The following is a 255749-nucleotide window of genomic DNA, read 5'->3' as shown; positions in this document are numbered from 1 at the left end:
CCCTGGGATGGAAGGGACAGGGTGGGGCTGCCGCCTCCCAGGGGTCCCATATGCTGCTCTGTTTTCTTGGAGGTGGTGGCCGGGGTAATCGATATTTCTGTTTTCTTGGAAGTGGTGGCTGGGATAACCGATACTTCTGGGAATGGGTCTTTAGAGCCAGGGGGTGGGCTGGAGAAGCAAAATAGGTGCTGCTCGGTCACCTACTCCTGTCCCGGGAGCTCATGGCCATCCTGCCAGATAATGGGGCGCATATGCTGACCGCAGAGAGAAGGATCCACCCTTCCCCTCTTGAAAGCCACCTTGAACGGAGGAGAACACAGGCAGAGCTCACACAGGCTCCGCAAAGCTCTCCTGCGCCTGTGGCCAGCACCTGACGCTCCCCAGACGGGTAGGGCCAGGTCTCCTATGCGCGGCTGGTAGGAGCGCGTCCATCTGGCTCTGGATGGGGTCAGTGAGCCACCCTGGCCTGTCTTGCCCTGTTTGTGGCGCCTAACACTGGATTTTGAGCCTGCCTGGCTTAGGCCTCAACTCAAAGCTATCCCTCAATGCACCAGCAAGTGTTTCTCCACGGGGCTTCTGGGGGCCTTCTGGAAAGACAGATTTGACGCAGGGCTACTTGGAGATAAGCAGGCCTGGGAACAAGCCTGTAACCTGGCTGTGGAGCCCCAGCTTACTCCCAGGAGACAGATGGCAAGCAGACAAGGACCATGCATGGTCTTAAGGCAGGTCTCAAGTGGAAGTTTCCAGCTGAGAAGGAAGAGGCAGCCTGGCTTTAGCAGGACCCCAGCGGGAAGGGAACCCCCATTGTGTCTCAGTGTGGGCTTAAACCTGGACAACCCTGGACCATCCAACAGGCATGGAGTGGGTTAGGAACGGAGGTGGAAGGGGCCCATCAGACCCCGATGAAGTTTGCTTCTGGTGGTGGGGGCGCTGTGGCCTCCCCAGCAGCTGCATCTGCCCTTTCTGAGCTTTGGAAGGAGAGGGAGGCAGGGCTGCAAAACAGAGTACAATGAGTAAAACAATATACATATATATATCGCTCCTCCTGTAAGTCAAGGTCTCTCCAAGCTACCAAGTCTCTCTCTCTCTAACACACACACACACACACACACACACACACACACACTCCTACCAGTATGTCTATGAGATGACAAAATGGTGTTCGAATCCTAACAATAGCTGTGCATGTATGTAATGTTATCCAATGCATTTCTCATTTATCAATTCTAGAAGGCACGCACTGTGATTCCTATTTTACTACATGGGACAACAGAGAAAGAGGTGAGGTAACTTGTCCATAGTCGCATAGCCAAGAAGTGGCAGGAAGTGCCCATAAAGTCTCCCTTGCCTTTTAAAAATACATTTTAAAATTTTTTTATTTTTATTTGAGAGAGAGAGGCAGGTAGAGACAGGGGGAGAGAGAGAAAGAATGGGCAGGCCAGGGCCTCCAGCCACTGCAAAGAATTCCAGACACATGTGCCACCTTGTGCATCTGGCTTATATGGGTCCTGGGCAATTGAACCTGGGTCCTTTGGCTTTGCAGGCAAGCACCTTAACTGCTAAGCCATCTCTCCAGCCCCTCCCTTGCCTTTGCTTTATACACTTACCCACACTGACACATACACACAAATACATGCACACATATATACAAAAATATACACACATCTAAGCACAAGCACACTGATGTGCACACCCAGGTGAAGACACAACACCACTTTGGCAGGCTTATGTGACGTCATCTTTCAAAAGGTGGGGAGACTTCAGGATCAGGGTTATGCAAAAAGTTGAAATCAGCCGGGCATGGTGGCGCACGCCTTTAATCCCAGCACTCGGGAGGCAGAGGTAGGAGGATCGCCGTGAGTTCGAGACCACCCTGAGACTACATAGTGAATTCCAGGTCAGCCTGAGCCAGAGTGAGACCCTACCTCGAAAAACCAAAAAAAAAAAAAAAAGTTGAAATCACTAAAACGTGTGCAATTTGTGACCCACCATGTGCTGTGTCTCCTCTCATTCTGTTTCTGGGAGGTTCTGCCCCTCCTGAGTGCTGAAACATTCACGGAAGGATGGGGCAGGACGAATGGAGGAGCCAGTGCTGGACAGTGAGCAAGGGGCGAGCTGCCAGCGGCACCCAAGCTCTCCTTGCCTAGACCGTGCAGCCTGCGCTGCCCCTCCGTGCCCAGGCTCCTCCTCAGCAGCAGAAAATGGTCTCCAGCTGTGTCACTCTTTCTGCTCTGGGACCCCAGAAGCTTTCTCATCTGGCTTTGGCTCTGAAATTAAACCCAGGCTCCTCCCTCTTCCAGCCCCTTCCTGTGCCTTCTACTCCCACCCCTATGTCTTCTCCTCTGCCTCCCACCTTGTCCTCTCTGGCTTACATTCGTAAACAAGGAGGGTTCTCCCTCCCAGGTGGCAGCTGGGGTGGTTGTGGGAAATATCAGTTCTGGGAGGTTATTGTTAGGACAGTCACCATGGCAACAAGCATCACATCTGCAGAGCCAAAAGTGCTGCACATGGGGCTCATTCGCCCAAAGAAACTCGCAGCTTTCCTTATGCCTTCACCCCCAGGGGTTCCTGTCAAGTAGGGAGATGTCACTGCCCCTCCACCTCTCCAAGACCCAGCCTCTGCCCAGTAAAGCAAGCTGTGGTTTCTGGGGCAGGAAGGCCTGAGCCCATCAATCCCCAGTCATCTGGCCCTTGGCATGGCAGCCCACTCAGGACACTGTGGCAGGCATAGATGGTGGCACTTGTGGTGGCAGTGATGACAATGTGGTGTGGCTTTAGTGATGGTGGTGATGGTGATAGTGATGGCAGTGGTGGTGACAGTGGTGGCACAAAAAGGCTGTCTTTGGATCACAGAGCTAATCCAGCATTGGCACCCCTGCCCACCTCTGTGACGCTGTTCTGTGGAGGGCCCTCTGGCCTTCTTCCTGCAGATACCATTCCAACCGAATACCTGGCCTTGACCGACAGGGAATCATGCCAGGAAGTGAAATGGACGAGTTTGCTCCAACTAGCAAGAACAGTAATGCTTGTCGTGCAATATTCCTCTCTATTCACCACTTGGCCCTTGTGGTTTTGGTGGCAATGGTCAACCATGGCCCAAAGAAAGTAAGTGGGAAAATGCAGGAAGAAACACAAGGTAACTTTTTTTTTTTTTAAATTTTTTATTTATTTATTTGAGAGCGACAGACATAGAGAGAAAGACAGGTAGAGGGAGAGAGAGAGAATGGGCGCGCCAGGGCCTCCAGCCACTGCAAACGAACTCCAGACGCGTGCGCCCCCTTGTGCATCTGGCTAACGTGGGATCTGGGGAACTGAGCCTCGAACCGGGGTCCTTAGGCTTCTCAGGCAAGCGCTTAACCGCTAAGCCATCTCTCCAGCCCACAAGGTAACTTTTAAAGTGCGTGCCGTTCTGAGCAGGGCACTATTGAACTCGGTCCTGCCCCGACTCTGAGCCGCCCCGTGTCCGTGTCTGTGCTGGGTTGCACGTATGTCTAGGTAGAAAGGAGCACTTCTGGGGTTCAGCACTATCTGCACCCACTGGCGGGTCTTCAAATCTATCCCCCCTCATGGATAAGAAGGTACGACTATTCTATACAGACGCAAAGCAAAATGGCCTGCTAGGGAGTGTCAGGGTGGCGCCTTCAGAGTGGGTGTCCATGTAGTGGTAACATACAGAGGTCTGAATGACAGAGAGGGTATGCAAAGGGGATGTTGGCAGAGGAGACGGCGGTGAAAAGGCCTTGTAGCTGGATTGAGTTCCTGTGTTGCAGGAAGAGGGTGAGGGAGAAAGAACCAGGAAAGACCCCACTGTGTTTCATACCCGAGTCCTCCAAGAAATGTTAGCTGCTCTCATGACTAACAAGCAACTTGAAGGAGCTTCCCAGTCAGCCCTGGGCAATGTCTACAACAGGCCTGGTTCAAAGACTCAGCCTGAGGGCTTAGGACAGGAATCCTAGGCTTGCTCCCCATTCACCAGGCACGGAGCTCAAGGTTTGCACCACTGTTTTCAGGAGAGACCACACCCCTGGCTAGGTGAGGGGAGATGAAAGCATCCCAGCTAAGCCCCCTGCAAGGCTGAAGCTTGGCATAACCTCCTGTGCTCTGGCTAGACCTGTGCAGGCTGAAGTTCTCCACAGCACGCCTCATTGGTGAGGTGGGCCCCTCCAGTGTGAGCCCATCATGCTTGTTCTGATTGATGTCACTTCTTTCCTCTTGGAAGAGCATCAATCCTGGACCCTGCAACACAGGACACTATCCTGGCTTAGCCCCAGCTCAGGCATCTATATTGCCAAAAGTGCCCAGGTTGATGGAATAAATCCAATAGATGATGTGGGGTCAGGAGCTATTCCAGGTCCTCCCTCCTTCACAGTGGACACCAGGGGTCTATCATCATGGAAGCTTCTTCTTGGAGGAGGACCTGCTCTTGAGCCCCCTCCCATACTATCCTTCACAGCTTCCACCCAACAGGCAGGAAAGCTGTACTGAGTGGAGAGGCCTGGAGGCCTACCACAGAGGCTAGGTGAACCAACAAAGCTGGATGGGAAAAGCGGGGTGGTCACTCTTGGAGGTGAAAAGGCCTCAGACACTGGGCTGCTTCCACAGTCTGTTCTGATAACTATCTAGATTCATCCCTTTCCTGGTGCTGACATTAAGATTTAGTCGTGCCATCCTTGCACCAAGCAGGGGATAAACAGAGAACAGAGGGGAGTACATGGCAGCTGTTTCTGGGTGCTGTTTTGTAACAGGGGTTAATACCTGATGGCTGTTAGCACCTACTATTGTTACCAGATGCATTAACCCTGTAACACCATGTACATAAACATGAGACAGCCACTCCGGAGAACTGTTTGGTAGTTTTAGAAAAGTAAACAGTTATCTTCCCTATCACCCATCAAGTCCTCTCTTAGGTAGTCACCCCAAAGCAAGAAGAGCATACCAAAGAGAGAAAGAAAGAAAACAAAACAAAGAAAAAGAAAAGGGAAAGGAAGAAAGGAAATTTGTGTAAGAACATTTAGAGTAGAACTATTCATGGAGTCAAAACTTAGAAGCAACGTAAATATCTAAACAGGAATGCAGGTGAAAAAAATTTGGGTAGATAAATAAAAAATAATAGCTACTGGCACCATCACAATGAGGATAAATCTTTCATATCTAAAACTGAATAAAAGAAGCCAGACATGTAAAAAAAAATATGTGGCATAATTCCATTCCTACAGAATTCTCAGTACAGAATCACAACAGTGGCTGTCACCCCAGAGGATCCAGTAGTACTAAGAATGACTTGGAGAGGTCTAATGGAATTGTTTTTTTTTCTAGGGAGGGTATCATTCTAGCCCAGGCTGACCTGGAACTCACTCTGTACTCCCAGACTAGCCTTGAACTCACAGTGATCCTCCTACCTCTATCTCCCCAAGTGCTGAGATTAAAGGGATGCGCCACTATACCCAGTTCTAATGGAAATTTTTAGGGTAGTAGAAATGTTCTTTTTTTTTTCTTATGATTACACAGTGTATACCTTTGCCCAAAATGTGGGAAGTTTAGACTCAGTGCATTTTATGTAATTTACACGAGTTCCATGTAATTATGTATGCAAATTATACCTCAACTTAAAAATTATATGAAGTGTACATTGATGTCATTTTTCCATATGAATACACTGTTTTTGCATTTAAATGGAAGTCTTAGTAACTGAGCAAGCATTAGAAAACAAATGAAGCCTCAACTAAAAAGTCTGTAAGAACAAGAGCCATGGACAATGTAAAAACTAGAAAGAAATCACTAAAAGAAAGCAGAATAAGTCAACTCAGCAGTCACTTTAAATAATGAGATGTAAACTCCAGAAATGAAACATAAATAAGCATTTTATATTGCCAGCCTTGGGCATGGCCAAAACTATGCTCAGAGATATCATAGGCCAGTGGCATTTATCGGATAACAGGCATGGATCAGACATAAATTCAGGTTTACAGCTCAAGGAACTGGAAAAGATGGGCAATATAACCCCAAGAAAAGTGGAAGGGTGAGTTTGTGCAATGCCAAACAGAAATTAATGAGATATAAAAACAACTGGACAGCCAGCCAGTTTTACCAAATGAGCCATGTTTATGTTTCTGCATTGTACTTTATTTGCTGTACTGGGGTTGAGAACCCAAGGCCCTGCACACACTCATCAAACACTCTACTGAACTACCTCCTGATCCAGACCCCCCAAATTTGGTTAATGCCAAAAATAACCCAGAAAAGTAGGCACAACGGAGTAAAAAAAAAAAAAAAGAAACAAAGATATAAAGATATAAAGAAAACAGCTGGCCTCCTATATCTTTAGGTTCCAATTCCAAGGATTCAACTAACCCTGCATCAAATATATTCTCAGAAAAATGCATCTGCATTAAAAATGTATAGATTTGGGCTGGAGAGATGGCTTAGTGGTTAAGGCACTTGCCTGCAAAGCCAAAGGACACAGGTTTGATTCCCCAGGACACACATTAGCCAGATGCACAAGGGAGTGCACATGTCTGGAGTTTGTTTGCAATGGCTGGAGGCCCTGGCATGCCCATTCTCTCTCTCTCTCTCTTTCTTTGTCAAATAAATAAAAATGCACAGATTTTGGAGCTGGAGAGATGGTTCAGCAGATAAGTCTCTTGCCTGCAAAGCCTGATGGCCTGGGTTCAAATCCCCACTACCCATAGGAAGCCAGATGCCCAAAGTAGTGGCACATGTGTATGGAGTTTGCAGTGTGGTGCATGCATCTGGAGTTCATTTGTAGTAGTTAAAGGCCCTATTGTGTACACATACGCACACACACACACACACACACACACACACACACACAGAGAGAGAGAGAGAGAATGTCTCTCTGTCTCTCTCTCTCCCTCTCTCTCTTTGCTTGCAAATAAATAGATAAAAAATATTTTCTAAGTGTACATATTTGTTTTTAATTGGCTAGGAGATGGCTCAGCAGTTAAAGGTGCTTACTTGCAAAGCATGACAACTTGGGTTCTAGTCCCCAGTACCCATGTAAAGCCAGATGTTTAAAGTGGCACATGTGTCTGGAGTTCATTTGCAGTGTCAGAGGCCCTGATGTGTCCATAGCCTCTCTGCTTCCCTCTCTCTCTCTCTCTCTCTCTCTCTCTTTCTCTCTCTGTCTTTTCCCCTTCTTTCTCTCAAATAAATAAATAAATATTTTTAAATGTATTTATTTATTTGAAGGAGAAATAAAAGAGAGCCAGCATGGATGTGCCAGGGTCTCTCATCTGTGTAAATAAACTCTAGACACATGTGCCACTTTGTGTACCTAAGTACTGTGGAAGTGAACCTGGGTTCACTTTGCAAACAAGCTCCTTTATCCACTGAGCAATCTCCCCAGCCTCAGCCTTTTTTTTTTCCTCTTCTTATTTCCCATGCAATGTAGTATAAGAACTATTTACAGAGCATTTACATCATTTCTTGGCCTTTGGCTAAGATCAAGTGTAGCAGTCACATTGTGATAGGTATTATATAGATCATGTAAGATGATTTAAAGATTTGGAAGAATGCATATAGATTTCATGCAAATTCCATTTCATTTTATTGAAGGGACTTGAGCATTTGACGATTTTGATATCTGCAGGAGGTCCTGGAACCTTTGCTCCATTGATACAGAAAGCAACGATATCATGTTCATTTTACAACGAAAGAAAATGTAGTTGAAATGCAATTTGTTCTACAGAAATAGAAATTACTCATATTGACTCCAAGAAAGAAAAAAAAATGAATAAATTTAAAAATTGATGAACTCTGCACAATAAGAATACTTTCATTTTTAAAAATTGCACAATGTTTAAAACAAGGACACTATTTAAAAGGGCGGGGGTAGGAAGACGGTGCCAACAAAACCCTGACAAGGATATGAGGTTGGGCCGCCCTGGCTGCCAGGGCCCTAGCCTCACTAGGCAAAGAGATGCTTTTAAATCTCAGGGTATAGAAAGTTAGGCTGTATAAATGGGAATGGGGGCTTGCCTTAGCTTTCAGCTCTACTTGCTCTCTGTTTGTGAGTGTCAGCTTCTAGTTCACGGGCTTGGAGAAGAGCCATTCTCTAGGACTGGTGAGGGTTTACATGGCAGTGAGCCTGCATGCTGGATGCCTATGGGCTCTGTTACTTAGGGTTCCGGTATAAAGAGGAAATTTATAATAAAGATATGCACAGTAGTGCACTATTTATAACTGAGAAAACTGGAAACAACCCAACTCGTCCCCCACAAGGGGCCGGCCTGGCAGAAACAACCCAGTAATCGGAGGGAACGCTGGCTGGTGACATGACAAGTGGGGAGGGGAGGGCGCAGAGGCTGCAATAGCCTCTCACGCGGAGGAAGCCCAGCGCAATGTGATTTCTATGCAGCCACCTTAATTAGGGAAAGAGGCTTGGAGAGACTTAACAATGTCAGACGATGCCCAGCAGACAATAGCATGGCTGCCTTTCTTAAGTGCTTCCAGTTTGTCAGCCAAGTTACACAGGTGAGTGCTGGCAAGAGGAAGCCCTGAGCAGCTGAGGACATGGCAGTGAGGGAGGCAGTGGGAGACCGTGGGGACCCCAGGCCTGCCTGCCATCATTCTGTACGCGCGCTTGCTCCACTCAGGACCGGCCAGCATGCGACCCTGAGAAAACCACGTGTCGGGAAACGATCTTAACGACACAGGGACAGGAACGGTGTGCCCCGACCCTAGGTCATGCATGCAGCCCCTCAGAGCTCACCACTTCCCCCACCCCTCAAAACAATGGCTGCCTCTAGAGTAGCGACTTGAAAGGACTGTGAATTAATTTTTTTTTTCTCTTTTTGCAAGACTGGAATTGAAACTAGGGCCTCATGATGTCAGGCACTCTACAATTGAACTGCATCTTCCTTTCTCCTTCTCTTTGTTGTGACAGGGTCTCACTAAATTGTCCAAGCTGGCATTGGACTCGTCTGTAGCCCAGGTCAGAAATGAACTTGCAGTCCTCTACTTTAGCCTCACGACTGACTGGAATGGCAGGACCAAGCCGCAAGACGTGGCTGAGAAGATTTTCACCTCATTTCCTCCCTGGAGCGCCTCATGGTGCTCCTGGGGTCCCAAGAGACAAGCCCCGGCTGACCCTGAGGCGGCACGGCCCCACTTCAGAAGGCCTCTTGGTCTTCTGCTCTGACGCGACAGCCCAGGAGTCTTCGTAACCCTGGCAGGTCAGGGGATGAAGCAGGGGGAAATGGATGGGCCCTAAGGTCCTCAGAGTGTAATGGCCTCTGCCCAACCCACCACCTGAGGGCACAGTAGCCTCCCCCTGCCTGTCCCCAGTCCTCACCCCTCACCCCACTTCTCCCTGACCCTGCCCTAACCCAGGCTGCCCATTCAGTTCCTGTCACAGTGACTCTTGCTCAGTGCTTTCTGCCTGGATCACCAGCCTCTGCAGGGGCGGGGTGGGTCTTGTCCCCCTGAGAGTGCCCAGGGATCTCCTGAACCCTTCTTACCTGCTCGCTCACCAATCTCCTTCCATAAACAACGGGAACTGCTGGGGACAGGCTTACCCAAGCCCAGCAGGCACCAGGGCTTAAGGGTACTGATGTAGCCCATACTCTTGAGGGAGGCAAAGATAAAAACCATGATGGGTCTTGGCACACCGATAAACACAGCTTTGATCAGATGTCCATACCAGGCTGGGTTGCAGTCTTGGCGTTTTCTTTCTGTGATCTTTTCTGAATACCCCTTAGTCTCTAGCATGGTTGGACACCAACCATATGCCTGGAACTTTAAGCTTCCTCAGCACACCAGCCAGTAGGCCCAGACTTCACAGTAGATTTTGTGTGTCAGGCAGCCAGCCCAGGTAGACCTTGACATAGCTCCAGCTATGGAGTCTAGATCAGGGATCCAGGGGCAGCTCCTGCCTCCTGCACCCCATTCAGTTCTTACAGTGACTCTTGCTCAGTGCTTTCTGCCTGGATCATCAGCCTCTGAAGGGGAGAAGTGGGTCTTGGTCCCCCTGAGAGTGCCCAGGCGTCTCCTGAACCCTCCTTACTTCTTGCTCACCAACCTCCTTCCATAGCCAAGGTGAGCTGCTTACACTACTCTGTCATGCCCAGCAAACTACATTTACAGTGACCTCACCTTTGAGGCCATTAACTTCAATAATAATAAGCTGGTGAAGGGGCTAGAAGGGCTCCAGTTGGAAGGTCATTTGGAGTCAGGTCATTTGGTGACCCACTGCCAAAGAGATCTAAATAGTTGGGGAGAGCCATTCTCCTTTCCGGCATGGGGGCAGCATGGATGGAAAGCAAAACAGAAAACTGGGTTTAGGGTAGATGTTAACTTATGCTTAGGGAGTGCCTGTCACATATTCCCTGCAGTATTGGGTGAAGATATGGTCCGCCGACCAGTGTATGAGGAACAGCAGCCAGAGGAGGATGGGACAGCATCTGGTAATGTCACAGGAAAGCACCACATGGCTGCAGCATTGAGGAAGTGACGTGAAGAGGGTGTGAGTAAAGACACCACGAGGAGCAAGCAGAACCTACTAGAACCAGGAGGGAAGAGCCTCAAGGAAGGCAGCTGAGGAGCCGCAAGGTAGAGAAATGCTAGCAGGGCAATTAGCCAGGTGGCAGCTGATCAAAGGGGGCACAAGGCCAGGAAGAGGAGATAAATGTTACTGTCTCTGGCAGGAGTCACTTGAGATTTTTCACATTGAGACATTATCAATTAGTTAATGCCACAGTATCCCTGCCACTTATAAATAACCATAAACCTGGACAAAACATACAAAGCCAGCCTGGGCTACAGTGGCCTACCTAGGACAAAAAAAACGAAAAAGAAAGAAAAGAAAAGAAAATATTCAAAGCAACTGTTTTCAGGCAGAAGGCACCAGAAACAATGCAAAGATGTGAGTCCCTGAGAGAAGGGAGGCGCAAGGACAGCCCCACACTAGCTCTGCTCTCTCACGGGCAGCTTTAGTTCCTGCTATTCCGAATATGATAGCATCTCTGATTATCATAGCGCATCTTAACTGTGCTGTGAGTCTCCCTCTGTTTAGGGTATCTGTGGTGTGGATGCTATCCACCCTAGTGCTTAGTCCGTCAGATTGATGATTGTAGTACTGCAGTGTTTATATTCAAGTCATCTCTTCATTTTGCTTAGCAATGGCCCTAAAGTGTAAGAATAGTGGTGTAGGGTTGGAGAGATGTCTTAGCTAAGGTGCTGGCCTGCGAAGCCTAAGGACCCAGGTTTGATTCCCCAGTACGATTCCCAAGTACCCGTGTAAACCAAATGTGCAAGGTGGTGCATACGTCTGAAGTTCATTTGCAATAGCTAGAGGCCCTGGCGTGCCCAATCTCTCCCTCCCTCTCTCTCTCTCTCTCTCTCTCTCTCTCTCTCTCTCTCTCTCTCTCTCTCGTGTCTGTTTCTGCCTCTTTCTATAATAAATAAATAAAATATATATTTTAAGTTTTGAAAAAAAAGAATAGGGATGTGCCTGGTGTGGTGGCGCACACCTTTAATCCCAGCTCTTGGGAGGCAGAGGTAGAAGGATCACAGTGAGTTCGAGGTCACCCTAAGGCTGCATAGTGAATTCTAGGTCAGCCTGGACTAGAGTGAGACCCTACCTGACAAAAAAAAAAAAAGAATAGGGATGCAAAGGTACAATTACGGCAGGACAGATTCGCTCTGGTGCCACATGGCAACACTGCAAGGAATGTAGGGATTCGGCTCTATCCATGGTCCTGCAGATGAAGGTACCATGTACAACAGGAAACTAGTCGTGATTGGAGGTATCCCCACGTCGTTCCAAATCTCAGGAGGAAAGTATTCAATATTTCACCATTAAGGTGGTTTTTTTTTTTTTATAGCTACTCTTTAACAGAACTAGAAAAGTTCCCGTCTATTCCTAGGACATGATCTGAATAATTCTAATCTTTTCAAATGTGTTGAAGCTTATGGCTCAGCCATATGATCGATTCTTGTAATGCTCCATATGCACTGGAAATAATGTGCACTCTGTCACTATTGGGCATGGCACCCTACAAATGTCAGACATGTCAAGTAGGCCAATCATGTTATTTAGACCTCCTCACTGAGGTGGTTTTTTTTTTTTTTTTTTTTTTTTTGGTCCGTTCTTTCATTTATTATAGGAGGTAGGTTAAAAATCTCCTATGGTTGCCAGATTTTCTGTTTCTTATTTTAACATTGTCATTTTTTACGTTATGTTATTCAGCTCATGTGAATTTTTTTAAACTGGCGGGATAGGGAAGGAGGACTAAGAGATGGCTCAGCTGTTAAAGGCTCTTGCTTACAAACCCTGATGGCCTAGGTTCAACTCCCCAGTGCCCATGTAAAGCAAGATGAACAAAGTGGCACACGTGTCTGGAGTTCATTTACAGTAGCAGGAGACCCTGGCATGCCCATAATCACTCTTGTCTATCTCTCTCCCTCCATCTCAAATAATTGAATAAATATTAAATAAATATTTCCTTAAAAAGAAAATTTAAGTTGCATAGTTCTGTTGAGCCTGCCCTTTGATCAGCATGATATGCCCCTCTTTAGCTAGCTAACCTTGTTTTCTCAGTTTTTATCTAAGGACAGTAGGGCTATTTGGTTAGGGCTCATATAGTGTACAGGAAAGGGTAAACTTGTCGGGCTTGGTTGGTCCTAACTCTGCACATTTCAGGAAATAACTGGCTCTGAATAGACTTCTGAGAGGCAACTGCTGAGCCCATGAAATATTCTGCCCCAAAAGAATGTTTTACATGCCTGCTGTAGCAGTTGACTCAGTGTTATTTAATGAATGCTGTTTTCCTTCTAAACTCATAACGTTGAAATTCTAAGTCTTAGTGCCTTAGGCTATGATTGTAATTGAAGATAGGGAGTTTAAAATGATTAAGGTAAAATGAGGCCAACGGGGTGGGCTCTAATAGATATCTGTTCAAGAAGAAGAGAATTTGGACACAGACATGCACAGACGGATGACCATATAATGATAAAGTAAAAAGTCAGTGTCCTCATGCCAAGGAAAATCCTCTGAGAATTCATCCCTGCCCACAACGTCATCTGGGACTTCCAGATACCAGAACTGTGAGAAAAATCTGTCGCTAGCGTTTAAGGTACCAATTATTTGTATTTTGTTATGGAACACCTAGCAAACTAGTGCGACCAGGCAGCCTAGGCAGCAAGTGGACCGCGATGAGAGCAGATGAGCCTGGGCTGGGCTGCATCAGTTTGACCTCTTGGAGGCCGGAAACTGAGTAACCAAGGTCGGTCACATGCACAATGAATGACAATGATACCCTAAAACTCTTAACCCCAAAACTCATGTGAGTTTCCTTGGTGGCAATACTTCATCTGTATTGTCACATATCATTGGTGGGAGGCATGTTTCTTGTGGTAGGGGACACACTTCTATCTAGAGATTGTGCCTGTTTCTCCTGGACTTTGTCCGTGTGCCTTGACTTTAGTAGAGTGTGATCATGAGCTCTTCTGAGTCCTGTCATTCTTCTAGTGAACAGTGGAACCTGCCAGTAGTCTTGGGGACGGTTGACACGTGGGATATATTCTCCCTCCCATTGCTTAACCTCTGCATCCTGGTGTTGAAAACCTGTCTCCTGAAGCAACGTGTAGTTTGTTTTGTTTGCCTTTAGTTTGTCTTAGTTCACTTACATGCTTCCTTGAGGCAGGGTTTCACTCTAGCCCAGGGTAACCTCGAACTCATGGTGATCCTCCTCTCTCAGCCTGCCAAGTACTGGGATTATAGGTGTGTGCCACCACACCCAGCACAGGAATATTTCTAGTCCACTTATATTTAATGTAATTCCTTATATATTTTAGTTTATACTCACTATGTCATTTCTTTCTCTTTATACCAGCTATGTGGCTTGTATCCTGTTTTCTTCTTCTTTTTTTTTTTTTTTTTGAGGTAAGTTCAACAGACTGCCTTTTTTAATAAGAGAGAATTGGAAGGTGTGATAGGGATATTACTCAGTACTCCAGTCACTTCTTTCCAGCACCATGATACCTTCTGAGTCATCCCAAGGTCACTGCCATCTGAAAAGAGAAGGTTCTCTACCAAAAGTGAGAGTAGCATTAATATATGGGTATGAACATTAAGAGTAGTGCTTACTGGGCAGTTTGATGAGTATAGTATAGTCATTTAGCCAGACATCAGCAGATGTTACACCCCTAGGGCTCATAACTGCCCTCAACAGGCACACATTTTGTTTGCTCATGGTTCCTTTTGAGACAGGGTCTCCTTGCCCAGCCAGGCTAGCATGGAACTGCATAGCCCAGGATGGCTTTGGATTCATGCTGGGCCTCCTTTTATCTTCTCGAGGGCTAGGATTACAAGTGTGTGCTACCATGTTGAGCCATATGTATTTTTTTTTCAATTTTTATGCTAAAATATATACATAAATTTTGTGACTTAATCATTGTAATTGTACAATTCAGTAGTATTAACTACATCTATAAGCTTATATAACCATCACCATATTCCCAGAACTTCCATTGCTACATACAGAAACTCAATAGTGATGTCATCACTCTCATAAATCTGTCTATAAACCTGCTGAATATCAAGATACCTTATGCATCTTTTGTGTCTACCTTATTTCTCTGAGCAAAATGCTTTTACTATTTGTCTCATGCAGCCCAAGCTGGCCTCGAACTGGCTATACAGCTGAGGATGGCTTTGAACTTCAAATTCTCCTGCTTCCACCTCTTGAGTGCTGGAGATAGTTATGTGCCACCATGCCCAGTTGTACTGGTGCTGGGAATCAAACCCAGGGCTTCATGCATGGCAGGCAAGCACCGTACCAACTAAGCTATATTCCTGGCCCCAAGCCTCACTTTTATGCTAGAATGAGATTCCATGACATGATCATACTACATATTTCTTATCCATTGAACAGTTGGTGAACATCTGGGTTATTGCCTATTTTGGACTATCATGGATAGTGCTACAATGAATGCATGTAAGTATGTAAGTGTCTGTTTGGGTGCTTTTAATTCTTTAGGGCTTATACCTACGAGTGGAATTACTCATCATGTGACCATTCTATGTTTAACTTGAGGAAGTGCTAAACTGTTTTCCACAACAGCTGTACTATTTTACATTTTTACCAGTAATGCATGAGGGTTGTGATTTCTCTCCATAATTACCAACACCTATTCTTTTTAAAAATTTAGCCATTTGAGTATACGAAATAAATCTTATTGTTTTTGCATCCCTCTTGGCTAAATGTTATTTCCCATACTCTTGTTGGATATTTAAATATCTACTTTAGAGAAATGAGCTACAAATATTTTCTTCCCCCATTTGTAGGTGTGTGTAGGCATATAGGTGCAGGTATTTTCACTTTATTTTATTTTTAATATTTTTTAAATTTATTTGCCAGGGGAGAGAATATAGATGAGAATGTGTGTTCCAGGGCCTCTGGCTGCTGTAAACCAACTCCAGGTGCATGTGCCACTTTGTACATGTGGCTTTATGTGGGTACTGGGGAACTGAACAAAAGCCATCAGGTTTTGTATCAAGTGCCTTTAAGTACTGAGCCATCTTTCCACCCTACTTTAACTTTCTTAATAAAGAATTTTGATGTATTAAACATTTTAATTTTATACTGCTCCCAGAAGCCAAAGGAAAATCCAAGTGCCAGGAGTGATATGCCTCCCAATGAGTTGTTAGTTGTGGTACTGGGGCATGGGTGTGTGGGGGGAGACTGAGGTTCCCAAGACAATGCATGCTATTTTCAATGCTCTACATGGCCCACCAAAAGTGATGATAAGACCCTGCTGATGAGGACACCACATACTTTGGATGCAGGACAGTGAAAAATCAAGCTAGTACTGAGCCGAAAGCCTCTTCCTTGCTGGCTAGCTGTCATGGAGCTGGCAAGTGCTATGCAGCCTGCTGGGGGAGAAATGTCATCAACAGCCTTACCCCATAGTGAACCCTGCAAACTACACAGGTCAGATATCCCATCAGTACAATAGTGGCATGGTTGTTGTTGGGGTAACCAATTGCTCTGCAATTGTATTTGAAACCTGCTCCATGGGAGGGAATTCACACCTGGTAATGAAAGCCTAGTCAAAAGAGCCTATGGCCGGGAAGGTCATGGGCCCTTAGAGGAAAGCTACTACTGTTGTTTGGCTGAATGAATGTGTGGTGACCATCAGATTGCCCTCTAAATGGTTGTTTACTCCCATAGGTGCTGACCTTTGGTTAGAGAAGCTTCATTTTACTGTTGGCAGTGACTGCTGGAAAGACTTAAAACTTATGATAGTACTGAGAATAAGTGGCTGTTGAGTCATTTATGTAACCACTCCAGAGCTCAGGAAATGTTGTGGAAGAGGAGGAAGAAAGAATGTAAGCACCTGAGGACCAGGAGGAGTGCCGTGGAACACTGTCTTCCAGACACAACATGACTGTGGCATTCATGGCCTCACAGTGACTGTCATTGCCTGCACAATATGCATGGTGGAGGAGACCCCCCCCACACACAAACAGACATCAGAGCAGAAGAGGCACTAGTTCGATAAAAGGAGTTCAGTGGGGGCTGGAGGGATGGCTTATAAATTGAGGCACTTGCCTGCAAAGTCAAAAGACCCAGGTTCAATTTCTCAGGAGCCACGTAAGCCAGATGCACAAGGTAGCTCAGGTATCTGGAGTGCATTTGCAGTGGCTGGAGGCCCTGGTGTTCCCATTCTCTCTGTCTCTGCCTCTCTCTCTCTCTCAAATAAAAATAAATAAATAAATAAATAAATAAGGAGTTTAGTGGAAGGGGAAAGGAGGCAATAGAAGGTAATGGGAGAGGATTAGAATCAAAATACACTATGTATGCATTATGCATGAAAATTTTCAATAAAAGGTTTTTTGGTTTTTTTTTTTTAGAAAGATTGAAATTTTAGAGGTTGTGGAAATGTCTCGGTGGGTAAGAGTGCTTATTTCACAAGCACAAGGATCTGAAAGAGCCTGACACTGCCTGAGTTCCATCCCCAGCACCCATATAAAAAGCTGGGCAGGGTCATAAACACCTATGACCCTGGTCCTGTGTGTATGGGGGCGGGGGAAGAGAGACTAGAGCGTCACTGGTCAGCCAGTCTAACTGGCAGCTCCAGGTTCAAGGAGAGACTCCATCTCAGGGAAATAAAAGCAGGAGTGTGATACAGGAGGACACTCAGTCTTCTCCTATGGCTCCTACACAGCCATGCATAGGACATACGCATCCACACACACACACAGCATATACGGCACTCTCCTATACACCCCAAAATATCTTTCATCTTAATAAAGACCATCTGATCTCTTTATTTTCTTGTTATATCTTATTTTTTTGTTATATCCAAAGTTACGAAAATGTATGCCTATGTGTAACCCACGGGGTGAGGTAGAGGTCTATTTTCGGTTCTATGAAATAAGCAAACTCATGGAGATAATTAGTGAATAGATTAAATTAGTGATTAATTAGGCTTTGGGAATGACTGCCAATGGGTAAAGGATTCTTTCTGAAGTGAACTATTCTTTTTTAAATTAATTAATTTATTTATTTGAGAGAGAGAGAGCCAGATAGAGAATGGGTGTACAGGACCTCTAGCCACTACAAACGAACTCCAGATGCATGTGCCCCCTTGTGCACCTGGCTTACATGGGTCCTGGGGAATTGAACCTGGGTCTTTTGACTTTGCAGGCAAGTGCCTTAATGGCTAAGCCATCACTCCAGTCCATGAAGCAAACTATTCTAAACTGAGATAGTGGTAAGGACTGCACAGCTCTATGAATACACTAGAAGCACTGAATTGTGCACTTTTAAAGGATGAATTTTTGCTATGTGAATGATACCTCAATAAAGCTGTTATTAAAGGGAACAAACAAAAGGAACAGCTGGTGGCCCATATGAGGGAGGCCGGAACTGGCAGCCCTGCCTCTTGCTTCCAGGAGAGGAGACATGCTGCTTACAGTCCGCCTGTGGCTGTGGGCCAGCCCTCTGCTGTGCCAGGGTTATGTTCTAGATTAAGCAAGCATCCCAGGCTCTTCTCTTTTCCACAGTATAATATTTTAGCAAATAAAGGGTCTTCTTACATAAAATTTCCCTGCTTCAGCCCCAGGTCTGGAGGCTGCTCCTGGTCTTTAATCGTGGGACTCAATCACAAGAGGGACGCGGCCATGGAGACAGTGATCGGCCAGGGGCTCCTCTCCCTTCTCTTGGGAGTAGACAGGCATTTCGAGGAAAGGGCAGGAGCACTGGCAGCCCAGAGAGTCCTGGCAACATGCCAAGAGGAAGCCCAGGTCTTCCCTGATGTCTTCTTCATGGGAGAGGGTGTGGGTCTCAGCGGGGTCCACGGGCATAGGAGTAGCTGTGGTGAGGAGCGTTGGGTGACTTCCTGTTCTGGTCTGTCACAGGCAGGCAAGCTGAGGCTGGGAATGGAGTCGTTTGCTGACAAGGCCCTCTTTAGGTTCCAGCTGGGATTTGAACAGAAGGACTACTCCCAGGAGCTCAACTTGCGCCCGCTGGTGGCATGAGGCCACTTCATGGGTGGTGGGGGGCTGGAAGCACATGGGGATCAGAGGTTCCCTCTTGTGGAAAAAGGTATGCCTTTCTCACACTAAGAACCATAGGGAACTACCATGTTCCTGACCTTGAAGGGTGGAGGGGGTTGGAGCAGAAAGTTCAGTATCTTCCCAGAAGCACTGTTGGTGGCAGTGGTGAGGTCATCTTGAAGGCCTTCCCAGCAGACGCTGGTGAAGAGCGGGATGATCTTCATTTGGGTCCCTGGGAGTGTGATTAAGGCCCTGGGCTGGGGACAGCTTGGCTGGTAATACTATTGTATAGCCCTATATAGCTATGGCCTGGGAAGTGGCCTATTCCAAGCCCCTAGGCCTTGAGCCCTCTCTAGCTTTGTCTCACACCAGTAAGGCCCAAAGGAGTGAGGGCAGGCCCTAAGGCCTTTGTGGTCATGAACAGCTGTGAAGAGGAAGAGAACCCAAGGAGGGCTGCTCAGGACATGGTCCCTTTTGACCATGAGTCCCCAAGGCTCCAAGGTGCCCAGTTGGCCCTGTGTTCTTCATCTTGGCCATTTACAGCTCTTCACCTGGCTCAGCAACCATCACAGGCTGAAGTACTGCCTGGTGTTTTATTTACAGCCAGTAAGATGCTCCTGGGAGCATCTGACCCCGGTGAAGCCTCCTCTGGGTCCCTTATACATCGCCCTGGAGAATGCAGTCCACTAGTGCTCCCCACTTGTTCTTCTTGTCCCCTTGTCCAGATGCTCACTTGGATGGACAGACCTTGACCAAAATCACCTCAAGGCTTAGGTACTGTACAGAAGAGGGTGGGGTCACTCGACACTTTTCCCTAGAAGGCACCTTCCACAGTGTCCAGAAATTCATAATGCTTTGTCCCTCTGCCAAGTCACATGTAGCCATTGGAGTATTTATCACGTTGTCACTCTGTCCCCACCCCCCTCTGACCATTTCCCCATCAGTGATGTGTCTACACAGAGCCTTTGTGAGGCAGAGCCTCCTCCACAGCTTTCCCAGATAGTTGAAGGCAGCTCCGACTCAGGCCTTCTCCTCAGGCCACATACTCCCTGCCTTAGTTCGGGGAGGAGGGGCTGTGTCTTTCTGTTTCTGTCTGTCTGGAATTGGAGGTGGGAGGGTGGGTAATAACCAAGCCACCCCCCAATAAAGCAACAGCCAAATGCCTGCCTTCTTGTGCTTCCTCCAGAGGCCCAGAGCCAGCAGGCGGAGAGTCTTTGATTCCCAGGAAAAGCTGTTCAGCCAAACTTAGCACAGAATAGCAATTCAGGAGCTGAACTCTACCTAGCAACAAGATTAGCAGTTGATTTTGCAAGCTGGTATTTTTATCCCAGGGATGGGAACGGCTGAGAAGAGTGGCCACCTTCTGCTACCCTGAGTGCTGTTCCTTCCTGAGCTACCTGGGGACCTTGCCTCCCCAAACCCTTCCTGGCCCCAAGCCCAGCTCTGCCTTCCTTCGTTGCCTTAGGGAGCCTTGACTCCACAGGGGTGGGGGCAGGGTCTGAGAGCCTCCAGATGGACGTATCTAGGCCCATGGGCTGTCAGAGTCCAAGGATCACAGACTCAAGTTGGTCATTCCTCCTCTCCTCCTTGCCTCTCCTTCGTTTTTCTCCTCCTTCTCTCCCCTTCCCCCCCCCCCCCCAAGCTTGTACTTTCCACGCTGTCCTTGGAATTCTGTGGTCCACCAGACAGGTGGCTCTGCAGATATGGGGTTCCTTATTTCTCCTGGGCACACACTAGGCTCCTGATAGCTGTGTGGTATTTGGTCCACAGCCTCCCCTTGTCTAGTCTCTGCCTGCCCTCTCACCAGTACTTACAAGAATGAGAACCTTCTGGTAGCCCAAAGCCCTAGTGTCTTTGTGTGGATTCCCGTCCACAACTATCCTCTTCAGAGCTATGATGGCTTGTGGTTTTTCAATGAAAAGACCCTGATGGCGAAATGTTCTAGAACTGAAGTTGCAGTGAAAGAACAGGATGGTGTGGTTTTACCTGTTCCAGGTAAGGGACCCTAAAAGCTAAAAAGAAGGCAGACTGGTTGAGATCTTGGTCCTTGAGGATCCCATGGCGAGTCTCCTGGGTTTTCATTTGAGGTCCACATGCTTAGATTAACACGGAAAACCCTGTAATGCGAATTGCCCATAGGAATAGACAAAACAGAGGCGAATACACAGGAAGATCTTTACCTGGCAGCAGGTCTGAGAATGAGAACTCCCCCAGAGGTGGAGCAGTGACATGTGGGGGGAGGGGGTTGTCACTAGAACCCGTCTCCCTGCCCTTCACAAATGACACAGGAGCCCACACCCAGCAGGAGAACCTCCCAGCCTGACAAGTAATACAGCAGAGGCTCTGAAAGCTTCCTTGTCAATAGAGCTGTAACCCATAAAAGTATCCCAGATCTATAGATTAACCCTAAAATAACCTAAATGGAAGAAAGAATTACCAAGAAGTGATAATCTAAGATCACTCACAGTACCAAAAATCAGGAAAGTCACAATTTAAGAAAAATTAGGGCTGGAGGGATGTCTTAGTGGTTAAGATGCTTGCCTGCAAAGCCAAAGGACCCAGGTTTGATTACCACAGGACCCACATAAGCCAGATGCACAGGTGGCACATGCACCTCCAGAACTCATTTGCAGCAGCTGGAGGCCCTGGAACACCCATTCTTTCTCTTTGTCTGTCTCTCTCTCTCTCTGTCTCAAGTAAATAAATAAAAGTTTTTTTTTATAAAAAGAAAAATTAATTGATGCAATGTCAAGGTAGATTTGGTATTACAACTACCTCACAAGGATTTTAAAGCAGGCCTCATTAAAATGCTCCAATAATTCCAAATTGTCTTAAAATAAATGTAGAAATAGACATTTTCAGCACGTTTTAAATTAATTAATTGGTATGTGTATGCCAAAAATTATTTGCTGCTACAATCAAATGCCCAGCCACGCATGGTGGCACACGCCTTTATTCCCAACACTCGGGAGTCAGAGGTAGGAGGATTGCTGTAAGTTCAAGGCCAGCCTGAGACTACATATTGAATTCCAGATCAGCCTCACCAGAGTGAGACCCTACTTCCAAAAACCAAAGAAAAAAGGGTGGCTGGAGAGATGGCTAAGCAGTTAAGACATTTGCCTGCAAAGTCTGATGAACAGAATTTGTCTTCCCAGTACAGATATAAAGCCAGATGCACAAAGTGGCACATCTAGAGTTCATTTGGAGTGGCTAGAAGCCCTGATGTGCCCATTCACACATAGTCTCTCTCTTTCTCTCCCTCCTTGCAAATAAATAAAAATATCTTTTTAAATGCCCATCTGGCTCTACATGGGCACTAGGGAACTAAACACAGGCTAACAGTCTTTGCAAGAAACCTTCTGTAACTGCTAAGCCATTTTCCCAACCTGTCGGCACATTTTATGGTTTTTTTTTATTTTTTTAAAAAGAATCAAATGCAAATTATAAACCTGAAAAATATAGCCATTGAATTTAAAACCTTGGACTCATGAGTAGAGTGCTGATGACAGAGACAGTGAACACGAAGATAGATCAGTGTGATTTACTTAAGAACAACAGAGAAAACTGGAAAATTAAGTGAACAGCAACTTAGGAATCTGTGGAAAAAACAAGATTCAACACTCAGATTACTAGAATTCTAAAGGAGAAGGAAAAAGTGTGCAGATGAAAACAATATTAAAAAAAATAATGAGCCGGGTGTGGTGGCACACGCCTTTAATCCCAGCACTCGGGAGGCAGAGGTAGGAGGATCACTGTGTTCGAGACCATCCTGAGACTACATAATGAATTCCAGGTCAGCCTGAGCTAGAGTGAGACCTTACCTCGAAAAAAAAAGAAAAAAAAAAAGTCTGAAAACATCCCAATTTTAACAAAAGGCATAAACCCATAGTTTAAAAAATACTTTATTTATTTATTTATTTGCAAGGAGAGAAAGAAAAAGCAAGGGGCACCGGGCACACCAGGGCCTCTGGCCACTGCATACGAACTCTAGGTGCATGTAGCACTTTGTGCATTTGGCTGTATGTGGAATTTGGCTGTATACTGGGGAATCAAACCTGTACTGTCAAGCTTTGCAAGCAAGTGCTTTTAACAGCCCAAATGCCTCTCCAGCCCAACCCATGGGTTTTCTTTTTTTCTTTCTTTCTTTCTTTTTTTGGATGTAGGGTCTCATTCTAGTACAGGCAGACCTGGAATTCACTATGTAGTCTCAGTCTGGTCTTGAACTCACAACGACCCTTCTACTTCTGACTCCCAAGTGCTGGGAATCAAGGCGTGTGCCATCACATGTGGCTGGGCGTTTGATTATGGCAGAAAATAATTTTTGGAACACATGAAAATTGCACACACATCCAAATGCTTGGCTTAAAGGTGTGCACTACAATGCCCAGCTTTTTTTTTTCTCTCTCTCTTTTTTGCCCAACCCATAGCTTTAGAAAACTGAACTCCAAAAATAATACAAACCCAAATAAATTGACTTCATTACATATAATTATACTTCTGAAAAGTAATGACAAAGGAAAACAAACTTAAATCAACCCCAAACAAGCTTATGTATGACCAGTAAAGGGCCAATGACAGCAAGTTTCTCACCTGAAGCCGTGAGAGTCACAAATGAGTAAGCATATTTTCAAGTGCTGGAAGAAAGGAACTCCTTTATTTTATTTTATTTTTTATTTTAGAGACAAAGAATTGGTGCACCAGGGCCTCAGCCACTACAATCAAACTCCAGACACTTGCACCACCTGGTTGGCATGGGCAACCTTGTGCTTTCCTCACCTTTGTGAGTCTGGCTTACATGGAATGTGGAATCAAAAATGGGTCCTTAGGCTTTGCATGCAAGTGCATTAACTGCTAAGACATCTCTCCAGCCTGGAAGAAAGAAGCTCTTAACTAAAAATATATGTCCAGCAAAATGACATGTCAGGAATATGGAGAAAATATATTCCGGATGAGAAACATAAAAGAAAAGTAATCTGTTCCTGGCATATCTAACTTTAAGGAATGGCTAAAGGGAGTTCTCCAAAGAAAGGGCAATGGGAGAAGGCTAGTCACCTCCAATAAGGAAAGAAGAGCAGTGGAAAGGATGGAAATAAAGGTAAACTCAATAAAAGTTTTCTTCACTATATTAATTTCTCTGGTATGACTAAAATAAAAATGCTGGTATCATTTGATGTGCTACCTCAATATAGAGGAAATCCTAAAGACAATTACATTTTTAAAATTTAAGAGGAAAAAAGGAATTAATGGATTGAGGTTCCTATGCTCACTAAAAATTATAAGTGTTGACAACATTATGACATTATGTATATGATAATACCTAGAGCAACCACTAGGAAAACTATAGAAAACAACTCACCCACACTCACAAAAACTAAGTGAAACTGTAAAACTAGTTCAAAAAATCTAAAGGAAAGCAAGACAAGAGGAATGAGAAACAGAGGACAAAGAAAATACAAAACAGTAAAAGGAAGAGAAAGGAAGGGAGGAGGGTACTTAATAGGTTGGTATTGTATATATGTAAGTACAATGATTGAGATGGGGAGGTAATATGATGGAGAATGGAATTTCAAAGGGGAAAGTGCGGGGGGGGAGGTATTACCATGGGATATTTTTTATAATTATGGAAAATGTTAATAAAAATTGTGAAAATCAAAAATAAATAAATTTTTAAAAATTAAGTTAAAAAAAGAAAAAGAAAATACAAAACAGGGCTAGAGGGATGGCTTAGAAGTTAAGGCATTTGCCTGCAAAGCCAAAGGACCCTGGTTTGATTCCCCAGGACCCATGTTAGCCAGATGCACATGCACAAGGGGGCTCACGCATCTGGAGTTTGTTTGCAGTGGCTGGAGGCCCTGGTGTACCCATTCTCTCTCTCTCCCTCTTTCTCTGTCAAATAAATAAATAAAAATATTTTGTAAAGGAAACAGAAAATTGACATGCCTACCACATCAATCATTACTTTAAATATGTGTACTCTAATATACAGAGTATATTTAAAATATGACTCAGGGCTGAAGAGATTATTCAGTCATTAAAGACGCTTGCTTACAAAGCCTGACTGTCTCGTTTCAATTTCCCAGTACCCACATAAAGCCAAATGCAAAAAGTGGCGCATGCATCTGGAGTTTGTTTGCAGAAGCATGGCGTCCTGGCATGTCCATTCTCTCCCTCCTATCTCTCTCTCTCTCTCTCTCTCCACTTGTGAATAAACTAAAATCTTAAAACAATGACCCACCAAAACAAACAAAACAAATGATCTATGATGCTGTGTGTAAAACTTCACTTTAAATGGCACACTGAGAGTAAAAGGTAAGAAAAAGGTGGATTGTATAAATAAATATCAGTCAAAATATTTAAATTTTAATTGATATCAGGAAGAATGGTTATATCAATATGAGATGAAGTTTCAGAGTAAAGAAAATCATTAGGTATAAAAATGTACACAGAGGGCTGGAGAGATGGCTTAGCAGTTAAGTGCTTGCCTGTGAAGCCTAAGGACCCCGGTTCGAGGCTCAATTCCCCAGGACCCACGTTAACCAGATAGATGCACGAGGGGGTGCACGCATCTGGAGTTCGTTTGCAGTGGCTGGAAGCCCTGGCGTGCCCATTCCCTCTCTCTCTCTCTGTCACTCTCAAATAAATAAATAAAAATGAACAAAAAAATTAAGAAAAAATGTACACAAAGGGCTGGAGAGATGGCTTAGCAGTTAGGGTGCTTGCCCGCAAAGCCTAAGGACCCAGGTTTGACTCTCCAGATCCCAAATAAGCCTGATGCACAAGGTGATGCAAGTACGCAAGTGTGCAAGGTCGCACATGCACACAAGGTGGCGTGTGTGTCTGGAGTTTGATTGCAGTGGCTGGAGGCCCTAGCATGCCAATTCACTCTCTGTCTCTCTCACTCTCTCACTAAATAAATAAATAAATAAAAACAAAGAAAAAAATGAACACGAAGATCAATCCACCAGGCGTGGTGGTATAGCTACTTAGGGAACTGAAGCAAGAGGTTTAATCATTTAAGCCCAGAAATTAGAAACCAGCCTGGGTAACATAGAGATTCTATGAAAAAAAAAAAAATAATAACCTACCAAGAAGTGGAGGGAAGGGAAGGGGGAGAGAGAGATTTCCATACTGTGACAAAACAAAATACTTGAGAAAAATCAATTTATAGGAAAAAAGATTTATTTTGGCTCAAGGTTTATAAGAGGCTTCAGTCCATGGTCACTTGGTTTCATTACTTCTCATGGTGAGGCATGAGAACTTCATGGTGGATAGTACGTGGTAGAACAAAGCTGCTTACATCATACAGCTGTGAAGCAAAGAAAGAGAGGGAGAACAACGGGGAGGGAGAGAAGACAGCGAGAAAAGGAGGAAAAGAAAGATGAGAGGGCCTCGGGCAAGCTGTAAACCTCAGTCACATGCCCCTAAAATCCTCTCCTTGCAATTAGGTCTCCATAACTTCACAGTACCTAATCAAATCATAAATCTACCAGTAGATTAATCCGTCAATAAGGTCAGAGCCTTCGTAATAGGATCACTTCTGAAAAGCCCCACTTCTGAACATGGCCACACACCACTTCAGTGCATGAGCCTTTGTGGTCAACAAACAGGAAGGACAACGAGGCTCTTCAACCTTATGAAGAGTAGGTTCCCAAACTGCACCTAATTGTGACAAGCTGGATCATTTACCTCCAAGTTACGGAAGAGTAAGGAAATTTGCTTTCATATTCTCTCCTACATAGTACTAGGAGTTCTAGCCACTGTAACAAAAGAAATTCTAGAACTAATGAGTTTTGTAAGATCACAGGATCCAAAATAAACACACAGAAGTTGATTTCATTCCTATTTACTGAAAATAAACACAAGGAAATTAAAAACTAAAATATGAAGCCAGGCGTGGTGGCGCACGCCTTTAATCCCAGCACTCGGGAGGCAGAGGTAGGAGGATCGCCAAGAGTTCGAGGCCACCCTGAGACTACATAGTGAATTCCAGGTCAGCCTGAGGCAGAGTGAGACCCTACCTCGAAAAACCAAAAAAAAAAAAAAAAAAAAAAAAAAAACTAAAATATGTATCATTTATAATTGCATATAAATTTAATAAAACACATGAAGACATGATTTGATAGAAATTATTAAATGCTAATGAGACATACCATGCTCATGAAAGACTAAACACAATAAAGAGGTAAAATCTTACTAAGTGGATTTATATGTTAAATATAATTTTTTTTTTTTGATGTAGGGTCTCACTCTGGTCCAGGCTGACCTGGAATTCACTAGGTAGTCTCAGGGTGGCCTCGAACTCATGGCGATCCTCCTACCTCTGCGTCCCAAGTGCTGGGATTAAAGGCGTGTGCCACCACGTTTGGCTCCCTAAATACATATTTTTATAAAAAGAATTATATTTAGCCAGGCATGGTGATGCACACCTCACTCTCAACTAGCTTCTTTTGTATTTGCTTGTTTGGTTGTTTCGAGGTAGGGTCTCACTCTAGCCCAGGCTGACCTGGAGTTCACTCTTAGTCCCGGGCTGCCTCAAACTCACAACAATCTTCCTCCCTCTGCCTCTCCAGTGCTGGGAGTAAAGGTGTGTGCCACCACGCCCAGCTTCAATTCACTTTTGAAAAGCAACTCAACAAAGGAAAGGTATTCTAGTCAACATACAGTGCTGAAGCAACTGGACATTATGAGAAAACAAAAACAAAAATAGATCTTCTATTCAAATTAAGTCAAAATGGGCTTACTTGTAAAATACAAACTATAAAACTTCTAAAAAATATTCAGGGGCTGGAGAGATGGCTTAGCGATTAAGCACTTGCCTATGAAGCCTAAGGACCCCGGTTCGAGGCTCGGTTCCCCAGGTCCCACGTTAGCCAGATGCACAGGGGGCGCACGCGTCTGGAGGTCGTTTGCAGAGGCTGGAAGCCCTGGCGCGCCCATTCTCACTCTCTCCCTCTATCTGTCTTTCTCTCTGTGTCTGTCGCTCTCAAATAAATAAATAAATAATTTTAAAAAAATATATTAAAAAAAATATTCAGATCTATAGTAAGACAAAGATCTTTCATTTGAAACTTGATACCAAAAGTCAAATTCACAAATGGAAATTTTTGCTGGGCATGGTGGCTCATATCTTTAATCTTAGCACTTGGGAAACAGAGGTAGAAGGATCACTAGGAGTTTGAGGACAGCCTGAGACTGCATAGTGAATTCCAGGTTGGCCTGAGCTAGAATGAGACCCTACTTAAAAAAAAAAAAAAAAGAAGAAGATTGCTTGCATAAATGGAAATGTTGAAACACTGAATTATATTAGCATTAAAAACTTTTGCTCTGAGACTGTAAAAAAGGATAAAAAATGAATTACTAACTCCAGGCTATGGTATTGTGAAATCTATATTTGGACTTGATGTCCTTCACATGTAGATTCTAAAAATCCTTAGAATCTGGGCTGGAGAGATTGCTTAGTGGTTAAGGTGCTTTCCTGCAAAGCCAAAGGATCCCGGTTCAATTCTCCAAGGCCTACGTAAGCCAGATGCACAAAGGGGCACATACATCTGGAGTTCATTTGCAGTGGCTAGAGGCCCTGGCTCACTCGCTCTCTCTTTCTCTGTCTCAAATAAATAAATAAATAATATTTTTTAAAAGTCCTTAGAATCTTTTGTATAAGATGACCTGTGGCGGGAGTCCCTGGGCAGCTTAGGGACAGGGACTGGTCACTGGAGAGACCAATTCAGGATTGTAAAACTGGAATGTCCTGTGGCGGGAGTCCCTGGGTAGCTTAGAGACAGGGACTGGTCACTGGAGAGACCAATTCAGGATTGTAAAACTGGAATGTCCTGTGGCGGGAGTCCCTGGGTAGCTTAGGGACAGGGACTGGTCATTGGAGAGACCAATTCAGGATTATAAAACTGCAATGTCCTTCCTCTCTAAACTCCCAGAGAAGAAAGGGCTCAAGGTTAGATTGACCACCAAAGAAAAATCAATAATTTACGCAATCACGACATCTAAAATGCAACCTCCATCCAACTTGAAAGGGCAGAGTCCACAGAGCTTCTGGAGCATGTGGAGTCAATGGAGGGCACAGCACCCAGGTAGAGCATGTAGCCTCAGACCCCTTCCCATAGACCTCACCTTCAGCATCTCTCTATCTGTATCTTTTTTTATTTTTATTTTTTTATTTATTTGAGAGCGATAGAGAGAGAGAGAAAGAGAAAGAGAGAGAGAAAATGGGCGGGCCAGGGCCTCCAGTCACTGCAAACAAACTCCAGATGCATGCACCCCCTTATGCATCTGGCTAACGAGGGTCCTGGGAAATCAAGCCTCGAACTGGGGTCCTTAGGCTTCACAGGCAAGAGCTTAACCGCTGAGCCATCTCTCCAGCCCTCCTATTATGTTCTTTATAATCAATAGGTGTTACTAAATTCTATAAGCAGCTCAAGCAAATTAACTGAATCTGAGGAGGGGGCTCTGGGAACCTCAATTTATAGACCATCAGTTGGAATCACAGATAAAACTTGAGCTTGTGACTGATGTCTGAAGGGGCAGTTTTGGGGATTGAGCCCTTACTGTGTGTGACCCAAGACTATGAATGGCAGACAGGTAAGCAGCATGAGAACTGAGTTGAACTGGAGGATACCAGTTGAAAAGAGAAAGAACATGATTTTTATAACATAGACCATGAGAAAACACTTGTTAATCACACAGCCAACAAATAACTTTTATCTAGAATACAGAAAAATGCTCAACATTGTGTACTTTTAAAACAATAGATTCAGCTGGAATGTAGCCAAAGACAGACTTTCACATGTGTGGCAAAAAGTGGGTGAAGATGCCAGGCATGGTGGCACATGCCTTTAAACCCAGCACTGGGGAGGCAGAGGTAGGAGGATTGTGTGAGTTCAAGGTCACCCTGAAACTACATAATGAATTTCAGGTCAGCCTGAACTAGAGTGAGACCCTGCCTCGAAAAACCAGAAATGCATAGGGCTGGGGAGATGGCTCAAGAGTTAAAGGCATTTGTTTGCAAAACCTGCCAACTCAGATTCAATTCCCCAGACACCCATATAAAGCCAGATACAAAGAGTGGTACAAAGTATGGTGTTTGTGATCTTAGTATGCCCACATAAAGCCATATGCACAAGGTGGCACATGCGTCTGGAGTTGGTTTGCAACAGCATGAGGCCCTGGCACGCCCATTCTCTCTCTCTGCTTGCAAATTGTATACATATCTATATATATATAATCACTTAGGTCAGGTATGGTGGCACATGTCTTGAATAGCACTCAAGAGGTTGAGGTAGGAGTATGGTGAATTCAAAGCAGCTTAAGGGTACAGAGTGAAATCCATGTAAGCCTGGGCTAGGGTGAGACCCTGACTCAAAAAACCAAAAGAGGGCTGGAGAAATGGCTTAGCGGTTAAGTGCTTGCCTGTGAAGCCTAAAGACCCTGGTTCAAGGCTCGATTTCCCAGGTCCCACATAAGACAGATGCACAAGGGGGCGCATGCATCTGGAGTTCGTTTGCAGTGGCTGAAGGCCCTGGCGCGCCCATTCTCTGTTTTTCTCTGTCTGTCTATCTGTCACTCTCAAATAATAATTTAAAAAAGAGAGAGAGAAGAAAGCATAAGATGCTCATCGATTGGAGACATGCAAATTAATTCACAATGAGATGCTTCCACAAACTTATTAGATGCAACAAAAGAAAAGATACTTTCTACATTATTTTCCCTTTGTTACTGTAGTAAGTCACCACAAAGCTAGTGGCTTAAATGGCACACATTCATTATTGTACAGTCCTGGAAGACAGAAGTCCAAAGTGGGCACGTGAAGCCCTGAGCCATCACCCATCACTGAAACCGCAGCCATGGGTCATGTGTCTCATGGACTGTCTCTATGACTGACTTTTTAAGAAAGATATCTGAGGGGTTGGAGAGATAGCTTAGCAGTTAAGATGTTTGCTTGCAAAGCCAAAGGTCTCAAGTTTGAGTCCCCAGGACCACATAAGCCAAATGCACAAGGTGATACATGCATCTGAAGTTCATTAACAACAGCTAAAGGCCCTGACATGCCCATTCGCTTTCTCTATCTGCCTCTTTCTCTCTCTCTAAAATAAAATAAAATAAAATAAAATAAAATAAAATAAAATAAAATAAAATAAAATAAAATAAGGATATTTGAGGGGCTGGAGAGATGGCTTAGTGGTTAAGGCACTTGCCTGCAAAGCCTAAGGACCCAGGACCCACGTAAGCCAGATGCACCAGGTGGCACATGTGTCTGGAGTTTGTTTGCCATGACTAGAGGACCTGGTGTACCCATTCTTTATCTCCCTCTCAAATAAAATATTTTTTAAAGATATTTGAGAGGGTGGGGGTAGAAGAGAGAATGAGCATACTAGAACTTCCTGCCACTGCAAATGAGCACGCACCACTTTACGTGGGTACTGGGTGATTGAACCAAGACCATCAGGCTTCACAAGCAAATGTTTTAACCACTAAGCCATCTCTTGAGCCTTGACTCTGACTCTTCTGCCTCCGTCTCCCACATTTTTGATCCAGATAACTTATCAATGTGTTCTTCAGGCCAACTAGTTAGCCATGTTAATACCATCTGTTATCTTAATTCCCCTCCTTTAGCATATTCCACAGGTTCTGGGGGTTAGGATGGGACTTCTCTCCTACACTTGGTATTAGTTGCTTTTTCTTTCTCATATTTTTTGTTTTTTAGAAAAAAATCAAAATAAAAATTACATGATCTCCTCCTACCACCTTTTTCCCCTTCTCCCCCTACAATGAACTTCTCTTCTTTCCTACTATTCCCTCTTTTATTTTAATGTCTTTTTTAATATTCTAAAATTTGTTTATTTATTTATTTATGAGAAAGACAGAGAGAATGGGTGCACCAGGGCCTCCAGCCACTACAAACAAATTCCAGATGCATGTACCACCCTGTATATCTGACTTATGTGGGTACTGGGGACTTGAACTTGGGTCCTTAGGCTTTGCAGGCAAGCACTTTAACTGCTGAGCCATCTCTACAACTCCTTAATGTCTTTTTTCTTTTCTTTTTCTTTTTTTTTTTTGGCCCTCTTCCTCTATCATGCATGACAACCTGTTGATGGGCCCAGTATTATGCAAGTCTTGTGCAGGGACTGACAGCCGCTATGAGATCATGACTGCGACCACCACTTTGTGTCTGGAAGACAACGTTCCAAAGCACTCCTCCCCATCCTTTGACGCTTACATTTTTTTCTGCTATCTCTGCTGCTACAGTCCCTGAGCCACTGAGACTGTGACAGAGACGTCTCATTCAGCCTTGGACATTCACCTGTAGAGCAGCACCTGCAGGGCTGGAGGCGGGCACTGCTCTGCTTAGCACAGCAGCAGTCCAGGTGCAAAGAAGCTGGAGACACCAGCTTTGCTCATGCACTGCTCTGGCAAACAGTGTGACTGCTTCTAATAAAGTTACACAAACATAGGCTCCAACAATGGCAGTCCTAGGTATTTATCCTAAAGAAATGCAAACAGATGTTCATTTAAAAACCTATCTATGAATGTCACTGGCAGCTTTATTTGTGAATAGAAAAAGCTGGAAACTAGCCAAATGACCTTTGATGGACAGATGGTTCCACTGTGATACAGCCGCACGCTCTAGTGTGTTCCTCGGCAAGAGAAAGAATGAGCCACAACGCACTCAGCAACTTGAACAGACCTCAGGGAAATTATGGCAAGTGAAAAAGTCATTCTCTTTTTAAAATTTTTTTTGTTTATTTTTATTTATTTATTTGGGAGTGACAGACACAGAGAGAGAGAGACAGATAGAGAGAATGGGTGCACCAGGGCTTCCAGCTACTGCAAACGAACTCCAGATGGGTGCGCCCCCTTGTGCATCTGGCTAACGTGGGTCCTGGGGAATCAAGCCTCGAACCGGGGTCCTTAGGCTTCACAGGCAAGTGCTTAACCGCTAAGCCATCTCTCCAGCCCGAAAAAGTCATTCTCTAAGGGATACACATTGTATGATTCCACTTATCTAGCATGCATGAAAAAGTGTAACTCTAAGTGAAGGGGAACAGATCAGTGGTCTCCAGGGATTAGAGATGGGTGTGCGTATCAAGAGCCAATACCAGGAAGCCTGTGGCGACCAACCCCTTCCATGTTGTGGCAGCACTTACACCGAATTGCATGTGGTGAAGGTGCATGCAGACACACACACACACACACACGGAGGTGATGGAATCTGAATACACTGTGGCTTTGACCTTGTCTGTGTCTTTACATGTTATCTCCATAGCTTCCTTGGAGAAGCTTTGCTGTGTTTCTACAATAGCCGGTGTTTCTGTAATTGCTCTGAAATAACTTGAAAATGGTCCTAGAAACCCATCTAGCATTATTTTTGGCCATGTATGACAGGCAGGGCCTAGAAGAGCCCTTCAATCTGGGCACCTCTGGCCTTTCTGAGCAAGCCCTCCTCAAGCTAGGCCTCCCCCCCAACCCCTCTGTCACCACATTCTGGATCCTAGACTCTCTTCCCACACAGGGGCTCTCCAGAGACCCGTCCATTCTCCTCCAGGCCTAATCCTACCCCCCCCCCCTCCACCAGTCCTGTCAGTTGTCTTGGCTGTGCCCTCAAAGAGGAATTGACTCTGCAGTCCAGTCAACCCTGTTAGGCTCACATCGGGCCTCCAGCTCCTCTCATCTTTTTTTTTTTTTTTTGAAGTAGCCCAGACTGACCTGGATTCTACTCTGTAGTTCCAGGCTGGCCTCAAACTTGCAGTGATCCTCCTATCTCTGCCTTCCCAGTGTTGGGATTAAAGGTGTGCACCATCACACCTGGTTAATAATTTGTTTTTTGGTTTCTGGCAGGGTCTCGCTCTAGCCCAGGCTGATTTGGAATTCACTATGTGGTCTCAGGCTGGCCTCAAATGCACAGCAATCCTACGTTGGCCATCCAAGTGCTGAGATTAAAAATATGTGCCATAGGCCCAACTCAACTTTTATTATTATTGAATGTTCAAGGTAGGGTTCCACTGTAGCCCAGGCTGGCTTGGAATTCACTATGTAGCCTCAGGATGGCTTTGAACTCACAGCAATCCTACTACCTCTGCCTCCCAAGTGCAGGTGCCACCATGCCAGCTCAACTTTTATTTATTTATTTATTTGGATTTTCAAGGTAGGGTAGGGTCTCACTGTAGCTCAGGCTGACCTGGAATTCACTCTGTAGTCTCAGGGTGGCCTTGAACTCACAGCGATCCTCCTACCTCTGCCTCCCAAGTGCTGGGACTAAAGGCGTGTGCTACCACGTTTGAGTTAAACTTTTATTTTTATAATTTTGAAAAATTTATCATTTGGAGCTGTAGAGATGGCTTAGCAGTTAAGGTGATTGCCTGCAAAGCCTAAGGCCCAGGTTTAATTTCCCAATTCTCATTTAAAGCCAGATGCACAAGGTGGCACATGCATCTGGAGTTCATTTACAGTGGCTAGAACCCTGGTATCTTTCTTTCTATCTGCCTCTTTCTCTCTAGTAAGTAAATAAAATATATTTTAAAAAGTATTATTTGCATGTGTATGTATGTGTAAGGGTGAGCCAGGAACTCTTGTCACTACAAAAGAACATCAGATGCTTGTACCACTTTTTAAAAAATATTTTTTAAGGGCTGGAGAGATGGGTTAGCAGTTAAGTGCTTGCCTATGAAACCTAAGGACCCCAGTTCAAAGCTCGATTCCCTAGGACCCATGTTAGCCAGATGCACAAGGGGATGCACGCATCTAGAGTTCATTTGCAGTGGGTGGAAGCCCTGGTGTGCCCATTCTCTCTCTCTCTCTCTGCCTCTTTCTCTGTCTGTTACTCTCAAAATAAATAAAAATAAACAAAAGAATTAAAAAATATATTTTTAAAATTTTATTTATTTGACAGAGAAAGAGAGGGAGAGAAAAAGAGAGAATGGGCACGCCAGGGCCTCCAGCTACTGCTGACAAACTCCAGTCGCATGCACCCCCTTGTGCATCTGGCTAACGTGGGTTCTGGAGAATCGAACCTAGGTCCTTTGGCTTTGCAGGCAAACGTCTTAACCGCTAAGCCATCCCTCCAGCCCTGCACCACATTTTTTTTTCCCCCTAGTTAGGGTCTCGCTCTAGCCCAGGCTGACCTGGAATTCACTATGTAGTCTCAGGCTGGTCTCAAACTCACAGAAAACCTACCTCTGCCTCCCAAATTCTGAGATTAAAGGTATGTGCCACATACCCAGCCAACTTGCACCAGTTCTTGTACTTGGCTGAGGTGCATGACTTGGAGAAGGGGAAGGCTTTGCAAGCAAATGCCTTTAACCGCAGAGTCATCTTCCCGGCCCACAGTTCCTTCCTTCCTTCTGTGCTTAGCAACACTGGCCAGGCTGATGGAAGCTCCGCAGTGTTACTGACCTGCCTTGAGTGCCTCTGGGAGGAAGCTGTGGCAGACAGTGAGAGCCCTGTCACCTGCGATAGCCAGCTGTTCTCTATAGCAGTGGGGACCCACTAGCACTGGCTGGGCTCCTCGCTTTTCAGGAGAGTTAAGAAAGAAGCCTCCTGTGAAATCCAATTTATTCAATGCCAGCAAAAATTTTAATGTTATAAAAAGGTCTGGAGATGGCTGTCACCATGTGAGTGTACTTAATGACAATCAACTGTAAAAAATGCTGTAGCTGAGCATGGTGGCACGTATTTTTAATCCAGCACTGGGGAGGCAGAGGTAGGTGGGTCATTGTGAGTTTGAGGCCACCCTGAGACTACTGATTGAATTCCAGATTAACCTGAGTTATAAGGAGACTCTACTCAAAAAAAAAAAAAAAAAGAAGAAGAAGAAAAATAGACTTTTTAAAAAAGTGACAAGCCAGCCGGGGTATGGTGGTGCACACCTTTAATCCCAGCACTCAGAAGGCTGAGGTAGAAGGACTGCTATGAGTTCAAGGGCACCCTGAGACTACATAGTGAATGCCAGGTCAGCCTAAACTGGAGCAAGACCCTACCTCAAAAAAAAAAAAACAGAAATAAATAATAAACCTGAAAAAAAAGGTGTAAATTTGTAGTGTCTAGAGGCCCTGGTGTGCCCATTTTCTCTATCTGCCTTTCTCCCAAAATAAATACATGAAAACTTTTTTAATGATGTAAGGGCTACAGAGATGGCTTAGCAGTTAAGGCGCTAGCCTGCAAATCCAAAGGACTTCAGTTCAATTCCCCAGGACCTATGTAAACCAGATGCACAAGGTGGCACATGCATTTGGAGTTCGCTTGCAGTGGCTAGAGGCCCTGGTGCGCTCATTCTCTCTCTCTCAATAAACATTTTTAAAAAAAATTTAAATGATGTAAATGTTAAGTTTTCTGTAATATATTTTACCACAATAATCAAAATGTTAACCACGGGCTGGACAGATGGCTTAGCAGTGAAGGCATTTGCCTGCAAAGCCAAAGGATCCTGGTTCGTTTCTCCAGGACCCACATAAGCAAGCTGCACAAGGAGGCGCTGTGTCTGGGGTTTGTTTGCAGTGGCTGGAGGCCCTAGTGTGCCCATTCTCTCTCCCCTCCCCTTTTTGTCTCTCAAATAAGTATAAAATATATATTTTTTAAAAGTGTTCAGCACAAGGGCCTCCTGAGCCCACCTACAGTGTGGAGGAATGTACCAATGGTGAGTGGGGAGGGGGTGGGGTGGGTTTTGTCCAGTATGGGACTGTTCTGGAGTGTATGGAGATTTGTGACCGAGTGAGCAGGGAAAGGGAGTGGGCACAGGGTTGGCAGTTGGGAGAGAATGAAGAATGAGGCAGGATGATTTGGGTGGCTTTGGTCTGGCTCAGTCCAGGTGGGCCTCTGGTGGTGGCGGCCAGGGACTCAGTGGTATTCCTCATAGTCCACTTCTTTAACTCACTGTTGCCTGATGCCAGCTGAGACCCGGGTCCACTCCATCCCCTCTAGGAGAATTTGGCTTTGGGCTAGCCAGCAAGACACCCAAGTCTCACCACTTTGCTGGCATGGAGGTGATAGGGATAAAGGGACATGTGTATCACAGACAGCTCTTCAAAGACAGGCCTGGAGGAGGGACCCAGCCCCTAGGGCCAAGAAGTGTCTATGCAGTGCTAGCCATTTCCACCCTGTGTACAACTGGCTTAGGTTTCCCTGTGTCGTAGGGGAGTACGTCTTGGGGCCAAGTGTCCACCCTGGAAGTCGATGAGAGGATAGGAGAGTGGAGTGGTTTGAATATAAATGGCCCCATAGACTCAGGAATTTTTTTGTTTCTTTTTTGGAATTTTCAAGGTAGGGTCTCGCTGTAGCTCAGGCTGACCTCTGTTCTGGCCTCGATCTCATGGTGATCTTCTTCCTACATCTATCTGCCTCCTGTGCTGGGATTAAAGATGTGCACCACTATGCCCAGTGACTCAGGCATTTATTTTAGAGAAAGTGAGAGAGAGAATGAACACCAGGACCTCAGCCACTACAATGAAACTCTAGATGCTTGTGCCATCTAGTGAGCATGTGCGACCTTGCACTTGCCTCACCTTTGTGTGTCTGGCTTACTTGGGACCTGGAGAGTCAAACATAGGTCCTTAGGCTTCGCAGGCAAGTGCCATCTTTCCAGCCCTACCCAGGCATTTTTGATTAAGCTTCTTAATCTTAATCTTAATCAAATCTTAAGTCTCTGATAGAACCCTGCCAGAGGTGTGTCACTGGGGACAGATCTTTAATTCAACCCTAATAGGTGTGTCAAGAGAAAGCCTGAGAGCTGGATATATGGCTTAGTGGTTAAGGTGCTTGCCAGCAAAGCTAAAGGACCCAGGTTCAATTCCCCAGTGCACACATAAAGCCAGACGCACAGGGTCACATGCATCTGGGGCTTGTTTGCATTGGCTGGTGGCCCTGGCATGAACATTCTCTCCCTCCCTCCATTTGCCAATAAATAAAATATTTTTTAAAATTTCAGAGCCAGCTCAAAGCCTATGTTTGCACAAGGCTTGCAGAAGCCTGGCCCAGCCATGGGGGCTGTTAAAAATCAAAGGCCAGTCTACACACTTGGTTATTTCTGCTGTGGCCATCTTTAAATTCTTGATCAGTTTGAATAAGGACCCACATTTCTGCATTTGTACACAACTTCAAAAAGTCGAGTAGCTGGTCCTCAGAACACTAAAATGTGTAGGACCTGGGACCCTCCCTCAGGGCCTGCTACAGGGCTGAGAGGCCTCAGGAAGGACAGAGTTCCAGGACCCACAGGAGGAGGGAACGCTAAGGGGTACATGGGGCCAGTAGGGAGAGTGAGGGAACTTAAGCTGTCTGAAAATTCCAGGGTGGAGCTGTGGTGGGAGTTCATTAAAACCAGTTTGGGCCGGGTGTGGTGGCACACGCCTTTAATTCCAGTACTTGTGAGGCAGAAGTAGGAGGATCACCATGAGTTCGAGACCACCCTGAGACTACATAGTGAATTCCAGGTCATCCTGAGCTAGAGTGAGACCCTATCTAGAAAAACCCCAAAAATACCCCCCCCCAAAAAGCCACCAGTTTGGGGCTGGAGGCACTTGCCTGTGAAGCCTAAGTACCTAGGTTCGAGTCCCTAATTACACATGAGCCAGATGCACAAGGTGGTGCATGTGTCTGGAGTTTATTTGTAGTGGCTGGAGGCCTTGGCACAACCATTCTCTCTCAAATAAACAACATATTTTTTAAAAGACAAAAAAAAAAAAAAAAAAACCACCAAAAAACCAGTTTGTATGAAGGCCTTTTTTTCATGTGTTGAGCATGCACACTTGTATGTAGATGTATGATCCACGTACATTCCTGCTGATGCCAAAGGAGTATGTTGGGGGTCTTCTGCCACTCTTCCAACCTTGTTTCTTTGAGCGGGTCTCATGAATCCAAAGCTCTTTGATGTTCAGCTAGACTGGCTGCCCAGTGATCCTCCTGTCTGTCTGCCCTGCAGAGGGCTGAGATGGCAGGCACATGCCACCACACCCAGCTCTTATGTCAGGCCCCATCCTTGCACAGTAAGTACTTTAACCCGCTGAACCATCTCCCCAGAATCCAAGGGACATTTTAATTAGGGAATTTTTTTCACAATTTTTATTAACATTTTCCATGATTATTAAAAATCTCCCATGGTAATACCCTCCCTCCTCCCCCCGCACTTTCCCCTTTGAAATTCCATTCTCCATCATATTACCTCCCCATCTGAATCATTGTAGTTATATATATACAATACCAACCTATTAAGTACCCTCCTCCCCTCCTTTCTCTTCCCTTTATATCTCCTTTTTAACTTACTTGCCTCTGCTACTAAGTATTTTCCTTCTCACGCAGGGGAAAAAAATTTAAATTGGCTTACTAGCCTTCTACTGAGAAGTTAGTCAACCATGACACTGATCTTTACAGATGGCTACCAAACTCACCTCTTCTCCAAGGACTTCCAGAAGCTGTGCCTTGTAGTTGGAAGACAATTTTGAACCTGATCTGAGCTGCAGCTATCAAATACTCCATTTAACCCATTTAATTTTTTTGTTTTCATTCCCATTTATTGTATTTTTCTTTGTTAGCAACAATGTTTTCTCTTCAACAAATGCTTTTCTAAATTAGAATGCAAGTCTTCCTCTCATATCAGCACATGAAGATTAGTATATAGTAATCCTTTACTCCTTGCTCTTCCTTTTTTTTTAGGCCTTGACATGTAGACCAGTTTAGCTTTTTGAAGTTTCAAACTATCTTTTTTTTTTTATTGACTTATTTACGAGAGAGAATAAGGCATGCCAGGACCTCTTGCTGTAAATGAATTCTAGACACATGCCACTTTGCACATCTGATTTTACATGGGTACTGGGGGAATCAAACCTGGGCCGGCAGGCTCTGCAAAAGAAAATACCAAAAGTACCTTTATCTCTCTCTCATAAACAAATAAAAAATAATAATAAAGGGCTAGATTCTGGGTGTGGTAGTGCATGCCTTTAATCCCAGCACTCCAGAAGCAGAGGCAGGAGGATCACCATGAGTTCAAGGCCATCCTGAGACTACATAGTGAATTCCAGGTTAGCCTGGACTAGAGTGAGGCCCTACCTTGAAAAACCAAAAAAGAAAAAAGGGTGGGGGGGGGGCTTGGAGATGGCTTAGTGGTTAGGGTGCTTGCCTGTAAAGTCTAAGGACCCAGATTCGACTCCCTAGAACCCACATAAGCCAGATGCACAAGGTGGTGCATGAATCTGGAGTTTGTTGCAGTGGCTGGAGGCCCTGTAGTGACAATTATCTCTCTCTCTCACTTGTTCTCTCATAAATAAAAATTTTAAAAATAAAAGAAAGCTCCTTTAACCGCTGAGCCATCTCCTGAGCCCTCAAAATATATTTTTCTAGGCAGCCTACGGGTCCACTCAGTAGCAGGCACCTGCTGTGGGTGACACATGGGCAGGGCAGTGAGCGTCAGCATGGGTGATGTGAGGTGCTTGTCCAAGTCTCAGAGGTCTGGACCACGGGGCCTGGATGAGGAGACCCAGGGAGGGCAGAGGAGTTGAAAGGATGGGGCTCCAGGAACACCTTTATGGGGGAAGCAGAGGGGCAAACCAACAGGAGGAAAATGTGCCCACTCCAGAGCAGTGACACATTTGGGGGGCAGTGTGGAGACAGGCATTGGCAAGGAGTTAGCCGATGTCAAAGAGGTCTTGGCTCTCCTCTAAGATGAGCAAGAGGGGAGAAAGCTGTTCCATTTTCTGGACCATGTCATTGACTCTTGGTCATGGCTAGCTGGTGCTTCCTTAAGTTTCTGGGGGATGGTGAAAGCTTGTGGTTCTTTCTATTACAGGGCAAACTACCTCTGAGGCTATTAGAGAGCAGTTTCAGAGTATGTGTGTTCCTGCTGGGTCCTGCTTTGGGCCTCCCAAGGGTGTTGAGGAGACCAGAGGCCAGCAAGCATTAGTCTGTACCCGGCCAGGGCCTGAGGCACTTGAGGGGCACATGTGATTTGTGAGTCTCCAGTAGTGGGGCCACGTGTAGGTGGGAGTGGAGAGTAATAGTGCAGACCTAGGGAGTTTTCTCACAAAGGGGTGAGGCTAATTCCTCTCTGTGCCAGAGGTGGTGGCCATGGACAGGCAGCTGTAGCAGCCACCGCAGGCTCCTGTGTCCTGGGTGCTCTGCTCTAAGAACACAACAAACCAGAAACCCTTGATGATGCTCCTGGAGATTTGAATGTCTCCTCACCTGGCTGCACCTGCAGCCTGAAGACTGCACGATGGTCATTGTCCAGGTGAAGAATGTCCCTCCCCCTTGCCGGGCTCCCCTTTCCATGCTGTCTTGCCTCTTGTTCTCCTGACCTCTGCAAACCACACAAAGCGCTTGAGCTCTTCTGCCTGGATAGACTTAGGGGCCGCAGGACCATGGCCCACTCACATGAGCTCAAGTCTGCTTAGCACAAAAGCAGGCTTAGAAATGTTACCTTGGGGCTAACAAAATCCCTTCTCTGCTTTGTCATTGGGAAACAGATGATCATCCAGGGCTGCTAGAACCTTCCCCACTAGATGGTAGATGCCCAACCTCTGGCCTGTAGTCTCTTCCTTAAGGGCCTTCCCTATCATCTGTGACCTATAGGCAGGGACTTCCCACAGGAAACTGTTTAGCTCTTAAGCTTCCATGCTGGCACCAGGGGCACCACTGGACATAAGATGGCTCTGACTCCAGCTCTCTGGCAGTCAACTTCTCCCATGGACACATAACTGAAGCAGCTTCCCTGCCTGCAGGAAGGGCCTCCTCCAAGCCCCAGCCCACATCCCCAAGTCCTATCTTCTGGTGGCCTTATACAATGTCTCTACCAGGAGGCAGACCCTTCTTGTGAGCAGCATCCAGGTTGCAGAGGGTTTCACAGGATGAATAACTGGGGCCAGGGAGGATGTGTCTCATACCAAGACTGTGTTGAGGGATGAGGGTGACTCCAGACAGACCAAAGCAGTTTTGTGATAAAGTAACCACTGTGACAGGTCCTGTGATAGGCCTTACATGATCCAGGCCCAGCCACTCACCTTTGACAGGATGTCACAGGGCATGTCATATGTACATCATAGATAGCTGGTCTTGCTCTTTAAACCTAGCCTGAGCTCAACAGGAGCTGTCAGCTTCCATGAACCGCAGGCATCCCCACAGAGGATACAGTGAGAGGCTCAGCCACACCATCTCCGGAAAGTCACTTGCTCCTGTGACTAGCCTGAGAGTTTATACCAGGATGTCTCTGAGGCCATGTCCAGTTCTGGGCAGAGTCTTAGGATGGGGAGAGGCAGCAGAACGCTGAGCACAGTCACCTTTCAGTCTGGGGACCTATCCTGTTTGTGTCTGCTTCCACAGTCCTGTCTGTTCAAGTATTAAGAAATAAAACCAAAAAAGTAAGATAAAATACAGCGGGCGTGGTGGCACACACCTTTAATCCCAGTACTCAGGAGGCAGAGGCAGGAGGATCATCATGAGACTACATACTGAATTCCAGGTCAGCCTGAGGTAGAGTGAGACCCTACCTTGAAAGAAAAAAAAAGGGGGGGGGGAAGCACATTAATGCTTTGAGATAATAGCTGAATCTGAAAAGAATATAAACCTTTCTTCTCATCCAAGATAGTGACTACCATCCCAAGCAGGAATGGAATGAGATACCTTGAGAGCTTTCAGACCATGCCTATGTGGGGTGACCCAATGCCCAGTAAATGCTCCCAGGCAGTAGGTGGATCAGATACCTGCTCCTCATGGTCAGACAGTGTGTACCAACCCTGGTTGGCCACAGTGAGTCCTCATTCTGAGGGACACCCACTTTTATACACAAGAATCCTATCTGTGCAGGGCTACCAGGCCTCTGACCAAAGGAAGAGCTTATCAAAGGCTGGTCAGGCTCAATGCTAACAACCTCATGCTTTTTATTCACAAAAGAAGGCCATCCCATTCCTGGCTGAGCTCACTGCCAGCTGGCCTACTAGGGGAGCAGATTTGAGGTAGGGTGAGGGTCTGTTCCCCAAACACAGTGTTCTGGCCAGTGAGTTCTCTGCACAGCAGCTGACGCCTCCTGGACACATTTCCACATGAAATACTTACTGTCCTCCCTCTTATAATCTCAGAGCCAATCACTGAAGATGCCTCTCCTTACTGGAAGGTTATTTCTGGACCTAAGAATTTGCCAGGCAAGTCTAGTGTTCTTCATTCAAGAGTAATTCTCATGCCTGCAGGTCCTGTCGCTGAAATGGAGCTAGAATGGAGCACAGTACAGACAGGGACAGCCTGAGAGATCTGACTGGGTTGTAAGATCCAAGGCTATTCCTCTGGAGAAGGCCACGTGCTAAGAGCTCAGTGTAGCCGTGGAGTCACACAGAAGCACCTGGAGACAAGGGCTCAGAAGCCTGGCAAATAGTGAATGGAGGTGGCCTTTCAGCAGAATGGTTTAGGATTCTGAGTTGGCCTCTAGGTAACAACAGAATTCCAGCACCTGTTTGAAATGATATAAGAGCTATATCTACATTTTCCCCCTTCAAACTAATCAATAATTTGTAGGATATCTGAAAGCTGTTTGAAGTCAGGCTTTTGGGCCAAATGAGAAGTAACTCCTAAGAATTCCCCATTTGGTGTTGGCTATGTAGAGGGGTCTGTAAATTCATGGCTAGAAATTGAAGGCAATAACCACTCACAAACAGAACTGTCTTGGCAGCAAATGTCACACACAGACCCAAAATTGCTTAAATACAGATTTATTGCAAACCAACACCGAGGAGCCAGAGTAGCTTTGCAGACTGGACACCCCACTCTCCTGGGTCCCTGGACAAGGGGGACGAGCCACCCTGCTTTCCTCAGACTCAGCTGGTGGGACTTAGTGGCCAAACTGTGGTTGCTGTGTCTAAAAAGAGAAAACAGGCAATGTGCCAGCTCCAGGGGCTAGGCAAGCCCAGGGCAGAGAACACCGTATCTGGCCCTCTGGGATTGAGCCACACTGGGATGGAGACACGTGGGTACAGGATCCACAACTATACCATGCAGTGCAACATCACACAGGAAGCAGCCATGGAGTGCCTGCACCTGCCACATGGCCAAACTCCCCACTTTGGCTGCTCTTCCTAGACACTGGTTTGTTTGCTGAAGCAGGTCAGGGACTGGGGAGAAATACAACACAGAAAACAAAACCATGCCTAAGACAGACAGGTCACCATGAACGTACAGAACTGTTCCAAATGGAAAAGGTCCAGCGTTCTTCCACTTCACTTCTGGAAGACTGCCCATAGAATGAGTGTTAAGAGGGGGCCAAGTAGGGGCCAAAAGAGAAGGCAGGACACACACACATGCCCTTCGTTAGATGGACAGTTCACTTGGGAAAGCGATATGCAAATCCTAGGATCTTGACAGCAACTTCAGGAGCAAACAATAAAGACTTTCTCAGAACTACTTGAAGGTAACAGAATTCTGCTCTCTGAGGCTAAAACTTCTTCAGAGGCCTCATCAGCCTGGGGGCCAATATCTAACCACAGGGTCTCACAATCTGAAGTGGAGGGGAGGAGAAATTTGGGGCCTGCTCTTCTTCTCTGCCAACTACAGTGGTGTATTTAGGTGCTCCAAATAACTCCCAGTAGGTACGTCTTACAAGAGCTGCCAGAAATCCACCCCCAGATGAGTACAGTGAACCAGCTCCCATCTAGAGACTGGAAGCATGAGGAAGGATGTCCCATCAACTTGTTCTCCCAAGACTGTTCCTCTCAAACATTTGCAGACATTGTGTGGTACAGGACTGTTTCTGCAAGAACAGGTGACTTAGCTTTGACATTTGATAGGTCCTGATTCTTGCTGTTTATATGGACATAAGAGTGCAGAAACCTGTGTTGAGCCTTATCCACACAATGACTGACAGACAAGGACACACTGAGTGGCAGTGGTACCCCACTCTTAGCAATGGGCACATAGAAGGCCCCTGTAAAAGGCTAAGTGGTCACCTAGGTCCTGGCCCCTCAATGTATGAGCGAAGGAGTGCTGCAATGGAGCCCAGTTTCCAGAGAACATGCGGGACGGGCTCTGAACTGCAGGGAGCAGTCTGATGCTCGGCACAGGGCAGTCTTCATGCTTTTGAGCTTAGTGGTAGTTGCCTTGAAGCCTGCGGCGAAATTCTTCTTCATCGAAGTACACCCCAAAGGCAAGGTTGCTCAGGGTCTGTGGCCAACACGATCTGCCAATAAACTGTTAGACATGCTGCTCTTCCTGTGGGTACCTAGGTTTTGACGAGCATACACAAAGAGGAGGTCTCATGGGGAGCCATCAGTGTGTGCCATGCAGTGGTGGCCAGGCTCACATAACAAGAACCAAAGAAAGACAGTCACAGTCGGAGGGCAGACAGGGGCCTTGCCTCACTTGTGCCTGAGGCCAGAACTCAAGACCTTCTAATACCTGGAACAGGCCAACAGGAAGGACTCCAGTTTCTGCTGCTCTGCTTAAGGAGGCTTCTTCAGGCCAAATGCACTTGCAAGGAGATGAGTGAGACTGCACACGAATACACACAGAGGTCAATGGGTGAGGGGCTTCCGCAGCAGCTGCACAGCCAGGCCCACCTGCCCTCATGCAGGCGCCCAACCCCACATATTTCAACTGGGCTTTTCCAGGGAGCCCAGGAACTCCCTACCCCAACCAGAGGACAAGCAAGCAGAATAGCATCAAAATAACAGCAAGCAGAGAGAAGGGGAGGAAGAAAATGCTGCCTGCAGGGGCTGGTTGCTGTGGAGACAAAGCATGTGCTCCCAGTTTGCTGGGATGTGTCCCTCCTGCACATCAAACACCTGGCAGCAGCTGGTCCTGCACCTTCTCTGGAACAGTGTGGAGGTGCAAGGTCAGTATGGAAGGCCTAGTTCACCCATGAAAAAGAGAATGGTTAGGGGTGAACGGGAGGAGCAAATCCCTGGCATGCAGGGAGCAAGGGGGACAAGGTCTCCAGCTCCCCGATGATGAGGGTCTCCTTTCCTTCTGGTCATTAAAACTGCACAGCCCCCGGGGAGATGTTGAACATGGACGGGTCGAATCGTTGGCCTCGGAAGGGAGAGCCTTCAGCATCCCACCCCTTCTTCAGCATCTCATGGACTTTCTACAAACAGAAAATAGAGAGGTTAAAGGGGATCACGAGGCACTGTATGCTTTCTCCCAGAGCAGGCCAATGCTGCTTCCTCGGGGTTCAAGAACTTGCGGGCCAGGACCGACTGGCCAGAGGATTGCAAGCCCTGGGGTAGCTCATGGCCAGGGGAGGCAGAGAGAGACTGCCAATTCCTCTGAAGACTGCTCCTCACAGACGGAATTTCTAGCTTTTCAGCACCTGTCTCCAGGACAGCAGTGGGTGCTCTATGGCTCATCTTCTGTCACTTTCCCATCAGGAGGTCTGTCCAAATTCCACACAATTCGGAGTTTATAATCCCCAGGGAGATGATTAAGTTATACATTCGGAGAGTATAGCTGAGCTCTGCAAAGACATGACTAGGGTGTAGATAAAGGGTGCCCTAAGCCCACTGGGAACATGACTAAGGCATACAGAAGTGTTTCTCCCTTCCCAAGGGAGGAAGTTCTTGTTACTGAGAACTATACCACCAGTCAATCTTGCATTGACCCAGGACGTGATACAGAAGGACAGACCTCAACATGTCCAGCTGCAGACCTGCAGTTAGAAAAGCTTCTTGAGAAAATGGTCAGAGATGGTGGACTTAGGCTCCTCCTACCCTGTAGCCACTCTGTAACTATCTAGCCTGCAAAGGTCAGAAGTAGGGTTGGGCTGTGTGGTCAAGGCCAGGGCATAGCATGAGCAAGAAACCTGCACCTAACCTGACAGGTGTTCCTTCCTCTAAGCGCCTGTCCTTCTTATCCACCACCCAAGGATGATATCTCTCCTTCCTTCCAACCATAGGAAACCAAAATGGGCACATGGCTACCACCAATGTAGTCCATGGCCTCTGTTGCAGACAGGCCTGCAGAACAGATATAGAAGATAGTTTTCCTTATCATAAGGCTGACAGACAGGAGTAGGATGGAACACTTCTATTGTCTGAATCTGGTGACTGTCAGAACCACAGCTTGTTAAACAAGATGGAGCCTTCTTGACATGGGTTTTTTTCTTGTTTGTAATCATAAGTCAAGTATCAACAAACATATTGAAGACACTTAGTACATAGCAGAGATGACCAGTAGCCTTCTCAGACTCTTACAGGTGACTCAGACAAGAGACCTGGAAGCCGCCATTTGAGAAGGCACTATAATAGCACCCACCAAGTGGCTGGGGAAGCATGGGGGAGCTGCCCATGGGAAGTGTGAGGTTGTAAAATGCAAGAATGGATTAGCCAGGCATCCTAAGCAGAAGGCTGCTCAGCCTCTTGGTAGAGCCGGAGCAGTCTGGAGGAGAATGCCAGCTGTGTGACTGGGAGGGCAACCACTAGAGCAACAAAGGTCACACTGTTAGACTCGTCCTCATAATCAAGGGAGCCCAGGGTACTAAGGTCAGTGCTCAGACCTTTCTCAGGGCAAGGAGAGAGAGAGCACATAAGTGCTGCCAATTGCCTGTGTGATGCCAAAGTTACTGACTGTTAGGGACCCATCAGGCTGAAAACCCCAGACACCTGATCACAGATAGAGCAACACAACACCTGTGTGCTGCATGTTCCCCTTTTAGATGGGGAAACCTGCTCAAGGAAACTTACAGAAAAGACAGTGGGTATTTAATTTGTTGACTTTGAAAAGAGATGACCACATAGTGACATCAAAGAATTTAAAGTGACAAAAGAGAAATGTTACCACTTCAAAATTAAAATATTTCAAAATACATAGCACCTGCAGCATTAGAAGTACAATTTGAAACTGGCAAATTTAGAAAACTCTGAGTTCACACCATAAATGGGCATCAGTGCCAGAGGCACACTGGTAACTGTGACTATGCTGATGCACACAGCAGATGGGAGGCTGATAGGAGAATCTGGCCCCATTTCCATTTTCTTTCCACTAGTGAGGCAACCTTGACCACCCATGCAACCCTCAGCCTGTGAAGTATTAAAATATGGCTAACAGGCTACATCAGGCCACACAAAGGCATGGACCTACTTTTCGAGGTCTGTTCCTTCATTTAACAAAAGAAGGCACTAAGGATGTTTTACGTGGAACCCCTCTATGCTTAGAACTGTTTTCCTAGGCATACAAAACCTACAAAGAGGCTAAGACTTCAGCTCTGGTATCAGGAAGGCAGTAGGGCATGGCCTCGTTACCACAGTCCTAGCATGTTCTGACTAGCCACAGCCAGAAGCTCTCCAGCCATCCAGGAGTAGGTCAACCCCAATGATGGGTCACACTAAGTTCCACTCATGCACTGCAAGCCCAGAGCTCCTTGAAGGTCTCCCAGGGCCCCTTGCTCTGGGCAGAGACACACATCCCCTGAGGTTGAGTACTTCCAGGTCCATGGCAAGCCCACAGAAGAATTAGTTTAGACTCAAAACACAAATCTTTCCACCAGATCACAGCATCTTCAAGATTCTTCTTTGGGGCCTTCCTAATTGAGTTGCTGTGGAGTCCTTTAGTTTCCCAGTGCTGGGTCAAAACAGCTATGCATCAGCTGTGTACCAGGCGTCAAATGAAAAGAGGGGGAGAGAACGAATGCAAGGTTCAAGGAGAGGGGTGAATATAGGAAATGAAAAAGGAAACAAGAAGTCCAACATACCAGGCAGACCCTGTCCTGTTGGCAAAGAAAAGTGGCATTGCAATTATTCTGACTGATATGCTCTCTAAGAAATACAGTTACAGGAACCTTGAGAGCCAGAGGGGCAGAGAGCTGTAGAACATTCTAGCTTCACTTACGCCTCATGGCCAGACCTCTCCAAGACTCGACAAAGGTACAAAGCAGTTCAAGTCACAATGAATATATAATTTTTTAGTGTTTCTCTCTAATAATGACCCAGTGGTGGCTTCTGGGGAAGGTATGAAGAGTCTTTAGTTCCTCCATGTGGCACAGATGCCTCTAAAGGGTATTTGGTGATCCAGTCCTGTCACCCACCTACGACAATGGCATCTGCATTCATGTTCTCCAGCCAAAACAGCCTTTTCCCCTGGACAGTCACCTCATGACTATGTCTCAGAGGCCCCGTACCCCACATTTTTATTGTTGGGAGGCAGGGTCTCACTCTCACCTACGCTGACTTGGAACTCACTTTGTAGCCCAGACTGACCTCAAGCTCATGGAAATCTTTCTATCTCAGCTTCCAAAGAGCTGGGATTATATGCATGAGCCACCATACCTGACTCATTTTGTCCTTTCCGCAGACCCAATCCTGACCCTGGGCATGGGAGTGGTCAGGTTCCTAAGGTCACATTCAAGTGTCACAGATGAACCTTCTATTCAATGGCCACAGGTAATTCCAATATGATGATTACACTGCAACCACTGGCTGCATGGCTGTCTCTACTATAAGCTTCCTAGTTGCTGCCCAAGAGGCTCCAGAATGTCTACATCATATGGACCTTGCAAAGATGTCCTTCAGCTTCACCATGCCCACGTGAAGAGGGGGGCCATACTGACAGTAAAAGTCTGTCCCAGGGTGGGAGAGATGGCTTACCGTTTAAAGCATTTGCCTACAAAGCCAAAGGACCCAGGTTCAATTCCCCAGGACCCACATAAGCCAGATGCCACAAGGTGGCACATAAGTGTGGAGTTCATTTGTAGCAGTTTAAGGCTCTGGCTCACCCATTCTCTGTCTGTCTGTCTGCCTGTCTGTCTGTCTATCTCTTACTCTCTCTCAAATAAATAAAGTCTGTCCCACAGAGAAAAGGGTCTGGGGCGGACAGGCAGGGCCAGGAGGACAGAGATGCAAACTTTAGCTATGCTACTACTGTTCTGGGACCCTCAACACATTCTGAAACCTGGAAAACTGAATGTTTCCATTGTGAAAGATGTGTCCTTTGCCTGAGTGCCGGCTCACACATGGGTGGAAGACCTTACCCATACATAGCACCTGCCCAGTGCACTCCCGGAATGGCCTGAGGAAGGCCTCCCTCCCAGGAGCCTTGACCTTACTCACAGGGGTGAGGGGCTGTCTGTGAAGACAGTAGCCAAAGCAGCCACAGAGCTCATATCCTGGAGCTACACCAACCACACAGGCTTGTTCAGAGACAAGAAGGAGCACATGCAAACCTGACTGGCTTTCTGGAGGCAGGCTGTGCCCAGAGGCGGTCTTGATGCTTCCCACTGCCCCAGTGTTGCATCACACTGCCATCCAAATCATGGTGCAATGTGGCTGAGTGACCGAAGGTAAAACAAAGAACCCACGGCAGTAGCCTCTTCCTCCCTCAGTAGCTACCACAGGATTACTAGAATAAGATTTTTTGGGTTTTTTTTTGGCCGCCAGCAGTCTCTCCCTGGGTGCTACACAGGTCAGAACTGCTGACTTCACCCTTCCTTGCCACAGTCCTGACACTCACCAATACACTTGCTATCTGCTATCTGTGTGAACTGGCTTCTAAAATCAGAACTTGGGCTGGAGAGATGGCTTAGCGGTTAAGCGCTTGATTGTGAAGCCTAAGGACCCTGGTTCGAGGCTCGGTTCCCCAGGTCCCACGTTAGCCAGATGCACAAGGGGGCGCACGCGTCTGGAGTTCGTTTGCAGAGGCTGGAAGCCCTGGCGCGCCCATTCTCTCTCTCTCCCTCTATCTGTCTTTCTCTGTCTGTCGTTCTAAAATAAATAAATAAATAAATAAATAAATAAATAAATAAATAAAATTAAAGTCAGAACTTAAGCTAGCATTGCACCCTGATCTTCCCCTCCTCCACCAAGGGGCCCTGAGGGCTCCAGGGAAGTTGCCTGTGGATGAGGCACTGAGGCAAGAACAATCAACACCCAACAGGCTCAGGCTTTGGTATGGGCAGGGCCTATCTTGAGATACCCTCAAGGCCATACTACTGGGACTCTCAGTTCAATTATGAGAAAATGGCTGGAATACCATCATACACCTGTCTTTGGGGAGGGAACAGGTGACATGAACAGCTGAGACAAGGCCTCTGCTGGGCTTCCTGAGACAGGACATGGCAGGACACCCATGTGCTATAGCAGAGCCAAGGCAGAGCTAGCTATCCTCATGCCCTCCTTCCTAATCACATTATCCAGCCCACTCGCTGCTGATTGCTTGGCCCCCCGCACAAGGAGGATCATGGTGTTCATACCAGCTCATGGCTCTGGGGCTTGCCCTGCAGCTTCTGGTGGTAGTCAAAGGTAAGCCTGTCCAGGACTGCCTGCTCTTCCTCGTCCACAGTGGCCATGGAACGTTCCTTGTTGATCTTGTCGATGTCAATGGGCTCCTCTCCCTCCAGGATGGCATTCCACCAGTACTCGCCCACCTTGCTCAGGTTCACCTGGGATAAGCAGGACAGAGACCTACATTAGGTAAGGGACATGGCAGCCCAAGCCACAGAAGAACGAGGATCCAGAGCTGTGGAGAAGAGAATGTTGAAGGACAGGCATCCTAGGCTAGGGACAGAGCACAGCCTGCTGAGCAGCAGACAAGCTAAGGCCAGGATCAAAGGGAGGTAGCTGTATGGGCAGGTGTACAAGGTCACTCACAGGAGTCTCTGAGCCTGAGAGCACATTGGGAGATACTTAAGAAGACATACATTCTCAAGTTTTGGTCTTCAGCATTAGAATACTGCCTACCATGTATGCCCATCCTACCCACACTCCCCAGGAGGCCACTCTTTTCTAAGAAAGATGCCTCCTCCCAGCAGGACCTGGTCATGGGCCTTCCTACCTTGCCATACCCCATCGTAAAGAGCCCTGCCAGGTCAGTCTCTGTCTGCCTAGCTTGAATCAAGTACTGCCTTTAGCAATGATTGTTCTTGCTTCCAAGAGCAATACTCAAGTTCCTGCTGCCTATAGGGAACCTAGGACCTGTGAGATGAGAGGCTTGACCTGACATGTGACAGAATCTTCAATGGATGCCTCACCTCCCAGTTGAGGGCTCAAGTGCTTGCCCCTGTTTACTCCATGAAGCTAGGCTTGCTGCTTTTAGTGATCCTCCAGCCCCAGTCCTTAGCTCCCAGTGGCAGAAACCTCATTAGGAGCTGAAACCAAACCTTGGACACTTCTGCAAGATGGGCCAGACCCACTCTGGTCAAGAGAAGAAGAACCCACCCATTAGTATTGAGGTCTGCAGAACTCATGTCATGACCACAAAAACTCAAAAACCAAGTGCAACTTCAGTGAGAAAGTAATGAAAAAACATCAGTGGCATTTTGCGAAGGTGGTGTCAAAGGGCACCTACTACTCAGTTATAAGGAAACACGGGCAGGGTACAGGACACACAATTCCCTATGGTCACTGGTCATGGGAACACACAGGGAGCTGGAGACACTAGCTATATCCCTCATGGTCACTGGTTGGACTCGCAAGGAAAGTCTCACCAGAATGGCGAAGGCAGGTCATTGTCCACCTTGACCAGTGATTCTCTAAAGGAAGGAAACTACCTAGTCCTCACAGAAGGGGTACAGGGTTGCTTTTGAAGTGCCCAAGAATACTTTCATCTAAGCAGGTGGGCTGATGAGGTAGAGAACGGAAGGCTTCCAGGCTTGGGAAAAGCAACACAAAACCTTGCAACTACAACACAGCATAAGCATCTCAGAACTCTTTTACTGCTGACTTGCAGGGCACCGGGGAAAGCAGTGAGTGCTTAGACCACAACACCAGCTCATTAGCAAATGACTTATTTTTATTTATTTTTTTAATTAAATTTTTTAAAACATTTATTTTTACTACCTCAACAACAATTTGTTCTTTTTGTTTGTTTATTTTTATTTATTTGAAAGTGACAGACAGAGAGAAAGAGGCAGAGAGAGAGAGAATGGGTGTGCCAGGGCCACCAGCCACTGCAAACGAATTCCAGACACGTGCGCCCCCTTGTGCATCTGGCAAACGTGAGTCCTGGGGAATCAAGCCTCAAACCAGGGTCCTTAGGCTTCACAGGCAAGTGCTTAACCGCTAAGCCATCTCTCCAGCCCAGCAAATGACTTCTGTTCTGAACTCCCCAACTCAGATTTACCAACAAATCTTCCATTCTAGATACTTCATTCAGTGAGCCTGTTGCTGACACTACAATTTACAAAGCCACAGAAAGTCTAGCATTGAGAACTCCCCATCTTTTCCAGGTTCATGGGATGAAAAACTTTTTAAGTAGTATTTTCCCTATTGTAGGAGAGATTCTGAGGTGCTTTATAGAACTGCTAATCACTGGAATGAGGACCCTTTAAGTCTTTTATTTTCCTCTGTAATCATTATTATTGAGATCTATACTAACATATTACTGTGAGACTTTACAAGCTCTGTAACATACGTACTGCTGTCCCGATTTCACATAAAGACAAAGCATCTATGTCAGGACCATGCAAGGCAGACCCACCCTCAGCGTCCAACCACTATTAGTACTGGGAGGGTCAGGAGGCTGAAACAGCACTGTCTAGGGTTTAGGTTGCTTCCAGGCCTTTGAATGCCACACAGTCCAGACTCAGGTCTACCAACAAGTTCATGGAGGTAGCAGACTCGAAAAATTCTTCGTCAGAGTGGGAAATGGATCTGAAAGCAAGTCATTGGTATGCCCAGCAGGAGTGAGGGGATTCAGTTCCATTTGCTAGGAGTGAGAGAGGGGCTCATGTTTAAGTCTACATACTCTGCTCTGGTTCCTCTCCAGATCATATACGTCTTAAACTTTTACCAAGTGTATACACTACTGGGAGATGGTACTCACCCCTCTGTCCTGTGTCCACATGGTGTACTTACTTAGCATATCCAACAAAATTCATCAGAAATATTTGATCTGCATTAATTTCATAAAATTTATAATTAAAATAGATTCATATGATTAAGTCGTTCCAAAATTTTTGCAGCACTGGGGTTTAAACTCAGGGCCTTCTACATGCCAGACAAGCTGAGCTACATTCCAAGTTCTTTGTTTTTAAATATTTTATTTATTTATTTATTTACTAGAGAGAAAGAGAGGGGGAGAGAGAGACAGGGAGGAAAAAGGGAGAGAATGGGTGTGCCAGGGCCTCCAGCCACTGCAAATGAACTCCAGATACATGCACCCCCTTATGCATCTGGCTTTACATGGGTCCTGGAGAATCGAGCCAGGATCCTTTGGCAAATGCCTTAACAGCTAAGCCATCTCTACAGCCCTTGCTTGTCTATTTTTAAGACAAGGTCTCCCTATATTGCCCAAGCTGACTTTGAACTCATGATCCTCCTGCTTCTGCTTAGTGGGTACTAGAATTCAAAGTACGTGTCACTACACTCAGCTAGTAGATTTAAAAATAACAATTAGGGGCTGGAGAGATAGCATGCAAAGCCTGACAGCCCAGTTCAAATCCCCAGTATCCAAGTAAAGCCAGATGCACAAAGCGGCACATGCGTCTGGGTTTCATTTGCAGTGGCAGGCGATCCTTGCATGTCCATACTCATTGACTTTCTCTTGCTCTCAAATAAATACATTTTTAAAAATAAATGAATTATTGGCTATTACCAGTAGCCCAGGTCTACTGTATAGCAGTCTCAAAGACTGTCGCCTTTGTTATAAATGTCACCCATGTGCATCACTGATATATTTTGGTAGTTATAAGCCACTTTGTTTTAAAACTATTTTTTTATTGAGGTGAGATTCATGTAACAGAGAATTTTAGTCAAAAGCAAACAATGACATTTGGTACATTCCCAATGGTGTGCATCCAACCCTCACATCTTTATCTCCAAAACATTTTCCTTATCCCACAAAGAAGCCCTGTATCTACTGGTAGTCATAGCCCATTTTGCCTTCATTCTTCCCATAATACCACTCTGCCCTTTTATTTCACTTCTTGTAAAGTCCTCAAGGCTCATCTGTGTTGAAGCATGAATCAGAACTTTGTTCCTCTCCAATCTGGGTAATACTCCGTTGAACAGATTAGCCACATTGTTGGACACTTGCAATACCTCCACCTTTTTTGGCTGCTGTCACTAATTGCTGCTACTTGTTCAAGTTCCTGCTTTCAAGCCCTGTGATACTTACCTCGGTGTGAAATAGCTGAGTCACCTGATAACTTCTTAGTGTTCTGAGAACTCACCCGGTTGTTTCCCACAGTGGCTAGTAGCCATGCACAAGGGTTCCAATGTCTTTATAGGTCATTGACACTTGTAATTTTTTTCTCCTCCTCCTCCTCCTCCCCCTCCTCCTCTTTCTCTTCCTCCTCTTCCTCCTCCTTCCTTCTTCTTCTTCCTTCTTCTTCTCCTTCTCCTTCTCCTTCTTCTTCTTTTTTTTCCCCCCCAAGGTAGGGTCTCACTCTAGCCCAGGCTGTCCTGGAATTCACTCTGTACTCTCAGGGTGGCCTTGAACTCTCAGCGATCCTCCTCTGCCTCCTGAGTGCTGTGATTAAAGGCATGCGCCACCATGCCTGGCCAAGGTTCTTATTTTTAAAGCCCAAGGTGTCATTTAAATTTTCTGTGAATATTTATTTAGCACTCTTTTATTGTTCTGCTTATTTAAGGTACAACATATTAGTAAAAGGAAAAAGATAAAGGAGTAACATTCTTAGCATGGTAATTATCCTCATCCTTCACTGGCCTGGCCTCCCATCTACAAAGGTTCCTTAGAAAAGTCTACTTGTTCTAGCCATGGTTTTTTGTTTTGTTTTGTTTGTTTTTAACACAGGGCTCACTCTAGTCCAGTCTGACCTAGAAGTCACTCTGCATCCCAAGCTGGTCTCGAATTCATGAATATTTTCCTACCGCAAGCAATTAAAGACATGAGCCACCACTCCATGCCATTTTGTTACTTTTTAACAAATCCTACCCCTTTCTCCTCAAATGCCCCATCCCAGAAATCTTAGCGGACAAGTTTCTTTATGTTCTGTTGTTGCTAACTGCTGCTGTTCCCACACCTTCCTTCCTCAGATTTTGGGCCTTTCAAACCATTTACAGGTTCTGAACACGCTGGTCTCCCAGGGCTGCCTCTGACATTCAAGGCACAACTTGGGCTGGGAGAGGGACACGTAGGTGAGAGATGATCCAGGAGAGGACCGAAAAGGTCACTGGCTAAAGATCATACCCTTGGAAAAGTAGTCTGATGACTTTCTTATTAATCAGTTTTTTGTTTTAACATTTTGCTACATTTTAACAAGTTATACTTGTGAAAGTGTGGTTTATACAGTGAAAAATCATCTCTTGGGGTGTCACCTCCATAACAACCCATCTACTCAGATGCGCCTCTGTAACAGTTATTTTCTTGTTATTGGGACAAAATACCCACCCAGAAGCTACTTAAGGAAGGACAGGGTTTGTTCTTGACTTAATAGTGTTGAAGGGAATTCTATTATGGTAGGGCAAGCATGCCAGGAGCAGGAAGCCAGGATCATACTGTCACATCATCACACCAGCAGGGATGAAGTTAGAGAGCAGTGGGGTTTGGCTGTAACTACCCAAGCCCACTCCCAGTGGCATACTTCCTGCAGCAAGATACTTCCTTCTAAAGGTTCCATAATCTCCCCAAATAGTGCCAATAGCTAGAGATGAAATATTCAAACACATGAGTCTATGGAGATGTTATACATTAATACCATCACATCCTACCACTGGCCCCTGCACACTTATGATGCAAAATTAATTTAGTCTAACTTTCAAAGTCCCCACAGTTTCTATCAGACCCAACACTATTAAAAAGCCCGGAGTGTAAAGTCTCATCTGAGACTCAAAGCAGTCTTTTAATTTGTAAGCCCCATAAAATCAAGGCACAAGTTACATACTTCTAGCATATAGTGGCAGAGTAAACATTCCCATTTGAAAAGGCAGGAATGGGTACATAGCAAAGGAAGACCATATCAAACCAGCAGAGAGAACACCTAATCCTGTAGCTCCATGTGTCTGGTATGTGGGACTTGTGATGAAACCTTCCAGACTCCAAAAAGCTTTGGTAGCTCTGCCGCTCCAGCTGTACTCTGCCAAGAACCTACAGCTTTTCTTGGCAGGCATCCCAAGGCCCTGCATCTTAAACATCCCGGTTCCCTACTGCAACGTAGGGTTCATCTTCACAGCTTCATGCAGTGGCCTCTCATGGTCTCCATGCAGAGACTCTGACCCTGCCTTACATTGCTTAGCCTTAAGGGCTCATGGGAACTGTGGTGCAAGCCATCCTTCTAATTTGCTTCTTGTTTCTAAAACCAGCACCATATGGACAATGCTGCCAAGCTTTGCTGACAGACTGGGAAGAAGCCTGATCTTGAATTACAGTTGCACCAGCCTCTGTATGCTGACCTTGAAGATCAGCAAACCTCCTTCAGCATTCTTACATCAGGTCTTTCCTTTCAAAATAATTCACAGCTGGGCATGATGATACATGCCTTTAATCTCAGAACTCAGAAGGCAGAGGTAGGAGGATCACCATGAGTTCGTGGCCACCCTGAGACTACATAGTGAATTCCAGGTCAGCCTGAGCTAGAGTGAGACCCTACCTCGGGGAAAAAAAAAAAAAAAAATTCACATTCTTACTAGTTTGAGCCTTCAGTGTGTTGGATCTTGGCTTCCTACTGTCTCAGCAGATAGCAGTTGGATTATCTTTAATGGTGGTAATGTCTTTAAGGATTGCAGCTTAAGTAGCTGTAATCTCTGGGCCTGAGACATCAAATTTGCTTACATTTCTTTCTGTGCTAAACTTTGTATTTTTTATCTTTTTCTCCTCTATATTTGCTCCTGTTGTTGTAGATCTGAATTAGAACAGCAAAAAGATACTATGCCACAGAGGCATTATTTTTCTTCCTTGAAATGTCCTCTGCTTTCAAGTTCATCTTTTTTTTTTCCCAGTTCTCAGGACATGGGCAGAATGCAACTAATTTCTCTGCCAGGTTACCACATGAACTGTCTCTAGTTCAGTACCCCTGAAATCTTATAAGCTGAGCCTCCATAGTCCATTGTTTTCAGCCTTCTTCTGGTCTTCCAAACTCCCACCAGAATGAACCATTAAAATCTGTAAAACTTTTCTAGTCCAAAAGACTAGAAACCCCATGGGCAGGTTTATCACAGCAACTGCTCAGTACTAATTTTTTGTATCAGTTACTTTCTCATTACTTGGACAAAATACTCAACTAGAAGAAGCTTAAGGAAGGAAAGGGCTTATTTTTTGTTTACAGTTTTGGGGTGATGTCTATCATAGCAAGGAAAGTATGGCATGAACAGGAAGCCAGAATCACACCATCACCTCATCTACATTAGCAGGGAAGAAGTAGAAAGAGAAGCAGGGCTGGTCTATAACACCTCAAGGCTCACCCCCAGTGAAGCACTTCTTCCAGCAAGACTGTACCTCTTAAAGGTTCTACAACCTTCCCAAATGGTGCCAACAGCTGGAGATTACATATCTAAAGACATGAGTCTATTGGGGACAGTTTACATTCAAGCAACCATACCCTCCCTTCAGTCTGTGATGCTCATCTTGCTGTCTAGCTTATCCACATCCACAATGTCATTCCCATGGAATCCCACTGCGTGTAGACTTGTACATTTGCTGTCTTTCCTGAGTCTATGGGCTCTCATGCTTGGCCAGGGTATTCTGTGATGCAGGTGACCACACATTTGTCCATGGACATGTGGGCATTCCCTAGGGTTTGGTAGACATGGCTGTTCAGCCTCACAAGCTCCCCAGCAGTGCAGAAGGTCCAAGCACCACAGCTCCTATAAGCCTGATACTTTCGGCCTCTTAGCAGCCACTCTCATGGGTGTAAAGAAGCATCTCACTATAGTTCTGACTTCATTTCCCTAGTGACTAATAACTCCAAACTTCTTTTGTAGTTGCTGGACTGCTTGTTTTACAAACTCCTATTTGCAAATAATTTCAAACACAAATTGCTGCAAGTACAGAAAGCCAAACATGTGTTTAGCAGCTGAGTCTGTACTGTCCCACTCTGTATAAAATGATATATATTTATGTAATACACAACAAATAATGGTTTTTCTGACCCATTTAAGAGCAATGTACACTGTCTTGGCCCTTTATCACATGTTATTTTCTTGTAAGTCTTCAGCATGCTCAGTGCCTTTCTCTCCTGCCCAGCTTCTCCTGAGGAACCTGTGTGTACCTATGGCCCTCCTGCAGATGCTTTACAGAGATGTCCCCTCTCACCCCAGACCTCTCCACATGGTAACTGAGTTCCTCAACACCTGTGAGACTTCCTTTGTGGTCCCATTGCCTTCACACAGTCTGGGACACTTGACTTTCCCTAGTCCCTCCACATTGACAGGCATGGGTTCTGTTGACGTGAGAGCTTTGCCTCAGGAAAACTGCTTGACACTCCTGGCCTCCTCCTTTCTCAGTGGCTTAGTCAGTTATTTGGAACTATCCTTTATTGGATCAGAGTTAAGATGGCCCCACACAAAATCACTGTGACCCTGTGGCCTGGCCTCATCATTTTCTGGACACACTCTCACTTGGGAGGTAACAAGACCTTCCAAGGTTCCTTTTCTCTACCTGGTCTTAGACCACAATAATTTCCCTGAGGGCCCCCAGACCACTGGCTGAAAAATGCTCCCAAAATGTCCTCACAGAAACTTCACCCTCAATGTGAATAAACTTACCTCAGCATCCCCCGATCTGTGCCGATGACTCACCAACATTTATATCCCTTTCCTTCCTTAGTAACGGAACCTCATTTCTATTCAGGGAAGCACTGTGCCCAGTGAGGATGGCTTTACTCCTTGCAGCTGCCCGTGTGATTGAGTTTGGGCCAACAGGATTGTTGTGGGATGTTCCTTCCAGGAAGGCACCTTGGAACAAGGGCAGATAATGGGGTGAGATGACAGCATGGTGGGAGCACCTGCTCAACTCAACACCCACTGCGAGGAAGATGTGGGCCGCTCTGGCTCCTGACATGCCATGAGCTAGTACTGTACAAGCAGTCTCCTGGTTTGTCAATGATGTCACCTACATTTTTGAGTTTAAATTTTTAAAAACAAAACTAAGACACTGCACAGGCCAGACAGGACATAGCCATAGGTACAGCTGGAAGGTTCTGCAGCACCATCCAAAGAGCATAATATTTCCATGTTCTGAGAAGGAGAAATAATGAGGTGATGTTAAACTTGTACACCACACTCTCCTCCCACCACTGGGGAGGAGGGGCTAAGGGCCCTATCTACTACTCAGCAAAGTCCTTCTGTGTCTACTTGGAACAGGCAGCCTCAGGCCACCGCCTTCTGTGTAATCCCCAAGCCTCAGCTTTTCCCTTCTGGTATCCAGAAATAGGAATGATGTGTGAAGGATTGTAATACCCACTGGAAACTCTGAGGGTTCGCCTTGGAGACAGCGTCGCTTTAGATGTGTAAGGGCTCTCATTTTAGTTCAAATAATAATTCCCAGGCTTTGGGCTCTTACCAAAATACTAAGGTAATTTAATCTACAGTTTTCCCTCTGAATTTATGAGGAAGCATATTAAGTGATCTATAAAGACCTCATCAAGGGCCAAGAAAGGTTGGCAGAGACTCAGGCTTGTCACCCAGGAAAGGCCAGCAATTGACCACTCCCACCCTACATGAGGAACAACTGGAGCTGTCCAGACAAACCAGCAAGAGAACAGTAAGCAGTTTATGGCTGCGGGAACATGTGGCTGCTGGGACAGACACATCACTGACATACTTCAGAAACACTAAAGCCACGACAGAGGGCTGGAATTCCACTTTTGAAAATAATAACTTTAAGAAATCATCTCAATACAGGAGGGGAATGCAGCTTGTAAAGATACTCTCAGAGCTCAAAAACTCAAACAAATGCTGCAATGAGTTTTAAAGCTGGAGCCTCAAGGTTCACTTTCTCAGTGAATATTCTACCTATCTCACCAGTGTTAAATGGTCTGTGTGCATGATGTCAGAACATGAAGATGTGTGTGTGCAAAAGCATTCACTTTCCAGGCAGCTACAACCACCTTTCCAATGCAGTCCTGTCTGAGAACCCCCGCAACAGAGCATGGCTGCCTGCCTGCAACCACCCACGCAGTGCAGGGGCAGCCAGCTTGTCAGCTCCTCAAAGGAGGAAGAAACGAGGACAGTGCACAAACTGAGTGCCTGGTTTTCTGGACTGAACGAGAAACCGGGAAAAGGAGCTGGCGGGCTCTGTTGCCACGGCTGATTTTACATCTCTGTAACCAAGCAAGGAGCTTGCCTGAGTCAAGAAGTCTCATTTAGCATTCCAACGTGTGGGTGGGAGGGAGGAAGGGAGGGAGGGAGGGAAGGAGGCAAGAGCTGTCACACGGTTTTAGCTGCCACCCCTGCCTGCCCTGGCTGTCTGGTGTGGGATCTAGCACAAAGGAGAGAAGCAGGGCACGTGGAAGGTGCTGAGAAGCAAGAGGCATGTCTGTACTAGTGTGCCTGGAGGTGAGAAGGTTAGAAGCTCTTACTGTAGAGCCTGGGGTACCAATAACAGCTCTGAATGCCATTCTTTAGTCACTTCAAGGACAGCCCTGTTTGAGTGTCCCAGGGCTATGATAAAAATCACAGACAGGGAGCTTGAAACAGCACCCATCCACTCTCTTAAGAGTTCTGGAGGCCAGAAGTCCAAAATCAAGGTGCTGACAGGAATGTGTTCCTCTAAAGGCTTCAGAGGCGGGGGTATCCTTTCCATCTCCTTCAGCTTCTGGTGGCTACTGACATCTCTTGCTTGTGCCCACAACACTCCATTTTCTATGTAGTTTTCATGTGGCTTCTTCTGTGTCAGTTTCAACTTCTGTCTCTTTAAAGAACATCTGTCACTGGACTTACAGCCCACCCAGATAATCCAGGATGATGTCATGGTGAGATGCTTAATCATAACTGCAAAGATCTTTCTCCAAAAGAGGCTATATTCCATAGATGTCTTCCTGGGCCTGTAGAGCAAGACTCTTGACTTGTTTTCTTTACCATCTCTTGTGCCTATATTGGCTGGGCAGTTAACAAAATCAATAAGCACAGCTGTAAAATCATGGGCTAGATTCTCAGCCATTTCAAGGGCCACAGAAAATGGATGCAGTGGTGGCCCAGAGCCATATCGCTGATAGTTAGGTGACCTCTTTCTACATCTGCGTGCTCAGGGGAAGCAGCATGCTGAATGCCACACAGCAGATGCAGTGCAGTGAGTGGAAGGCAAATAGGACCCTCCTAAAACAAAACAATCTGTTCAGTGATTTACAGTATGATGTCAAACATGTGATCAGAAGAAAAAAAATAGCCTGACAAGTTACCAATAAATAAGTAAGTCAAGAACACACCAAACTCTTAGCTCCTGAAAGTGATAACATTCCATAGCATGTGTCACTGAGTGACGAGGCTGCATGGTGGTGGTGGGGGAACCCTAGCAGGAGGGGATCCCAAGTACAGTAGGAACCCAGGCTGATGGGAGAGCACAGAAGAGGGTTGTGTATGTCTCCTCTCTTTCTCAGATTCCTTACTTTTTACAAGTAAAACTACTAAAGAAATAGCAACAACTTTGAGGTACTGCAGGAATCAATGCATCCATCTCACTTCCACAGGGCTTTCTCTAGGCCTACCAGAACTAGCAGACTACCCACAGATGCTGTGTTTGTAGCAATGCTGGTACCCAGTTTGCAGCTGGTTTTGCTTCTTTCTATAAACTGTACGGACAGCAGGTGCATGGCAAAAACAAAGTATAACCCTGATAACAACGAGGACACAGAGAAGCCCAGAGCAGAGCAAAACATGAGGCCAGGTGTGAGAGAATCTGAGGTGTAGGGTGTTCATGGACACTGGGAATGAAGACACTGCATCTGACCATCCTCTACAGTAATGGCCCCCAGCTGGCTATCTCTATCAGACAAGTTAGGAAAACACCCACCCATCCACCCACCCCACTCCACCCCCCAGACAAAGGGCAGCATCTCCCATATCTATCTGAGGCAAAAACCTATGAAAACCACTGTGGAGCAGTTCCCTTTCCCCATCACTTTCTCCTTCTTCCTTCCTCAGCTGAAGAAAGCCATGTTTGAGTCCCCTTAGGACTCTCAGGCTTCAGCAGAGAAAGCTCTGGCCAAATGGGTGTGGCTCTGAGGCCCAATTTCCCTCTTGAGCAAGCTACTGCTCACCCCTCCTTCCCAACCCTCAAGGTTCTGATTGTAAGATGAGTTTGCAAAAGGATCAAACAGTATTAAAGGCACCTCATAAAGAACCTGGTCCAGTACATGAATTAAGTTAACAGAGGCTATTACTATAAGATGTTAATGGTTTGGTTACCAGTTATATCTTATTCTACTTACTTATTTTATTGACTGGTTACTTGGTTTTTAACAGTTTTTATTGACAACTTCCATAATTATAGAAAATAAACCATGATAATTCCCTCCCCTCTCACTTTCCCCTTCACAATTCCACTTTCCATCATATCTCCTCCCCTTCTCAATTAAGTTCTCTTATGATAAGGATCTTGTATATGTAGGATGAGGCACTGTGAGGTCATGGCTATCCAGCCATTTTGTGTCTGGAAGATACCACTGTAAGGAGCCCTACCCTTCCTTTGGCTCTTACATTCTTTCTGCCACCTTTTCCACAATGAACCCTGAGCCTTGGTGTGGTAGAGACATTTCATTGCCGAGCACTCCTCTGTCACTTCTTCTCAGCACTATGGTGCCTTTTGAGTCACCTGAGAGGTTGGTTGGTTGGTTGGTTTTTTGAGACACTGTCATGCTATGTAGCCCAATCTGGCCTCCAACTAACAGTAATCCTCCTGTCTCAGCCTCCCAAGTGCCGGGATAACAAGTGTGAGTTACCACACTGGGCTTCATCCTATTCTACTTTGTATGGACACATACAACCCATAGAAAGTAACATTGTTCAGGACTATCCATGAAACCAGACATTGTTATCAACAAAAAGCCTTGAGAGATAAGCAATTTAGTAGCAATCACATTTTTGTAGACATAATGTAAAGTAAAAGGAATTATCAGTACACAGATTATAAATCCAATGTGTTCTAAGTGCAGCAGCTATGTGCTCAAAGACTAAGTTACAAAGGTTGGCTGTAATTGTCTGAAATGGGAATGCTACTGGCTTCTAAGTGAAACAGACTATTAGGTAAAGGCTCCCCACTCAGAAAAAGCAGCACAGAGTAGAGCAACTTGTTTCACACTCTGTAGTCAGAGTTCAACCAGCCAAGGTAAAAGGCAGCACTGTCACAGACTTCTTAATCTGTGTCGCAGAATGGGCATGGGCAGTGCCTACCAAGAAGAGTGCCTACCAGTCCACTGCCAGCATGTTGTTTAATGCCACAGAACCTCTACAACCATACAAAGCTAAAGTGAGGTCCAGGCTGTGAGGACACCTGAAATGTCCAGTAAGATAAAAAAGGAAGGAACCAGTGGTGCTCAGAGGAAGCTACAGCCTGGGAAAAGCTCAGTGCAGCATTATTAATAAACAGGCTTTAGGGCCAGAGAGATGGCTCAGTGGTTAAGGCATTTGCCTGTGAAGCCCAAGCACGCTCGCTCGCACGCTCTCTCAAAAATTACAGGCTTTAAGGATCAAAGGTAATAGAGCACGTAACTGATCTGTCAAGGTGATAAGAGCAATACTAGGATTCTCCAAAGAAAAAAAACGAGTATGCATGGGTGGGTGTATATATGTATATGAGATTGGCTTGCATGACCACAGAAGTTAAAATGTTCTACAATGCCATCTAAAAGGAGAGCCAGGGAAGACAGAGCCTTAAAATGAGAGAGAACTATGATGCAGCTCCAGTTGGAGATGGAAGACCTGCAAGGCCTGCTGAGCTGCTGGTACAAATCCTGAAGTTTAAAGGCCAAGAACTTGGAGTGTGGGGCCCGGAGAGATAGCTTAGCTGTTAAGACACTTGACTGAGAAGCCAAAGACTCAGGTTTGATTCCCCAGGACCCATGTAAGCCAGATGCTCAAGGAGGCACATGCATCTGGACTTCATTTGCAGTGGCTAGAGGACCTGGAGTGCCCATCCTCCCTCCCTCCCTCCCTCCCTCCCTCCCTCCCGCACTCCCTCTCTCTCTCTGCATCTTTCTCTCTCTAAAATAAATAAATTTTTAAAAAGAGAGAACATAAGAAAGAGTCTGATATCCAAGGGCAGGTACAGAAGCAAAAAACATTCCTACTTGTTGGTAAAGGGGAAAGAGAGAGAGGGAACCAGAGAATGAGAAAAAGATCAAAAGAGGGGAGGGGGGCCGGGTGTGGTGGCACATGCCTTTAATCCTAGCACTTGGGAGGCAGAGGTAGGTGGATCGCCGTGAGTTCGAGGCCACCCTGAGACTCCATAGTGAATTCCAGGTCAGCCTGGGCTAGAGTGAGACCCTACCTCGCAAAACCAAAAAATGAAGGGGGGGGGGGAGGGAAAAAGAGGCCAAATTTCTCCTTTTTTCTACATCTTGTTCAATCTAGGCTTTAGACTATTGGATAGTGCTATGCTCCCCACATACAGGGTAGCTCTTCCCCACTAAGCCTGCTGACCCACATGCCAATGTTCTCTGAAAACACTTTCACAGGTACATTCACAGGTATATTCCCTCAACCCAGTTGAGCTGACACCAAAGTCAACTTTCACAGAGGCAATAGCTACACTGCAGACAGAAGAGTACTTTTCTTCTAGCCACAGAATGCTGCCCCTGCAAGGGATGCCCAACAGTGAGATACAGAGCAAACATCAGACAGGTGAGGCCTAGGCAGTGCTGGCTGAAGCCCTGGCCAGTCCCCATAGCACAGGTGGGCCTGGGTACTGGGAGAAATCAGAACCCAGGACAGACGAGGTCTAGCTCCACTGCTGGAAATTCCATGTGCCACACATGGATCTTAGGAGAAGATGAGGCAGGTCAGGGCCTAGCAGTCCTGAGGCACATGCAGAGTACATAAGGGTCACAGTAGGTTCTGTTTTCTAGGTTTGACAATAAGATGTGGCTAAGGCTAGTCTCAATTCCCAAGGGCACTAACGGCTTGTTTTGCTTAGTCCCTGGACTGTGTCACCCTCTAGGCATGAGGACAGCTAAGACAGAGCCATGGGGCTTTCTATCCTATCTCCCAATGCTGCCCAGGTAGCTCCAGAGATGTCTACCACCACCAAGTACATCTTGTAGAGACTAATTTGTAGATACTAACAGGAGAGGGGGAATAAGCTGCCCACAGATCTGTCCAGTCATGCAACGCAACATGTGGGAGTCTCAACGGTTAACAGGTGAAGTGTTCATCTGGATTCACACCTTAAAACTCATCATCTTGAACTCTACCCTGGTTTACCAGCTGCTAAGAGAAGTGACCCACTTGGTCAAGTAAAACTGATCTTATTAAACTCCAGACTAGAATCTGGAAAATTTCACCTTGTACATACATCCATTTTGTACTTGGTTTTGCCTTTAATACATAAGGAGAGTGGAGTTCTCAGCAATGACCAAGATTCTTAGGTGTGGAGGCTGCAAATATTTCAGAAAGCCTATGGAGTGGTGTGAAAAATGCTCAGGAAATTTAGTCTGCTCCAACTACTGGAATTAACAACTTGACAGCCAATAGCAAAGACTTGTTCAAAGAAGCATCACAGCACGTTTGAAACATACCTGAAACTCTGCATACAGGTACCTACACTTACCAAAACACACTTGCCCGGCTCAAGGCTCCAGAGGGAGCTCTCAGTGTTGATCTTGTGGGTGAGCTTCCCTTCCATGAGGACTCGCTCTCCACTTTCTTCCAGCATGGCCACACGGATGGAACCACTGCTAAGGGCCACAGAGACCTGAGAACATAGCAGGAGAAAAATCATCTATGTGTGAGGATGGCAGCTGGTGTGCATACTGGTACATACTGAAGGCTCACCAGCCATCCTGGCCAAGAAAGCCACTCTAACCTATCCCACACTCAAAAGCAACCTCCAGGGCTGGAGAGATGGTTTATCAGTTAAGACGCTTGCCTGCGAAGCCTAAGGAACCATGTTTGACTCCTCAGATCCCATGTAAGCCAGATGCACAAAAGGTGAGGCAAGCGCAAGGTTGCACATGCCCACTAGGTGGTATAAGCATCTGGCATTGATTTCAGTGGATGATGCCCTGGCACACCAATTCTCTCTCTAAAATAAAAAAAATTAAAAAGCAACCTCCCTCCCTATCTCAAATAGAAATAAAATAAAATAGGGGCTGAAGAGATGGCGCAGTGGTCAAGATACTTACCTGCAAAGCCTAAGGACCCTGATTTGATTATTTAGTACCCCCATAAAGCCAGATACACACAGTGGCACTTGCGTCTGGAGTTCATTCCTTGTAGTGACTAGAAGAAGACCTGGCATGCCCATTTTTCTCTCTGTTTCTGCCTCTTTCTCTCTCTCAAATAAGTAAATAAAATATTTAAGAATTAAAAATAAAGAAAAATGACTGGAGAGATAGATGGCTTAGTGGCTAAGGCATTTGCCTGCAAAGCCAAAGGACCTCAGTTCGATTCCCCAGGACCCACATAAGCCAGATGCACAAGGTGGTGCATGTATTTGGTGTTCATTTACAGTGGCTGAAGGCCCTGGTGTGCCCATTCTCTCTCTCTCTCTCTCTCTCTCTCTCTCTCTCTCTCTCTCTCTCTCTCTCAAATAAATAAAATTATATTAAAATTTTTTTAAAGGAGTGACTTTTAATTTTTTTGTTTATTTATTTATTTGAGAGCAACAGACAGAGATAGAAAGAGGCAGATAGATAAAGAGAATGGGCGTGCCAGGGCCTTCAGCCACTGCAAACGAACTCCAGACGCATGTGCCCCCTTGTGCATCTGGCTAACGTGGGTCCTGGGTAATAGAGCCTCGAACCAGAGTCCTTAGGCTTCACAGGCAAGCGCTTAACCACTAAGCCACCTCCCCAGCCCATATTAAAAATTTTTTAAAAAGCAATCTACACACTGTCAGTTCCTTCAGGTGATCACACCAGAAATCAATTTCAGCGTGTTAGGTATTGTGGAAGAAGTAGCTGGTTTTGGTTTGCTGCTCAAATCCCTTTTACCCTGTGTGGCTAGGAGGACTGGTTCTCAGGCTTGAAGGCAAGCACAGGACAGGAGGTGGGTGATTCCGAAGAAGCCCAGCTCTAGATGGCGGTGCCCATGAGAGCTGAGCTATCTGCTTATGACTGTCCGATGAGAAACAAGTATGCCTTCTTCCTCCCATGAGCTGTAACCCAGGCTGAGACCACAGCTTAGTCTTCACCTAGGACAGTGAGCCAAGTTGCTTTCGTTTACCTGGTTCTTTATGAAGTAGAACTTCAGTTTGTCCTTCTCCCTCTGAGCCTGCCCTGGGCAGAAACCAGCCACGCACTCACCTTACTCACCTGGGCCTGCCTCTCCCTGTGCTGCCACATTCCAGTCTCCACATCACACAGGGATTGCTGGGAAAAGGTTCTTTACTTCCTATCACATAGGCAGCCAGCAGATTCTAAAGCAGAGTACATTACCCCAAAAAGGTGTAAGATCAACAACTGGAAGAGGACAGAAAATAGAGCATCTTTTTGTGCTCGTTTTATCTGCTTTTTTTTTAAAAAAAAATCTTTTGTCTTTACTTTTATTTATTTATTTGAGAGAAAGGGGCAGGCAGAGAGTGGGCATGCCAGGGTGTCTAGCTACTGCAAACTCCAGACACATATGCCACCTTATGCATCTGGTTTACATGGGCCCTAGGGATTCAAACCTGGGTCCTTAGGTTTTTCAGGCAAGCACCTTAACCGCAAAGCCATCTCTCCAGCCCCTTACTTGCTCTTTTTAAATGATAAAAATCTATGCTTTATAAAATGCATGTGTATATGTGAATGTGCATGTGTGATGTGTGGGGGTGTGTGTGTCATCCTCAGGAACGCCACTCCATCTCCTTTGAGATAGGGGCTTTCGAAATGAGACAGGCTTCCAGGTAAGATGGAGGCACAGTAGCCAAACCAAAGCAGCCTAGGGAGGGAATTAAGTAGAAACACAGCAAAACACATTCTTCTACCAAAAAGTGAAGGTGTATAAATTATCATCCACCACAGCAGAGAAGCAGGAGAGAACAAGATCTTCCATAAAGGAGGAAACTGGCCAGAATCTCACTGAGGTGCCAGCAGCCCTGATCTGTGCACCCACCTGCCCAGCTGGCACAGAGCTGCAGGAGCAGAAACCAGGTGGAGGGATTTTCCGCTCACATCAGCCTCCTTGCAAAGTCAAGAATCCTGAAGGAGAAGACAGCAGGGACCAGCTGAGCAGCTCTGGTACAACTGTAGGCACCCTGCACGGCCTCCCATCCCCCCACCCTCAGGACTGTGAACATCCGGAGAACTCATTCAGCACCAAGAGGGGCTCAGTGCCCAGCCGATGTCTCCTAACTGCCTCAGGCAAATGAAAACCTCTATGTCCCAACATAGTGCTAATTGAGAGAAATCCATATCATATTTGCATCTTAGAGCTTCATGTAGATCTAAAAAGATACCGTATCAATACAGCAGAATAAGATAGGAAAAAAGTATTGGACCAAAAACAAACAAAACAAACAAACAAAAAAACACTAGGACTAAAAATATAGTAATGAAAACAAAATCTTCAATAGAAAGGCCAGAAGATAAAGTCAAACAAATCAAGGCAGGGAGAGATCAGTTTAATTCAGTCAATATGCCATTACAGAAATTATAACAATAAGCACTTTTTTTTTTTTTTCAAGGTAGGGTCTCACTCTGGTCCAGGCTGATCTGGAATTAGCTATGTAGTCTCAGGGTAGCCTCGAACTCACAGCAATCCTCCTACCTCTGCCTCCCAAGTGCTGGGATTAAAGGCATATGACATTACACCTGGCAATAAGCACATTTTTGAGAGAAAAAAAAAATGTCTTGTTTTTAAAAAATCCAATGAGGGCTGGAGAGATGGCTTGGCAGTTAGGGTGTTTTGCTTGCAAAGCCAATTCAGGTTCAATTCTCCAGGACCCATGTAAGCCAGATGCACAAGGTGATGCATGTGTCTGGAGTTTGTTTGCAGAGGTTGAAGGCCCTGCATGGCCATTCTCTATCTGCTGCTCTCTCCCTCCCTCTCTCTTTCAAAAAATAAAATTTTAACAATCCAATAAAAGCTAAAGAGATGGAATGAATGAAAGACAGCTTTCATGTACTTTCCTAACACTGAGTGTGTGTATGTGTGCATGTGTATGTGTGTCTTCAATGTAGGGTTTCACTCCAGCCCAGGCTGACCTGAAACTCATAAATCCTCCCACCTCCATGCTGGGATAAAAAGGCACGTGCCACCATGCTGGGCTCAACACTGAATATTTTAAAACATGGTCTGGTAGATTCCAAAGAGGGGCTTAATGAGATGGTTCAGCAGGTAAAAACACTTGTTGCACAACATAAGGACCTGAGTTAGAACCCTAGATCCCTACTATCCATGTAAAGAGCTGGGCATAGCTGCACACATGCCTGTAACTCCACTGCTAAGGAAGGGTGGAGACAGGGAAATCACTGGGGCTTATGGCCAGCCAAAATTACCAACTAGGTTGGGTAAGAGACTTCATCTTAAGAAATAAGAAAAAGACTGATATAGGAGGACACCTGATATTCTCCTCTGGCCTCCATATGCGTGCATATGCATCTGTGCACATGCACACAAGCAGCCCCCCCCCACACACACACACATAGCAAAAGGAAAAAAAATTCACAAAGAGCCAGAGTAGATGAGAACCCGTAACACTGGATTTATGAAAACAGAAAGAAATTCCTTTGATCTTCCGGGGGGAGAGCTATTTTAAGACAGAATTCTTTCCATATGTACCCTAAACTGTGAATAAGTATACAGTTAAAATAAATACACTTTAAGGGACACATATACTTTAAGGGAAAAAAGAAGAACACTAAAAAGAAATAATACCCGACCCATATCCACAAACACGGAAGTATTTTAATTTAGAAGTACAGAAAGGAAGCTCCAGGGTAGAAGCTACACAACAGAGCTAGAAAACAGACTACGTAGGAGGTGAGAAGGTATTCCGGAAGAAAGCTGACTTCTAAACAAATAGTATTACTGAATCTAGGTAACTCTTGAGGTTATGAGGAAATCATACGCATTTTTTGGCAATATAAAAAGAAAAACAGCAAGAAACACAGGAGAACCAAAATGATGTAAGAAATTCCTAATTCAAAAAGATGTCAACGAAAATAGAGAAAAGGCTCTAAGAAGGCTCTTTTTTCCCCATCAAAGTGACAAGAAAAATGGTAACAACTGTCAGTATCAACTTCTTATAAACTCTGGGAACTAAACAAAGGGTTGTGAAAATCCAGGGATAATTATTCAAGAAAAATGAGCACATTTCAGTAAGAACAAGTACAGAGACGTGTGGCTTGCCCTAATCTCATCCACATTTTCTATTCCCTGGCCAGCTTCCCAGTCCTAGTACATTCTATCTGACAACAAGAGCTAGGGCTCTTTCAAACCCCAAACTGCCGTTACTGACCTACGTGATGGTTCTACGAGGACTCTGCTGGCAACATTGTTACAGAATGGATTTTTTTTCTTGAGACTATGTCTCATGAAACTCAGGCTTGCCTCAAACTTGCCATGCAGTTGAAGCTGACCTTAACTCCTGATCCTCCTGCCTCCGCCTTCCAAGTGCTGAGATGATAACAAGTACGCATTACTATGCTTGGCTGCAAGGCTGTTTCGGAATTAGACTCAGAAAAGCTTTGCCCAGGGAAGTGTTTGTTAAAAACAATTACAAGAAAGTGTTTTAATTGTGTGACTACCTGAGACAGTGGGTAACAACTGGAGCATTCCAAAAAACAACTATGGAAGAAAATGTTCACAAGGCCTTGAAAAGTTCTAACACATTCCAAAATATCTAGAAAGAGCACATAAATAAATATGAAAGGCTCAATTCATGTTCAAGAATCCCAGGAAGGCCTCTTGCTCAAGGTCTGGACGATCTTTCCTTTGTGGCAGGAAGTGAAGGTAAAGCAGCATGGACGGCGTGCTTCAATGTACACATGGAGCGCCTCTGTGAAGACTTAGTGGTCCCGGGTGTTTCTCGGATAAGTCATTGTATATTGTCTATCCTTATGGAAGTTGTCAATAAAAAGAAAAAAAAAACCCACCAAGCACAAAGAGAAACAATACCTAGTTTTAAGTCTCGAAGGCAGTTAAATGAGGTATTCAAAGAGCCGAAAGACAAGGCTGGGTGTGGTGGTGCACACCTTTAATCCCAGCACTCTGGGAGGCAGAGGTAGGAGGATGTAGCTGTATTTTTTTAAAAATTATTTTCTTGGGCTGGAGAGATGCTTTAGTGCTGTATTTAAAAAAAAATTATTTTCTGGGCTGGAGAGATGGCTTAGCAGTTAAACCCTTGCCTGTGAAGCCTAAGGATGCCGGTTTGAGGTTCAATTCCCTAGGACCCATGTTAGCCAGATGCACAGGGGGACACACACATCTGGAGTTTGTCTGCAATGGTTGGAGGTCCTGGCACACCCATTCTCTCTCTCTCTCTATCTGCCTCTTTCTCTCTGTCACTCTCAAATAAATTTTTTAAAAAATTATTTTCTTGGGCTGGAGAAATGCCTTAGCAGTTAAGGTGTTTGCCTGCAAAGCCAAAGGACCCAGGTTCAACTACCCAGGACCCACGTAAGCCAGACGCACAAGAGAGCACACACATCTGGAGTTCATTTGCAGTGGCTGGAGGCCCTGGCGTGCCCATTCTCTCTCTCTCTCTTTCTCTGCCTATCTCTGTATCTCTCTCAAATAAATAAAAATAAAATATCTTAAAAAATAAAAGTACAGCTACAGGGACTATGGAGATTGCTCAATGGATAAAGCACTTGCAGCTCAAGTGCCCAATTTGAGCCTCACAGCCCATGGGGAAAGCTAGAAGCTTTTGTGATCCCGCACATTGGCAGCAAGAAGGGAGGCAGACCAAAGAATTTCCCAGAAGTTCAGGGCAAGTGCAGCAGTTAGCAACCACCACAGGAAGAATGGGGCAAGGGGGGGGATCAACACTCAAAAGTTTTCCCCTGACCTCCAAATGTGCACTATGGTACATGCATGCCTATACACATACACGCACACACACAGAGAGAGAGCGTGCACGCTATAAAACAAGGGGGCTAAAATACTATTCTAGAAAATATCCACTAAGCACAAAGGAACAGAAGAAGGAGAAAAGAGGAATAAAAATTTCAAAACTTGGGCTGGAGAGATGGCTTAGCGGTTAAGCGCTTGCCTGTGAAGCCTAAGGACCCCAGTTCGAGGCTCGGTTCCCCAGGTCCCACGTTAGCCAGATGCACAAGGGGGGGCGCACGCGTCTGGAGTTCGTTTGCAGAGGCTGGAAGCCCTGGCGCGCCCATTCTCTCTCTCTCCCTCTATCTGTCTTTCTCTCTGTGTCTGTCGCTCTCAAATAAATAAATAAATAATATTAAAAAAAAATTCAAAACTTACCTACTAAGCCAAAAAAGACACACATGGATAGCAGTGGAATAGAATTAAATGTCTAGTAAGAAACCTACACACGTGTAGCCTATTAACTTTAGGCATGGGTATCAAAATAACTCAATGGGGAAAGGCTTTTTTTCAATCTCTTGTACTATGACAACTAAAGATACACATACAAAAGAACATAGTTGACCTATTACTCAAAATGAACTTGGGCCTCATGCCATATGAAACAAAAACCGAAAAAATACAAAGACCCAAATGCATGAGCTAAAATAATAAAATGCTCAGAAAAATGTATAAATATTTGTGAACTTGGGTTAGGCAACGGTTTTGTAGACACAACAAAAATACAAGTAGAACTCCATACAAGTAACAATAAGCAAGAGGGGAGCAGGAGGGAGGGGCCTAGGAAAGGAAAAAAGAAAAAAAATTAATTTCACATAAATTAAAAAACTTTTGTGCTTTAAAGACTACTGTCAAAGTACAAAGACAACCTACTAAGTGGGGAAAGTTATTTGCAAATCATGACAAAGAAATACTTTCTAGACTGTAAGGAAATCTCTGCTACTTCAACAGTCAGGTGAAAGCTCAACTGAAGCATGGACAAAGGGCGCCAGCATTTTTACAAAGACGTGCAAGTGGACAACAAGCAGATGTTGAAGACGTTCAACATTATTGTTCACTAGAGAAATGAAAATTCAAACAACTACTCGCACCAGAAGGATAGTTAAAATATAAACAAATAAAACAGACAAATATTGATGACCTTATGAGACATTTGAACCTTCATAATGATTAAATTTTCAAACTGTAAGAGGGAACATCTACTTTGAAAAAGTTTAACAGTTCCTTACAAAGTTCTATGGCCCAGAAATTCCATCTCTAGGCATCTCTACCTAAAGGTAACTAGAATTATACATGTATAAGCAGATGATAGAGGGGAAAATGAGGTTTATTCTAGCTTACAGACTCGAGGGGAAGCTCCATGATGGCAGGGAAAATGATGACATGAGCAGAGGATGGACATCACCCCCTGACCAACATCAGGTGGACAATAGCAACAGGACAGTGTGCCAAATACTGGTATGGGAAAACTGGCTAAAACACCCATAAGCCCACACCCAACAATACACTGCCACCAGGATGCTTTAATCCCCAAATCTCCATCAGCTGGGAATCTAGCATTCAGAATACCTAAGTTTATAGGGGACACCTGAATCAAATCACCACACCTGCAAAAGACCTGCATAATACTGGGCCCATCAACATTTCACCATCAACATTTCATCATGGATGATGAAGGAGGACACATACAAAAAAGACAACAAACCAAAAGAGGGATTAGTTGGTAAGAAGGGATTTCATGGAAAGAGGATGAAGGATGGGGCAGGAGGACACAAGAAAGTAATGGGAGGGATTATGATCAAAATACATTATGTACATGTATGAAAACTGTCAAAGACAAGTTTTGAAAAATAATTGCGGGGGGGGGGCTGGAGAGATGGCTTAGTGGTTAAGGCATTTGCCTGCAAAGCCAAAGGATCCTGGCTTGATTCTTCAGGACCCACATAAGCCAGATGCACAAGGGGACACATGTATCTGGAGTTTGTTTGCAGCGGCTAGAGGCCCTTCTCCTTCTCTTTCTCTCGCAAATAAATAAATAAATATAAAAAATCTTTAAAAATATATGTTAAAAAATAATTTGGGGGATGGAGAGGTGGTTTAGCAGTTAAGGTGTTTGCCTACAAAGCCCAAGGATCCATGTTTGACTCTCCATGTCCCACATAAGCCAGATGCACAAAGTGAAACAAGTGCACAAGGTTGCAACATGCACTCAAGGGGGTGCGTGCATCTGCAGTTCAAATGCAGTGGCTGAGGCCCTAGCATGCCAATTCCCTCTTCCTTCCTCCCTCCCTCCCTCCGTCTCTCTCTCACTCTCTCACACACACATGAAAAAAGGCCAGTCTGTTGGGCTTGCCTCAAAAGAAATAATAATTTGGAAAGCAATAGAGGAAGATACTCAATTTCAACCTCTATCCTCCACACACAAGTGCACTGCCCTCACATACATATAAACATGCATACACATATGCATGCGCATATACACACACAGAGACACAAAAGTATTTTCTGAGTTGCTAATACCTATGGTTATCTACAAAATATTCATATTTCGGCCTATAAAAGTGATGGTCACAGTGTATGACAAATGTTGAGTTAATATTAAAAAGATATTAAGTTTATGGGTATTTATGTTACATTAAGTTTATTAAGCTTATGAGTGACAGCACTGTGTTCTCTGCACTTGTACAAAAACTTCAGCAAGATACAGACCCCTTGAAATAAGTGACAGATATCACACAGATTCAGGAATATGGTTATACTGAAAAATGTAAACATTATTAGAGAAGTTACATCTGCCAGCGAAGCTACTGCTACATTTCTGGCAGAGTTAAAGAAGTTGATTTAAAAGAAAAAAAAAAGAAGGGCTGGAGAGATGGCTTAGCTTTTAAGTGCTTGCCTGTGAAGCCTAAGGACTCTGGTTCGAGGCTCTATTCCCCAGGACCCACGTTAGCCAGATGTACAAGGGGGCGCACGCATCTGGAGTTTGTTTGCAGTGGCTGGAGGCCCTGGCGTACCCATTCTCTCCCTGTCCCTCTCCCTCTCCCTCTCTCTCTCTCTCTGTCTCTTTCTCTCTCTGTTGCTCTGAAATAAATAAATAAAAATAAATTTAAAACAATAAGCCTTTGCCAGGCGTGGTGGCATACACTTTTAATCCCAGCACTTGGGAGGCAGAGGTAGGAGGATCACTATGAGTATGAGGCCACCCTGAGACTACACAGTGAATTCCAGGTCAGCCTGGACTAGAGTGAAACCCTACCTCAAAAAAACAAAAAGATAAAAATAAATAAAACAAATAAGGCTTTAATTGCATTAAAAATGGGTTCTTGGAGCTTGGAAGATGGCTCAGTGGTTAAGACATTTACTTGTGTCTACCAGCCGGGGCTCAATTCCCAAGCCACCCACGTAAGCCAAAGATAGAAAGTGGTAATGGGCCTGGAGAGATGGCTTAGCAGTTAAGGTGCTTATATGTAAAGCCTAAGGATTTAGGTTCAGTTCTCCAATACTCACATAAGCCAGATAGATGCACAAGGTGGCACATGCGTCTGGAGTTTGCAGTAGCTACAGGCCCTGGTGCGTCCATTCTCTCGCCAATAAATAAAATAGTTTTAAAAGTGGCGTGTCCGGTGTCCCTGGAGTACACACACACACACACACACACACTCTCTCTTAATAAACAAGTACACACAGTTGTTTTTTTTTAAAAAAACTAGTTACTAGATAATTTTTAAAACTGTATTCTTAAAAGAAAAAAAAAACTGTGTTTTTGGGGCTGGGAGCTGGCTCAGTGGGTGAAGTGCTAACCTCACAAGCATGAAGACCTGTGTTTGGATTCACACCACCAACACCAAAGCTAGGCATGACAGTGCACATCTGTAATCACAGTACCAGGGAGGTAGAGACTGAAGGATGTCAGCATGACAGGAGGCTAGATGAATCAATGTAATCTAGATTCAGTGAGAGATCCTGTCTCAAAAAATAAGGTGGAAAGTGAATGAGCAACACACCCAATATCAACATCTGGCCTCCACATGTATGTGTACATACACATCTGTATGAGCACCCACATATGAACATGCATACATACACACTCATTTGTAAGGGACGGAGGGAGGGAGGAGCTCTTGAGGAAGAAAATGCCCAATGGGGCATACATTCATACAAAAGCAAAGGAAACACCGAGGCATGGAAGGAAAAAATGACTTGGATACTGTGTAGCAATGCTTCAGGGCACATGATAAAACCAGGCATTGCATACAGATTAAAGAACCATGGGCTCTCAAAAATAAAAATCATCTGCCCATGCTCTGACAACATAATCAGGAAGTGTAGGTGACAGCATCTTGTTTATGGAACAGTTCCACAAATGTTTCATGCCAGACATGAAAAAATAATTGGAAGAGTTGGAATTTAAAATCCTATTAGTAATAGACAAATTGACCTGGTTAGCTGAATCTTCTATGAAAATGACAAAGTGAAGGTCTAAATACCTACCTCACTGCTTTAGTCCTTTGACCACGGCATTATTTAACACCCTTAGTATGTGATCCCATTTAATCGGGAATCAATGCAGCTCCTAACCCGAACACAATTCAGTAACGGGAATCATGCGCTACTGCTGAGGCAACACCACTGCTCACAGCAGCAGTGGAAGCATTAAAGGCAGAAGGTAAACGCCCGCTGGCACAACGTGTGGACGGAGCTGTGAATGTCTTCCCAGGGACTAGTGGAGCTGCTGGGAAAACCATCCATGCCACAAGCCAAGCTGACAGAGAGGGACTTCTTAACATGCTGGATGAAAACATAAAAGAACATGCTGACAGCCACTGAAAGTCACTGACAAATGAGGAACTCTAAGTACATCTGAGTTACCTGCAGAGGCAGAGGAAGGAGAAGTGTCGGGGACTGTACAGATATTAAAAGATATGCACTATGGAATGTATAACATTAAAGTCACCCATGTAATTGCTGTAAGATTACTACCTCTATCTGCTTCAGTTTCAGATCTTACATTGAGGCCCTTGATCCATTTCGAGTTGATTTCTGCCAGAGAAAAGGATCTAGTTTAATTCTTCTGCATGGAGATACCCACTTTTCCCAGCACCACTGGTTAAAGATGCTGTCTTTTCTGCAATGTGTGTTTTTGCAAATCAGGAAGTTGTAGTTACATGAACTTATCTCTGGATATTACTGTCTTTTGTTCCACTGGTCTATGTCTCTGGCTTTGTGCCAGTACCGTGCTTTTTTTCATTACTATGATTCTGTAGTACAACTAAAAATCAGATATGGTGATACTTCCAGCAGTATTCTTTCTGCTCAGAAATATTTGTCTATCTGGGTTCTTTCGTGCTTTCATATGAACTCTGAGATTTTTTTTCCCTATTTCGGTGAAGAATAGTGCTGGAATTGTACTGAATCTATACATTGCTTTTGGTAGGATGGTCATTTTCACAATATTGATTCTTCCAGTTCATGAGCACAGAAGATCGTTCTATCTTTGTGTCTTTCTCAATTTCTTTCTTCAGTGTTTATAGAAGCTATCACTGCATTGTCTTTTACTTCCTTAGTTAGGTTATTCCAAAGTATTTAATTGTGAATGAGAATGAAAGGTAGAGATAGAGACAGAGACAGAGACAGAGACAGAGACAGAGACAGAGAGAGAGAGAGAGAGAGAGAGAGAGAGAGAGAGAGAGAGTTTGAGTGTATGTGTGTGTTGTGAATAGGACTGTTTCCCTGAGTTCTTTCCCAGTACATTTTCACTGGTATATAAGAAGGCTATTGCCGGGGCTGGAGAGATGGCTTAGAGGTTAAGCGCTTGCCTGTGAAGCCGGTTTGTGGCTTGATTTCCCAGGATCCACGTTAGCCAGATGCACAAGGGGGCGCATACGTCTGGAGTTCGTTTTCAGTGGCTGGAGGCCCTGAAATGTGTGTGTGCGCGCTCTCTCTCCCTCTCCCTCTCCCTCTCTCTCTCTCAAATAAATAAAAATAATTTTTTTAAAAAAGCCAGGCATGGTGGCACAGGCCTTTAATCCTAGCACTAGAGGCAGAGGTAGGAGGATCGTTATGTGTTCAAGGTCACCCTGAGACTACATACTGAATTCCAGGTCAGTCCAGTCTAGAGCAAGACCCTACTAGCCCTCGGGAGGAGGGGGAGGGAAGACAGAGAGGCCAGTGAGTTACAGATCATCCTGGGCTAGAGGGAGACCCTACTTTGAAGGGGAAAAAAGGCTACTGACTTTTGTAGGTTAATTTTGTATCTTGCCATTTTGTGCAAAGTGCTTTATCAGTGCTAAGAGTTTTCTGATGGAGTCTTTAGGATCTCTTACATAGAGAATCATATTATCTACAAATCAGGATAGTTTGATGTCTTCAAATTATTTCTTTTTCTTGTCTTATTACTCTAGCTAAGACTTCAAGCACTAACTACAAGTGAAGAGAATAGACCCCCTATCTTGTTCCTGATCTGATCAGGAGCAAAACACCCAATAGTAAGATCTGCAACTCAAATATCTACAGGAAAAGAGAGGGGAGGATATGTCATGTTATAGGAATAGGGAAGGACTTTCTGTAAACAACTCCAGTTGCCTAGAAAATAAGGCAATATATAATAATAATCAGTAAAAGGGACCCCAAGACACTAAAGGCTATTGAACAACAAAGAAAGCCATCAACTCAGTCAAGAACCAGCCTAGGGCTGGAAAGATGGCTTAGTGGTTAAGGTATTTCCCTGCAAAGCCAAAAGACCCTGGTTCAATTCTCCAAGACCCATGTAAGCCAGATGCACAAGGTAGTGCATGTGTCTGGAGTTCATGTGCAGTGGCTAGAGGCCTTGGCACACCCATTTTCTCTCTATCTGTCTCTCTCTCTCTGCCTCTCTCTCTTCCTCTCTCTTTCTCAAATAAATAAATAAAAATAAAATAAAATAAGCCAGGCATGGTGGTGCCTCCTTTAATCCCAGAACTTGGGAGGCAGAGGTAGGCGGATCACTGTGAGTTCAAGGCCACCCTGAGACTACATAGTTAATTCCAGGTCAACCTGAGATAGAGTGAGACCCTACCTCAGAAAAAAATAAATAAAACAACTTAAAAAAAATAGAACTAGCCTAAAGAATTATAGAATATCTTTTGCCAGCTACACATCTGGTAAAAGATTAATATCTAGAATATACAAAGAACTCAAAGAGCTAAACATCAAGAGAACAAACAACCCAATCAAAAAATGAGCTATGGGGCTGGAGAGATGGCTTAGCGGTTAAGGCGCTTGCTGCATGCATAGCCAAAAGACCACAGTTTGATTCCCCAGAACCCACATAAACCAGATGCACAAGGGGCACATGCATCTGGGGTTCGTTGTCAGAGCTGGAGGCCCTGAAATGCCTATTCTCTCTCCCTCTCTATCTGCTTATTTCTGTATCTATCTCTCTCTCTCAAATAAAAATATATTTTTTTAAGTGGGCTATGGAGATGAACAGAGTTCTCAAAAGAAGTAAAAATGTGGGCTGGCGGGATGGCTTAGCAGTTCAGGTGTTTGCCAGCAAGGCCCAACGACACAGGTTCAACTCCCCAGAACCCACATAAGACAGATACACAAGGTGGCACCTGTGTCTGCAGTTCGTTTTCAGTGGCTGGAGGCCCTGGCATGCCTCTTCTCGCTCTCCCTCTCTCTCATAAATAAATTTTTAAAAATTTTAAAACTTTAAACTAAAAACTGAGCTGGGCATGTGGGAGCACACCTTTAATCCCAGCACTCAGGAAACTAAGGCAGGAGAACTGATATCTGATTGAGGCCAGCCTCAGCAACAGTAAGAGCCTGTTTCAGAAAAAACAAAGAGCCAGGTATAATGGCACACACCTTTAATCCCAGCACTCAAGAGGCAGAGGTAGGAGGATTACCACAAGTTCATGGCCACCCTAAAACTACATAGTGAATTCCAGGTCAGCCTAGGGGCTACAGCAAGACCCTACTAACCCTCAAAAAAAACAAGAAACAGAAACTTGCTGCATGTTCTCTCTCATATGTAGGATCATAGCTCTGAACCTCCAGACTTGTGAATTCAACTTGGATTCTCATCAGAGACAAGGAAATTAGAAAAGGGCTAAAGGAAGGGGAAGTTTTAAGGGGAGAAAATAGTAAAGCACAGTGATATGCAAAGTGGGGGGTGGGGATATAATGGGATTGGAAAAGGTTAAACAAAGGGTTAAAATAAGGGTGGAGAGATGGGGGAGAAGAGGCAAGAAGCCCTGGAACACCCATACATACAAACACACACACACACACACACACACACACACTCACACTCCCACAAATAAAATTTTATAAACTTGCTTGCCAAAAGAAAACCTACTACTTAGTAAACTTAAAAAAAATTAATAAGGGCTGGAGAGATGGCTTAGCGGTTAAGTGCTTGCCTGTGAAGCCTAAGGACCCGGGTTCGAGGCTCAGTTCCCCAGGTCCCACGTTAGCCAGATGCACAAGGGAGCGCACACGTCTGGAGTTCGTTTGCAGAGGCTGGAAGCCCTGGCGCACCCATTCTCTCTCTCTCCCTCTATCTGTCTTTCTCTCTGTGTCTGTCGCTCTCAAATAAATAAATAAATAAAAATTTAAAAAATTAATAAATATAGAATAGTAGGGCTGCAGAGATGGCTTAGAGGTTAAGGTGCTTGTCTGAAAAGCTTAAGGACCCAGGTTCAATCCCCCAGTACTCACGTAAGCCAGATGCACAAGGTGGCTCAAGCATCTGGAGTTCATTGAAGTGGCTGGAGGCCCAGGCATGCCTATTCTCTCTTCTTCTTCCCCTTTTTAAATGAATCTTTTAAAAGTACAATAGGAATAGAATGGAAATATAATAATAGAAATAGCCAGGTGTGGTGGCATACGCCTTTAACCCTTTCATCCCAGCACTTGGGAGGCAGAGGTAGGAGGACTGCCACGAGTTCGAGGCCAGCCTGAGACTACATAGTGAATTCCAGATCAGCCTGGGGTTACAGTGAGACCCTACCTCAAAAAAGAAAGAAAGAAAGAGAGAGAGGGAGGGAGGGAGGGAGGGAGGGAGGGAGAGAAGGAGGGAGGGAGGGAGGGAGGGGAAAGGAAAAGGTAGATAACAGAATGTAAAGGGAATAGAAAGGGGAAGGAGAGGGGGACTTAATAGGATGGTATTGTATATATGTAAGTAGAAGAATAGATTAATGGGGGTAAAAAGGCCTAAGTAAGGTCAATGGAAGAGATTAAGTAAAGAAAAGGTTGAGGGAGGACTAATCAAAATCTAAGAGGATATAAATAAATCATATGGAAAACTACTTTTTTGGACAATGGAACACTCGGGAGCCATAGATTGTTACTAGAAAATTTTCAGTGCCAGGGATGGGATACCTTCCAGTGAGTTGTTGGCCAGGGAGGTCCCTGATGCCCCCAAAACATTACAGGCCATTGCCAAGGCCCTTGGTTTTCCACAAGGAATAGATAGTAAGACCCTATTGCTGAAGACTCCACATACTTGGGCTGCAAGGTCACTGAGAAGTCCTGTTGGAACTAAGCTGAAAAACTCCTCCATGTAGACCAACTGACAGAAAGCTGGAAAAAGCCACACTGCATGGAGTTCAATGGGAGAGAGAGGAATCACCAGTGGAGATACTCAACTGTGCAAGCCTTGTATTTTGCCAGCCAGGCCAAATGAGCCAATAGGTCAAATAGTGGCACATCTGTTATGGGGGAAAACAGCTGCCCTCTAATTTGACTGGAGGCCTGCTCCATGGGAGGGAATACATCCCTGATACTAAAAACCTACAACAAGGGTAGTCATGAGCCCTAGGGGTATAATGTCTGCTGATGTCTGGCTAAATATATATACTATGCTCATCAAACTGCCCAGCAAGCAATTCTCTTAACGTTCATACCCTTATATTAATGTTACTCTCACTTTTGGTGAGAGAACCTTCTCTTTTCAGATGGCAGTGACCTTGGGATGACTCACAAAGCACCATGGTGCTGGGCAAAAGTGACAGAGGAGTGCTCAGCACTGAAATATCTCAATCACACCTCCCATGGTTCAGGGTCCATTGCAGTAGAGGTGGCAGAAAGAATGTAAAAGCCAAAGGAAGGATAGGACTCCTTACAATGTGCTCCCTCCAGACACAAAATGGCCGGGATATCCATGACCTCACAGTGCCTGATACTACCTACACAAGACTATCAGAACAGGAGGAAAAGATGATGACATCAAAATAAAAGAGAGAGTGATTGAAAGGGGGAGGGGATATGATGGACTGTAGAATTTCCAAGGGGGGAAGTAGGGGCAGGTAGGAACTTACCATGGGATATTGTTTACAATCATGGAAGTTGTCAATAATATATGTATATATTACATATATATATATATATAATATATATATATATATATATATATAATATATCTATCTATCTATCTATCTATATACACGTATCTATCTATCTATCTAAAACAATGAACGGAGGTAGCCTATACAGATGGATAAATCTGCTCCCAGCAGCCATGGCTTATCAAATGTCACTGCCAGGCATGGGATACCTCTCTGTGAGTTGTTGATTCAGGAAGCTTCCAAGGCCCTTAAAATAGTATAGGACACTACCAAGAGTCTTGGCTGCCCACCAAAACTGAAAGAGAAGATTCTATGGCTAAAGATACCACTTGCTTCAGTTCTAGGGCATAGAGAAATCAACTTGGAGATAAAGTAAAAGCTTCCTTCCTGCTTGTTGACTATTAGCTCTCATAGTGCCAAAAGCTGCTATACGCACACCACTAGGAAAGAAGCCACCCGCAGTATCACCCAGCAGCCAATCCTGCATTCTGCAATAGTGACACACCTGGCAAGATGTGCTTTCCAATGCAATAGTTATATGATTGTCATAAAGGCAATCTACTGCTCCCTGATAGTGAATCCATGCCTGGCACTCAAAATCAGGTCCAAAGCCCATGACTGGGGAGACTATAGGCCCTTGGGAAGAACATACTATTGTTATACTGCTAAATGGATGTATTGTCAAACTGTTTCCTAAATATGTTTTTTTTTAATTATTATTTACTTATTTATGAGATAGAGAGCAAGAGAGAGAATGAGCATGCCAGGGCTTCTAGCCACTGCAAACAAACTCCAGACACATGTGCCACCATGTGCATCTGGCTTACGTGGGTTCTGGGGAATCAAACCTGGGTCCTTAGGTTTCGCAGGTAAGTGTCTTAACTGCTAAGCCATCTCTCCAGCCCTGCTTCCTAAATATTTATCCTTTTTCTTTTGCCATGTGTGTGCAGGGTGTGATGTGATAAATGTACACATGTACAGACACATGTGTCCCATGCACACACATACAAGAGCCAGAAGAGGATATTGAAAGTCTTCCTTCAGAGCTCATCCACATTTGTTTCCTCGAGACATAGTCTCTCATCAACATGGAGTCAGTGAGGCCCAGCAATTCTCCAGTCTCTGCCCCCAACAGGACTGGGATAATAGACATGTGTGTGTGCATGTCTGTACCTTTACAGCACCCATGTACTCTCCTGTGGTGGGATGTTCTGCCTGTGGTAGCTAGAGAGGAAAGTCGGGTGTCCCACTCCAGTACTCTTTCATCCATTCTCGCTTGAGCCAGAGTCTCTTACTGATCAAAGTGAGCTATGGAACTGAACAGTTTCCAAAAGAAGTACAAATATTTCATATCACCTAAACTTTGGTTATCCCTCTGCCCACTCCCTCTTCTCCCCTATCTTTTCACCCTCATTCCTGTTTAATCCTCTCCAATGCTGGTATACACCCACTCAAGAAAAAAACTGTTTACGTATCACTCATGTTTGCCACTTTTTCATGAGCTCCAGTGATTTCTGAATCTCTGCTCCTTTTCAATACTAGGATTAAAGGCATGTGTGGCCATTCCTAGCTGTTTAACACGGGTTCTGGGAATTCAAACTCAGAGCCACCTCAGGCCTTCATGCTTGCATAAGAAGTACACTTAACTGCTGATCATCTCTCCTGTTCCAATACCAGGCTATTTACACGGGGGCTGGGGAACTGAATTCACTGGCAGGAATTCTTATTCACTGAGCCATCTCATCAGCTCCAAAATATTTATCTTTTTTTTTTTTTTTGGTTTTTCGAGGTAGAGTTTCAGTGTAGCTCAGGCTGACCTGGAATTCACTACGTAGTCTCAGGGTGGCCTTGAACTCAAGGCGATCCTCCTATCTCTGCCTCCCAAGTGCTGGGATTAAAGGCGTGCACCACAACACCCGGTTCCAAAATATTTATCTTTACACCCACAAATCATTCTGCTCTCAGTCTTTGTCAGAACAGCTTTACACACACACGCACACATTTTTTGTTTGTTTTTATTTTTTGAAGTAGGGTTTCACTTTAGCTCAGGCCGACCTAGAATTCACTATGTACTCTCAGGGTGATGGGTGATCCTCCTACCTCTGCCTTCTGAGTGCTGGGATTAAAGGTGTGCGCCACCACGCCTGATTTATTTATTTTTTTCCACAGAGAGAAAGAGAATGAACGGATATGCCAGGGGTCTCTTGACTTGACAATTCAGGATCCTTCAAAGCACTTGGGGGACTGACCAGAGCTGCACTGGCAGAGCCAGATGGACAGTGGGCAAAAGCAGTGGAGGCATCTCCCTAAGTGGAACCCCTCATCTGTGATAAGGGTGGGGAAGTGCTGCAGAAACAGCTCAGTAGTTGAAGTCACTTGCTTGCAAAGCCTGCTGGTCCGAGTTTAGTTCCCCAGTACCCACCTAAGGTCAGATGCACAAAATGGCACATGCATCTGGAATTCACGTGCAACAGCAAGAGGCCCTGGTGTGTTCTCACTCCCCCCACCTCTTTCTCTCTCTTTTTCTAAGTCTCTCCAATAAATCAAAGGTAGGGATGAGGATATATGTGTAGCTGCTAAAGTAGTTTTAACCCAGTATGTGATCTTACACATCAAAAGAGGTACACAGCCAAGTCAGGACCATATTTATTTATATCTGTGAAGAGGTAAATATGTTATATGCATTCAGAAATTAAGTAAGAGGCCTGGGGGGATGGCTTATCAGTTAAGTCCCTTGCCTGTGAAGCCTAAGGACTCATGTTCAACTCAACAGATCCCACGTAAGTCAGACACATAAGGTAACAAAAGCACGCAAGGCCACACATGTACACAAGATGGCACACATGTCTGGAGTTCAATTGCAGTGGCTGGAGGGTCTGGCATGCCAATTCTTTCTCTCTCTCTCTCTCTCTCTCTCTCTCTCTCGTTAAAAAGAAAAAACACTCAAAATAATAATTTTTTTAAAAATAGGTGAGAGCCAGGTATGGTGGGAGCATGACTTTAGTCCCAGAACTTGGGAGACAGAGGTAGGAGGATTGCTGTGAGTTCCAGACAAGCCTTGGACTACAGAGTGAGTTCCAGGTCAGCTTGGGCTAGAGCAAGACCCTACCTCAAAAAAAAAAGGTAAATCCAGCAAGGCATGGTGGCATAAGCCTTTATCCCAGCACTAGAGAGGCAGAGGTAGGAGGATCAGTGTGAGTTTGAGGCCACCCTGAGACTACATAGAGAATTCCAGTTCAACCTGGGCTAGAGTGAGACCCTACCTCAAAAAAAAAAAAAAAAAAATTAGGTAGCCGGGCATGGTAATGCACAGAGGCAGAGGTAGGACAATCTCTGTGAATTTGAGGTATGGTGGTTCACATCTTTAATCCCAGCTCTGGGGGAGGGGAGCCAGAGGGAGGAGGTGAGTTCAAGGCCACCCTGAGGCTACATAGTGAATTCCAGGTCAGCCTGAGCTATAGTGAGATCCTACCTCAAAAAACCTAAATAAGTAAATAAATAAAATTGGGTAAATTTAAATGTGGTCTATTAACCTTTTCTGTTATGGAAGTTTCTTATAATAAAAAGTCTTCCTGCATTTTCCCAAACAAATTCTAAGAAGGGAACGCCATATGTTTTATTAGGAGTTTTCAGTACAAATTCCAACACTTGCACCAAGCTTGAGAGGAGAGTGTCACCATAATTTTATATGCCAGGGGAGGGGTAGGAGTCATACAAGCCACCCAGGGGCCAAGTGACTATTCCAGGAGGTTCTTAGTGTGAGGACAGAGCCAGCCTAGGCATGCAACAAGGCCTGAGTACCCCCAGCCTCTGAGAGGGAGGATCATGGGGAGTCAGGCTTACCAGTTAGTCAGGTGATATCTAATGACTTTGTTTGCAACAATATCACAGCATTTTCCAATCAAAGGAGAGTCAATAATGCAGAAAGGATGGGGGTTTGAGTTCTCACCCCATTTGGACACCACCTCACCAAAAAGGTTTCCTCATCTACTAAATGAGAGGTCACACAAGACTCTCCACAGTTCAATTTTCAGAAATATTGCAATTTTATGATTCAATGAAGTGCCAGACTTATTTATAGCCATGCTGATCTGAAGTGGGCAATCACAAACACACCTATGTCATGAATTCAGAGTTATTTGTTACTACTCGGGGGTACACTGAGGAAAGGGAGAAGTCTGTTGCTTTTCCTAAACAGCAGAGAACAGAGTAAGCCAAAAATATGGTCAAGACAAAACCAAATCATGCTCGGCTGAGGCTTCACATTGAAAAATTCTTCAGATTTGTCAGCAAAATGATTTTGTTTTATTTACTTGAGAGAGACAATGGGCACACTAGGGCCTCTAGCTGCTGCAAATGAACTCCAGATGCATGCTCCACCTGTGCATCTGGCTTACGTGGGTCCTGGGGTATCAAACCTGGGTTTTTTGGCTTTGCAGGCAAGTGCCTTAGCTGCTAAGCCATCTCTCCAGCCCAGCAAAATACATTACATTGCATGTAAAATAAAAAATTTTTCTGTTTTTCCTCTGAAGAACATGATGCACTGGGCATACAACTGCATCTGTCCCCTACTACCACTGAAATGGCCAGTGTGTCCTCATCACATCCATTTGCACAGAAAAGGGATCCATGAGAAAGAGCTCAAGAAGTGACGCTCTGAGGAGCCAGAGTCAAGGTACAGCTAAAGAACAGAAGTCTTGAGCTCTGCTGCAGCCACACAGCACTCCCCCCTCCCCACCTTTAACCATGAGTCTTACCTCCATAGAGTTCAAATTCAAAATAAATAATCCTGACAGGCAGCTGTGACAGCAATGTCACAGAAAGAGGCCAGGCCAGAAAAGGCCTTAGGCCAGCAAAATCTAAGAGATACAAAATAAACTTATCTTAAAGTTTTAAGTAAGTCAACTAAAACACTTAAGAATTAATAAGAAACTGACAGACCAAGATTTTTTTTTTTTTCTTCAAGGTAGGGTTTCACTATAGTCCTGGAATTCACTATGTAGCCTTCTCATAGCAATCCTCCTACCTCAGCCTCCCAAGGGCTGGGTGTGCACCACCACATGGAAGCAGACCAAGATTGATTCTAAACTAACTCTCTCTCTCTCTCTCTCTCTCTCTCCACACACACACACACACACACACACACGTGATTTTTTAAACATATTTACTTATTTGTGAGAGAGAAAAAGAGGCAGATACAGAGAGAGGGAATGGGCACACCAGGGCCTCCAGCCACTGCAAACAAACTCCAGATGCTTGCACCACCTTGTGCATCTGGCTTATGTGGGTCTTGGAAATTTGAACCAGGGTCCTTTGGCTTTGCAGGTAACTGCCTAACTGCTAAGCCATTTCTCCAGGCCTAGTTCTAAACTTTCTTAAGTATACATTATTAAGCATATTTTGAATACCCACCTACTCTTCTTTTTCTTGTTCCTTTCACCTATCATTCATCCCCTTTGCCCCTAGACAGTTTCACTTCTATTTTTATATCATATGTGCATTGCTGGATACCTAGGTTGGTTCCATAACTTAGCTACTATGAATAAGGAGACAATAAATACTAACATGGAAGTATCTCTGGGATATGCTGGCTTGGAATACACTATCACAGAGAACAGGATCCACAGCCACTGAATTTTAAAGGCCAGCTTAGGGCTCCCGCCTTTGTGAGTACATACTGCCAATAAAATAAGCTGCATTTAGCTGACACTGGCCGTCCCTCCTTACTGCAAGTTGTAGTCTTCTTAGGCCTGCAATGGTCTACACCCAGACTCATACACACAGGGTAGGTACAAGACATGCCTACCTAGCTGGGAAAGTCCATAGAAGAGGCACAAGATAGGAAGGCCAGAGAGACTCATTTGGGCCCAGCGTGGGCTTCATGCCTATCTACTGAGGAATGAATAGACTGAGCCGAGTAGTCTGTCACTATGTGAGGTGTATGGTGGCTGCCAGGCTGCCCCCACTATTATAACAACTAGTCCCCTGAAAACAAACATGCAACATAACTTCAATGTTACATGTTTCACGAAGTCCCTCCTACCATGAAATCCAGCAAAGTCTGAGAAGTGAAGCCCAGAGAGAAAAGCCTGCTTCAAGGCAGACACGACTGAATCAAACCATGATCTTGCTCCTTTGTTTACTCAACCAATTCATTCAAATGGAACACTCCCTGTGCCACATGTAATGGTTGGATGACTGAGTAACTTCTCTTAGCCTAAATTTTTCATCTATAATGTAGACTACTATTTTTCAGGTTCTCATTAAGATTAAAATAAAGACAATTTCTCATATATACCAAACTTTGTTATAATATGGATTCAACTTTTATAATATCCTATTTGGCACACCTACAAATTTACAATATCTTAGAATATTATTTCTACCAAGGTTCCCTGAGTAAGCATCCCTTTCCCACTAAAAAAAATTAAATTCTAGCTGGGCGTGGTGGTGCACACCTTTAATCCCAGCACTTGGGAGGCAGAGGTAGGAGGATCACTGTGAGTTCAAGGCCACCCTGAGACTACACAGTGAATTTCAGGTCAGCCTGGGCCAGAGTAAAACCCTGCCTCAAAAAATAAAATAAAATAAATAAATTCTACTCTAACTTACTAGACAAAGGCTTCAGAGGCTGACTTGAGATGTGAATGTCACATCTACACATGACATGGCTCCTGTCCCATAGAATAACCCAAAGGACACAAGCCAGAATCTATCTCTACTCTGCCACTGTAGCTTGGATTTCTTTGCTTCTCCATAGCACTGGCTAGGATTACAATGGGTATCACACGTGACCTGGCATGATTTAGGGGAGGGTGGTACACAGGGAGTGTTCATGGCTAAACAAAAGGAAGCAGTTTTGTCACCAAGGAAAGAAAAGGTTTGCACTGCAGTTGCCTGTTCCTAAGGAAATGGGACCAGCCCTCAATGAGCACCCTATGGTGACAGGCCCAGCCATTGAGCTTGAACAGTAGTAAGAAGATACATCAAATAACCCCAAAGCACTGGCTCTGGCAGGAATCAGATGCCTCTAGGTACCTTGAGCTAACTTTAGAAAAGAGATTAGGGATAGGAAGGTGTTCTTAGCACACACTTCACGTAAGTGAAAGCAACAACAATAGGGAGCAAGAGCAAGTGAGCACCTAGCAGGGAAAGCATATGAGAATGCGAGGGTGCTGGGCCTGTCCCTGCCTCCCGTCACAGCCTTGCTGCCCTCTGAAGATTGCTGCATCTAAGAACACGCACATACTTGTTTGCTCTCTCGCATTCTCTCTCCCCAGTACTCGTACTCCATGACTGAATCACAAATTAACCTCCATGGTACATAGAGCATCACACACAAGGAGGTGGTCCTGTCTCCACTCTGCCTAATGTGAGTTTACAGGACCTTGAGCTACAAGAGGTAAGCTGACAAGGCAGCTGCCCTCACACCTTCATACCAACATGTAAAGGTATCTGAGCACCTCACCAAGAGTTCAACTAAGTGGACCTTTCCTAGGGAAACTGAAGGCTGACTGGATGGTTAGGAAAAAATAGAGACTTAACCAGGCTAATGTGTGACTCTGCACTTGAAATCAAGAGGCTGACCATCTACAAATGGGCTCGGAGAATGCCTGTGAATTTGCTTAGTGACAGGTAAGGACAGCAAATACATGAACTTTTCTCTTGAACTTGTCCCCAGGAGGACTTCTGCAGAGCAGCTGAAAGAACACCACAGGCAGAAGGAGGCTAAGATGGCAGAGGCAGCACCTTGCTGGGAGTGAAGCAGGAACGTTTTTCATGGCTTAGAGGCGATCGCAGCCCTTGGGCATCAATGCCAGCAATTCAGACTAGCTGAGATGAAGTTGTGCCCCCCACCCCTGCCCCAGATTGTTACCTGCTTCCCTTTCAGCACGTGCTTGGGCACGGGAACCCTGACTTCCAGGTCTGTGTAGTCCTGTGACCAGGTATAGTTCTCACGGACAGCTCCATTGTAACTGTCAGGGTTTTTCTGGAACTGTTCCTGGATCCTGAGAAAGAACAAGACAATGAGGTTCAGTCAGATGAATGCAGGCAGAGGGTACCACAGGTAGCCTAGCAAGAGTGACCAGCCCAAATTTCAAGAAAAGATTACTTGCTTTTTGTATCCGCAAAACCCCTTCTTTAGAGATTTCCTTCTGGACTTCCTTTCATGGTCCCAGAAAACCTCAGGACAAGGGGAAAGTGTCAGAGAAGAAAGCCATTTTTAGAATCTTCAAGTTTAGGAAAAGCATCTGTGACGACCATCAAAGTACAGCCCAACCCTGCTTGTTGCCACAGTACTCAGAACCAAGCACCTTCATTAATAAAACTCATACACACTGGGTATGTGATAAACTGCTAGGCTGGACTTTTTTTTTTTTTTTAAGGCAACAGTAGCTGTAAACTCCAATCCTAATCAACCTTAAGCCTCCCCTATTTTCTCCTACTAATTAAGCCAAAGCAAAATGGACATTAAAACTATATGCATCATAGCCGGGTGTGGTGGCGCACACTTTTAATCCTAGCACTCGGGAGGCAGAGGTAGGAGGATTGCCATGAGTTCGAGGCCACCCTGAGACTCCATAGTGAATTCCAGGTCAGCCTGGGCCAGAGTGAGACCCTACCTCGAAAAACAAAACAAAACAAAACAAAAAACAACTATATGCATCACTGGGTGTGGTAGTGCACACCTTCCTTAAATCTCAGCACTTGAGAGGCCAAAGTAGAAGAATGTGAGTTCAAAACCAACCTGAGACTACATAGTGAATTCCAGGTCAGCCTGGGCTAGAAAAAGACCCCACCTTGAAAAACCAAAAACTATATGCATCATTAGTATGATGTAAGCATTCCATTTAAAGACAGCCTAAAAAACCAAGTCAACCAAATCCTGTTATATTCCTCAACAAAGAGGTCTACCCAAGAAGAGGTTGAAAATAAAATGCAATGGCTTAGTAGTTAAGGTGTGTGGTGGTTTGATTCAGGCGTCCCCCATAAACTTAGGTGTTCTGAATTCTGGGCTCCCAGAGGATGGAGCTTTGGGAATTAATACCTCCTGGAGGCAGTGTATTGCTGATGGCGGACTTATGGGCGTTATAGCCAGTTTCCCCTTGCCAGTGTTTGGCACGCTCTCTTGTTGCAATTGTCCCACCTTATGTGGGCCACGGGGTGATGCCCACCCTCTGCTCTTCTGTCGTTTTCCCTGCCATCATGGAGCTTCCCCCCCACCCAAAGTCTGTAAGCCAAAATAAACTGCTTCCCCCCCAAAAAAAGAAAAGAAAATGCAAAATCTGTCATAAAAGTTAGCCATATTAATCATATAAACAAACAGCTTTTAAAAGTGAGTTTAGGGCTGGAGAGATGGCTTAGCAGTTAAGGTGTTTGCCTGAGAAGCCAAAGGACCCAGGTTCAATTCCCCAGTAACCATGTAAGCCAGATGCACAAGGGGACGCATGAATCTGGAGTTCGTCCGCAGTGACTAGAGACCCTAGCATGCCCATTCTCTCTCTCTCTCTGATTGAAAATAAATAAAATAAAGTAAAATAAAATAAAATAAAATAAAAAGTGAGTTTAGATACATAAGTCCTCTATGTGAGTTGAGGATTAATTCACAGATCAAAGCCTTGGCGTGGAGGAGGCAGCAGAAGATTCTATGTGCAGCTTAGCTGTCTTCTCCAGAGACTACACAACGACCAACAGACCAAACCTAGAGGGCAGGGAACATCACCAATGGGCTCTATGCACTTCATTACACTTATCCCAGAAAGCACAAGGTTGCATGTATCTAAGATTTGTCTTGATATAGAAACAAGACCAGAGTTGAGAAGGGGTGATTAAAGAGGACATTCTTTTTCTAACCCAAGTTTTGAATAAGAATATATTTATGCACTGTAGGTATTATTTTTCCTTCATATACACAAGACTGGGCATCTACCACATCCTGAATTCTCTGGGCTGGGTCACTTGTCAGTGGTTGTTAGTGGCTGAATTGTATCCTTCCAAATGAAATGAAATGAGGTCTTAACTCCTGGGCCTCAAAATGTGACCTTACTTGGAAATAATGTCCTATGGCAGTGATCCAGTTACAACCAAGTCATTAAGATGAGCTTTAACCTATTTGGACTGGTGTTCTTAAGGGGGAGAATTTGGACACAGACATGCCCAGGAAAGAGAAAAGGCCCTAAAAAGACAGGCACAACTGATGTGTTGCAAGGATTATGGGCCACAACCTGAAGCTAACAGAGGCTCCTAAGCCTCTCTCATAAGGTGATAGCTCATCAATCTATAAGGATCTTTCCCTATAGTTCCCAGAAAAAATGAGAGTCAACCAATTCCTGATCTCAGATTTCAGTCACAGAACAATGGCGAAATCTGCTGTTTTAAGCCATCATTTTGTGGTACTTTGCTGTAGTAGTAGCTCAAGCAAACAGAGCTGCTAAGGAAATTAACTTCAGCCAGAGATGATACTCAAAATGTAGCACTTAATACTATCAGGACCACGAAACATAGCTATCAATGACCAAACAGAAAGGACACCAGCCTGAAAGTGTCCACAGGGGCAACACCGTGGAACACCGAGGCGGCACAGGGGACTGCGAGCCACACAGCACAGCTGACAGAACACAGCAAGGTGAAGCTAGTAGAGCAGGGAACATGTACAACAGATAAAGGCATCTGCAAAGACTATATTTAGTGATATGAGGAAAGCTTTCAACACACCCTGAAACTGAAAAAAGAATATGCAACTTCTATGTATGGAACAGTCTTAGCTTCTAGGAAGAAGAAATACATATGCATACATACATATAAAAAAGACTACACTTCTCTGTAGTTATCTCTGGTAGTATGGTGACAAGAAATTTGACTTTCTTTGTATGTTTAGATATTATCCAAATTTCCTACAATTTATATACATTTTAATAGTCAAGAGAAAAACGGTTCTTGGGGGATGAAGACATGGCTCACTAGTTAAAGGTACTTGCTTGCAAAGCCTGACAGCCCAGGTTTGATTCCCTTGTACCTATGTAAAGCCAGATGTATAAAATGGCACATGTGTCTAGAATTTTTTCTGGTGTACTCCCCCTTTCTCTCCCCTCACAAATAAATAAAAATTTCAAAAGATTTTTTTAAAAGAAAATTTCTTTTATTAAAAAGTGTCAACAAGTTGCTGGGGAAATGCCTCAGCAGTTAAAGGCACTTGTTTGGAAAGCCTGGTGGCCCCCAGCCACCCACAAAAAGCCAAATGGGCAGTCGTTTGCAGCAGCAAGAGACCCTGATGTGCCATGCACATGCACGCACATATGCAAATAAATAAATAAATTTTTTAAAAGCGAAATAAGACTGTCAATAGGGAGACAATGATGTAACCTGCAGTCTCAGTAACCAGTGGCCGATCCAGGAGCAGAGCAGAAGCTTCAGCTCAATCCCAAAGTCCCCTGCAATGGGCAAAGGCAGGCACGGCGAGGACTAGCTCAGCCGCATTTCCATTCCCAGGGGGCTCTCCCACATGTGCCCAGTGGCAGCATCGAGCTCACACCTAATGCGGGCATGTGGAACGTGGAGCAATGTCTGAGCACACAGCAGCATCGGTGGCTACTTTTGCAACTGGGAACTGGGAGGAAAGAGACACCCTTCCACTGACAGCCTACGCCTATATGACCATACGAAAATAACCCAAATTATGAAAACAGTAGAAAGCATGCCCTACCCCATGAAATAAAAACCAACACATGCTGGTTGTGGTGGTGCACAACTTTAATCCCAACACTTAGGAGGCAGAAGCAGAGGCAGGAGGATTGTCGTGAGTTCCAGATCATCCTGGGCTGGAATGAGACCCTATCTTGAATAATAACAACAACAACAATAACAATAATGCCAACATAGCCCTGACACTTGACAGAAATCTGGGAATAAGCACCAAGACTACTAAACAGTGGGGGAAAGAGTCCAATGGGGGAGAGGCCTTAAAAGGCTATTCCAACACAGTAAACCCTCTCACGACCATTAGTAATACAAGGTAGGTTCAGTCCTCCTGGGAGACAGCCTGCCAATCTCAACCTAACCCCCACCCACCTGCCTCCAAAGCTTCGTGTTCCCAGTAGGGGCTTTAGTTGAACAGGAGCTGCTGGCCAGTCCTCCTACCGCATCCTCAGCTCCCCCACCCCCACCATCCCCTTGTATGAGCACTACAGCCTCCTTCCAGAGTAGGCAGAACAACTGCTCCTGAAACAGCCTTAAGCGAGTTGTTAGGTGCTTTTTTTAGCACCCTGAATCCACATTCTCTTTAAATAAAGCTGATTATTTCCAGCTGACAGTATGTAAAAATAAGTGTCCTGTCAAGCGCAGGTGGCTCTGGGCCCCACCCAAAATTGTGGCCCCTGCAGCTGCAAGGCCTAAGGAGGTGGAGGTGGGGGAGGAACACCAGTGCTCCACCATCCACGGTGGCAGTGGGACAGTGAGTCAGCAGCCGGGTTGTAGATTATAGAGCAGGTCTCACTGCAGCTCCCACTCCACTCCTGATGAGCTGGGACAAGGCTCTTAAGGTAAAAGAAAACCATGGAATCAGACCCGGAGCCTTCTGAAAGCTATGGACTAGAGGCCCTAGTCTCCTTGAAGAAAGCAGCAGCTTTAGTGGCGAGACCTTTTCCAGCAGGCCTAGGAACTGCTGAGTAGGGTAAAGACAGGAACCAGTCACCTGCACAGTGAGCACTAGCAGCACTGTCACCAAGGAGCCACCATCATCTTGGAGTGGACACTAAAAACATAAACACACAACCGCCAATCCAGAATCTGAGAAATCAAACTAGACTAAGAGGAATTATACTAGACTAAGGAAATGAAGTAGGAGACTTAGGAATTAAAAAAAAAACCATTGAACATTGTTAGACTGCTAACATGAAGGGGCAAAACAGCAAATAGATTTTTTTGCTTGTGTGTGTGTGTGTGTTATGCACATCTATATGTTCTTGCAGTATCCCATGAGTTTGCCTGAGGTGACCAGAGCAGAACACAGGGTGTTCCCACTTCGTTGCTCTGCTTTTTGAGCCAGAACTGACAAAGAACTTGCTACTTTTCATGAGCTGGGGTAATTCCGGGGTCTCTGTGCCACTGTGAGGGACAGAAGTAACAGGCTCACATTGCCACACCCAGCTGTTTCTATGGGATATGAAGATTAGAACCTGGCTGGCTTTAGTCCCCCTTCAGGCCCTCATGTTTTCTCAGGAAGTACACTGAACTGCCTTTCTAGCCCCTCAAAAGGCATTATGTTAAATTAAGCCCTTACTTTAAAAAATATATATATATATAGCCGGGCGTGGTGGTGCACGCCTTTAATCCCAGCACTCGGGAGGCAGAGGTAGGAGGATCACCGTGAGTTCGAGGCCACCCTGAGACTACATAGTGAATTCCAGGTCAGCCTGAGCTAGAGTGAGACTCTACCTTGAAAACTCAAAAAAAAAATATATATATATATATATATTTATTTATTTATTTATTTATTTATTTGAGACACACAGAGGGAGAGACAGAGGGGGACAGAAAATGGGCACGCTAGGACCTCTAGCCACTGCAAACGCTGACTTATGTGGGACCAGGAGAATCAATCCTGGGTCCTTAGGCTTTGCAGGCAAGCGCCTTAACCGCTAAGCCATCTCTCCAGCCCTAAGCCCTTACTTTTACTAAAGTACTTAATGAGTGAATTTCAATGATGTCTGGGATTTGTTCTACTAAAAACAAAATGAGAGCTGGAGAGATGGCTTAGCCTTCAAGTGCATGCCTGTAAAGCCTAAGGACTCCGGTTTGAGGCTCAATTCCCCAGAACCCATGTAAGTCAGATGTACAAGGTGGCACATACATCTGGAGTTTGTTTGCAGTGGCTGGAGGCCCTGACATACCCATTCTCTCTCTGTTGCTCTCAAATAAATGATTAAAAATAAATAAAAAAAAGTTAAAAAACAATGAACAGGTATGATAGCTCAATCTGTAAAGTACTTGCCTTGCAAGCATGAGGGCCTAAACTGGGTTCCCAGAACCCATGTGAAAAAAGCCAGGCTTTATTGCTGAAGATTCCATATACTTGGGCTGCAAGGCCACATAGAAATCCTGCTGGAACTGAGCTGATAACCTCCTCCATGTAGACCAGCTGACAGAAAGCTGGAAGAAGCCTTTCTACATGCAGGTCAATGGGAGAGAGAGATACCACCAGTGAAGATATTCAACAGTGGACACTGAAAGCCTTAAATTTGGCCAGCCAGGCCAAATGAGCCAATGGGTGCAAAAGTGGCACATCTATCATGGTGGAAATCAACTGCCCTCTAATTGGACTGGAGGCCCACTCCATGGGAGGGATACATCCCTGATACTGAAAACTTAAAAACAGAGGTAGTCATGAGTCCTAGGAGTGTAACGTCTGCTGATGTCTGGATAAATGTATATACTATGCTTATCGAACTGCCCAGTAAGCACTTCTCTTAATATTTATACCCTTATATTAATGCTACTTTCACTTTGGGTAGAGAATCTTCTCTTTTCAGATGGCAGTGACTTTGGGACGACTCAGAAGGTATCATGGTGCTGGAAAAAAGTGACTGGAGTACTGAGTAATATCTTGTTCACACCTTCCAAGGCTCAGGGTCTAATGCAGAAGAGGTGGCGGAAAGAATGTAAGAGCCAAAGGAAGGGTAGGACTCCTCACAATGTGCTCCCTCCAGACAAAAAATGGCCTGCATATCCATGACCTCACAGTGCCTGAAACTACCTGCACAAGACCATCATAAGAGGAGGAAAAGATGATGACATCAAAATAAAAGAGAGACTGGTTGAGATGGGGAGGGGATATGATATGATGGAGAATGGAATTTCAAAGGGGAAAGTGGGGGAAGGGAGGATATTGCCATGGGATATTTTTTATAATCATGGAAGATGTTAATAAAAATTGATAAAAATATCGGACTGGAGAGATGGCTTAGCGGTTAAGCGCTTGCCTGTGAAGCCTAAGGATCCCGGTTCGAGGCTCCATTCCCCAGGACCCACATTCGCCAGATGCACAAGGGGGTGCACACATCTGGAGTTCCTTTGCAGTGGCTGGAGGCCCTGGCGCGTGCGCGTTCTCTCTCTCTCTCTCTCTCTCTCTCTCTCTGCCTCTTTCTCTGTCACACTCAAATAAAATAAGTAAGAATAAACAACAAATTTTTTTTAAAAAAATAAAAAGATAAAAAAATTAAAAAACAAAACAAAAAAGCGAGGCTTGCTGAGTGTGGTGGTGCTCACACCTTTAATACCCAGCACTGGGGAGACAGAGGTAGGAGGATTATGGCTGTGAGTTTGAGGCCACCCTGAGACTACATACTGAATTCCAGGTCAGCCTGGGCTAGAGCAAGACCCTACCTAAAAATACAGACAGACAGACAGACAAACAGATAGGGAGACAGATAGAGAGGTAGATAGGTAGATAGGCTTGGTGGTGTTGAGTTGAGGAGGCACGGAGCACAGTGGCATGTGCTTATAATGCCATCATTGGTAAGGCAGGGTCTGCAGATTCCTGGGGCTTGCTGAATAGCCAGTCTAGCCTACTTGTCAAGCTCCAGGCCAATGAGAGACAATCTCCAAAAAATGTGGAAGGTGTTCCTGAGGAACAACATCCTAAGTTGTCCTGTGGCGCGCGCGCGCGCGCGCACACACACACACACACACACACACACACACACGTTATCTTAGGAGTGGCAAGGGAGAAAGATGACACAACACACATGATGAAGCAGACAAAGTTTTGTGGGTGTTCTTTATGCTATTCCTTCTTTTCTGTATATTTCTGAATATGTGAAGAATTTGTTTTGGCTATATACACAGGAGTAGAACCAGTGGGTCAAATGTGTCCACATCCAACTTTAAGACAGAATTACAAAATGTTTTCCAAGTGATTGTCCTAATTCACCCTTACCAGCAACACGAGTTAATACTGCAAACCCACAAAATTTATACTTTCAGAGTGCAACTCTTACCAATTACAATCCATTAAAGCAGTTTCTCAGTATAATGTTAACTAACATTTGCCTGCTAATGTTTACTGGGCACTTATGTCCCATGTTCTGTGAAATTCTGTACATGTTTCTGTCATTTTCCTATTATTTGTCATTTCCTTAACGTGAATAGTCTTTTTCATATTTTGATAAGCATTCATTGTTAATTTCAGACTTTATAAATATGTTCTCCTAGTTTGTAGGTTCTTAATACTTTACAATATCTAAACACATAATCAAGTATATCAATCTTTCCTTTCACATCAGCTTTTTTTTGTTTTGTTTTTTCGAGGTAGGGTTTCACTCTAGCCCAGGCTGTCCCGGAATTCACTATGGAGTCTCAGGGTGGCCTTGAACTCACAGTGATCCTCCTACCTCTGCCTCCCAAGTGCTGGGATTAAAGGTGTGCACCACCATGCCCAGCTTCACATCAGCTTATTATTTTATTTTATTTTTTTTTACTTTTTTTGGCATGTGTGTGGGCATGATGGGGGATGCAGGTGTGTGTGCCCCAAGCACACATGTGCAAGTGCCAAAGGAGGACTTCAGGTGTCGTTCTCCATTACTCTTCCACCATATTTCCTTAAGACAAAATCTCTCACTGGACCTGGACTTCATGCTGGTTTTCAGTTAGACTGGCTGACCTGCAAGCTCCAGTAATCCTCTGGTCTTGACCCCTTTTCTCCGCCTCACGTAGTGATGGAGTTGTGTCCATATTTTTACATGGGTTCTGGAAATCAGACTCTTACACACTGAGCCATCTGCCCAGCTACTCACAGCAACGTTTTTGTGTCCTTACAACTCCTTCCTCAAGTTCTAAAAGACGGTCACATCCATTTTCTTTTTCTTTTCATTTTTTTTTCACATCCATTTTCTACAAGAATACACGTACAACATTTTTCTTCTCTACTTCCCATTTGGCCTTAGTTTCTTTGTAGATTCTTCTCTTCTTTTGAATACTTTTGTCAATTGTATTTACTTACTGAAAAATCCATTTCTGCTTTTGTTGACCTATTCTGTACCATTTTCAGGCCAGTTCTGCCTCATCTCTGGACTGTCTCTGGCCAGGCTGCTGTGCTATGGGCAGGTACTTTAGCTCCTAGTAGCAACATTCCAGGGGCTAGGACAGCGGGATCTTTCCTGTCCTATCAAGCCACTGGTATAGCCAGAAGCCTATCTGCTGGTTGGTCAGTGAGACAGGCACATGCTAATAAAAGTTATTATAAGGGCTGGAGAGACAGCTTAGCAGTTAAAGTGCTTGCCTACAAAGCCTAAGGACGCAGGTTCAATTCCCCAGTGCCTGCGTAAACCAGATGCACATAATGGCATATGCATCTGAAGTTAGTTTGCAGTGGCTAGAGGCACACCCATTCTCCCCCACCCCCTGCCCCGTAAAAAATAAATTAAAATTTAAATAATTTTTAAAAATTATTATAAAAGTACATTTTGGCTCTTTGGTCTCAGCAGCAGAAGCAAGATGACAAAGGGGATGCTGTCATTTGGAAAGTGTTGCAATAAGACACACAGCTTATGTCACTGCTGTGGTTCTAAGTTCTACCACCTTCAAAAGCCGACCTGTGGCAAATGTGGATAACCTGCCAAGTGCAAGAGAAAGTATGACTGGAGTGTTACGGCTAAGAGGCAAAATACTATCAGACTGGGCAAATAAGGCAGCTAAAATTTGTCTTTCAAAGATTCAGGCATGGATTCCATGAAGGAACAACACCTAAACCCAAGTAGGCAGCTGCTGCAGCATCCAGCTCATCTTGAGAATTTCAACTGTCAATCATAATAAATGCTCTGGTTTAAAAAAGGCGGGGGTCCTGGAGAGATGGCTCAGCAGTTAATGCACATGCCTGCAAAGTCTAATGACCCAGGTTTGATTCTTCAGGTCCCATATAAGCCAGATGCAGATGATGGCACATGTATCTGGAGTTCATTTGCAGTGGAGAGAGGCCCTGGTGTGCCCATTCTCTCCCCCTCCTTTTCTCTCTCTCTCTCTCTCCCTCTGTCTGTAATAAATAAATAAAAATAAAATATTATTTTAAAAAAGGGCTGGTGTGGTGGTGCATGCCTTTAATCCCAGCATGTAAGAGGTCCACTGTAATTTCAAGGCCAGCCTGGAACTATAGTGTGAGTTCCAGGCCAGCCTGGGCTACAGTGAGACCCTACCTCAAAAATACCAAAAACAAAAACAAAACGTATATTTTGGAGGCAGAGACCTGAACAGAGAATTCTCAAAGAAAGAATACAAATGGCCAATGCTCAAAGAAATGTTCAATTTCCTTAATCATCAGGGAAATGCAAATTAAAACAATTTTAAGGTACATCTCACACACACACACACAAAAAAAATCAAATGACAACAATTGTTGGCAAGGCTGTAAGAGAAACCCTTACCCACTGCTGGCAGGAGTACAAACTTGTACAACCACTATGGAAAGCAGCATCAGGACTCCTGAAATAGACGAAAACAGGTCTACCATCCAATCCACCTATTTCACTCCTGGGCATTTACCCTAAAAGACTCCAAACTTTACTTCAGAGATACTTGCTCAACCATGTTTATCGCTGCTGTATTCACAATAGCTAGGAATTGGAATCAATTCAGATGCCCATCGAGTGGTGAATGGACAATGAAGATGCGGTACACTTATACAATGGAATTCTACTTGGCAGTAAGGAAAATTATAATAACAAAATTCACAGGAAGAAGTTGGACTTGGAAAAAAAGTTTATAACCTGCACCCTAATGTTAGAGGAGGGTAAGTAACTACAAGTACACTCCAGCTCACAAGCCACTTCCCCAAACCCTTGCAATAGGTATCAAGTCACCCACAACAGTGAATCATATCAAATCATAACCTTGTGGGTTCCACCAATCCTGGACTGTCCTCATGTAGCCCCAATCCAGACCCCAGCCCCAGCATAAGAGGGTTAGAACAAGAGGAATATGGACTTTCTGGACACTGCTGGTTTGTGTACCACAGAAGTGTTTTGTATAACATCTACTGGGTGGAACACAACAAGACAAAATGGAATGAAAGCATGCAGACACATTGCACAGAGAAAGAGCAAGCTTCTTGAAACTGCCACTGCGAAGGTAGCTGGGAGCCCGGTAATACACATTTCTCACTATGACTAGAAGTCACAGCCAAAGTCTAAAAGTGACTGCCTATGAAGACTTATCACATACAACTTCAATTCCAGCTGTACCATGGTGAGGAGAAAGCCACAAGAGACACTATCTATATGTGGAGAAATGAACAAATAGTAGCTCCAAGCAATGCATCAAAACCCCACAGCACAGAAAGAAGAGGCAATAAGTGAGTGGTCCCAGGCCCTAGCAGAAGACAGGAAACAGGAGGCTTGTATCCATGGCAACCATGTAAGACTATACAGGAGCCTGCTGGCCATCAAGCTGTCAGGAACAATCTTCTATGAGAGGATTGTATGCAGTAAACACACTTATGTTCTTGGTGGTGGGTGGACAGGGGAAAACAGTATCAACAGGCTCTGTGAGTGCACAGACCTTGGTTTCTCAATACTGTTTACCAGTAAAGTGAAGGCAGTTTCCTCAGAATGGCTGATTCTAGACTGAACATGAAGACATAAGATTGCCAGAATATCCTGTAACACAGACTAAGAAAATGAAAATTGAAAAGGATCCAGGGATATCAAAAGGCACAAGAACCCATATGAAAGGCCACAAAAGCCAGAGCCAAAATAGTATGGCCAGCAAAATAAGTAACACAGTACTGAATGATAATGGGATTAAACACACCCAAACCCATACAGATATAAATAACTGAATACAAAAATGAATGAAGAGGGAAGGGCACAACACTTCCTTCCAGAAAAATCAGAATTAAAAATGCAAGAGAAATGAGAGAAATTATGCTCAAAGAGCCAGAAGGGATGTGTGGAATTTAAAGAAAACACACGGTGCTTGTATAACCTTTAAGTATTTACTACAGTATATTTGTTGAGTACTGGGTGGTTTTAACGTGTTCACAGATTCCTTGAAATTACCTCTGTCTCATACTGGGTGGATTAATTCCATACGCCTGACATGGAAAAGGCAGGGCACCTGGACATAATGAACTGAGAAGAGAAAGGAACCATCTTATTCCCCAAGGTAATAATCTCCTCATAATCTTCTACCTCATAAATCCTCAGCCTTAGTCTAGCCATGAGAAAACACCAAACCCAAGTCAAGAACATTTTATAATAGAGCTGACCTCTTCAATAGTGCCCCAGTCATGCAAACTGAAAAGACAGAACCTTCCACAGAATGAAGAAGAAGAGACATGATGCCCAGAGCAAAGGAATTCTGGGCCCATTCTGCAGCACAAAAGGACACTAATAACTCCTATGAACCAGGCCCATTCAGGCCGCAGGCCCAGACATGGAGTTTCAAGCTGTTATCTGACCAAATTCCTCAGTTTCTTCCAAATCTTAATTTCCTCATTCTATAAAGTGACCCTATCTCATAAACAATGAGGCCTACAATGTTATCACACTATGAGTGCTTTCTTACCAACCTGAGGTTATTAGGGAGCTTGCAGTTAGTTAGTAAGCCAGTTTCCTGTCCTTGTCATGAAGTACAGTCCCAAGAAAAAAAACTTCGTGTTATTTTCAACCCCATTATTATTGTATTTACTCTTTTTTTATCTTCTGCTCTATACTTCCCCTATCCTACCAGTTCTGAAAAATAAACAGAAGTGCTTTCCCAGTGTACATACTTCACTGCTGGCTGTCAATGTTCCAGGCGCTTGAAACAGCAAATACTGGCAGTGTCTTCCCAGTTCCTGTATCTACAGTTATTCTTGCTCATTCGTATTCCTGCTGCTCTGGAATTGAAATTGTTATTGATCCACCAAACAGGCGCTTCATAAAGAACAACCCTGTTTTTACATGAGTTAGTATGTAGAGGGTACCATTTTGTTGGTTTCTTTTTGGTTTGGTTTGGTTTTTCCAGGTAAGGTCTCACTCGAGCCCAGGCTGACCTGCAATTCACTATATAATCTCAGGGTGGCCTCCAACGCACCATGATCCTCCTACCTCTGCCTGGGATTAAAGGAGTGTGCCACCACAGCCAGCTCTGTTTCTTAATTTTATTCACAGTATCATAAAAATGAGATTTTTTAACCTAAACTATTTCAATCTGGACTACTAAGATTTTGTTATTGTTGTTGTTTTCTTGCTGGTATCATATTTTAGGAATTTTAGTACTAAGAGCCACCCAATTTGCTGAGATGGGGGAGCTCCACGTTATTTAATTTGCCCACTGCAGCAACAGCACTAATTTACTCTGACTGGGACATGGATGCACTGGGTAGTGAACACATGTCTCTGAGTATGATTGACCTAAGGCTGTGCTACCTCCCATCTGCCCTGCCCAAACACTGGCTTCTTTGCACTATCTCTGCCTGAGTGAGCACCAATCCTCTCTACCCACACTGGGATCTCAGAACCTCAGGCCAGGGATCCACAGCCAGTTAGTCCATTAGAGCTGGCCCCACCTGCCATCCATAAGGACTGGCCAGTCTCTGACAGGTGACTGCACAGCTGCAGGTACCAAGGACACAGGAGGAAATAAAATAAGATGCATGAACTCCGAGTCAATCTGGTCAGCCAGGAAGGAAGGCACTGAGGAGATACTGCACATTCATATTAGCATCCCACAAGAGGCTGCTGGCCCAGAGCTGCAGCATCAACTCCTGTCATAGACTCACTATGGCTGTCGGCTCATGCTGTACAGTGGGCATGAGTGAGTGCCTGTGCCAGAGCTGCTGCTAGAGTTAATGGATAAGTAGATACAAAGTACTCACAACAGTCTCAGCTCTGAATCATTACAAATACTGACATCACTATTATTCTTACGACTGTGAACTATCAATATTACTAACACTACCATTGTCTAAAAGGAGAGGCTATCGTACCAGACAAAGTAGACTAGGGCTTTTCTAAACCAAAGTTCAGAACTTAATCAAAAAGTGACCACAAAGCAGGGTGTGGTGGCACACGTCTTTACCCAGCACTCAGGAGGCAGAGGTAGGAGGATTACCGTGAGATCGAGCTGGGTGTGGTGGCGCACTGCTTTAATAGTGATGTCCACCCTCTGCTCATGCCATCATTTTCCCTGCCATCATATGGAGCTTCCCCTCGAGTCTGTAAGCTAAAATAAATCCTTTATTTCCCCCAAAAGCTGCTCTTGGTCATGTGATTTCTTTTTAAATTTTTTTTATCTATTTAGGTTTATTTGTTTGTTTGTTTGTTTGTTTTGCTTTGCTTATTTGTTTTGTTTTTCGAGGTGGGGTCTCACAGAAGGGTCTCACTCCAGCTCAGGCTGACCTGGAATTTACTATGTAGTCTCAGCGTAACCTTGAACTCTTGGTGATCCTGCTACCTCTGCCTCCCAAGTGTTGGGATTAAAGGCGTGCGCCACCACACCTGGCAACATTTTCTTAATAATGCTTAGGTTAAAAGACAAAACACATTGAACAGCTATATAAATATATTTTCTTTCTTCATGTTCGTATTCTCTAAGCTTTTTTGTTTTGTTTTGGTGGGGTTTTTTGTTTTGTTTTGTTTTGAGGAAGTCTTCAGGCTGACCTGGAACTCACTTTGTAGCCCATGCTGGCCTCCAAGTCACAGTGATCCTCCTACCTCAGCCTCCCAAGTGTAGGATCAAAAGTATAAGGTACCACACCTGACTACTATATGCTTTTTTATAGTTTCTATTTTTTTTTTTTTTTAATTCCTTTGCAAGCAAAGAAAGAGAGAGACAGAGACAGAGCACGTCAGGGACTCTTGCCACTGCAAATGAACTCCAGGTGTATGCGCCACCTTGTGCATCAGGCTTTGTATGGTCACTGGGGAATCAAACTCAGTCGTTAGGCTTTGCAGACAAGTGCCTTAACCTCTAGGCCATCTCTCCAGCCCCTCTCAAACTGTATTAGTTACTTTTCTCATTGCTGTTGCCAAAGTACCTATCAGTAACAACTTTTTTTTGTTTATTTTTTTTTTATTTATTTGAGAGAGAGAGAGAGTGGGCATGCCAGGACCCCCAGCCACTGCAAACAAACTCCAGATGCAGGTGACCCCTTGTGCATCTGGCTAACATGGGTCCTGGGGAATCGAGCCTCAAACCAGGGTCCTTAGGTTTCACAAGCAAGCACTTAACCACTAAGCCATCTCTCCAGCCCAGTAACAACTTTTTAAAAGGTTTCTTTTGGCTCACAATTTCAGAGGGTACAGTCCATCATGGCAGAAAAAACCTGGGGGTTTGTTTACAACACCCCAAGAGGCAATTTCCTCTTCAAAGACCTGTCCCTTAGTGACTTACTTCACCAGCCAGCCCCTCCTAAAGGCTTTCCTGCCTAAAAGCCCAGTGTGGTGGCTCATACATGTAACCCCCAGCACTTGGGTGGGTGATATAAGAGGATCAGCAAGAGCCTGGGCTACAAAGTGAGTTCCAAGCCACCCTAGCTACAGATTGATACCCTGTCTCCAAAACAAAGGGGCTGGAGAGATGGCTCAGCAGTTAAGGTGCTTGTCTGTGAAGCCTAAGGACTCAGGTTGAATAATCTCTCCAGATCCCATGTAAGCCAGATGCACAAAGATGGCACATGCACACTAGGTAGCACAAGCGTCTGGAGTTTGTTTGCAGTGGCTAAGGTCCTGGCACACCAATTCTCTCTTGTACTCTCTCCTAAAAAAAAAAAATAGAAGGGCTATAGATGTAGTTGTTCAGAAAGTGCCTGACTAGTGTGTACAAGGCCCTGGGTTCAATTCCCAGCACCATCAAAAAGAACCTGTAAATCAATGGACTCCCATGGTAAATCCTTTAGATAAAGGGAAGAATTACAGACAGATTCCTAATTAAACACTTACAGCATAACCATTGACAGATAATTGGTAAGCACATCTACCAGTAAGGATAAGTCCTGTGGCCCGGGAAGGGTAACTGTTCTAATTTCCAGAGGGTTCTTCAGTATCCCTTGTCTCTTGAATTCCAATGATCTTCTTATCCTCATGCCCCCTTTCCTAAAACCTATCACATATAAGGACTCACAACTCTTCTTTAAAGGCAGCCTTGGTATTAACTATACTATCTTCTTCCTTACATGCCTAGCCAAAGGTCCTAAGTTACTTTCTTCTAACCCAACCGTCCAGTGTGCCCCTACCCTGTCTCTCTGCCTATCACTAGGGACTTCTGAGCATTAAATGCCCTCACCCTTGGGCTTGCCAGGCCCATTTTCTCCTCCCCTATCACACCCATCTGGTCACCACTACATCTACTACTAGTCCTCAAGCTCAAAGGATACAGTGTTGTATCCGTTTCTCCTACAAACAGCCTGAATCACTGGAACAGCTTCCTGGCATGTATTGCTTCTGTCTTCCCTGCTCCATTCTGCTGCTTATTAACTTACTCACAAATCAGAGCACAACGCTTGAGTCAGAAACCACTGGGTATTCAAATTTCTAGAGATAAACTCCAATTATTTCTGTTTGTTTGTTTGTTTGTATATGTGTATGTATATATGCCAGGGCCTCTTGGCACTTAAATGTCAGGCAATTGAGTCACTTTTTGTGTATGGCTTACATGGGAGGCTTGGAAATTGAACCAGGGTAGCCAAGCTTTGCAAGCAAGCACCTTTAACTGCTGAGCCATGTTTCCAGCCCCAAACTCCAATTCAATATTTCAATACTTTGTTTTATTTATAAGAGAAAAGAAAGGGGGCTGGAGAGATAGCTTAGCGGTTAAGTGCTTGCCTGTGAAACCTAAGGACCCTGGTTAGAGGCTCCATTCCCCAGGACCCACATTAGCCAGATGCACAATGGGACGCATGCGTCTGGAGTTCGTTTGCAGTGGCTGGAAGCCCTGGCACGCCCATTCTCTCTCTATCTGTCTCTCTCCCTCTCTCTCTGTCACTCTCAAATAAATAAATAAAAATGAACAAAAAAATATTTTTAAAAAAAAGAGAAGAGAAAGGGGGAGAGAGAGAGAGGGAAGGAGGGAAGCAGGGAGGATGGGTGCGACAGGGCCTCCTGCCACTACAAACAACTCCAGATACATGCAACACTTTGTACATCTGGCTTTACATAGGGAATCAAATTCGAGTCCTCAGACTTTGCAGGCAAGTGCCTTAATCACTAAGCCATCTCTCCAGCCCCAAACTCCAATTCTTTAGCATGTATCAGAGTCTTCATAGTGTGGAAATATATAATATGATCTCTGCCTCAACCCTGCTCACTCTTTTCCCCCAGGACATTCTTCTGATGTCATCATTCATTTGTGCAGGTCATTCCTTCTGTCTGTGTGCTTGCCCCTTCCCAACTTCCAATGTCATCTCCCTCTTAATGTTTCTACAGGTTTCTGTGGAAAAACCTGGAAACTATTTCATGGGGGGAGAAGAGGACGTTGCATGTATGTCCACAGATGTGCACAGTGGCAGATTCATCTAAACAGATTAATAGGACATGAAGCATTCAACACAACCAGCTTAGAAATTGAATATGACAACGCTGATCTGATGTGATGTTCTTAGAGGCAATGTGTTCCCTAACAAGAAAGTGAAAAGACAAAGATGAGGCTTTACATGTCAAATTGAAAGCAAGTTATATCATAAAGGAATTTCAGATAAAAGGAAAGCACCACTTAGTGCTTAAGGACAAATACTTTGATCAAAAATCCCTGTTTGGCCAAGCAAATGGTCAAAGGGTCAGCAGTTTGACCTTGGGCATGTACCTGGCTCTCTATGAATAGGTGTGGTCATCAGTAAACTGGGAGAAGACAACAAATAGCTTCACTGCAGAAGCAGTTTAAGATTCACATGTTCCTGACATTCTGCACATTTTCTTAAGGTCTACTACTCCAACTTAGTCATTATTAAACTGGCACAAAAGGCTAAACTATTCATGTTCAGGTATAGCCTGGGATCCCTATTGCTCTCAGCAATCTAACCCACACCCCACATGATGACAAAATGGGCTTTTCTCGTGTCCATTTGAGATGTTGATCAGAGCAACCGAAACAGCAGCAAGTGCCACTCTCAGTGACAAGGCAACAGCAGAGCAAGCATTCAAGCCCAGTAGCTTAAGGCTCTGAAAACCGTACTTTTCCATTCTCATTAGTTACAGACCGCCAGAAAATTTCAGCATTGAGTAGAATGAAGACAGACTGGAGAAACAGTCCTACTATTTATAAAGCCTCTGAGTTAGCCAATTTGATTCTCTTCTGCATACAAATGGACTAAGATCTTCCAGAAGAGACTGGAGCTACAGGGTTAAATGGCTGGTGGGACACCTCAAACCCAGACCACAGGGGTCCTTCCAGTACAGTACTGTGACTGTGCTTTGTTTTGTTGTTTTATATTTGACATTCAGGTAGAGCACAGATTGCCTAACACACTGTGAGCCTAACAGTCAATTCTAATTGCCTCTCTAAAAAGAAAAGCACTTCAAAGGAAGATAACTGATGAATGTATACATCAGTATAACTTTTTAAATATTTTTTGTAAAAAAAATTATTTTTACTTATTTGTTTATATGAGAGAGGGGCAGAAGAGAGAATGAATGTGCATGCCAGGGCATCTAGCCACTGCAACTCCAGGTACATGCACTACCATGTGCTTCTGGCTTACATGGGTTCTAGGGAAATCACACCTTGACTGCTAAGCCATCTCTCCAGGCTTTTTTTCTTTTTCTTTTTCTTTTTTGGTTTTTCAAGGTAGGGTTTCACTCTAGCTCAGGCTAACCTGGAATTCACTATGTAGTCTCAGGGTGGCCTCGAAGTCACAGTGATCCTCCTACCTCTGCCTCCCAAGTACTGGGATTAAAGGCATGCACCACCAGGTTTTTGTTTGTTTGCTTGAGAGGGACAAAGACAGAAAGGAAGTCAGACAAAGAGGAGTATGGGCACTGCAAATGAACTCCAGACACATGTGCCACGGTGTGCATCTGGAACTATGTGGATAGTAGGGAATCAAACCCAGGATATCAGGCTCTGCAACAAGGACCTATAACTGCTGAGTTCTCTCTCCAGACCTACAGTGGCTTTTTTAATTAGCTGGACTAGATACTCCATCAAGCATAATTATACAATTCAACTGAAAATCAGGTAAATAAATAAATTGTAAAAATACCTCAGAAATCCAACCCAATTTCTGCCAATATTCATTATGTTCATTTGAGTGTTATTTGTAGTAAATTATGTAAGTTTCCAATAAATGCAGCCAATGGAACAAATGTCAGAAAGTCAGCTTTGACAAGACAGTATTTATTTAGTTAGGCAGCTGAAGAAAAGCAATTCCTTCTCTGTTTCAAAGAGCCTGAAACAAGGAAATGGCTTACTGTAGTGTTATTTCATTCTCTGGGTGGTTACAGACCTGTTGCAAGTTGATCTGAAAGTATATGTGTTAATGTGCTACCGAAGTCCCAGCTACAGATGGGACATTCCAGGCATGTTCAACAACCACAAACTTCACTTGCCAACGTCAAAGCCAACAGACCAGAGAAAGACGTGAAATGGCTTCTTTAAATGGTGAACTGGAGTGGTCCTTCCTCAGTGCTATAAGGGCTATAATATAAGGGTTTTTTGTAGCACTTCCATACAGCTGCCAACTGCTACAGTTTTAAAGTCCTACACACATGCACACACACACACACAAATTTAGGTATTGAAATGTAATGTTCAATGTGATGGTGTGAGAGAGAGGTGACTAAGCCATGAGTGGTCATCTCTCATGAATGATAAGAGGGACCGTACAGACAGGCTGCAGCCATCTTGCCTTCCCATCCTTCATGCCCTTCTGTCCTTCCCCTGTGTTAGCACATTCTTCTCCAAAGGATACAGCAACAAAGTGCTATCTTAGCAGCAGGGAGCATCCCTCACCAAATACTAGCTTCCTGGGGTCATCGAGCTTTCAAAACTGTGAGATAACAAATATGCTCTGTATGAATAATCTATCCATTTCCTGGTATAGCAGCCACAAATCCTAGACAATGTTAAGGTCACAAAGAAGAGCACTAATACATGATATCAATGCGAAGGAACTAAGGAGGAAGGGCAGACCTTCAGCAAGGGACGCCTTTGCCTTAGCACGCAGGACTGCATGTAAGATTCACCAAGTCTCAAGAGGAGGGGATTTTCTCCCCCCACCATATAGGGGTTTCCCAGATCCAATGAAATTGCCAAGGCCACACACCCTAGCAGTTGAAACAAACCCTAGTATCATCCGTGTTCACCAGGCCACAGTGTATCTGCCAGGTCCCTGTCTGCACTCACTGGACAGACTCACAACCTGAAATAGGTCTCCTCCAGTAAGTACCTAACTTCCTCACACTACACAATGCTGGGTGGCCTCCAGCCAGTGTCCACTCTCCATGGCCTTACTAGGCTCCTCTTGTTTCCTTCACAGTGCTCCTGCCCACCTGTCCCAACTTCATGAGTCTGGCAAGCAGAGACTGCCAGTGTCAATTCCTGGGCTGCGGCCCGCAGTGAACGTGGCAGGAGCCCGCTGCTCTCCTCTCTGCCTTGGCCCTGCTGAGGACCGACCCTGTCCGCCCCAGAGAGGACGAAGAGAAAAGAGTGCTGCTGCTCTGAAGAGAAGCTCCACAGAGGCCAGAACACCTTCCAAACGGACTTCCTAGTTAGGCAGGATTTGAAGGTTTGGGACGGATCTCCCAGACTTATTCTACTTTAACAACGAATCGATAAAAATGGACTTGAGAAGGATAAGTTATGAATTACTGAGTTTATTTAGAGAGAAACTATAATTTGTGAGGTTTATTTAGGAGAAACTGATATCTAGGAAAAAGCTGGAGCAGTTAGACACACACACACACACACACGGAAAACCTGACATAGAAACCCCTTCAAATAACAGACCAGAGAGGATTAAGAACTAGTGAAGGACTCAGATTAAAGATAAATCACACATGTAATCAAAGCCAAGAAGGAACCCCAAAGCATGACACAGATAGAAGGCAAGAAAAAAAAAAATATCAATCCCAAGAAAGTACTCTCCCCTTCCCAGCCAGGCTGCAAAGGAGGAGCAGACTCATGTGAGCGATCAGGCCAGGGCACAGAAGAGAGCTGGGCCTTGTGCGTAACCTCCTTTATATGGATCCACCATCTAATCAGGGTGAACCTCCTTGTTAAGCTCAAGTGTGTAAGCAGAGACTGGATTGGTTCTGACTCAAGGCTGACCTAGCAGGGTATAAGATCTGATTGGCTTGTGGACCCAGGGGGCCGGCACAAAGAGGCCTAGCTGAAGAAGCAGCTGGAGGTTCTGCTGGGCATGTCACTGACAACCATCTTGGAGAGAGGAGCAGACTCAAGTTTTAGTTTTGCAAGAACAGACAGAATAGCATCTCCTTGTTCCCTATGAGGGTTTCTGTCCCTAGCTACCTGAAAATAAAACTATGTTAACTCCTGGTTATCCTGCAGTAGTGCTTAATTTACAAGAAAATGAGGCTATTTTCCAGTGCTATTGGCATTGACAAGTCTCTTGGCTTCCATAACTCCAGAAACAAAGTCAAAACCACAGTGAATACTACCAACAAGGAGAAATCAAACTTCATTGACATGTGGGAACTAAGTCAAATCAAATCTAATACAAACACATCTCCGAGTCCCCACTCTACATCCACTCAGCCACACAGATCCATCCCCACTTTGAGGTCCTGCTCCTGCTTAGGTGGGTAAACTGAATGTGGACCACCTGAAACCTCTGTTCTATCATCCTCATGCCAAAAGAATAGACAGAAAAATAATGCGAAAGTTTTCCTCTATAGGGTTTCTTTTTCCACACATGTGGTCTGATGGGGTGGTGTGTGGTACATGCATGTTTGTGCTGATATAATGTCCTATGCTCTCACCCTCTGCACCCCATGCAGCTAACTGTGGCAGCAACAAGAGAAAAACATGGGGTATCCCCCTCCATCAATAACCCATCTTGGGTTTCCATTTCTCAAAAGATTGGGTTTACAGGTGTGAATGGTCACACTCAGCTACTTATGGGTTCTGAAGATTCAAACTCAGGCAATCTCAGCATCCTCCTTCCCTCCCCTCTCCCCCAGCAAGCTTTGATACTTGCACAGGAAAAACAGTTAAAAGCTGGGGTGTCTCTCTAGCCCTCTGTTAGGGTTTGAATATAAACGCTCTCTCCACAGGCTCATATGTTTGAACAACTGGTTATCAGCTGGTAGTGCTATTTGAGAAGGTTGTGGAAGTTAGGAAGTTAGGTTGTATGTGTTAGGAAGTAAAGCCTTGCTAGAGGAAGTGGGTCACTGGGGACAGGCTTTGAGGTTTTATAGCTGGGCCCCACTTACTGTTCACACTTTGCTACCTACCTCGAGTTGCAATATAGCCGACTGGCCTCCTGCTACTGCTGCCATGCCTTCCCTACCATGATGGAAACTAAACCAGAATCAATACTTTCCTTCTTTAAGTTGCTCTGGTCAGGGAATTTGTCCCAGCAATGAGTACAGGAACTGATATACTCTCCAAGGCCATGCTCACTTTATTCAGAATGCCAAGAGTAATCATGGTGCAGTCATGACACAGATCTAAGCACAGGCATGGGAGAGAATGACCCTTCACAGAGAAGGGAGGTCATGAAGCTGATGTGATCACCTGCAGATCTTCAGGACATGGGGACAATAATTTGAAGGACCTAAAGCAGGGAAGAGAGTCAGAGTGCACCACAAATGTGTGGCTTCAGGCTCTGGGAGCAGATGAGTTCAAGAGAGGTGAGTACAGGAAGAATGACAAGGCTGGTTACAGACATACTCTCCACAAAACCAACATCTAAGGGTAGAAAGAAAACAAGACTAAGAAAGAGGCTAAAAGAGTAATAACTGGGAGGAAGAGAATCAAGGAGCACAGAAGCCAAACATACTTCAAGAACAGGCAGCTAACAGAATACAAGAGTATATCAAAAAGATCATTCACCCTGACCAAGTAGGCTTTATCCCAGAGATGCAGGGATGGTTCAATATACGCAAATCTATAAATGTAATACATTATATAAATGGTTGAAGGACAAAAATCACATGATCATCTCATTGGACACAGAGAAAGCATTTGACAAAATACAACATCCCTTCATGATAAAAGTCCTACAGAGACTGGGAATAGAAGGAACATATCTCAATATAATAAAAGCTATTTATGACAAGCCTACAGCCAACATATTACTAAATGGGGAAAAACTGGAAGCTTTTCCATTAAAATCGGGAATAAGACAAGGGTGTCCACTGTCCCCACTTTTATTTAATATAGTTCTGGAAGTCTTAGCCATAGCAATAAGGCAAGAGACACACATAAAAGGAATACAAATTGGAAAGGAAGAAATCAAGTTATCATTATTTGCAGATGAGATGATTCTATACATAAAGGACCCTAAAAACTCTACTAGGCCAGGCGTGGTGGTGCATGCCTTTAATCCCAGCACTTGGGAGGCAGAGGTAGGAGGATCACCGTGAGTTCGAGGCTACCCTGAGACTCCGTAGTGAATTCCAGGTCAGCCTGGGCTAGAGTGAAACCCCACCTCGAAAAACAAAAACAAAACAACAACAACAAAAAAAAAAACAAATAAAACTCTACTAGCAAACTGTTAGAGCTGATCAAAACCTACAGCCATGTAGCAGGATACAAAATAAATACACAAAAATCAGTAGCCTTCATATATGCTAACAACAAACACACAGAGGATGAAATCAGAGAATTGCTCCCATTCACAATTGCATCAAAAAAAAATAAAGTCCCTTGGAATAAACCTAACCAAGGACGTAAAGAATCTCTACAATGAGAACTTTAAAACACTCAAGCGAGAAATTGCAGAGGACACTAGAAAGTGGAGAAACATCCCCTGTTCCTGGATTGGAAGAATCAATATTGTGAAAATGGCATTCTTACCAAAAGCAATCTACACATTTAATGCAATCCCTATCAAAATTCCAAAAGCATTCTTCATGGAAATAGAAAAAACAATCCAAAAATTCATTTGAAATCACAAAAAACCTCGAATATCTAAAATAATACTGAGCAACAAAAATAAGGCTGGTGGTATCACCATACCTGATTTTAACCTTTACTACAGAGCTACAGTAACAAAAACAGCCTGCTACTGGCACAAAAAACAGACATGTAGATCAGTGGAACAGAACAGAGGACCCAGATGTAAACCCAAGTAGCTATAGCCACCTGATATTCGATAAAAATGTCAAAAATGCTCATTGGAGAAAAGACAGCCTCTTCAGCAAATGGTGTTGGGAAAATTGGATATGTATCTGCAGAAGGATGAAAACAGATTCTTCTCTCTCGCCATGCACAAGAATTAAGTCCAAATGGATTAAAGACCTTAACATAAGACCTGAAACTCTGAAACTGCTAGAGGAAAAAGTAGGGGAAACCCTCCAACATATTGGTCTTGGCAAAGACTTTCTGAATACAACCCCAATTGCTCAGGCAATAAAACCACACATTAATCACTGCAACCTCATGAAATTACAAAGATTTTGCACTGCAAAGGACACAGTGAAAAAAGCAAAGAGGCAACCGAAAGAATGGGAAAAAATCTTCGCCAGCTATGTATCTGATAGAGGATTAATATCTAGGATATACAAAGAACTCAAAAAGTTAAATAATAAGGAATCAAACAAGCCAATCAAAAAATGGGCTATGGAGCTAAATAGAGCATTCTCAAAGGAAGAAATACGAATGGCATATAAGCATCTAAAAAAATGTTCTACGTCACTAGTCATCAGGGAAATGCAGATTAAAACTACATTGAGATTCCATCTCACTCCTGTCAGATTGGCCACCATCATGAAAACAAATGATCATAAATGTTGGCGGGGATGTGGAAAAAGAGGAACCCTTCTACACTGCTGGTGGGAATGCAATCTGGTCCAGCCATTGTGGAAATCAGTGTGGAGGTTCCTAAAACAGCTAAAGATTGATCTACATATGACCCAGCTATAGCACTCCTAGGCATATATCCAAAGGACTCATCTCATTTCCTTAGAAGTACGTGATCAACCATGTTTATTGCTGCTCAATTTATAATAGCTGGGAAATGGGACCAGCCTAGATGTCCCTCATCTGATGAGTGGATAATGAAGATGTGGCACATTTATACAATGGAGTTCTACTCAGCGGTAAAGAAAAATGAAGTTATGAAATTTGCAGAAAAATGGATGGACCTGGAAAGGATTATACTAAGTGAGGTAACCCCGGCCCAGAAAGCCAAGCACCACATGTTCTCTCTCATATGTAGATCCTAGCTACAGATGACTGGGCTTCTGTGTGAGAATGAAAATACTTAGTAGCAGAGGCCAGTAAGTTTAAAAGGAGACATAAAGGGAAGAGAAAGAAAGGGAGGAGGGTACTTAATAGGTTGATATTGTATATACGTAAGTACAATGATTGTGATGGGGAGGTAATATGATGGAGAATGGAATTTCAAAGGCCAAAGTATGGGGGGTAGGGAGGGAATTAACATGGGATTTTTTTTATAATCATGGAAAATGCTAATAAAAATTTAAAAAAAATAAAAAATAATAATAAAAAAAAGAACAGGCAGCTGACAGCACCAAATGTGGAGGAATCAAGAAGGGGAAGCCTAAAGAAAGGCTAGTCACTTGTCCATAGCTGTAAGCAACCATCCTTTTGACTTGAAAAACAGAAACCAGGGGCTGGAGGGGTGGCTTAGCTGTTAAGGCACTTGCCTGCAAAGCCTAAAGACCCAGGTTCCATTCCCCAGGACCCATGTAAGCTGGATACAGAAGGGGGTGCATGCATCTGGAGTTCGTTTGCAATAGCTGGAGGCCCTGGCGCACCCATTCTCTCTCTCTCTCTCATAAATAAATAAACATTAAAAAAAAAAACAGGGCTGGAGAGATGGCTTAGCGGTTAAGCGCTTGCCTATGAAGCCTAAGGACCCCGGTTCGAGGCTCGGTTCCCCAGGTCCCACGTTAGCCAGATGCACAAGGGGGCGCACGCATCTGGAGTTCGTTTACAGAGGCTGGAAGCCCTGGCGCGCCCATTCTCTCTCTCTCTCCCTCTATCTGTCTTTCTGTGTCTGTCACTGTCAAATAAATAAATAATTAATTAAAAAAAAAAAACAGAAACCAAAAGCTGAACACCTGGCATTCACACAAGAGTAGTCAAGGAATGAGCAAAACTAAGGCTAATAAAGGAAAGTAAAGAGGACTCAAGAGTGATGGGCATGGCATAGTGAAGACAAGACAAAGAAGACTGTCTATGCAAAGATGCCAAAGTCAAGGAAGAGACAAAAACAGTTAAACTTCAGTGAGCAATTCACAGAAGGCTGTGGGGTTGTTTAACCCACTAGTAAAGCACCTGAGTTCAATAAAGAAAGGGCCATCTAGGGCTGTAGAGATGACTCAGCAGTTAGAGGTGCTTGCTTGCAAAACCTGGCCTCCCAGGTTCAATTCCTCAGTACCCAAGCAAAGCCAGATGCACAAAGTGGCACATGTGTCGGGAATTCATTTGTAGTGGCAGGAAGCCCTGGTACAGCCATTCTCACCCTCTCTTCTCTCTTTCTCTGTTGTCTATCTCTTTGTCTCCCTGAAATAAATAAATAAAAATATTAAAGGAAAACAACCAACCTTTTAATGAATGATGTTAATAGAACTGGACATCCTCACATGAAAATAATTCAGGTCACATACTGCACCATGTGGGGGTTTAAATGTGAAATGTCCCCCACAGCCTAATGTATTTGTGACTAAGCCTTGCACTTAACTCCCAGCTGGTGGAGCCTGGAGGAGGTGATGCCTTGTGATTTTATAATCTAGACCCAGTTAACAGTGCTAGCTAGTGCATTCTTGCTGCTTCTTCCAGCTGATGTAATGAGATGTGACACCCTGCTATCTTTTTTTGCTATGCTTCCACCACCATGATGAAACTTCCTTAAACTGTAAACCAAGCCAGATGTGGTGGCATACATCTTTACTCCCAGCATTCACTCAGGAGACAGAGATAGAAAGATCACCGTGAGTTCAAGGCTGGCCTGGGTTACAGGGTGAGTTCCAGGTCACCCTGGGCTGGAGTGAGACTCAACCTTGGGGGAGGTGGGGCTATAAGCCAAAATAAACTTACTTTCATAAGCTGCTTCTGGTCAGGTGTTTTGTCCCAGCAATGACAAGGTAACTGCTACACATCAGATGCTAGAATTACTCAAAATGGACAAAATGCCTAAATACAAAATTAAACTTAAATTTTCCTATAAAAAATATAGGAGAAAATAGTTGTGATTTTATATTGGATTTCCTAGATACTATAACAAAAATATGATCCATAAAAGAAAAAATTGGCATCCTAGATATCATCAAAAATCTTCTGTTTTAGAGTCAGGCATATTTCAGAGCCTCACTCAGGAGGCAGAGGTAGGAGGATCTCTATTAGTTTAAGGCCACCCTGAGACTGAATTCCAAGTCAGCTTGGGCTAGAGTGAAACCCTACCTCAAAAAAACTTTAAAAAGGGGGGGGGGGTCTCCTGTTCTTCCAAAGGCAATGCTTGGGCTTGGAGTACAGCTCAGTGGTAGAGTACAAATTTAACATGTGCAAAGCTTTGGGTTTGCTCCCTAGCACCACCAAAGAGGGGGATTATTTAAAAAGCAACATTGGAAGACCAGAAATACCATTCAAAGACAGGAGAACATACTGCAAATTATATAAAGTGTTCATATCCAGAAATATACAGTACTCTTAAAACTTAGTAAGAAAATACACAATGCAATTTTTTTGTTTTTGTTTTTTGTTTTTTGTTTTTCAAGGAAGGGTCTCACTCTAGTTCAGGCTCACCTGGAATTCACTCTGTAGTCTCAGGGTGGCCTTGAACTCATGGCGATCCTCCTACCTCTGCCTCCCAAGTGCTGGGATTAAAGGCGTGCGCCACCACGCCTAGCTCCACAATGCAATTTTAAAAATAGGCAAAGGCCAGGCCAAATAAGTCAACAGGTGCAACAGTGGCATGTCTATCAGGATAGAAACCAGCTGCCCTCTAATTGGACTGGAGGACCACTCCATGGGAGGGAAAACATCCCTGATACTGAAAACTTAAAACAGGGGTAGTCATGAGCCCTAAGGGTGTAACGTCTGCTGATGTCTGGCTAAGTGTATATACTATGCTTATCAAACTGCCCAGTAAGCACCTCTGTTAATGTTCATACCCGTATATTAATGCTAATCTCACTTTTGGTGAGAGAATCTTCTCTTTTCAGATGGCAGTGACTTTGGGATGACTCAGAAGGTATCATGGTGATGGAAAGAAATGACCGCAGTGCTCAGTACTGCAATATCTCTATCACACCTTCTAAGGCACAGGGTCTAATGCAGAAGAGGTAGTGGAAAGAATGTAAGAGCCAAAGGAAGGGTAGGATTCCATACAACGTGCTCCCTCCAGACACAAAATGGCCTGGATATCCATGACTTCACAGTGCCTGACACTACCTACACAAGACCATCATAAGAGGAGGAAAAGATCATGACATCAAAATTAAAAGAGAGACTGACTGAGTTGGGGAGGGGGTATGATAGAGAATGGAGTTTCAAAGGGGAAAGTGAGGGGAGGGAGGGTATTACCAAAGGGTATTTTTTATAATCATGGAAGTTGTTAAAAATTTGGAAAAATAAAAAATAGGCAAAGATTTGAACAAATATTTCACCAAAGACATAGAGAACTGCACCATAATTGCTTATTAGGGAAATGCAAATTCAAACCATAATGATATACCACTATGCACCTATGAGCATGCCTAAAATTAAAAGATTTAAACACCTAGTTAGGATAAGGAGCCACTGGAGCTCTGGCATAACAGTAGGTGGTGATGTTTGCAGCACTTAAGAGAACAATGTGGCACCTGCCAGGGCACAGCCCCTTCACTCCTAGATTGTTCACAGAGAAATGAAGTGTCTGTCCACAGAGAGACCATGTTACAGTCAGGTTCGCATTGCTGGTAGAAATCACCCAACCCAGAGCAGCTTGTGGGGGAAAGGTTTATTCTGGCCTAAAGGCTCAAAGGGAAAGCTCCATGATGGCAGGGAAAACGATGGCATGAGCAAAGGGGGGACATCACCCCCTGACCAACATAAGGAGGACAATAGCAACAAGAGAGTGTGCCAAACACTGGCAAAGGAAAACTGGCTATAACACCCATAAGCCTGCCCCCAACAATACACTCCCTCTAGAAGGCATTAACTTCCAAATCTCCATCAGCTGGGAACCTAGCATTCACAACAACTAAGTTTATGGGGGACACCTGAATCAAACCACCACATTCCACCCCTAACCCCATAAACTGATATCTACATATGATGTAAAATACAATGCATTCAGTCCAACTTTAAAAAAGAACCAATAGTTTTTATCAATCCTAATGATGTTGGAACATCCCCATAGTCCAAGATCTTTTAACTGAGCCATAATACCAAAAGTCCCCAAAAAATCCATAATGGCATAGAATAAACATTCACACTGCAAAAGATGGCACTGGGCATAGTAAAAAAAAAATAACCAGTACAAGATTTAAAACAACCAGAGCAAACATCAAACTCTATAGCTTCAAGTCCAACAACTCTAGCCAGTGACAAACCTCCAAGTCTGATAATTCTAACCAGCAACAAGTCTCTGGCATTCCAATTCCACCCCTCCAGATAGGCTACTCACAGTCCTGGAAAACTTCATCCGGCCAGCAGCTTTCCTTAGCAGCCATCTCATGGTCCCGGCATCTCTACTAGGTCTCCACTGCCATCCACGGTTCATCCTCATGGCCCCATGGGGTGTCCATGCAGGCATCCAGCAAACCTGCTTCACAGTGCCCATGGCCATTTCCAAAACTCAAGACTGGGTTGCAAACTCAATGACCCTCTCTTTCCTGCATTCTCATACTTTACAATACCAGGTAGGGTACCAATTTGTTAATCCAGGGGGGGAATAAAGCAGACTTTGAAGAACAGGATACTCCTTAAGCACTCAGGTACCTTCAAGAGTCTCCATTCTTCCTGTTGCCCCAGTGCAGGTCAGCTAGCCCAGTCTTAATTGTTGTTACCTCTCAAACAATTTACAAGTGAATGGACAGCAGTTTAGGCCGAAATATTTCATTTTTTCTGTGCCATATCCCTCAGCTCACACCAGTTCATTTCGTTTTTAAAAAAAATATGAGGATTAAAATTTTATTTTTTTTTAAATTTTTGGTAGTACATTATGGTCCCAAGTTACCTTCATAACAGGAGATATTGTCTTATCTAGTAGAAGTGTTTACCAAAGAGAATTTTCTCAATAAAGTATTTCCAAAGATTTCCTTTCATTTGTTGATATCTGGATATCATATCATTTGATTCTTACAGTACTTAAAGTAGTTAGAAACCTTTGGAATTTATTTTTTTTCTTCCAAATTTTTATTAGCAACTTCCATGATTATAAAAAATACCCCATGGTAATACTATCTCTCCCCCAACTTTCCCTTTGAAACTCCATTCTCCATCATACCCCCTCCCCATCTCAATCAGTCTCTCTTTTAATTTTGATGTCATGATCTTTTCCTCCTCTTATGATCGTCTTGTGTCAGGCACGGTGAGGTCATGGATATCCAGGCCATTTTGTATCTGGAGGGAGCATGTTGTATGGAGTCCCACCCTTGCTTTGGCTCTTAGATTCTTTCCGCCACCTCTTCTGCATTAGACCCTGAGCCTTAGAAGGTCACACCTGTTCATGTCTACGCAAAGCAACCCTGCACAACTTCTCAGGACACAGACATAACAGCAAGTTTCTTATACAAACTGCTGGCACAGTCCAAGTAAAGCTCTTTCTCATTCTTATAAGCCAAACCTCACAGTCCATAGTTCTTACTGCATTCAGATCTTTCAACTCTGACCAGAATAGTCCATCAAGCTGTACTTGCAGCACTGCAAGGCATCTCTTAGGCCAAGGTTTCAAATCCTTCCACATTCCTCTTGAAAATCAGCTCCAAAAGGCCAAATCCACACAGTCAGGTGTTTAGCAGCAATCCCACCTCTCTTACCACTTTACTGTTGCAGACAGGTTCAGATTGCTGGTAGAAATCACCCAACCCAGAGCAGCTTGTGGGGAAAAAGGTTTATTTTGGCCAACAGGCTCAAAGGGAAAGCTCCATGATGGCATGAGCAGAGGGTGGACATCACCTCCTGGCCAACATCAGGTGGACAACAGGAGCAGGAGAGTGTGCCAAACACTGGCATGGGAAAACTGGCTATAACACCCATAAGCCTGCCCCCAGTAATACACTACCTCTAGAAGGTGTTAATTCCAAAATCTCCATCAGCTGGGAACCTAGTATTCATAACAACTAAGTTTATGGGGACACCTGAATCAAACCACCACAGACCTGTGCATAAATGTTCCCTGTCAGTTTTATTTGAAACAGCCAAGGGGACAACTCTGTTAGTCAGACTTTCATTACTTTAACAAACACCTGAGAGAACAACTTGAAAGAAGAAAAAATGTGTTGTAGCTTCTGGTTTCAGAGGATATACAGTCCATGGTTGCCTGGCCACATCTCTTCTGGCACATGGTGAGGCTTTACCATGGCTGAAAGACATGGGGAGGCAGAGCTTTTCACCCCATACCACCAGCAAGCAGAAGAGTATGAACAAGGGACCCTAAACAAGATGCACTCTTCAGAGGCAAGCCCACCTCCACAGTTCTGTCACTTCCCAAAAGCTATTCACATTTTTAAGCTATTAGTGGATTAAACCATTGATTAGGCCAGAGTCTTCAAGATCTGTCTCTGTAAAAATCCTGACAGATAAGCCTAAAAATTTGCTTCTCTACCCACATAGGTCACCTTCTAGCTAATCAAATTAACAATCAAAATTAGACATCACAAATCCAAACATCCACCAATAACTGAATCTCTAACAAAATATCTGGAAAGAAACCAGATCCAAAAAAAATTAGCATGCTTTGAAGAGCTATTTGTACACTCGTAGTCAAGCAGCACTACTCATGACAGCTGGAGGTGAAAGCCCCCAAATGTACACCAGTGGATGACTAAACAAAATGTGGTCTGGTCATACAACAAAGTATTATTCAGCCTTAAAAGGGAAGGAAATTCTGACACCTCAATGAACCTTGAGAACATTATGCTAAGTGAAATAAGCTAGTCACAAACTGTATGATTCTATTTAAGTGAGGTTCCTAGAGTTGCTAAAATAATAAAGACAGAACATAGAATGGGATTTCCAAGGACTGAGGGTGGGATATTGTTATTTAGTGGGGGCATCTGGGAAGATGATAGAATTCTGGACTTGACATAACAAAGTGAATGTATTTAATGCTACTGAACAGTACATTCAACAATGGGTAAAATGGTAAAGTTTACGTGATATAAATCTTTCCACAATTTTTAAAACTAAATCATCTTTGATTGTTTGTCTGAGATAGGGTCTTGCTATGTAACCCAAGTTAACCTCAAATTTGTGATCTACCTGCCTCAAACTCCCAAGTGTTGGAATTACAGACAAGTGGCACCACACTTGGTATATACTTACTTTAAAGTACATTCTGATACCTGTCTGGCACACTCAGTTGGTAGAGCTCTTACATGCAGTGTTATTCAATCTATGTAATTCTAGAAAGCATGGAAGCACATCAATGGCAGTCTAAGGGCAGGCAACAGTGAGACTACATCATAAAGGATTCCATAAAAAGATTGCTGGGGTGTGACAGTTAGTTTCTATTGTCAGCTTAAACAAATCTGAAGTCAAGTAAGAGACTCACATCTTGTGTGGGTCTGTAAGGACATTCGTTTCCAGGAAAGATTAATGCACAAAGAAAGGTCTTTCCCCAAATTGGACGGGCCCCCCGGTGATGGGCCCTATACAAAGAAGCTCCCAAAGAACACAAGGCCTTTCACCTGGCTGCCAGGGCTGCTGGCTGATGTGGGCACCTATGCTGTGGCTGCCACCTAAGGCACTGGAACCTAGCTTTATCGGCCTTCAAATGAGGACTTTTTTAGGCATGCTGGACTTATAGTTGCCTGCTAGAGCATCCAGCTTTTATGTGGGTTCTGGGGATTTCAACTTGAGTACTGATACTTGCCTGGCAAAGACTTTGTCTGCTGAGCCATCTCCCCAGCTCACAATATTTTTAATTTTTTTTTAATTTTTATTTTATTTATTTCAGACGATGGTGGGGGGAGGGCGGTGCCTTTAGCCACAGTAAACGAACTCCAGACCCATACCCCATCTTGTGCATCTGGGTGGGTCCTGGGGAATCAAACCTAGGTCCTTTGCCTTCACAGACAAATACCTGGACTGCTAAGCCATCTCTCCAGTCCTATTTTTTTAATTTAATTTAATCTTTTTTTATTTATTTGAAAGAAAGAGAGAATGGATGCACCAGGGCCTCTAATCACTGCAAATGAACTCCTGATGCATACACCACTTTGGGCATCTGGCCTTACATGGGAACTGGGGATTCGAACCTGAGCAGCAGGCTTTAGAAGCAAGCACCTTAAAGAGCTGAGCATCTCTCCAGCCCCCCGGTGTATTTTTTTAATTAGGGACAATAAAAACAAGATACTAAGAGTAGCTGGGTATAGTGGATCACAGATATGAACCCAGTACTTGAGAAGCTGAGGTAGAAAGACTGCTGTGAGTTCAAGGCCGCTACAGAATGAGTTCTAGTCAGCCTGGGCTATAGTGTGAAACCCTGTCTCAGAAACAAAGAAGGGAGAGGATGGGAACAAAAGGGAAGACTCTGACCAACATACTAGCTTTTCATAGCATATTATTTCAACTTTCCAAATATGAATGAAAACAGAAAACTCCTGGGACTCTGGAGACACGTGGGTAGTGCTGGGCCCCCTTATACCACAGTCATTGGACAGAGCATGCCTAGGGCCACTAAGAAACTGACTCCTGTCTTTCACCTTCCCACATCCCATCACACATTCAGAGGGATAAAAAGCTGTTCACAATTTATCTAAAACCTAGAACTTGACTCAATTTTAAATAAAATGACAATTATTTTTGGCATGGCTTTATTATACTGTGAATTTTCCAGGAATACAACTACTGTACAAACTTTTTATTCTAGCCTTTGCTAAAATGTAATCACCTTTTTGCAAAAATGATCACCAATGTAGCACTGCCTGCATCGTTATCATGACACTCCAAGGCTGTGCATGTAGTGCCTGTCTGGCGCCAGCAACTGGCATTTATACAATTTAAAAAAACAGGGTACAAGACCAGGGGTGGTAGCACATACCTTTACTCTGTGTACTTGGGAGGCTGAAGTAGGAGAACTTCTGTGAGTTCAAGACAAGCCTTAGACTACAGAGTGCATTCCAGGTCAGCCTGGGTTAGAGCAAGATCCTACTTTGAAAAAACAGACAAGCTGTGTGTGGTGATGCAGCCTTTAATCCCAGCACTTGGGAGGCAGAGGTAGGAGGATCATCGAGAGTGCAAGGTCACCCTGAGACTACATAGTTCATTCCAGGTCAGCCTGGACCAGAGTGAGACCCTACCTCGAAAAACAAAACAAAACAAAAAAACAGAAAGAGAGAAAGAGAAAAGAAGGAAGGAAGGGAGGGGGGAGAGAGGGAGGGAACAAATCCCTTGAATATACATTAGTGATGAATGTGTATATTACATTACTGCCCTATAAAGTAAGTGTGTAGATAAGTGATATCTATTTTCATTTCAGGATAATAAAAGAATGTGACAAAATAGTTGTTATAAAAATGGTGCAGTAGTTCGGCCATGTCAAGTTAGTGGAGTTTAGGGTGCAACCTAGATTTTACATCTTAAATAAATGGAAACTTGGAACTCCTCAAGAGAATCACTTCTCTGGAGACAAACTGTTACAGGTCTGCAAAGCAAAAGAGGCCGTTAAGGACAAGGAGGACACTCCAGCATGTCCAGCATAGCTTCTCTCTACAGAAAAAGCTACCTGAATCCCACTGTACCCATCAAGAAAACAGGTCATCTACCCACAGGGTAGTACCCAAAAGCACAGGCCACAGCCTGAGCTCTTGATCAGGGCAGGCCACAGCACCACCACCACTCTGAGAAATAGGCACAACACATCATCCAAACAAAGACTGTGGAGAAACCTCAAACTCCAGGAACTCTACTGTTCAGTGAAGTACAAATATTCTGTACAAATACTACTTTCACAAAATTACAAAGGACCTTAGTGATTGATTAGAATTTTTTTCTTATTTTCTAGATAAGAAAACCATACATGACAAGACTAAGGAACTTGTCCTTATACACACAGAGCTCTCCCCAGCCTTGTGCTATGGCACTTTTTAGGAACAGATACAACAAAAGGTCACCAGCAACCCCAGATGCTAAAGATGTCATGCAGAGATGCAGCATCCCAGCTGTAAAAAGAAAATGAGGCCTGGCATGGTGACGCACGCCTTGAATCCCAGCACTTGGGAGGCAGAGGTAGGAAGATCACCATGAGTTCAAGGCCACCCTGAGACTACACAGTGAATTCCAAGTCAGCCTAGGCTACAGTGAGACTGTACCTCAAAAAAAAAAAAATGGGGGGAGCATTCGAGGCAGAGTCTTACTCTAGCCTAGGCTGACATGGAACTTACCCTTAGCTCCAGGCTACCCTCAAACTCACAATTCTACCTTGGCCTCCTCCAAATTCAGAAATGAGAGAAAAAGCAATGACTATTGTTGACTTTTTGATCAAATCAAAACCAATGTATGATCATTTAATTCTATATAGAAAAAAAATAAGTCTACCAATGATGAGATGAATTAAGTTATAATCACAAAATTAAGTATTATATTAAAAAAAAACAATTGTTTCTTTGTGGTTCAGTGGTTAAAGGTGTTTGCTTGCAAAGCCTGTCAGTCCAAGTCCAGTTCCCCAGTACCCACATAAAGCCAAGCGCACAAGTGGCATATGTGTCTGGAGTTCATTTGTAGCAACAAGATGCGCTGCTGTGCATATGTGCTCTCTAACACACATATGAAATGCATATATAAATAAATGAATGGATAGAGCTTATTCTGTTCATGAAGTTCTCATAAGCATATGAAAAAAAGACATTAGGGCTGGAGGGATGGTTTAGCTGTTAAAGTGCTTGCCTGCAAAGCCAAAGGACTCAGGTTCTATTCCCCATGACCCACATTAGCTAGATGCACAAAGGGGTGCACACATGTGGAGTTCATTTGCAGTGGCTGGAGGCCCTGGCTGCCACCCATTCTCCCTCCCTCCCTCCCTCCCTCCCTCCCTCCCTCCCTTCCTTCCTCCCCCCCTCTCTCTGCCTCTCTCTCCTCCCTCCCTCTTTCTCTGTCAAATAAATAAAAATAATTTTTTTAAAAAAAAAAGACATTAGACAAGAAGAGTACATATCACAATCTCCAAAGGTAAACTTAAAATCAGGTAGTGACTCTATGGTTGCAAGCTGAATGCTCCACCACCACAATTTATCTACATCCTAATCCCCACAATCTGTGAAGGTGTTCAAATTTTGGAAAAGGGACTTTATAGATATAATAATGTTAAGAATCTTCAGGTGACATCTTCCTAGATTGTCTAGATAGTGCTGAATCTAACAACAGCATTTCTGAGAGAAAGCCCCCTACCATATTGTAAAACAATGAAAGTAGAGTAAAATGATTCCAACTCCAGTCAAGAAATGCCTTGGAGGGTTGGGGAGGTGGCTCAGAGGGAGTGTGGCCAAGACTATACCTTAATTTCAGATAGCTGCCTGCCAAACCTGTAAAAGAATATGTTTCTGTTAGTTTAAACCACCAAGTTAATGGTACTTTGTTACAACAGCCACAGAGGTCAGGACAGCCTGGCATCTGGGATAGGGGACATATAAGAAAACTTTCAATTATCCTTTCTTTTGACATATCTTGCTATTGGTGTTTATTCATAGCAAAATTCAGTTTGTACAAATTCATCAAGCCAGGCGTGGTGGCGCATGCCTTTAATCCCAGCACTCGGGAAGCAGAGGTAAGAGGATCACTGTGAGTTCGAGGCCACCCTGGGAATACAGAGTGAATTCCAGGTCAGCCTGGGCCAGAGTAAGAACCTACTTAGAAAAAAAAAATTCATTAAGCTGATCTTTGTACAAGTGCATGCACTAATATCCACAAGATGACCTTAAATGAGATTGGGAAGATTCACAGCACTTACAACTATTTGAAGACACTGTCAAAGATTGGGAAATCCTCCCACCCCCACGCTTCCTCCCCTTCTCCCTCTGCCTCTCTCTCTCAAATAGATAAATAAATAATTTTTAAAAGGGCTGAAAAAAGAGGGGCTGGAGAGATGGCTTAGTGGCTAAGGCACTTGCTTGCAAAGCCTAAGGACCCAGGTTAGGTTCCCCAGTACCCATGTAAGCCAGACACACAAAGTGGCACATGCATCTGGAATTCATTTACAGTGACTGGAAGCCCTGGCCCTGGCATACCTATTCTCTGTCCCCGCCCATCTCCTGCTTTATCTTTCTCTCTCTTTCCCTCTCTCTCTCAAATAAATAAATAAAATATTTTTTTAAAGAGATGGGGAAAGGATTCCAATATGCTCCAATTTACTTGGGCACACTCAATTTCATCACTTTAGCTTCTTGTGTGGAGAAGATACTGTGAAGCTGTATCTCCCAGGCTGGGTTAACACAGTCCCAACTGCTGTCAGCCCTGCAAGCACCCTTAGTAACACAGATCCAAATGACTCAAGTATTTGTACCACTTCTTCCTCACATCATCTTTGGACCAAAACATATAATGTGCTTATAGATGTTTTAAGGCTGAACCAAGTGAGTGACAAAGGTAGCAGAGTGGCCAGACATAGTAGTCACACGGAATCAGTGACAACTCAGTAGCATGCAGGCTAACCCTCTCTGATAGGCAAAATCTTTGTCTCTGGATTTATTGCCTGTTAAAGGAGGAGGGAGCAGAGTTCACTTACAAAAGGGCTCAACAGCCTCTGGAATACTCTGCCTCCACAAGAAGGCCCCTCCCCCCCACCACCCCCAGGAGGACAGGCCACAGGCAGATGAAAGCAAAAGCTGTTTTGTGTATTCTCAGGATCAGGAACACAGACAGAGCTATAGCAAGAGACAAGTAGAGTTCCATCAGTATGGGATTGTTCTAACAATGACTTTGAAATACAGAATAAAAAACAGCAGACAAGGAGCCACAAACATCAACATCAATCATGGTAATCCACCTAAAGGAATCTGAAATGCAGGGAAGCAATAGGAACTAGAGATGTGTATCGCAGGCTGTCCAGAATAAGTGCAGACCTGGATGTGATGGGACTGTCAGTGTCCGGGGTAGAATAGTTAAGAGGAAACAGTGGGTAGAAAGATAGGGAACATTAAGGGGGAAAGAGAAGGAGCCCCTCAGTTTAGGTTGGTTGAAGTTTCTTATCAACTGAGTGTCAAGAATTCCAATACAATTAACATTTGCTGTGAAGGATGCCTACACAGAGACAATATTCCTTTCACAGAGATATTTCAAATAATAAGAATGTCAAAATAGCAACTAACAATGCTTAAGGCCTGAGTGTACGTGGTCCTGAGATTTGCCTTACTTGTTTCCCAAATGTGAACCTACAATAATTTTCTGGGAATCTCACAAACACAACCATAAACTTTAAAAAAAATTATATATATATACATAGTTGCAAAATGGGGTGGGGGAGAGAGAATGGACACAACACAGCCTCTTGCCATTGCAATCAAACTCCAGATACATGTGGTACTTTGTGCATCTGGCTTTACCTGGGTACTGGAGAACTGAAGCCCAGGCCAACAGGCTTTGCAAGCAAGTGTCTTTAATCACTGAGCCACATCCTCAGCCCAATTTGTTTACGTAAAAACATCTTAAACTGGTTGTGGTAGCACACAACAGAGGCTGAGATAGGAGGATCACTGAGTTTGAGGCCAGCCAGGTGCTACTGAGTGTATTCCAGGTCAACCTGGACTAGAGTCAGACCTTGCCTCAAAACAAACACACACTTAACTTCCCATGCAACTTTTGTGACCTAGGGGGTTATACCTATCAGCTTTAATTTCATCCACTGCATGATTAAGCACACTATGATGGAATTTTCTGGAAAAGATTTCTTTGTAAGCCTTTGAGATAGAACCCACCAAAAATATGGCTATTGTCTTATTTTTTCCCTGAGCACCTCTTTCTATTAACCCCCATGCTTAGATATCTATGTTAAAAATGTCTTCTTAGAATAATGGGTGTGTCAGTCCCTGGATCCTCAGGGCCGCAGTTCCCCAAAGGCAACCCTGGAGAGCAGGGTCTTGAGAGGCCATAAGCATGACAAAGGGAGGAGTCTCGGTGAACAACTTGTTTTATTTGTCAGGGAAATGGGTTTATAAGCAGTTGAGGGCTGGAAGAGGGTCCTAAGAGGATTGGTGGGGTCAAAGGTTGCTAGCTGATACCTAGGGACATTTATCCCAGCACACAGAAAGAGAATCAGGTGCAGCATGTAGGGAGAGAGTCAGGTGATCTACATAGTGGCAGGAAAAGGGTCTCAGGGGGATGGGTTATGTGAAGGCTGTTGGCTGATAAGGAGTTTCCTAGGCAACTGGCCAAAGGTCACAGGGCTATGGGCAAAGCTTAAATTCAGATGTACTAGGCTTGGAGAATGCCTCCTGTAGACAGGGGTTCATTAGCCATGCCTGGCAGCTCAGGCCCATCTCCTAAAGGCTCCAGCCTGTGCCTGGCAGTGCTCAACAGTGGCACATGACTTTAATCCCAGCACTCAGGAGACAGAAGTAGGAGGATCGCTGTGAGTTCAAGGCCACCCTGAGACTACATAGTGAATTCCAGGTCAGCCTGGACTAGAGTGAGACCCAACTTCAAAAAAAAAAAGAAGAAGAAGAATGGGGTGACTCGAAAACAGCCAGGGTTCTGAGAAGTGACAGTGGAATGTTCAGCACTAAGATATATCTATCACACTCTCCAAGGCTCAGGGACCATTGCGGAAGAGATGGCAAAAAGAATATAAGCGCCAAAGGAAGGGGAGGAGCGCTTACACTTCTGTCTTCCAGATACAAAGTGGCCTTGAAATTCATGACCCCACAGTGTCTGATGCTGCCTACACAAGACCAACGTTAATAGGAGGAAAACATGATTGTATGGAGATAGAAAAGAGACTAGTTGGAAAGAAGAAGGGATTCAGTGGAGGGGGGGATTTGGCAGGGGGAAAAAGGGGAATGTTGGAAGGGGTTAATGATCATGGCATATTGTTTATAGCTATGGAAGTTGTCGATAAGAAGATTTAAAGATGTCTTCTTGAATGGAATTTCAAATGGGAAAGTGTGGGGGTGGGGAGGGAGGGAATTACCATGGGATATATTTTATAATCATAGAAAATGGTAATAAAAATTAAAAAATAAAAATAAAGATGTCTTCTTAATAAACTCCAACTCTGCTTCATGTAGACATATCCTGAAATTTTTTTGTAAAGCAAATTCAAGAAATCCCAGCATCACCTGAGTAGGGGATATCTAGAAGGAACTTCTCAGGCTGCCATAAGCAGCAGCATGGAGCTGTGTCTCCAGCTAATGCCCTGCTGCTGCTAACAAAGGAATGAGAGAACCAGCAGAAGAGTGGAATCTGAGGTAGGAGAGTGTTACACAACAAAACAGAGAAAGCAGGAAAAAAAAGTACATGTTGAAATTGAACACAATTTCAGCAAGCACTGTGGGCAGGGAAGGCCATTCCATTAAGGAAGAGACTTAGTGAGTTAAAGGAGTATCTAGAGTTATCTCAGTGCCTATGTGTATACGTGAGACTTAAACCCATCTGTATAGGAAGGAAAATGACCAGAGAGAAAACCATGTATCATCAGGACAGAGGCTGGCTGAAGGTGAGCTCTAACTCCTGGTCAAACCCAAATAAAAGACACATTCCAACATGGTGGGGAGGCAAATATGTCCAGAAATCTAACCAACTCTAATCTGACTTTAGACCACTGAGGGACAGTATAGTACAACGCAATGGCATCCTGACTTACACACACACATAACACAAGTGGCATGCAGGGAAGGTGCAGTGTGAACCAGTCACTTGGGGAGACAGGCTGGTGACACTTACTAAGAAATAGCAACAGCTAACGAAGTATATAACCCATCCCAAATCCCAAAATCTGAGAACAACTGAAGAAAACTGAAGGGTTAATAGCCTTCCCTGAAAACTAGAGGGAACTGAAGAGTTAATAACTATCCCTAAAACTAGCAGGCAATAAAGAAGTCACAGAGGTATTCACCTCATTAAGCCCAATACATTCCCTGATTGATGTACTCCCTTAGCTCAGATGGCCTTGAAGGACCAGAAACCATCTAAGTATCCTCCCTTAGACAATCCTGGCTGAAGAGGCCTATTCTGAACAAGGACACAAATGGCTACAAGTTCCTTATCTACTGCACCTGGTACGGTCTGTTTCTTAGGATCCTCCATATAAGTTTGAACCCCAGCCTGGCTCAGTGCTTCAACCTTCATCCTGCAGAAAGGCTGCTGCTCCTCACTGTTCAATAAACAGTCTGTCTGTAGAGATCAAGTCTGGTGTTCTCTTTCACTTGTCTTTTACAGTTTCCTTACAAAAACAGATGCAGCTTCCATAGTGGTTAACAGGGATCTAAAACAGGAACAAGTACATGACCAAGAAGGAAGCATCAAAGTCTACATTAAGACATGGTGCTGCAGAACATGGAATTAATGAAGCAACAGGTCTTCAGATCAGATACAACCAACAACCTGCCATGGCTGAAGGGACAATGCCCTCAGAAGAATCCTCCAGTGATCTTCAGGGGGAAAAAAAAGTGACATCATTCATTCACTAGAGAAAAGTCATAGAAATACAGATGTTGGCTAAGAGACCCCAATCTTCTTATCAGTTTTATTTTTTGTTTTTATTTTTACATTTTTATTATTTATTTGCAAGCAGGAGGAAGGGATAGACACTCCAGGGCCTCTTGCCACTGTAAATGAACTCCAGATACATGCACCACTTAGTGTACTGGCTTTTATGTGAGTATTGAAGAATCAAACCCAGGCCATCAGGTTTTGCAAACAAGTACCTTTAACTACTGAACCATATCTCCAGCCCCCAATTTTACTTATTTTTATTCTGTGAATCAATGTCCTTTTCAGAAGGCAAATCCTGTTTCTTAGCTTTTAGATTAAGATTTCCAACAATGCACAGAACTTAGCTCAACCTTCTTTTCCTTATTCTAAATCCCCTGTTTATACAGTACAATACACAATAACCCACATCCATATGGGGGAGGTTGGGGAGTTTTAAACCTTTATTTTATTTTATTTTTCATGAAAGAGAGAGAATTGGCACACCAGGACCTCTAGCCACTACAATGGAACTCCAGACACATGTGCCACCTTGTACACAGGCATGACCTTGCACACATATGTCACCTTGTGCATCTGGCTTATGCAGGTTCTGGGGAGTCGAACCTGGGTCCCTGGGCTTCGCAGGCAACTTAATTACTAAGCCATCACTCCAGCCTGTTAAATCTTTTCAACATGTGATACAATAGTAATTTTAAACTCATGTCATTTATTTTGTAAATTCAATTATGACTGTGTCTGTGTTACAGCAAACAAACAAAAAACAAAAACACATGGACAGAGAAGTAACATAACCCTAGCCAAGACAGGGGCAAGCAGAAGCAAACCCATACCCAGGTCAAAAACACCCATGTGCATGCATTTTTTTGGGGGGAGCTTTAATTTTTGTTTGTTATCATCTGTATTTTGTAATGTTCCATAAAATTACTTCAAAAAATGCTCAAAGTCTCATAATCATCTCTATTTAGCTACTTCTCTCCTGTAACTCCACTGGAAAAGAAATAAGTCTGAAAGACAGAGAGAAAAATGGCCAGAGCATAGTTCATGCAGCAAAACAAAGGCTATATACCTGAAGGCCTATTCTGGTAAAGCAGAACACTAGAAAACTCAGCCAATACCCAGAGGCTGACAGGGGCTCATAAGATTTGACATGAAAACTGGCAACAATTATAATATGTGTAAAAGTTTAAATTTAAAATGCAGGGCTAGAGAGGTGACTTAGCAGTTAAGGTGCTTGCCTGCAAAGCCAAAGGATCCAGGTTTGATTTCCCAGGACCCATGTAAGCCAGATGCACAAAGTGGCACATGCATCTGGAGCTCATTTGCAGTGGCTAGAGGGCCCTGACATGCCCATTCATTCATTCCTTTATTCTCTCACTCTGCCTCTTTCTCTCTCAAATAAACAAATGAAAATAAAACTTTAAAAAAATTTCAATACAAGGGATGTGTTTGATGACTGTTGCAGAGGCAAGTATAAGGTAATAGCACTTTCTGCTCAAATTTGCTATGCCCCAAAAACATTCCACAAAATAACTAAATTAAATCAATAAAGTCTACTTTTTAAATAAGGGGAAAGGCATGTCTAAGTATACTTGTAGTTCCACAGAAGCCCTCCTGACCAATTCATGAGACATTGGGCATAGCAATCATGTAGAGCAGGGAGTAAAGTCTCTTTGGGGAACAGAGCAGGGCAAGGCCAGAGCTGAAAACCACTGAAGTTCCATTGCATACCCTCCCACATTTCTTGAACTTCTCTGACATGTGCATACAGTATTTTTCAAGACACTCAAGGGGCTGGAGAGATAGCTCAGTGGTTAAAGGTCCTTGCTTGCAAAGCCTGAAGGCTCAGGCTTAATTCCTCAGTACCCACATAAAGCCAGATGAACAAAGTGGCACATCTGGAGTTTGTTTGCAGCAGCAGTAGGCCCTGGTATGCCCATTCATTCTCATTCTCATCCTTTCCATTCTCTCTCTCTCTCTCATAAATACAAATATTAAAAAAAAAAAAAAAAAAACTCATGGCCGGGCGTTGTGACACATGCCTTTAATCCCAGCACTTGGGAGGCAGAGGTAGGAGGATCGCAGTGAGTTCAAGGCCATCCTGAGACTACATAGTGAATTCCAGGTCAGCCTGGGCTAGAGTGAGACCCTACCTTGGGGAAAAAAAAAAAAATACCCATAGGCTGGATAAATGGCTTAGTTGTTAAGGTGCTTGCCTGCAAAGCCAAAGGACCCAGATTCGACTCTCCAGGACCCATATAAGTCAGATGCACAAGGTGGCACATGCATCTAGAGTTTGTTTGCAGTGTCTGGAGGCCCTGGCACACCCATTCTCATTCTCTCTCCCCCCGCCCTCTCTCTCTCCGTCTTTCTCTCTCTCTCAAGTAAATAAAAAATAAATAAAATATACTTTTTAAAAAATACTTAGGCTGGAGAGATGGCTTAGTGGTTAAGGTGCTTGCCTGTGGAGCCTAAAAACTCCTGTTTGAATCTCCAGGTCCCACATAGCCATACACACAGTGATGCAAGCATGCAAGGTCGCATATGTACACAAGGGGACACATGCAACTGGAATTCGTTCACAGCAGCTGAAGGCGCTCTCTCTCGCGTGCGCTCACTCTCTCTCTCTCTCTTTCTCTCTGTCTTCCTCTTTCTCTCTCAAAACAAATTTTAAATTTTTTTTAAATAAATTAAAAATAAAACAACACTCAAAATTTTATAAGAGAAAGGAAGGGAGGAGGGTACTTAATAGGTTGATATTGTATATATGTAAGTACAATGATTGTTATGGGGAGGTAATATGATGGAGAATGGAATTTCAAAGGAGAAAGTGTCGGGGGGAGCGAGGGAATTAACATGGGATTTTTTTTATAATCATGGAAAATGCTAATAAAAATTAAAAACAAAATTTTATAAGAATCTGAAGTTAGGAGTGGTACAGAGAGTCTAAAGGCTAAAACAGCAAAATCACAATTGCTGTGCCCCCAAGGCACACCTCACAAGTACAGATTTTAGAGAGAAATGACCAGTGACCCAATACCATGGATGCTAAACTGCACAGCCACTCAAAAAAGAATTCCTTTGTGGCCTGCACAAGATACCAGGTGCCAGGAGCTGGTATGCAATACCATGTGGCATAAATCTAAAACTTAAAGTGTACCTTACAAGTAAAGACAGCCCCCCACAGCCAATCTGAGAATAAAAACTAACAGATAGAGGATAGTCTAAGAGTCTTCATCCTTAGAGTTACCCTATGAAGTGAAAATGCTCAGCAGATGCTAGGTGTCCCTCAAAAGGACATTGCTATTCAATCTGCTGGTCAGGAGGCCACATCCTGTGCCTTAAACCATAGCTCTGGTATCCTTTCTGTTCTGGGCTCCAGGAGGCATCCACATAGGTTTTATTATTTTGGCTGCTGGCAGTTTGGAGCTTGTTTCCCTTGCAGCAGAAAAGGGCCCAAAAAGGCCAGGCCTAGTGGCACATGTCTTTAATCTCAGCACTTAGGAGGCTAAGGTGGAGGATCACTGTGAGTTCCAGGCCAGCCTGGGCTACACTAAGACCCTACCTTGGGAAGAAGAGGGCCCAAAGGTTTCAGGACGGGGACTGCTACCACTCTCAAAGGGAGCCAGTTAGGAGGACAATTGTCATCACACCCAACTGTGCAGGCCATACTGATAGCCAAGAAGGCACTAGATTTGGCTGTGTGGTATTGGGCTCGGCCACACTGCTTGCCTACCTGCTTGTCTGCCTAAGCAAGGGTAAACAAAGTATATTCAGTTTGTTCACCTGGAACAACCTGAGCTTCAGAAATACCATTTCCCAGCCATATTCAGTTTTTCACTAGGGACACCCAGATAATGCTTCAGTGTTTTCAGGTCACAGCTAGTCCTGCCTACTCACTCACTGTAGAGCTCTAGCAGCAGTGGAACAGGAAGCTCAGGATGAGCCTGCCAAGCAGGAGGCATGCTAGTGAGGGTAGATGGACGAAAATGTGCAAACACTGCTGCTTCCCAGGACCATTAGACCACAAAGCCCTCGGGAAAAAGAGAGACAAGTGATAGAGACTTGTGGCCCAGACCCTGCCCTGCAAGTTATAGATGAGAGCATTGGTTTTCCCTGAAAGGGAACTAGTGTCCAAGATATGGTAGGGCTGGCAACCTACTGAAGGCTACAGAGAGTCTGGTGGGTTTCCTTCCTTGTATCCACTCTCACCTGCCCAACACTGAAGAAGGTTGCCTGAGGTTCCCTCAGGTCCCAGAGAGTACAGTGCACCTGCTATTAAGAGACCAACGCCCTACCCTTAGTTAAGAATATGTCAGTAAAGACACAAAAACATTATAGCAGAAAAGGAGGGAGGAAGAGAGGAGGCGTCCCTTCCAATCCACAACACAGCAATTCCACCCACAGATCACTGGGGTTTTGCTTTCAGAAGCAAAATGTGCCCAGACAGAATCAGGACAGCTCGTTTAACTTGGGGACAGCCAAACGCCCACTGCAATACTCCTGCTAGTGGGTGGCCTGAAAGAATCCTTCCCTCTTTCTCTTCTAGTCTTGGAATGTATAAGAGCTCAAAGGAACAAAGAGCAAAGAAGTCAGAGGCCCCACAGTATTAGCTAGAGGCCACCTCCCCAACTAAGGAAGGGGATTGGTCAGGCTGACATGCCAAAGCCTCATTTGTTCCAATGCCCTGAAATAAGTATAAATGTTTATTTGTGCCTTAAATTTTTACTGAATCCAAGAACCAAGCCTATTACAGGCATGTGTCCTTAAAATAATGACTACTGACAATGGACCGCATACATGACACTGGTCCCACAGATTGTAAGTGAAAACTAGAACAGGACACATAGTTGCCAAAAAAAAAAAAAAACAAGGAAAAAGGAAAACAAGAAGCAGCAGCACCAAGAAAACTCATGGTGCATGGCATAGACTTCAACAGCTACTAAAAAGTTTGCAAGTCCAAATGGATTAAAGACCTTAACATCAGACCGGAAACTCTGAAACTGCTAGAGGAAAAAGTAGGGGAAACCCTTCAACATATTGGTCTTGGCAAAGACTTTCTGAGTACAACCCCAATTGCTCAGGCAATAAAACCACAGATTAATCACTGCAACCTCATGAAATTACAAAGATTTTGCACTGCAAAGGACACAGTGAAAAAAGCAAAGAGGCAACCGACAGAATGGGAAAAAATCTTCACCAGCTATATATCTGATAGAGGATTAATATCTAGGATATACAAAGAACTCAAAAAGTTAAATAATAAGGAATCAAACAAGCCAATCAAAAAATGGGCTATTGGGCTGGAGAGATGGCTTAGCGGTTAAGCACTTGCCTGTGAAGCCTAAGGACCCCGGTTCGAGGCTCAGTTCCCCAGGTCCCACGTTAGCCAGGTGCACAAGGGGACGCACGCATCTGGAGTTCGTTTGCAGAGGCTGGAAGCCCTGGCACGCCCATTCTCTCTCTCTCCCTCTATCTGTCTTTCTCTCTGTGTCTGTCGCTCTCAAATAAATAAAAAATTTTAAAAAAATGGGCTATGGAGCTAAATAGAGAGTTCTCAAAGGAAGAAATACAAATGGCATATAAGCATCTAAAAAAAAAGTTCTACGTCACTAGTCATCAGGGAAATGCAGACCAAAACTACATTGAGATTCCATCTCACTCCTGTCAGATTGGCCACCATCATGAAAACAAATGATCATAAATGTTGGCGGGGATGTGGAAAAAAAGGAACCCTTCTGCACTGCTGGTGGGAATGCAATCTGATCCAGCCATTGTGGAAAACAGTGTGGAGGTTCCTAAAACAGCTAGAGATTGATCTACCATATGACCCAGCTATAGCACTCCTAGGCATATATCCAAAGGAATCATCTCATTTCCTTAGAAGTACGTGCTCAACCATGTTTATTGCCGCTCAATTTATAATAGCTGGGAAATGGAACCAGCCTAGATGTCCCTCAACAGATGAGTGGATAATGAAGATGTGGCACATTTATACAATGGAGTTCTACTCAGCAGTAAAGAAAAATGAAATTATGAAATTTGCAGAAAAATGGATGGACCTGGAAAGTATTATACTAAGTGAGGTAACCCAGGCCCAGAAAGCCAAGCGCCACATGTTCTCTCTCATATGTGGATCCTAGCTACAGATGACTGGGCTTCTGCGTGAGAATGAAAATACTTAGTAGCAGAGGCCAGTAAGGTAAAAAGGAGACATAAAGGGTAGAGAAAGGAAGGAGGAGGATACTTAATAGGTTGATATTGTATATATGTAATTACAATGATTGTAATGGGGAGGCAATATGATGGAGAATGGAATTTCAAATGGGAAAGTGTGGGGGTGGGGAGGGAGGGAATTACCATGGGATATATTTTATAATCATGAAAAATGTTAATAAAAATTAAAATAAAAATAAAAAGTTTGCAAATATGGCCCCAGGAACTGGAGTTTTTCCCTAACCAAGTAAAATGTTCCTGGTGCATTATCTGCCTAAAACAAATATTTCATGAAAAAGAAGGCCAGCAATCCCAAGAATAGCTCTCAGAAAGGGAGATGGCTCCTCTAGAAGACCTTCAGAGATACTCAGGAGAATCCAAAAGGAGGCAGTGTTGTCGTAGGAGTTGACAGCTCTAGGAATGTCACTGTCCTGAAGGTCTTTCGGAAGAAAAAGATGTAGACTTGGGGGACAATCATATTGATGCCCTGGCCCTGGGAAGTCTCAGCTAAAGTGTGTATTTGTATATTAGCTTTCAACAAAATGTTTGAAAAGGGCTGGAGAGGTGGCTTAGCGGTTAAGTGCTTGCCTGTGAAGCCTAAAGACCCTGGTTCGAGGCTCAGTTCCCCAGGACCCACGTTAGCCAGATGCACAAAGGGGTGCACGCATCTGGAGTTCATTTACAGAGGCTGGAAGCTCTGGCGCACCCATTCTCTCTTTCTCTCTCTCTCTGCCTCCTTCTCTCTGTCGCTCTCAAATATATAAATAAATAAACAAAAAAATGTTTGAAAAGTTTTTAAAAATTTTAAAAGCTAGGCCTGGCATGGTGACACATGCCTTTAATCGCAGAACTCAGGAAACAGAAGTTCTACCTATTGTTATGAGTTCAAGAGCAGCCAGGGACTACAGAACAAGTTTCAGGTTGGCCTGGGCTAGAGGGTGACCCTACCTCAAGAGAAAAAAAAAAGTAAAACTATAACATAGGGCTGCACAGATAGCTTAGCAGTTAAGGCACTTGCCTGTGAAGCCTAAGAATCCAGGTTCAATTCCTCAAGACCCACATAAGCCAGATGTATAAGGTGCCACATGCATCTAGAGTTCATCTGCAGTGACTGGAAGCCCTGGCATGCCCATTCTCTCTATCTGCCTCCTGATCTCTCTCTCAAACAATAAATAATATTTTTAAACTGTAACATAAAAAAGGCTTGCAAAATATGGATATGGGATTGGAGAGATGGCTTAGTGGTTAAGGCACTTGCCTGCAAAGCCAAAGGACCCATGTTTAATCTCTCTCCAGATCCCATATAAGCCAGATGCACAAAGGTGAGGTAAGTGCAAGGTCATACATGCCCACTAGGTAGTACCAGCATCTAAAGTTTAACTGCAGTGGCTGAGACCCTGGCAAGCCAATTCTCTCTCCCCACTCCTTTCACTCTTGCTGAAAAAAGATATAAATATACAAAAGATCTATAAAGTACAGTGGTATGAAGTACAACATGTTCATGTCTTAGCCAAAGTGTGACTATATAAGAATCAGAGTAGACAAAAAATAAGGTTGCAAAGTAAAAAGAGTTATACTCACTTTTATTATGAAGAAAAACTTTACATAATCAGTGTGGTGAGGGTTTAACAACTCTAAAGCAGTGTCCAGTAATGTCCTAGGCCTTGATATTCACTCCCACTAACTTACTGACTCACCCAGCGCAACATCCGATCCTACAAGCACCTGTTACAATAAATGCCTGGAACAGGTATATCATTTTTGTCCTTTATATCTTATTTTTTGCTGTTCTTTTTATATATTTAGATACACAAACAGCACTGTGTTACACTGGCCTGCAGTATTCAATACAGTAACATACTAGGCAAGTTTGCAGCCAAGATAATAGTCTGTACCATATTGCCTCATTGTACAGGAGGCTCTACCATCTAGATTTGTGTAAGTACACTTTATGAAGTTTGCCTAACAGCTAATACACATAACAATGCATTTCTCAGAACTTATCACATAAGTGAAGTGTGAGTATACTAAAAGCTTCAATCATACTATCTTCTTTAACCCATAAATCCACTAAGTATTATCATTCTATTTTATAAGTGAGAAAAATAAGGCCCAATGAGGTGAAGGAATCTACCCAAATCCAGACAACTATCAACTGAAGGCAGGATTTTCTGTCTCAATCCATAACAAGATATTTTAAGGGAGAACAAATGATAAACAAAGAAGGGAAAAGACTGCTGTGATAGTTTCAGAAGATAAACAAGAAAAAGGGCAAAGAATAAAGGAGACAAGAAAAAAAGAGGACACTGCAAGCCTTATATTTGGCCAGTTAGGCCAAATAAGCCAACGGGTGCAATAGTGGCACATCTATCATGATGGAAACCAACTGCCCTCTAACTGAACTGGAGGCCTGCTCCATGGGAGGGAAAACATCCCTGATACTGAAAACTTAAAACAGGGGTAGTCATGAGCCCTAGGGGAGGTAACGTCTGCTGATGTCTAGATAAATGTATATACTATGCTTATCAAACTGCCCAGTAAGCACTTCTCTTAATATTCATACCCTTATATTAATGCTGCTCGCACTTTTGGTAGAGAATCTTTTCTTTTCAGATGGCAGTGACCTTGGGACGACTCAGTTTCATGGTACTGGAAAGAAATGACTGGAGTACTGAGTAATATCTCTATCACACTTTCCAAGGCTCAGGGTCTAATGCAGAAGAGGTGGCGGAAAGAATGTAAGAGCCAAAGGAAGGGTAGGACTCCTTACAAAGTGCTCCCTCCAGACATACAATGGCCTGGATATCCATGACCTCACAATGCCTAATACTACCTACACAAGACCATCATAAGAGGAGGAAAAGACCATGACATCAAAATAAAAGAGACTGATTGAGATAGGGAGAGGACAAGATGAAGAATGGAATTTCAAAGGGGAAAGTGGGGAGAGGGAAGGTATTACCACGGGATATTTTTTATAATCATGAAAGATGTTAATAAAAATTGAGAAAAAAAATACTCCTTGTTCATCCACTAGGTGGGCCAAGAAGCACAATAACATGCCAGGGCCAGCTTCTGATTTCTAATCCCAGGCTCCAATCAAAACACCAGAGCTCCTTAGAGAAAGGGTCTACTCCACAGCTAAAGCAGAGAGAACATAAACCTGGGGAAAAAATCTCATGGTGCAAGAATATATGTTAAGTGTAGGTGGGCATGGTGGCTCAAACCTGTAATCCCAGCACCCAAGAGGCACTCTTTGGACTGGAGAAATAGCTTAGTGGTTAAGGCATTTGCCTGCAAAGCCAAAGAACCTAGGTTCAATTCTCCAGTACCCACGTAAATCCAGAGGCACAAGGTGTCACAAGCATCTGGAGTTCATTTTCAGTGGCTATAGGCCCTGACGTGCCCATTCTCTCTATCTGCCTTTCTCTCTCTCTAATGAATAAATTTAAAAAAAAAAAAATTTAAGGGGCAGACACTTGAAGACTGCCAATGAGTTCAAGGTCAATCTGATCTACATACTGAGTTCTAAGCCAGGCACAACTACGCAGTTAGACCCTGCCCCAAAAATAAAGTGCTTGAGGGCTAGAGAGATGGCTTAACAGTTGAAGTACTTGCCTGTGAAACTTAAGGACCCAGGTTCTATTCCCTGGTATCCATGTAAACCAGATACATAAGGTGGTACATGCATCTGGAGTTTGTTTGCAGTGGCTAGAGGCCCTACCACTGCCACGCCCATTCTCTGTCTATCTCTGTATGCCTCTTTCTCTCCCTCAAATAAATAAATAAAAATATTTTTAAAAAATAAAGTGCTTGAAAATGAAGAAAAAATGTTGAAGGACAAGTCAACTGGAAGAAGTAACATGAATACTAAGACAATAATAATGGGTCACAAGCTATGAAATAAACACCAACGAATATATACTAAAATGAAAAAGCAACAAATGGATAAATAACTGGGAAAGAAACAAAAACTCATCCTTATAGTGTATTAAACAAAAATGATAGGTCCCTATTTTGAACTAAGCTCCTGCATTAGGATGCAGCAGAACAAACCAAAATGAAGTCATTCATGGTAACTACCACCTAATCAAACAGAACTTTAAAATGGGCCAATTTAAAAACAAACAACAACAAAAAATAAACATGAGATTCCAGTCAACCAGATGAAATGTATTAAGGAAGTCCCTCTGCTCTAACTGTATAAGGAGGGTGACTGAGCGGTGAAATGGAAATGGCCAATCCACTTGTGCTGTTTCTGCTTATATCTGCCAATTCTGTCTATAAAATCAATCTCCTCTGCTTGGGAAAACATTCATTCTAGTTTTAAAAAATATTTTTAATTAATTAATTTATTTATTTATTTGCAAGAGAGAGGTGGGAGGAGAGAATAGGTGCACCAGTGCCTCTAGCCACTACAAATGAACTGCAAATTCACCTCGTGCATCTGGCCTTATGGTGGTACTGGGGAATCAAACATGGGTCTTTGGGTTTTGTAGGCAAGTGTCTTAATCACTAAGCCATCTCTCCAGCCCTCTTCCTACTTTTTTTAAGTGAAGAGGTACCTGATACTTGAATTGCAAATAAAACCCAATTAAATCTTTAAACTAAGTTTATTATATTTTTCTCTTTTGACAAGTATAAATACAATGAATAAATGCAGAATGATGGGAATGTTAAATCACTTAGCAAGTACCATAGTAAAAATAAAAGTTTTAGCAAAACTAGTCAAGTTACGATTACTGGATGTGGTAGTTTGAAACATATGGCCCTCACAGACTCAGGTTTTATTAAGCTTGTAACTTAGGTCTCCAGCATCCTGGCTGGAGGAGGTGTCACTGGGGGCAAATCCTGGAGTCTAGACCAAAGATGTGTATAGTGGTGAATCTGATTCCAGACCAAAGATGTGAAGAACAGACTGTACTCTGTGGGATAGGGGGGTCCTGCCTGCTGCTGGTTTATGCTTGCTGCATTTTGTGTTTGCTGCTGGTGGTGGCTTCTCTCTGCTTGGATCTGTGAAAGGGGCCAGCTTCTTCCACCATAGATGGAACTTCCCCCTGGATCTGTAAGCTTCAAATAAATCTCTTCGTCCCATGAACTATGTCCAGTTTGGCTGTTCATCCCAGCAAGGTGGAACTGGGCAAAAGTATCTTGAGAAACAAAACATTTACCTACTCACAAAGTATTCTCCTATAATATACTTATTAAATACAATGAAGAATTATGTTAAGATATGGTAGCTACTACCTTAGCCAGGGGATCACAGGTGAGATCAACAGGAATGGGACAAATGACATTGTACACCTCCTATTATGAGATGTGTCACTTCTATGGTATTCTTACCCAAAATAGGTAACATGAATATAGTCATAAAGCAGCATTAGGCAAAAAAATAAATAAATAATTTAAAAAAAAACTGTAACAAGAAATGAGAGAAAAGAGAGTGAGGAAGAGAGAGAGATTTTTAAAGTGTGAAGGTTAAGCCGGGCATGTTGATGCATGCCCTTAACCCCAGCACTCGGGAGGTAGAGGTAGGATTGTTGTGAGTTCAAGGCCACCTTAAGACTACATAGTGAATTCCAGGTCGGCCTGAACTAGAATGAAAAAAAAAAAGTGTCAAGGTCAGGCTGGAGAAATGGCTTAGCTATTAAGAAGGTGCTTGCCTGCAATGTCTAAAGACCCAAGTTCAAATCCCCAGTACCCACATAAAGCCAGATACACAAGATGGACCATGAGTCTAGAGGCCCTGGCATGCCCATTCTCATTCTGCCTATTTTTCTTCTCTCTCTCTCTGCTTACAAGTAAACAGATTAACTTTTTTAAAAGCGTCAAGGTCAGCCAGGCTGGGCGGCACACACTTTTAATCTCAGCACTCAGGAGGCAGAGGAAGGAAGATCACCATGAGTTTGAGGCCACCCTGAGACTACACAGTGAAATCCAGGTCAGCCTGAGCTAGTCCTTACCTTAGAAAACAAAAAAAAAAATTGTCAAGCTCATGAAAAATACAGATTAAGAAACTATCCCAGTTAAAGGAGAATGAGGAGACAGTCAAAATTGCAATGACAATAACAAACTAAACCTAGACCAGGAAAACAGGACACCCAGGTTACAAACTTAATAAGAAACCCGAGTTTATGGGGGACATACATTTATATTCAAATTACCACAATTATAATAATCAAACACTGACAGTTACGTGAAAGAAACTATACTACTAGTCCATGGTTAGCCAAAACCAGACTAGCACAACCACCAGCAAACAAGGCACATACCACACACCTCATCCACACCACACTCTCCAGAACACCCAAAACACACAGCTATGGCTTAAAGGACCAGAACTCCACTGGCTCCAAATCTGATTTAGAAGCTCATAAAACTCTTAGCTAATTCATCTAAGATGACCAACTCCAGGAGCTCCCAAGGAAACGGAAAGGTAGAGCTGTCCATGCACACAGGCACTCAAACATGCTCCCATAACACGTTTCTTGGCTTAACAGAAGTGTGAAAACTGAAGTCACTCCAACCCCCTTACAGAGCTCCCCACCTGAGGGACTGTGGTCTGGTCAGTCCAGAGCTATCACACAGGGGCTACAGGCCACAAGAAGAGATCAGGGCAGGATAACTAACACATGGCAAAAGCAGAGAAGCTCACAGCCCAAGGTTCTGCACAAAGAAGGATGGGGAAGAGGCCTCGGGGTTTTACTTGTGAGTTGAAAACACAACTCAGAAATGCCCTAAGAAAAAAGACAGCAAAGTATAGAACATACACAAATGTGGCTATGAGGGAAAATTCAATGGCAAGTATTACTAAATGATGCTATTCATGAGATGTGTTAAAATTCCAAGGTTGGTCATTTTGAATATAACTTTTAACTTCTTTCATCCATTCATTAAGACATTTATTGAATGCCAACTATGTGCCAAGTGCTAGGATCACCAGTGAACAAAAGGCTTCCCCTCAAGGGAAAGTCAGGGTTTCCAATGTGGAGAAGTCCATGGGTACATTACCACAGGCTCATGATGATATGATATGACACACACCTATCAGTGGCCTTCGTGCCTCCTGACTATACCAAGGAAGAGTAGGGGTGGAATGAGGGGCCAAAGAAGAAAAGCCAAAGGGGCAGTATACAACAGAATAGGCAAACAGAGAACTGGAACTACATTTAGCCATTACCTCCAGGACAGAGAGCAGAGGACAGCCTGCCCAGGGACACATAAAGCTATCACAGAGCAGAAATGGCATGGGAACCCAGATGTATATGTAATACAGTTCCATGATGATGGGATGAATACCCAATCCAACAGTTTCCTAGGAGGACGGGATTTATTTCAAGCTTACAGAATTCAGGGGAAGTTCCATCATGGGGGGAAAAGCTGACTCCCATTCGTAAATCCAAGCAGAGAGAGAAACCACCATCAGCCAGCAAACAACAAAAAGCAGCAAGGAGGGTCCCTACCAGAACTCACACTTCTCTGCACACCTCTGGGCTGGAATTCAGATTGGCCCCAGTGACACCACAGGGCTAGACTATGTACAGGATCTACCCAGTGACCCCTCCTCTACCAGGCAGCTAGAGACCCAAGGTACAAACTCAACAGAACACCTGAGTCTATGGGGACATACATTCAAACAACCACACTGTTCATCAGTAGGAAAGGGAGACAAGGATTTTAAGAAGTGTGCCTAGAATTTTAGGGACCCATCAAGACCCTATATCATGCTGAAGAGAGCTGCAGTTAAGTTTGACAACACTGGAAGTGGACACCCACTTCCAGCTCCAGGTTTTTCTGATCTTTACCTCAGCTCATCAGTTCAGGGTCTCACTGTCCTGGAAGAAACCCCTTCTTTCTTCCCTAGTCAGAATCCTCTTTCATCTCACAAGACCCAAGTTCAATCCCGGCACCACTTCTCTCCTCCATTTTCATTCTCTTGCCTCAATTATACTCACCAAAACTACAGTTTTCAATGAGTCTAGACACTACTGTTTTACAAATAACAGGCCCTGCTATCCCCATAACTCAGACCCATATGCACAGCCTTATTAAAGACACCTAGACCTCTGGTCAACTTCTCGGATCAATGAAGCCACAGTCAGCCCCAATCACTCAAAGGAGTTGCCTCTGCTCTGCTTTAGTGATTGTCAGCTCTATCTTTCCAGTTGCTTGGCAACAAAGCTTGTGGGGGAGAAAAATGTATAGTTACATTTAAAATTCAAAGTGTGAAAAATACATATAATTTATTATTATAGTTATTATATAGCAATAAAATACAATATATAGCTATTACCCAGTACTAAAATATAATAAATTATATGTATAATATGAAAAATACTAAATTGTCTATACCCTTACAAAATCGAACAAAATTAAGCAAAAAATTTTTAGAAGCCAGGAAGAGAATTCAATATCAATGTGTAGAGCCTACTGAATAAAAAAACATTGAAATTCTCAGAGGGCTAGAGAGATGGCTCAGCAGTTAAAGCACTTGCCTGCAAAGCCTAAGGACCCAGGTTCAATTCCCCAGTACCCAAGTAAATCCAAATGAACAAGGTGGCACATACATCTGGAGTTCATTTGCAGTGGCTAGAGGCCCTGGTAGGCCCATTCTCTGGCCCTCCCCATCTCTCTGCCTCTTTCTCTCTCTAATAAATAAGTAAAAAAATTATTTTAATTCACTAAGCACAGTAGTGCATGCCTTTAATCCCAGCACTTGGGAGGCTGAGGTAGGAGGATCACTGTGAGTTTGAGAACCAGCTTAACACTACATAGTGAATTCCAGGTCAGCCTGGGCTAGAGCAAGACTCTACCGCAAAAAACAAACAAAACAAATAAATAAAATTCTATACAACATCAAAGAAGACCAAATAAGACATACCCTGTATTTGATAATATAAAAATATCAATTGTTCTTAATCCAAAATATAAATGGGATGTATTCCCAATGAAATTTTCTGCTGTAAAGTTAATTTCCAAAGTCAAGAAAAGTTTGGGAGACATAACCCTTACCAAGTGTTAAATTAAAATGTATTAGAGGGATGGAGAGATAGCTTAGTTGTTAAAGCATTTGCCTGTGAAACCTAAAGACCCAGGTTTGATTCCCCAGTACCCATGTAAACCAGATGCACAAGGTGACACATGCATCTGGAGTTTGTTTGCCCTAGTGCACCCATTCTCTCTATTTGACTCTTTCTCTCATAAGATAATAAATAAAATATTTATTTTAAATGTATTACAGGGCCAAGCGTGGTGGCACACACCTTTAATCCCAGCACTCAGGAGGCAGAGACAGGAGGATCACCACGGGTTCAGGGTCACCCTGAGACTACATAGTGAATTCCAGGTCAGCCTGAGCTAGAGTGAGACCTTACCTTGAAAATCAAAAAAAAAGGAAAAAAAAATGTATTAGAAAGCTGGGTGTGGTGGCACATGACTTTAATCCCAGCACTTGGGAGACAGAGGTAGGAGGATCACTGTGAGTTCAAGGTCACCCTGAGACTACACAGTAAATTCTAGATCAGCCTGGACTAGAGTGAAACACTACCTTGAGCCTCCTCCCCCCCCAAGAAAAAAAAAAAAGTATTTGAAAGGACTGGAGAGATGGCTCAGCAGTTAAAGGCACTTGATTGCAAAGCCTGACAACCTGGGTTCAGCTGCCTAGTACCCATGTAAAGCCAGATGCACAAAGTAGCACATACATCTGGAGTTCATTTGCAGTGGCAAGAGGCCCATTTCTTTTTTCTCTCACTCTCCCTGCTTGCAAATAAATAAAATATTGTTAAGGGCTGAAGAGATGGCTCAGCAGTTAAAGTACTTGCCTGCAAAGCCTAAAGACCTGGGTTCCATTCCCCAGTACCCATACAAAGCCAGATGCAAGAAGGGGCACATGCATTGAGTTTGTTTGCAGTGGCTACCGGTCCTGGCAGACTCATATTCATTCATTCATTCATTCATTCATTCATTCTCTCTCCCTTGCAAATAAATGAAATATTTTTAAAAGTATATTAGAAAGCCATGATAAGCTTGGAAATAGCAAGCAAATACAATATACTATTCAGTGTTTATGAACAGACAGACTAGAAACGCCATCAACATATACAAAGACAAACCAGAATAATCAAAAGTGAATGCAATATCAAAGAACACCAAGGCAGAACAGAAGAACAACCCAGGAACAGAGTTAGGCTGCTGGCTAGCACCTGGGATGGGATCAAGTTCCTTCACACAAGCTGGCAGTGAGAGAACAAACTCTCTGGGGCCAATTTAGCAGCAGCCATCAAAATGAAAAACTCTCTGACCCAGTAATTTGGGTCCTGGGAATTCATCCAACTGGATACTCATATCCATGTTCCAAGAAGCACATACAATCACATTAACTTCAGCTAACTACAGCATCATTTGTGACACCAACAACTTAAATACACACACATCACGCACTCCAGGGACCCATGAGAGAATGATCCACAGGGCAGAATGGCAGTTAAGAAAAATCCTGGCCACACTTCAGTCTCTGGAAAGCTTCTGAAACAAGACATGCAGGCCATACCCAGACCTATTAATTCAGACCTCTAGGGAAGGGGACCAGTAACTTGCATTTTAAATTCCCAATGATGACAACAGCACCAATGATAGAGAAACTCCAGGTCAACCATCCAAAGGAAAACCCAGGCTCCCCTGCTCAGCAACATGACCCCAGGCCACCTTCCTACATTGCAATGGGAAACCAACAGTCCTACCTCATGGAAGTGTGAGGATAGGGAAAAATCCACGTGTGCTAAGTAAAAGGTGCCTGGCAACAGAAAGCCCTAGACAGTGCCAGCTACTTATCAAACCTGAGTGTTCACAGCACATTTGGGGGATGTGACAAAGTCAATAGTCACAGGTGTGCTGTGTGTACATGTAAACATATATAACAAAGTGTATAAACACACACACATAAATCCTACAAAAGAAGCTACTGACAAGGGTTGCCTCTTTAAAAAAAAAAAAAAAAAACTCACTTCCGAGCCGGGCGTGGTGGTGCACTCCTTTAATCCCAGCACTTGGGAGGCAGAGGTAGGAGGATAGAGTTCGAGACCACCCTAAGACTACATAGAGTGCTCCAGGTCAGCCTGGGCTAGAATGAGACCCTACCTCGGAAAACAAAACAAAAAAAGTTCCACTTCCACTATATATTCCTATTACTTTGAAAAGTGGTATCCTTAATCTAACACTCACGTACAAGAAATAGCAAAGAAAACAAGCTAAATCATATCACAATGAACAATTTGCAAAATTAAGACAGTGGCAAATCCAACATACAACTTGATTTCTTTTTGGTTTACAGTACTGCAGATTGAACCCAGGACCTAGTATAGTGATTACTGTTAAACAAGATGGCTTTTTTGGGTTGGGGAGTGGAAAGAGACAACCAATGTAACAACCACTGGTATTTGTAGTATTAATATAAGTTCTGATTCAAACAAACCACTTTTAAAAAAATTAGGATATCTAGTCAGGCATGGTGGCACACGCCACTAATCCTAGCACTCAGGAGGCAGAGGTAGGAGGATTGCTGAGAGTTTGAGGCCACCCTGAGACTACATAGGAAACTCCAGGTCAGCCTGGGCTAGAGTGAGACCCTACCTCAAAAATACAAAAAAAACAAAAACAAAAAAATTAGGATATCATGAAAAAAATTGAAAGTTTAAATACTGGCTAAAAACATTAACAGAGGGATAGTAAGATGGCACAGTGGTTAAGGCACTTGCCTTCAGAGCCTACCAACCTGAATTCAATTCCCCAGTACCCTCATAAAAATGTACAAAGTGGCACAAGCTTCTGGAGTTCATCTGCAGTGGCTAGAGGCCCTGATATGCTGCCCAATTCTCCCCACTTTCTCTCTGTGCAAGGCGTGGTGGCACACATCTTTAATCCCAGGACTCGGAAGGCATAGGTAGGAGGATCACCATGAGTTCAAGGTCACCCTGAGACTACATAGTGAATTCCAGGTCAGTGTGGACTAGAGCAAAATCCTATCTCAAAAAGAAAAAAAAAAAAAAAAATTAACAGATGAACTATTATGAGTCAGAATTTGCTTCAAAATAACATAGGACAAGAAAAAGGTCAGACAATGAGTACATACTGAGTCTTATACTCATGTCCTTTGTTGTTACTATTTCAAATTCTACCTAACAAAATGTTTGTTAGGTGTGTATATTACTGTATTACCACTTTAATGTAAAAAAACTATAGTAGATTATTACAGAACAATTCAAACAGAACTTGGTTATAGGGCTGGGGAAATAACTTAGTGGTTAAAGGTGCTTGCTTGCAAAGCCTGCTGGCCCAAGTTAAATTCCCCAGTACCCACATGAGCCAGACACATTAAGGGCACGTGTGTCTGGAATTCGATTGCAGGAGCAAGAGGCTACTGATATACCCATGCTTGCTTGCTCATTTTCTCTCTCTCTCTCAAATAAATATATATATTTTAAAGTATCTTCTGGATAGTCTGATCATAGCTGCTTTTTGTCTTCACAGCAAAGCAAATTAATCCATTTTCAGCTCTTTGTAATAATGCCACTTCAATTCCCAACAACTCTGTCCTTACCTTCTAACTGTAGAATTTTTTTTTAAGATGTAAAGAGATTTTATCAGATTGAGAAGGAAAGAGATGGGACTGGAGAAATGGCTCAGTGGCTAAGGAGCTTGCCTGCAAAGCCTAACAATCCAAATTCAATTTTCCCAGTGTTCACATAAGGCTAGAGGCACAAAGTAGCATATGCATCTGGGGTCTGTTTGCAGTGGCTGAAGACCCTGGCATGCATATTCTCTCTGTCTGTCTGTCTCTCTCTCTCTCTACTTGCAAATAAATAAATTTATAATTTTTTAAAAAAAAGAAAGAAAAGGAAAAAGGAGAAGTACAGAGAGCTCCTGTCATGTGGCTGGTAGCAGAGAATAGAGAGCTTATCACTGGTGTTCTATGTGCGTATATATGAATGACGGGATCTCATGTAGCCCAGGCCAGTCTCAAACTTACTACATATTCAAAGATGATCACGAACTTCTGATCTTCTTGTCTCATCCTCCTAAGTATTGGATGACAGGCTTACATACTCCATTTTATGTGGTGCAGGGGCACAAACACGGGACTGTGTCCATGCTTGGCAAGCACTCTATAACTGAGCTACATTCCTAGCCCAGTTCTCAATATTCTCAATATGAAATACACATATACACATTTTTCTAGATCACTATACCATGCTTCCTCCTCTTCTCTAAGACCCTCCAAGTCTGACATCCAAGACACCAGGTTATTTCTGATATAGCTTAAGCATCCAAAAAACAAAAGCCACTGCTTTCTAAACCCAAAGCCTGCAAGCCCTCTCAGTGCAAGTTATATAGCACACTTGTTTTGGGTTATTTTGGTTTTTTCTTTTTTTTTTTGGTTTTTCAAGGTAGGGTCTCACTATGGCTCAAGCTGACCTGGAATTAACTATGTAGTCTCAGGGTTGCCTCAAAGTCAGTGATCCTCCTACCTCTGCCTCCCGAGTGCTGGGATTAAAGGCATGTGCCACCACACCCAGTATAGGACACACTTTTGCCAAGGAGCAAAGCCACTCCATTGCCCCTGTCATTGCTGTACTTGTCAGTGTTCAGCAGTAATTCAAGAAGCAAAAAGAATGCAAGAAATTCTCAGGGTCTACTCTTTAGCTAAAATGAAGACACAGCATAAAAGTTTACAAATATCCATATGTTCACACATGTACAGGTTTATATGCATAGAAAAAATGCAGAAAATATCCCCAAAATTTAGTAGGAAGTGGTGAGATTATTTTTGTTTACATATTATCTGTTTTCCAAGTAGGGATATTGAATGTCATCAGAAAAAGAAGAAAATAAACTTTTTTTAGACAACTAAAGTAGCAATGATAGCTAGTATTTAGCTGAGTGATCATCCTGTCAGGACTTAGGCTAAGCAGATCAGAAGTATTCACTTCATACATCCAACCCTCACTGCACCCAACAGGATGATCATGAGGTAAACATTTTGATTATCTCCTGTGACTCTACCAAGGTATTTCCTCCTCCAATGGGGACCTAAGAATAGACACAATCAGCAAAGGAAAAAATCTGTATAAAGACCAAAGAACCCAACTTCTCAGGTAGTGTGACTGTGCAAGGAACCTCTACTCTGACAGCTCACTGAAGGAATACCAAGGGACACAGATGTTGTAATAGGTAGGTCAGTGTCATAAAATCAGTGCTATTGCTCCCCCCCCCCACATTCTATGTTGAAATCCCACTCCTCAGGGTTCTGAAATCTAGAAGTGGAACTCTTTGAGAGATAACTATGTTCCATGGGCATAGCCCTTATAAATAAGATTAGTTCCACTAAAAAAAAAAAAAAAAAAAAAGTGGTCCCAGGCTGGAGAGATGGCTTAGCAGTTAAGTGCTTGCCTATGAAGCCTAAGGACCCCAGTTTGAGGCTCGGTTCCCCAGGACCATGTAAGCCAGATGCACAAGGGGGCACATGCATCTGGAGTTCATTTGCAGTGGCTGGAGGCCCTGCTGCGCTCATGCTCTCTCTATATATCTGCCTCTTTCTCTCTGTCACTCTCAAATAAATAAGTAAAACTAAAAATAAATTTTTTAAGTGGTCCCAAGGGGTTCACCGGTCCTTCTACTACAATAGAACTCAGAAAGAAGGCAGAAGTCAACCAGGCATGGTGGCACATTCACATAATCCCAGCCCTTGGGAGGAAGAAACATGAGGATCAGGAGTTCAAGGCCAGCCTGGACTACAAGACAGCCTACCTAAAAACAATAGACAAGAGGTCTAAGGCTGGGCGTGGTGGCACACACCTTTAATCCCAGCACTGGGAGGCAGAGGTAGGAGGATCACCATGAGTTCAAGGCCACCCTGAGACTACAGAGTTAATTCCAGGTCAGCCTGGACCAGAGTGAGACCCTACCTCAAAAAAAAAAAAATTAAATAAATAAATAAAACAGACATTGTCTTCTTTAGCCGGGCGTGGTGGTGCACACCTTTAATCCCAGCCCTCAGGATTAAAGGTCAGCCTGGGCTAGAGTGAGACTCTACCTCGGGAAAAAAAAACGAGGTCTAAGAATTAGAAAGGAATCATTAAACACTGAATCTCCTGGCATCTTGATCTTAAACTTCTGGCCACTAAAGCTGCAAGGGGCTAGAGAATGAAATGGCTCACAAGTCACATCGTTCTGACAGCCTCTTGTCACGTGGTCACTACTCTGCTTTCCTATTCAACGCAAGAGGAATGGCTGGGTTGGATAGAGGCTCATGCCAACATCCATCCAATACCAACAGCACAAGAGACCCCCTCATCCAGGGGACAAAAATATACTTGGTCCTAGCACACAGTATAACTGTTTCCAGGTGCTAAGTGTCATTCTTTTCTGTTTGCTTTGTTGGGAATTTTGGGGGAGGGGGGACTGAGGGGGCATTTTTTGTTTTTTTATTGTATTTTATATTTTACTTTCATTCATGTATATATATATTTTGTTCATATTCCCCTCACACCCTCACATCCAGTTATCTTTTTTTTTGCGGGGGGGGGGGGGTTCAAGGTAAGGTCTCACTCTATCCCAGGCTGACCTGGAATTCACTCTACATTATCAGGGTGACCCCAAACTCACAGCAATCCTCCTACCTCTGCCTCCAGAGTGCTAGGATTAAAGATGTGTGCCACCATGCCTAGCTTTTATTGTTGCTGTTGTTCCTTTTTGCTTTTTTTTTTAATTCATTTTATTTATTTGAGAGAGAGAAGGAGAGAAACAGACAGGTAGAGAGAGAGAGAGAGAAAATGGGCACTCCAGGGCCTCCAGCCACTACAAAAGAACTCCAGATATGTCTGACTTATGTGGGTCCTGGGGAATTGAATCTGAGTCCTTTGGCTTTGCAGACAAGCGCCTTAAATGCTAAACCATCTCTTCAGCCCCCTTTTTGCTTTTTGTTTTGGGTATTTTTGAGGTAGTGTATCACTCTAGCCAAAGATGACCTGAAACTCACTCTGTAACCCCAGACTGGCCAATCCTCCTAGGATTAAAAGTGTTTGCCACCATGCCCAGCTACCTCTTTGCTTTTGTTTGCTGGTTTGTTTTGCAATGGAAATAGGTCTTACTACATAGCCCAGGCTGGTCTCAAACTCATAAGCCTCCTGCCTCGGCTTCTTGGTGCTGGGGATATAGGCATGTGCCACTGTGTCTGACTAATAACTGACATTCTTATTGCTGTCTTTTTCTTTCCCTTTTTTATAAAGAATTTTGATCATGACTTACACAAGGAAAAAAACCAGAACCAGCATGGCCTCTCAGCAGCAACCCAGTATCCACTGTAGCTTTTTCTACTGCCTGCAGCAACACCTGCAGGTCAAGAGCTTAAACTGCAGGTGCTATCTATGTCAGGGAACCAAGGTCCAAGACAGAATGCAATCCCACCTAGTGACTGGAAAATGCCCGATTATGACTAGGATGCAAACTGTGTGCCTCTCTCCTTCTATAGCACTAATCATGCCCACAGGCACTAGTCACTGATCAAGTACAACACAGACAATGTAATTCTTTTTTACATCAGTATCTTTTTTTCTTAATAACCAATGTCATTATAGACAACTCTTAAAACCATAACATAAACCAGGCACACACCTTTAATCCCAGCACTTGAGAGGCAGAGGTAGGAAGATCACTGGCCGTGAGTTTGAGGCTACCCTGAGACTACATAGTGAATTCCAGTTCAGCCTGGGCTACAGCAAGACCCTGCCTCAAGTAAAAAAAAAAAAAAAAAAAAAAAAAGACATTCTTTATAACCTTGCACAGCAAGAATTTTGTTGTGTGTGCACCCAAATGGTCTCTGAGGAATATAAGTAGGCACTTCAGGCCATGCAGTACTTCTTTCTTTTTCCTTAAATGGGGTAAAATTGTGTTACTAAGGCTGACTCTTTTTTTTTTAAATTTTTTATTTATTTGGGAGAGAGAATACAGAAATGGGCAGGTAGAGAGAGAAAGAGAGAGAGAGAGAGAGAAAGGGCACACCAGGGCCTCCAGCCACTGCAAACCAACTCCAGACGCATGTGCCCCCTTGTACATCTGGCTTATATGGGTACTGTGGAGTCGAACCTAGGTCCTTTGGCTTTGCAGGCAAGAGCCTTAACCGCTAAGCCGGCTACTGAGAGTACAGGCCACATATGTGGCACCATGCCAGGTTCAGCACTGGGACATTTATGATCTTCACTTCACAGGTTCCAGCAGTGACCATAGGGCAAGAGCAAGAACAAAATTTAGGGCAACTGTCGCTTACTAATGGGGGAGATACTAACATCAGAGTAATAGAGTAAAATTAGGTCAAACTAAAATTTGCCTCAAACACTCCCCTAAGTCATCCCAAAGTACACTTCATGTGGTTTTGTGCAAGAACCTATATATTAATATGGATAAGTAAATATATATACTACAGCCAGGCATGATGGCATATTCTTATAATCCCAGCACCCTGAAGGTGAAGGTAAGATGAATACAAGTCTGAGGCCAGCCTAGACTACACAGCAATACATGTTGTCTCAAAATCAAAAATCAGGGCTGGAGAGATGGCTTAGTGGTTAAGGTACTTGTTAGTAAAGCCAAAAAGAACCCAGGTTCAATTCCCTAGTACCCATGTAAGCCAGAAGCACAAGGTGGCACATGCATCTGGAGTTTGTTTGCAGTGGCTAAAGGCCCTAGCACATCCATTCTCTCTGTCTCTGTCTGTCTGTCTCTATCTATCTATCTGCCTCTTTCTCTCTCTCTCTCAAATAATAAATAAAATATTTTTAAAAGAGTACATTAAAAAAACAAAAATCAAGCAATGGCAACAAAAATTAAAAATCTACACTGCAAAAATTTTGAGAAGAATTCAACCAAGGTTATAGCACCTGTGGGTGAGAAAGAAGTACAGTGCAGTACTATATTGCAAAATGAATGCACTATACTATTACACAAATTACACTTCAATAAAATACAAAATTAAAAGCATAGTATATACATTAATGCATGGCTTATGAAAAAATGCATAGGAACTTATAGAAGCTGTGGCTTTAGTCCCACCACTCAAGAGGCTGAGGTAGGAGGAGCTCTGAGCTCACAGCCAGCCTGGGGCTACAGAGTGAGTTCTAGGTCAGCCTAGGACCTCAAAAACAGCAACAACAAACAAGTAGTAGAATATATGCTTATCATATAAAAATAAGGGTTAAAGATAAAAAATGAAAGCAGTCATAATTCTACCCCTCTACAATAACCACCACTAATAATGAATTTATTTCTTTTCAAGCTTTCCTTCTGTGTATATATAATTTTAGATGCTTTTCTAATTTGGCATTAGCCAGGTGTGGTGGGGCACACCTTTAATCCCAGCACTCAGAAGGCAAAGGAAGAAGGATAGTTGTGAGTAGATCAGCCTGGTAATACAGAGTAAGTGCTCACTTAACATTAATTATACCATGAAAACATGTATCACCAGGCATAGTGGTACATGCCTTTCATCCCAGCACTTGGGAGGCAGAGGTAGGAGGATCATCATGAGTTCGAGGACACCCTGAGAATACATAGTAAGTTCCAGGTCAGCCTGGGCTAGAGTGAAACCCTACCTTGGAAGTATCTGTCAGAACCCACGACAGATTCTGATTAACGGATTTGCATGACTACAGGAAATGGCCAGGGGAATCCAGAATACACATGGCAGACCACTATAAAACTCCCCAGAAACTTAATGCAGATGCTGCCCACAGAAGGAATTTCTTATACTCCAGGGAAGCCTGAAATCTGCAGGCTTCCAGCTGACTGATCAGGCCCACCTAAATCACTCAAGACCACCCCCTTGCTTAAAGCCAGCTGATTACAGATCCTAGCCACACGTACAAATTCCTTCATGACAACACTGGCACTAGTGTTAGAGTAAGTGGAAACTGCAGCCTTGCCAAACTGACACACAGAACTGACATCAGCCAGGTGTGGTGGCACACATCTTTAATTCCAGCACTTAGGAGGCAAAGGTAGGAGGATTGCCATGAGTTCGAGGTCACCCTCAGACGACATAGTTAATTCCAGGTCAGCCTGCACTAGAGTGAGACCCTACCTTAAAAAAAATAAAATAAACTGACATCACAATATCCATATCAGCAATCCTTAAGGCCATTTTATAAACATGTAGGCATACTTTATTTTAATGTACTTCACTAATACTGTGATGTGGGTATTTTTTGTTTTGTTAGGGTTTTTGTTGTTTTTTGTTTGTTTTTGAAGTAGGATCTCACTCTAGCCCAGGCTGATCTGGAATTCACTATGTAGTCTCAAGGTGGTCTCAAACTCATGGCAATCCTACCTCTGCCTCCCGGGTGCTGGGATTAAAGGCATGCGCCACCACGCCCACCCAGAATTGTTTTGTTAGTTTTAAAAACAATTTTATTTATTTATTTGCAAACAGAGAGATAGAGGGAACTCTCAAATCAGCCACAATACTCCCTCATGCCAAGCCTAACACAAAGCACACCCTCAGTTCTCTTTAGTAGTGTGAAGGCTGAGGAAAGTGAAGACACTGCAAGAGAAAAGTGTGTAGCTCACAGAGGCTGGTTCATGGGAGTTAGAGAACATGGCGTCTCTGTGACCCCCAAACACAAGGGGAAGCAGCCAGTGCCGGTGCAGAAGCCGCTGCGAGCTACCCAGAGGTCTAGCCAGGGAGCAAACAACAGGGCTCCAAGGGTTTAGTAGAAGATCCACCCAGCACTTTCACAGCTAGAAAAGAAAAATGTCTGGATTCAAAGCTTCAAAATCCAAGCTGACTCTCTTCTTAGGGGCTAACGTAGTATGTAATTTAAAGACAAAGCCAGAGGGCTGAGAAGACAGCTGAGTGGGCAAGCACTGGCTGTGCAAGTGTGAAGACCTGAGTTCAGACCCCTAGCATCCATGAAATGGCAAGCATGGTAATGCATGCCCATAATTCCAGTGCTGGGAGATAAAGACAGGGTTCCTAGAGCTTGCTGGCTAGTTTGCCCAGCCCAACAGGTGGCCTCTGTGCTCAGTGAGACCCCATCTTAAAAATTAAGGAGGAAAGTCAGGCATGGTGGTACATGCCTTTAATCCCAGCACTCAGGAGGCAGAGGTAGGAGGATCACCATGAGTTCGAGGCCACCCTGAGAATACATAGTGAATTCCAGGCCAGCTTGGGCTAGAGTGAGACCCTACCTCTAAAAAACAAAAAAAAAAAAAAAGAAAGAAAAGAAAATTAAGGTGGAGAGCTACTGAGGAAGACACTTGACATCAAACTCTGACCTCCACATGAGTCCCCCCATACACATGTACAAATAGCCATACACTCACACACATGCACAGAGAAAGATAAAGCCAGAGCTCATTTACCATTTCAAAAATCCCAGAGCCCTTCAGAATTACAGCTACTCTGCCTGTACTCTAAAACTGCAGCAACAAAGACTAGATGGGAATATATCTGTTTGTAACAGGCTTTTATGTACAGATTATTTTTGGCTTCCAGTTTTGAGGAAAGTCCATCATGGGGAGGAGGGAGACAGCAAGAGCAGAGAGCCAGCATCACACCTTCACATCAGCATGGAGGAAGTAGAGAGATAATGGTGAATGCTCAGCTACCTTTCTCCTTATAGTCGAGGAATCCAGCCTATAGGATGGTGCTACACACATTTAGGGTGGGCCATCACACTCCAACTAACATATTTTATCTTGTGAAATTCCAAATTCACTTAGATTCAAGATCAAAAAAGTCATGGGAAAAAATTTTAAATTTAAAAATTTAAAAAAATTTTTTTAAAAAGTCATGGAGTATACCACCATGGTTCTGGAGAGCCACTGAGGCCAAGCAATGTGTGGCAAGGAGGCCCTTAAAGGACACTTCAAGAAGCTGTGATGGTTGCAATGAATACCTCATGGTGTAGGACATTCCAGAACCATAGGATGCCTAACTACTACGGAAAGCTGCAGATTCAGGCTGGAACTGTTCCAAAGAGAATGACAACTGGAGGGATAGAGCTACCCAAGTCCTTTGTAGCCCAGATGATCTCATCAGGAGTTCCAGATACCAGACATGAAGCTGCAAGATTTGGAGTTTGTCCTAATGGGTTTCTGTCTTGCTTTAGACCCATCATTCCTTGCTATGCCCCAGTTCTTTGCTTTGGGATTTGGGGTGTTTATTTTGTGCCTATCCACATTGGAAATATAAAACTAGTTTTTTGATGTTAAGAAGCTCACAGTTAGGAGCTTACCTGAATCTCAGAAGTGACTGCATTTACACTTTTAAACAGTGTTGTAATTGTTAAAGACTATGAGGACTTTGGAAGTTGCAGTGAATGAATTTTGTATCATGAGATGACCATGGACCTATTAAGACAAAGGGTGGAAGGCTATGACTTAAACATGGCATGTTTGGGTGTCAAGTTGACAAGGGGTAGTAAATTTGTGATGGTTTATACTGACAGTCAATTTGACAAGACCTATAATTACCTGCAAGAGATTACCCTGGACTGGAGAGATGGCTCAGCAGTTAAAGGCACTTGCTTGCAAAAGCCTGATGGCCGGGTTCAATTCCCCAGTATCCACATAAGCCATATGCACAAAGCAATGCATGTGGCTGGAATTTGTTTGCAGGAGAAGGAGGCCCTGAGTGTCCAAACTCATTCTTTCTCTCTGTCTGCCTCTTTCTTTGTATCTCTCTCTCTCTCCCTCTTAAATAATTTTTTTAATTTTTATTTATTTATTTCTTTGAGAGCAACAGACAGAGAGAGAGAGAGAGAATGGGCACATCAGGGCCTCCAGCCACTGCAAATGAACTCCAGAAGCATGAGCCTCCTTGTGCATCTGGCTTATGTGGGTACTGGGGAATCGAGCCTCAAACCAGGGTCCTTAGGCTTCACAGGCAAGTGTTTAACCACTAAGCCATCCCTCCAGCCCATAAACTGTTTTTTGTAAAAAAAGAGAAAAAGGGCTAGAGGGATGGCTTAACAATTAAGGTGTTTGCCTACAAGGCCAAAGGACCCAGGCTTGATTTTCCAGGACCCACGTTAGCCAGATACACAAGGGGGCTCATGCGTCTGGATGGAGTTCGTTTGCAGTGGCTGGAGGCCCTGGCACGCCCATTCTCTCTCTCTCTCTCCCTCCCCCTCCCTCTCTCTCTCTCTCTCTCTCTCTCTCTCTCTCTCTCTCTCTCTGCCTCTTTATCTCTGTCTGACACTCTCAAATAAATAAATAAAAATAAGCAAAATAAATATTTAAAATAAAATATTTTTTAAAAGAGAGAATGTGTCGGGCGTGGTGGCACACATCTTTAATCCCAGCACTCAGGAGGCATAGGTAGGAGGATTGCCATGAGTTTGAGGCCACCCTGAGACTCCATAGTGAATTTCAGGTCAGCCTGAGCTAGAATGAGATCCTACCTTGAAAAAAAAAAGAGACAGAAAAAGAGAGAGAGCGAGGCAGCAGAGTGAATTTCAGGTCAGTCTGGGCTAGAGCGAAACCCTACCTTGAAAAACAAACAAAAGAAAAGAACTCTTAGGTTGATATTGTATATATGTAATTACAATGATTGTAATGGGGAGGTGATATGATGGAGAATGGAATTTCAAATGGGAAAGTGTGGGGGTGGGGAGGGAGGGAATTACCATGGGATATATTTTATAATCATGGAAAATGTTAATAAAAATTTAAAAAAAAAAAAAGAACTCATCTTCACTAGGTTAATTGAGGTGGGAAGACACCCCCTTATTTGTGGGTGACACTATTTAATAAGTAGGGTCCCAGACAATATAAAAAGGAGAGAGCTAGTTGAGAATCAGTATCTTCTGTTGTGTTCTGCTTCCTTACTGTGGTAGTTTGAATAGGTGGCCCCAATATATTTAGTGTTTTATTAGTTTGTAGTTTGGATCTGCAGCCAGCTGGCTGGAGGAGGTGTGGTGGTAGGTCTAAAGATATGCAAAGTACCTAGCTCCACTTGGAATTCCTGAAGTGTGCTTTGTGGCTTTTGGGGCTTGTGGTCTCCCTCCCTCTGCCCCTCCCTCTCTTCTCCCCTCCCCTCCCCTCCCCTCCCCTTCCCTCCTCTCTCTCTCCTTGGACCTGTGAAAGCAGGCCAGCTTCCTCTGCCATTATGGAACTTCTCCTGGATCTGTAAGCTTCAATAAGTATCCCTTTCTCCATAACTGTGCCTGGCTTGGAAGTTCATCTCAGCAAACCTGAAGCTGTCTACTACATTCACTATGAACTGAATGTGACCAGTTGCTCAAGCTCTGGCCACCATGTCTTCTCTGCCATGATACACTGTAATTTGGAACTAACTAGAAACTTAAATAAACCATTCCTCCCTTAAACTAACTTTGGTCAGGTATCTTCCTCAGCAATGACATGGATAAGTGATACAGCACAGTACAGTACAGGATAAACTTTTTTTTTTTTTTTTTTGGTGGTGACTTATATCTAACTCAGGACCTTATGTATGCTAAGAAATCACTCTACCACTAAATTATATCCCCCATCTAAACATAGTTTTTTTTTTAAATATTTTATTTATTTCTTTGTTTGAGGGGCAGCAGATAGAGAATAGGTGTGCCAGGGCCTCTGGCCACTGCAAATGAACTCCAGACACATGTACCACCTTGTGCATCTGGCTTATATAGGTACTGGGGGAATAGAACCTGGGTCCCTAGGCTTCACAGGCAAGCACCTTAACTGCTAAGCCATCCCTCCAGCCCATAAACAGAGTTTTTTTTTTAATATTTTGTTTTTACTTATTTGAGAGAGAAAGAGAAGCAGAGAGAGAGAGAAAGAATGAGCATGCCAGGGCTTCCAGCTACTGCAAACTAACCCCAGATGCATGTGCCTCCTTGTGCATCTGGCTTATGTGGGTCCTGGGGAATCAAACCTAGATCCTTTGGCTTTGCAGGCAAGTGCCTTAACAGCTAAGCCATTTCCCCAGCCTTTTTTTTTTTTTTTTTAATGAGAGAGAGAATTGGCATGCTAGGGCCTCCAGCCACTGAAATCAAACTCCAGATGTCCGTGCCACATTGTGTGTATGTGAAAATTTGTGCCCTGTGCTACCTTGGGCACCTGGCTTATGTGGGATCTCTGGAGAGTTGAACATGGGTCTACAGCTTTTCAGGCAAGTGTCTTAACCACTAAACCATCTCTCCAGCCCCATAAACATAGTTTTATATGCATTGAGAAATCAAGACATTTCTGACTCATTTTATTGAATTTTTTTTTAATTTTATTTATTTGCAAGCAGAGAGAGAGAAGAGAGACACAGAAAACAGACATATACAGACAGAATGGGCACCAGGGCCCATAGCCACTGCAAATGAACTCCAGACGCATGTGCCCCTTGGGCATCAGGCTTACATAGGTCCTGGCGAAAAGAACCTGGGTCCTTTGGCTTTGCAGGCAATGCCTTATATGCTAAGCCATCTCTCCAGCCCAAAATTGTCTCTTTTAATGCAGTGTATTGGAGCTGTATTAAGAGTTCCAGTTTATAGACAGTGAATTAAACTCACATCTCTGATGTACGTGTATTTTATCTATTTCCTAACTACAAAAATTCACAATGGTCTCAAATTTTTGATGACATCAGTATTACTATAAATAAAAGTGAAGTGTACTGAACACTGGATGAACATTGGTGTCCACAAGCCCATTCATCTGTTAAATCATATCCTCAAGATGATAAAATTAGGAAGTGGTGCTTTGGAAGGTAGCAAGGTCAAGAGGACTTTCCCATGGCTGAAACTAGTACCCTTACAAAGAAGACGCCTCACTCCTTCTACCACGTGGAGATACAATGAAAACGAGATCTGGAGACACAAAGTGTGCCCTCAATAGATAATGAGTGCTGGCAACTAGATGCGGGACTTCCATTCTCCAGAACTGTAAGCAAAATTTCTGATGTCCATAATGCTACTCAGACTATTTTGTTACAGCACATAAACTAAGATAAACAATTTTATATATTCAATCTTCATCTTTATATCTCATTACTTTAAAGAGAAAACTCAGGCTGGAGAGATGGCTTAGTGGTTAAGCACTTGCCTGTGAAGCCTAAGGACCCCGGTTCGAGGCTTGATTCCCCAGGACCCATGTTAGCCAGATGCACAAGGGGGCTGACGCATCTGGAGTTCGTTTGCAATGGCTGGGGGCCCTGGCACGCCCATTCTCGCTCTATCTTTATTTGCTTCTTTCTCTCTGTTGCTCTCAAATAAATAAATAAAAATAAACAAAAAAAATTACAGAGAAAACTCCTAAGGATCCTCTTAAAGCTTTGAATAAATACTAATGTATACAGAGAAAAAGTTTGGCTCCACAGGACAAGTAGAAACCTCCCAGGTAAGTGACTTTAGATGATCCCTAGAACTCACATATGGCAAGGAGATGTTCAAGTTTCAACCAGCTAAAATAGGGAGACCCTGCTGAATACCTGGAGCATTCAGAAGATAATCCCAAAAGGTCATGTTCAGATAAACTAAATAACCTCAGAATAAAAGGTACTGGAGACACACTGTATTAGCTACTTTCTTGTTGCTGTGACCAAATACCTGACCAGAAACAAATTAAGGGAGGAAGGATTTATTTCAGTTGCTGTTTCAAGGATACAGCTCATCACAGCAGGAAAGGCAGTAGGAGTGATGCAATTGCTTGTCACTGCTATCGTCGGCTCCACATTGCTGGGACAAACATCCAACTAAACAGTTTATGGAAGGGTTTATTTCATCTTACAAATCCAGGGAATCTCCATGTGTGGCAGAAGATCGCTGCTTACTTTCACATATCCAATCAGGGAGAAACAAGAGCAAGCACGGCCTATCAGAGCTCAGACTGTCCTCTTCACACCTTTGGGCTGGAATCAGATTGGCCCCCACTGACACAACCCCCTGTAGCAGCAATATGCCTGCTAGGGGCTGAAGTTACAACCTCAATTTTAATAAAATATCTGAGTCTATGGGGCCATACATTTATACCATCATATGAAATCTACCAGTCACATTCAGTCCAGTCAAAAAGTAGAGTGGGGCTGGAGGGATGCTTAGCAGTTAACACATTTGCCTGAAAAGCAAAGGACCCAAGTAAGATTCCCCAGGACTCACATTAGCCAGATGTACAAGGGGGTTCATGCGTCTGGAGTTCGTGTGCAGTGGTTGGAGGCCCTGGTGTGCCCATTCTCATATTCTCTCTCTTTCTTTCTCTCTCTCTCCTTTTTTCTCTCTCTCAAATAAATAAATAAAACATATTTTAAATGTATATGTAATTTAAAGAAAACAGTTCGAATGAAAATAACCTATATAAGTGGATAAAGCTTATCCCAATGAGTTGTTAGTCAAAGACACTACAGAAGTCTCTATAACAATACAGGCTACTATTGAATACTTTGATCTTCACTGCCCATCAAAACTAGATGGCCTGCTGGGCGTGGTGGCGCACACCTTTAATCCCAGCACTAAGAAGGCAGAGGTAGGAGGACTGCCATAAGTTCAAGGCCACCCTGAGACTCCATAGTGAATTCCAAGTCAGCCTGGACTAGAGTGAGACTCTACCTCTAAAAAAGAGAAATCAAATGACAACAAATGCTGGTGAAGAGTTGGGAAAAGATCCTTATCCATTGTTGGTGGGAATGTAGGCTGGTACAGACACTTCAGAAATCAGCATGGAATTTTCTGAGACAGCTAAAAATAGATCTATCAGGGCTGAGGAAATGGCTTAGCAGTAAAGGCATTTGCCTGTGAAGCCTAAGGACCCCAGTTCAATTCTCCAGGACCCACACAAGCCAGATGCTCAAGGGGGCCGCATGTGTGTGGAGTTCATTTGCAGTGGCTAGAGGCCCTGGCATGTCCGTTCTCTCTCTCTCTCTCTCTCTCTCTCTCTCTCTCTCTCTCTCTCTCTCTCTCTCTCAAATAAATAAATAATAAAAATAAAATATTTTAAAAAAAATAGATCTATCATATGATTAGGCTATACCCCTCCTGGGTATATACCATAGAGACTCTACTCATTACTACCGAGATACTTGCTCATCCATGTTTCAACTCCCCAGCACCTACATAAACAGCTAGGCATGGCAACACATGTCTGTAACCCCAGTCCTGTGGGCAACAGAGACCAAAGAATCAGTAGGACCTACAAAAACTGTAACTTATGCCAAAAGGAAAAACTTCACAGAAATTTTCCAAACAAGTAAACTTACATTCTATGACAATTCTGTGGTGGCTCCAATCAGATGTACTCCATAAACTGATGTGCTCTGAGTGTTTAGTCCCTAGCTGGTGGCAAGTTGGGAGGTGCAGCATTGCTGGATGAGGTGTGTTAGTGATGGTAGGCTTAGGGGTGTTATAACCAGCTCCCCTTTGCCACAGCTCAGCTCACTGTTGCTGCTATTTTCCATCTGCTGTAGCAGAAGTAATGTCTAGTCTCTGCTTATGCTATGCTTTCCCCTGCCATCACAGAGCTTCCCCTGAAGATTGTAAAAGCCTTTCTTCCCATCAGCTGATTTTAGTTGGGTATTTTGTCCTAGCAACAAGAAAGTATCTACACAACAGAAAATTGACACCAGAGGAGTAGAGCTGTTATGCTTAAAACCTGGCCATGTGGCTTTTGGGTCTTTTGGAATTGATTTGTGAGAGGAATGTGGAAGGACTTGAAACCTTGAATTAAGAGATGCCTTGCAGTGCTGTAAGCAGAGCTTGGTGGACCATTCTGTTGTGAGTTGAAAGACCTAAATGCAAAAAGAACTGGGGACTGTGAAACTTGGCTTATAAAGGAAAAGAGAGGTTTGTCTGGACAGGGCTAGTAGCTGTTTGGTTTAAGAGACTGGCTGTCTTTTTCTCTTGTCCTGAGGACTTAAGCAAAGCTAAATTTAAAAGTAATGATGGAACATAGAACAGAAGATTATGACACAGCAAGAAAAGACAGTTTCAGGGCAGACAATACAGACTACTTAAGTTGCAATTGTTTGAGAGAATAGTACCATTGAGATAGAGCCAGCTGCTCTGCACTGGGACAGCAGGAAAAATAATATGATTCTTTTAAAAGTAGGAAGTCTGAATATTGAAGGAGTTTTTTGTTCTTCAAAGTCAGCTTTATTCTCCCCTGGATGAACAAATCTGGTAGACCACCTTGTAGTGGTTACGAACATATAAGAAATACAGAAGGGCTGGAGAGATGGCCTAGTGATTAAGCACTTGCCTGTGAAGCCTAACAACCCCAGTTCAAGGCTCAATTTCCCAGGACCCATGTTAGCCAGATGCACAAGGGGGCAGACACGTCTGGAGTTCGTTTGCAGTGGCTGGAAGCCCTAGCATGCCCATTCTCTCTCATTCTCTATCTGCCTCTTTCTCTCTGTCACTCTCAAATAAATAAATAAATAAGTTCTTTAGCCATCTAAAAATATTTTAAAAAAGAAAGAAAGAAAGAAATACAGGAAAGTAAGCTGGGTATGGTGGCACATGCCTTTAATCCCAGCACTCGGGAGGCAGAAGGAGGAGGATCACCGTGAGTTTGAGGCCACAGACAGGTACAGAGGAAGACCATATTGAAGACATGGAAAAGAGATAGGTGTCTGCAAGCAAATAAGAGTCCTCAGAAGAAACTATCCTAGCCAGTTGTGGTAGCACATGCCTTTAATCTCAGAATTTGGGAGGCTGAAGAAAGAGGACTGACATTAGTTTAAGACCAGCCTGAGACTACAAGTGAGTTCCACATCAGCCAGTTACAGTGAAATCCTATCTTTAAAAAAAAAGGAAAGAAAGACAAAAGAAATAAAAAGAGAAAAAAGGAAATAAAAAACAGCCCAGAAAACACCTTGACCCTGGACTTCTAGCTTCCAAAACTATTATAAAATAAACTTCTTGGGCTGGAGAGATGGCTTAATGGTTAAGAAGTTTGCCTGTGAAGCCTAAGAACCCAGGTTCAATTTCCCAGTACCCACATATGGCAGATACACATGGCAGCATATGTGTCTGGAGTTCATTTGCAGTGGCTAGAGGCCCTGACATGTCCATTCTCTATCTGCCCCTTTCTCTCTCTCTCTCTCAAATAAATAAATAAATATTTTTTTAATAATCCCCCCCACAAAAATAAATAAATAAATAAAATAACAAACCAAAATAAAAACCCATGATGGGTAAACCCAACCACCAGGAGAGCAAAAAGGAAGCAACAGAGAAAAAAATTCCTACCTTGGGAGCGGTGGTGGTTCCTGTGGGCCTTCAGCAGCACTGGCAACTCTTCCTGGAGCCTCCCCCTCCTCTGAACTACGAGCCACCTCCGGCTCAGGAACCAGTGGGCCTGCAGACTCCACCTTCTCTACTTCCCGAGGCCCACCTAACTCTGTGGCTGTGTCAATCTCGACTTCCTGAACGGAGACTGGGACTGCCTCCTTCTCCTCTCTGGCAGCTACTACAGCCTTGGCCTCTTCTTCTTTTCTTTTGATTTTCTCTTCAAGTTCCTTCCTCCTTTTTTCATCATCCTGACGAGCCATGTGATCAAATGTTTTAAAGACCTAAAACAAACAACAATCAATTCATCTACTGGTACTGAACCATACATTGTGTAGAAATATAGCAAAATCTGCCAAGTACAAAATTAAAAGGCACTAAGCCAAAAGTTTTCCCTTTAGCAAAATGTAAACGTGCCACAACTCTACCTAACCCTGACAGGAAATCATTCTTCCTTAGGAAGGTTCCAAAATCAAAAACAAGCCAAAAGCTAACAATATTTACATACATACTGGAATACAAAGTGAGACAGGCTTAGCTATCATTACTTCTGCCCGTACAAATCTTGTTCACAGTCTCCTGGTACTATTGATTTGTGAAGGTGCCAATAATTTAAACTCAAAAAATAATGAAAGGCTGGAGAGGTGGCTCAGGGGTTAAAGGTGCTTGCTTGAAAGCCTGATGGCCTGGGTTCAATTCCCCAGTACCCACATTAAGCCAGATGTACATGTGGTATATACATCTGGAATTCATTTGCAAGAAAGAGACACTGGCACACCTATTCTCTTCCTTCCTCCCTCCCTCCCTTCCTCTCTCTCTCTCCTTTAAATAAATTTGAAAAATATTTTTAATAATAATGAAAATATAGTCAAACTCAAAACAACAAATTGTGCCCAAGCACATCAGCTTGCTGTTAACCTTCCACACTCTGAATGCCAAGGGAAGCTATAGGCATTCAATTCTGTAAACACCATGTGCTACAATATCCAAGGAAAACAAAAAACAACAACAATGCTCTGGAGAAATGGCTTCGCAGTTAACGAGCTTGCCTGCAAGGCCAAAGGACCCAGGTTCAATTCTCCAGTACTCATGTAAAGCCAGATGCACAAAGTGGCACATGTGTCCAGAGTTTATTTACAGTGGCTCAAGACCTTTGAGCAACCATTCTCTATCTTTGCTTTCTCTATCTTAAATAAATAAATAAACAACAACAACAAAAATCAAACAATACCTCCAGAGTTCTAAGAAGTTAAAACTGATATGTACTGATATGTGAATATGTCCTTACTCTCTTCTGGGATGCAGTCACATTTATAAAGCTGCTGGGACCTCTCCATCAAAAAAGTTTAGTCAGGGCTGGAGAGATGGCTTAGCAGTTAAGCACTTGCCTGTGAAGCCTAGGGACCCCAGTTGGAGGCTCAATTCCCCAGTGACCCACGGAAGCCAGATGCACAAAGTGGCACATGCATCTGGAGTTTGTCTGCAGTGGCTGGAGGCCCCAGTGCACCCATTCTCCCTCTCTGCCTCTTTGTCTCTCTGTCGCTCTCAAAGAAATAAATAAAATAAAACATATACATTAAAAAAAAAGGGCATGGTCGCACACACCTTTAATGCCAGCACTAGGGAGGCTGAGCTAGGAGTATCACTGTGAGTTCGAGGCCACCCTGAAACTACATAGTGAATTCCAGATCAGCCTGGACTAGAGTGAAACCCTACCTTGAGAAAAAAAAAAATTTTAGTCAAAGAGCTGGTGGGGATATAGGTCAGTGATAAGAGTACTTGCTTAGTTATCATGAGTGAGGCCCTGGGTTAATTCCTCAGCACTACAGAAGAAAAGATAAAGCCCCACACTAATACAACTGATATAAGACAGGCATGATGGAGCCCTTGACATTTTGTCAGAGACTGCAGGTGGGAAGAAACACTTCCAGTGAAAGAAATCTAAGGAGGAGGGTCTGGAGAGATTGCTCAGTGGTTAAAGGAACTTACTTGCAAAAGCCTGTTGGCCCCAAATTCAATTTTCCAGCACCCACATAAAGCCACATATGTCCTGAGTTTATTTGCAGCTTACAGTGACAAGAGGTCCTGGCATGTTCACACACACACAAACATACATGCAAGTCAGTAAGTAGATTTATTTCTTCATTTATAAAAAATGTTTAAGGAGTAAAGCTAACTGAACCTTAAAGAAGAGGCACATCTTCCACACAGACCAGTGCAGGAAATGCCACAAGTCCAAGAAACAGGAAGAAGGAGAGAAGCCCTGCTCTAGAGGGAAGGCCTAAGAGCTGAGGGGCAGCCTGAGGAATGGGTGGGAGTCACTGACTCCAAAAGGATGCAGTAGTAAATGTTGACTAACAGTGTAGGTCACTGCACAGGACGACATAACAAAAGACAGGCGCTAGCTAATGTACATATCGCCACACACTCCCTCAAACACGCTAAGCCCTCATAAAATCCCGGGGCAGACCACCAACATTCCAAAATGAGGAAAACTGAGACTTAGAGGGAGTAAGTACTATGCCCATGGTCTTGTCAGAAAAAGAAGATAGTCAAAGATTACATAGGACACTACAAACACTGACAGGCGATAAATATAGCCAGGGAAAAATAAGTAAATAGAAAATAAAATTCTAATTATGACGAACTAGCTAAGTGAAGTTCCTGTCACAGTGTTGAAGTGATGTGTAAAATGTAACCCTATCTGTTTCACAGAGAAAACATGAAGATTAATACAAGGATCTCAGCCACCTATGACAACTCTCCAACTACTCTGCCGGCACTTGGCCTCTGGTAAGGACAAGTGACCTTCAGTATTGAAACTCAAGCCCAATGGAGCCCCTTCCCTCCTCTGACCATCATTATACGGACAGTTATTACACAGTCTAAGCTTTGCTTTCTACCTGTAGGCACTGAGGAAAGTAACATGCAATAATCCTGCAGCCTGCAGGAATACTCCAGAAGGTCACATGAAGGGCTTCATCATAGGCACAGAAGAACTGCTGGAAGCCTCATCAGGACAGTGATTTCTTGGATTCCTACAAACAGGGTTGATTCTCCCTGAATACCTTCTTTCATTCTCACCCAAAAGTCCAACTTCTACAAAGCTTTCTGAATTTCTCAACTTTCCCTCCAAACAACTCTATCACATTAGTGACCCACACAGAGATCTCTATTACCTTCTGTGGCTTGTTTTCATATTGTCATGAGTAGATAGGCCATTATTTAAACACTCATATTACCAGTGCTTACAGCACTTGAAAATGTAAAACATGTCTAGTAAATGCCTGCTTCTTCCTGTAATTCCAGCAGTGGTGAGGCAGAGCCAGGAGAGTTACAGATTGGAGGCGAGCTACATAATGAGAAAGTGCCTCAAAAAAAAAAAGAAAAAGAAAAAGAAAGAGGGCTGGAGAGATTGCTTAGCGGTTAAGGCGCATGCCTGTGATGCCTAAGGACACAAGTTCGATTCTCCAGGACCCACATAAGCCAGATGCACATGGTGACACATGGATGTGGAGTAGCTCGAGGCCCTAGCGTGCCCATTCTCACTTTCTCTCTGTCTCTAATAAATAAATAAAAAAAATTTAAAGAAAAGAAAAAGTGCTCGATTTCAGTCAGTAAGTATTAACAGCTCTTCTAACAAATTTAACCTGTGATATACAGATTTAGTGAAATGTAAATTTAATAATACACTTCGACTGTGGGCAACGGCCACACCAATGATCAGCACAAGCCTTGCCACTTTCGGAGCCTGGCAGCTCTGAGAGATGCAAGTTTCTGCTCCTGCAAATGTCAGCTCTCCCGTCCAGCCCAGCAGCCCTCGGTACAAGGCGGGTACGCCCACAGGACGCTGAACAGCACCCGGGCGGCGATTCCCAAGCCAAGGAGCAGCAGCCCTGACATCCGATCCGCGCTTCAAGTGACGCCCTGACCATTAGCGCAAGATCACCGCAGCGACCCCGGGGAAGAAGCGCAAAGTCTGGAGACCGGCAGGGGTGGGCGCGCCTAGGCCAGGGATGCCCTGTGAGGCCAGGAGATGGGCGATGGGCTAAAAGCCGCGGAGCCCCCAACGGCACCCGGCGCTGGCCCAGCCTCACCTGCAGCACCAGGGCCTGCGCGGCCCCCGGCGGGAAGCCCATGCGGTCCGAAGGGTGGCGCAGCAGGCGGTAGAAGTCGGTCTTGCGGTACAGGAAGCCGAAGAGCACGCGCAGAAAGTCCTGGACGTTGCCCACGTGCTGCAGGATGCCCAGCAAGGCCTGGTCGTACAGCTCAGCAGCACCAGGCTCCATGGTTTGGCTGCCCCGGGGAGGTCCACACTTGTGGGCACCACCTCAGACCGGCCGATTGGCCACTTCCGGCGTGCGTGCCTAACGACTCCTCCGGACGGCAAAGGCGCGCAACTTCCGGTTCGCTGTGGTTCCGCTCCGCGGTCCGGGCTTGCTTGCCCGCCGCCCGGCGGTGTCGTCCCTGTCCTCGGAGACTCCTCGCTGAGAGGACGTGTGGTGTGTGTCCCAACGTGGCTCCTGCGGGAAAGAATGACCGCCGGGCCTGTGCGGAAGGCGCCTCACGGCCATGTTTGAACCTGGCGGAAGAATGGTGGCGAGGGCATAGTCAAGCGATCGCCGGTGGTGTTGTCAGGAGGTCCGCGGAATTCTTTGAATTCTTGCTTAGTTATCCTAAACCCCTCGTGAAAACCCGGGCACCTATGAGCATTTGTTAATGGGCCAGAGAAGGAAAAAATGCGTGTTCCTGGTGGTGATGGATAAGAACACTGCAAAGAATGAAACCCGGGTCGGGGAAAAGTTACGTCAGAAAAAAGTCAAGGTGGGCTGGAGAGATGGCTTAGCGGTTAAGGCGCTTGCCTTCAAAGCCAAAGAACTCAGGTTCGACTCCCCCAGACCCACGTTAGCCAGATGCACAAGGGGCGCATGCGTCTGCAGTTCGTTTGCAGTGGCTGGAGGCCCTGGCGCGCCTATTCTCTCTCTCTCCCCCTCTCTCTCTCTCTTTCTCTCTCTCTCTCTCTCTCTGTACCTTCCTATTTCTGTATATCTCTCGCTCTTAAATAAATAAAAATAATTTTTTTTTAAAAAAAGACATCACAGTGGTAGCCACCGTTGCTAAAAATAAAAAAGAAAAGAAAAAACAAAGTCAAAGTGACTTAAAATGTAAAAATTGAACAAGTAACAAAACGTAGAGTGGTTAAATGTATAAGTGGGAAAAGCTCAATTAAGAATAAAGGATGCAGGGCTGGAGAGATGGCTTAGCCGTCAAGGCGCTTACCAGCAAAGCCAAAGGATCCCAGTTCAACTTTCCAGGACCCAGGTAAGCCAGATGCACAAGGGGGCGCATGCATCTGGGGTTCGTTTGCAGTGGCTGAAGGCCCTGGCATGCCCATTCTTCCCCCCCCCATAAATAAATAAGTAAAATATATTTAAAAAAAAAAAAGAAGAAGAAAGGATGCAAGGACTGCAGAGATGGTTCAGCGGTTTTAAGGCGTTTGCTTGCAAAATGCAACGACCAGATGCAGAAAGTGGTGCATGTGTCTGGAGTTTGCTGGTTGGAGGCCCTGGTGCACCCATTCTCCCTTCCTCTCTCTCTCCTTTCCTCCCTCCCCCTCCCTCCCTCCCTCCTCCTTCTTCTTCTCTCTTTCTCTTTCTCTCTCCTTGCAAATAAAAATATTTTTAAAAAAGAATAAAGGATGTAGTATGACATCGTGAAATATGTATGTCTGTGTATGTATGTAAATTGATACATATGTGTATATGTGTGTGTGCATCATGCATACACAGTATAAATCTTGTCAAAGTACAAATCTTGAAAAAAATGTTATCTGAGAAGATAAAGCTGGTTCAAAGAGCATTTTGAAGCTCTTGGGTAATTATAGCCATTTTTAAGAAAGTATTTGAGTAAAAGTGTCACAGGTGCCTGTAATCCCAGCTCCTGGGAGAATTGGTGTGAACAAACAAAAAGAATGGCTGGTGACAGTAGCTCATTTAGTAGAGTGCATGTGTAGAATCTGGGTTCCCTAAGTTCTGTTCTCGGCACCACTATAAATTGAGTGTTGCACACGTGGATGTTGACAACTCCAAAGAACCTTAATATTTGTTTTGCTTTTCAATGTTTACGATAATAAAAACTGAAACTGAAGGGCTGGAGAGATGGCTTAGCAGTTAAGGCACTTGCCTGTGAAGCCAAAGGACCCATGTTCTACCCTCCAGATCCCACATAAGCCAGATGCACAAAGGTGAGGCAGCACAAGGTTGCACATGCGCACTAGGTGGTGCAAGCATCAGGAGTTCAATTGCAGTGACTTAGGCCCTGGTCAATTCTCTTTCTCTCTCTTCCTAAAATAGAAAGTTAAAAAAAAAATTTTTTTAATTGAAACTGAAGTTGAAGAGATGGCTAGGAAAAGCACTTGCCTGAGTTCAGATTCCACAGAACCCATGTAAAAGCTGGACACAGTGGCCAGCATCTGTAATCCTAGCCCTCCTACAGCAAGATGGGTGTTAGAGACAAGAATCCCTGGAATCTCTTGGGCCAGGGAGCCTGTGCATACAGCAGAGAACAATGAGACCCTGCCTCAAAAGACAGCAGGGGAGAACCAAAACCCAAAGCTGTCCTCTTAGGCCCATATGTGTGCTGTGGCACATGCACACTTGCACTCAAACACAAACTCGCACACAGAAACAATTTAAAAAATCAAGCTGGACATGGTGGCACACACCTTTAGGCAGAGGTAGGAGGACAGCCATGAGTTCAATGCCAGCCTAAGACTATATAGTGAATTCCAGGTCAGCCTGGGCTACAGTGAGACCCTACCTCAAAATAAAACAAAAATAAATAAACAAAAATTAAGGTTAGATATTTAGAAAAAAATTAAATATCTGTAAATTTTAAATAATTACACAAACACATCATATAACCTACTTTTTTAAAAAAAATAATGCTTTGAAATAGTGGCACACAGCCTCTGTGGGTAAACAGCTATTCTCTGATTGGATATGAGGCCCCTCATGAGAGAGAACTCATATCTAATACTTGAAACCAAATCAGAATCCCATGGTCAGAAAACACAGACTTCAGAGAGTAGCCCCCAAGGCTCTCTGAAAAAGAGTGGGCTTGCACACCACAAATCTCTCAACTGCAAACCCTCTTTCCACGTATTTAACAGAGAAAGAGAGAAAGAATGGGTATGCCTTGGCCTCCAGCCACTGCAAATGAACTCCAGACACATGTGCTGCCTTGTGCATCTGGCTAACGTGGGTCTTTGGATGTGAAGGCAATGCCTTAACCACTAAGCCATCCCTCCAGCCCATGCATACCCTCTTTAACCCAAGCTGCTGTCACTCTTGGTTGAAGAATCTGTTTTATTTTACAGATGCAGAGACAGAGGAGACCCAAGATCCATCAGTAAGACAAGAAGATAACCAACTGCCCACTGTGAGACTTGGCAGCACTTCCACATCTGCCAGGGTCCAGAGAACTTGCAGTGGGAGTGGTGCTAGGAACACTGCTCATGCTGCTAGCCTGACAACCAGCTCCAGGGTGGTGGTGGCAGACATGGTGGTCAATCAAAACCTATGAAAGCAGAATTTCAGAGGCTGCAAAGAACTCAGCACTAAATCAGACTACCAACAGGCCTGCCATGGCTCAGGGAACATTGCAGAAGAGGGAGCAGAAAGAGTGTAAGAGTCGCAGAGTAGGTAGGAATACCTAAAGACATGTTTCCCCACTACCACACAGGGACTGACTGAGGCCTTCATGAACCCGCAGTGAATCCCATAACCCCACTGAGGAGGGCCCCAGGGAAATAGGAACAGGAGTGAGGTGATAAAAGAGTATAATCTGTTATTATGTAACTTATTTATTTTTAAATTTTAGGTATTTTACTTGAGAGAAAAAAAAAACATGCCAGGGCCTACAGCTGCTGCAAACAAATTCCAGATGCATGCACTACCTTGTGCATCTGGCTTACATGGGTCCCATGTAATTGAACCTGGGTCTTTTGGCTTTGCAGGCAAATACCTTAACCACTAAGCCATCTCTCCAGCCCATAAATTAAAAATAATATTAATAATAATCATATCCAGGTGTGGTGGTGCTCGCCTTTAATCCCAGGACTGGGGAGGTAGAGGTAGGAGGACTCCACAGGTGAGCTCAGGGCCGCTCTGAAACTACATAGTAAATTCCAAGTCAGTCTGGGCCAGAGTGAGACCCTACCTTGAAATACTAATAATAATAATGCTTTGAAGCTGGAGAGATCACTGGTTAAAGGCACTTGCTTGCAAAGCCTGGCAGTCCAGGTTCACTTCCCCAGTACCCACATAAAGCCAAATACACCAAGTGAGGCATGTATCTCGAGTTCATTTGCAATGGCAGGAGGCCCTAGTGCGCCAATGCATATTCATTCATATTAATTCTCTGTTCACCCCTTGCAAATAAATAATCATTACAAAAACAAAAAATATTGCTAGGCATGGTGGCTCACTCCTTTAATCCCAGCACCCAGAAGGCAGAGGTAGGATCACCATGAGTTCGAGGCCACCCTGAGACTATATAGTGAATTTCTGGTCAGCCTAGACTAGAGTGAGAGCCTACCTCAAAAAACCAAAAAACAAAAAAAAAAAAAAGAATCAGTCTTCTCCCACCGCCAACAAGCTGCAGCAGCTGCGAGGCGACCCCGAGGCAGCGCTGGCGTCCGACGCCACCGAACTCTCCCCCCAACCCCAAAGCCCAGCACCTCCGCGGCAGAGAATGAGGCCAGTCCCGCAGGAGGACCTGGCGCTGGAGCCAGACAGAGTTTGTTTGCAGGGGCTAAAGGCCCTGGCATGTCCATTTCCTCTCTATCTCTATCTGCCTTTCTCTATCTCTCAAATAAATGAATAAATAAAATAATTTTAAAAGTTGAACTTGATTATTGGTAATAAATATAATTATGGTTTGAGTCAGATGACCCCCCCTAGACTTATATGTTTTTTTTAATATTTTAATTTTTTATTTGACAGAGAAAGAGGGAGAGAGAGAAAGAGAATGGGCATGGTAGGGCCTGTCACTTCTTTTCAGCACCATGATGCCTTCTGAGTCATCCCAAGGTCGCTGCCATCTGAAAAGAGAAAATTCTCTACCAAAAGTGAGAGTAGCATTAATATAGGGTATGAATATTAAGAGAAGTGCTTACTGGGCAGTTTGATGAGCACAGTATATACATTTAGCCAGACAGCAGCAGACGTTACACCCCTAGGGCTCATGATTACCCCTGTTTTAAGTTTTCAGTTTCAGGGATGTATTCCCTCCCTTGGAGAGGGCCTCCAGTCCAATTAGAAGGCAGTTGGTTTCCACCATGAAAGATGTGCCACTATTGTACCCATTGGCTCATTTGGCCTGGCTGGCCAATTATAAGGCTTGCAGGGTCCACTGTTGTGTATCTTCACTTTCTCCCATTGAACTGCATGCAGAATGGCTTCTTCAGCTTTGTGTCAGCTGGTCTACATGGAGGTTATCAGCTCAGCTCCAGCAGGGTTTCTCAGTGGCCTTGCAGCCCAAGTATGTGGAGTCTTCAGCAATAGGGTCTTACCATCTATTCCTGGTGGAAAACAAAGGGCCTTGGCAATAGCCTATAATGTTTTGGGGGCATCAGGGACCTCCCTGGCCAACAACTCACCAGAAGGTATCCCATCCGCAAGCCAGCACTTTTAACAGCTGAGACATCTCTGCAACCCATCAAAACATTCTGGAGAGAGGGGGGCTGGAGAGATGGCTTAACAGTTAAGGCACTTGCTTAAAAACACTAAGGACCCAGCTTCAATTCCTCAGGACCCACATAAGCCAGATGCACAAGTAGCACATGCATCTGGAATTCATTTGCAGGAGCTAGAGGCCCTGGTATGCCCATTGTCTCTCTCTTCTTTCTGCCTCTCTTCTCTTCTCTTCTCTTCTCTTCTCTTCTCTTCTCTTCTCTTCTCTTCTCTTCTCTTCTCTTCTCTTCTGCATGAGAATGAAAATACTTAGTAGCAGAGGCCAGTAAGTTGAAAAGGAGACACAAAGGGAAGAGAAAGGAAGGGAGGAGGATACTTAATAGGTTGATATTGTATATATGTAATTACAATGATTGTAATGGGGAGGTAATATGATGGAGAATGGAATTTCAAAGGGGAAAGTGTGGGGGTGGGGAGGGAGGGAATTACCATGGGATATATTTTATAATCATGGAAAATGTTAATAAAAAATTTTTTAAAAAACTAATAAAAGAAAAAAAAGGGAAAGAATTTTTTAAAAAATTCTTTTTGGGGGGCTGGAGAGATGGCTTAGCGGTTAAGCACTTGCCTGTGAAGCCTAAGGACCCCGGTTCAAGGCTTGATTCCCCAGGACCCGCATTAGCCAGATGCACAAGGGGGCGCACTCATCTGGAGTTCATTTGCAATGGCTGGAGGCCTTGGCGTGCCCATTCTCTCTCTCTCTCTCTCCCTCTCTCTCTCTCTCTCTCTCTGTCGCTCTCAAATAAATAAAAATAAACAAAAAAAAATCTTAAAAAAAATTCTTTTCTTGTGGGCTGGAGAGATGGCTTAGTGGTTAAGATGCTTGCCTGAAAAGCCAAAGGATCCAGATTCAATTCCCCAGGTCCCATATAAACCAGATGCACATGGTAGCAAATGAAGCTGGAGTTCGTCTGCAGTGGCTAGAGGCTCTGGCGCACCCATTCTCATTCTCTCTCTCTATTTCTCTCTCTCCCTCTTTCTGTCTCTATTAAATAAATAAATAAAATGTCCTTTAAAAATTCTTTTTTGTGATTTTTTTTTCAAGGTAGAGTCTCACTTTAGCTGGCTTAGAACTCACAGTGGTCCTCCTACCTCAGCCTCGTGAGTGCTGGGACTAAAGGTGTGCCCCACCAGACCCAGCTCTTTTTTTTCTTTTAACTTTTATTTATTTATGAGACAGGGAAAGAGGGAAAATGAGTGCACCACGGCCTCCACTCTCTGCAAACATACTCCAGACATGTGTACCACCATGTGCATCTGGCTTACATGGGTTCTCAGGAATCGAACCTGGCTTCTTAGGCTTCATAGGCAAACACCTTAACTACTAAGCCATCTCTCTAGCCCTACCCAGCACTTAAAAAATTTCTCTATCTCACTGAATCACTGTTATTCTTACTGTACTTTTATTTTATTTTAATTTACTTATTTGACAAAGAGAAAAAAAGAGAGAATAAGAAAGGGTGCTCCAGGGCCTCCTACAACTGCAAATGAACTCCAGACTCATACACCACTTTGTGCATCTGGTTTTATGTGGGTACTAGGGAATCAAACCCAGGCCATCAGGCTTTCTAAGCAAGTACTTTTAAGCACTGAGTCATCTCTCCAGCCCTCAGAAATATTCTTAAGTGAGATTCTTTTCTTTAATTTTTATTTATTTATTTGTGAGAGAGACAGATACATACAGAGAGAGAGAGAATGAGCACACCAGGACCTCCAGCCACTGCAAGCTCCAGACGCATGCTCTACCTTGTGCATCTGATTTTATGTGGGTCCTGGGAAATCAAACCTGGGGTCCTTTGTCTTTGCAGGCAAGCGCCTTAACCACTAAGCCATCCCTCCAGCCCTTAAGTGAGATTCTTAAGTGAAATGTAAAGTAGTGAAGAATACAAGGCTATGATGCTTGCTAGTGAGCCCTGTTTAGACTGAATATGGTCCAAATCATATATTGTGACCCTAATCTCTACTGTAACTCCTTGGAAATAGTGCCTTTACAAAAGTAGTTAAAGTTAGCCGGGCATGGTGGCACACGCATTTAATCCCACCACTCGGGAGGCAGAGGTAGGAGGATTGCTATGAGTTCGAGGCCACCCTGAGAATACATACTGAATTCCAGGTCAGTCTGGGCTAGAGCAAAACCCAAACTCAAAAAATAGAAAGGAAGGAAGGAAGGAAAAGGTAGTCCAAGTTAAGGCATGTGTAGTGACACACCCCAATAATACCAGCACTTGGACACCTTTAATCCGGGCACTTGGGAGGCAGAGGTAGGAAGATTGCTGGGAGTTTGAGGCCAGCCTGAGACTACATAGACCCATTCAGTCTGTGCTAGAGCAAGACCCTGCCTTGAAAAGCAAACAAACAAAACAAGTTATCAAGATGGAGACTGAAGCATTGCTGGCAGAGGGGACAGTATGTGCAAAGCCAGGCAGGGCGTAGCATTGTCCCCCGGCCAGAGGGCCCTGTCTTTGTTTGTGACACATTTTGCCCCAGAGCCTCGCCAACTTTCAAACACCCTTTTACGTACATGGTTCATACTTCAGTATAAAATATACATGTAAACACATGCACATATACACATACAGTTTTGTGCCAGGCATGAGCTAGGTATGAGAGAAACAGCCCAAAGAGCACATTTTCCCTGCCTTTCAGAAAATCACCTTGTGGGAAAGATAGAGTCAATGCCAACCTTTGAAATAGCATGGTGCCTCTGGTGATGTGTGACCAGGAACCAGGGGGGCTAGGCCTGAATAGCTAACTCTAGGGCTGGCAGGAGCGGACTCGGAAGGAGTAACGATATTAACTAGGTTTCAAAAGGTAGGTTTTCCAGGGGAGAAGGTGGGAAAAAGGCATTCCAGTGGCCTGGAGTTGTGTTCTAGGAATGGGAGGAGGTGGAGAGGACAGAGCAGAAAAAGGCATGGGGTTGGCATTTACCTTGAAGGTGAAGGACAGTCTTCTGATAGAAATCCAGGGAGGGGGCTGGAGAGATGGCTTAGCAGTTAGGGCGCTTGCCTGCAAAGCCAAAGGACCCAGGTTCAATTTCCCAGGACCCATGTAAGCCAGATGCACAATGTGGCACATGCGTCTGGAGTTCATGTGCAGCAGCTGGAGGCCCCTGATGTGCCCATTCTTTCTCTATCTACCCCTCTTTCTCAAATAAATAAAAGAAAGAAATCCAGGTAGGAAAAAAAAAATACCAGCACTTGGGAGACTGTGACATGAGCATCATCACAAGTTTGAGACCAGGCTGGGCTGCGTAACAAGAACCTTTCTTGGAGAAAGGTAGATAATGGAGGTCAAACAAGGCCATATGGGTGGGTCTCAGCCCTGTAGAAAGAAGCATCCTTAGAAGAGGAAAAATTCAGGGTGCGGTGGCACTCGCCTTTAGTCCCAGCACTCGGGAAGCAGAGGTAGGAGGCTTGCAATGAGTTCAAGGCCACCCTGAGACTACATAAAAAATTCCAGGTCAGAGCTGGGCATGGTGGCACACACCTTTAATCCCAGCACTTGGGAGGCAGAGGTAGGAGGATCACCGTGAGTTCAAGGCCACCCTGAGACTCCATAGTGAATTCCAGGTCAGCCTGAGCTAGAGTGAAACCCTACCTCGAAAAATCGGGAAGAAAAAGAGAGAGAGAGACTAGAGTACATGTATAGAAAAAGGCCATGTGAGGACACATGGAGCTTGCCACATATCAGGGAGTCATCCCTAGATACCAACCCCCAGGGGGCTTTACCTTGGACTGATAGCTTCCAGAACTGAGAGAGAGAACACATTTCTGCTAAGCCACAGTCCCTGGCGCTTTGTTACAGCACTCCTAACTAACTCGCACAGTACCACTGCCTCAATTCCCACAGTGACGACTGTAGTTTTACCCACCTATTACTTCTGCATCACTGCAAATGTCATATGGCATACAGGCAAATATCATCATAGTATTAGTATTTTGATCCTAAAGACGCCCTCTCCCCAGAGTACATGTATTACACACAATGAATTACTATACTAGAGAATTAATGAATCATTGGGTAAGCCTATTATGTAATCCCTCACTATGACTTTGAAAGGACATGAAGCTATCTTTCTATTATATAAAGCTTTGAATAATGTTTTGGCTTGTGTGTGTACATGTGTATATGTGGGTGTGGGTGCACACACAGGTCAGAGGACAACTTTGGGTATCATTCCTCAAGAGTACTGCCCAGACCAGCAAGATAACATCCTTGGCTGTGCAGATCTTCAAAATCCAGGTGCCACAGGCCAGGGGAAAAGGTTGTGCACTCCAGCCAGGTTTATGATGGTAAAGACTAGGACGATTCAGTTTGTAGGTCATCAGAAAGAAGTAAATAAAAAACCTCGGGTCTGAGGGGATGGCTCAACAGTGAAGACACTTGCCTGCAAAGCCAAAGGACCCAGGTTCAATTCCCCAGGACCTATGTAAGCCAGATACACAAGGTGGCGCATGCATCTTGAGTTCGTTTGCAGTGGCTGGAGGCCCTGGCATGCCCATTCTCTTTGTCTCTCTCTCAAATCAATAAATAATTTTTTAAAATTATTTTAAAGGCCGGACATGGTGGCATATGCCTTTAATCCCAGCACTTGGGAGGCAGGGGTAGGAGGATCACCATGAGTTTGAGGTCACCCTGAGACTCCATAGTGAATTCCAGGTCAGCCTGAGCTAGAGTGAAACCCTACCTTGGAAAATCAAAAAGATAGATAGATAGATAGATAGATAGATAGATAGATAGATAGATAGATAGATAGAGATGATTTTTTAATTTTTTTTTCATTTGTTAGCAGAACAGCCAGTGAATGAAGTGGACCAAGGTAATAAGCTACTGTGGTGGGGGTGGAGTTCTGCCCCCCCCAAGGTGTATATCAGCATAGAAAAAGAAACAAAAATGGGGGTGTGTAACTACTGTAACCTGCTGTTCAACCAGCAACATCACTACTGTGCCAAGAGCAAGAGCATCCCCTTGCTAGGCACACTGGACTTGAGGCTCCTGCTCTGTGAGAGACGTGTCCCCTGAGCTGGATACAGGGCGTTAAGCTGATCTGGAACTCACTCTGTGCACCACCTTGCGCACATGTGTGACCTTTTGTGCTTGCATCAGTTTGTGGACCCTCACTTTATCTTTTAAATATTTTTATTTATTTATTTATTTGACAGAGGAAGAGGGAGAGAGAGAAAGAGAATGGGTGCACCAGGGCTTCCAACCACTGCAAACAAACTCCAGACACGTGCACTCCCTGTACATCTGGATAATGTGGGTCCTGGGGAATCAAACCTAGGACCTTTTGTTTTGCAGGCAAACACCTCAACTGCTAAGCCATCCCTCCAACCCCCTCACCTCATCTTTTCAGGCAGACTCTCTCACTGAACCCACAGCTCACACATTCAGCTAGATTAGCTATCCAGTAAGCCCCAAAGACCCCCTGTCTCTACCTCCCCAGCTTTATGATTACAGGCACACACCATTACTCCTGGAATTGACATGGGTTCAGAGGATCCTAACTCAGGCTCTCATGCGTGACTGGCAAACACTTTACCCATCTTCCCATGCACCTTAAATAATATTTTAACATATTAAAGTATCTCAAGAAATAGAACAAAAATCCAAGCATTGTAGTACACATGTAGACAGAAGGATCAGAAGTTTAAGGCCAGCTTTAGCTACATAGAAACTTCAAGGCCAGCCTGACAACATGATACCCAGTCTTAAAAAAATAATAACATTAAGCCAGGCATGGTGGCCCGTGCCTTTAATCCCAGCTCTCGGGAGGCAGAGGTAGGAGGAGCACTGAGAGTTCAAGGCCACCTGAGACTACAATGAATTCCAGGTCAGCCTGGGCTAGAGTGAAGCCCTATCTCAAAAAACCAAAAAAAAAAAAAAAAATAGTAATAATAATAACATTAGGCATGGTAGCACACAACTGTAATTCCAGCACTCGGGAGGCAGAGGTAGGAGGGTTTCCAGGAGCTGGAGGTCAGCCTGGAGCTATAAAGCAAGTTTCAGATCAGCCTGGGATACAGTAAAACCCCACCTAGTAAAACAAACAATAATAATAACAACAATAATAATGATAGTGCCAGATATGGTGGAGCACACCTGTAATCCCAGCACTCAGGAGGCTAAGGTAGGAGGATCACTGTGAGTTCAAGGCCAACCTGAAAGTACATAGTGAATTCCAGGTCAGCCTGGGCTACACAAGACCCTACCTCAAAACTCAAAAAACAAACAAATAGGACTGGAGAGATGGCTTTGACTTAGCTTGCCTGAGAAGGCTAAGGACTCATGTTCAACTCTCCAGGTCCCACATAAACCAGATGCACAAAGTGACACAAGCGTGCAAGCTCGCACCACCCATGGGCATAGGGGCACACAGGCCTAGAGTTCAATTGCAGCGGCCAGAGGCCCTGGCATGTCAATTCTCTCTCTCTCTCACTCTTCTCATAAAAAAAAAAAAGTCCAGTCTTTTGGGCTTGCCTCAAAAAAAAGTAATAATAATGTAATAACAAAGAAGAGAAGGAAGAGGAAAAAGGGAAGAAAATAGAGCTGGCTGAGGCAACTTCTGACTTTAACCATAGTACTCAGGAGGGTGGGGAAGGAGGATCACCATGAGTTGGGGGCTCGCCTGGATATAGAGTGAGTTCCAAGTCAGTCTGGGATAGAGTAAAATCTACCCCCGCGCCCCACACACAAAAGAAAACAGAAAATAAAAATAGAATAGAGACTGACTGAAGAGTGGAAAAATTAAGAAAAATGGTGTACAAAATAGGAAGAATAGTTCCTTTTTTTTTTTTTTGAGATAGAATCCCATTCTAGCCCAGGCTGACCTACAACTCACTCTGTAGTTCCAGGCTGGCCTCAAACTCACAGTGACCTTCCTATTTCTGCCTCCCAAGTGCTGGGATTAAAGGTGCGTGCCACCACTCCTGGCTAAGATAGTTCCTTTAAAATTTGATACTAATTAGATGCATTATATGTTTAAAAAAATAAATTAAGTGGGTGGGGAGGGAAACATAATTTAATAATGCAGCATTCATGCATTTATGTATTTATTTAAGTTATTCAAAAACTAAGACCACACAAAAACCTACAGAGCCAGGCATGGTGGTACACGCCTTTAATCCCAGCTCTCAGGAGGCAGAGGTAGGAGGACTGCCATGAATTCAAGGCCACCCTGAGACTACATAAGGAATTCCAGGTCAGTCTGGGCTAGAGTGAGATCCAACCTTGAAAAGAAAAAAAAAAAAACTAGAAGCAACCAAGAGGCCTTCAGTAGGTAAATGGTTAAACCGTGGAATATTCATAAAATGGAATATTCAGCAGTAAGAAGAAATGTGCCATGGAGCAACAAAAAAAGAAGTTGATTTTAAATGCATGTTGCTAAGAGAGAGAAGACAGTCTGAAAAGGCTACCATCCAGCGACTTGACATTTTGTAAAAAGCAAAATATAGAAACAGAAATAAGATCAGTGGTTTTGTTGGGCATGGTGGCACACACCTGTAATGTCAGACATGGCAGTATTGGGAGATTAAGGTCATCCTCATCCACATAGCAAGTTCAAGGTCATCCTGGGCTACATTAGATCCTGTCATAAAATAAAATACGAAAATTCAGTGGGGACTAGGAAATGGCACTGTGGTTAAAGGCACTTATTTGCAAAGCCTGATGACCTGAATTCGATTCCCTAGTACCCACATAAAACTATATACACAAAGTGGCACCTACATTTAGAGTTTGTTTGCAACAACAAGAGACCCTGTTACTCCCATACTCTTTCTCTTCTTTCTCTCTCTCTCTCTCTCCTTGCAAGTAAATAAAATAAAAATTTTAAGAATTCAGTAGTGGGCTGGAGAGATGGCTTAGCGGTTAAGCGCTTGCCTGTGAAGCCTAAGGACTCCAGTTCGAGGCTCGGTTCCCCAGGGCCCACGTTAGCCAGATGCACAAGGGGGCGCACGCGTCTGGAGTTCGTTTGCAGAGGCTGGAAGCCCTGGCGTGCCCATTCTCTCTCTCTCCCTCTATCTGTCTTTCTCTCTGTGTCTGTCACTCTCAAATAAATAAATAAATAATTAAAAAAATAAAAATAAAAATAAAGAATTCAGTAGTTTCCAGGCTCTTGTGTGAGGAAAGATTAGAAAAGTTAGTAATAGGGAACTGTCTAGGATCTAATCTTATTATGTGGTAGTTTGAATTAGGTGCCTCCCATAGCCTCATGTGTTCTGAGTGCTAGATTCCCCACCTGGTGGAGGAGGTGTGTTCTTAGGAACGGGCTAATGGGTGTTATAGCCAGCTTCCCCTAGCCAGTTCAGTTCACTCTCATGATGTGGTGTTCCTCCAGCTATGGTAGAGGTGGTGTACAGCTTCTGCTCATGCTATCTTTTACCCTACCATTTATGGAGCTTCCCCTTGAGTCTGTAAGCCAAAATAATCCCTTTCCTCTTATCAGCTCGTTGTGGTTGGATGTTTTATGTTAGTAACAAGAAGGTAACTGCAATAATGTATTTATGATGGATATATATGATGTTGCACTTGTCAAAACCCATGGAAATTCATAGCCCAAAAGAATTATAGTCCCTCAACCACTTTAGGACTCAGAGGGTATTGTTTATTATTTTTGTTGTTATTGTTTTGTTGTTGTTGTTGTTTTGTTTTGGTTTTTTTTTGAGGTAGGGTCTCACTCTAGCCCAGGCTGACCTAGAATTCATTGTAATCTCAGGGTGGCCTCGAACTCACAGTGATCCTCCTACCTCTGACTCCCAAATGCTGGGATTAAAGGTGTGCACCACCATGCCCAGCTTGGATGTTGTTTTTGATGAGGAAAGTAAGTAGGATTTTAAGGGCTAGAGAGATGGCTTAGCACCTAAGGCACTTGTCTCCAAAGCCAGTGAACACAGGTTCAATACCCCAGTATCCACGTAAAACCAGATGCACAAGGTGGCACATGTGTCTAAAGTTTGTTTGCAGTGGCCCTGGTGTACCCATTCTGTCTCTGTCTCTATCGTTTCTTTCTCTCTCTCAAATAAATTGGTCTGGAGAGATGGCTTAGTGGTTAAGATGCTTGCCTGCAAAGCCAAAGGACCCAAGTTCAACTCCCCAGGACCCACATAAGCCAGATCTACAAGGAGGCACACATATCTGTAGTTCATTTGCAGCGGTTGGAGGCCCTGGTGCACCCATTCTCTCTCTCTCTTTCTTTCTCTCTATCTGTCTGCCTATTTCTGTATCTCTCTCTAATAAATAAAATAAAATAAAATATTTTAAAAAATAAATAGTGCTGGAGAGATGGCATAGAGGTTAAGGCACTTGCCTGCACAGTCAAAGGACCCAGTTTCAATTTTTTTTTTTTTTTTTTTGGCTTTTCGAGGTAGGGTCTCACTCTAGCCCAGGCTGACCTGGAATTCACTATGGAGTCTCAGGGTGGCCTCAAACTCACAGCGATCCTCCTACCTCTGCCTCCTGAGCAGGTTCAATTCTCCAGGACCCACATAAGCCAGATGCCAAGAATGGTGCATGCTTCTGGAGTTCTTTTCAGCAGCCGAAGGCCCTGTTGTGCCTGTTCTCTCACCCCCTCTCTCAAATAAATAAAAATAAAATATTTTTTTAAAAACCACATAGAGCTCCTGCCATGTAGAGGACAGGAGGGGATAAAGAGCCATGTGAGAAGCAGGGGACAGGAGGATTTTCCCTGAGATGAGGGGACATTCACCAGAACCTGGAGGTTCACTAATGGTCAGGCAGCCCAGAGAGAGGCTTATCCCCTCACACACATCTATTTATAACCTTATTGTGGTGGGTTTTACCTTTTCTGGCTCAGGTAAGCCAGAGAGACAGCTAATTAGTCTTTAAATTCTAGGCAAACACCTCCCTCCCAGAGAAGGGCTCAGGTATGGAAAAATAGGTCTAGGGAACTAAGCAAGAGACAAGAAGTCAGATCATCCTTTGATCTCTAGCAAGTGCACAACTTCTTGCCTTTTCACTTACATGGGCCCAGTCACCCTAACTGCCTGACAAAGCCACGTGATGCCTCTTGGTCCCTGTATTCTAAGGTGTGTCATGAACTCCGTCATAAAGCACCTGGATGCCTTCAAGTTCCAGATGGTGGTCCAAATGGAACTGGCCATGTCAATCCCAAAAGATGTCTATCAGATGATCAGACCCTATTGCTGAAGACTCCACATGCCTGGGCTACAAGGTCAGCAAGAAATCAAAGAGAGGCTGAACTGAAAACCTCCTTCCTGTAGAAAGCTGGAAAAAGCTACACTGCATGCAGCCCTATGGGAGACCGAAACCATCAGCAACGAAAACAGTGGATGCTGTAAGCTTCAAGTTTGGCCAGCCAAGCCAAAAGACCAGTCAGGTCAATAGTGGCATGTCTATTGTGGATGAAACCAACTGCTCTCTAATTGGACTGGAGATCTGCTCTATGGGAGCAAATACATGTCTGGTACCTAAAACCTAATCAAAAGCATAAGGTGGGGAGGTCATGAGTCTTAGGAGTCTAACACTTGCTCTTATCTGACTAAATGCATAGATTATGCTCACCAAATTGCCCCATAAGCACTTTACCTAACGTTCATACCCATATACTAATGCTGCCTTCACTTTTGGTTAGAGAAGCTTCTCTTTTCAGATGGTAGTGACCACTGGGATGACCCAAAAAGCACCATGGTGCTGAGAAGTGACAGAGAAGTGTCCAGCACTGAAATATCTCCATCACACCCTCCAAGGCTCAGGGTCAATTGCGGAAGAGGTAGCAGAAAGAATGTAAGAGCCAAAGGAAGGGTAGGACTCCTTACAATGCAGTTGTCCAGAAGGAAACTGGTCTCAATAAAGACTGTTGTTGTTGTTGTTTTTTTGATGGGGGGTTATTTACATTATTTTCAACTTTGAATTTGAGGTGGGTTTTTTTTTATTGACAACTTCCATAATTGTAAACAATATCCCATGGTAATTCCCTCCCTCACCCCACCCCCACTTTCCACTTTTCCCTTTGAAACTTCTTTGCATCATATCCCCTCCTCCTCTCAATCAGACTCTTTTATTTTAATGTCATGATCTTTTCCTCCTATTATGGTGGTCTTGTGTTGATAGCATCAGACACTGTGAGGTAATGTATATCCAGGCAACACTTTTTTAAAATTTTATTTATTTATTTATTTGAGAGAGCAAGAGAGAAAGAGGCAGAGAGAGAGAGAGAAAGAGGGAGAATGGGCGCTCCAGGGCCTCCAGCCCCTGCAAACAAATTCCAGATGAGTGCACCCCCTTATGCATCTGGCTTATGTGGGTCCTGGGGAATTGAACCTAGGTCCTTTGGCTTTTCAGGCAAGCGCCTTAAGCACTAAGCCATCTCTCCAGCCCTCAATAAAGACGTCTATCAGAGCCCCATGTCTAGCACCCTCTGATCCCTGAGAGTTCCCCCAAAACTTCTTCATTCTGCCCCTACTCAGCTTGGAGAAGCTAGAGTGGTCATCACCTAGTCCTCAGACAGAAGCCTGACACTTCCTGAGAAAAGAAGGAAATGAGAGAAGCCATGGCTGCTGCAGTCTCATCAGGACATGAGGGTGGGCATGGACTCGTTCAAGATGCAGCTGCCAGAAGCTGGGCATGGTGGCACACACCTTTAATCCCAGCACTCGGGAGGGAGAGGTGAATTCCAGGTCAGTCTGGACCAGATGTAGACCCTACCTCCAAAAACCAAAATTAAAAAAAAAAAAAGGTGCAGCTGCCAGGCTGGAGAGATGACTTAGTGATCAAGGCACTTGCCTGCGAAGCCAAGGGGCCCAGGTTCAATTCCCCAATAACCACATAAAGCCAGATGCATGAGGTGGAGCATGCATCTGGACTTCATTTGTAGTGGCTGGAGGCCCTGGCATGCCCATGCCCATTCTTTCTCTATCTGCCTCTTTCCCAATCTCTCACTCTCAAACAAAGAAATTAAAAAAAAAAAAAAAAAAAAAAAAAAAAGATGCAGCTGCCATGCGGGAACCTGGCCCTAGCGCACCGTCCGCCGTGGCCATGACGTCACCCTGCACTAGGGCCCCAGGACCCGCGCGCTGGGGCTGAGCAGCCTCCTGCGCTGCAGCAGCGAGCTTGCGTGGAGGAGGAAGCAGAGGGCTGATGCGGACCATGTGAATGGCCGGGTGGCCAGGGTGGGCTCAGGTACCTGCATGTGAAGCCCACAACGCCCTGCATGGCTGTGGGCTTTGGAGGAAGGGTTGTCCTTCTGCCAGACTCCCTTGAAGAGGGAGCCAGGATGGCAGTGTCTGGGAAGTGCCCTTAGCCATCCGTGGCTCCCCTCACCCCCAGGCACCTGAGGAAATGAGAGGACCCTCAGGTAGATAGGGAAGAAGTCAGGATGGCCTCCCTTCTTACCAGGATAGAAAGGAACACTTGGCCGGCGGGATGAAGGGGAAAGCTCCTTGATGACAAAAGTAGCCACTGAGAAGATGGGGAACCAGATCCTTCGTTAGCATGAAGGCAGAGAAGAGAGAGAGTGGGTGACCCTACAAATCAGATCCTGGAGCACACTCTGATGAACTCCCAGCTCTGGGGTCTCTCCCATCCTAAAGGGAGCTACCAGTTACATTCAATTCTCCATGTCTCTAAGCTTCTGTCTCTTCTGGGAAGTCCAGTGCTTTGTTCAACTGAAGAAACAAATCCTTGCCGGGCGTGGTGGTGCCTGCCTTTAATCCCAGCATGTGGGATTAAAGCCACCCGGAGACTACATAGAGAATTCCAGGTCAGCCTGTGCTAGAGTGAGATCCCACCTTGAAAAAAGAAGAAGAAGGAGGAGGAGGAGAAGAAAAGAAGAAGAAGAAGGAGGAGAAGAAAAGAAGAAGAAGAAGGAGGAGGAGGAGGAGGAGGAGGAGGAGGAGAAGAGGAAGAAGAAGAAGAAGGAGAAGAAGAAGAGGAAGAAGAAGAAGAAGGAGAAGAAGAAGAGGAAGAAGAAGAAGGAGTAGAAGAAGAGAGGAGGAGGAGGAGGAGGAGGAGGAGGAGGAGGAGGAGAAGGAGAGGAGAAGGAGAAGGAGAAGGAGAAGGAGAAGGAGAAGGAGAAGGAGAAGGAGAGGAGAAGGAGAAGGAGAAGGAGAAGGAGAAGGAGAAGAAGAAACAATCCTGTAGTGGAAAAGAAGCTGGAAGCTGGACTGATGCACTGAGTCCCTGTAAGAGGTAACTGCTGAGGAGCTGGACATATCTCTGTCAGCAGCTGAAGGAATCCCAAAGACAGAACTGTCCAGCGACACCCAGAGGGACAGGGGGCTGGAGAGATGGTTTAGCGGTTAAGACACTTGCCTGTGAAGCTTAAGGGCCCAGGTTCGACTCCCCAGTACCCATATAAGCCAGATGCACAAGATGTTGCATGCACACAGTTGGCACATGCGCACAATGTGGTGCACGCCTCTGGAGTTCATTTAAAAAGGGGGGGGGCAGAGAAATGGCTTAGTGGTTAAGGCGTTTGCTTGTGAGGCCAAAGGACCCAGGTTCGATTCCCCAGGACCCACGTAAGCCAGATGCACATGGTAGCACATGTGTCTGGAGTTCGTTTGCAGTGGCTAAAGGCCCTGGTGCACCCGCCCATTCTCACACACACACTCTCTCTCTCTCCCTTCCACCCAGCTCTCTGTCTCTAATAAATAAATTAATTAAAAAAATATATATATATACATATTTTTTTTTAAGAGGGAACGACAGTTTAGACTAAAACAGAGTAAAAAGGGCTCATGGTTAGGGCAAACTGACTATGTAATTCATATGCATGTTGATTCATATGTATGTTCTGAAAAATTGTTTTGAATCATACAGACTGCACAAACTAACTGCCACATCCTGCTTCTGTAAACCAGCTGCCCACTTGCTCACTCACCCCTCCCCTCGGCTATGAACACTGTAAAATGAAAGTAAAATCCCAGCTTAATGCTAGTTACTTTGGGGTGCAATCCCAATTTCGTTCCCCGACTTTCACTCATGCTGGCCTTGGAGTGACCTTTTCAGAAAAGTTCCGCAACAATCCGATGCGTAGACAACACTGGAGGGGTGCCTGCCTCAGTCGACTTCAGGGAAATAGCAATTAGATAGGTGACCTGGGCCATTTCAGGGACATAGCAATTCCTACATTGCTTGGTAGTTGAGGTGGGTGGCCTAGGCCGCTTTTGGGAACCAGAAACTCAAGCATCAGAGTTCAGAAATGGAGAAATTCTGTTTCTAACACTGTTCTCAAATGCTAGCAGATCTTAAAAGGCTTACTGACATGGAATGGCAACCAAAACAACCAAAGTGATGTGTAAGTTACAAGTTGGGCACAAAGAAGAGATTGAGAAATTATCACATTAGAGAAGGAAGTGGGAGTGGCTGTTACTGATCCATTAGGAGAAAGGAAATAGGGGCAGAAAATTTCAGTTTAGAATGAGAAAAAACTAGCTATTTTGGTCCTGGGGATTTTCCATTGCTAGGTGGAAGCTCCTCTGGGGGTGGCACTGAACGCAAGGGAGGCAGCGGGAGGGGCTAGCGAACAGGCTGCTAGTGTCATTGGAAGCTCTGACATGTTGGGATGAGGTCTGAGCCTTCCTTCTTTCCTTCCTCCTTCCTTCCTTCCTTCCTTCCTTCCTTCCTTCCTTCCTTCCTTTCCTTTCCTTCCTTCCTTGCCTTGCTCTTCTCTCCTTCCTGCTTCCCTCCCTCACCCTCTCTTCCTTCTTCCCTCCTCTTCCCTTCTTTCTTTCTTTCTTTCTTTCTTTCTTTCTTTTTTTTTTTTTTTGAGGTAGGGTCTCACTGTAGCTCAGGCTGACCTGGAATTCACTATGTAGTCTCAGGGTGGCCTCGAACTCACAGCAATCCTTCTACCTCTGCCTCCCGAGTGCTGGGATTAAAGGCATGTGCCACCATGCCCAGCCACCCCTCTTTCTTAATTTTATTTTATTTATTTGAGAGAGAATATAGCATGCCAGGGCTTCCAGCCACTGCAAATGAATTCCACACACGTGCCACCTTGTGCATCTGGCTTAAGTGGGTACTGGAGAATTAAACCTGGGTCCTTAGGCTTCGCAGGCAAGCACCTTAACTGCTAAGCCATCTCTCCAGCCCTTAATTTCTTTTTCCAGCATTGAAACTAACTGTATCCCCTCTAGCACTATTACGTCAGCATACTACTGCTCTACTACTAAGCTCGCATAGTGGCCTGGAATGGAAAAAAAAAATTGAGGCAGGATTTCACACTAGCCCAGGCTAACCTGGAACTTTGTTAGAAAGTGGGAGCTGTAGCTCAGGCTGGACTCAAACTCATGGCAATTCCCCCTATTATAGGCATAAGCCACCACACCAAGATCTAGAATAGAATTTTTTTAAGTTATTTGTTTTTATTTGTTTTTTAAAACAAGATTGGTTTATTTTATTTATTTATTAGACAGAGGGAGAGAAAAAGAGAGAGAGAGTGAGAATGGGCGTACTAGGGCCTCTAGCCACTGCAAATGAACTTCACAGATGCATGCACCACCATGTGCAACTGGCTTATGTGGGACCTGGTGAATAGGTCCTTTTGCTTTACAGGCAAGCATCTTAACTGCTAAGCCATCTCTCCAGCCCTCTTATTTATTTTATTTTATTTTTTAAAGATAGAGAGACAGGGCTGGAGAGATGGCTTAGCGGTTAAGCACTTGCCTGTGAAGCCTAAGGACCCCGGTTCGAGGCTCGGTTCCCCAGGTCCCACGTTAGCCAGATGCACAAGGGGGCGCACGCGTCTGGAGTTTGTTTGCAGAGGCTGGAAGCCCTGGCGCGCCCATTCTCCCTCTCTCCCTCTATTTGTCTTTCTCTCTACGTCTGTCGCTCTCAAATAAATAAATAAATAAATAATTAAAAAAAAAAAGATAGAAAGACAGAATTGGCATGTGGGGGGGAGGGGCGCTCAGCCACTGCAATGGAACTCCAGATGCTTGTGCCACCTAGTGGGCATGTGAGACCTTGCGCTTGCCTCACCTTTGTGCATCTGGCTTACTTGGGATCTGGAGAATCAAACATGGGTTCCAGCCCGGAGAGATGGCTTAGCTTCTGATGTGCTTGCCTGTGAAACCTAAGGACCCCAGTTTGAGGCTGGATTCCCTAGAACCCACATTAGCCAGATGCACAAGGGGTCACATGCATATGGAGTTGTTCTCAAATAAATAAATAAAAATAAACAAAAATAAATTAAAAAGAGAGAGAGAGGGAGAGAAGGGGCATGCCAGGGCCGCTAACCACTGCAAAGGAATACCAGATGCATGTGCTACCTTGTCCAGAGTAAGGGGCTGAACCAACTAGAGCAACATGGAAATAAAGAGAGTGGATATATGACCTCAAGGGCACGCTGTTCTTTATTGGAGAGCAAGTGAACAGCCAGCCCCATTCTGTGGGTTTGAGGCTGTTGCGCTCAGACACAGCTGACATGGATATTTAAAAGGAAGGGACAAGCAGGGCAGAGGATGTGGGAAGGGAGGAGGGAAAGGGATGTAAGAGGGCCATTTCCCTTGTTTGTTGACTTGTTTTCCCAGGTAGGACTCTTAGGTTTTGACTAGTTCTTTGATGATAGCAGGTTTGCATGGTGACTTCTCTGGAAGGTGACCTTGTCAAGTTGTGGTTTGGGAAGTTATTTACAACCCAAAAGAATTTCCTCTATGCTACAGCCTGTTCCAGGACCAGCATGTCCCAGTAACTTCTGTGACACTAATGATTGCTGGGACCCCAGACTTATTAACCCTTATACCAGGGAATCAAACCTGGGTCCTAAAGCTTTGCAGGTACATGGCTTAACCACTAAGCCATCACTCCAGCCCTATTTTTTTTAAAAATATTTTTTATTTGTTTATTTGGTGGGGGGGAAAGAATGGGCACACCAAGGCATCCAGCCACTGCAAATGAACTCTAGATATGTGCGCCCCCTTGTGCATCTGGCTTATGTGGGTCCTGGAGAATCAAACCGGGATCCTTTGGCTTTGCAGGCAAATGCCTTAATGACTAAGCCATCTCTCCATCCCCTATTTTTTTATTTTTTAGTGTTTGTGTGTGTGTGTGTGTGTGTGTGTGTGTGTGTGTGTGTGTGTGTTGGCGAACATACATGTGAAGATGAGAGGTCAGCTTCAGCGTATCTGAGTCCCATTTCCGTGAGATACCTCCTCCTGCCACTGCAGATAAATTGCTGAACTGCAAGTGAACCTTAAACGAGCTGGCCTGTGAACTTTGGTGTCTCCTGGCTCTGTCTCCCATTGGTATAGGCCCACTGGAACCACAGATGGAGGTGCCACTTTGCATCTGGCTTTACGTGGGTTGGCTGGGGAATTAAACCCAGGCTTGCAGGCCTTGCAAGCAAATGCCTTTTAACCACCGAGCCACTTCCCATTCCTGGAATAAAAATACCTTTATTTATTTATTTATTTTGAGAGAGAGAGAGAAAGAGAGAGAATGGGCACACCAGGGCTTAAAGCCCCTGCAAATGAACTCCGGACACATGAGCCCCTTTGTGTGCATGTGTGACGTTGCATGCTTGTGTCATTGTGAGTCCGGCTTACATGGGACCTAGAGATTTGAACATAAGTTCTTAGGCTTTGCAGGCAAGCACCTTAACTACTAAGCCACCTTTCCCTCACAATACTTTTATAAGAGAACGAAAGGAATTAAAAGCTCGGTACGAAGTAGATACCCAGTCTGAGTGGGCAAACATGAAGAGTTTGGCTTTGGCAGCTCCCGGACTCTGGGCCACAAGAAGATAATCTCATACCAACCAAGATCTAAGGGACCTGGTACAAACACAGCCCGTGCTGATGGACATCTTATGGCCAAAGTGATGACCGCTTTTCTACAACAGCTTCCCGTAGGCCCTGAGTTGTGTTAAAGGACACTTTTGAGGAGAACCTCATGGCTCCTCAGCAAAAATCATGGAGCCAAGACACCATTATGAAAGTCGGTGGTTCTGACTCCATCAAAACTTTTGCCCATTTTGGGGCAAAGAGCTGATAATGGCACCAGCTCCTGGAGCCCACTCTTCGAAGCCGGGATTCTCATAGATGTTAGTGGGTGCTTCGAGAGGGGAGGAGGGCGCTGGGGCCGTTGCTGCCACCTCAGCTTGTTTCTGCTCCGGCACCAAAGCGGGGTTAACATCAGGTCCTGCAGAGAAGACAGCCAAGAACAGAGACCCTGGTCAGGAGGCACACGGGGCTCAGAGGCAGCAGTGCACCCAGGAGTGCACGTATAGAACATGGGAGCAGAGTCCCTCACGTCACTGCATCTTCCTGCTCTTGCTCCACCCTGCCAATGGACATTTCAGGGGCATTTGTGCCAGCCTGACCAGCCTGCCTTCGCAAGCATGCGTTCTCGGGGGAGCCTAACTGTCTCTTTTCTTCCTTGCTGCCTGGAATAATCTAGTATAGCCACAGCAAATTACCTCTACAAGACACCACTCCTTACCCTGTACATCAAACACAGGGTACAGAGGAACAGGGAAGGCAGGGACTATGTTTACCATGTACTTTTTTGGTACTTTTTTACTGCCTGCATGGCCATAATTTTTGGCTATTGTATAGGGGAAAGGAAATCCGTTAGTTCCTCTCCACCCATGCCTCCCCCAAGGTACTCTGGGAACTTCCAAGGGGCAGCCTATGGCTCTGAGGCCCTGGGCTCCCAATTCCCAGCAGCCCCAAGACTGTCCCATTCTGTTTCATTTTGTGTTTCACCTACCATTCCCAACATACATTCTCCTCTGCCAAAGAGGGCCATAGAGGACCAACAGGAGAATATGGAATCAGAGGGTCACGGGAGCACCATAGGCTGCAACCTGTTTCATTCAACTGAGTCTGAGACCTGGGGTAAATTGCCTTGGTTTCCTCATCTGTAACTAATCTGTCACCACCTCCAGCAGTGACAAGAGAGCTAAAGACATGTGTGTTGATAACAAACATACCCTTCTATAAATATTATTGGTACTATTACATTATTAATCCAGTTGGTTGGGATGTAAAAGTGGACTCCTCTCAGCTTTCCCACATTGAGTCCATAAGCCCTCATCCTGGGGCATTCACTTTAAAATATTCTCAACTATGAGAGTATCATCAAAGGGGCAATTGCAAGCAGCATCTCTTGCAAGTATATTTTTAAACTTTTATTTATTTATTTGAGAGAGAGAGAGGCAGATATATATAGACAGAGAACGGGCATGCCAGGACTTTGGCCACTGCAAACAAACTCTAGACCAATGTGCCATCTTGTGCCTCTGGCTTACATGGGTACTAGGGAATCGAACCTGGGTCCTTAGGCTTTGCAAGCAAGTGCCTTAACCACTAAGCCATGTCTCCAGCCTCTTTTGAAAATAGCTTATTTATTTACTTGAGAGAGACAGACAGAAACAGAGGGAAAATGGGCGCACCAGGGCCTCTAACCATTGCAAAGGAACTCCAGATGCATGTGCCACCTTGTGCATCAGGCTGTACATGGGTCCTAGGAAATTGAACCCAGGTTCTTACGCTTTGCAGGCAGGCGCCTTAACTGCTAAGCCACCTCCCCAGGCCTCACCCTCAGTTTCTATATAGAAGAGCAAAAAGCTCTCTGGTTGATGAGTAAAACATGCAAAAAGTTGGTGTTTTCAGACAATGAATTACTACCCATTAACAAGTCATGAAATCAGGGGCCTTGCAAAGTCTTCCAGTCCAGATTTGATTCGCTAGTACCCACACAAAGCCAAATGCACAAACTGCCACATGCATTTGGAGTTCATTTGTAATGACAAGAGACCTTGGTGTGTCCATTCATAGTCTGTCTGTCTGTCTCTCTCTCTCTCCATGTATATTACTTTTTTAATACATATATTAGACAAGCAAAGATATAGAACAGTACCAAAAAGAAAAGAAAGCTTCATAAATAGTGAGGAAAGAGACTTGTCACAATTATGTATGTCTGTTTGGGTACCCACACTCATCACCTCTCAATGTAAAATATATTTCTGGGCTGCGATGTGACTCACTGGTAGATCACTTGCCTAGCGTGTGCAATGGCCTAGGTTTCATCCCAGGACCACCGCAAAACAGTGTTATGTGTTTTTATGAAAGCCATGTTTAAAAGTCCAACAAAAGCGCACAGGACCACAGAAATAGTCGTTATGACACAAATACACTGATAGAGATGTTGACAACAGATTAAGTGAAAGAACAGCAACTTCCAAAATAGGAGTCTTGGCTACCATGAGAGGACTTCTAACATTGGCCCAGGGTCAGTGTGTACCACTGTTGTGGTCACTCTCAGAATCATGATGGCTCAGCAGAGGTAGGCTGGGACACTCACCGAGGTAGCTGAGAACAATCGGCAGGAAGACCAGGCCATGCAGCAGGCCCAGCAGGGTGATTATGAGGTTGAGGCGGAAAAAGAAGATCTGGATGAGCTGGGCCTTGGCAACAGCCAAGATGAGGATGCCTGGCAGGTTGGTCATGGCCACCCCAGCAAACACCTGAGGGTCACAGCCAGGGGTTACGTAGGATATGAGGAGTCGCAGGTAGTACAAGTCGGGCCTCCCCACTCTCCCCACTCACCGCACTGCCCATGTAAATGGTAGCCTCCTTCGCCCTCTCCAGCCGCGTAGGTTTGGTGCTGATAGCGAAGGAACGCGTGATGTGGGACACAAACTCCACAGACATTCCCACTGCCTGGGGGCAGAGAGGAGACTTCAGCTGAGAAGGGAGAAGGCAAAGCCAAGGGAGGAAGCGGCCAGGTAGGCATCCAGGTGCTAGACAGAATCTGAGAGCGTCTTCTGAGGCACAGCCATCCCCAACCACCCCTCCTTGGGTCTAATGGCACCCGCGTCTGCAGATTACCGTGACCAGATTGATGAGGGACACGGCGTTATAGCTGATGCCCCACATGGCCATGAGGCCAATGGTGTCCACGAGGATCATGATGATGGAGAGCAGGTTGAGGAGGCCCGAGCGCAGGTCCAGCCCCAGCAGGAGGTAGCAGACGAGAAAGGTGGGCACAAAGCAGATGGCGAGTGTGAAGATGCCCTCAGGGAGAACGGTCAGGTACTGCTCATAGAACACATTGGAAATCCTGCCAGAGAGCAGGATGTGGTCACAGCACTAGCCCTGAGGGCCAAAGAAGTGGGCAGGACACCCCATTTCAGAAGGAAATAATCATCTTCAAAGAGACTCAAATTGGGGTGCTACTAACCACATGAGAAATCAGCTCCAGACTATGCCCTGAGTCAAAGTTGGTCTTCATCCCTCATGGGGGATATTGCTCCAACATCTCACGCCCAGTAAGTAGTTACCTCCCACTTCCCTTCGGCCTGACCCCCAGATCCTCACGTGTAGGGAAAGACTTCAAACTCTGGGTCTGTCCCAGGCACCTTCCGCAGGTCAGCTGTGATATTTTCTGCAAGCAGCCGGGCTGCCCGTAGAGCTTCTGTATAATCTTGTGAATTCCTCAGTGGCTTGTGGTAGGCCATGAATTGGGAGGCTGGATGGCCACAGAACATGAGAGAGGAAGAATCAACGTCAGAGCCCACTCAAGGCACCTTCAGAGCACCCCAGTGACAGTGGCACAGATATGAGATCAGATCATGGGTGTGGGGCTCTTCTTGAAATCCCTAATAAATTTCTTTATGAGGCCCAAATTTTTACTTTAGACCATCCCCTAAAACTAGCTGCTCTAACCACTATGGAGACTCAAGTCTAGACCTGACCTTCATAAATGAAGCCTACCAGATCTCCCCTTGCCAGATGTGGTGGTGTAATCCTTAATCCCAGTGCTCAGGAAGCCAAGACAGGAGGAACAAAACTATCTGAGGCCAACCTAGGCTACATAGTGAGATTTTGTCTCAAAACAAACTTAAATAGGACTGGGGAAATTGCTCAATGGTTAAAAGTACTTGCTTAAAAAGTCTGATGGGGGCTGGAAAGATGGCTTAGCAGTTAAGGCACTTTACTGTAAAGCCAAAGGACCCAGGTTTGATTCCCCAGGACCCATGTAAGCCAGATGCATAAGGTGGTGCGTGCATCTGGAGTTTGTTTGCAGCAGCTGAAGGCCCTGGCGTGCTCATTCTCCCCATCTCACTCTGTCATCTGCCTTTCTCTCTCAAACAAACAAAGTTTTTTAAAAAATCTATTTACCCAGCACTCAGGAGGCAGAGGGAGGAGGATAGCCTTAAGTTTGAGGCCACCCTGAGACTACAGAGTGAATTCCAGGTCAGCCTGAGCTAGAGTAAGACCCTGCCTCAAAAAAAAGAAAAAAGTCTGATGGCCAGGGGTTCATGTCCTCAGTACTGTCATAAAATGGCACATGCATCTGGAGTCTGTTGGCAGTGACAGCAGATTCTGGCATGCTCGTTCTTTCTCTCTCTCCAATAAATAAACATGTAAGTCAATGCAGAGGGCCGTGGAGATAGCTGAATGGGTAAAGTGTTTGCCATACAAGCGTGAGAACCTGAGTCAGATCCCTAACATGCATGTAAAATGTCAATTTGGTGGCATGTGCCTGTAATCCATGCACTGGGGAGATGAAGACAGGACTCTCCAGCCAGCTAATCTAGATGATTCAGTGAGCTCTAGGGTCAATGATAGACCCTAGAAAAAGATAGAGAGTGATGGAGGAAGACATCTGACATCAATCTCTGTGCCTCCACACACAAACACACACACACATACAAGCACTTACATACCACATGCATCCATATGCAAATGAACATACACAAACACATGCATGCAATAACACATACAACCGTGTTTGAATTTTATTTATTTATTTATTTGCAAGCAGAGAGAGATAGAAGAGAGACAGAGAGATAGAATGGGCATGCCAGGTCCTTCAGCCACTGCTGCAAACCCCAGATGCATGTGCCACTTTGTGCATCTGGCCTTATGTGGGTACTGGGGAATTGAATTTAGGTCTTTAGACTTTGCAGGTAAGTGTCTTAACTGATGAGGTATCTCTCTAGCCCCGTACACAAACATTGTTAAATAACAAATATTAAGAAGAGAACTTTTCCTGATAGATCGTGGTATTGCGCGTCTGTAAACTCGGCACTTGGAGGTCTGAAGCATGAGGGTTACTGTAGTTTGAGGCAGTCTATACTACACAGTGAGATGCTGTCTCAAAAACATCTCCCTGCTAAACCTACATCCTTCTCTGCATGCTTTCAAAATATGCATTGGGGCTGGCGAGATGGCTTAGCGGTTAAGGCCTGTGAAACCTAAGGATCCATGTTTCAGTCTCCAGGTCCCACATAACCAGACGCACAAAGTGACACAAGCAACACAAGCAGGCAAGGTGGCACATGCACACAAGGTGGCACATGCACACAAGGGGTGCACGCATCTGGAGTTCTACTGCAGTGGCTGGAAGCCCTGGTGTACCAATTCTCTCTCTCTCCCATTAAAAAAAAAAAAAAGGCCAGTCTATTGGGCTTGCCTCAAAAAAAAAAAAAAAAAGTTAAGCTGGACATGGTGGTGCACGCCTTTAATCCCAGCACTTAGGAGGCAAAGGTAGGAGGATCACCATGAGTTCAAAGTCACCCTGAGACCATATAGTGAATGCCAGGTCAGCCTGAGCTAGAGTGAGACCCTTACTTGAAAAACAAAATAAAACAAAAGTTTAAAAGATATGCACTGAAGTTTTTAAAAACTAATTTCATTTTTGGCTAGATGTGGTAGTGCAATCCTGTAATCTCAGCATTTTGGAAATAGGTGCAGAAGGATCAGGAGTTCAAGGGTAGCCTGAGCTACATTGAAAGTTCTACAACAGCCTAGATGACATGAGACCCTGTCACAAAAACATTAATATTCAAGCCAGGTATGGTAGTGCATGTCTTTAATCCCAGCACTCAGGAGGCAGAGGTAGGAGGATTGTTGAGAGTTTGAGACCAGCCTGGAACTACAGAGTGAGCTCCAGGTCAGCCTGGGTTAGAGTGAAATCCTGCCTTGAAAAAATAAAAACAACAACAACAAAAACACATTAATATTCAAATGTGCCTGTTCCTGTAGGAAAGGACTACAATGGAAAACAAAATACTTTTGAATTCTTAGAGCTATGATTTGGGGCTCCTGCCAGTCAATATAATAAATGACCTTTCTAAATTGCATATGGTGGGCATTGTATCCAGAAAAGAAGAAAATTATGCATAAGTGGAGAAAACAAAGACAAATAAAATGAAAACTAGTCTTAGATCCACACAATCTTAAAGTAGTAGGTGACTGTGGGGCCTGGCATCATGCCTCTGAAGAGCCTAAAGTAATCTATACACAGATGGTCACTCCAATCCAGACCTGTGGTCTAGTAGGTCTCAGGTAAGGCCCAGAAACTTCTCATACTTTCCCAATGATATTGATGATGCTGCTTGAGGGCTCTCACCTTGAGAATCACTGCTTTAGGAACCTAAGGTCAGAGATGGACACAGACCTACCCCAGGCCATAAGGAGGAGAGGCAGTCCCCTGGCCTGCTCCCTCCATTGCCACAACCCACTTTCCTGTCCATGGCTACAACACCCCACTCCCTTCTGTCCACATAGGCTTTGCACATATAGACTTTGCTGCCCAGAGACAAGGGCTGAAGCAGTGTAGGCTCCTGGAAGACAGGAACTTCATCTAAGAGTTATCTGGGAGAATGGAATAAGTGTGGTAGTCAGTTTATAGCTAATAATTCAAACTGTGAATTGTTTCAGTACAAAATGAAAGATTATCCATCAACAGTGTCCCCAGCCACCGCTGACCCCGGGCCCATCTCTGTGCCCTCTCTAGGTCCCTACAGTGAACAGTGTGCACAAAGCTGAATGCAACTGGCTCTCTTAATGCGAGTGGCTCTCTGGTCCCACCACACAGTGATAGCTCACTACGGCTTCTTCTCTGTCAGTCTGATTTCATCTCCTTTGTTGTTGTTATTATTTTGGCGTTTCAAGGTAGTGTCTCACTCTAGCCCAGGCTAACCTGGAATTCATTACATAGTCTCAGGCTGGCCTCAAGCTCATAGCAATCCTCCTACTTCAGCCTCACGAGTGCTAGAATTAAAGGCAGGTACAAACAAGCCCACGAATTTCTTCTTTAAAAAATAAAAAAATATTTCATGGGCTGGAGAGATGGCTCTGAGGTTAAGTGCTTGCCTGTGAAGCCTAAGGACCCCAGTTCAAGGCTCGATTCTCCAGGACCCACGTTAGCCAGATGCACAAGGGGGCACACACATCTGGAGTTCATTTGCAGTGGCTGGAGGCCCTGGTGTGCCCATTCTCTCTCTCTCTGTCTGCCTCTTTCTCTCTCTGTCGCTCTCAAATAAATAAATGAAAATGAACAAAAAAATTAAACATATTTTATAAGCCGGGCATGGTGGTGCATGCCTTTAATCCCAGCACTCGGGAGGCAGAGGTAGGAAGATCACCATGAGTTCGAGGCCACCCTGAGACTACATAGTTAATTCCAAGTAGAGTGAGACCCTGCTGGGTGTTGTAGTGCACACCTTTAATTTCAGCACTTGAGAGGCAGAGGTAGGAGGATCACTGTGAGTCTGAGGCTATCCTGAGAATAAACAGTGAATTCCAGGTCAGCCTGAGCTAGAGTAAGAACCTGCCTTTAAAAACCAAATGTGCCAGGCGTGGTGGCGCATACCTTTAATCCCAGCACTTGGGAGGCAGAGGTAGGAGGATCGCCGTGAGTTCGAGGCCACCCTGAGATGACAGAGTTAATTCCAGGTCAGTTTGGACCAGAGTGAGACCCTACCTCGAAAAACCAAAAGAAATAAATAAATAAATAATAAAAACCAAATGTGTGTGTGTGTGTGTGTGTGTGTGTGTGTTTGTTTACTTGAGAGAGAGAGAAAAGCAAACAGAGAGAGAAACAATGAATATGAGTGTGCCAGGGCCTCCTGCCACTGCAAATGAACTCCAGATGCATGTACCACTTTGTGCATCTGGCTTTACATGGGTCCTGGGGAATTGAACTTGAGTGGTCAGGCTTTGCGAGCATGCACCTTTAACTGCTGAGCCATCCCTCCAGCCCTGGATGATTAATTTCTATCATCAACTTGATCAGATCAGGAATCAAGCAAGAGATGCGCTTCTTGGGCAGATCTAGGAGGGTTATTTCCAGAAAGAATTAACTGAAGGAAGAAGACCTGCCCCAAAGTAGGGAAGCCCCTCTGGTGGCAGTCTATCTATCTATATAGAGGTTCCAAGAAGAGGCAATGCTTTTGCCCGGCTGCTCTTGCTACTTGCTGATGAGAGAAGCTCCCCTTCAACTTCTGTGTTTACGGACATCAGAACCCAGCTTCTTCAGTCTGTCAACACTTTCTGAAGACCAGGGGCTCTCCAGGAAACCCCCAGGCCTTCTGAGTCAGACTGGGTCTGCTGAGACATCCAGCCTCGTGGTCTGAGCAGCCAACCAATTTTCCAGATTCTCCGGACTATAAACAGTCAATGTTGGACTACCCAGTCTAAGCCAATCTAACAAATTCCCTTTTAATATAGATTTCTTCCATCGGTGCTATTCCTAGAGATTTCTGGCTAATATAGGATCCTATCTCATTAGTCAGCTGTCTGCTGCTGACATCTGGGTACAAGTTATGCATGAGTGAAAAGGGCTTAGCCTTGGGGTGGGGCAAGTGGCTCCTCCATATGACATTAAATGCTGAAAGAATGTTTCATATTTCATACTGAACATGGACTATGGGCCAGAAAAGGTATAAATTCCAAGCACATAGAGTTGGGAATAAGGCTCTTGCTGACAAAACTAGGACAATTAGATCCCCACACCCACACACACACCTAATTGTTCTCTTGGGAACCTGTGGAGCAGTTAACCTGGGTTTTCTTTCCCAAGCTAGGCCATACTTACCTATAACTTGGCCATCTGGACCTAAATTCACAGAGGTGCCGTATGCTGCCAGACCACTGCAAAGACCAGAGAAAGCTTAAGTGATAAGATCTCATACTGTGCGACCACACACTGCACCCCTTATTACCCTGCTGCCCCTCTGTGTTCATCCCTTCCCCTACAGAAGCCCTTCTCTGAGCCTACCCTTTGGGACATTTGATGTTGGGCGGATCGCTCAGGAACCAGGGAAGATACTTGTGAAACTGCTCTGCTGTAGGCCTCACAGGGCCCAGTGTGAAGCTCATGCAGTTCTTTAAGCAGATGAAGGAGTCTGCAGAGAGAGGAAGGAGGCAGGGCTCGGGCAGCAGCACCCAGGTCAGACAGCCCCTTCTTGGACCTCTCTTCTCTACCCCCACCTAAAACTCCCACTTTACAGGAGCTTTTGCATTTTTAGCTCCGACTGTGGAAGATGTTCCCCTCTCAGAGTAGCCCTGGTGCCTGCAGGAGATGAGATGCAAAAGACACACATTCCCAGGCTGGAGAGATTACTTAGTGGTTAAGGCGCTTACCTGTGAAGCCTAAGGACCCATGTTCAACTCTCTAGATCCCACGCAAGTCAGACGCACAGGTGACGCAAGTGTGCAAGGCCACACATGCATACTAGGTAGCACTCTAGGTGGTGCACACGTGTGGAGTTCAATTTCAGTGACTGGAGGCCCTGGCAGTGCTTTTCTCTTTCTCTCCCTCTGTGTGTCTATCATCTATCTATCTATCTATCTATCTATCTATCTATCTATCTATCTATGTACCTATCTACCTCTCATTAAAAAAGAGGGCTAGAGAGATGGCTTAGCCTTTAAGGCACTGTCTGTGAAGCCTAAGGACTCATGTTCCACTCTCCAGATCCCACATAAGCCAGACACACAAATTAATGCATGCACAAGGTCACACATGTGCATCTGGAGTTTGATTGCAGTGGATGGAGGCCCTGGAGTGCCAATTCTCTCTCTCTCTCTCTTATAAAAAATACAAAACTAAAAAAGACCCAGGCTCTCCTGCCACCTGCAAGCACAGTAGGTCCATCTAAAAGGACATGCATCAGTTCTACACCAGCACATGCCCTCTAAGCATGGGCATAATACTGTGGGGAGAACAAGGTATGAATGTCTGAGGGTCACCCACAAAAAAAGCTTCTCAAAGGCTCCCTCCTTGAGGCTGAGACTACACCCCAGCGCCCATGGGACTTGTGGGATGTGGAAGGAGCTAAGAAAGCATCACTGGTGCTTTATTTTCTCCTACCTCAGTTTCCCCAAGCTTATGATGTGCAATGAACCCTCTGAGGCCCCATACTCACTCTCAGTTGAAGGACAGAACTCATCCTTATTAGGGCCAAAGGAATAAAGGCGGCAACAAGAAGATGGTGTCAGCCAGTCAATGAAGTCATCCACCCAGGAGGATGCAGCAATAGCCAGGAATGACCTGAGGGCAGGTGAAGGAGAGTGAGGGTAGGGCCGGTGCTTTCTGCGGCTTGCCCTCTGCCCTGGGTCTCTGCAGGCTCTTAACAGCAGGGAGGAATGGCGGATGGGAGGCAATGGGGAAAGCAGATAGGGAGTAAGCCTTGAGGTCAGATGAATCAGGCACGTACTTATCAGGAAACTCAGTGGCATACTGGATCTTCTGGGTGAGGGAAAAACTGTTACAGCCTGCACTGGAGCAGATGGCATTCATGCCCGCCTCACTGGAGAAGTTGTAGCCTGAAGTGGTGACGAAGTACACCGGAGGCCCCACCTCAAAGTAGCGGTTTAAGAAGAGGAAGTACTCAAGCAGGTATGAGTCCTGGGAGAAAGGAGACCATATGAACTCCAAAAGGGCTTCCAGCTCACACTCACAGGAGCACGTGCAAAAGTACACAGTGAGGTAAACACAGGCATACACATGGGGGAACACAGAGGTGCACACACAGAGGTACATGCTCAGTGATACAGAGACACACATACATGTACACGTATGATACACCCTGAGGTCCACACAGACTATACATCTGTATAGGCATGTAAACATACAGATAGAGGTACACAGGTCTGGGGGGATGGTTTAGTGGTTAAGGTGCTTGCCTGCAAAGCCAAAGGATACAGGTTCTATTCCCTAGGACCCACATAAGCCAGATGTGCAAGGTGGCGCATGCATATGGAGTCCATTTGCGGTGGCTGGAGGCTCTGGTGTGCCCATTCTCTCTCTCTCTCTATCTCTTTCTACCTGCCTCTTTCTCTCTCTCAAATAAACAAATAAACAAACAGGTACACAAAGGCAAACAAACAGAGATACATGCAGAGGTACACACTCAGAGGCATGAACAGAGCTACATGCACTGGTATATGCATAAATATACACTCATAGAGGTACATGCTCAGAGATCTCTATGTAGATAGGTATGCTCTAAAGTTCACACATACATAGGTGTATGTACACCAAAAAGTATGCTCATGAATGAACAAATTCAGAAAAATATATACTCAAAAACAAATGAAGGGCTGGAGAGATGGCTTAGCGGTTAAGACGTTTGCCTGCAAAGTCAAAGGACCCAGGTTCAATTCCCCAGGACCCACATAAGCCAGAAGTACAAGGTGGCAAATGTGTCTGGAGTTTGTTTGCAGTGGCTGGAGGACCTGGCACGCCCATTCTCTCTTTCTCCCTATCTGCTTCTTTTTTTTTTTTTTAAACTCTCTCTCTCTCTTTCTCTCTCAAATAAATAAAAATATTTTTAAAAAAATAAAAAGAATGGCCGGATGTGGTGGCACACACCTTTAATCCCAGCATTTGGGAGGCAGACGTAGGAGGATCACTGTGAGTTCGAGATCAGCCTAAGATTACATAGAGAAATCCAGGTCAGCCTGGGCTAGAGTGAGACCCTACCTCGAAAAACCATAAAAAGAAAAGAAAGAAAGAAATAGAATGAAGCCAAGCATAGTAGCACACATCTTTAGTCCCAGCACTTGGGAGGCCAATCACTGTGAGTTCAAGGTCACTCTGAGAGTACAAAGTTCCAGGTCAGCCTGGGCTAGAGTGAGACCCTACCTCAAGAAGAAAAAACAAAAGTGATGAAGATGCATGTACACCTGCAGATGATTTTAGCCCTTCGTGTCATCCCAGATTTGCCCCAGCTAGTCTCCTCATCTGGCCCACATTTGCATGCACACATGAGCATGTGTAGAGACACACTTGAAGCCATACACCAGACACCTTCACAGCCTGTTTCCTTATCCTATAACATACAAATTCTGTGGTGGCAGAATTGTGAACACTAGGAATCTGTCTCCCTGCCTAGACAATTGTTGCATTGGCAGAATGTGTTTGATGTAACTGCTTCAGAAGTCTGGACCCTAGTGAGGACTGGGACAGTAAATTACGGTTACTTCTGTCAACTTCCTCTCTTAGCACAGCCTCAGCCATGCAGCTGTGAATGCATCCTGAAAGCAGCATGTGCATGCTCATGGCTTACAGGAGTTAGAGAGACGGTAAGGACCCTCTCCTCCAAACACCCAGGATCTGAGTTCTAACCATTGATCACTGATTTGATCTTAATGGTGCAGACACAGAGGCAGCAGTCATTATTGAAGCTCCCCCACCTTTGCTTGAACCCTTCTACATCCAATTGAAGTGGCTTCTAGGAGATTTAAAGAATAAACTCATTTGATTTTTGTCCTTTCTTTTTTCTCCTTTTTTGGCTTTTTAAAAACTAAGACATTCAAAAGCATCTAAATAATAGACAAATCTGAACAGTCACCACACAGGCCTACAGAAAGACCTAAGAGAGTATTAACTTTACCCTCCTGGTTGGTCTCTAGCACAGACACTAAATCAAGAAACAAAATTAAATTAAACCTTTGCAAAGCAGATCCTGGGTCAGGGTGAAAATCAGATCTCCACAGTTGCATTATAAGATTCAATTGTCCATTTTTCAACAAAAATTATAAAACATACAAAGAAAATAAAATATGGCCCATTCAAAGGGGAAAAAAACAAAAACAAAAACTGTCCCTGAGAAAAACCAGATATCAAGATTATCTTCACTCTTGCATATGTTTGAGATTTGTTGTTTTTGTTTTTGATTGTCTTTTATAGTGCTGAGGATCAAACCAAGGGTCTTACACATGCTAGGCAAGTGTTCTACCACTAACCTACACCCCCAACCCTAGGTAAGACTATATAAAAACTATCTAGCCAGGTGTGGTGGCGCACACCTTTAATCCCAGCACTCAGGAGGCAGAGATAGAAAAATTGCCATGAGTTCGAGGCCACCCTGAGATCACAGAGTAAACTGCAGGTCATCCTGGGCTAGAACAAGAACCTACCTTGAAAAACTAAAAAAAAATAAATAAATAAAATCCTAGAACTGGAGAGATGGCTCAGCAGTTAAGGCTCTTACCTGCAAAGCCTAATGACCTGTTTTTGATTCCCCAGTACCCATGTAAAAGCAGATGCAAACAGTGGCACATGTATCTGGAGTTCATTTGCAATGGCTAGAGGCCCTGGAGCCCCCAACCCACCACCTTCTCTCTCTCTTTGCAAATAAATAAAATATATTTTTTAAAACTATCTTAATGTTGGCCAAAGAGCTGAAAGATGACATAGACCTCAGATGGAGGACATCTACTATGACCTGAAGTGGTACTCAGCTCTTGAGCCTATAGACATAAATATGGCTTCTCTTCCAAGGTCTAGGGGACACCTCTAAGATGATAAGCAATTTTGTAGTTTGCCAAGCCCTGACCCATGTGTTCCCCACCTTCCAGATGCTGTCCCTCCCAAATCTCAGAGGACCGTGGGCTGGGTAGATGCCAGGCTCACCTTGGGCAGGGCCAGCTCCTGGTCCAATCCCACACTAATTTGGCACATGAAGTAAAGATTTGTTCCCAACAGGGCCAGAAACAGCAGCATCTGAGGGAGGGACTAGAGTGTGAGACCTTTTCTCCAAACAGCCCCCTCAATAACCTCCCCCCCCCGACTTCAGCAGTTTGGGGCACCCTGGGGAACATCTTACACCACCCTGCTCTTCCCCACTGTCCCTGCCTAGGTAGTTAAGCACTACACGCCTACTCCGCCATTTACCGCTGCAGGGCGGGTGATCCGGTGCAGCAGGAAGGGAGCATATATCTTGCGGAAGAAACAGAGCAGGAGCCCCTCATCTTGGTTAGGTAGGGGCAGCTTTCGGGGTGCAAGGCAACAGCAGATGTCGGGACGGGAGGCCTGTGTGGGTGACAGTTTTTCAGCATGGACCAAGAGCAGACCCTAATGACCACCTCAGCAAGGGAAGGATCGCATCACTACATCCTGCATGCTGATCCCTCTTGTCTCCTGCCTTAATCAAACACTGGGTTTCACACTGTTGTAGAACCACCAGCTCAATTTCTGTCAATTTTCTCACTTATATTTTATTTTATAAACCTACATACTCAGGGCCAGAGAGATGGTTTTAGCAGTTTAAGGTGTTTGCCTGCAAAGCCAAAGGACCTCGGTTTGATTCCGCAGATGCACAAAGTGGCGCAAGCATCTGGAGTTTGTTTGCAGTGGCTGGAGGTCCTGGCCCACCCATTCTCTCTCCCTCTCTCTGTTTCTTTCTGTCTCTCAGGTAAATAAATTAAAATAAATTAAATAAATCTACATACTTTATGAAATTTGATAATATTTCCAAAAATTACCAAAAGAATTTTCTTCCTATGGGAAACTGGGGAACACATGGCCCAAAATCCTCTCCCAGCATAATGCCCCTGCCTCCTAACCCACTCTTTGGGCCACCTCGGTGGCAGTAATGCCACATCTACCAGCCCAGGTAAGACAGGTCCCTTGGTCCAGGCTCATTTGCCCCTTACCTCCTGCCTCTTGCTGTCCAGGGAAAAGAGAGCCACGAAGGCAGTCATCTGCAGTAGGAAGTCGAAGATAATTGCCAGGCCAGAGGTCAGGGCAAAGGTCCGCACGGCTGGCATGGGGGTCAGGGCCCCTGTGGAGGTGTCAGGGAATGTCAGGCTACCCTGGCATCACAAGCTGGGTGAGTGTCTGAACAGCATGTAGCAGGAAGTAGATCAGCCAGTACCCACTGTCCTCCGAGAACCTCTGCCCACTTGACCTAAGCTGGCAGGCTAGCACCTGGGTGAGAGGGCCCGCCCATGCTCACCTAGAAAGAAGCAGATGGCCTCTGAAAGGCTGCACAGCAGCATGCTGGGAGCCACGCTGCCCAGGGCACGGCCGATGTGGGCCTCTCGCTGCTCCCCAGGCTTCCGAGGCAGCCTCTACGAGAGAGGGGTGTAAGAGGATGTGGGGTGTGCCAAAGGCACCAGCCCACAAAGGCCAGCAGAGGACCGATCGAGGCTTGGAGTCCTGACCACGCCTAAGCAGTTGCCTGCCTGACCTTGTGGGGCCAGAAAAGGGAAAAGGGTCTTACTCACAGCCTCACGTTCTGCTTCTGTGGTCCAGCCCAGAGAGATGCGTGTGCATTCCTAATGTCAACGGTAAGCTTGTTCCAAGCATCCCTATGGCCCTAAAGGTTTGACAGCAGGGAGAGGCCTACCAGACTCTACCAGGGAATGCCACACACAGCATGAAGACGGGCAGGAGCTGACTAATGTGGTCAGACAAAAAGCTCACCAGACTTTGCATGGGTTTAAAGGAAAAGCAAGCTCAAGATGACACAGGTAGGCTGAGCGCATTTGTGCCAAACAACACTATTTTCTACATGAATAGCTCCACAGAGAAGAGCACAAGAAGGCCAGCAACTTGATATGGGGATACTGGAGTTGCCAGTAGGTGCGCCAGAGCTCCTCCCGTCTTACCTGGTACTCAAGGACGAAGATGAAGATATTGTCAGCTCCCACAGCCAGCACAAGGAAAGGTACCACTTGGATGATGACCAAGGACGAGGGCACTCCCAGGTAGGAGAAGAAGCCCATGGCAGCCAAGACTGCCCCCAGCACCACAGCCACTCCACCCAGGCCCAGCGTGGCCTTGGATTCCACCTGTAACGCAGCTAGGCTCAGTCCCTTGACCGCCAGGGCACCTGCCCAGATCCTTCTTATGCCCTAGGATGTCTTCAGTCATTCAGCGCTGCCCACCTAAGTGAGGAACTCGTGTGTGCAAAGCCATCCTTCCAAGGGCAGGACCATGACACCCCAAGGTATAGGTGCACCTGGCCACATCTCCCTAGAGCCGGCGTTGCAAGGCATTTTAAAGATAGCTTTGCCAGATACAGTGTCACACGCCTTTAATCCCAGCACTTAAGTTGCAGAAGTAGGAGGATCGCCGTGAGTTCAAGGCCAACCTGAGTCTACATTCCAGATCAACCTGGACTAGAAACAAGACCCTAGCTCGAAAACCCAAAAAAGTAAATGAATAAATAAATAATATCTTTGCATTTGGGCGGTGGGGATATGTTAGTGTACAGAAAGAAAGCTCTGGACTTGTCGACATAAAGCTTGTCCAAGAAATGTTACTCTTCTGGGGAGTCTCTTTGGATATGCCCAGCTTGCTATGTTTTATTTGTTTGTTTTTCAAGGCAGGGTCTCACTCTGTTACAGGCTGACCTGGAATTCACTATGGAGTCTCAGGGTGGCCTTGAACTCATGGTGCTCCTCCTACCTCTGCCTCCCAAGTGTTGTGATTAAAGGTGTGTGCCACCATGCCTGGCTCCCAGATTGCTGTTTTGAGATATTCTGGTTAGGGAAGTTTTAGAAGGCCTTCTAGAGAAGTTCAACACCCCAAGCCTCCCTCACTCTCACCACAATTCGGCTCCATTTAGAATAGCTGCCCAAGGCCAGGGAGATGTACAGGAAGATGACAAGGTAGCTAGTGGCGAAGACGGGTAGGTCTTCGATTGTGGTGCGGTTGATCTCATCCTCCAGAGAACGCTGCAAGAACATAACCAGCCCACTGACCATGTGTTGGGTTTCTGCACTAGGTGGCCTACTGCATGCCTTGGAACCTCTAAAACAAGTACCAAATCTGAGTGGGCCTAGGTGCTCACTGCCCAGGGCTATTCAGGGAAAGGCAGGGCCAGGATGGGAACACTGGAACTGACTCAAGACCATTGGGGTTACAATTACAGAGGCAGTGGCCCTTACCTCAGCCATGAATGCCACCTCGAACCTGTCAGCTGTCATTTCCTGAAAGGCTTGCATTTCCTTTAAGAAGGCCTCCTCCCAGAGCTTGGCCTGGGCCAGTCGGGGATCCTCAGCAGGATAGTTATTGAGAGAGAAGGTCATGACCAGAGCCTCTGCCTCAGAGTAGTCTGTCCCTGGAAATAGAAATGCTCAATCCCTGGCTGGAGAGATGGCTTAGTGGTTAAGGCGCTTGTCTGCAAAGCTTAAGGACCCATGTTTGATTCTCCAGATCCCACATAAGCCTGATGCACAAAGGTGAGGCACATGCCCACTAGGTGGTGCAAGTGTCTGGAGTTTGATTTCAGTGGTTGAGGCCCAAGCTGCCAATTCATTCTCTCTCTCTTTCTCTCTCATTCTGTTTCTCCCTCTCTCTCTAAAATAAAAATAAATTTTAAAAAAGAAATGCTCAGTCCCCCTCCTCCAGTACTCCAGCACCCCTCCTCCAGCCACACCTATGCCTCACTCCTCCTCCAGCTGCACCTATGAGTCCTCCTCCCCACTCTGGTTCCTCCCTTGTTCCTCTCAATTAAGGCCTTATCCCATGCTCCATTTTCCTCCTTTAGCTAAAGGCAAGATCTTTGGGCCCAGGCACAAAACTAGAGGCCCTGGGCTGCCTTATGAAAAGATAAAGGGAATGGCGCGGCAGGGAGGTGATGGTAGGTTAGTCACCTCAGTCCCCATGAGCCAGGTCCTTCCCAGGCACAGATCACCACTGCCCTCCTTCCTGCTTATCATTCTTATCCCAATAGTTCCCTCCACTGGCCTCCCAGGGCCCATTCCACTTACCTTCATACCCCCCAATGGCAAGGAAGGGGAAGACAGGAGCCCCGTAGTCAGCCATGCAGCTCAGGGCCAGGGCTGTGCCATCTTTGAAGGTGAGGGGGGCACTGGAGGGAAACCACAAAAAGGAGCCTTTCCTGGCCCTGCCTGATCCCTTGAGTCCCAGTCCACCCTAGGCCCACAGCACCTGGAAGAGGGGCACTGGCTGCGGACTGCCCAGCCCAGGAAGTGAGTCCTAAGTAGCTGTCTTCTCACAAGGACTCCTGTGTGTCTCAAGCCACAGAGCGGGATGGGGGCTGCTCTGGACTAGACAGGGCAACAGTTTGGTCCCTCTGTGTTTCCCATGCTCCCTCAGACAGGCTTCAATTTAACCCTTTCTGCAGAGCACTTTGCTGTGAAGATGCAGTGGGATACCTAGCAGGGATGTCCAATCTTTTATTTTATTTATTTTATTTTTTAAAGTTTTATTTATTAGAGAGAGCAAGAGACAGAGAGAATGGGCGTGCCAGGTCCTCCAGCCACTGCAACCGAATTCCAGACGTGTGTGCCACCTTGTGCAGCTGGCTAACGTGGGTTCTGGGGAATCGAACCTGGGTCCTTTGGCTTTGCAGGCAAACACCTCAATAGCTAAGCCATCTCTCCAGCCCGCATCTGGAGTTCATCTGCAGTGACTGGAGGCCCTGGCATGCCCATTCTCTTTCTCTCCCTCTTTCTCTGTTATATAAATAAATAAAAATAAAATATTTTTTAATTAAAAAAATTAAATGTGACATGATAACTGGAAAGTGTTAGGTCAGGACACAAAGAGACACAAGGAAGTGGGTCATCCACATTCCTCAAGGAACCACTCAGCCATCATCCCTTCCTTGCCTAACAATGGCCCCCTTATCTCTCAGGACACCCTGGCCATCTTAGATCTCCCCTAAAGAAACATTTTCTTTCCTTCCCCCTTCCTCAACTTCCCCCAGCTAAAGAGCTCTATATAGTTCACTGTCTGTGATCTCAAGTCAACTGCTGCACTCTTGAGAGACAGTCCTGGCAGCTCATGTTTTTCCCAAATAAAAGCTTCCATCTATGCCTCAGAGTGGTCTCAGTGGTCTTGGTCACTCTTGAACCTTACATCTGGTGCCGTGACTTGGATAGGGAGGCTTCCAGTTGCTCTGTTGGGTGGCCAGACCTCCTTTCCCCTGACCAGACTACCAAACAGCCATTTGACCCTCTGAAGGCTTTGAACCATCTTTGTCTGATACAGGCTCTCACTCCCACCATGATTCGGCCTCACTGTTCTTCCTTCTCTATCTCCTCCCTCCTTCTTGGTAGGTGTCCCTCTCCAGTTGGCCTGTGTTCAGGGTTCACCTCTCCTCGTGGAAGCCATGCCAGCATGCCAGGCTATACCCTTTGGCTGCTAGGCCCAACCCCAGGTCTCCAGAAAGATGAACTCTGGACACCTTGGGTATCTCTCTCTGGTCTACTGTACCCTAAGAAGCACCTTTTGGTTCAGTTGCACCATCTCTGGACACCCCCTCTCCCTCCCTCCTCTCCCTCTCTCTCCTGAGCTCTCATCTTCCACTGCTAGCTGCTTTTGCCATAGGGAGCTCAGTCGCCCTCCTCACCCACTTACAGGCTAAAATGCCAACAGTTGCGATCTGTATGGGCTCTGCCTATGTGGGAGGTGCAGGCCCCGTTCACCCTAATGGGCCAGAAGGTCATATTGTGTTCTGGGTAAACCAAGCTTAAGCTCTGGTTTATTTTTCTCTCACCCTTGTTTTCTCTTTCCTTGTCTCCTTATGAACTTAAAGCCTCTAGGACTCTTGGATGACATCTTATCTTTCTCTGCAACTCTGCCTGGCCACAATATAAGCTGGACAATGGGTCCAAATGACCTGATAATGATACTTTTCATTTCCAAATTCTCACTGATTTAACAAACTTCTGCCAATGTACAGACAGAAAGATGGTCCACAGTTATGTGCCCTCCCTGTGCAAACATGAGCGCCTGAGACTACCTAAATTCAAATCTCCAGATCCCATGTAAAACATCTGAGCAAGGCCCTGTGCATCTATTACCCTAGTCCCAAAGGAGAGCAGAGGCCAGCGAGTCTTTGAAGCCCACAAGCTTGTCTTGAGACCCCAGCTCAAAAAAAAAAAAAAAAAAAAGACCAGGGCTGGAGAGATGGCTTAGTGATTAAGGTACTTGCCTATGAAGCCTAAGGACCCAGGTTCAACTCCCCAGTACTCATGTAAGCCATATGCACAAGGTGCCACATGTATCTGAAGTTAGTTTGCAGTGGCTAGAGGCCCTGACATGCCCATTAGACCCCCCCTAAAAAATAAGTAAATAAAATATTAAAAGAGAAAAAAAGCCATTATCAAAACTGGCTTCCAGGCTGTCATGGGCAAGTGAGCACAGCTCTGTGCCAAAGCTAATTGCTAATCACCACTGGTTTTGAAAGTGTGTGGTGGAGATCTGGTTGGACAGGTTTAAAAGCTACCAGGTTCTTTGGCAAGAGACTGATTTATCTGAAATCCTTGTAAGATGCTGATGCTCAAGCTGTTGACATTCTCATTGCCTACTTTAACAGCTGTCAGGAAAACGTGATAGGGTAAGGAGATGTTTTTTTAAATCATTCATAGGGCTGGAGAGATGGCTTAGCAGTTAAGCGCTTTCTTGTGAAGCCTAAGTACCCCAGTTCAAGGCTTGATTTCCCAGGACCCACGTTAGCCAGATACACAAGGAGCGCATGTGTCTGGAGTTCATTTGCAGTGGCTGGAGGCCCTGGCATGCCCATTCTCTCTCTCTCTCTCTCTCTCTCTCTCTCTCTCTCTCTCTATATATATATATATATATATATATATATATATATGTGTGTGTGTGTGTGTGTGTGTGTGTGTGTGTGTGTGTAGATATATATATGCCTCTTTCTGTTGCTCTCAAATAAATAAAAATAAACAAAAAAGTTGCATTTAAAATCATCCACAGACTTCTGTAAAATGCAAGATAAATTAAAGTTATTATAATGGTGAAAAAAATAAATAAAAACAAAACCAGGTGACTAGCAATGGCAGAAGAGCAATGGAGTGGTTCATCTGATATTCCACTCTAGCCTCTGCAGGTGAAAGGCCCAAGAATTCAGAAGCTCAGAAATACTATCACACTCCAAAGGGAGCTTAAGCGGGCCCCCTGCATACCTCAAACTCCAGGCTTTACTCTCTGTTAGAAGCAAGTAAAGAATCCCTCTTCTCATTATATCAGAGCCCGCTCCTAATATAAAACTAGGTAAAAAGGGCATGAGATAGCCCTCAAGGATGGGAAATGAGTAATAAAGTGAACCACTTATTTGGTTTCTGTAAATAGCCTGCACCATAAGCCTTAATAGCCCACACTGTAAGCCTTAGTAGCTCACACCATAAGCTGTAGCAGCCTGCTTCAGACCACCAAGGTCATAGGAGGCTGATACCATACTCTGCTACCCCCACCTAAGGAATTGCACAAGTGCTGACCACCAAGGTCACAAGAGAATGATTGGTCCATGAGGGGCTTGAACAAAGTAAACTAATTGGCTTAGAAACTATGGGGTGGCACAAACTGACTGGCTAACACCTTGCGGGCTCCTGATATTGTTAAATGATTGGTCTAATGCACAGGCTTTGTTAGAAACCCTATAAAAACTGTCCTGTTCCTGCATTCGAGGCTCTGCAGTCCTCTACCCCTGTGAGGTGTACGACTGTGGGCCCCAGGGCGCTTGGAATAAAATCCTCTTGCAGTTTGCATCAAGACCGCTTCTCATGAGTGATTTGGGGTGTCACCATATCCGGGCAGAGCGTGGGGACCCCCTGCGGGGGTTTTTTCCTACACAGGCAAGTGACCCCCATGGCAAATGAATGTACGGGGCACCACGAGGGCACATACACCACCGTACACACACATACGCACACACACAAGAAATACCTTATTTTTCTGTTTTGGTTTTTCGAGATAGCGTCTTGCTCTTGCCTGGGCTGACCTGGAATTCACTATGTAGTTTCAGGGTGGTCTCGAACTCATGGCGATCCTCCTACCTCTGCTTCCCAAGTGCTCGGGTTAAAGGCCATGTGCCACCACACCCAGGCAAGAAATCCTTTTTTAATGTGACATGAAGGCTGGGGAGATGGCTCAGTCAGTGAAGCGCTGGCTGCACAAGCGTGAAGACCTAAGTTCAGATCCTCAGCATCCACGCAAAAAGCTATGCCCAGCGCAGCAGGTGGTTGCAATTCCAACTGGGGGAGGGGGTGGAAAGGAGGATCCTTGAGACTTGCTGCTAGCACCTCTAGCCAAGCTTAGGTTCAGTGAAAGACCCTGTCTTAAAAACTAAGGTGAGGGCTGAAGAGATGGCTTAGCAGTTAAGTGCTTGCCTGTGAAGCCTAAGGACCCCGGTTCAAGACTCAATTCCCCAAGACCCATGTAAGCCAGATGCACAAGGTGGAGCAAGCATCTGGAGTTCGCTTGGTTGCACGGTCCTAGAATCTCAGTACTCAGGAGGTTTCAGCACAAGGATCATGAGTTTAAAGTCAGCTACACAGTGAGTGCCTTCCTCAAAAAAAAAAAAAAAGGAAAAGAAAAAAACTTCAGAAAAGCCTGGCATGGTGGTACACACCTTTAATCCCAGCACTCAAGAGGCAAAGGTAGGAGGATAACCATGAGTTCAAGGCCACCCTGAGACTCCAAAGTGAATTTAAGGTCAGCTTGGGCTAGGGTGAGACCCAACCTCAAAAAAAAGAAAGAAAAGACAGAGAAAAAAGAAACAACTTCAGGCCAAGGGGATAGCTCAGCAGCCAAAGGCATTTGCTTACAAAGACTGCAGGCACAGGTTCTATTTCCCAGAACCCACATAAAGCCAGATGCACAAAGTAAGCTTGAAGTTCGTCTGCAGCTGCAAAAGGCCCTGGCATTCATTCATTCATTTATTCTCTCTCTCTCAGGTCATCCTGGACCAGAGTGAGACCCTGCCCCACGCCAAAAGAAAACTTAAAACAAAACTTCAAGGGTCAAAAGCTGATCACTGATGCCTCCCCAGGGAAGCTAACAGTTCCTCTCTGTCCTGCCACTTCTTTTTTAAAAATATTTTACTTATTTATTTGAGAGAGGAAAAAGAGAGAACGGGGGAGAGAGAGAGACAGGAAGAGGGATATATTGAGAGAGAATGGGCACACCAGGGGCTCTAGCCACTGCAAACGAACTCCAGACACATGCACCACCTTGTGCGTCTGGCTTACCCTGCCCTGCCACTTCTGAGGGACAGCCCCTGAATCATGGCACAGATACTCTGGTAAGCAGCAAGCAGGGCACACTTGGGGCTCAGCTGGGGGTTGACTACCAGCAGGAGGACAGAACAAAGGGCACTAGCTCTCTTACCTGATCCTATGACCTCAAAGAGTATGAGGCCTGGGGTCCCTGGAGCCCTGGGAACTCTTTCCAGGGTCTACAAGGTCCAAACTATTTTCATGACGATTTTCAAATGCTGTTAGCTGCTTTAACACCCATCCGCTCTTGAGTAGTGGGAATAAAAGAAGGCCCCTTGGAGCACCTTACTCCATTCCTTCCTTCAAGAGCCTCCACTGCTGCCCTTCTCTCAGCCCAGCAGCCTCACCAGCATTCTATCTGTACAACCCAGATGGACAGAGCCAGGGACACCCAAGCAACATACAGGTGTGGATAAGACCTGCACTGACACACCTGGCCTAAAGACTGGGCCAGAAAATATCAAAGTCAGTCCTGGCCTGGCCTGAAGACACCTTTTCCCCCACCGAAGTAGGATATCACTCTAGCCCAGGATTATCTGGAATTCTCTATGTAGTTAGTCTCAGGCTGGTGATTCATGGTGATTCTCCTACCTCTGCCTCCCAAGTGCTGGGATTAAAGGTGTGAACCACCATGCCCAGAAAGGCACCTTTTTCTTTTCTTTCTCTCCTTTTCCCTTTTTTGGGGCAAGCCCGACAGAATGACCTTCTTGTTTCTGACAGAGCAAGCAAGCGAGAAAGAACTAGTGCACCAGGACCTCCAGCCACTATAATCAAACTCCAGACGTGTGTGCCACCTTGTGCACATGTGTAACCTTGCACGGTTGTGTCACTTCGTGTGACTGGTTTACATGAGACCTGGAGAATCAAACATGGGTCCTGAGGCTTCGCAGGCAAGTGTCTTAACCACTAAGCCATCTCTCCAGCCCAAGGCACATTTTTCTATTCATGCCAAGTATCTCCTGGGCTATGAATACCCTTGCAGGGCCTAGCACAGAGGAAAGAAAAGAAAAACCATGCAAGCACAAACAGGAGCCAAGCTGTCAGCCTCCCTTTGACACTCAAACCAAGACCTGCATATGCCGCTGTTGCAGAGAACAGGCTACTCAAGGGGAGTGATCTCCAAGATGGGGTACAGATAGACCCGGACATACAACGGCCTCGGGGCACACATGCAAGCTGTCCCCGGTGTGCCAGGATCAGGCTGTACACCTGGCCTGGTTCCCAGAAGGCTGTGGCAGCCTCCACCACCTGCTCCCCTGGCCCTTCAGAGACTCACTTAGCACAGTAGAGGAAGTGGTCCCGCCAGTCCACCTGGGAAGTCTGGCCCATGAGCGTCTGGTTGGCGGTGAGCAGCAGCAGTGTGCGGTTGTTCTGGAAGTACTGCAGGAGGCTGTTGACGCAGCAGTCAGAGAGGCTCGCGTTGTGTGGGTTGAGGGGAGCATAGCAGATATCCTGCAGAGAAATGTTGCGCTGAGCCTCGGGAGACCACACCTGCAGGTGTCGCAGCCTCTCCTGCAGCTCCAGTACATCCAGGAGCAAGTCCAGGGACAGTATCCCACTGAAGTTCTTAGGCCCCAGCAGCAGGGAGTCGTATCTGTAGCTGGACCGGTTAGGAGCCGTCAGGAAAACCTGGTTGGTTCGGAAGAAGGGCCCAAAATGCTGGTCGTGGAAAGCCTTTTCCTTGCGGGCTTGGCTCTTGGGGGCTGACCACAGGTCCACAGGGTCTGTGGTGAGTTTGAGGGAGCTCAGTCCCGTTCCCAAGGCTATCACAACCAGGAGGGACACCACCAAGAACGTGACTGGCCGCGAGGCCACCTTGGTGCCCCATCTCTGGAAGAACCTGTCCAGGACGTTGTGGGGGGAGAGGCTGCGCTGGCGAGAGGGCCTGGGCTCGGCGGCGGGCGCTGCTGTCTTGTCTTTGGCTTCGCTGGAAGCCACACGGAGGCGGACGAGGACGGCGGTGAGGACGACGAAGACAGCGGTGAAGATGATGATGAGGGCCAGCCAGCCTGGCATCTGACCCATGTAGAAGGAGGGGCGCAGGGGCTGGGGCTGGGAAATGACCGGGCAGGATGCGGCGCAGTCCTGGCAAGAGCAGGCCGCCATGCCCTCGCCCCGGGACTCGTTGCAGGGCGTGATCTCCCCGCTCAGAGGCTGTATCCCGCTCCCCGGGCTCTGGCCAGGCTCCAAGAGATGGAAGGCGATGTCCAGGGGAGCCAGCCCGTTGCTCGTGTCGCCCTGAAAGTTGAGCCAGCGCTGGGCATTGCAAAGGGCGGAGCCATACACGCCGCACATGCTGCCCACGGCCAGCGAGGCGGCTGCGGGGATCCGGACCCGGCTGCACGACTCGTAGGCCCGCTCCGCGAAGCTGCGCTGGTAGAAGGCCTCGTAGGCCACCACGGCAGGGGGTTGGTCTGGCTCCTTCGGGACCACGCGGGTGACGTTGATGAAGAGGCTCTGGTTGGGGCTGCAAGTGTTGTGGCAGTGCAAGCTGGCGAAGTTGTCCGAGCAGGCAGGGCAGCGGGTGAGGAGGGCCTTCGTGATGGACATACTCCTCTCCAGCGACACAAGCTGCTTGACGGAGCAACAGGCATAAGTGGTGTTGGGGCCATTGTAGAGGCCGGGACATATGCCTTGCAGGAGGGCCAGGTGGTCCCCTGTGACATGTCTGGCTGGCGTGTTGGACAGGCAGGATATGTTGGATAGTGATGTGAGGCCTCCAGAAAGCTCTGGATTCTTCCCACACTCTTCGTAGAAAGTGCAGTAGCCAGCCTTATGGATGGGTGTGTACAGCTCGCTGTGGACCTAAAGAGAAAACCCGTGTCACCTGTGGACTCTGAGGCTGATCAGCACAGCCAGGCACCGTCTAAGCAGTGGGAAGTCAGGGAGGGTAGATGGGAAGGGAGACCATCAAATGGATGGGGGGTAGGGGCTGTAGAGATGGCTTAGCTGCCAAGGCACTTGCCTGCCAAGCCTAAAGGTCTAGGTTTGACTCTGCAGAACCCGTGTAAGCCACATGCACACAGCACCTGCATCTGGAGTTTGTTTGTAGTGGCTAGAGGCCCTGGTGCACCCATTCTTTCCCTCTTTCTCTGTCTCTCTCTCTCCTTCCCTGCCTTCCTCCCTGTCTGTCTGTCTCAAGTAAATAAATAAATAATAAATAAAATATATATTTTAATTGGAGGGTAGATCTGTGGGTAACAAGTGCAGCATTTAGGGTGCTAGTAGAGGCACAGCAGAGCCTTTCTTTCTGAGAGCTGATAGGGTCATTCAGAAAAGTAAGTGAGGGCTGGAGAGATGGCTTAGCGGTTAAATGCTTGCCTGTGAAGCCTAAGGACCCAGGTTCAAGGCTCGATTCTCCAGAACCCATGTAAGCCAGATGCACAGATGTATACATCTGGAGTTCATTTGCAATGGCTGGAGGCCCTGGTGCCCATTCTCTCTCTCTCTCTCTCCCTTTCTCTGTCTATTGCTCTCAAATAAATAAAAATAAACAAAAATAATTTAAAAGAAAGAAAAGTTGACCCAATAGACTGCAGCTTGTAAAAGTCACACAGCAAAGGGGAGGAGGAGACTGGGAAGTGGAGGAGGTACCCACATTACTGATGGTCTGAGTCCCTGGGCTGCACACCACATCAGAGGCTAGCCCCTTCTGGAGTACCTAAGCAGAAGCCCCACCTGTACTTGGAGGCAAATGCTGCTACCCACTTCTAATATCAAGCAAGAACCTTAACAAACAGAAGACTGAACTTTCTTTCTACCCCATCCAAGGTGATCCTCCCCTGGGACCCTTCTGTAGTGCGACCTCAAGTCCCACCTTAACCATAGGCAAGGGCCTCATTCACCTGCCTTTCCAGGCCATGTCCCTTCAATCCCATGATCTGGAGACCTTCCACCGGCATCCTTCCTCTGGGGACCATCTCTCCCCCCCCCCCCGGAAGCCATGTGACCTCCCTGCCACTCAGCAGCCCTTGTCAGGTACCCAGCTTGTCCTGTCCTGATGGGAAGCACTGGGGAGTGGCTGCAAGTACAGGACTCACCAAACGCAGCAGCAGGGTCCAAAGCAGCAAGCCCCACAGGGCAGCCACCATCCCGCAGCCAGGAAGGGATCAGTGCCAAGCCTTAGGGACACCTGGAGACAACTGAACACTGGCCACTGGTGGTGTTTATTAAGGGACAACTTTGGTCTGGCAGGCTTGGGACCAATAAGGCTGTACCCTAGTTAATGTTTCATCTGCTCTGCTTCCTTCCATCAGTTGGCCCCATCAATGTCCTCCCTCTTGATGAACTTCCTGCTGGGGTCCCCACTCACTTCCCGATGAGGGAGGAGCCAGTTTAGAAGGAGATCTACCTGCAGTTCACCTCTCACTTAACCCCTGCTGGACCAGGTACTGGCATGGCCTCTGGCCTTGGGATGAACTCCCAAGTTTATATTGTCCCAGACTTGGCCTCTGACACCCTCCTCCTCCTCCTCCCCCACTGGGGCCCACCACCTCTTAGGACCAGAGTTAAATGTGGACTCAAACTCACTTTCTGTACTATCACTCTTAGCAATTGTGATTGATTTTAGCAGTCAGGTAACAAAGTAATACAGTAGCAAAAGTCCCTGCCAGGGTCTGACAGCAGTCACAGACCCTGGCTCCTCTGCTAGCCTCACCGTTCCCTTACTGCTCTCTGTCTCTCCTCTTCCTGGCCCCAGCCTGGTGCACTGCTACGGTGGTTGAGAGCCCTGGTTGGTGGCCCCACCCTACTGGGCATGGTACACACTTTCTACTCCTTCCCGATAGGAATCTTCCAGTCCTGATATCACCAAGATGGTCCAGGACCTTGGCCCTGATTACCAAGGCTGAGCCACTGATAATGCTGCAAGGCAGCTCATGAGGCCACCTGCTTAAGCTCCAGGGAGACACCTATTCTCTATAGCCCAGTGTTCCATGGACCCTGGCAAATGCATATGGCTCCAGGTTTGGGGAGTGTTCAACTGGGGTTAAAGTTAAGGGCCTATGGCCTGCCAGATGACCCCCACCCAGCACCCTCTTACCATTCTCTTTGCTCACTGGATGGCAGTCATGAAATTGGCCTTGTTCTGTCTTGTTTTGAGTGTTGTTATCTGGTTCCCCCAGATGTGGATCCTGAGAGAAGGATCCCAAGGCAAATGTTCTTTTGGGGACCTTGGGTGACAGCAGTAGGTGAGACCATGAAGAGCCAAAAACCTCGAATGCATTCAAGAACAGCTCCTGCCCCCAGGGACCTCCAGGAGATGGTGGTGGAAACTCACTCTAGAACGTCCACTTCAAAGGATATGGTAGTGGCGCTCTCTCCACCTCCGCGGCTCACTGATGGCGACCACTCCTGGAAACGTAAGCCCAGCGTGCTTCCATGTCAAGAAGCTCACAGCAAGCAGTCTCCACTGGCATGTGAGGGTCACATGAGTGCTTCGGTCCTGGAACCCATCTTTCATATGTCAGTTCCCATGGGGGCTGCTCAATGTGCCCAGATAAGAAACAGACAAATGGGGCCCAGATTTGTGATCCAGGTTCTTTTCTAAAACTCAAATTGCACAAAGAACAAGGAAGACGTTTACGCATAGTCTCACTTCCACTGCCTTCATGTGGTTCCCTCCAGACCTCATGTGTTCAGTCATGAGCATATGATATGGGTACTCATGCTACTTTTACCCTTGGCTTTTGTATAAATATATTTTTCAAATTTTCATTTATTTATTTGAGAGAGAGAGAGAATGGGCACACCAGGACCTCCAGCCATTGCAAACAAGCTCCAGATGCACACGCTTCCCTTAGGCATCTAGCTTATGTGGGTCCTGGGGAATTGAACGTGGGTCCTTTGCTTTGCAAACAAGTGCCTGAACTGCTAAGCCATCTCTCCAGCCCCTGACATCTTTTTAAATATTTTATTTTTATTTATTTATTTCAGAGAGATAAAGAGGCACAAAGAGAGAAAGAACGGGCACACTAGAACCTCCAGCCACTGCAAACTCCAGAATCATGTGAAACCCTGTGCATGTGGCTTATGTGGGGTACTAGGGAATCAAACTTGGGTCCTTAGGCTTCACAGGCAAGCACCCTAACTGCTAAGCCATCTCTAGGCCTCCCTTGACTTTTTTTGTTTGTTTGTTTTGTCTTCTTTTTGAGGTAGGATCTCACTCGAGCCCAGGCTGACCTGGAATTCACTATGTACTCTCAGGGTGGCCTTGAACTCATGGAAATCCTACCTCTGCCTCTAAAGTGCTGGGATAAAATGCATGCACCACCATGCCCAGCTCCCTTGACTTTTAACATAAGCCCTCCATTGCCTTCATTTTGTATTCCAATTAACTTCTTTGTGCCTGATGATGTTTCTTCTCTTCCTTTCTCCTTTCCTTCTCCTCTTTTTAATTCTTTTGGGTTTATTGCCTTAAAATGAGTTAGCAGAGATGAGATTTATGAGTTTGAATGCATTTGTCATTCTCCAGTGCACAGTACATTTTATCCCTAATCTAGAATTATCAGATTCTGTTATTGGTATCTTGCTAAGGGTCAGTCCCAGCCCTTGGATGACAGACACAGTGACAACAGCCCTCTCCACTGATGCCGATAACCATGAGGCTGTGTCTCCCAAGCACTGTGTTTGTCAGTTTACTTAGTAACTGGAAAATAATAGATGCCTCAAGGGTTTTATTTTGTTTTTCATACTGAAGATTAAACCCAGGGCCTTGCTTAAGCTAAGTGGATGCTGTACCACTAAACCCCTCTCCCAGATATCTAATTTCTAAAACTGTTGATTAAAAATTTCATATATACACAGCATGAAGTCTGATCATAATTGTCTCCCCTCCCCCATTCCCTTTCCACTGAACCCCTTCTTTCTAAGTATTGTTTCTTTTTTTTAAATTTTTTATTTATTTATTTGAGAGTGACAGACACAGAGAGAAAGACAGATAGAGGGAGAGAGAGAGAATGGGAGTGCCAGGCCTTCCAGCCTCTGCAAACGAACTCCAGACGCGTGCGCCCCCTTGTGCATCTGACTAACGTGGGACCTGGGGAACCGAGCCTTGAACTGGGGTCCTTAGGCTTCACAGGCAAGCGCTTAACCACTAAGCCATCTCTCCAGCCCTTGTTTCTTTTCTTTTTGAGGTAGGGTCTCACTGTAACCTAAAATTCACTATGTAGTCTCAGGGTGGTCTTGAACTCATGGCCATCCTCCTACCTCTGCCTCCTGAGTGCTGGGATTAAAGTCGTGTGCAACAACACCCAGCCTTCTTTTTTTTTTTTTTTTGAGGCAAGCCCAATAAGCTGGTCTTTTTTTATTTGAGAGAGCAATATACATACATACATATATGTGTGAATACATACATACACATATATATGCATACATACATATATAGATATGTATGTACACACACATACACAGAGAGAGAGGCTTCACAGGCAAGCACCTTAACTTCTAAGCTGTCTCTTCAACCCTTCCCTTTCTATTCTAATGTCATTAATTTTTTTTTTTTTTTTTGCTCTCTTCCATCCATGACAATATGTTGATGGGTCCAATATTATGCAGGTCTTGTGCAGGTAATGACAGCTGCTGTGAGGCCATGAATGCAGTCACCACTTTGTGTCTGGAAGATGGCATTGCAAAGCTCTCCTCCTCGATCCTTTGGCTCTTACATTCTTTCTACCACCTTTTCTCAGTCACTGGTCCCTCAGCCTTGGAAGGTGTGATAGAGATGTCTCATTTAGTGCTGAACACTCAACTGTCACTTCTCAGTGCACTGATAATTTCTGAGTATCCCCAGTAGGCACTGCCATCTGAAAAGAGAAACTTTGCTAACCAAATGTGAGAGCAGTACTAGTATATGGGAATAAATATAAATATTTGGCCAGGCATGGTGGCACCCACCTTTAATCCCAGCACTTGGGAGGCTGAGGTAGGAGGATCTCTGTGAGTTCGAAGCCAGCAACCAACGACATAGTGAATTCCAGGTCAGCCTGGGCTAGAGACCCTACCCCCCAACAACAACAACAAAAAGAATTAGAGAGACTGAGGCCAGTCTGGGCTGGAGTTATACCCTACCTCAGGAAAAAAAAAAAAAAAGTGCTGGAGAGATGGCTTAGTGGTTAAGGCATTTGCTTGCAAAGCTAAAGGATCCCAGTTCAGCTCTCCAGGACCCATGTAAACCACATGCACAAGGGGGTGCACACATCTGGAGTTTGTTTGCAGTGGCTGGAGGCCCTGGCGTGCCCATTCTCTCCCTCTCTCTCTCTCTCTCTCTCAAATTAATTAATTAATTAAAAAATAGTAATGATGGTGGTAGTGCAGAGTGTGGGGGGACCCAATTATCTTTTTAAAAGCCCACAAATATTTGGTGGGCATAATATATCCATTTAGCCTAACAACAGTACCAGTTTCCCCCTTAGGGCTTATGACCTTCTCAGCCATAGGCTTTTGGCTAGGCTTACAGTATCATGCATGATTTCCTTCCCATGGAATGGACTTTAAATTCAACCAGAAAACAGTTGGTTACCCCCATAACATGCATGCCATTATTGCACTAGTGGACACATCTTGCCTGGCTGGCCAGTTATGTAGTTTGCAGGGTCCACTTCTGGCTAAGACTGTTGATGACTTTTCTCCTCCAGCAGCCTGCAAAGCACTTTTCAGCATGGTGACAGCCAGCAGGGAGGAGTTCTAACTTGATAGCTCAATGTCTGGCAACTGAAGCATGTGCTGTCTTTAGCAATAGGGTCTTACTATCTAGTCCTAGTGGGTAACCAAGAAAGAGCCTTGGTAATAGCCTTGGTAATATTATTTTAGGGGCCTCAGGGAGGTATCCTATGCCTGGCAGTTAGACACCTAATTTTTAACTTTCTGTTTTTATTTTTTTTTTAATTTTTAATTTTTTGTTGACAGCTTCCATAATTGTAAACGATATCCTATGGGAATTCCCTCCTTGTCCCCACTTTCCTCTTTGAAACTCCACTCTCCATCATATCCCCTCCTCCTCTCAATCAGTCTCTCTTTTATTTTGATGTCATCATCTTTTCCTCCTATTGTGATGGTCTTGTGTAGGTAGTGTCAGGCACTGTGAGGTCATGGATATCCAGGACATTTTATGTCTGGAGGAGCATGTTGTAAGGAGTCCTACCCTTCCTTTGGCTCTTACAGTCTTTCCATCACTTCTTCCACAATGGACCCTGAGCCTTAGAAGGTGTGATAGAGATATTTCAGTACTAAGCACTCCTCTGTCACTTCTTCTCAGCACCATGATGCCTTCTGAGTAATCCCAAGGTCACTGCCATATGAAAAGAGAAGCTTCTCTAACCAAAAGTGAAAGTAGCATTAATATATTGAGTATCTCCACTGGTGATTTCTCTCTCTCTCTCTCTCTCTCTCTCTCTCTCTCTCTCTCTCATGGATCTGCATGCAATGTGACTTTTTCCAGCTTTCTGTCAGCTAGTCTACATGAAAGAGGTTTTCAGCTCAGCTCCAGCAGGATTTCTCAGTGAACTTGCAGCCCGAGTTCTAATTATTCTTAAGATTAACTATGACTAGGCCGGGCATGGTGGTACATGCCTTTAATCCCAGCACTTGGGAGACAGAAGTAGGAGGATCACCATGAGTTCAAGGCTACTCTGAGACTACATAGTGAATTCCAGGTCAGCCTGAGCTAGAGTAAGACTCTACCTCAAAAAACAAAAACAAACAAGCAAACAAAAAAAATTAACTATAACTAAAAATGTGTTCACTCAGCAGGCCCAAAGAAGGAGCCAGAGCAGTACCTCATCCATCAGCATGCCACAAAGCAGCCCAACTTATGTCTGAGGTAGATGTATACCAGAATCTTCCTGGGAAAGTCATGTAAGCTGACCCTGGAGACAAGAAGGAAGAGTAGGTGACATTGCTAAGTCAGTCTCCTGACCTGCGCCATGGTTATCTTTGCTGAACAGCACTCCAACCAGTATGAATATGAGCAGTAAGATACCCAGCTTCTGCCTCTCAGGGATAACCAGGCTACTATTGGCATCTTCGTTTCCTCATCAAAACCAGTACTCTGGTGCTGGAGGGATGGCTTAGCGGTTAAGGCACTTGCCTGCAAAGCCTAAGGACTGATTCCCCAGGACCTTCATAAACCAGATGCACAAGGTGCATGTGTATCTGGAGTTCATTTGCAGTGGCTAAAAGCCCTGGTTTGCCCATTCTCTCTCTCTCTCTCTCTCTCTCTCTCTCTCTCTCTCTCTCTCTCTCTTTCTCTCTCTGCCTCTTTCTCTCTCTCAAATAAATAAATCAATTAAATATTTTAAAATATATGTTAAAAAACAACACAGGACTCTGTTTGAGCAAGGACTGTGTCTAGGAGAGGCTACTTCCAGTGCCCTCACCACCCCCGCCCTTTTGCAGCTAGCAGTAGCCATGTGATCTTGTCTGGTCTTCCTCATCAAATGGGATGCATGTAGCTGGCATGGTACTCTAGCCTCCCCCTTTCCACTGCTCTAGACACAGATGGTGTGTCTGGAATTGTGGCAACCATCTTGTGATCCCGAGGAATCGATAAATAAATAATGATATAAAATACGTCATTTGGGAGTGACAGCAGCAAACAAGGAAGCTCCAGGATCTTATCTACCCATGGAAATATTGATAAAACAAGCAGATATATCAGAACCAACTTTGTAGGCACTCAAAAAAAAAATAGACAAAGGTCTATAGCAACCAAGCAAACAATCAAAAAAAAAAAAATCCCAGAAAACACTAGACAAGTTTTATGGCGCTTGTACACACCCTTGCCCTGCTCGTTCCCAGTATGCCTCAGTCCTGGTCTTAAAGCAACAGCCTCACAGTTCCCTCCTGGGGTCATCTTTGGGGTAGGGGGGAGGATACCTGGAGGACTAATACAAGCACTATTTATCTTTTGTCTAAAAGCAGGCCTCTGCTTAGAAAATATACCAGAGGCAAAGGTTAGAGGTAGAGATCTGCTTGGTCTATTTGCAGCCCAGAGGAGAGACTGGGAAATTAGGGCATTCCAAAGCAGCCATCTGGACTGGAGAGATTGCCTAGTGGTTAAGGCACTTGCCTTCTAGGCCTAAGGAACCAGGTTTGATTCCCCAGAACCCACAAAAGCCAGATACACAAGGTGGCATATGCATCTGGAGTTTGTTTGCAGTGGCTAGAGGCCCTGGTATGCCCATTCTCTCTCTCTAATAAAGAAATTTAAACACATAAAATATATTTTAAAAATCAGCCATTTACCAGGTATGGTTGCACACACCTTTAATCCCAGCACTCAGGAGGCCTAGGTAGGAGGATCTCTGTGAATCTGAGATCAGCCTGGGCTACAGAATGAGTTCCAAGTCAGCCTGGGCTAGAGCGACACTCTATCCAAAAAAAAAAAAAAAAAAAAAAAGCACCCATTTTGGGCTCAGGGAGAAAATACGACAAAACCCTGCAGTTTCTTGCCACACCAGTGACATTTTACCCAGCAATCACAAAACATCCAGATTCCCTTTCTCAATAGCTCTTCTGAAAATGTAATGGGCCTTTTTTTTATACCCTTTTTCTCTTTCTCTCTCCTTTACAGAACAAGCCTTGATTGTTTGCTATTTTAAGAGGCCTGCTACTTATTTAGCTTTTTGACTCTGTGCTCATGCCTAAGACACTTCCACAGTAACTGTCTGCTCCTCAGCATACTTGATGTGTCTGGGACACACACAGCACGCATGGCCCCACCACAGGCCCTGCGGACGTGCTTTCTCATGTCAGTCTTGCCAGGATTTAGGTCTTACACTGCCTGCCCTGGAGCACACCACATGCCAATTACAGTGCTTCCCCAACATTCATAGTATAAGCAAACTAATTCTGTTACCAGGTGTTAGGGATGGCCTGGTTTTGTTAGAGGCTGTGTTATAGGAAAGCCTTCAGTGATATGTTAAATGTCTGATAATTCTGAGTACCCTTTACATCAACTCAAAGAACTATCATGGCATACCCGGTTGGTATCACTCTTTGGATGGCAACCAAATGTAAAGAGAAGAGAGATATGGAGCTATCCTCTTTTTTGCTTTTTTTTTTTTTTTCATCCAGGGTTTCACTTGGTAGCCCAGAGCTGGCCTTGAGATTATGGCAGTCTTCCTGTCTCAGCCTGCAAAGCAGGGATTATAGGGTCTCACCACAGGGGCAACCTTTTCAGCCCTTCCTAGTGTATCGCCACTATGTTACTTTAATATTCATTGAAGTATATCTTTCAACTACATCAACTTGGTGTGTTTGGGTTATCTAGAGAGACTAACTATAAAAGTCATTAGGTCTACAGAGCAAAGACCAGATTCTGGAACCTGGACCCTATTTTAGAGGATGTCTCAAGTGCCTGTGCTTTGAAATGACCTGGTGATCATCTAAGAACACAAGTAGCTTTATGTGGCTTTATCTCAGGCTGGCTTCCTTTCTAAGCTCTCCCTGTGGTTTATAATGACTTTTCTTCCTCTGGGACATTTCATTTGGTTTCTTTTCTTTCTTTCTTTCTTTTCAAGGTGGGGTTTTGCTCTAGCCCAGGCTGACCTGGAATTCACTATTCAGTCTCAGGCTGGCCTTGAACTCATAGCGATTAGTTTGGTTTCTTACAGTTGCATTAATTCTTAGTTTTTCAAGGTAGGGTCTCACTCTAGCCCAAGCTGATCTGGAATTCACTATGTAGTCTCAGGGTGACCCTGAACTCATGGCGATCTTCCTACCTCTGCCTCCCAAGTGCTGGGATTATAGGCGTGTGCCAACACTCCCAGCTTTAGTTTGGTTTCTTTTAAGGCACCATTTGCACTGCAATGCTAACTGTCTTACCAGGGGGTCCCTGGTAACCATTATTCTGCTCCTTGGAGATCAAATAGATCTTTGGCTTTAAAAAAAAAAAGAAAACTGGGCTGGAGAGATGGCTTATCAGTTAAGCGCTTGCCTGTGAAGCCTAAGGACCCCAGTTCGAGGCTCAATTCCCCAGGACCCACGTATTCCAGATGCACAAGGGGGCACACGCGTCTGGAGTTCGTTTGTAGTGGGTGGCTAGAGGCTCTGGCATGCCCATTCTCTCTCTCTCTCTCTCTCTGCCTCCTTCTCTCTGTCTGTCACTCTCAAATAAATAAATAAAAATAAACAAACAAACAAAAAATTGTGCTAGGCATGGTGCCCAGGCTGACCTAGAATTAGCCTCAGGCTGGCCTCAAAGTCAGAAATCTTTCTACCTCAGCCTCCTGAGTTCTGTGATTAAAGGCATGAGCCACCATACCTAGCATCTATGCATTTAAAAAACATATATTTTTATTATTTATTTGCAATCATAGAGAGAGAGAATAGCCATGCTAGGGGCTCTTGCCACTGCAACTGAACTCCAGATTCATGCACCACTTTGTGCTTCTGGCTTCATATGGGTCCTGGGGAATCAAACCCAGGCTATGAGGCTTTGCAAGCCAGCACCTTTACCCAGTGAGCCATTTCTCCACTCTGATCTCTGCATTTTCAATCTTTTGGTAAAGTTTGATTTTCCTGGTTTTAACAATATCTGCTTGTTAACATGATGATGGTTCAAGGGGTTGCCACTCCTTCCCAACTTTGGAGTCTCCTGTAATGCCTGACTCCCCTGGCCAACAGCCCAAAGTCAGACTGAAATAAATATAAAAATGGAGGGATGGAGAGATTGCTAAGTGGTTAAGGCACTTGCCTGAGAAGCCTAAGGACCCAGGTTCGATTCCCCAGTACACACATAAGCCAAATGCACAAGGGGGCACACGCATCTGGAGTTTGTTTGCAGTGGATGGAGGCCCTGGTGTGCCCATTCTCTTTTTATCTGCTTCTCTCTCTCTCTTTTTCTCTGTCCGTCAAATAAATAAATAAACAATATTTTAGAAATCCTGCTGGAGCTGAGCTGAAAATATCCATGTAGATCAGCTGGTAGAAAGCTGGAAAAAGCCATGCTGCATGCAGTTGAATGGGAGAGAGAGAAAAATCACCAGGGAAGATACTCAACAGTGGACACTGCAAGCCTTATAATTGGCCAGTCAGACCAAATGGGTCAACGGGTGCAATAGTAGCACGTCTGTTATGAGGGAAACCAACCATCCTCTAATTTGACTGGAGGCCTGCTCCATGGGAGGGAGAACATCCCTGATACTGAAAACCTAAAACAGGGGTAGTCATGAGCCCTAGGAGTGTAACGTTTGCTGCTGTCTGGCTAAATATATATACTGTGCTCATCAAACTGCCCAGTAAGCACTACTGTTAATGTTCGTACCCATTTTTAATGCTACTCTCACTTTTGGTTAAAGAAGCTTCTCTTTTCAGATGACAGTGACCTTGGGAGATGACTCAGAAGGCACCATGGTGCAGAGAAGTGACAGAGGAGTGCTCAACACGGAAATATCTCTATCACACCTTCCAAGGCTCAGGGTCCATTGTGGAAGAGATGGTGGAAAAAATATAAGAGCCAAAGGAAGGGAAGGACTCCTTACAGCATGCTCCTCCAGACGCAAAGTAGCCTGGATATCCATGACCCCACAGTGCTTGACACTACCTACACAAGACCATCATAATAGGAGGTAAAAGATCATGACATCAAAATGAAAGAGAGACTGATTGAGAAGAGGAGAGGATATAATGGAGAGTGGAGTTTCAAAGCGGAAAGTGGGAAGAGGGAGGGAATTATCATGGTATATTGTTTACAATCACAGAAGTTGTCAATAAAAATAATAATAATAAATAAATAACAATATTTTTTAGAAAGAAAAGAAAAATGGATATTCACACAGAAAAGGAAAATGCATATTCACTCTTGAAATTAAGGGATAGGGCTAGAGAGATGGCTTAGCAGTTAAGTCGTTTGCCTGCAAAGCCAAAGGATCCTTTCCCTAGGACCCACATAATCCAGATGCACAAGGGGGTGCCTGCATCTGGAGTTTGTTTGCAGTGGCTGGAGGCCCTGATGCACCCATTGTTTTTCTCCTTCTCTCTGCCTCTCTCTCTCTCTCTCAAATAAATAAATAAAAATAAAGTTAAAAAAAATAAGGGATAGAAACCTCTGAGGGAAAAAGTCAGGCATGGTGGTTCACACCTTTAATCCCAACACTTAGGAGGCAGAGGCAGGCAGATTGCTATCAGTTCAAGGCTTCCCTAAGACTACATAGTGAATTCTAGGTCAGCCTGAGCTATATTGAGGCCCTACCGAGGGGGAGGGGGCAAAGAAATCTCTGAGGGAGACTGGGTATGTGGCACATGTCTTTAATTTGAGCATTGGAGAAGCTGAGGCCAGCCTGGACTAGAGTGAGTTCCCAGTCAGCCTGTCTAGCATGACACATTGCTTCAAACCCTCCACAAGTAAAGAAAGTGAATATCAAAATCTGTGAAGGAGTCAGAAAGGTGACACACACTTTTAATCTCAGCCCTTGGAAGGCAGAGGTAGGAGGATTGTCATGAGTTCAAGGCCACCCTGAGACTACATAGTAAATTCCAGGTCAGCCTGGGCTACAGCGAGACCCTACTTCAAATAAAAAGAAAAATTCTCTGAAGGGCCACACAAAGTTTTTCACACCTTTAATCCCAGCACTCAGGGGGCAGAGGTTAGCAGGATCACTATGAGATCGAGGCCAGCCTGAGACTACATAGTGAATTCCAGATCAGCCTGGGCTAGATCATTTCTTTCTTTCTTTCTTTTATTTTTTTTTTTTTTGTGGGGGGGATTTATGAGGTAGGGTCTCACTCTAGCCCAGGCTGACCTGGAATTCACTATGAAGTCTTAGAGTGGCCTTGAACTCACGGCAATCCTCCTACCACTGCCTCCCAAGGGCTGGGATTAAAGGCGTGCGCCACCACGCCTGGCTGTCTTTGTTTTTTAATAAACATATTTTATTTTATTTGCAAGCAAGAGAAGACAAACAGAGAAAATGGGCGCACCAGGGCCTCTAGCCACTGCAAACTCCAGATTCATGTGCCACTTTGTGCATCTGGCTTTACTTGGGTACTGGGGGATTGTACCTGGGCCCTTAGGCTTCACAGGCAAGCACCTTAAGCACTGAGCCATCTCTCCAGCCCAAGGTGATTATTTCTTGATGGACCTCACTTTGTAGCTCTTGTAGCCAGCCACACACTCTGGGTGCGTTCGGTACCAGTCCCTGTTGCTGTTGGCAGATTTAAGAGTTGCAGGCAAACAAGTGAACAGAGGGCTGGGTTATCCAGTTCTGACGAGGTCTGGAGAGAAGTGTGTGCCAGGCACACAACGGGCCTAGTTGGTCAGGGCATCTCGCCCTCTGAAATGAGTAAACCTTCCCCTTCCCTTATCCTCACTTTTGTTTTGTTTTCTAAAGTAGGGTCTTATTCTAGCTCAGGCTAACCTGGAATTCACTACGAAGTCTCAGGCTGGCCTCGAACTCACAGTGATCCTCCTACCTCTGCCTCCCACATGCTGGGATTAAAGGCGTGCGCCACCATGTCCAGCCCTTATCCTCATTAAAAAAAAAAATTTTTTTTGAGGTAGGGTCTCACTTTAGCCCAGGCTGACCTGACATTCACTAAGGAAGGCCTTGAATTCTCAGCGATCCTCCTACCTCTGCCTCTCAAATGCTGGGATTAAAGGTGTGCGCCACGATGCCCGGCCCTTATCCTCACTTTAAAAAATTGCTATTTATGTATTTGTAAGCAGAGAGAGGCAGAGAGAAGAGAAACAGAGAGAAGGAATGCCAGGGCCTCTAGTGACTGCAAACAAACTCCGGATGCATGAGCCACTTTGTGCATCTGGTTTTACTTGGATGCTAGGGAATAGAACCCAGGTTGTTAGGCATTGTAGGTAAGCACCTTAACTGCTGAGCCATCTCTCCAGCTATCATTTTATTTTTAAATAGCTGTCATAAATAAAAAAGCAGCCAAATGGGAAAGTGTGGGGGTGGGGAGGGAGGGAATTACCATGGGATATATTTTATAATCATGGAAAATGTTAATAAAAATTTTAAAAATAATAATAAATAAAAAATAAAAAAGCAGCAACTTGCACCACTTCAGCAAGGTGGGCATCTCATAATACAATAATTTCCCAGAATTATCTCTCTGGGAAAGTAGGATAGCATGCAGCTGAGACACCTCCCTATTCAAATTCGATCTTATCACCATAGCCTTTGTGAGCCACCAGCCCTGGAGGCCAAAGTCCCACAGTGACTTTTCTTCAAAAGCTGACTCATTCATCCTCAGCAGATGGGAGTAGAAAATTAGTAGGCATAGAACACACATGAACCTCCCACACTCTAGGTCCAGAGGTTTCTTCAGACACACCCTGTCCTCCAGTGTTATCACATCATGACTACCTGGTCAGGTACTCTTTAAAAAGTCCTACAACTGAAAAATTAAAAAAAAAAAAAAAAAAAAAAAAAGGCCAGGCGTAGTGGCGCACAACTTTAATCCCAGCCCTCGGGAGGCGGTAGGAGGATCAATGTGAGTTTGAAACCACCCTGAGACTACATAGTAAATTCCAGGTCAGCCTGGGCCAGAGTGAGACCCTACCTCCAAAAAACTAAAATAAATAAATAAAAATGTTAAAAAGTCCTACAACTTTTCAGGTCATTTCACTTTTTTTTTTTTTTTTTTTTTGCCCAGCATGGTGGTGTATGCCTTTAATCCCAGCACTCTGGAAGCAGAGGTAGGAGGATCTCCAGGAGTTTGAAGCTACCCTGAGACTGCATAGTGAATTTCAGGTCAGCCTAGGTTAGAGCAAGACCCTCCCTCAAAAAAAAAATTTTCCCCCTTTGGTGTTTCAAGGTCAGATCTTGTTCTAGCTCAGCCTATCCTGGAATTCACTATGTAATCTCAGGATGATCTCAAACTCACAGCAATCCTCCCACTTCTGCCTCCCAAGTGCTTGGATTAAAGAAAAAAGTATATATATGTATTTATTTATTTGGAAGAGAGAGAGAGAAAGAGGAACTTAGAGAGAATGGGCATGCCAGGGCCTCCAGCTACTGCAAACAAACTCCAGATGCACACGCCACCTAGTGTATCTGGCTTTGCATGGGTACTAGAGAATCAAACTTGCGTCCTTAGGCTTCGCAGGCAACTGCCTGAATGGCTAAGCCACTTCTCTAGCACTGATTTCACTTAACATGTCATAGTCCTGAGTAAATCAAGTCAGTTTTCCAGTCTGGCACATACTTTGGTGACAAGTTTTCATCTTCAAACGTACCCAGTTCCTTTTCCCCCAGAGAATTTGCACAGGAAGTTAGTTCCCTTGGCAGGACTGCTCTTTCTTCCCATCCTTCCTGTCTGAGCATAAACCTGACTTCCTCATGGCAGCCAGTAGTGCCCACAACCAGATGAGGCAATACTCAATCCTCCATCACGATATTCTCTTTATATATATATATATATATATATATATATATATATATATATATATATATATAAATATATATCTATAAAAAAATATATCTATATATATATCTATATATATATATATCTATATATATATCTATAAAAAAATATATCTATATATATATATATATATATATAGATATAGATATAGATATAGATATAGATATTTTACAGCCAGGCGTGGTGGTGCACGTCTTTAATCCCACCACTCGGGAGGCAGAGGTAGGAGGACTGCCATGAGTTTGAGGCCACCCTGAGGCTATATAGTGAATTCCAGGTCAGCCTGGGCTAGAGTGAGACCTCAAAGACACAAGCATACCAAAAAAAAAAAAAAATCTGGGCCACATGGGCACAAGATGAATCCTCTTTCCTTCTGTAGACTTAAGAGCACAGAGGGATCATCCTATTACCTCCATGTGCAGGGCCTACTGCAGCTCAGAGCAACAGCACAGGCCAACCAAGAACTGTGATGGCATCTGTCCATGGTGGTAAAAGCACCAAAATCAACAGCTACTGACAGGTGGCAGCTGGCCCTTCACGGCTGGACAGTTCTGCCCAGTCCCACCTTCACTGGGTCGCTTAAATTTTACTGTGTGTGTGTGTGGCGCGGGAGGGGAGCACGTTCATGAAGAGGGTGTGTGCACAAGCAGGACATCAGCCTGTCAGTCCTCTCCTTGCAACTTGGTATCATTTTTCTTCCTTTTTCTTTTTTTGGTTTTTTGAAGTAGGGTCTCACTCTAGCCCAGGCTGTCCTGGAATTAACTATGGAGACTCAAGGTGGCCTTGAACTCACAGTGATCCTACCTCTGCCTCCTGAGTGCTGGGATTAAAGGCGTGCACCACCACACCCAGCATTGGTCTTTTTTTTTGCGGCTGCAAACACCAGTCTTGCACCTAACTTTACACAGGTTCTGGGGATCCAAACTGTGGTCCTCAGGCTTGAGTACAAAGTACTTTTTTGGTTCTACGAGGTAGTGTCTCACTCTAGCCCAGGCTGATCTGGAGCTCATTCTGTAGCCCTAGGCTGGCCTCAAACTCACAGCAATCCTCCTACCTCTACCTGCCTAACAAGTAGCAAGTACTTTTTTAAAAGAATTATTTGAGAGAGAATGGGTACGCCAGGGCCTCCAGCCTCTGCAAAGGAACTCCAGATGCATGCGCCACCTTGGACATCAGGCTTACGATTCCTAGGGAATTGAACCGAGGTCCTTTGGCTCTGCAGGCCTTAACCTTAACCACTAAGCCATCTCTCCAGGCCCAGTAGCAAGTACTTTTAACCAGTGAACCATCTCCCCAATCCATGCTCAGGAAAATGATCTACCTTTCTTGCCTAGGTGGATACACACTGAACCCTGGCACACACATGAAGTTAGAGGACAACCTCCAGGTGCTGCTCCTCTTCCTACCCTGAGAAGTGTTTCTCTTGTCCACTGCTGTGAATGCCAGACAAGCTGGCCCGAGGGCTTTGGGATTCTAACTCTGCCTCCCATTGCCATGTTAGGATTTCAGTTGTCTGTATCACTGCATGTCCAGTTTTATGTGGGTGCTGGTGATTCAAACTCCAGCTGCCAGCTTTGTATAGCAAGTGCCTTTAAGCACTGAGCCATCTCCTCAGCCTCACCTTTTTTGAGATAGGGTCTCTCATTGCCAATTAGGCTACACTGACAGGTCAATCAGTCCACAGGATCCTATTCTCTCCCTCTCCAGTGCTGGGTGGGAATTACAGGTACATCCCACATCTAGTGCTTTTATGTTAGTACTGGGGATTGAACTTAGATCTTCAGCTTGTAAGGGAAGCTCTTTACCATCTCTCAGACCCTTCACTGGGTTAATTTTAAGCCCCCAGCCACCACAACCAGATCCTAACAGCCTCCCTACAGGATTCTGGAAGGCATGCACACAGACACTAGCTGCCGTGCCTTACAATCCCTACCCGCCTGCTCTGGCCTGGCTCCCCGCTGATCCCAATAGGAACTCAGCCCAGCACACACTTCATCCCCTTGCAAAGTATCCAGGGGGGGTGGAGGATGTAAACTCTCTTGTGATCTGGGACACAAACTCAGCAGGGTGACTCAAGTGACAGGGTCAGGTGTGTATCATGTTAGAGCGGTTCATGGCCATGGCATCCAGTTGAGCCAGGGCACTCACTGTGCCAGCACTAACAAGACAAGATGGGCGGGGTTGCTGAATCACTGCAAGTGCCCTCCACCAGTCTCGTTCTGTGTCCAACAGGCGTCTGTCTCCCAGCAGATGCACAGGCTGCTGAATGAGGCTAATTGTTCCTCAATATGTTAACATGTAAATGTAAGAACAGTGTGAAGCTAGGTGTGGCTGCACACACCTTTAGTCCTAGCACTCACTTGGAGGCTTTGAAAAAACAAAAACAAAACCAATGCGGCCATCAGCCATCACAACTGGTTCACATACAACTGGATAAACCCGTCTGTCCCAGACCATGCCCCAGCAGTTAAGAGGAGCAACAAAGAGTTAAGAGGAGATTAACAAGAGATTCAAATTTCAGGTAATGGGGGGCTGGAGAGCTAGATATCTCAGTGGATAAGGCACTTGTGTGAAATGCTTAACAACTTGGGTTCAATTCCCCAGTACCCATATAAAGCCAGATACATGAAGTGGTACACACATCTGAGTTTGTTTGCCGTGGCTAGAGGTCCTGGGGCACCCATTCTTTCTTTCACCTGCATTTTTTTTTTTTTTTTGGTTTTTTAAAATAGGGTCTCACTGTAGCCCAGGCTGACCTGGAATTCACTATGTAGTCTCAGGATGGCCTCAAACTATCAGCAATCCTCCTACCTCTGCCACCCAAGTGCTGAAATTAAAAGGGTGCAATACCACGACCAGCTGAATAAAATATTTTTAAAGAACTTCAGGTAACAACACTTCAGCCCCACACCCCAAATATAACCAATGCCTCACTTATAATTTGACAGTTCCCTTTCTTCTAGCTTGCACTGGGTCCTCAAGCCTCAGCCTAGCCTTGTGATGTCTGAGAAGCAAATGATAAGCAGGTAGTCTTGAAGGTAAGAGGGACAAAGCACAGAATGCCATCCCTCTCAGTCCAGCAGCCAATGGACAACAGAAGCCAGAAACAATGGTTGGTGCTCAGGTGTGGGCACCAGGTGGGAATGGTAGGGACATTTTATACCACCACTTCTGAAGCAAAACAATGAGCTGACACACAGCTGTCACACAGGAAGGGAAGTCAGTTGCCCTAGCTCCTCTGAGGGCTAGGCAACTTCCCTTTCCCAATACAGACATGCATGTGCTAGGGACAACCAAGGGGCTCATGGTCAGGAAGGTCCATCTCCTGGGAGTGCAGGTTCATTTGAGTCTGATCCAGACAGCGGGGCTGCAGAAGCTGGACACAGGGCTCTGGGCCAGTCACAGGCTAATGTTGGACCAGAATAAGAGTGTCATAGGCCTGCAGAGATGACCACTGCTGACCAAATGAGGCATTGCATGCAACAGCAGAGCCAGACACTGCTACCTTCTGGAAGTTTGCTAACTCTGGTTTTGGTTTCCCACATGCCAGTGTTTACCATTTGAGGCAGCTGGAATCTTTATTCTGTTAAGGGACAAGATAACACCTTGGAACTGCCAAGGAGTTGGAAGGCCCACAGCTGCCTCCTCAGAGTTCAGACTGTCCAGGAAGCAAGCACTAGAGTGTGCCCACAACCAGCACAGGAAGCCGGCTTCGTCCAAGTCAGGAGCTCAATTTAGGCTGCCCTCAAGAAGGCGTCACTTGGGCTTCTTTCCTCTGTGCTTGAAGCTGTGCAGTGGATTCTGGGTCTTCTTTGCCTTCTGTGGGGAAGTCAAGGTTAGTTGGAGGAAGCAAATAATCTCAACAGAGTGCACTGCTAGCACCTAGTAAAGTCCATTTGTCACAAGCTGTGGTGGTGTCACTCAGGTGTCTCCCCCATAAACTTGTGTGTGCTGAATGCTAGGTCCTCAGCTGGTAATATCTGGGAATTAAAGCTTCCCAAAGGCAGTGCATTGTTGAGGGTGGGCTTATGGATGTTACAGCCGGCTTCCCCTTGCTAGTATTTAGCACACTCTCCTGCTGCTGCTGTCAGCCCAGAGGTGACCCTCTGCTCATGCCATTGTTTTCCCCTGCCATCATGGAGTTTCCCCTTGAGTTTGTAAGCCAAATAAACTCTTTCCTCCTACAAGCTGCTTTTGGTTAGGTACTTTCTGACAGCAGTGTGAAGCTCTCTGCAATTGTAACACTGGCACTGAGAAGTGGGGTTGTTGCTGATAGTAACATGACTGTGGCTTTTGGCTTCAAGACTGATTCGAGGGAGGAATGTGGAAGGATTTGAAATCTTGGCCTAAGAGCTGTCTTGCAGTGTTATAAGTACAGCTTGATGGATTCTGGTCAGAGCTGAAAGAACTGAATGCAGTAAGAACTAAGGACTGTGAGATTTGGCTTATGAGGGGAAGAAAAAGATTTGTCCAACCTGGGCTAAAGGCAGTTTGTGCGAGAGACTTGCTGTTATGCTTGCATCCTGAGAACTTGGTCAGGGTCACATTGCACAGAAATGGACTGGCGTAAGCAGAGGGATATGGCCGAGCTGGAGGGGTGGAACTATTAACTCCAGAGACTTGTCACTGTTTCGAATTATTGGGCTTGGAGACTTGGAGCTACCGAGTTTGATGTTTGTACTCTTTGTTTTAAATCTTGTATTGGTTGACTGTTTCTTTGCTATTTGTAGAGTAAATGTCTATTCTATTCTATTCTATTCTATTCACTTATTTATTGGTGTTATGGCTCAGTTGAAAATCTTTAACCATGGGGATGTCTAAACATCACTGGGACTGATAAAAACTATGAGGACTTAAGGCAGAACCAGGGCCTGCTGGCAGCTGTAGGAGTTACCCTAGCCTAAAAATCCAGTTTCTGGAAAGCCTATTATTCCCTTCCCATGGGCAAGGCACCTGGTGACAATAAAGGGACAAGATAGGGAAGACCCCAAGACCCCGGGAGACATACCTTCGCCTTCCTACAGGAGGCCTGCTTCCTCCGCTTCTTGTGGGGCTGTACGAGGCCACGAAGAGCAGCAGGGACTAAAGAGATCCTGAGCGTCAGTAATAGCCTCAGTGCTCCCCTCCAACTCCAGCCTTACTGACACCCACACTCCATGAGATCTGGTCCCATGATTAGGGGTACCAGCCCTCCAGTAAGCTTGGCCTGTTGCTATCCCACCCCCTTCTCAGTGTTTCCCTCCTTGGCTCTACAGAACATGTTACAGTTGATGCAAATGACAGATTATGACACACAACTATTTGTTATCACATATGTACAGGAACAGAAAATTAAAGATACTTCTTAGAGTTAGACTATCAAAATCACTTCTGTAGTGCTCAAGTACACTGCAATAAACATGTACCCAAAAAAAAGAGTGCCGGGCATGGTGGCGCACGCCTTTAATCCCAGCACTCGGAAGACAAAGGTAGAAGGATCGCCATGAGTTCGAGGCCACCTTGAGACCACAGAGTGAATTCCAGGTCAGCCTGGGCTACAGTAGCTCAGTGGTGGAGTGTGTGCTCAGCAATAGAAGGAAAGGAGGGAAGAGAAAGGTCTTTAAGGAAAATGTAAGGTAAAATAAGGTCTATGGGTGACTTTTTTTTTCACATGTGGCTCTTTAAAAAATCACAGGCCTCTACTGCTGTCCTCAAACCTCCCCTCCCCATACCATCCTTTCCAAATATGATCCAAGATCACTGCCCTTACCCCAGCCTAGGCCACATCTTGACATCTTCTAACCTTCCCCTGGCTTTTCCTAACTTCTCGTCACATCATAAGTGGTGCCTTTGCTTTTATCCATTCTTTGGCTAAAGAGATCCTCCTGTCATTCTGGACCAGAACCCAGGCAAGGGCTGTCCCTTGGGAACCTGTCCCTACACTTTCCTCTAGCATTTTCATATTCCCACCACTTCGGGGCCCTTCCCACCATCTGGGCCTCTCCTTGCCCTGGTAAGTCCCTCTTCCATCTTCCTGTCTCTCCAAAGCAGCAACATCACACCAGCAAGCTGGCTACAGTCTGGGGGACCAGAGTTCCTGAATGATTGGGTGGAGGAGTCCTGCACTCAATGGCCCCAGCCACCTCCTGACCCCTCTTCTCCTTTATGATCGCTGTAAGCACTAAAGCTGACTGGGCATGATGAAGCACACACTGGACCTCCTAAGGAGAAAAGCTGTTACTCAGAGTCAGGCTCAAAGGCTGCATCTCATCCATTTCTGTTCTGTGGCATCTGTCTCTCTCATCTATTCCAACCTACAGACCACAGACACTTTGGCCCTAACTCCACTATCTGCCAATCTACAGTCTCTAACACAAGAAGTTCCTCCCCTGCTCAAACTTACTCCCTCCCTTTTAGCACCCAGGAAGCCACTCAGCCACTGGCTCAGTCTTCTAGTCAGCCAAGCACTGGAGACAGACCGGGTACACTGCTAACTCTGCATAACCTCAGTTTCTCATGTCTACTAGAATGCACAGCACCTCGTGCGATGAGCACAGCCTATGTGAGGGAGCGTGCACAGTGCACCCGTGTGCACATATGCTGGGATTCTTGGGTCTCTGGATCCTGTCTGTCACCTCCAGCTTTCCTGGAACTGAGCTCAGGGCTGGCAAAGCATGGCCAAAAAAGCAAGGCCATTTCTCCAGCTCACCTGACGACACTCAGCAATACTCACCTAGGTACTCAGGTACGTTGCCCAGGTGAGGCTTCACCACGGCAGGGTGCAAAGGGAGGTCATGACGGAGCAACTGGAGGTCCCTGGGGTTGTCTTCAAAGTACGTCTGACAAGTACAGAGAGTTCAACAGAGTCAGCATCGTTTTGTGAAATGTTACCAAGTTTTTGAAAGAGCAATGTGCCCTAAGGCCTAAAAGTTTAAGAGGCATGGGAAGTGAGTTTTCCTGTAGTTTTGTTCCTCACCCTCTCTGCAGAGTCATCTGCTCATGCTCGGTCTTGAGTCCCAAGCCTAAGTACAATCTCGCCTGTGCTGCCTCTATGATGCCAACAACAGCACCCTATACAACTTCAGCTTGGTGTCATCTTACAGATAGCTTCCAGTCAACACAAACAACCTACTCTTGCTTTCCTACATCTCCATAACCTTCAGTTTTGTCTATTTTTTTTCAAGCCCCTTGGGGTGCACCCTGAAGGATTTGTCTTTGGTCTCCCTAATCATACTGTAATGAATGCAGACACACATGACTGTGCACACTGGATCCTGAAGTGATGAATGCCAAGTACTCACCATGAAACTGTGCCAACTGATTCCTAGCAAAACAGGCTGATCTTGGCAGGTCATCCCCCTCCCCACCTCCCTACCAAAACCAGCAAACTGTCCCAGTTCTGTTTCTCACTACTCAGAGCTTAGCCAGCCTCCAAAGAGGGACAGTCTCCCAAGACCGCCCTCCCACCCTCACCTTGAGCTTCTCCGAGTGCAGAAGCTCCTCCTTGATCTCCTTCAGCCTGGCCTCCCGGATGGCCTGTTTAGTCACTGAGCGCATGGCATCCTGTGGGCAGACACTGAGGTCAGATGGCCTCTGGATGCTTAGCAATGGAGTATAATCCCTGGGTCACAGCCTCCTCCCCAGCAATTCCCCACAGCATCCAGCTCACCCTGCAGCGATAGCGGAAGCTCTCAATCTCCTCCATCTGGAAATGGTAAGGAAGCAGGCTGGGGGCCTCACCCTCTGGGAAGAAGAGAGGAGTGAGAGCTGAGGACAAGGTCTGATTAAGGCCTTCATTGTCAGCCTCCTGTTCCTCTTCCCTGCAGTGAGGCTGTGTTCCGAGATGCTAAACACTCAGCATCAAGCTACTTGGGTCTTACAGGCCCCATGACGCTATGGGCTGGACTGCTTGTTCATAAGCCCTGTGTACCATCATATCTCTCAGTTCCAGAACCCACCCCACCCCCTCCTCTTTCAAAGCTGAAATCAAAACCCCCCATGATGGTCAGAGATGGCAGTCAAGACACACACAGGGTCTCAGTCAGGTGCCACTGTGAGTTGTGTCAAAGTAGTGTATCCAGTAAGTCCCTGACAATGAGGCAGATGGTAAAAGTGACTTTGGAACAAATTACCTCAGTTCAATCATCTGTGAAGGGAGGCAGGAAAGTGGCAGAGGTGGGGTCTGTCATCACATTGTGGATTGTTATAAACAATGCCTCACTATACAGCCTAGGCTGGCTTCTAACTAGCAAGTAGCCCAGGTTGACTTGGAGTTCCTAACTCTCCTGCCTCAGCCTCCTGAGTGCTAGGATTACAGATGTGTGACACCACACCTACTGGGAGTTCTCTATATAGTGTCAGATTTTTCTTTTAAACAGGTTCTTAGTATGTACCTCAGGATAGCCTCGAATTCTCAATCCTCCTATTTCACTCTCCTGAGTGCTGGGATCACATGCCTGGCAGTACAGTGGGTTTCAAAGGGCCATGTGAGAAGCTTGTCCCTAGCACTCAAGCTTATGAAAGCCAAGGCTCTTACCTCCACTGAGAAGCTCCTCAATCTTGCCCAAGTGGGACTGCTCTGTAGGGAGCACAAATGTCAAAACTATGCCTGGGTTGTTGGCTCGTGCTGTCCTGCAATGACAGGGTCGAGCATTCATCTCTGAAACAAGCTCTTTCCAGATGACCCTGAGTCCTTCAGCAAACTCCACCATCCACCACACTCCCATCTTCCTACCTGCCAGCTCGATGAATGTAGGCCTCAGGGGTGGAAGGAAGATCAAAGTTGAGCACGGCGGAAACATGGTGGAAGTCTATGCCTCGAGCCACCCCTGCCTCTGGATCAGAGGCCCTACGAGATAACCCAATGTCAGGTAGACCCTTCTCCTCTGGAAGGGCATTCCCACACTCAATCCATAAAACCTCTTCAGAACAGACACGAAATACCCCAAGACCCTGGTAGATACCAAGACTATTTGAAACCAGAGCTGTTCCAGTCGTTACAGTAGTATGAGGTGGCCTGGAACTCTGACAGAGGGCCAAAACTTTGCCTTGACTTCAGTTTTGGAGAAAATGCAGGACTCCTGGCTCTATAAGCTATTCATGTAACAGTCAACTCTTTAGGCAGACAAAGGGGCTTTCCTTTTCCCCAGACAAGCACATTTTCTGCAGGTCACAGTCACATGCCCAGGGCAGGCTGGGCTGTCTCCCCTGCAAGACAATTCACACCAATGACCCACATCAGCTGACCCTTTGGGCAACTTGTGCAAGCAGGTGCCCTTTACTCCCCTTTCTCTGCATCCAGGCGGCTAAGCAAGAGCCCATGGGCCTGTCTGGCACACCCACCTCTGGCATTCAGCTCTGTATTCTCTAGCTTCAGTCTTATAAATGCTACAAAACAGGCCTCTCTGGGGAAGGCTGAGTAAAGAAGAGAAATGTGGACTCACTTGTTTCCTTTGGAGCCTCGGCCCCGCTGCTTGCCCTTTGCTGGTGGACCCAGGACTTCAGTATCTGTTGCTATAACACAGTCATAGAAGCCTTGGTTGAACTGTGATATGATGTGGCACCTGCAGCCCGAGAAAAGCAGTCAGCCTGGCAGAGCACAGGAGGACCCTCTCAACCTTGTACCATCCCCAATCATTGCCCTTTCCCACTCTGTCCTCCTCTTAATCTCTTCTTCTTCTTCTTCATATTTGTGTTTAAACTTCCTTATTTCAAAAAGAAGTAACAGTAGGCGTCTCAGAGTAATAAACAATTAACAGGCATGGGAAAGCTGTTAAGTGCTTTAAAAACAGGAACAAGTAAGGGGCTTGGGAATATAGCTCAATGGTTGAGTGCTTGCCTAGCATATACAAGGCTCTAGGTTCTATCTCTAGCTCTATAAAATGGGGAGGGGAGGAAAGCAGGAACAACCCAGACATGGTGGGCTCAATGCTGCAATTCTAGCACTTGGAAAACTGAGGCGTTAGGAGCTTGCAGTGGCTAGAGGCCCTGACATGCCCATTCTCTCTCTTTCTCAAATAAATACTAATTTTAAAAACGGCCAGGAAAAAAAAAAAAAAAAAAGAACAACCAGGCATGGTGGCATAAGCCTTTAATCCCAGCACCCAGGAGCTGAGGTAGTAAGATTGCAGTGAGCTCAAGGCCACCCTGGGGCTACATAATGAGCTCCAGGGAAGCTTAGTCTAACATGAGATCATGCCTTGAAAAAAAAACCCTACCACCCCCCAAAAAACAAACTAGTTTCTGCTAGATCCCCTTTCCTTGTCTGGCCTCAACTTATCTGGACCAAGAAATGCACCACGGCAAACCTGGAGCGCAGTGGAAGTTCTCCATTAAGCACGCAGGTGGGGATGCTAAACTGCTCCAGGAAAAGGCGCAGCCGATAACTCCGCTCTAGAGTATTGACAAAGAGCAAGGTCTTGCCCCGAATCAGTGACAACTTGAGAAGAGCATATAGCAGCAGGAATTTGTCTTCTTCCGTCTCACAGACCACCTGAAACTGCTGCAACTGCTCTGGACCTGGCAGCTGGGACTCCTGTAACTTGAGAGTAACCTGGGGAGAGGACAGGCCTGTGGTCAGGAAAAAAAGAGAAGACAGAGATGCTATGGCTATTGGCTCACTAACCACAGCACTAACATTTCAGTGAAGGGCAAACATGCCTTTAAGTATTTCTAGTGTGCAAGCCCCATCCCACCTCAGCCCGTGTGTTATAATGCTAAGAGCTCAAAATGTCCTAACACTTGTGGTATATAGAAATGTAAACTAGACATATAACCTGGAACTAAAGAGTGAGCACCAGGGCAGCGTGGGCTATAATGAGATCCTACCTTGGAAAAAAAAAAATTAAAAACTGTCTCTGCCACCCAAAGCACTCCCTTGGGGATATGAGGGTCTTGGTAAGGCTTTTGTGCAAAGCATATTTTTAACTGGTACACGTACAGATGTACAATTATTTCAGATGACTTTCAGTTGGAACCAGAAATGAGGTATCTGATGAAAATGATCCTATCCAAACACCAAAGGCTTCTTCCTCCAGGAAGGGCGCCAACTCCTACCACTCTCCCCATCCCCGTCTCCAAAATGCCCCCTCAGCATCCTGTACCGGGTTATGTAGTACCAGCTCTTTCAGTGCTTCTATATCCTCATTAAAAGTGGCGGACATGAGAAAAGCCTGGTAGATCCGAGGCAAGTGGCTGAAAGAAAACAACATCATCAGGCCCCAGCCGCCACCCAGTCCTCAGGTACCAAGTCACAGATATTTCCACTAGGAACCACCCCTTTCTTCCTTACCAGAGAAGACTCTTGAGTGCCTCCTCAAAGCCAAAGGAAAAAAGAAGATCAGCCTCATCCACCACCAGCAGCTCCAGGGAGTCAGACAGTTTCAAGTGGTTCTGCTGCAAGTGACTTAATATGCGAGATGGGGTCCCCACCACCACATCTGGCTTCTCCATCAGCACGGCTCTGCCAGTGGTAAGTAAGGCATCAGGAAAACTATGTCAGCCTGAGGTGGCTACACACAAAACCAACCGCACATCTCTGAATGGCCTTCACCCACCTCTGAGATGCTGAGTCTTCAGCAGCTGAGACATTAGCCACCCGCACATCCCGAGCACAGTAGGCAGTCAGCTGCTGAATCATGGACTGGGCTTGCCTTGCCAACTCCTTAGTAGGGACAAGGACAAGGCCTCTCACAGCCTGTTCCGCTACAGGACCTGTCTGTAAAAACATAAATTAAAGATTTCAGCCCAAAGCACGGGTCACTGGGTCCACCACCTCTTCCAGACAATCTGACAAGCCAATGTGATACAACCTAGCTATGTACAGATAAACCCTTCATTCTAAACAGTGTGTGTGTGTGTGTGTGTGTGTGTGTGTGTGTGTGTGTGTGTTTGAGAGGATGGGTGCACCAGGGCTTCCAGCCACTGCAAACGAACTCCAGATGCATACATCACTTTGTGCTTCTGGCTGACATGGGTACTGAGGAATCGAACCTGAGTCCTTAGGCTTCGCAGGTAAGCACCTTAACCGCTAAGTTATTATATCTCAGCTCCTAAACATTTTCGAGGCAGGATCTCACTCACACCCAGGCTGCCCTGGAGCTCATTCTGCAGCCCAGACTGGCCTCGAACTCACACTGATCCTTCCTACCCTCCTGAGTGCTGGGATTAAAGGTGTGCGCCCTCTCTATATAAAAGGAAAGTGGTTTACTCAAGATTACACCAAAACTAGTGCTAGTAGTAGGGCCTGGATTAGGGTCGGGGAACTCTGAACTCCAGCCCGGAGCACAACTCCACAACAGGATCAGTTCTCTCCGTTCGGCCTGATGGGCAAGGGGTCAAGAGAAACCTCTACGCAGATAGCTTTCTTCCCAGCATATTGGGGCTTGCCTCCTCCCGCGGGCCCTCTGGCTGCTCACCGTCTTCCTGCAAAGCAGTAACTGCAGCATCGGAAGGGCATACGCCGCAGTTTTCCCGGAGCCTGTGCGGGCTCGGGCCAGGAGGTCCTTCCCTTCCAGGGCCAGAGGTATGGCCTTTTCCTGAATCAGCGTGGGTCGCGACCAGCCCAGGTCGGTGACGGCCTGAGAGAGAACACGGCTCAGGGCGCGGGGCGCGGGGCAGCCGCGCACTGGATCCCTGCCCGGGGCCCCTCCGGTACCTGCAGGAGTCGAGGGTCCAGACCCATGTGCTCAAACCCCAGCGCCTCCCGGTCCTCCATGGCGACGCTCCCTACTGACAGCGCGCAAGCGTGAAGGTGGGGCACAGCAACAGCCAATCGGCTTGCGAGGGGCCGGCGGCTCCCGGAAGCTCTGGACGTGGTTCCGGCCGGGGGCGGGGCGTGGCGTGGCGGCGGGAGTCCTCCTCCGGTGCGGCGCGCAGGCCGGGGCCGGGAGCCTCTCGGCCCGGCGCCTACGTCGGATCCCACCGCGCTGTGGCTGAGTAGAGCGGTGTTCCTTCCCGAGCCACGGAGAGCGGGCGGCGGGGACCGCGGGTGCCGGACTAGCCGCCGGGCCGGGAGGTTACAGCTCTGAGTCCTAAGTCTCCCCCGGCTCACGGGGCTGAAACCAAGGTATCCGATTTTTTTTTTTTTTTTTTTTTTTTGAGAGGAGGGGGTGGTGGGGAAGTAGAAGCAGGGTCTCACTCTGTAACCCAGGCTGGCCTCGGACTCACGGCGATCCTCCAACCTCAGCCTCCAAGTGCTGGGATTAAAGGCGTGTGTCAACACATCCCGCTAGGTATCAGATTTCACCCTAAACTTATGTTCTAAACCACGGAATATGTAGTAACTTAATACAGCAGCAACAGAAATTAAACTTAGAAGCTTTGGGCTAGAGAGCCCAGTGGGTAAAGGTGGCTTGCAAAGTCTAACGGCCCAAGTTCCCCAATACCTATGTGAAATAAAGCCAGATGCACAAGGTGGCACAGACCTCCGTAGCTTGTTCCAGGGGCAGGAAACCCTGATGTGCTCACACTCTTATCTCTAACTCTCTCAAATACGTAATAAGCGTATTTGTTTTTAAAAGAACTCTTGGCCGGGTATGGTGGCGCACACCATTAATCCCAGCACTTCCTAGGCAGACATAGGAGTTCAAGGCCACCCTGAGACTACAATGAATTCCGGGTCAGCCTGGGCTAGAGTGAAGCCCTACCTTGAAAAAAAAAAGAAAAGAACTCTTCTTAAAGCTTTATCAGAAGGGTTTTGGGCTGGAGGGATGGCTTAGCAGTTTAGGCATTTCTCTGCAAAACCAAAGGACCCACGTGGTAAACCAGATGCACAAGGTGGCACATGCATCTAGAGTCCTGGCATGCCATCACTCTTTCTCACATAAATAAAGTGTGTGTGTGTATAAATTTTTTAAGGGTCTTTCATGGCTGTGAAGCAGGGCCTATGCTTAGCATGCAGGAAGCCTACATTCTCTTCCCACCCAGCAGTAGGGGAGGAAGGGGAAAGTGGAAGATGCAAATTGGACTGGACCCTCTGTTCCTGGCTTTGTGGTGCAAAAGATAAGGAGGTGTATTCCTTAGTTACTAGAGCCTGTGGTAACATTGGGCTCTAGTCATTTGATTACAACCATCCTTGTCATTTTCACATGGTTTCAGGGATTAAGGATCTGGCCTTTTTTGGTCCCTGTTGGGGGTGGTTATTTTATCTATCATACCACCCAGACAAAAACCTATTCATTCCCGCTGGATTTAGATGTTGCCCAGATCTGCTGATAAGCTTCCAGGGTGATAGGGGACTGCGGAACGGGGGGATACTCAGCAAGAGGAGAAACCTGCTGATGATCTGAGATGTACTCTAATGTTTCTAGTGTTGGACACACAGCTGTTATCTCTTCACCAGCCTTCTCAGCACAGGCTTCTAGTCTGCTTTGCTGGCTGGAGTTCTAGTAACAGCCACAGGGCAAAAATGTATCCTTTCCAAGAAGCCTCATGCCTAAGATCTACACATCTAAATAAATAGTTCAACACATTCTGATTGCTGTCCATAATGTCACACATCTATAATCCCAGCACTAGGGAGGCATAGGCATGTGGATCCTGTGTTCAAGGTCAACTCGAACTACATGAAAAAAAAACCAAAAAACAAAAGTTGGGTGTGGTGGCACATGCCTTTAATCCAGCACTTGTGAGGAAGAGGTAAGAAGATCACTGTGAGGTCAAGGCCACCCTGAGACTACATAGTGAATTCTGGGTCAGCCTGGGCTAGAGGGAGACCTGACCTCAAAAAAATAAACAAAAAAGAAAAAGAATACCTCTTTCCTTGTGTTAACTCTAACGTCAAGAAAATGGCAAAAATCTCTTAAGTATCTGAAGAAGGACTGTTAGATGGCCACCTAGAATTATACATAGGAGAGATATGTAGAATGTTTAAAATTTTTCTTTGCCCTTTATAAACTAAAAAAATTTTAAATACAAAAATTAAAAAGCCTATAGAACTAAATTGCATGTATTAAAGAGTAAAGTAGGTACACGAAGCAGTGTATGACACAAAAATAACAAGAATGAGAAGAATTTAGTTCTGTTGGACAGAAAAAGAAATTTAATAAATATTTCAAATAAATATATAATAAAATTATGCAATAAAATATCAAGAATGGGCAACAAATAGCCTGAAGCTTTATATGAGAAAAGGGAATAAGGGGACTGTACTAAGCTGTTCAAATTTATGATTCAGGGCCTAATAAAGCAAATTTTCAGTTTCTTTGCTAATGTGTTTCTTAATTGGTGGCCTTTCAAAATGGTTAAGCAACTACTCCATCTACTCCCAGGCTCCCTGGAGATGGGCCTGTCCAAGCCAAGCATCAGCACAAATGCCCACTGAAGTCTATTCCAGGTTTTCTACAAAGGCAGTCCAGGCAGGACATTTCCTCTTTTTCCTTCTGCCCATAACCTCTTACTTCATCTCAAACACAGCTACTATAGTAAGTTTTATTTCATTGGAAAAGAATAAAGAACCCAAATGTGGTTCCCTGGAAGAAAACATTTGCCACAGATTAAGTCAGTTGAGGAAGGAATACACTGCCCAGTTAGCTCTGTCACTATCTGACCTGACACTGAGGCCCTATGGGATGGAAATCACAGGTGTCCAAGAGAACTTGGCCTTCCAACATTGATTGAGAGCAGCTGTTAACATCTGCTTCCTGCCTACACACTGCTGAAATCCTGAGCACTGCACGGCAGGTATTTAGAATGTGTGAGTAAACAGAATGCACAAGGACTGAATTGGTGTTTTTAGCTAATTACAGGCAGTGGCACTTCAACTAGGAAAGAACATATATAGCATATCAAAAAATAGTTCTAGTATATATAAAAACATCTCAATCCTCTGGAGACAAGACCTGCCCCTTATTTACATTCATAAAGCCATGGAGGAAACCCAGGACTGACCAGGAAGCAGCAAGGCAGAGCCTCGTCCAAGAGGCATGCCTGTTGACTACTGCATAGGCAGACAAAGAGAAGGCCATTTGCTCATCTTTTAGAGGACAGAGGGAAATAACGAGGCAAAAAGAAGACTTGTCTTGGGAGTTAATTCCAACTTTTCCCAACCCCTAAGACAGACTTTGAATGCTCGGACCAATGTCCTGTGTCTTTGAAAACCAAGATTAACAGGAGCTGATCTGGATAATTTGTTGTAATGATACCAAAGTGGCACATTCTTTTTTTCATTTTTGCCTTCAAAATGTGGGTAGACCACGGATTGGGTGGGGAAAGTACCAAATCATTGAGGTAAAAAGGAAATGTTGTATGGTGAGGGCACTACACCAGCTTCTTGGCCTCAAAGAAGCTCTTGAGGTGACGCATCTGCCAGATGCCAGTGAGGATGAGGATGACTGTCTGGGCAATGGACCACCACAGGACCCTCTGGTTGGTGCTTTCGCTGGTCAGACGGAAGCGTTCTTCTCGATACTGCGTGGGACAGTGGACAAAGGGTTAGATAAGTAGATAAAACAGAGCCAAATGTTGTGAGGTTCCTCCTATCTTTAAAATGCTAAATTACAGGACCAAATGCCTCTGGAGTACCACCAGTGATCCCATTACAGGGCCACAGTCTCTACTGAGACTGCTCCCAAGAAAGAAGAGTACTTTACCAGCATCCATTAGAAGTGGAATCATGCTTCTACCATTTCAAATCAGAGCCATGGAAAACAAGTGGGCAGTGGCTATTACTTACTAGATACTATGAGCTGTCCTCTCTGGAATGCCTCAGACACCCATCTAAAGCAAAATGAGCTCTGTACATGCAACAGAATATTATTCAGCCATGGACAAAGGGTTCCGGGCTGGGAATGGTATGTATGAAGCCCTAGGTTCAGTTCCTAGTACTGCACAAAAGGGGTGGGATTCTGATTCATGTAACAACAAACAACAAATTATCCAGATCCATGTAAGATAGTTGATCTGTGGTATCTAAGACAACTCCACAGAGGAATGCTGGATGATTCCACTTAAGAGGAAGAAATTGGGGAGTTACTGTCAAATGAGTTCAGACTTTCTGAGAAGGTAAAGTTCTGCAGACATGGTGGCTGCACAATATGAATCTACTTCATGCCACAGAATTGTACACTTAAAAACAGTTAATATGAGTTTCATGTTACCTGTATTCAACCACAATAAAAAAAAAAAAATGTGAGAATTTGGCTCAGTGGTAGAGCTCTTGCCTGACATGCAAGTGAGGCTCTGAGTTCAATCCATAGCAGACGCACAGTGAAAAAAGCACAAATACTTAGACTGACATTATCCATTCCATTCTTTGAATAGCTAGCCTCCAAGGCACCAAGCAGAAACTTCCAGTAGGCACAGTGGGTATAAAGGTCAACTGGCGGCTCCAAGTATGAGGAGATATGTGGCCTTACCCTCTGGTAATCCTGTTCCTTCTGGATCTGTTCCACCTGGTCAAGCAACTGGCGAGCACGGAGCTGCAGTTCTGTCAGCTTATCCTTAGCAGCAATCTCCGGATAGTTGTTGGCATGCTCCCCAACCTGTATGTCCAGGTGCACACGCTGCAAGGAAACGGCGTCTGAATGAGTGAGGGGCTCCAACTGTCTGTTCCCACGAAAGAACCCATTTGTCCCTGACTAGGACGAAAGGGCAATATTTATTACCCCGATTCTAACCACGAGGGGAGGGAAGGGGAGTGGGGTGGCATTAAACTTTGTTACCAGGTGAAAGATTCAAAGCGTGGGCCAAACAGAAAGATTACCAGTTTTCCCCCGGCGAAAAGAGCCATCCTGGTGGAGTTGGAGTGTAGGCAGATCTGATGGTCACCTGGCGTGTGGGAGGTGAACGTGAAGCGGCCCTCGGAGCCGTACTGCCGGGACAGTACCACCTGCAATGGGCGCCCTCCAGTGAAGACCCACGTCTCGGCGCCCTCTCTCAACAGGCCTGTTCCCCGTGGCCTGGTCTCAGGCCCAAGACCCTTGCAGTGGCCACTTTACCTTGCCGTCCGGGTCCTTCACCTCCACGTGCATGCCTAGGCCAGGGGTCGAGGGCAGGAAGACCTCCTTCTGTTTGTCCCACATTTGGGTTCGATAGTTGCCTGCCGGGCAGACACACAATCACGACCCGGCCTCCGGGGTGCTGGGCCAGGGGGCCTGGCGTCCTCGGGGCACCCTCGGGACAGGTCTGGGGCGGGGAGCGTGGGGGAACAAGCTGGCCTGGCTCGGGGAGGAGTGCTTCAGAGAACCCGGAGGAAACAAAGGGCCTGTCCACCCTCAGCCCCCCTGACCGATGACCATGGTCTCGTCGGGGATTTCCTCGATGAAGCAACGCTTCTCAGTCTCGCCGATGTGGAAGTAGAGCCCACGGGCACACGCAACGCACACAGCCAGCCACAGCAGCGTTAGTCGCACCATCGCCGGCAGCCGCCAGCCCCCGACACCTGCCATCGATCTGCTGCCGCGCATGCGCGCGCTTGCG

At 45.0% G+C, this 255749-nt stretch overlaps 4 protein-coding genes and 1 pseudogene across 5 annotated transcripts; 1 reads left to right on the top strand and 4 right to left on the bottom strand.

Moving 5' to 3' along the window:
* Positions 1-43196: 43196 nt before the first annotated feature.
* Positions 43197-172675, bottom strand: Nudcd3 (NudC domain containing 3). Its single transcript, XM_004652905.2, has 6 exons — positions 172315-172675; positions 168179-168501; positions 90712-90844; positions 66080-66223; positions 50673-50861; positions 43197-45578 (listed from the first exon to the last, which is right to left on the bottom strand). The coding sequence occupies exons 1-6, from the start codon at positions 172504-172506 to the stop codon at positions 45468-45470; spliced, it is 1092 nt and encodes a 363-aa protein (XP_004652962.2). The 5' UTR covers positions 172507-172675; the 3' UTR covers positions 43197-45467.
* Positions 100326-100618, top strand: LOC101602375 (annotated as a pseudogene).
* A 22797-nt stretch (positions 172676-195472) lies between the features above and the next one.
* Positions 195473-223129, bottom strand: Npc1l1 (NPC1 like intracellular cholesterol transporter 1). Its single transcript, XM_004652699.2, has 19 exons — positions 223016-223129; positions 220252-221780; positions 213702-213802; positions 212877-213049; positions 212535-212663; positions 211593-211775; positions 210938-211052; positions 210636-210763; positions 209875-210012; positions 209614-209703; positions 206411-206601; positions 206120-206244; positions 204970-205096; positions 204787-204842; positions 199278-199428; positions 198789-199020; positions 198507-198620; positions 198262-198424; positions 195473-196095 (listed from the first exon to the last, which is right to left on the bottom strand). Exons 1-19 carry the CDS (start codon positions 223064-223066, stop codon positions 195911-195913), a joined length of 3981 nt encoding a protein of 1326 aa, XP_004652756.2. The 5' UTR covers positions 223067-223129; the 3' UTR covers positions 195473-195910.
* Positions 223130-240905: 17776 nt separating this feature from the next.
* Positions 240906-250077, bottom strand: Ddx56 (DEAD-box helicase 56). Of its 2 annotated transcripts, none has more exons than XM_045135819.1 (14): positions 249988-250077; positions 249749-249910; positions 248888-249048; positions 248623-248793; positions 248435-248525; positions 247640-247884; positions 246776-246895; positions 246067-246180; positions 245869-245963; positions 245002-245075; positions 244806-244895; positions 244066-244171; positions 242362-242435; positions 240906-241172 (listed from the first exon to the last, which is right to left on the bottom strand). In XM_045135819.1, the coding sequence occupies exons 1-14, from the start codon at positions 250045-250047 to the stop codon at positions 241110-241112; spliced, it is 1626 nt and encodes a 541-aa protein (XP_044991754.1). In that variant the 5' UTR covers positions 250048-250077; the 3' UTR covers positions 240906-241109. The 2 variants fall into 2 exon arrangements, with proteins under 2 accessions (XP_044991754.1, XP_004652757.1); XM_004652700.2 differs by having other exon boundaries at positions 240906-241169.
* A 2670-nt stretch (positions 250078-252747) lies between these two features.
* Tmed4 (transmembrane p24 trafficking protein 4) lies at positions 252748-255738 on the bottom strand. The gene is made up of 5 exons (XM_004652907.2): positions 255559-255738; positions 255269-255369; positions 255034-255159; positions 254687-254833; positions 252748-253739 (listed from the first exon to the last, which is right to left on the bottom strand). Exons 1-5 carry the CDS (start codon positions 255734-255736, stop codon positions 253590-253592), a joined length of 702 nt encoding a protein of 233 aa, XP_004652964.2. The 5' UTR covers positions 255737-255738; the 3' UTR covers positions 252748-253589.
* Positions 255739-255749: the final 11 nt, after the last annotated feature.

The sequence above is a fragment of the Jaculus jaculus genome, chromosome 16 (assembly GCF_020740685.1).
Source record: "Jaculus jaculus isolate mJacJac1 chromosome 16, mJacJac1.mat.Y.cur, whole genome shotgun sequence".
NCBI classification, from domain to species: Eukaryota; Metazoa; Chordata; class Mammalia; order Rodentia; family Dipodidae; genus Jaculus; species Jaculus jaculus.
The sequence above is the reverse complement of the archived record's forward strand: the minus strand, read 5'-3'. Positions and strand labels throughout refer to the sequence as shown.

Coding starts and splice junctions, on each gene's coding strand:
- Npc1l1 (XM_004652699.2), bottom strand. CDS start 223,066: ATGGTGGCTGCCCTGTGGGGCTTGCTGCTTTGGACCCTGCTGCTGCGT. Junction 204,843..204,969: donor AACATCAAATGTCCCAAAGG/GTAGGCTCAGAG, acceptor TGGTCTTTGCAG/TGGTCTGGCAGCATACGGCA. Junction 196,096..198,261: donor GATTGTTCTCAGCTACCTCG/GTGAGTGTCCCA, acceptor TCTTCTCTGCAG/GACCTGATGTTAACCCCGCT.
- Nudcd3 (XM_004652905.2), bottom strand. CDS start 172,506: ATGGAGCCTGGTGCTGCTGAGCTGTACGACCAGGCCTTGCTGGGCATC. Junction 66,224..90,711: donor ACGTGCTGAAAGGGAAGCAG/GTAACAATCTGG, acceptor CTATGTTCTCAG/GTCTCTGTGGCCCTTAGCAG. Junction 45,579..50,672: donor AGCCCCAGAGCCATGAGCTG/GTATGAACACCA, acceptor TTCTGTTTGTAG/AAAGTCCATGAGATGCTGAA.
- Ddx56 (XM_045135819.1), bottom strand. CDS start 250,047: ATGGAGGACCGGGAGGCGCTGGGGTTTGAGCACATGGGTCTGGACCCT. Junction 249,911..249,987: donor TGGACCCTCGACTCCTGCAG/GTACCGGAGGGG, acceptor GTTCTCTCTCAG/GCCGTCACCGACCTGGGCTG. Junction 246,181..246,775: donor CGAGGCTCCAAAGGAAACAA/GTGAGTCCACAT, acceptor GTTATCTCGTAG/GGCCTCTGATCCAGAGGCAG.
- Tmed4 (XM_004652907.2), bottom strand. CDS start 255,736: ATGCGCGGCAGCAGATCGATGGCAGGTGTCGGGGGCTGGCGGCTGCCG. Junction 255,160..255,268: donor TGAAGGACCCGGACGGCAAG/GTAAAGTGGCCA, acceptor CGCCCATTGCAG/GTGGTACTGTCCCGGCAGTA. Junction 253,740..254,686: donor AGGAACAGGATTACCAGAGG/GTAAGGCCACAT, acceptor TGTCCCACGCAG/TATCGAGAAGAACGCTTCCG.